The sequence below is a fragment of the Azolla caroliniana genome, unplaced genomic scaffold, assembly GCF_043228905.1.
Source record: "Azolla caroliniana isolate FFs.n. ecotype wild unplaced genomic scaffold, voAzoCaro1.0.p SCAF_34, whole genome shotgun sequence".
Taxonomy (NCBI): domain Eukaryota; kingdom Viridiplantae; phylum Streptophyta; class Polypodiopsida; order Salviniales; family Salviniaceae; genus Azolla; species Azolla caroliniana.
Genome location: NW_028230469.1, coordinates 1427 through 288031, shown reverse-complemented (window position 1 = coordinate 288031; position 286605 = coordinate 1427). Strand labels below are relative to the sequence as shown.

Below are 286605 nucleotides of genomic sequence, written 5' to 3'. Positions count from 1 at the left end.
ATCGGATTTTTGTGTTCAAACATCCGAATCGAAGCTAACAACGATAGCTATGCTACAGAATTAAAAAATCATGATTTTGAAACTCAGGTAGAGAGACATGAAGAAATTAGCAAAATTGAGGAGGGACTTGAGAAGAGCCCGTGAGTAAATTAAAATGGTCATACCTGGCTCCTGTGATATCGGATTTTTGTGTTCAAACATCCGAATCGAAGCTAACAACGCTAGCTATGATACACAATTAAAAGAACAAGATTTTGATACTTAGGTAGAGAGAGATGAAGAAATTAGCAAAATTGAGGAGGCACTTGAGAAGAGTCCGTGAGTAAATTAAAATGGTCATACCTGGCTCCTGTGATATCGGATTTTTGTGTTCAAACATCCGAATCGAAGCTAGCTATGCTACGCTAGCTATGCTACACCATTAAAAAATCAAGATTTTCAAACTCAGGTCGAGAGACATGACGAAATTAGCAAAATTGAGGAGGGACTTGAGAAGAGCCCGTGAGTAAATTAAAATGGTCATACCTGGCTCCTCTGATATCGGATTTTTGTGTTCAACCATGCGAATCGAAGCTAACCACGCTAGCTATGATACACAATTAAAAGAACAAGATTTTGATACTTAGGTAGAGAGAGATGAAGAAATTAGCAAAATTGAGGAGGCACTTGAGAAGAGTCCGTGAGTAATTTAAAATGGTCATACCTGGCTCCTGTGATATCGGATTTTTGTGTTCAAACATCCGAATCGAAGCTAACAACGCTACCTATGATATGGAATCAAAAAATCAAGATTTTGAAACTCAGGTCGAGAGACATAACGAAATTAGCAAAATTGAGGAGGGACTTGAGAAGAGCCCGTGAGTAAATTAAAATGGTCATACCTGGCTCCTGTGATATCGGATTTTTGTGTTCAAACATCCGAATCGAAGCTAACAACGCTAGCTATGCTACAGAATTAAAAAAACATGATTTTGAAACTCAGGTAGAGAGACATGAAGAATATAGCAAAATTGAGGAGGGACTTGTGAAGAGCCCGTGAGTAAATTAAAATGGTCATACCTGGCTCCTGTGATATCGGATTTTTGTGTTCAAACATCCGAATCGAAGCTAACAACGCTAGCTATGATACACAGTTAAAAAAACAAGATTTCGATACTTAGGTAGAGAGAGATGAAGAAATTAGCAAAATTGAGGAGGGACTTCAGGAGAGCCCGTCAGTAAATTAAAATGGTCATACCTGGCTCCTGTGATATCGGATTTTTGTGTTAAAACATGCGAATCGAACCTAACAACGCTAGCTACGCTACACAATTAAAAAATCAAGATTTTGAAACTCAGGTCAAGAGACATGAAGAAATTAGCAAAATTGAGGAGGGACTTGAGAAGAGCCCGTGAGTAAATTAAAATGGTCATACCTGGCTCCTGTGATATCGGCTTTTTGTGTTCAAACATCCGAATCGAAGCTAACAACGCTAGCTATGCTACAGAATTAAAAAATCAAGATTTCGAAACTCAGGTAGAGAGACATGAAGAAATTAGCAAAATTGAGGAGGGACTTGTAAAGAGCCTGTGAGTAAATTAAAATGGTCATACCTGGCTCCTGTGATATCGGATTTTTGTGTTAAAACATGCGAATCGAAGCTAACAACGCTAGGTGTGTTACACAATTAAAAAATCAAGATTTCGAAACTCAGGTAGAGAGACATGAAGAAATTAGCAAAATTGAGGAGGGAGTTGAGAAGAGCCCGTGAGTAAATTAAAATGGTCATACCTGGCTCCTCTGATATCGGATTTTTGTGTTCAACCATGCGAATCGAAGCTAACCACGCTAGCTATGATACACAATTAAAAGAACAAGATTTTGATACTTAGGTAGTGAGAGATGAAGAAATTAGCAAAATTGAGGAGGGACTTGAGATGTGCCCGTGAGTAAATTAAAATGGTCATACCTGGCTCCTGTGATATCGGCTTTTTGTGTTCAAACATCCGAATCAAAGCTAACAACGCTAGCTATGCTACAGAATTAAAAAATCATGATTTTGAAACTCAGGTAGAGAGACAGGAAGAATTTAGCAAAATTGAGGAGGGACTTGTGAAGAGTCCGTGAGTAAATTAAAATGGTCATACCTAGCTCCTGTGATATCGGATTTTTGTGTTGAAACATGCGAATCGAAGCTAACAACGCTAGCTATGCTACACAATTAAAAAATCAAGATTTTGAAACTCAGGTCGAGAGACATGACGAAATTAGCAAAATTGAGGAGGGACTTGAGAAGAGTCCGTGAGTAAATTAAAATGGTCATACCTGGCTCCTGTGATATCGCCTTTTTGTGTTCAAACATCCGAATCAAAGCTAACAACGCTAGCTATGCTACAGAATTAAAAAATCATGATTTTGAAACTCAGGTAGAGAGACATGAAGAATTTAGCAAAATTGAGGAGGGACTTGTGAAGAGTCCGTGAGTAAATTAAAATGGTCATACCTAGCTCCTGTGATATCGGATTTTTGTGTTGAAACATGCGAATCGAAGCTAACAACGCTAGCTATGCTACACAATTAAAAAATCAAGATTTTGAAACTCAGGTCGAGAGACATGACGAAATTAGCAAAATTGAGGAGGGACTTGAGAAGAGTCCGTGAGTAAATTAAAATGGTCATACCTGGCTCCTGTGATATCGGCTTTTTGTCTTCAAACATCCGAATCGAAGCTAACAACGCTAGCTATGCTACAGAATTAAAAAATCATGATTTTGAGACTCAGGTAGAGAGACATGATGAAATTAGCAAAATTGAGGAGGGACTTGAGAAGAGCCCGTGAGTAAATTAAAATGGTCATACCTGGCTCCTGTGATATCGGATTTTTGTGTTCAAACATCCGAATCGAAGCTAACAACGCTAGCTATGCTACACAATTAAAAACTCAAGATTTTGAAGCTCAGGTCGAGAGACATGACGAAATTAGCAAAATTGAGGAGGAACTTGAGAAGAGTCCGTGAGTAAATTAAAATGGTCATACCTGGCTCCTGTAATATCGGATTTTTGTGTTCAAACATCCGAATCGAAGCTAACAACGCTAGCTATGCTACACAATTAAAAAATCAAGATTTTGAAACTCAGGTAGAGAGACATGAAGAAATTAGCAAAATTGAGGAGGGACTTGTGAAGAGCCCGTGAGTAAATTAAAATGGTCATACCTGGCTCCTGTGATATCGGATTTTTGTGTTAAAACATCCGAATCGAAGCAAACAACACTAGGTGTGTTACACAATTAAAAAATCAAGATTTCGAAACTCAGGTAGAGAGACATGAAGAAATTAGCAAAATTTAGGAGGGACTTGAGAAGAGCCCGTGAGTAAATTAAAATGGTCATACCTGGTTCCTGTGATATCGGATTTTTGTGTTCAACCATGCGAATCGAAGCTAACAACGCTAGCTATGATACACAATTAAAAAAACAAGATTTCGATACTTAGGTAGAGAGAGATGAAGAAATTAGCAAAATTGAGGAGGGACTTGAGAAGTGCGCGTGAGTAAATTAAAATGGTCATACCTGGCTCCTGTGATATCGGATTTTTGTGTTGAAACATCCGAATCGAAGCTAACAACGCTAGCTATGATATGGAATCAAAAAATCAAGATTTTGAAACTCAGGTCGAGAGACATGACGAAATTAGCAAAATTGAGGAGGGACTTGAGAAGAGCCCGTGAGTAAATTAAAATGGTCATACCTGGCTCCTGTGATATCGGATTTTATTGTTCAACCATGCAAATCGAAGCTAACAACGCTAGCTATGATACCCAATTAAAAAAACAAGATTTCGATACTTAGGTAGAGAGAGATGAAGAAATTAGCAAAATTGAGGAGGGACTTGAGAAGTGCCCGTGAGTAAATTAAAAGGGTCATACCTGGCTCCTGTGATATCGGATTTTTGTGTTCAAACATCCGAATCGAAGCTAACAACGATAGCTATGCTACAGAATTAAAAAATCATGATTTTGAAACTCAGGTAGAGAGAGATGAAGAAATTAGCAAAATTGAGGAGGGACTTGAGAAGTGCGCGTGAGTAAATTAAAATGGTCATACCTGGCTCCTGTGATATCGGATTTTTGTGTTGAAACATCCGAATCGAAGCTAACAACGCTAGCTATGATATGGAATCAAAAAATCAAGATTTTGAAACTCAGGTCGAGAGACATGACGAAATTAGCAAAATTGAGGAGGGACTTGAGAAGAGCCCGTGAGTAAATTAAAATGGTCATACCTGGCTCCTGTGATATCGGATTTTTGTGTTAAAACATGCGAATCGAAGCTAACAACGCTAGCTATGCTACACCATTAAAAAATCAAGATTTTCAAACTCAGGTCGAGAGACATGACGAAATTAGCAAAATTGAGGAGGGACTTGAGAAGAGCCCGTGAGTAAATTAAAATGGTCATACCTGGCTCCTCTGATATCGGATTTTTGTGTTCAACCATGCGAATCGAAGCTAACCACGCTAGCTATGATACACAATTAAAAGAACAAGATTTTGATACTTAGGTAGAGAGAGATGAAGAAATTAGCAAAATTGAGGAGGCACTTGAGAAGAGTCCGTGAGTAAATTAAAATGGTCATACCTGGCTCCTGTGATATCGGATTTTTGTGTTCAAACATCCGAATCGAAGCTAACAACGCTAGCTATGATATGGAATCAAAAAATCAAGATTTTGAAACTCAGGTCGAGAGACATAACGAAATTAGCAAAATTGAGGAGGGACTTGAGAAGAGCCCGTGAGTAAATTAAAATGGTCATACCTGGCTCCTGTGATATCGGATTTTTGTGTTCAAACATCCGAATCGAAGCTAACAACGCTAGCTATGCTACACAATTAAAAAATCAAGATTTTGAAACTCAGGTCGAGAGACATGACGAAATTAGCAAAATTGAGGAGGGACTTGAGAAGAGTCCGTGAGTAAATTAAAATGGTCATACCTGGCTCCTGTGATATCTGCTTTTTGTGTTCAAACATCCGAATCAAAGCTAACAACGCTAGCTATGCTACAGAATTAAAAAATCATGATTTTGAAACTCAGGTAGAGAGACATGAAGAATTTAGCAAAATTTAGGAGGGACTTGTGAAGAGTCCGTGAGTAAATTAAAATGGTCATACCTAGCTCCTGTGATATCGGATTTTTGTGTTTAAACATGCGAATCGAAGCTAACAACGCTAGCTATGCTACACAATTAAAAACTCAAGATTTTGAAACTCAGGTCGAGAGACATGACGAAATTAGCAAAATTGAGGAGGGACTTGAGAAGAGTCCGTGAGTAAATTAAAATGGTCATACCTGGCTCCTGTGATATCGGCTTTTTGTCTTCAAACATCCGAATCGAAGCTAACAACGCTAGCTATGCTACAGAATTAAAAACTCATGATTTTGAAACTCAGGTAGAGAGACATGACGAAATTAGCAAAATTGAGGAGGGACTTGAGAAGAGCCCGTGAGTAAATTAAAATGGTCATACGTGGCTCCTATGATATCGGATTTTTGTGTTCAAACATCCGAATCGAAGCTAACAACGCTAGCTATGCTACACAATTAAAAACTCAAGATTTTGAAACTCAGGTCGAGAGAGAGGACGAAATTAGCAAAATTGAGGAGGGACTTGAGAAGAGTCCGTGAGTAAATTAAAATGGTCATACCTGGCTCCTGTGATATCGGATTTTTGTGTTCAAACATCCGAATCGAAGCTAACAACGCTAACTATGCTACACAATCAAAAACTCAAGATTTTGAAACTCAGGTAGAGAGACATGACGAAATTAGCAAAATTGAGGAGGGACTTGAGAAGAGTCCGTGAGTAAATTAAAATGGTCATACCTGGCTCCTGTGATATCGGCTTTTTGTGTTCAAACATCCGAATCAAAGCTAACATCGCTAGCTATGCTACAGAATTAAAAAATCATGATTTTGAAACTCAGGTAGAGAGACATGAAGAATTTAGCAAAATTGAGGAGGGACTTGTGAAGAGTCCGTGAGTAAATTAAAATGGTCATACCTAGCTCCTGTGATATCGGATTTTTGTGTTTAAACATGCGAATCGAAGCTAACAACGCTAGCTATGCTACACAATTAAAAACTCAAGATTTTGAAACTCAGGTCGAGAGACATGACGAAATTAGCAAAATTGAGGAGGGACTTGAGAAGAGTCCGTGAGTAAATTAAAATGGTCATACCTGGCTCCTGTGATATCGGCTTTTTGTCTTCAAACATCCGAATCGAAGCTAACAACGCTAGCTATGCTACAGAATTAAAAAATCATGATTTTGAAACTCAGGTAGAGAGACATGACGAAATTAGCAAAATTGAGGAGGGACTTGAGAAGAGCCCGTGAGTAAATTAAAATGGTCATACGTGGCTCCTGTGATATCGGATTTTTGTGTTCAAACATCCGAATCGAAGCTAACAACGCTAGCTATGCTACACAATTAAAAACTCAAGATTTTGAAACTCAGGTCGAGAGACATGACGAAATTAGCAAAATTGAGGAGGGACTTGAGAAGAGTCCGTGAGTAAATTAAAATGGTCATACCTGGCTCCTGTAATATCGGCTTTTTGTGTTCAAACATCCGAATCGAAGCTAACAACGCTAGCTATGCTACACAATCAAAAACTCAAGATTTTGAAACTCAGGTAGAGAGACATGACGAAATTAGCAAAATTGAGGAGGGACTTGAGAAGAGCCCGTGAGTAAATTAAAATGGTCATACCTGGCTCCTGTGATATCGGATTTTTGTGTTCAAACATCCGAATCGAAGCTAACAACGCTAGCTATGCTACACAATTAAAAACTCAAGATTTTGAAACTCAGGTCGAGAGACATGACAAAATTAGCAAAATTGAGGAGGGACTTGAGAAGAGTCCGTGAGTAAATTAAAATGGTCATACCTGGCTCCTGTGATATCGGCTTTTTGTGTTCAAACATCCGAATCGAAGCTAACAACGCTAGCTATGCTACACAATTAAAAAATCATGATTTTGACACTCAGGTCGAGAGACATGACGAAATTAGCAAAATTGAGGAGGGACTTGAGAAGAGCCCGTGAGTAAATTAAAATGGTCATACCTGGCTCCTGTGATATCGGATTTTCGTGTGTTTCCTTGGTTGTGGCCGAGAGGTGAAGTTTGAAGAGACGATCATTCCTCATCAATTTGGTATCAGAGCGAACTGCTGCAGAAAATGGAAGGCGGCGGCAGCGGGCAGCCGGGGATGATGGTGCTGAATGCGCAGAATTACGCCGACTGGAAGATCAAGATGGAGGATCTTCTGATTGTTCGGGACCTGTACGAACCGATTGACAGGTCGGAAATACCGAAGGGAGTACTTGAGTCGGAATGGAGGCTTCTGAACCGGAAAGCCGTTGCAACCATTCGGCAATACGTAGACGTGAGCGTTCTACAACATGTGGCGAACGACACCAACGCATATGAGATGTGGAAGAAGCTGTCGGGCCTCTACGAGAGGAAGAATGCGTTGAACCGGACCTCCCTGATGAGGAAGATAGTGAACCTCAAGTACCGGGACGGCGAGAGTATGGTGGAACACGTAAGCACGTTCATGGGATTCGTGAATCAGCTTGCGGCGATCAAGTTCCCGTTGGAGGATGCAATGCAAGCCATCATTCTGATGTGTACATTGCCGGATAGCTGGGAGAACTTGGTGGTGACTCTCAGCACCTCCTGCACGGAAGATAACTTGTCCCTACAAACGGTAAAGACAAGTATTTTGAACGAAGAAGCGCGTCGGAGAGATAAAGAACCGGCCTCCGACTCGAAGGCGCTGCTTACCGAATCAGAACGGGGAAGACAATGGAACCGGAGTCCGCAAAGACGGGAGAAGTCGGGGACCCGGTCGCAGTCAAGAGGAAGACCCACATGCTTCCACTGTGGGAAGCCGGGGCACTTCCGGAAGAATTGTCGGCATTACCGAAAGGACATCGGAGCCGACGACACCGATTCGAAGAAGTCACCGGAGAGAAACGGTGCATACCGGGGAGCCACGGACCGGAGAGGTCCGGATCGGCGAGGGCAGGACCGGAAAGGAACGACGGCACTCGCGGCAAGTGAAGAGGAAATCATGCTCATCACCGAAGAAGGTGAACTAAACATTGCCGGCGATGAGACGACCTGGGTGGTCGATTCCGGAGCATCGTTCCACCTGACCCCGGAGAGAAGATACTTCTCATCCTACACAGCCGGTGAGCATGGCTGTGTTCGGATGGGAAATGAAGGTACGTGCCGAATTGCCGGCATAGGAGACGTGTGGTTGACAACCCCGACCGGATGCAAAATGCTGCTGAAGGATGTCCGACACGTTCCGGAGGTTCGATTGAACCTGATTTCGGCCGGGAGGCTAGACGATGAAGGCTACACAGGTAGCATCCGGAACGGCGTAATGAAGTTCAGCAAGGGGAGCCTGATAGTGGCTCGGGCCCGGAAAGTCAACACACTGTACCTGATGAATGCCCGGTTATGTCCGGAAGAGCTGAATGTGGCAGCCGACACTGCCGGTGAGCTGTGGCACAAAAGACTGTGCCACATGAGTGAGAAGGGGATGAAGAGGCTTGCAGAAGACAACCTCATTCCAGTGAAGCATGTGCACCTGGAGAAGTGCACCGATTGCCTGGCCGGTAAGCAGAATCGAACCTCCTTCCATTCAAGGCCACCGACGAGACGTAGCGCACCATTGGAGTTGGTGCACACTGATGTGTGTCAGGTAGAAACGAAGTCACATGGCGGAGCCCAGTACTTCGTAACATTCATTGATGATCACAGCCGGAAGCTGTGGTCGGCACCATTGAAGACAAAGGACCAAGTGTTGTGCGTCTTCAAAGAACTCCACGCGAGAGTGGAAAGGGAATCCGGCAAGAAGCTGAAAGCGATACGAGCGGATAACGGAGGGGAATACCGGGGGCAGTTCAAGGAGTACTATCGCTCGAAGGGAATCCGGCTCGAGTTTACTGTGCCGAAGACGCCGGAACTGAACGGGCTGGCCGAGAGGATGAACCGGACCATAATGGAGAGGGTCCGGAGTATGCTGGCGCATGCGAAATTACCCAAGGGGTTTTGGGCTGAGGCAATGTCGACGGCGACATATGTGATAAACCGATCACCCTCAGTACCTTTGGACGGGGACACGCCGCAGAGAGTGTGGACCGGTAGGGAAGTATCTTACCGGCATCTGAAGGTGTTCGGGTGTCTCGCATACGTGCATGTGGCAAAGGACCGGAGAGGAAAGTTAGATCCAAAGACCCGGCCATGCATATTCCTCGGTTACGGCGACGACGAGTTCGGCTACCGAGTATGGGACCCGGTCGACAAGAAGATATTCAGGAGTCGAGATATCATCTTCATGGAGGACAAGACACTCGCCGACTGGGAGTCGGAGAAGAAGATGAAGAGCTCCAAGTCGACCGGTGAGAATCAACTCTACGAGGAGCAGTCCCGACCGGCAAGGGACCGGTTAGCACTCGAGGATCCGGCCGAAGACGGTGAAGAAACAGAACCGGCCGAGGAAGACGAAACTGATACCGGAACCGGCCCCGATCCCGAAATGGATTCGGATGAAGAGGAAACGGAGGAGCCGGTTACCGAAGCTCTGGAACAGAGATATCCTCTAAGGGAGAGAAGGGCCCCCCGGAGATTTCCGGAACCAGAGCACGTGCTGCTAACCGACGAGGGGGAGCCGGAGAGTTTTGAAGAAGCAAAGCTTGACACCCATAGCCGCAGGTGGTTAAGTGCCATGCAGGAGGAGATGGATTCCCTGCATGAGAACCACACATATGAACTTGAGGAGTTGCCGAAAGGAAAGCGGGCACTTCGAAACAAGTGGGTGTTCAAGCTGAAACCGGGAGATGCCGGAAACCCCCCGAGATACAAAGCCAGGATCGTGGTGAAGGGGTTCCAGCAGAAGAAGGGCGTCGACTTCGACGAGATATTTGCCCCGGTAGTGAAGATGACCTCCATCCGGACGGTGCTGAGCATAGCGGCAAGCATGGACCTCGAGGTAGAACAGATGGACGTGAAGACGGCATTCCTTCACGGCGACCTCGAAGAAGAGATCTACATGCAGCAACCGGAAGGATTCGAGAAGAAAGGGAAGGAGCACCTGGTATGCCGGTTGAAGAAGAGCCTTTACGGACTGAAGCAGGCTCCCCGGCAATGGTACCGGAAGTTCGACTCCTTCATGACCGACGAAGGGTACCACAAAACGCAGTCCGATCACTGCGTGTTTGTGAAGAAGTTCGAAGGAGGAGACTTTCTAATACTCCTCCTATACGTGGACGACATGTTGATCGTCGGACGGGACCAGGTCAAGATACGGACGCTGAAGAAAGCGCTTCACCGAACCTTCTCAATGAAGGACCTGGGTCCGGCGAGGCAAATACTAGGGATGCACATCATCCGGGACCGGAAGAAGAAGCAGTTGTGGCTGTCACAGGAGAAGTACGTGACAAAGGTGCTTCACCGGTTCAACGTGTCGGAAGCAAGACCGGTCGGGTCAACCCTCCCGGCAAACTGCAAGTTGTCCAGCAAGCAAAGCCCCAAGACAAAGGCTGAGAAGGAGGACATGATGAAAGTACCATATGCCTCTGCCGTCGGAAGCTTGATGTACGCAATGGTGTGTACCCGACCAGACATTGGATACGCAGTCGGAGTGGTGAGCCGGTATATGAGTAATCCCGGCAAGGAGCACTGGAACGCGGTCAAATGGATACTCCGATACTTAAAGGGCACTTCAAACATGTGCCTCCGATTCGGCTCCGGTAAGCCCGAACTCGATGGATTTACCGATTCGGACATGTCGGCTGATGCGGATACCAGCCGGTCTACATCAGGGTATGTAATGACATATGCAGGGGGAGCTGTTTCGTGGCAGTCGAGGTTGCAGAAGACGGTTGCGTTGTCAACCACGGAGGCGGAGTACATGGCGGCTGTTGAAGCCGGCAAGGAAATAATATGGATGAAGGACTTCATTAGAGAGCTCGGTATCCGGCAAGAGGAATACCGACTCTACTGCGACAGTCAGAGTGCCATCCACCTTGCGAAGAACGCGGCCTATCACTCCCGGACGAAGCACATCCAGCGAAGATATCACTGGATCCGGGAAAGGATAGAAGACCAGGAGTTCGTGCTGACGAAGATCCACACGGAAGAGAACGGGTCAGATATGCTGACCAAAGTGCTCACACCCGACAAGTTGGAAGCGTGCAGGAAGAGGGTCGGACTGGAAAGACATCCCATGCCGAAGTGAAGGGGGAGTTTGTTGGGATTACGGTCCCTCCGGATGGGATGGCCGGATGATGAAGACCCCGGCTACGGAGCCGGATGATGAAGACCCCGGCTACGGAGCCGGATGATGAAGACCCCGGTTACGGAGCCGGATGACGAAGACCCCGGTTACGGAGCCGGATGACGAAGACCCCAGCTACGGAGCCGGATGACGAAGACCCCGGCTACGGAGCCGGATGATGAAGACCCCGGTTACGGAACCGGATGACGAATGTACCCGGAGAGAGATCCGGATGCGGGGACATATTTGTGAATATGTTTGCCAAGGGCCCTTGAGGCTAGATTTGTAAATAGCCCGAAAGTCATATGTGTATAAATATGACTTAGGGCAAACAGTTGTTGCTGATCATTTTTCTTGTTTTTCCACTCAAGAGGAGTGAAGAGAGAGCAGCCGGAGAGAGAGAGAGATAGAGCGTGAGTGAGGAAGAGGTCGACGCCTCTGTGTATTTCCGCCGCCTGTGGCGAGGACAGCGAGCTCAAGGTCGTCGCCTTGCAGCTCGCCATTGTATACTTCTCTGTGCATAGTATTGGTTTGGAGTCTTGTACTCCCGTGGTTTTTCCCGTATAGGGTTTTCCACGATAAATCGTGTGTCCACTCTATCTTTCGCATTTCCTATTTTCTGCAACAACGATTCGTGTGTTTCCTTGGTTGTGGCCGAGAGGTGAAGTTTGAAGAGACGATCATTCCTCATCAAGTAGGACAGATGCGGTATCTGGTCCTGGCTCGGGAAGACCTGACGAACCAGGTGGAAGGCCGAGCCCTTCAGAACAAAACGACCGCGGCCGTATGTCGGTTCCTGATCGAGGACGTGATATGCCGGTACAGGTGCGTCGGGAAGATCGTGGCTGATCGCGGGGAGTTGGACGCCGAAGAGGCCGAGGAGCTGTTCGACCGGCTAGGAGTCAAGCTCTCGCTTACCACTGCGTACAATCCGGAGGCGAATGGGAAGGTGGAGTGCGGACACGGACCGATCGTCAAGGCGTTAGTTCGGGCATGTGGAGGTCAAGTCGGGAACAGGCCGCGGCTGTTGCCTTACACGTTGTGGGCAGACCGAACTACGCACAGTTCGGTAATCGGATTCATGCCGGTAGAGCTCATGTTTGGGCAGAAGTCGATCATGCCGATGGAACGTACGATCCCCTCATGGGCAACCGTGGACTGGAGAGACGAGATGAGCCGGGAGGAACTGTTGGCGGCGCGCATACGACAACTCGAGCGAAGACCGGAGGACGTGGAGGAGGCCGCGGGAAAGCTTCGGGTGGCAAGGACGAGGAACAAAGCCCGGTTCGACCGAACGCACCGGCTCCGACCAAAGAAGATCAAAGAAGGCGACAGGGTGCTAGTCTACGACAGCAGCCTCGACAACCAGCACCGAGCGACACGAAAGTTCGCGAGAAGGTGGTTCGGACCTTACGTGGTACAAAGCGCCAACGACAATGGGACGTACCATCTGGCGGAACTCGACGACACGAGAATGGCGATACCGGTAGCTGGGAAGCGGATCAAAGCATTCAAAAAGCGTCACGACGACGAGCCGGATCCGGTTAACCTGGACCGCGACGACGAACAATCCTAAACCGAGGAAGAACCGACGGGCGAGGAATGAAGGCTGGACCGGTTTTCTCCGTCCCGACTCAATTTGGCGCATGCCGGAGGATGCGCAGTTAGGTGGGGGCGGATGTCGTGAAGAAAACCGTCCACAAGCGGAATCGGTATACCGGAGCGTAGGAACCGGCTCTTCATGCACGTACGCCTTATATTGTACATAAGAGAGAATTAGGTACATAGAAGATCCTAGGTAGGTAGATTCGGTAGGTAGGAAGTTAATGGAAAACGGCCCCTTCCTTGCCTATAAAAGGAGGGAGACGAGGAGGGGGGAAGGGATCGCGGAGAGTCGAGGACGAAGTGTTGTCGGTTTGTGGGCAGGAGGCTTCTCTCTCTCTCTCGCTCGCAAACTCCGTAGCTTCTTGCTGTGCAGGCTTCGGGAGGCTCGCACTGCTCTGAGGAATGCCCGAGTGCTTCCGGCAGCACCTCCAACCTACTCTTTCCTTTATGTGCGTTTACGAACAGGCATCGGCATCTGTTCGCCGGCCTGTTCGGTTGTAACCGACTTCGTGCTTCTTGTTGTTTGTTTGTTAATATATACATTTACATACATTCGTATCTCTCTGTGTCGATGTCCCACGCGCGTCTTTGTGTCGAAGGGCCGTGTCCCTGTGAATCTACGCTCGCACGTAGTGGGTCCCCTCCCTTCTCCTTTCTCTCTTGCTCTTCAGTACAAGACCCCCGAAGTCCCGCCTCATTCCACGCATCCGCGAGGAATACCTCGACAACGCGCTATTGTCTACGACCTCCTCAACTTTGCTATTTTCTTCATGTCAGTCGATCTGAGTTTTAAAATCATGACTTTTCAATTCCATGTCATAGCCAGCATAGTTATCTTCGATTCGCATGTTTGAGCACAAAAATCTGATATCACACGAGACAGGTATGAACATTTTCATTTACTCACGCGCTCTTGTCTACGAGCTTCTACGCTTGGCTATTTTCTTCATGTCATTTGATGCGAGTTTCAAAATCATGATTTTCCAATTCCATACCATAGCCAGCGTAGTTAGTTTCGATTCGCATGTTTGATCACAAAAATCTAATATCACACGAGCCAGGTATGAACATGTTCATTTACTCATGCGCTCTTGTATAGGTCCTTCTCCACTTTTCTTTTTACTTCAAGTCTCTCGATCTGAGTATCAAAATCATCATTTTTCAATTCCATATCATAGCTAGTGTAGTTAGCTTCGATTCACATGTTTGAACACAAAAATCGAACATCACACGAGCCAGCTATGAACATTTATTTACTGACGCTCTCTTGTAGTATGGACATATTTATTTACTGACGCTCTCTTGTCTACGACCTTCTACACTTGGCTATTTTCTTCATGTCACTCGATCTGATTTTCAAAATCATGATTTTTGAATTCCATATCATAGCCAGTGTAGTTAGATTCGATTCGCATGTTTGAACACAAAAATCCGATATCACACGAGCCAGCTATGAACATTTTCATTTACTCACACACTCTTGTCTATGCGCTCCTCAACTTTGCTTTTTTCTTCATGTATCTCGACCTTAGTTTTCAAATCATTATTTTTATATTCCATAATATAGAGTGTGTAGTTAGCTTCGATTCGTATGTTTGAACGCAAAAATACGATATCACACGAGACAGGTATGAACATTTTCATTTACTCAAACGTTCTTCTCTACGCCCTCCTCAGCTTTGGTATTTTCTTTATGTCACTCGACCTGAGTTTCAAAATCATTGTTTTTTAATTGGAAATTATAGAGTGTGTCATTAGCTTCGATTCACATGTTTGAACACAAAAATCCGATACCACACGAGCCAGGTATGAACATTTTCATTTACTCACACGCTCTTCTCCAAGTACTCCTTAACTTTGCTTTTTTCTTCTTTTCTCTCAACCTGAGTTTCAAAATCATGGTTTTTATATTCCATATTATAGAGTGTGTTGTTAGCTTTGATTCGCATGTTTGAACACAAAAATCCGATATCACACGAGCCAAGTATGAACATTTTCATTTACTCAAATGTTCTTGTCTATGTCCTCCTCAACTCTCTTTTTTCTTCATGTCTCTCGACTTGGGTCTCAAAATCATTATTTTTTAATTTCATATTATAGAGTGTGTCATTAGCTTCGATTCACATGTTTGAACACAAAAATCCGATATCATACGAGGCATGTATGAACATTTTCATTTACTCACACGCTCTTCTCTAAGCACTCGTTAACTTTGCTTTTTTCTTCTTGTCTCTCAACCTGAGTGTCAAAGTCATGATTTTTATATTCCATATTATATAGTGTGTTATTATCTTCGATTCGCATGTTTGAACACAAAAATCCGATATGACACAAACCAGGTATAAACATTTTCATTTACTCACACGCTCTTCTCTACGACCTCCTTAACTTTGCTTTTTTCTTCATTTCTCTCAACCTGAGTTTCAAAATCATGAATTTTATATTCCATATTATAGAGTCTGTTGTTAGCTTCGATTCCCATGTAAACAAAAATCCGATATCACATGAGCGAGGTATCAACATTTTCATTCACTCCCACGCTCTTCTCTAAGCACTCCTTAACTTTGCTTTTTTCTTCTTGTCTCTCAACCTGAGTTTCAAAATCATGATTATAGAGTGTGTTGTTAGCTTCGATTCACATGTTTGAACACAAAAATCCGCTATCACACGAGCCAAGTATGAACATTTTCATTTACTCAAACGTTCTTGTCTACGCCCTCCGTAACATTGCTTTTTTGTTCTTGTCTCTCAACCTGAGTTCCAAAATCATGATTTTTATTTTCCATATTATAGAGTGTGTTGTTAGCTTCGATTCGCATGATTGAAACCAAAAATCCGATATCACATGGGCCAGGTATGAACATTCTCATTTACTCAAACGTTCTTGTCTACGCCCTCTTCAACTTTTCTTTTTTCTTCATGTCTCTTGACTTGGATTTCAAAATCATTATTTTTTAATTGCATATTATAGAGTGTGTCATTAGCTTCGATTCCCATGTTTGAACACAAAAATTTGATATCACACGAGCCAGCTATGAACATTTTCATTTACTCACACGCTCTTCTCTATGTACTACTTCACTTTGCTTTTTTGTCCATTTCTCTCAACCTGAGTTTCAAAATCATGATTTTTATATTCCATATTATAGAGTGTGTTATAAGCTTCGATTCGCATGTTTGAACACAAAAATCCGATATCACACGAGCCAGGTATGAACTTTTTCGTTTACTCACACGCTCTTCTCTACGCCCTTCTTAACATTTCTTTTTTCTTCATTTCTCACAACCTGAGTTTCAAAATCAAGATTTTTAATCATATGTTTGAACACAAAAATCTGATATCACACGAGCCAGGTGTTAACATTTTCGTTTACTCAAACGTTCTTGTCTACGTCCTCCTCAACTTTGTTTTTTTCTTCATGTCTCTCGACTTGGGTTTCAAAATCATTATTTTTGGATTCCATATTATAGAGTGTGTCATTAGCTTCGATTCACATGTTTGAGCACAAAATTCCGATCGCACACGAACCAGGTATGAACATTTTCAATTATTCACACGCTCTTCTCTACGCCCTTCTTGACTTTGCTTTTTTCTTCATGTCTCTCAACCTGAGTTTTAGAATCATGATTTTTATATTCCATATTATAGAGTGTGTTATTAGCTTCGATTTTCATGTTTGAACACAAAAATCCGATATCACACGAGCCAGGTATGAACATTTTCATTTACTCACACGCTCTTCTCTATGCCCTTCTTAACTTTTCTTTTTTCTTCATTTCTCACAACCTGAGTTTCAAAATCAAGATTTTTATATTCCATATTATAGAGTGTGTGGTTAGCTTTGATTCGCATGTTTGAACACTAAAATCAGATATCACACGAGCCAGGTATGAACATTTTCATTTACTCAAACGTTCTTGTCTACGCCCTCCTCAACTATGTTTTTTTCTTCATGTCTCTCGACTTGGGTTTCAAAATCATTATTGTTTGATTCCATATTATGGACTCTATCATTAGCTTCGATTCTCACTTTTGAACACAAAAATCCGATATCACACGAGCCAGCTATGAACATTTTCACTTACTCATGCGCTCTTGTCTACGCTCTCCTGAACTTTGCTTTTTTGTTCATGTATCTCGACCTTAGTTTGCAATTCATTATTTTTATATTCCATAATATAGAGTGTGTAGTTAGCTTCGATTCGTATGTTTGAACACAAAAATACGATATCACACGAGCCAGGTATGAACATTTTCATTTACTCAAATGTTCTTGTCTACGCCCTCCTCAGCTTTGGTTTTTTCCTCATGTCTCTCGACCCGAGTTTCAAAATCATGATTTTCCAATTCTTTGTCATAGCTCACGTTATTAGCTTTTATTCGTTAGTTTAAACACAAAAATCCTATATCACACTGGCCAGCTATGAACATTTTCATTTACTCACACAGTCTTCTCTACACCCTCGTCGACTTTGCTTTCTTTTTCCTGTCTCTCGACCTGAGTATCAAAATCATAATTTTCCTATTCCATATTATAGAATGTGTCATTAGCTTTGATTCGTATGTTTGAACAGAAAAATCCGATATGACACGAGCCAGGTATGAACATTTTCGTTTACTCAAACGTTCTTGTCTACGTCCTCCTCAACATCGTTTTTTTCTTCGTGTCTCTCGACTTGGGTTTCGAAATCATTGTTTTTTAATTGGAAATTATAGAGTGTGTCATTAGCTTCGATTCACATGTTTGAGCACAAAAATCCGATCGCACACGAACCAGGTATGAACATTTTCATTTACTCACACGTTCTTCTCTACGCCCTTCTTAACTTTGCTTTTTTCTTCATTTCTCTCAACCTGACTTTCAAAATCATGATTTTTATATTCCATATTATAGAGTGTGTTGTTAGCCTCGATTCGCATATTTGAACACAAAAATCCGATATTACACGAGCCAGGTATGAACATTGTCATTTACTCAAATGTTCTTTTCTACGCCCTCCTCAGCTTTGGTTTTTTTCTCATGTCTCTCGACCCGAGTTTTAAAATCATGATTTTTCAATTCTTTGTCATAGCTAGCATTGTTAGCTTCGATTCGTTAGTTTAAACAAAAAATTCCTATATCACACTGGCCAGCTATGAACATTTTCATTTATTCACACGCTCTTCTCTACACCCTCGTCGACTTTGCTTTCTTTTTCCTGTCTCTCGACCTGAGTATCAAAATCATAATTTTCCTATTCCATATTATAGAATGTGTCATTAGCTTTGATTCATATGTTTGAACAAAAAAATCCGATATGACACGAGCCAGGTATGAACATTTTCGTTTACTCAAACGTTCTTGTCTACGTCCTCCTCAACTTTGTTTTTTTCTTCATGTCTCTCAACTTGGGTTTCAAAATCATTATTTTTGGATTCCATATTATAGAGTGTGTCATTAGCTTCGATTCACATGTTTGAGCATAAAATTCCGATCGCACACGAACCAGGTATGAACATTTTCAATTATTCACACGCTCTTCTCTACGCCCTTCTTGACTTTGCTTTTTTCTTCATGTCTCTCAACCTGAGTTTTAAAATCATGATTTTTATATTCCATATTATAGAGTGTGTTATTAGCTTCGATTCGCATGTTTGAACACAAAAATCTGATATCACACGAGCCAGGTATGAGTTCTTGTCTACGGCCTCCTCAACCTTGTTTTTTTCTTCATGCCTCTAGACTTGGGTTTCAAAATCATTATTTTTTTATTTCATATTATACAGTGTGTCATTAGGTTTGATTCACATGTTTGAACACAAAAAACCGATATCAAACGAGTCAGGTATGAACATTTTCATTTACTCACACGCTCTTCTATAAGCACTCCTTAACTTTGCTTTTTTCTTCTTATCTCTCAACCTTAGTTTCAAAATCATGATTTCTATATTCTAAATTATAGAGTGTGTTGTTATCTTCAATTCGCATGTTTGAACACCAAAATCTAATAGCACATGAGCCAGGTATGAACATTGTCATTTACTCAAACGTTCTTGTCTACGCCCTCCTCAACTTTTCTTTTTTTTTCATGTCACTCGACCTGGGTTTCAATATCATTATTTTTTAATTCCATATTATGGAGTGTGTCATTAGCTTCGATTCGCTTTTCTGAACACAAAAATCTGATATCACACAGGCCAGCTATGAACATTTTCATTTACTCACAGGCCCTTGTTTAGGACCTCCTCAACTATGTTTTTCTGTTCATGTCTCTCGACCTGAGTTTCAAAATCATTAATTATGACACTTGCCGATTATGAACATTTTTCTTTACTCACACCGACTTGTCTACATCCTCCATAACTTTTCTTTTTTCTTTCTTGTCTCTCCACCTGAGTTTCAAAATCATTATTTTCCTATTCCATATTATAGAGTGTGTCATTAGCTTCGATTCACATGTGTGAACACAAAAATCCGATATCACACTAACCAGGTATGAACATTTTCATTTACTCACGCGCTCTTGTCTACGCTCTCCTCAACTTTGCTTTTTTCTTCATGTATGTCGACCTTAGTTTGCAATTCATTTTTTTATATTCCTTAATATAGAGTGTGTAGTTAGCTTCGATTCATATCTTTGAACACAAAAATACAATATCACACGAGCCAGGTATGAACATTTTCACTTACTCAAACGTTCTTGTCTACGCCCTGCTCAGCTTTGGTTTTTTCTTCATGTCTCTCAACCTGAGTTTCAAAATCATGATTTTTCAATTCTTTGTTGTTGAGAGACAAGCTCAACATCGGCCGGATCGGCTGAAGAAGCCGAGGACCAGATCGGTTGGAACCGATCGGTTAGGCCGAGTGCATAAACCGGGAGGCCGTTAGGAAAGATATTCCGTGAGGAATATATTTGGGAGTTAGTGTAGAAGCTCTTGATGAGCATTGAAGTACTGTCAGTAACTCGGTCAGTCCTTCTAGGACTTATATAAAAGTGCTCTCTGAGCACGTCTTATGTACATAGACTGAGTATTATTGTTGAATACAGTTTTTGTGTCTTCTCTCTTACTCTCTCTGTCTCTCCCGCATATACCGTGTAAGCCCAAGCTCTCCATTGAACCTGTGTTTCCTTCCTCTATTCTGTCTTCATACCTGCTTCCGCACGCTACTTTGTACATGGTATCAGAGCGTGAGGGTTGAGAACCTCTCTGCAGCCGCCACAACTTGACGAAGAAGAACAAGAAGAACGATGGATAGAGGCATGGCGAGCTCGCTTCCAACAGAGAAGCTCGACAAAACCAACTATGCGTCTTGGTCCTACAAGATGCACCAGTACCTGCTCGGGCATGGCTACTGGAGTTATGTCGAAGGAGCTAATGACGCGGCACCCGAATCGACACACAGAGACTTCCCGTCGTGGGACCAATCGGCAAGCAGGGTGTTGTACTTCTTCGCGTCGTGTGTGGGCGAACAGCTATTGAGCTATATTCGGGATGCAAAGACGCCGAAGGGTGCGTGGGAAAATCTGAAGAAGATTTTCGCCGCGAGCACCATAGCTAGGAAGCTTCAGCTCCGACAAGAGTTGAGCAACCTACGACAACGCGACTTGTCGGTGGCGGACTATACCTCGAAGATCAAGGATATCTGCGACTCCCTCGCCTCCATAGAGGTAAACATCGAGGAGAGCGAGATGGTCCAGATCTATCTCGGAGGTTTGGCGTCGAAGTTCGGAGCGTTCCGAACGGCTATGTGTACCCGGGAGAATACGCCGTCCTTTTTCGACTTATAGTCGATGCTCCTGGTAGAGGAGAACCACGCGGGTGCGTCAACGAGCACGCACACCGACAGCAGAATGTTGTACACGGAGGGAGATAGGCCTCGTGGACGTGGAGGACGAGGCGAGCCGGCGCGCAATGGAGGCGGCCGACGAGATCAAGGAAGATGGCACCAAAGTGATGCCGACAGCAACTCTGGACCCTCCGGAAACAGGGGGAGCCGAAGTGATGAGAACCGGCAAGGGAAGGCCATTGCGGAGTGCTGGTACTGTGGCAAGAAAGGCCACAGGGAAAGCGAGTGATGGAAGAAGCGCGCCGATTTGGAGAGAACCGGTTCCAGAAACAGCTCCAGACATACCGACAAGGGAAATCGGCAGCGATCACACTGCGCCAAAGACTCCGGGAGAGCTGGAGAAGGGTCTCTCTTCGTGACGAGACACGAAGCAAACTCAATGAAACAGAGCACCCCGAGATCGGACGAGGTGTGGTACGTAGACTCCGGCGCGTCAAACCACATGACGAGCCATAAGGAGTGGTTCTCATACCTTGAAAAACCAATACAACCGGGAGTAGTCGCAACAGGAGACGACACTCCGCATCCGATCGCGAATGTCGGAGAAGTTCCCCTTAGCCATGTCGGGCAGAAAGGGAAACTCAAGAACGTGTTGCACGTTCCGACAATCACAAAGAACTTGGTCTCGGTCGGACAGATCGTCGACCAAGGGATGGAGGTTCGGTTTACACACCTCTGGTGCTTCATTGAGGAAGAAGGCCGTGTGATTGCGCAAGGGCGCAGAGACGGGAGGATGTTCATCCTCGATTCCACTGACGGCGGCACCGAAATGTTCGCAAAGGGACAGAAGACCGAGTCGGACATCGACTTGTGGCACAAGCGGATAGGCCACGTCAACTACCAGCGGCTTCAAGATCTGCAAACGAAACAGGTAGTGTTCGGATTGCCCAAGTTTAGTGGCCGTAAGGCACAAATTTGTGAAGCCTGCCAGCTCGGGAAGCAACACCCACTTCCTTTCCCCAACGAGCGAAACCGTAGTCGGAACAAGCTCGACCTTATACACTCGGATGTGTGGGGGCCGGCACAAAACGTTAGTCTTGGCAGGAGCCGATATTTCGTCTCCTTCATCGACGACCACACACGGCACACGTGGATCTACCTCATTGAGAGGAAGAGCGAAGTCTTCGACTGTTTCCGTGACCTCAAAGGGTTCGTGGAAACGGAAACGGGACGGAAGATCAAGTGCCTACGGTCAGATGGCGGGAAAGAGTACTTTTCCGATCAATTCAACGGTTATCTACAACAAATGGGAATTTGGCGCGAATTCAGTTGTAGATACACGCCAGAGCAGAACGGCGTGGCCGAGAGGAAGAATCGGTCGATTGTGGAAGCGGCACGGGCAATGCTGGAGGAGAAGAGCTTGCCCAAGTTCTACTGGGCCGAGGCAGTAAGGACCGCGATATACATTCAGAACCGGATCGGAGACAAAGTGTCGGCGCACGAGCTATATTTCGGAACGAAGCCGAACTTGCGACACTTGAGGGTGTTCGGTAGCCTTACGTATGTGCATATACCGAAGGAGAAAAGGAGGAATCTGGACGCAAAGGCCGAGAAATGCATGTTGGTCGGTTACTCAGACGAGCAGAAGGGTTATAAATGCTATAACCCTCGCACCAAACAAGCACGTGTCAGTCGCGACGTTGTGTTTGACGAGTCCACGTCCTGGTACCTGCCCCCGACTCGGAACCCCGACTCCAATCCGAGCTCTGACGATGAGGTCAGCGAGGCCGAGATGCCTCCGAATGAGCCCGAAATCGAGACCCGCGAAGAGAGTTCGATTTCACTCCGGTTAAGTGGACCAATCGGACGACTGAGTCGGTACGACCAGTCCGATGAAGAGCCGGCGAGTAGTGGAGACTCGACCGTGCATTCCCCGCGCAGGAAGTTGAGGAGACGGCTTACGCGCAAAGAGAAAGGGAAGAAGAAGGTGTCGGATTCCGGCACGGAAAGGAACGAGTCAGACCGATGCGAGTCCGACTCCGAGGGAACCGGGAACCGGGGACGGGTCCGGCTAATGTGAGATTACGCCGATCTACCCGCCAGAAGAATCCTGTTTTGCGGTTCGGATACAACGAGTACATGGCGCATCATTATGCGTACATGACCCGTGTAGCGGAAGTGCGTGAGCCGGAGAGCTACGCAGAAGCGGCGAAGGACGCGAATTGGCGAGCCGCGATGGAGGAAGAGATGCACGCATTGGCGGAGAATGAGACCTGGGACCTGGTTGACGTACCGAAGGGTGTGAAGCCGATCGGGTGTAGATGGGTGTACAAAGTCAAGTACAACACCGATGGCTCGGTCAACCGGTACAAGGCTCAGCTAGTGGCAAAGGGCTACGCGCAGAAACACGGCATCGACTACGATGAGACGTTTGCGCCGGTCGCAAAAATGACGATCGTCCGTGTTTTGCTCGCAGTAGCCGCGGCCAAGGGGTGGTACTTACATCAAATGGATGTAAAGAATGCGCTCCTACAAGGTGACCTTGAGGAACAAGTGTACATGGTATAGCCCCCTGGATTTCACTCCGGAACAAACTCCTCGGCAGTATGCCGACTGAAGAAGTCCCTTTACGGACTGAAGCAAGCCCCGCGTGCCTGGAACGCGAAGATCACGCAACAACTGCGTCGGATGGGCTTCTTCACGTCAAAATCGGACTCTTCCCTGTTCATCCGGAAAGGTCGACTCGGACCGGTTAGTATTTTACTATATGTTGATGACTTGGTCATCACCGGCGCCGACCTAGGTGAAATCGACCGCGTAAAGCTCCAGCTTGCGGCATCGTTCGACATGAAGGATCTGGGGGACCTTCATTACTTCCTCGGGATCGAAGTGATCTGTACCCTCGAAGGCATATTGATCAGCCAACGTCATTACGTGTTGAGTATGCTCTTCAAATTCGGGATGGCCGACTGTAAGACCGTCTCGACTCCTCTGGACAGAACCGTCAAGCTTCGTCCCGATACGGGAAAGGTATGCGACCCGACGAGGTTCCGACAAATTGTCGGAAGCCTCATATACTTGACCATCACCCGACCCGACCTCAGTTATCCGGTCGGAGTGATCAGTCAGTTCATGCCGCGACCTACCGAGGAGCACCTTCAGTGTTCGCAACGCGTACTGCGGTACGTAAGTGGCACTAAGGACCGAGGACTGCTATATCGGACCGGTGCAGCCGTGCAGTTAGTCGGCTACACCGATGCTGATTGGGCTGGCAACGCCGCCGATCGCCGATCCACGTCTGGATACGCGTTCTCCCTCGGGAGTGCAGCGATCGCGTGGAGCAGTAAGAAGCAACCGACAGTTGCACTATCGAGCACCGAGGCCGAGTACCGAGGGGAGCAGCCGAAGGAGAGGGCCGAAGCCAACCACGCATAGGGGAGATGACGCCATCGAGGGCGAGAAGACCGAAGACGAGTTGGAGACAGCCAACTCGGACGAGAGCGAAAACCGATCGGAGGTAGCCGAATCGGTTCGGATGGTTGATTTAGATACGCTGAATCAACCGAGGCCCAAGTGGAAGAAAAGGCAGCTGGAGAAGCGTCGACACCGCAATAGCAAAAGAGCTGATAATGGCCGCATGAGCATACCAGCCGACCGGAAGGGTCGAAGCACGCGGAGACGAACAGGTCAAGGAGCGCGAGCGAGGCGTGAAGCCAGGAGGAACCAAAGCCGTCAGCCCGAGGATCCCGAAGAGCCTCGAGTTGAGCTTGAGGGGGAGTGTTGAGAGAAAAGCTCAACATCGGCCGGATCGGTTGAAGAAGCCGAGGACCGGATCGGTTGGGACCGATCAGTTAGGCCGAGTGCATAAACCGGGAGGCCGTTAGGAAAGATATTCCGTGCGGAATATATTTGGGAGTTAGTGTAGGAGCTCTTGATGAGCATTGAAGTACTGTCACTACTTCGGTCAGTCCTTCTACGACTTGTATAAAAGTGCTCTCGAAGCACGTCTTATGTACATAGACTGAGTATTATTGTTGAATACAGTTTTTGTGTCTTCTCTCTTACTCTCTCTGTCACTCCCGCATATACCGTGTAAGCCCAAGCTCTCCATTGAACCTGTGTTTCCTTCCTCTGTTCTATCTTCATACCTGCTTCCGCACGCTACTTTTTACATTTGTCATAGCTAGGATTGTTAGCTTCGATTCGTTAGTTTAAACACAAAAATCCGATATCAAACGAGCCAGGAATGAACATTTTCGTTTACTCAAACGTTCTTGTCTACGTCCTCCTAAACATTGCTTTATTCTTCATGTCTCTTGACGTGGGTTTCAAAATCATTAATTTTTGATTCCATATTATAGAGTGTGTCATTAGCTTCGATTCACATGTTTGAGCACAAAAATCCGATCGCACACGAACCAGGTATGAACATTTTCATTTACTCACACACTCTTCTCTACGCCCTTCTTAACTTTGCTTTTTTCTTCATGTCTCTCAACCTAAGTGTCAAAATCATGATTTTTATATTCCATATTATAGAGTGTGTTATTAGCTTCGATTCGCATGTTTGAACACAAAAATCCGATATCACACGAGCCAGGTATGAGTTCTTGTCTACGCCCTCCTCAACTTTGTTTTTTCCTTTATGCCTCTCGACATAGGTTTCAAAATCATTATTTTTTTATTTCATATTATAGATTGTGTCATTGGCTTTGATTCACATGTTTGAACACAAAAATCCGATATCACATGAGCGAGGTATCAACATTTTCATTTACTCACATGTTGTGGTCAACGCCCTCCTAAACTTTGCTTTTTCTTTCTTGTCTCTCAACCTGATGTTGGGATTACGGTCCCTCCGGATGGGATGGCCGGATGATGAAGACCCCGGCTACGGAGCCGGATGACGAAGACCCCGGCTACGGAGCCGGATGACGAAGACCCCGGCTACGGAGCCGGATGACGAAGACCCCGGCCGGATGACGAAGACCCCGGCTACGGAGCCGGATGATGAAGACCCCGGTTACGGAGCCGGATGACGAATGTACCCGGAGAGAGATCCGGATGCGGGGACATATTTGTGAATATGTTTGCCAAGGGCCCTTGAGGCTATATTTGTAAATAGCCCGAAAGTCATATGTGTATAAATATGACTTAGGGCAAACAGTTGTTGCTGATCATTTTTCTTGTTTTTCCACTCAAGAGGAGTGAAGAGAGAGCAGCCGGAGAGAGAGAGAGATAGAGCGTGAGTGAGGAAGAGGTCGACGCCTCTGTGTATTTCCGCCGCCTGTGGCGAGGACAGCGAGCTCAAGGTCGTCGCCTTGCAGCTCGCCATTGTATACTTCTCTGTGCATAGTATTGGTTTGGAGTCTTGTACTCCCGTGGTTTTTCCCGTATAGGGTTTTCCACGATAAATCGTGTGTCCACTCTATCTTTCGCATTTCCTATTTTCTGCAACAACGATTCGTGTGTTTCCTTGGTTGTGGCCGAGAGGTGAAGTTTGAAGAGACGATCATTCCTCATCAATTTGGTATCAGAGCGAACTGCTGCAGAAAATGGAAGGCGGCGGCAGCGGGCAGCCGGGGATGATGGTGCTGAATGCGCAGAATTACGCCGACTGGAAGATCAAGATGGAGGATCTTCTGATTGTTCGGGACCTGTACGAACCGATTGACAGGTCGGAAATACCGAAGGGAGTACTTGAGTCGGAATGGAGGCTTCTGAACCGGAAAGCCGTTGCAACCATTCGGCAATACGTAGACGTGAGCGTTCTACAACATGTGGCGAACGACACCAACGCATATGAGATGTGGAAGAAGCTGTCGGGCCTCTACGAGAGGAAGAATGCGTTGAACCGGACCTCCCTGATGAGGAAGATAGTGAACCTCAAGTACCGGGACGGCGAGAGTATGGTGGAACACGTAAGCACGTTCATGGGATTCGTGAATCAGCTTGCGGCGATCAAGTTCCCGTTGGAGGATGCAATGCAAGCCATCATTCTGATGTGTACATTGCCGGATAGCTGGGAGAACTTGGTGGTGACTCTCAGCACCTCCTGCACGGAAGATAACTTGTCCCTACAAACGGTAAAGACAAGTATTTTGAACGAAGAAGCGCGTCGGAGAGATAAAGAACCGGCCTCCGACTCGAAGGCGCTGCTTACCGAATCAGAACGGGGAAGACAATGGAACCGGAGTCCGCAAAGACGGGAGAAGTCGGGGACCCGGTCGCAGTCAAGAGGAAGACCCACATGCTTCCACTGTGGGAAGCCGGGGCACTTCCGGAAGAATTGTCGGCATTACCGAAAGGACATCGGAGCCGACGACACCGATTCGAAGAAGTCACCGGAGAGAAACGGTGCATACCGGGGAGCCACGGACCGGAGAGGTCCGGATCGGCGAGGGCAGGACCGGAAAGGAACGACGGCACTCGCGGCAAGTGAAGAGGAAATCATGCTCATCACCGAAGAAGGTGAACTAAACATTGCCGGCGATGAGACGACCTGGGTGGTCGATTCCGGAGCATCGTTCCACCTGACCCCGGAGAGAAGATACTTCTCATCCTACACAGCCGGTGAGCATGGCTGTGTTCGGATGGGAAATGAAGGTACGTGCCGAATTGCCGGCATAGGAGACGTGTGGTTGACAACCCCGACCGGATGCAAAATGCTGCTGAAGGATGTCCGACACGTTCCGGAGGTTCGATTGAACCTGATTTCGGCCGGGAGGCTAGACGATGAAGGCTACACAGGTAGCATCCGGAACGGCGTAATGAAGTTCAGCAAGGGGAGCCTGATAGTGGCTCGGGCCCGGAAAGTCAACACACTGTACCTGATGAATGCCCGGTTATGTCCGGAAGAGCTGAATGTGGCAGCCGACACTGCCGGTGAGCTGTGGCACAAAAGACTGTGCCACATGAGTGAGAAGGGGATGAAGAGGCTTGCAGAAGACAACCTCATTCCAGTGAAGCATGTGCACCTGGAGAAGTGCACCGATTGCCTGGCCGGTAAGCAGAATCGAACCTCCTTCCATTCAAGGCCACCGACGAGACGTAGCGCACCATTGGAGTTGGTGCACACTGATGTGTGTCAGGTAGAAACGAAGTCACATGGCGGAGCCCAGTACTTCGTAACATTCATTGATGATCACAGCCGGAAGCTGTGGTCGGCACCATTGAAGACAAAGGACCAAGTGTTGTGCGTCTTCAAAGAACTCCACGCGAGAGTGGAAAGGGAATCCGGCAAGAAGCTGAAAGCGATACGAGCGGATAACGGAGGGGAATACCGGGGGCAGTTCAAGGAGTACTGTCGCTCGAAGGGAATCCGGCTCGAGTTTACTGTGCCGAAGACGCCGGAACTGAACGGGCTGGCCGAGAGGATGAACCGGACCATAATGGAGAGGGTCCGGAGTATGCTGGCGCATGCGAAATTACCCAAGGGGTTTTGGGCTGAGGCAATGTCGACGGCGACATATGTGATAAACCGATCACCCTCAGTACCTTTGGACGGGGACACGCCGCAGAGAGTGTGGACCGGTAGGGAAGTATCTTACCGGCATCTGAAGGTGTTCGGGTGTCTCGCATACGTGCATGTGGCAAAGGACCGGAGAGGAAAGTTAGATCCAAAGACCCGGCCATGCATATTCCTCGGTTACGGCGACGACGAGTTCGGCTACCGAGTATGGGACCCGGTTGACAAGAAGATATTCAGGAGTCGAGATATCATCTTCATGGAGGACAAGACACTCGCCGACTGGGAGTCGGAGAAGAAGATGAAGAGCTCCAAGTCGACCGGTGAGAATCAACTCTACGAGGAGCAGTCCCGACCGGCAAGGGACCGGTTAGCACTCGAGGATCCGGCTGAAGACGGTGAAGAAACAGAACCGGCCGAGGAAGACGAAACTGATACCGGAACCGGCCCCGATCCCGAAATGGATTCGGATGAAGAGGAAACGGAGGAGCCGGTTACCGAAGCTCCGGAACGGAGATATCCTCTAAGGGAGAGAAGGGCCCCCCGGAGATTTCCGGAACAAGAGCACGTGCTGCTAACCGACGAGGGGGAGCCGGAGAGTTTTGAAGAAGCAAAGCTTGAAACCCATAGCCGCAGGTGGTTAAGTGCCATGCAAGAGGAGATGGATTCCCTGCATGAGAACCACACATATGAACTTGAGGAGTTGCCGAAAGGAAAGCGGGCACTTCGAAACAAGTGGGTGTTCAAGCTGAAACCGGGAGATGCCGGAAACCCCCCGAGATACAAAGCCAGGATCGTGGTGAAGGGGTTCCAGCAGAAGAAGGGCGTCGACTTCGACGAGATATTTGCCCCGGTAGTGAAGATGACCTCCATCCGGACGGTGCTGAGCATAGCGGCAAGCATGGACCTCGAGGTAGAACAGATGGCGTGAAGACGGCATTCCTTCACGGCGACCTCGAAGAAGAGATCTACATGCAGCAACCGGAAGGATTCGAGAAGAAAGGGAAGGAGCACCTGGTATGCCGGTTGAAGAAGAGCCTTTACGGACTGAAGCAGGCTCCCCGGCAATGGTACCGGAAGTTCGACTCCTTCATGACCGACGAAGGGTACCACAAAACGCAGTCTGATCACTGCGTGTTTGTGAAGAAGTTCGAAGGAGGAGACTTTCTAATACTCCTCCTATACGTGGACGACATGTTGATCGTCGGACGGGACCAGGTCAAGATACGGACGCTGAAGAAAGCGCTTCACCGAACCTTCTCAATGAAGGACCTGGGTCCGGCGAGGCAAATACTAGGGATGCACATCATCCGGGACCGGAAGAAGAAGCAGTTGTGGCTGTCACAGGAGAAGTACGTGACAAAGGTGCTTCACCGGTTCAACGTGTCGGAAGCAAGACCGGTCGAGTCAACCCTCCCGGCAAACTGCAAGTTGTCCAGCAAGCAAAGCCCCAAGACAAAGACTGAGAAGGAGGACATGATGAAAGTACCATATGCCTCTGCCGTCGGAAGCTTGATGTACGCAATGGTGTGTACCCGACCGGACATTGGATACGCAGTCGGAGTGGTGAGCCGGTATATGAGTAATCCCGGCAAGGAGCACTGGAACGCGGTCAAATGGATACTCCGATACTTAAAGGGCACTTCGAACATGTGCCTCCGATTCGGCTCCGGTAAGCCCGAACTCGATGGATTTACCGATTCGGACATGTCGGCCGATGCGGATACCAGCCGGTCTACATCAGGGTATGTAATGACATATGCAGGGGGAGCTGTTTCGTGGCAGTCGAGGTTGCAGAAGACGATTGCGTTGTCAACCACGGAGGCGGAGTACATGGCGGCTGTTGAAGCCGGCAAGGAAATAATATGGATGAAGGACTTCATTAGAGAGCTCGGTATCCGGCAAGAGGAATACCGACTCTACTGCGACAGTCAGAGTGCCATCCACCTTGCGAAGAACGCGGCCTATCACTCCCGGACGAAGCACATCCAGCGAAGATATCACTGGATCCGGGAAAGGATAGAAGACCAGGAGTTCGTGCTGACGAAGATCCACACGGAAGAGAACGGGTCAGATATGCTGACCAAAGTGCTCACACCCGACAAGCTGGAAGCGTGCAGGAAGAGGGTCGGACTGGAAAGACATCCCATGCCGAAGTGAAGGGGGAGTTTGTTGGGATTACGGTCCCTCCGGATGGGATGGCCGGATGATGAAGACCCCGGCTACGGAGCCGGATGATGAAGACCCCGGCTACGGAGCCGGATGATGAAGACCCCGGTTACGGAGCCGGATGATGAAGACCCCGGTTACGGAGCCGGATGATGAAGACCCCGGCTACGGAGCCGGATGATGAAGACCCCGGCTACGGAGCCGGATGATGAAGACCCCGGCTACGGAGCCGGATGATGAAGACCCCGGTTACGGAGCCGGATGACGAAGACCCCGGCTACGGAGCCGGATGACGAAGACCCCGGCTACGAAGCCGGATGATGAAGACCCCGGTTACGGAGCCGGATGACGAATGTACCCGGAGAGAGATCCGGATGCGGGGACATATTTGTGAATATGTTTGCCAAGGGCCCTTGAGGCTATATTTGTAAATAGCCTGAAAGTCATATGTGTATAAATATGACTTAGGGCAAACAGTTGTTGCTGATCATTTTTCTTGTTTTTCCACTCAAGAGGAGTGAAGAGAGAGCAGCCGGAGAGAGAGAGAGATAGAGCGTGAGTGAGGAAGAGGTCGACGCCTCTGTGTATTTCCGCCGCCTGTGGCGAGGACAGCGAGCTCAAGGTCGTCGCCTTGCAGCTCGCCATTGTATACTTCTCTGTGCATAGTATTGGTTTGGAGTCTTGTACTCCCGTGGTTTTTCCCGTATAGGGTTTTCCACGATAAATCGTGTGTCCACTCTATCTTTCGCATTTCCTATTTTCTGCAACAACGATTCGTGTGTTTCCTTGGTTGTGGCCGAGAGGTGAAGATTGAAGAGACGATCATTCCTCATCACCTGAGTTCCAAAATTATGATTTTTATATTCCATATTATAGAGTGTGTTGTTAGCTTCGATTCACATGTTTGAACACAAAAATCCGAAATCACACAAGCCAGGTATGAACATTTTCATTTACTCAAATGTTCTTGTCTACGCCCTCCTTAACTTTGCTTTTTTCTTCTTGTCTCTCAACCTGAGTTCCAAAATCATGATTTTTATATTCCATATTATAGAGTGTGTTGTTAGCTTCGATTCTCATGATTGAAAACAAAAATCCGATATCACATGAGCCAGGTATGAACATTTTCATTTACTCAAACGTTCTTGTCTACGCCCTCTTCAACTTTGTTTTCTTCTTCATGTCTCTCGACTTGGGTTTCAAAATCATTATTTTTTAATTCCATATCATAGAGTGTGTCATTAGCTTCGATTCACAGGTCTAAACATAAAAATCCGATATCACACGAGCCAGGTATGAACATTTTCATTTACTCACACGCTCTTCTCTAAGCACTCCTTAACTTTTCTTTTTTCTTCTTGTCTCTAAACTTGACTTTCAAAATCATGATTTTTATATTCCATATTATAGAGTGTGTTGTTAGCTTCGATTCGCATGTTTGAACAAAAAAATCCGATATCTCACAGGCCAGCTATGAACATTTTCATTTACTCACACGCTCTTATCTACAACCTCCTCAACTTTGCTTTTTTCTTTATGTCTCTCGACTTGGGTTTCAAAATCATTATTTTTTAATTGCACATAATAGATTGTGTCATTAGCTTTGATTTGCTTGTTTAAACACAAAAATCCGATATCACACTAGCCAGCTATGAACATTTTCATTTACTCACATGCTCTTGTCTACAACCTCCTCAACTTTGCTTTTCTGTTCATGTCTCTCTACCTATGTTTCAAAATCATTATTTTTTAATTCTATATTATAAAGTGTGTTATTAGCTTCGATCCGCATGTTTGAAAACAAAAATCCGATATCACACGGGTAAATTATGAACATTTTTCTTTACTCACACGCTCTTGTTTACAACCTCCTGAACATTTCTTTTTTCTTCTTGTCTCTCGACCTGAGTTTTAAAATCATAGTTTTCCTATTCCATATTATAGAGTGTGTCATTAGCTTCGATTCACATGTTGGAACACAAAAATCCGATATCACACGAATCAGGTATGAACATTTTCATTTACTCACACGCTGTCGCGTTGTTACGCGCGTGCGTGGAGAAAGGCGGGACCACGGGGGTCTTGGACTAGGGAGTGATGGAGTGTAGGAAGTCGCGCTTCACCGTTACCGAGGCATCCCAGAAACTCGCCGGAAGCAACCGAAGGGAGAGAGAGAGAGAGAGAGATTAACACCGACTCACGCACACACACACACCCGCACACACACACAGCCACACACTCGTACACACAGCTCAACTCGACTCGCGCCTTATGTACAGAAAACGCAGGAGAGGGTAAGCACCCGACGCCAACAGCGATGCGAATATACACAGACAAACGTAAACGTATATGTATGTATATATATGAAGAATACATTCCCGGCTTCGAGCCAGACCAAGATAACTTACAACAGTCGTCTGTTGTCAAGCCGCCGTCGGGGAGCTCTCGGGCTCGTCGCGCCGAGCGGGGTCTTGCACACGAGATGAGTTGCAGCAAACCCTAAGCGAACACGAAGGAGAAATAGAAGAAGAAGCTAACTCTAAACCTAACGGTATACCCTCTAATGCAAAATGGGCAACCCTTTTACAAAGGGCGTTCCCTTCCTTTTATAGAACAAGAAAAGGGAGGCATTACAATGCGGGACAAATCCCGACTTACATGGGATCGTCTGTCCCGACTTGACTACTCTTCGGCGCCATAAAGGCGCCCTCGATATTCACAATAAATGTACATGGGTGCGTACACACGCTGCACCCCGCCGATGTAGCCAATGTTTCCTGGTTTTCGCCTCTGGCCGAAATTCTTCACGACATCCGCCCCCACCTAACTGCACATCCAGCAGTATGTGCCAAGTCCGGTTGAAGGGTGAGAGATTTCGGCCGGTGAGAAACCGGTCTTCCGTGATCCGCATCCCGGCTTGCTGCCGGTTTGATCCGTCGGCTTCGAGTCTTCCATCGCGCTCGCCTTCCTGTAGGCTCGTTCGACCCGTCGATGGGTCCTCTGCCGCGATATCCGTAGTACGCGTTCTTCTATTGGCCCTTGTTCGGTCGTATGAACGCCCCGCTTCCCGCCGTATGCCTGATGTCCTCCGCTTGAGGCATGCCCGTAGTGGCCCGCTTGGCCTCCGTTGACCCTTCGTGATGTCCTGGTTGTCGTCCCATGTTGCTTCGCGTGGCCACCGCCCTCTCGCCGCCACCTTCCTTCTCCATGGTCTTACATTGCCGTGTCGGCTCGAACCGCCATGGTCTCCGGAACGGTCTGGAGGATCCCTTTCCGGCCTGATCGTGCATCGCTGCTCCGGTGTCCTCTGCATCCGAGGAACACCCCGTAGTAGCCCGCTTGGCCCTTCCCGTCTTCGTGCTGCTGCAACAGGCCCTGAGTCTTCCGCTTGCCGTCGTCCCCTCGCCCCCACCAGCTTGTCACCCCGGCTTGCCGTGTCAGTCTTCGTTACTTCAACGGAGCTACCGAGATCTACGAAGCGAGTGTGGAGGATCCTCCTCCGGCCTCTCTTGCCACCCTGATTCCGACCCTGTGCAGTCCTCTAGGCACTTGTCACTTCGTTCTCGGCACCTCCCTTGTGCCGTCTTCCGCTTCCTTCGTTCGGCCCCACCGCACCGAACATCGTCCCGTAGTCACGCTTCGATCCGGCCCGCGATGGCCATTTGCGAGACTCTTGTTCTGTTCTAGGTGTGCCTTTCCGGCCTGACACACCTCCCCACGTTTGCCCCTACCGGCTCCTTCCGAACCTCGTGTCGTCGGGTCCCATTCCCTGCCGCCACCGTCCTTCTCCCTCGGTCTCACGTTGCCACGTTGGCCGAACTGCCGGAGTCTCCGGATCGGTGTGAGGGTCCCATAGAACCGGACTCCGTTTCCATGCTTGCCAAAACTCGGGTTTCTTTTGTTTGAGTCCCTCTCGGACTCTCCTCGTGTCTTTCGCGTAGCCGGGTTCCGTTTCCCGCAGCCACCTTCCTTCTCCCTCAGTCTTACGTTGCCACGATGGCAGCACAGCCGGAGTCTCGGGAACCGGTGTGGGGATCCCGTAGGACCGGACTTCCTTACGCCCATTGTCTTCGTCACCTCGCCGCCACCGTCAGTATCTTGGTCTTACGTCGACCGCGTTGCCGACTGCCGAAGTCTCTAGAACCGGTGTGAAGGATCCTCCGTAGACCACCCTTCCGTAGCCCTTGCCTTTGTCACCTTGCCGCCACCGTCAGTATCTTGGTCTTACGTCGACCGCGTTGCCGACTGCCGAAGTCTCTAGAACCGGTGTGAAGGATCCTCCGTAGACTGCCCTTCCGTAGCCCTTGCCTTCGTCACCTTGCCGCCACCATCAGTATCTTGGTCTTACGTCGACCGCGTTGCCGACTACCGAAGTCTCTAGAACCGGTGTGAAGGATCCTCCGTAGGCGTCCATCGCCTTCTTGACCCTGTCTCGGGTCGTCCTTTTCCACATGCCGAGAGGGCGTTTTACTCCGCACCCTCTCCCGTGGTACCGACGTACCGTGTCCTCGGCCTCTTCGTAGGCCTGCTCTCTTCCTCCCTCCCGGAATGGTTATCCGGGAGCCCGCTCCGCCCGGTTCTCGTCCGTAATCTCGACCTTCGCCCGGTCGGTCTTTCTCCCCATGTAAAAGAGGGCGGCTCGTCCCGCACCCCCTCCGATATCGGCACCTTTATGCCGAGTCCGGCCTCAATCGAACGGCCCACGACCGGATCACGCTCCACCCGTATCGGAATGCCGATCCCCACGTGCCGTGTCCGTCCTCGGCCTCCTCGCAGGCCCTTTCCCATCCGTCTTCGCTGGCATCGTGCCAGGACTCCTCGGTACCGCGATCCATCTCCTCGGTCTTACATGGGCATACGGGCCCGAATGCCGAGTTCTCCGGAATCAGGTCTGTGGGCTTTCATCCGCTCCTTCCCCGTATCGTCTCGCCGGTGATTCTTGGCCTTTCGCCGCCGCCTTCCTCCGCTTGGGACTCACGTGGGCACTCGGGCCCGACTGCCATCGTCTCGGGAGCAAGTGTGGGAAGACACAAAGAATCGCCCGTCCGTTTTGCACCCTCGTCTGTAGCCACCGACTCTTCGTGGTCGGCGGTCGTCTTCTTACCGATCGCGCAAGCCCCGTCTGGGCTTGCTTCTCCAATGACCAGGATCTCGGGCTGACACGCCCGAAACCGCTGGTCCCAACGTTCCAGTTCCGCGATTGGTATCTCGGCCTCGTCCTTGGCCGTTCTATTTTCGCAAGTCGAGAGGGCGTTTCGTTCCACACCCTCTCCTGTGGTACCGACGTACCAATCTCCCGCCGTCGCGTGGGGCAAGTCCGTCTCCTCGGTCTCAGCTTCTGGCCTCGATCCTCCCTCTTCCTCGAGCATCGCTTTGAGCGCTGCGTACGCCTCCGCAATCCTGCCCCAACGCCGACCCTTGCTGACTCTCTTTGCCGTTCGGCCTCTTCCCACTATGGTGGCACGCCGTCGCGTACCTTCCTCTTAGCCTTCTCGGCTCGCTCGTTGTCTAGCCTTTGGCATACCCTTCCGACCTTCGACCAGTCCTTCGTAAGCCCATTCGCTCCATCATCGTCTTCGAGCTCAATCCCGATGGCTTCCCGTTCCGCTCGGTCGATCGACCTGACGAACAAAAGGACTTTGTCCGCCCCCACCAAACCTTGTTCCCACTCTGGGAGCCGAGCAAGTCGTCGCTCGAACTTCCGGAACGCTTTCCTCGCACCCCGGTGGGTCTTTGCCGATGCTACCCACTGGTCGAAGTCGTGTCGTCCCCGGCTCTTCCGCCGTCCTCCGTATGCCTTCAGGAGCGCCTCTTCGAAGGCCTCCCACGAACTATGAGCCTCACGGAGCTCCTTTACTTCCGCATGCATCCAGACAGCTACGACCCGGCAGAAGAATTCCAGCCTCAACGCCTCGTCTACGCCACGCTCCTCCATTTCCGCGTTGTAGGCTTCCAAGTAAGATGGGACTTTGTCCCCGTTGAAACGGCCGACTCTTTCGGCCACTCGCTCAACCGCTTGTTGCGCTGCTTCTCGCCTCATCACCACTCGTGCCGACTCCAACACCACTTCGGCCACCATCTCCACAAGGTCGTCATTTTCCGACTCCATCCTCCCTTGCCGCCGTTCACGTCGGGTTCACCAAAGATGTCACGTTGTTACGCGCGTGCGTGGACAAAGGCGGGACCACGGGGGTCTTGGACTAGGGAGTGATGGACTGTAGGAAGTCGTGCTTCACCGTTACCGAGGCATCCCAGAAACACGCCGGAATCAACCGAAGGGAGAGAGACAGAGAGATTAACACCGACTCACGCACACACACACCCGCACACACACACAGCCACACACTCGTACACACAGCTCAACTCGACTCGCAACTTATGTACAGAAAACGCAGGAGAGGGTAAGCACCCGACGCCAACAGCGACGCGAATATACACAGACAAACGTAAACGTATATGTATGTATATATATGAAGAATACATTCCCGGCTTCGAGCCAGACCAAGATAACTTACAACAGTCGTCTGTTCTCAAGCCGCCGTCGGGGAGCTCTCGGGCTCGTCGCGCCGAGCGGGATCTTGCACACGAGATGAGCTGCAGCAAACTCTAAGCGAACACGAAGGAGAAATAGAAGAAGAAGCTAACTCTAAACCTAACGGTATACCCTCTAATGCAAAATGGGCAACCCTTTTACAAAGGGCGTTCCCTTCCGTTTATAGAACAAGAAAAGGGAGGCATTACAATGCGGGACAAATCCCGACTTACATGGGATCGTTTGTCCCGACTTGACTACTCTTCGGCGCCATAAAGGCGCCCTCGATATTCACACTAAATGTACATGGGTGCGTACACACGTTGCACCCCGCCGATGTAGCCAATGTTTCCCGGTTTTCGCCTCTAGCCGAAATTCTTCACGACAACGCTCTTCCCTATCTTAACTTTGCTTTTTTCTTCATTTCTCTCAACCTGAGTCTCAAAATCATGATTTTTATATTCCATATTATATAGTGTGTTATTAGCTTCGATTTGCATGTTTGAACACAAAAATCCGATATCAAACGAGCCAGGTACGAACATTTTCATTTACTCAAATGTTCTTGTCTACGCCCTCCTCAACTTTGTTTTTTTCTTCATGTCTCTCGACTTGGGTTTCAAAATCATTTTTTTTTTATTCCATATTATAGAGTGTGTCATTAGCTTCGATTCACATGTTTGAACACAAAAATCCGATATCACACGAACCAGGTATGAACATTTTCATTTACTCACACGCTCTTCTCTACGCCCTCCTTAACTTTGCTTTTTTCTTCATTTCTCTCAACCTGAGTTTCAAAATCATGATTTTTATATTCCATATGATAGAGTTTGTTATTAGCTTCGATTCGCATGTTTGAACACAAAAATCCGATATCACACGAGCCAGGTATGAGTTCTCGTCTACACCCTCCTCAACTTTGTTTTTTTCTTCATGCCTCTCGACTTGGGTTTCAAAATCTTTATTTTTTAATTCCATATTATAGAGTGTGTCATTAGCTTCGATTCACAGGTTTGAACACAAAAATCCAATATCACACGAGCCAGGTATGAACATTTTCATTTACTCACACGCTCTTCTCTAAGCACTCCTTAACTTTGCTTTTTTCTTCTTGTCTCTCAACCTGAGTTTCAAAATCATGATTTTTATATTCCATATTATAGAGTCTGTTGTTAGCTTCGATTTGCATGTTTGAACACAAAAATCCGATATGACATGAGCCAGGTATGAACATTTTCATTTACTCAAACGTTCTTGTCTACGCCCTCCTCAACTTTTCTTTTTTCTTCATGTCTCTCGACTTGGGTTTCAAAATCATTATTTTTTAATTGCACATAATAGATTGTGTCATTAGCTTCGATTCGCTTGTTTGAACACAAAAATTGGATATCACATAGGCCAGCTATGAACATTTTCATTTGCTCACACGCTCTTGTCTACAACCTCCTCAACTTTGCTTTTCTGTTCATGTCTCTCGATCTGAGTTTAAAATCATTATTTTTTAATTCTATATTATAGAGTGTGTCATTAGCTTCGATTCGCACGTTTGAAAACAAAAACCCGATAACCAACGGGCAAATTATGAACATTTTCATTTACTCAAACGTTCTTGTCTACGCCCTCCTCAACTTTGTTTTTTTCTTCATGTCTCTCGACTTGGGTTTCAAAATCATTATTTTTTAATTTCATATTATAGAGTGTGTCATTAGCTTCGATTCACATGTTTGAACACAAAAGTCCTATATCACACGAGCCAGGTATGAACATTTTCATTTACTCACACGCTCTTCTCTAAGCACTCCTTAACTTTGCTTTTTTCTTCTTGTCTCTCAACCTGAGTTTCAAAATCATTATTTTTATATTCCATTTTATAGAGTGTGTTGCTAGCTTCGATTCGCATGTTTGAACACAAAAATCCGATATAACATGAGCCAGGTATGAACATTTTCATTTACTCAAACGTTCTTGTCTACGCCCTCCTCAACTTTGCTTTTTTCTTCATGTCTCTCCACTTGGGTTTCAAAATCATTATTTTTTAATTGCAAATAATAGAGTGTGTCATTAGCTTCGATTCTCTTGTTTGAACACAAAAATCCGATATCACAGTTGATGACTTTTGCGGCAGCTACTTCCACCACACCTACTCCTACAAAACCTAGAAGCGCCAACAAACGTCCAACCAAAAGACCACGAGCTCCAATAATTTCGACTTCTCCAACCCCCCCAAAAACTACGAGTACCCAGGTAATCTCCAATGAATCACCGCTAATTTCCCAACACATTGAAGATTACAAGTGTAGAATAATAGCAGAGTTTAAAAGCCTCTATCAAAAAGCACAAAAAGCAAAAAGAACATACACTCATATGTCAAACCTAAATTCGCATAATATAGCCCCTCATGGCTTGAGAATCCAACCCCCTAGACTAGTTATCAAACACGAAGATATTAATAAAAGTTTACAGCTAGAGTTTGCTTCCATTACAACACAATATAGTAAAGATCTCACTACCGCATATGTTAAGCATTTAGACAGCCTTGTGCATTATTATACTAAAATTGTAGATGACTTTCCCACAATCATGCGAACAGATATACTCAAGCTTGCTAATCTCCTAAAAGCCCCCGCTTGTTTTGACATAATAGAACCCGATTCAAACCCTAACTCATTTAGCAAACAACTTGAAGATTTCAGAGAAGAATTAGCCACTAATATTTTAAAAGAATGTAATACAATAGCTCTATCATTCACTTATAAGGAAGCCTTTAGAACGGCTGCAATGCAAAGAAGAGATAAAGCACAATTAATAAACGACAACACTCAAAGCACAACCAAGCACCATATTAGAGAGATAGACCTAGATATGGAATCTGAAGATGATATTGAAGATGATAGTGAAAAGGTAGTAGATAGTTTTGAGAAAGCACAATATGACAAATTTCAGTTTACATCTCATCACAATAACCTTAACTTGAGAACAAACCCTAACCCTAACTCGAAAAAAAACCCTAAGCCTAACTCGAGAACAAACCCTAACCCCAACCCTAACTCTAGAATAAACCCTAACCCTAACCCTAACTCGAGAATAAACCCTGGCCCTAACCCTAACCCTAATTTCAAAACAAACCCTAACCCTAACACTAATTTCAAAACAAACCCTAACCCTAACTTGAGAACCGACCCCAACCCTAACCCTTGGCCTCGAACAACAAACCCGAAGCCTCCTCCACCACAAATTAAACGTGGATCATCCAACCACCACAACCATCCTCAATTCATCTGCAACATAAATAATAATGAAGTTAGCATGAACCCTTATCCGAACAACCTCAATCATAGAAACCCAAAAGTATTATTCTATAGACCCAATGGCCTTTCGATAGGCCCGAACACAAACTCAGCCCACCTCCACCATAACACGAGGATAACACCAACATTCCCGAACTCCAACTTCACCACATATGTTTCCCCTTATACAGGTCCATCGCATCATCCACCACAGGATCTCCATCATCGACCATCACAACTTTTTGGTGGTGGAGGCGGCTACGGCTACGGCAACAACGGCGGCGGCAGCGGTGACATCAACCACCATATGCTAGCTTGGCCACACAACTCACACGGAGTACCCCCATCTTTGATCCATACTTTCCACTCATCGGCCGCTCCTGTTGGTTTCTCGTCGGCCCTACACAACCACCAACAACACGATAGATTAAAGCTAAGGACGGGCGGCGGTGTTCTCGACTCGGCGCGTACAGTCGACTATAGAGGCGTCGACCTCCCCCATTCTCACCTTCCCCCCTTGCTCTCCAACCCTCCTCTGTATACTGAGCCCCTCAAAGCCTCTCATCCCTCCTCCTTTGCCCCTCAATTTTCTTTCCCTCCTCCTACAATAGGGCAGTATAACCCATCCCCCTTTCCTTATTCATGGCCACTACACCCACACCCCTTTCACTCTCAAAACCCTCCCACATTTTCTGCAAATTCCTCGTATACCCCTCCATTACTTTCTAATATTCCCCAACCTAACCCCCTTCCCCCTTTTTGTAATGACCCCCATCCATATTTCCCCCCCAACACTTTGTATAATTCTGGTCTTACCCCTCCCCCTATTTCTAACACAGCCCCCTCCCCCCCTAATATCTTTACACACTCCCTCTCCTTTCTTAATAATTCCACACATGCACCCCCCCCTTTTTCTCACATAATTTGAAAAATAACCCCTCCCTATTTACATATAATACCCCTCCCCTTTTTCCTAATTCTAACTCGTTTGCCCCTACCACACACCCATATAATAAATCAAACCCCCATAGCTCTTACAAACCCCCCCCCTCACCCCCAAACTAAAACTCGGTCATATACATGTAGACCAAAAAACAGGTAGCGAGGCATGCTAAACGAATTAGTAAACGTTTTAAGCACGCCTTGCACCCTTGTAAGCGTCTCTTTTACATACTAGATAGGCCCCTCTTAACTTGTGATACCTACATGTGGCTAGGTAGAACAAACTCTCGTTTCCCCTTCTCCCCTTACACTAAATCACACACTAAAAAGTCAAATACTAAAAAACCACGAACCAAATTTTGGACTCCCCTCCTTAGGAAACCTGTAATTAGTAGTAGGATACACAATCACTCTGATTATACCCTCTCCAAACACGAGACACAACTCCTCAACCTAGGTTTGAAACACATCCTCCCAGCTTCCCCACCTCCACCACTTATCCTACTTAAAGAATTTGAAAGACTCACACTCCCTTATCCAAACTCTAGAACATCTTAAACCACCCCCTAATAGCTTTATCTTTACCTTTGATGTTGAATCCTTATATCCTAGCATCCCTCCTAAGCTAGGTCTAGAAGCCTTACGAAAAATCATTACCCCCTATTTTTCAACTTCTAAAACTAACCTTATTTATACACTTAGCGCACTCACATTAGAATATCACTTTCTCTCTTTTGACAACGTAATTTATTAACAAGTAAAGGGTACAACCATGGGTAGTAATTTTTCTGTAGTATATGCTTGCCTTTTCTTAGCTCACTTAGAGAATTCGCAACCACCACACCCAAATCTTTGCTTTTTCACTAGATATATAGATGACGCTTTCGGAATATGGACGGGTACTAAACTCGAGTTAGAAAATTACCTTCAATTCTATAATACCTCTACTAATAATTGTATCAAACTTACCATCACCACTTCCCCCTCTAGATTACCCTTCCTAGACTTATGGATTAACCTAGAAAACTCTAAATTCTTCTTTAATTGCTACCAAAAGCCCCAAAATGCTTACCAATATCTCCCGTTCTCGTCAGAACACCCCCTTCATTTAAAAAGACATTTTATTATTAATGAACTAAAACGATACCTAATTAGAGAAAGCACTCCTTTAGGTTTCCGTCGAATGAAAAAACTATTTTTTACTAGACTAATTACGAGAGGATATCCCCCTTCTTTCATAAAAGAGAATTATAAAAATGTCCCCTTTAGGGTTAGGAAATCACTAATATATAGTAGGAAACCCAAAAGTACTCTTCTACCCGTTATCTTCAAACTTAGATATACACAAGATACCCCTAAGATAGGAATTCATGACATGCTAAAAAACCTCCACGAGGATTTACTCTTAGATCCCAAACTATCTCAGATACCTAGACCTTTTGTGTGTTGGACTAAATCCAACTCCATTCACTCTTTTTTGGTCAAAACTAAATATAAAAGGTCATCCCCAAAATCTCTTACTTAACACTACACATTTACTTACTTATAACCCCCCACTTATGCATAACACACCCCCACTTATTACTTACCATAATCTCCCACTTTTCATAGCCCACCCCCACTTATTACTTAGCATACACATACTTATAACCCTCCACTCTTCTTAGCCCACCACCACTTACTTTGTATCATTCAACTACCTACCATTACCCCCTTCTTCTCTCTCCCATCACTAACTCTTATTTCTCCTCTCTCCCTCTCCCTCTCCCACCTCCCCCACCTTATATAAAGCTACACCCATATTGTAATAGACCTTTGGACTAATGAGCTCATTCTTGAGCGAAACTAGTTTGCTGCATAAGGTCTTTCTTTTCATTCTAATGATATTTTCTTGAGTCTCTCTCTCTCTCTCTCTCTCTCTCTCTCTCTCTCTCCCCTTGGTACTCACAATATATTTTCTTCCTATTAGATTATCTACCCTATTACTACGTCGCTCGCACTCCTTGTAACGACCCAACAGTTGACAATAATTCTTTATTATAGAGTGTGTCATTAGCTTTGATCCGCACATTTGAAAACAAAAATCCGATATCACACGAGCAAATTATGAACATTTTTCTTTACTCACACGCTCTTGTCTACATCCTCCTCAACTTTTCTTTTTTCTCCCTGTCTCTCAACCTGAGTTTCAAACTCATAATTTTCCTATTCCATATTATAGAGTTTGTCATTAGCTTCGATTCACATATTTGAACACACAAATCCGATATCACACGAACCAAGTATGAACATTTTCATTTACTCAAACGTTCTTGTCTACGCCCTCTTCAACTTTGTTTTCTTCTTCATGTCTCTCGACTTGGGTTTCAAAATCATTATTTTTTAATTCCATATCATAGAGTGTGTTATTAGCTTCAATTCTCATGTTTGAACACAAAAATCCGATATAACATGAGCCAGGTATGAACATTTTCATTTACTCAAACGTTCTTGTCTACACCCTCCTCAACTTTGCTTCTTTCTTCATTTCTTTCGACTTGGGTTTCAAAATCATTATTTTTTAATTGAAAATAATAGACTGTGTCATTAGCTTCGATTCGCTTGTTTGACCACAAAAATCTGATATCACACAGGCCAGCTATGAACATTTTGATTTACTCACACGCTCTTGTCTACAACCTCCTCAACTTTGCTTTTCGGTTCATGTCTCTCGACCTAAGTTTTAAAATCATTATTTTTATATTTCATATTATAGAGTGTGTTATTAGCTTCGATTCGCATGTTTGAACACAAAAATCCGATATCACACGAGCCAGGTATGAACATTTTCATTTACTCAAACGTTCTTGTCTACGCCCTCCTCAACTTTGCTTTTTTCTTCATGTCTCTCGACTTGGGTTTCCAAATCATTATTTTTTAATTCCATATTATGGAGTGTGTCATTAGCTTCGATTCGCTTATTTGAACACAAAAGTCTGATATCACACAGGCCAGCTATGAACATTTTCATTTACTCACAGGCTCTTGTCTACGACCTCCTCAACTTTGTTTTTCTGTTCATGTCTCTCCACCTGAGTTTCAAAACCATTAATTTTTAATTCTATATTATAGAGTGTGTCCTTAGCTTTCATCCGCACGTTTGAAAACAAAAATCCAATATCACACAGGCCAATTATGAACATTTTTCTTTACTCACACGCTCTTGTCTACATCCTCCTCAACTTTTCTTTTTTCTTCCTATCTCTCGACCTGAGTTTCAAAATCATTATTTTCCTATTCCATATTATAGAGTGTGTCATTAGCTTCGATTCACATGTTTGAACACAAAAATCCGATATCACACAAACCAGGTATGAACATTTTCATTTACTCACACGCTCTTCTCTACGCACTCCTTAACTTTGCTTTTTTCTTCCTGTCTCTCAACCTGAGTTTCAAAATCATGAATTTTATATTCCATATTATAGAGTCTGTTATTAGCTTCGATTCGCATGTTTGAACACAAAAATCGGATATCACACGAGCCATGTATGAACAGTTTCATTTACTCAAACGTTCTTGTCTACGCCCTCCTCAACTTTGCTTTTTTCTTCATTTCTTTCGACCTGAGTTTCAAAATCATTATTTTTTAATTCCATATTATAGAGTGTCATTAGTTTCGATTCGCAGGTTCGAACACAAAAATTCGATATCAGACGAGCCAGCTATGAACGTGTCATTAGTTTCGATTCACATGTTTGAACACAAAAATCTGATACCACACGACCCAGCTATGAACATTTTCATTTACTCACACGCTCGTCTACACGGTCCTCAACTTTGATGTTTCCTTCATGTCTCTCGACCTAAGTTTCAAAATCATTATTTTTTAATTCCATATTATAGAGTGTGTCATTAGCTTCGATTCGTATGTTTGAACACAAAAATCCGATATCACACGAGCCAGGTATGAACATTTTCATGTAGTCACACGCTCTTGCCTACGCCCTCCTCAACTTTGGGTTTTTCTTCATGTCTCTCGACTTGACTTTCAAAATCATAATTTTTCAAATCCATATTATATCTAGCGTTGTTAGCTTGGATTTGCATGTTTCAATACAAAAATCTGACATCACACGATGTAGCTATGAACATTTTCATTTACTCACGCGCTCTTGTCTACGCCCTCCTCATCTTTGCTTTTTTCTTCATGTCTCTCGACCTGAGTTTCAAAATCATGATTTTTCAATTCTCTGTCATAGCTAGCATTGGTAGCTTCGATTCGCATGTTTGAACACAAAAATCCGATATCACACGAGCTAGGTATGAACATTTTCATTTACTCGCGCGCTCTTGTCTACGCCCTCCTCAACTTTGGCTTTTTCTTCATGTCTCTCGACCTGAGTTTGAAAATCTTGATTTTTCAATTCTTTGTCATAGCTAGCATTGTTAGCTTTGATTCATTTGTTTGAACACAAAAATCTGATATCACACGAGCCAGGTATGAACATTTTCATTTACTTATGCGCTCTTGTCTACACCCACCTCAAAATTGCTTTTTTTCTTCATGTCTCTCGACCTAAGTTTCAAAATCATAATTTTTCAAATCCATATTATAGCTAGCGTTGTTAGCTTGGATTCGCATGTTTCAACACAAAAATCTGATATCACACGATGCAGCTATGAACATTTTAATCTCATATTGTGACTAAAATGTTCATACCCTTCAATTTCCCTCACTCATTGATTTGTAGTTTTCTCTCTTCCTCATCAAATATCGTAAAACATCACATTACATAACCCTTGAATCTCATATTGTGACTGAAATGTACCACTCATTTTCTCTGTCAATGCACTTCCCTTTCCACATGGGTGCTTGGGATCGATAATGTCATTAGATATTTCTTTATGTATGGGCTCCTAGCTTTGACCTAAAGTATTACTAGTGTGTTTGACCATTTATCCATATTTGCCCTTTGTAACCTCGTTTTCATCTTCCAACAAACCCCAATCATTGTTGAACCCTAAGTCTTTGCATTAACAACAGCTAGCTCAAACTATTTGACCTATCACTAGTCTATCTAGCACTCCTTCATCTAGTCATTTCTTTGTCAAGATTCTTGAGATATCATGAAACCTACCTTTGTTGCCTTTTCTCGCTTTGCCCACGCCAATTCAAGACAACTTTAATCAAAGAACAATGGTCAAGAATGATTAGATGGCCAAACCAAGAAAGTGGCATGTATGAATGACAAATTTAATATTAAATCAAGAAACGGAAAACATGTCTGATTATACGAGACATCACATATATGATCCTCAAAAATGGACATGCTTAACCCTTTTTAAATGTCTAAAAAAATAGAATTTAAAGTTGTAAGGGGTACCTAATAATGTATTATAAACATTTTTTAAAGGAAATGTAATCAATTGTAGGACTGCCCATATAAGAGATGTAAAACTTGAAAATTATATTCACAAAATCAATATCCTCCATTAAAGGGCTCTTTGATAGAGCGAAACTAGTTTGGAATTACACACACTAGCAAATTTATCATTTGATTTTTAAATTCTCTGTCTCAATTTGATTTGTATTGATGCATTAATAAATAACTCAATATGTTTGAGTCACTTGTTGGTTCAAAACCTTCCCACTCTCTCTTACCGTCATCAAAGTTTATCGTCTATCATCTTATTGTCGCACATCAAAAACTCAAACCAAACCCTAAACCCTAAATCAACTTATACCTTTTAAATAGTATCAAAGTGAATTTACCTCAATGATTTCTAACCTTTTTATTTTATTGCTTTTTGAGCATAGAAATTCAATGGGAATAGATAATAAAAAAGGAATAAGACGCATGATACTTTTATTCAAGATGTGAATAGTGAGCTTTTCCATAAAGCTTGGTAAGCAAAATTCACAGTGCAGTTAGAGGAAAGGGCAACCTTGCTAGAAGATTGTTGGCCAAGATTTGTTTCCATCTAGTTGAAGATAAAAACATGTACAATTAGGAGGGCATCAATTATTTTGAATGGTCTGAATTCCCTGGATAATTCTGAATTAAAATGATTACAATTAAAAGACGTATAATTGGTACATATGGTGTACATTCAATTGCTGCTAGTATTACTTAAATTCCAGAGACTTATAAATGCACCTCTTGTAGTAAGGTGAGCTGTGAAGAGGATCTTGCCTAGCTATCACTTTGAATACTTTGTGAAAGAGAGTTTGTAAAGCCACATAAATTTAGAAATAATATTGAGACTTTCAATCATGAATGCAACGGCATTCAAGGATAGCTGTTTCTCACGGAAATTTTTACACAGACACCATTACCAAAGTCATAACTATTGTCACAACTCACAACATTGGGTTGAAAGCCATAATATATGTCAGCAAACATATTATGATATATGTTAAAAGTTTACATAGAAGAAGACAGTGTTTGGCCTCTGAATAAACAATGTAAGAGTACCAGGTCCTAAAAACTTATTGAATTGTACATGTACAAGTCGTGGGTGTTATGAGGGGCTTTACAGGGATTGAAGCACCGTAGGGGAGTTGTTGGCCTTCCCATGGATCAACAATAACCTCTGCAACATAACTGCACATCCACATATCATTAAATACAGAAAAGGAAACTGCACAAAAACACTGAATTAAATCCTCTCTATTCAATTCGAGAACTTACAGTTTCACAGGTTGGACTGGCTGAAATTTCTTCAATGTGACAAGCTGCATTTTGTCTAGAACATGAAGTGAATGCCTCTTCACTTTGCCAAAAATTGTGTGCTTTCCATCTAAATGTGGGCTCTGAAACAAAAACAAAAATGAAATGATACTTATAGTCTATAACAAAACAAAGACATTATTGCCGCAATGCCAACTAGTCTTACAGGATTGAATATTATGAAAAACTGAGAAGAGTTGGTATTCCTTCCCGAATTAGCCATAGACACGATTCCTTTCCTGTCATGACTCTGTCTCGCAGAGATTTCATCCCCAAAAATTGGACCATAAATGGAGAATCCACCTTTCCCTGTGCCTGTTGGATCACCACTTTGGCACATAAAACCAGGAACTATTCTCTGCTAGCATGACAACAAAACAAGTCATATTTTGGGTGTATATCGTACAGTGTTCAAAGAAGCGTAATGTTACCAAAAGATCAAACTTCTTCTTCATGAATAAGACAGCAAGAAAATATTGGCAAAATACCACACATTTATAGAAATTTGGTAGAATGTCATACGGTTCTGCCTAATCTTTGACTTTCCAAGAACCCCAATCCACAAATTAGTGTTATACTGAATGAGTGCCTATGATTAGGTTCATGTGCATAACTTTAGAGCTAGTATTTGTTCATGAATACCAAAATAGATGCATGTGCATCTGGATAGAGGCATTCTCATAATTGCAAATGCACAATATGTGGGAATTTATAAGCATCAACAGATCATGTGTTACAAAACGTATATGCATAAAAGCTTCAAAGTCTGTTTTTTGCATGCATGAGTACAAATATTTATGCATATGCACATATGCACATATACACATAAAGGCATAATCCTTATAAATGATAATTCGCAATACATGTGAACAATATGCATGAAATAATATTACATTATGAGAAGACACCAGAGTATGTATAGAATGTTTAGAGCAAAGTTCTATTGTCAGATATGTTGCATTTATAAATATTTAAACCTAAAATTTGGAAAAATGTACAGGTTGTAGGCATTGACAACTGCATTGTAATCATATCCTTGCAGATATCTGAGAATTTCTGAATGTATAACATCTCGATAAACAGAATATTTGATGAGAAGGAAGAAACATCAGTAAACACTTACATGGAAGGTTATGCCATCATAATAGCCAGATTTACAAAGCTCGATAAAGTTTCTGCAAGTTCTACAAAAAAATAGAGAGGAAAATTTGTCAGGATGAAGAGATTGTCATTAGAAATGCGCCATCATTGTGTGGATGCACATCTAGTTTATGTCGGGATCCTCTACTTCGTTAAATGGAATGTCATTGTCTCTGTAGCCACTGAAATCTGAAGATTCCCAGGATCGTTGTGATCTTCAGATTTCAAGTTTTCATACAAAATGAATGCTTGTGTGGATGCACAGCTAGTTTATGTTGAGATCCTCTAATTCTTTGCATGTAATGTCGTTGTCTCTGTAGACACTGAAATCTGAAGAATACCAGAATCATTGTGATCTTTGGATTTCAAGTTTTCATACAAAATGAATGCTTTAACGCTATGTGCGGGACTTTGTCCCTTCATGTTTCAAGTTGGACTCCATTAATAAGACCATTTTCATGCATGGATTTAGAAAGCTCTGACATTTTGAAGGACAAACCTGAGAGGGAGGGGGAGAGAAGTAGATGTAGTACCTGGGAGCGTCTTCTGTGAAAAGCTCGATGTCAAGAAGACCTTGAGAGCAAGTGAGGCTAACAGACATGAAGCCTAAGCGGTATCGGAAACTTCTGGTAGAGAAAATGAAAAAACAGGTGGCGATGGGCGACGATCTTCGCTCCCTCTGTTTCCTCTGTCTCCTGTGTCGCTTCACATCTTCGACAGGTTTTAGTTTCTGGGTATGAGATTATCATTAAGATCCTTCCATTGACACGAAAGAGACTTTGGAAGGTTTGGAGTAGCAGCAGAAGCAGTTAAAAGTCCCGGTTGGTTTCCATGACCAAAATAGGATGGGAACAGATTTCAAACACAAACACCGAATAACAAAACAAGAGAGGAAGGGGGTGGGATGGCCGTGGACACATGATGTAAATTCAGCAAATTTTGTGAGTGTGCATGCTACGAGCTACACTTCACATGTGTTGCACGGATGTTTTAATATGACTGATTTAATTCCTTGACTATATATGCTCATCATACTATCCAAAGTTTTTGGAGGAAGGGGGCGTGGGTGATGGATGGTGAGGAATGCATTGGGCTTTCCGAATTGCTTTGAGTACATAATGTTAAGAGTTTCAATCTTGATCTGAAAACATGTAACTTTAGGTGGTACATTACATGCATTAAAAGGGATGTATGAACAAGGAGCCCATTGAAGTCCCCAAAAACCAGGGAATGAATATGGTTTCAATCAAATAATTATGCCATGGATGTCAATTTAATTTGTCACGCACCATTGACTTCTTCGGAGACTTGTTGAACATGAGACGTATTCTATGAAAGTCTTCCATGGCAATGATGGAATTCTTACCCATAAAGGGCAATTTACAAATGCTTGAAAGGTGTGTTTACTTCCTACCCAACTACCCACTAAATGTACCCTATCATTTTACATTTTTGACCTATTACCAAATAACATACATTCCATTTGACCACTAACACTCCTTTAGTTATATAGCATCATGACTAAGCTTTAGAGATATCATTGTTGGGTAGAGGGATTTTACAATTAAAAGTTTGGAAATATACCATCAATTAACCATAAAAAGTTTCCTTCATTGTTACATTGAAGTACACAGTACAGAATTAACTTTCAGCCACATGAATAAATGTACATGTACAAAAGAGACAAAGACACCTAAAAATGAGATTACTCATTCAAACAACCTTGCACTTTAGGAATGGCTTCTCACAACGGCTAGTTTGTAAATGCAATATCACTCTAACTGTATAAGTTTGGATTTGGTGTGTGTTCAAGCTTTTTTATACAAAGGAGTTTTGCTTTAACCACATGAATAATCCCTATTTGCACGCGGGCTTGGAGATCCCCAAAGAGGGAAAACCTTCATTTAATCGATATACCCTGTTTTCAGCACCTGTAAACCTTCCTTTTGTAAGATAACTAATAGATAACATATGAAAGATTTTGCCATTCCTGTTTAGGGGGAAAAGCTCAAGTTGAAACTCAATTCCACATCAATAAGAAATATTTTCTGTCAACTAGAGACAAATTGATAGAGACTTCTTCCATCCCTTTGAAGTATTGTAATGCAAATATGATAAGCACATTGGTAGATTATTTACCAATCACCTAATCTAGGACGATAATGGTAGCGATAATTGTTGGTGGTTAGATGATTCTAGTAAGAGGGGAAGACTAGGAGGGCCTTCTCAATTGTTGTTAGTGCAAAAGAAGAATCCCACCAACACATCACAAGGAACTACAAAAATCCTGCACACGGAATGAGAAGGGAGCTAGTTATCAGATAGAATGGGGATGGGAGGTACTTATCAACCCCTCATCAAACGAATGACAATCAATACTAACGCATCAACCAGTAGAGATGATTTAACAACTTAGATGCGTAAAACCTACAAAATTTGACCATAATCATAGCATGCCAAATGCTTGCTTACACCAAAGAAACATATCAAATGCTGCCGCACGCTTTAAAACTGAACATTCATAACCTGACATCAAAATAATGAGTGGAATCTCACTGACAGTAATGTACATCCCTATCTTTATGGGACTTGATTGTTTCTCCTAAGAGTCTAAAACAAAGAGAAGAATTATGCCGAGCATTGACTAACAGGATGGCACCTTGCCTTAGCCCATAAACATAAATACAGTGCCTACCATTCTGACATAATACCTAGTATTGATAATTCATTTGATAGGAACCAGTAATGGACAATTATTTAGTTGCCAGGGCTCAGTCTCTAGAAGCAAATAAGCACAGCAACTAACAATAGCTGATCAAATAAGATTTGTACACATGCATGAGGAAGCTGCAAACCAAACAAAACCATTTGAGATATATAGCTCTGTTGGAACCATCTTCTGGATCTTAATTTCCTCCTGGAATATACTAACTCAAACTTCTGTTCTTTAATTGTAAGAATGCGGCTAACAATACATAGAAACAATACTATATTTTTCAAGATGATGTCATAGTTAATGTGACACTAATACAAGATTAGCGATAGTTGTCCCCTTTCACGTCTTAGCTATTGGATATGCTAAGAGCATAAAATGGCAGTGGCACCCACCAAAATCTAATGTGCCCCATCGATCACCCATGAATCATCATGTGTGCACGATAAAAAAGCAATTAGCGCCTTGTAATTGCATTGCATCCATCAACAATCAAACTTGACAATGGAATAGAAAAAAGGATCCTACATGCAAAGAGTGCAATTCCTTCGAATGACAGTGAATACGGCATGACCTCGTCTTTGCAAGCCCATGTAACACCACAAGAAGCCTTACAAAATTGAACCAGCCTCGACTACTTTACTTGCTGGTGCTCGTTGCCGTCGTTCCACATGTGATGATGGAAACCAACCACACCTGGCTTTGCATTCTCCTTCAGACCACCCAGTTGGGGAAACCTATTCAAATCACCCTCAGACATTAATCAATCAATCAATCAATCAATCAATCAATCTCTCTCCTCTCCCTCCCCCTCCCTCTATACACAGTTGGAGATAGTTGGGCTGGTATATTGATTGTACATGTTCAGCAGGAAATAAATAGCCTTCGCCTCTCTTGCTCTCTCTCTCTCTACACAATTGGACACAGTTGGTCTGGCATATTGATTATGGATATACACGTTTGGAAGCTGCAGGGAGAAAGGATATCAGCAGGAAATAAATAGGTGAAGGGGCTGGTATATTGATTATGGATGTACATGTTCAGCAGGAAATAAATAGCCTTCGCCTCTCTTGCTCTCTCTCTCTCTCTACACAATTGGACACAGTTGGGCTGGCATATTGATTATGGATATACACGTTTGGAAGCTGCAGGGAGAAAGGATATCAGCAGGAAATAAATAGGTGAAGGGGCTGGTATATTGATTATGGATGTACATGTTCAGCAGGAAATAAATAGCCTTCGCCTCTCTTGCTCTCTCTCTCTCTCTACACAATTGGACACAGTTGGGCTGGCATATTGATTATGGATATACACGTTTGGAAGCTGCAGGGAGAAAGGATATCAGCAGGAAATAAATAGCCTTCACCCTTTACTTTATTGACCTAATGCAATTACTCAACAAAATCAAGCTAGGGACCACAACCATCCAATGCAAGCATCTAGTTACATAGAAGGATATTCAAATCGAGAACATTTATATTCAACAGATAACTGTCACCACAATAAAGGTAATTGCTCTGAAGTACAGTGGAGTAAGGAGATATAAAATTGATGGCAAGTATATGGTTTGCCACTATAAAATAGATGGCACGTATACCAAATCATAGACACGCGTGTAGAGTTGTACAATTGCATGGCATCTCTTAACTTCAAGATTTAGAGATCTGAACGCAAGCATCAGCCCATGACTCATTCTAGAGTTACAATATACTAGAGCCTTTTGAACTTTAATAAAAAAATTATTGCATACATTGGCATCAATACCTAGCAGTGCCAAGCTTAATCTTTGCCACAAAAAACTGCCTAATGCATTTCCTTCACGCATGAAGTTTGATCCTCAGTAACTACAAAATTAAGAAGAGAATGAATGTCACACCTGGCGAACGACAACATAGTCACCAGCCACTAGAGACAGCTCTCCAGGTGCCTCACCTTCAAAAGAGTGAATGACCTGCATTTCAATGCACACATCATCAAGCTGTTGGACAAATTTTGTATCACTCTCTGAGGTCAAATAAGCATAATACATGTTATGGACTACTTTTATTAAAACCAGAAAGAAATTCTCATACTTTCTTTCTGATTTCTGCAAACGCAAACATGGACCCCACAATATCACTTTATAGAAACAGTATTCAAGCATGTTGTACCTCTGCCAAGAAATACATTGCTTTCTGTGTTGCAGTTGCTGCAGAAGTATGATCAAAGCCATTTGATTTGATTTCATCATAGGAAGGAGGTGGCACATATGAATCAGGTAATGCAGAAATGGATGGAGTTACTTCACTACGTTGACGCTCTGCAACCATCTGAACATTTTGGGATTGCATATTGTTAGTAAAATAGAAATGACAGAACCATCAACATAATAACTTTCCTCAACATGCATTATTTAAGAAGGATCATAGCTTACATAATAATTAAATAATAATAAGCACTCAGATCTTTTAAGTCATAAGGGCACAGATGTGAAAACCTGTGTTCAAGACTACCTGCACATGTAATTGATCAAGAATTTCCGAAGTACGCTGATGATATAATCGTTCAGCTTCAACCTACACAAAAGCATTGTGGTATCGTGGTAAACTTGCATTATCGACACGAGAATAAAATGTAAATATTGCCACATATGATGTGTTCTATATCAGAGACGGAGTGCACAAGAAGTGCTCTTCGTGATTCTAGCCCAAACTATCCAGATTCAACAATTCAGGTCAATATGTTCTAGGAATGTAGATATATTCAGAATGTAAAATGTGGGGTTACAAACATATGGACACAAAGAACCACAGAAATAAGGTATATGGGTTTAGGGTTTAGGGTTTAGGGTTTAGGGTTTAGGGTTTAATGAGATAGAAAATGTTTCTATGCACACGAATACGTTTTCGTGCCTATATAGATAAACGTACATACAAACCCAAAATATATAGGTGCACTATATACCTTCTTAAGTGAAAGCAAACAAACACAAAAGTTTGAATTCTAAATTTCAAGGGTTTAAGTGGCCGGTCACAAGATGCAAGAACAATGGCCCCGGATAAAATTCTTTGCAATTCTAAATTGATATTTCGTACAAATTTTTGAATTCTAAATCCCACCATAGCAATTAGCCGTTGAAGAGTAAGGCGTTGCTGCTGAGCCTCAACTGCAACCATGGCTGCTGCTGCCTCCTTTCCCACTGTCATCATAGCTGATGTAAGTTCTGCTAACTTCGACTCTGCTGCTTGCAATTTGTAGGTATTCTCAATACTTCCACCTGCTTCTTTTGACTTCCTCCGGGACACCTCCATTGCCTATTTCCACCGATATCATTTACCATTAGTCTCATGCTGTGTAAGAGAACTAGTTTTCTGTTGGATGATACAGAACCTGATTTTCTGCATCCTGACGTAGGCGATCATACCGTTGACAAAGGTGGCGTGCATCCTCCAATGGAGCCCCCATTACCATGGCACGCAGAGGCTCTGCAACCTGGAAGAAGAAGATTAGAGTTCATGAATAAAATAAATAACTATTTTGAAGCATCATTGAAAGATATTGCAAGCAAACAGTGCTAAATCACTGCAAAATTGAAAGTCAATTCATGGGAGAAAGCCAAACAGCAATCATTATCCCATATCTCAATAGCACTCACTAGAAATTGAATGGACAATAGAAACAGGGAGGAGTGATGTGAATAGCAGGTCAAAAGACTATAAAGCTATTTCTGAAACCATTCTATATAAAAATTTATCTGCTCAGAGAATAACAATGTAAATGTAAGCCTCAGATCTCAGATTCAGCACCAGGACTCCCTCCACAGTCTGTATAAGGCAAAAAATTTAGATTAACAAAGAACTAATAACTTAAGTAACCTGAGTTCCAAGGGACCGGTGCAGTATCTCGCGCTCCTTCTCCATCTGAAGCACTGCATTTCCAAAGACATTGGAAGCCCGTGCAAGAGCCCCAGTAAGATTTGGTCCTTCTAGCCCATACTTGCAACAATCTTCAGCTAATTTTGTACCTGCCATTCCAAGTAGTCAAACATCCAAGCTTGTAGAAGCAGAAAGTGCCTTTATGTACCTCTTCTACTTCACGCAAAAAGAAGATGAAATATGCATTTGCTCATTTGTCTAGTACTTCTTTGAAAGCATAATGACACGTGTTAATACTCAGGTGATCAGAACTAAAGTTTCATAATTTCAACTGTCAAGTAGGTCAATCAAAGTTTTTGCATGATGTTCTCAGGCACGCATGCAAAAGCAGCATCTCCTTTACTGGTAGTATATAGATAAACAGAAGAAAGAACCAGATATCGATAAATATTAAGAACGTACAAGCTTCAAGCTGTTTCGAGCCAGCAGATATGAAGCCTTCAGTTCCTCTAACTATGTCTTTTTGAAAGTGCTGCACATATAAATAATATTAAGAGAAATGGTAACCAGATTTTTTTAACTTGGATAGAAAATCAATAATCTCGTAGATCCCAGGGTGCCTTTGCTGTATTCAGTACAATTCTAAAACAACAAGACCTTGCCAGATCGGGTAGAAATGTACAGCCTTTCCAGCTGCTGGTGTCTTTGGCTTTCAGTCTCCCCCGGAATGACATCTGCTCCTTGTGAACCCCCATAACCCGCAAATTGCTTCAGCACAGCCTGAAATGTCAAACACCAGATAGTGTTACTGCATTCTTGATGCAACTACCCTCAAACCACATTATTTTCTTTTCTTTACTTTTCTTTTCCTTCCTTTTTTTGAAAGAAAACCGCATGCACAACCACGTAAAATGGAAACGGAATAGCAGAATTAGAGCAGCTCTTGCAAGTTCTATTTAATTCATGGGTCAAGATCAGTGTTACGCGTGATGGTTACATTACACAGCATGTATGAAGGTGATAGCCCTCTCAAGAAATGGAATCTACCATGATCTACTTGGCTTTTCACATACTTATATCAAATCAGAAAGAATCCCATCACAAGTGGTCCTTAAAGCCTAGATGTCCTGGATCTATGATAACAAGACAGGAGATCAAGGGCATTCTTTTTTATTTCTTCTATTGTTGAGATCAGCTCTCTGTTTCTCTCTGTGAGTGATGAATATACCTGTTGCTGCTTGGCCACCTGCTCCCTCAGCTTACTCGCTTGTTTGCGGATGGCGTCCATGCTGATGAGGTAAAGACTTTGACTGATGATTCAGAGACGAAGTGGGAAATCAAAGCTGCATCTCCTCGCGATTGATATATAGATCTGCAAGGCTGCCAGTGCAGGGATCTGTTAAAGAAGAAGGTATGAAGGAAAGAAGAGAGAAAAAAAGGCTATGGAGGTATCGAGATCAGAAGAGTACCCCGCATGAAAGCAGGACAGCGAGGAAGAGCAGATTCTGTGAGAGGGAGGGACGGAGAGCCTAAATATAAAACCCAAACGGGCGGAGGCGATGGCGATGGCGAAGAGTAATATGAGACGGATTTAACTGAGAGAAATGGTTCGTTCGTTCGTTCGTTGGTTCTATGTCTCCCTCCCTCCCTTGGTAAGGATTAAGGATGTCAAGGCGGACATATTCTGGATGGCATCCTTCTATCATATTTCATGAACCTTACTTATATCACCTTACCAAATACAATTCAATATGTTTCATTGTCAAACTTTGCAAGCATGGCATGTATTATTTATTGGTTGGCTTCATCATATCTCGCAACAGAACTTATATGGACAATAAGAAGATGGAATCTGTCATACACCAGCAAACCCTAAGGACAATCAAGAAATCTCTAAATCTTCCATAGTTTTGAGAACTTTTATCGGCACCTCAATCTAGATATCCTAGCTGATGACTTATGATGATTATGCACTGCAAAGAACAACTTGTTGACTTTATCTCCCGATTCTGCCCATGTGGATGATGTATTGTGATAGTTAAAATCAACAGAAATCTTTTGTAAGTCCAATATTTGATTCCCTACTTGAACCACTCGAGCACTTATATAACTCGAATGTGGTCTTCTCTCTTGCAAATGTTGCAGGGATTTCAATCCCCTACGCAGCCTACCTACTTATATAAGATGTCCTGATGGCTCTTATACCACGGATCCTAGCCAGATGCGACAAATAGCCTCTGATTATTATGAAGCTTTGTTAAAAGCTAGACCATTTTCTGAGGTTGATATGGTTAAGAGGGACATTATATGGTCTAGGGTTCAGAATAGGGTTTCTGGAAATCTTTTACGTTGTCTTTTACAACCATTAAGTACTCAATAGGTTTTTAAAGCAATAAAAGCCCTTGCAAAGGATGTTTGTCCTGGTGTGGATGGCCTGGGAGTTCAATGGTATATCCAGTATTGGGATTTGATAGGTGATGGGCTGACTAAGGCCTATCAACAAATTTTAGATTCTGGAAATATGCCCCAAGAATGGAAGGAGGGTTTAATCTATATGATTCCTAAAACAAGTGGACAGTTAGAAGAGCTTAGCCAGTGGAGACCAATTACCTTGTTGAATGTTATTTATAAGATATTAGCAAAAACGATAGCTAGACGGTTACAACCTTATCTTTCGGAGTTGATTCATGATACCGAGACAGGTTTTTTGCAAGAGCGAAGTATTTTTGATAATATTATTCTCTTTTGGGAAATGGTGACCATCGCTGAAGTGCAGAAGCAAGATCTGGCGGTGTTATTTCTTGATTTTGAAAAAGCTTACGACAGAGTGGACTGGGATTTTATGGAGGGAACACTCGTTAGGATGGGTTTTCCAAGTAATTGGATACGAGGAGTTTCAGCATTATATCGTAATGCAAGTAGTTCTCTATTATTTGCAAGGGACATTGGTAGGCGTTTTTTTATTTCAAGATCTGTATGCCAGGGATGTCCACTTGCTCCTTTCCAGTTTTTGTTAGTATCCGAAGCATTATCTATACATTTAAATTCTCCATATGTAAATATTAAAGGTTTAGCACTACCAGTAGCAAACGCAAATGTGGATTGTGAATTCGCTGATGATACAGCTTTATATGTTCAGGCCTCACATGGTAATTTGTTTCATATGCAAAAGGCCGTGGATGATTTCTCAGATGCATCAGGTGCATTGATAAATTGGGATAAGTCATCAGGTTTTTGGGTCGCTTCGGGAGATCCGCCAGTTAATGTACCCTCTTTAGGATTCACATGGATACCTCAAGGTCAGTCCATTAGGTATTTGGGTTGTCGAGTGGGTGTGGGATTAAAGTCAGAAGATATGATTGCACCCTTATTGTTAAGATTAAGAAATAAATTAGTATATTGGAATAAAGAAAAATTATCTTTAGCAGGACGTGTAGTTGTAGCTAATGCGGTGTTGTTGTCCTCGATTTGGTATATAGCATCTACATGGCTGTTTTCTAGGTCAATAATGTTGAAAGTTCAACGTTTAGTACGGAATTTTATTTGGGGGAACAATAGGTTAGTCAATCCTGTAGCAAATGTAGCTTGGTCTATTCTGATACAACCTAAACAAAAAGGTGGTTTAGGTTTGATTGATCCATTTATGCAAAGCAAAGCTTTACTTACTAAACATGTTGTTAGGAGTTTATTGCCATGAGAGGAGTTATGGAAAAAGCTATGGATGCAACATCTATATAAGGTCAAGCCTTCGGTAGGTGGTCAATGGAAGGATAGTCTTAGATGGTTCTTTAATGCAGATTTCCAGCTACCTAAGTCTAATGATGGATCATTGCGTTTCTTCAATGGAATTTTTCGGGCATGGGAAACTCTTCGGCAAGCGCTTGTTTTCTTGCCACCGAAAAGCTATCATCAATTTATGCGTCAACAATTGATATGGAATCCTTTATTTACCGATGAAGTTGCATGTGTTTTGGGTTTACGCCCTAGGTTATCATGGGCTGCAATGGATAGTGGACCAGCTCGTACGGTTGCGGATTGGATAAGGTTTATGCAGTCCTCTACGCTGGAGCAAAGTAATAGGTTATCTAACTTAAGAGGGGCTAAGATCATGTTATCACAATTGTCCAGGGTGTATCAGGTCACAGTGCCTACATTTCAATTCGATCATTTTCAGAGTTGGTACGGTATGTTCTTGACACTTAATATACTTATAGGAGCTCGGTTATATGATCAAAATGGTAGCATTTATTTTTATGAAGTGTTGGACAATGGTAGGTTGATACTAGTGGATGAGGAGTCTCAAATCATGTTGGCTGTGAAGCAATTGCCAGTGCGAGTAATTGCTAGATTAGATAAAAATATATGTATCGATCCTAGTCCACTAATAGTTAATTTTTCATCTCATATTTCGGTGTTAGACTCTAAACGTATTGATGACCTGCAGTGGGATCCAACGGATTATGGTTGGAAATTATCCATATCTGACTCTTCGACTAAACTCCTTCCTTTTTTCAAATATTCAGTAGCGTTTGGCAGGAATTTTATGTTGAGGCAGACCGAGCCGATACCTGCTGGAAAAAAGTATTGGGAGGAAGGTAATGTTTCATCTACTCATATGGTTATGTTTTGGAAACAGCTTTGGTCTATTAAATGCATGAATAAGATATTGCATTTTCGGTGGTTGATGATTCATTATGCAGGTCATTTATTGAGGGGATCAGTGAGTAATTGGTCATGTATTATGTGTGGGTTTGCGGATGAGACATTGCATCATGCATTTTGGGAATGTGTTTCCGCAAAAAGTTTTTGGTGTTGAATTCTTAGGCTTCTAGGTCGTAAGTATAGGTCTGCTATTTTTACGTGGGGTGCAGTCTTTTGGGGAATGTTGGATCAACAAAGGGCTTTTTATCATTATAATCATTCTTCATTGTCTTTATATGTAAGAAGTTTTCAGGTATATTCTACTTCGAGATCCTTGCAGGGAGTCAAGTTCTTCTCGCGGAGTTATGTTTGGTAGATTGTCTCCTCGTTGTCTCTATGGGTTCTTTGGAAAGCGAGGTGCTCCAAGTTATACAATGATGAAGACATTCACGTTGTGGATCAAGTAAAGTCTTTTTGGAATTTATTAGTACATTCGGTTAAAGGTGAGTATGACAGGTATAAAGGCTATGGAAACACAACCATTCGAAAAAGAAAGAGATTACGACGAGTTTGGTCAGCTATTCCTATAATGTTAGATGCAGGCACGGAGGTTAGGTGGAATTATGTGCCACCTCCTTGGTTGTTCCCGCCACCAGTACCATTCTTATGGCGAACAACATGAGATAACAGGGAGGAGACGGTGGCGGCATGTAGGAAGCTTATTTTAATGTTGCGGGATGATGGTAGTGGGATTTGAAGCAACTTTGTCATGGTGTGAGGGTTGAAGCAGATCAGGAGGGGAGAGGAATCATTGTTCACTTATTTTGTTGTTAATTGCACAGGATATTGGTGGTACTCGGCGAGATGGTGGATGTGGATTGATTGAAGCAATTTGTTTATTTTTAGGAGTGATGGTGGTGGGGGGGACAGAAGCAAATCATGAGGGGATGAGGAACCATTATTCACTTGTTTTTGTTGTTATTTGTATAGGTCAAAGGTGGTATTCAGCGAGATGGTGGATGTGGTTTGATTGAAGCAATTTCTTTGTTTTTAGGAGTGACGATGGTGCGGGGGAACGAAGCAAATCATGAGGGGATGAGGAACAATTTCTCATTTTTGTTGATTCATTGCACAGGACATTGGTGGTATTCGGCGAGATGGTGGATGTGGACTAAAGGAAGCAATGTGTCTGTTTTAGGAGTGATGATGGTGGGGGGGATCGAAGCAGCTCATGAGGGGATGAGGAATTTTTTTACTTATTTTGTTGTTAATTCCACAGGACATTGGTGACATTCGGCGAGATGGTGGAGGTGGATTGAATGAAGCAATTTGGTTGTTTTTAGGAGTGATGATGGTGAGGGGGCCAAAGCACATCATGAAGGGAGAGTGAATAAGTTGTGGGGATCGAAGCAAATGGGGTGAGAGGTGGAGATTAGTATAGTACATTTCATTTTCATGGTCTGTTTTTCTCCCCAACAGTTTTTACAAATGCTGGAATCAGTTCAGATCTGTTTGCAACTGTTTCTGTTGGGATGGTGAATCTTCTTACAACTCCACACCTGACACATATGATTGGAAAGACGGAGGACATGGAATATCATGTGAAATATAAGTTTTCTATGGAGTTCTGTTCTAAGAGCCCAAAATTTTGTTTTCTGCAGCAGATCACTGGAATCAATGTTGTGTTTTATGGCTGTTTTTTTTCCCAACAGTTTTTACAAATGCTAGAATCACTTCAGATATACTGGTGGAGATGAAACAATATTATGTACTATTTGTATACTGCCTCCGGGCTTTTTATTAATACCAATGGAGCATATGTTTTATGGTAAAAAAAAACTTTTATCGGCACCTTGTCAACAACTACTGTATAATCACCACTCCACTCACGCATTTAACGTGCAAGAACCGCTCTGTAGTTGTTCTTTGGACCACCAAAATGCGATATGACTTTGATAAACTAAACACACCCTTCATCAGCATTCTAATATTAGTACCTCTAGAAACTCACACGACCTAGATTGTTGGAATTGATGCCACCAACATTGTCCTCAGATCTATATTTCTCACAACTTGATTCCATGTGCATCATTCACCATGTCACCTTCTACCAAAGGAACTTCACAATAATTGTCGACTAACATGTCTACGACAATGAGCGTGTGGTCATTACCATTACATTTGAATAGTGGTTTCCTTAAGTCCTTTGTGTCATACACAAGGTATGGGTGTTAGCAAAACATGTAACATTCAATACTTCATCATTACCCATGTTCTCAATGGTTGACCAATGTTGGGAAATCAAGGGCATGTAAATTTCAATATGACATACAATATAACTAGAGGAATCTCGGGTAATGACAACTAGTCTCTAACTAATGGGACAAAGAGGAGAGAAAGTGTGAGAGAGAAACACAAGAGAGAGAGAGAGAGTATGATAAAAGGAAAAACTATTATAGAAAAGGAGTACAAAGATAGGAACAACTTAGAGGCTTAAGACTAACGTTTAACCGAATTGGTTTGAATAGTACAATATGATTTTATTTATAGGACCTTAAAGAGTAGAAAGTTCCAAAATATTCAGGAATTTTATTCATTAGTCCAAAAAGTTCTAGAACTTACGAGAAATAACAAATAAATAAAATATCATAGGTATTACGATATTTATCCTAATAGTAAAGCCTTAACCAATGTATTGTGTAAGGTCACGGGTTTAAATCTTGTTTGGGGCCATATCATGAAATTATCCCCCGCTTTGAACAACGAGTATTACAAGTCGTTTTTAGTTGAGAACTTGGTTTGTCTGGATATTGTTAATGAAATTCCTCGACAAGGGCTCGAGCATTTGCAACATTCTCTTTCGATTTCCAATTGTGGTTACTCAGACAATACCATAACCAATCCGCCAAATGATATAGCTTGTTGCAAACAAGATTGGAATCACAAATAGTAGCAACTTCATACAATTGAAAAATGAGAAGGCACATTTGTTTATATAATATACATTGGTATGTCACAACAGGATGGAGAAAATACAAAGATCGCTCATATTTACATGAGGAGAAAGTTCCTCTTTATAAAGGCCAAGATCTGGCTGTTGGGCTAACCGTTATAACTTTTAATCATTCAACACTCCCCCTCGAGATGGGTGAAAAATATCCACTAAGCCCATCTTGTCGCACAATCTAGTAAGACTTACTGGCCCAGGTCCCTTTGTAAGACAATCTGCTACTTGATGTTCAGTAGAAACATGACTCAATTTTAATATTCCATTATCAAGCTTCTCCTTGACAAAGAATCTATCGATTTCGATGTGCTTGGTCCTATCATGTTGTACCGGATTGTTGGCAATGTTGATTGCCGACTTATTGTCACACCACAACATCATCTGATTTTTTTGATTCACCTTTAGTTCTACTAGGAGAGTTCTTAGCCATAACATATTTGCAACTCCTACAACAATACCTCTATACTCTAATTCGACTGTTGACCTTGCTACTACTAATTGTTTCTTACTCTTCCAGGAGACCGGATTGCCCCCAACAAACATGCAGTATCCTGATGTGGATTTCCTATCATCAACACAACTGGCCCAATCAAAATCACAATAGCCCTCAATGTTAAAATGACTATGTTTTCTAAAGATCAACCCCTTCACCGGGGCACCTTTGAGATATCACAGAATATGGTACTCTACATCCATATGATCTTTCCTCGTATCATGCATGTCGCGACTTACCACACTTACTACAAATGAAATATTTGGACAGGTGTGAGTCCAATAAATCAGCCAACCTATCAATCTTTGATACCTTTCATGATCAAATTTCTCTCCTGCAAGTTCAGTTAGCTTAATCTTTTGGTCGATTGGAGAAGCTATGGGCCTACAACCCAACATTCCAGTTTCTATGAGAAGATCTAATACATATTTTCGTTGAGATAGAACAACTCCTTCTGCTCCACGAGCTACCTCAATTCCAAGAAAGTATCGTACCAATCCTAGATCCTTCACGCCAAACTCTTTACCCAATTTCCCCTTTAGTTGCGCAGTAAACTGACAAAGTCTAATGATGCAGTGAACGCTCTATGTGTAACTGATATGTTAGAATAAGAGATAAACTGAGCAATATCATGAGGAAAACCATAACGATTAGGAGGGACTCCTGCATTACTACGAGAGGTCCTCCTAATCTCTATAGGAGAAGGAGAGGAAATCATATCACCTGTGATTTCTGGGTTTGGGAGTTCTGTAGGTATTTCAGAAATTGAGGCAAGTCGGGACATGGAACTTGATGGCACAAGTGGCACTGAATACGTGTTCATATTTCCTTCTTTTTGCCCCCTCTTCCTTGTATACACCTTTAGCTCCCCCTCAACTTGAGTCCCAACACATATAGGTTCCACGTCTTCTTTTCCTTCTTCTTCCTTATCTCCTATGCTCACTTGTTTCTCAACTGATGTAGGGATCAACAAAGAATTGATCCTATTTTTAGCAACCTCTCACCATTATCTCCTTCCCCCATATTTTTAGTCTCAATTAAGTCATCAAAGGGTGAAGTTACCTCTTGTTTATAATATGGCTTTGACTCTCTGAAATGAACATCCATGCTCACAAATAATCTTTTCTCTACTGAACTCCAACAAACATAGCCTTTTTGTGTGGCAGAGTATCCCACAAATACACGTTTCACAGCTCTTGGATCAAGTTTTCCTATAGATGGTCTACTGTCCTTTACAAAACACACACATCCAAACACCTTCAAAGGAAGGATTCCAGAGTTATTGCCTTGCAAAAACTCACATGGAAACTTCCACTCCAATACTCTAGAGGCCATTCTATTGATCAATGCAGCAATCGTCAAAATTGTTTGTCCCCACAATTGTTTTGGGACATTCATAGAAATCATCATGCTTCTTGTTACCTCTAGAAGATGTTTATTCTTCCTCTCCGCTACTCCATTTTGTTCTGGTGTATATGGGCATGTAGTTTGATGTTGTATTCCTTGATCTGAGAGATATGCCCTAAATGTGATGTTAACATACTCTGTTCCATTATCAGACCTCAACACTCTTACTACTACACCATATTGAGTTTGAACTACTCTATGAAAATCTTTTAAAACAAGCAAACACTTCATTCTTTTTCCTCATCAAATATAACCAAGTCACACGAGAGAAGCAGTCAATGAAAGAGACAAAATATCGATATCCATTAATAGAACTTATGGAACATGGTCCCCAAACATCGGAGTGTATTACATCAAATGCACGGGAACTCATGTGACCTGAACTAGCATATGAGCCTTTAATAAGCTTACCAAATTCACATGCATCACAAACAAGATTTGTTTTATCAACCTTTTCAAAAAGGTGTGGATACACACTCAAAACGCCATCAGAGGTATGTTCCATACGTTGGTGGTAAAGTATCAACAACTCCTCATAACTCATTTTAGATCCCCTTATATATGTTCCCTCTACGATATGCCAATGCTGAATCCAACCCTTCACGATCCAAATACCATAGTCCACTATGTCATGTGCTAGTCCCAAGTCTCCGACCTATCCCTTTCTCCTGGAATATCATCTTAGGAATATCAAAAGAAACAACACATTTTAGTTGGTGTATGATAAAACGTATGGATAATAGGTTTACTGGGAAAGAAGGAGCATGCAACACATTAGACAATGTCATAGTGTCAGTACATTTTACTGTACCTGTACCCACTACAGGTTGTGTTGTACCGTCAGCAATTTGAATGCTTTTTGGCATTGCTAAGTTAGTATACGAGGAGAATTCACTAGCATTACCCATCACATGCCTAGATGCACCGAAATCAATTGTCCATTTTGGTATAGAGGCAAGAGTATTTGTGTTTCTAGTACTTGTGGCCGAATAAGCATAGATGGCAATGTTACCTCATGACATGAACGAAGTATCATCTGTGGCTTTTTGCTTCCTCCTAAGTATATCTAAGAGAGCTTGATCCTCTTTGGTGAACACCACCTTAGTTCCTTCCTCTTCTTTTGCTACCATTAGGTTTGCTTGGTGACCTCCTCTTCCACCTCTTTGGCCCCCTCGACCACGATCCTCTAGTCTCTCCATGTCCTCCATATCCCCTCGACCACGATCTTGAGCATTTACTCGTAGGATTTCAATTATTTCGCTACAACATTACGCAAAAATGATGAAAGGAAAGAATGTTCTTAGTTGCAATATTAGTGAAACCTTCCAATGTCGCTGAAGTAAAATTAGAAATTCAATTTCCGAAAAAGTATCAAGATTATGAAAGCTAATATGCTTCTAGAGCATCCAACATGTGATTGTCCCGTTGATTTACAATCAGGAAATAAGTCACCATGGGGACCAATCTACAATTTGTCACCAATCGAGCTTGAGGTTTTTCGATCTTACATTGAGGAAAACTTGACAAGTGGTTTCATTCAACAGTCAAAATCTCCATGTGGTGGACCCATTTTCTTTGCAAAGAAAAAAGACAATTCACTTTGTTTAGTCGTGGATTACCGGGTCTTGAATAAAGTTACTATCAAGATTAGGTATGCACCGATTTATGAGGTACATATAACCTTGTATGGATTCTATCAGAAGATGAGTGGAAGACAACTTTCCACACTCGATATGCACAATATTTGTATACAATTATGCTATTCGGTCTCACAAATGCAGTAACAGTTTTTTATCACATAGCTAATGACAAATGGGCCTAACCTTTGATAATCCAATTTGGCATGTGGTCTGATAGTCTTTATATGACGTCGTAATAACCATACTGGATCTCCAAATTCAAAAGTAGATGGAAAGTCGATGCCAATCTACATTATCTTTTTGTGTCCTTTGAGCTTCACGTAGATGATTGGAAACTTCTACTTGAATTGTTGTAGTGAATCTAAATGATTCCGAGCACTAAGATTCATTGGTAAATTGGGAGCTTCGAATAAACACAATTGAGGATGGTAACCTTCATGCATAAAATGGTGTAATCCTTCTAGAGGAATAAAAAATATATAGAATTATTATATTCAAATTCAGCAAAATGTAATATATCAACTCAATCATCTTGTCGATAATTGATGAAACATCGTAGATATTGCTCCAATGTTCGATTTGTACACTGTCGTGATGTGGTGTGGACAATATTTCATTTTGTGAGAAATTAGAGCAATGGGCTTGAATTGAAGCATTGATAGTTGTGAAACATTTAAGGATGCAATGAGCGGAAGCAAAACCCAACATATCAACAGACTATTGCTTTAAAATTAACATATTTGGATTTCAAGTTCCGCACCTACCCTTAGATTCTCAAAAGTTGTAATCAAATCCTTGTCGAGAGGAAACGGAAAAAACAATACCTCAAAGCTCTGAGTCAAGCTCAAAGCCTAGTGCGAACAGTTGACGACCAATCCGCACTAGATGGTTGCCATAACCAGTAAAGAAAACTATCCTAGGGGGGGGGGGGGGGGGGGAAGAAAAGAACAATTCTTCGAAGGTCGGCCATACTTATCCAAGTGGAGCGGATACCAACCTTAAGAATGATACAACGAAATGGTTTCCTCCATCAAGGTAGCATATATGTATGTATGTATATGTATGTACATACATAAATAATGTAACACACAAATAAATCATCTTCGTCAGATACAACACTATCTACCTATCCCCTTTAAAAAGCACCCCTTTCTTTCTGTGCACGGTTTAACCCTAATTCCATTTCCGCATCAGAGAGCTCGCCATTTCCTGCATTGAGGCCGGTAATCGATCCCTCGGGCACACAATAAGGAGCGAATATCGCTTCAGGTTCTTTATCTTTCTGTTTTCTTCTTCTCTGTTTCGCCAGTCAATCTCTATCTCTGCGCTTTCTTCTATTGTTTTTTCTTACGCCATTTCTCGTTCTTCCTTCCTTCCATTGTTTTTTTCCCCTGATCGCGTCTTTCTTCCATTCCGAGGAAACACAGGAAATCTTCTGCGCAATGAACTTCCGAAGGTTTGGAGTTTGGCTTGGGTGAGCAGTATAGCGATCTCCTCTCCTCCGATTGATTGGTCGGTAGGTGATCAGTACGAGAGAAGGCCGAAGAATGTGCATACTTTGTGTACTTTCAAGGTGGTCACGGCGATTTGTGACCATGTTGCCATGGCTAGTCATCCCTTTCATCATCACTTGGGCTTTCTCGCAGTTACTACCTCCGGGATACCGATTAGAGGTAACTTCAACCCGATTGGCTTGCCTAGGGGTACTCCTAAGCAGCCTTGCTTGGTATGAACTGCTCATGCCATGGTTGTCTTCTTGGAGAGCACGGAGAAATGCTCTGTTGAGAGAGAGAAAGCTCATTGAGGCCCAAGAAGCAGCGAAATGGAGGAAAGAAGCGACCCGCCGATGCAGAAACTGTTTCACGGCCTATAAGGTTCAGACACCTGGTGGTGGGAAATTCACGTGCACTGTCTGTGGGCATGTTTCTAAACGACCAGTCTTAGAGGTTCCGCATTTGGCAGGTCAAGGACTGCCTCAATCTGCGATTTATTCTACCGCACAGGTCATACATGGTCCAGGAACAATCTTGATCAGAGGCCCATTGAAACGGGAAATGAGCTGTTGGTCCAAAGCTTCTGAGAGAAGAGGATGTGTTTGGTTTGGTGAAAACACTCACCTATCTGAACATTGCAGAGCGTGGAAATGTGTTCTGGCAGTATTTTCACTGATAGGTTCTATATTCTCCTGCATAGCATTTGTATGGGATCATGTTCGGGGGTCAAGAAGGCACAACTGTGATGGCTCTCAGCATTCCCAAAAACTGAAGGATGTGATGGGCAGTATTCACACCGATAAGGGTGAAAAAGCTCGCAGAAAGGCTGATGAAAAGAGGCAAGCAAGGTTGGAGAAAGAGCTTCTAGAAGCAGAAGAGAGAAAGCAGCGGGAAGATGTGACAAGGCTGGTCGAGGAAAGGAGAAGGCAGAGAGAGGAAAAATTACAAACTGAGAAAGAAAGTGAAAAGGAAGCTGCAGCTGAAAAGGAGAGGGAAATGAGGAGGGTTAGAGAGACCGAAAGACGAAGGAAAGAAAAGTTGAAGGAAAGAATTGTTGGGAAAACTGAACCAATAACTGCAGATCAAGGAACCTGCCCTGTTTCTGGGGTAGGTGCACAGGACTGTGAAGAATCAATTCCTTCAAAAACCAATTTTACAAGTATGTCGATAAAACTTTCAGAATCGTTGAAGAGTGCGAAGGTTTCAAAGACCCTCAGGCATCAAGGACTGAAACCCAAGTCTGCAAGTGATTATTTGGCAAGGTTTGATTTCACGAAGGCTGCTAAGCATGGGTCTAATCCATCCTTAAAAGCTGGTGGTTCATTTGTTGGGAAAAATGGTATCTCCATAACAGAGAAGCCTGTAGGGCGGATACATTCTGATGTCTATGGAGTAAGTGCATCCACTTCTCCTGAAAAGTCACGGTTCAGCTCCAAGATTGGTCAGGAGTCTGTCTGGAAAAATTCACCATGGTCAAAGTCCAATGCTTGGACAAAACCAACTGAAGTTGTTAAGGATGACAATGTGACAATGTCGTCACAAATGATGGTTGGTAATGATGAAAGGCTGAATCAAACCACAAAGTCAGGATCAAATATTTTCAATAACAAAGCAGTGGGCATAAATCAATCACCACCCCCTGTAAGTGAACTTTATAGCAATGTTATGACCTTTGTATGGAAAGGATTAGCAACAAAGTTTTGTGCTTCTTTTAACACAGTAAACTATTGAAAGTTAAAGTGAAGGGGATGATGGGGGTAGCTTTAAATCTAGGTGTAGATGTTGACCTAGCTGTTGATATTATCTCCACTTGTTACAAAGTAATATTTATCATTGTCCATTTCTCTTCTTTCTATATTTCGTTCATTCTTGAATGAACTAGTAGACTGCTGATGCTAGGTAGACTTCTAGATTTTGAAATAATAATTCCCCTTGGATTCCAAAATGATGAGGTTCACATGGAATCATTCTTACTTATTATGGTTATGAGTTGCTCGACTGAGCATAATCCTAGAGCATTCAAATAAAAGGCTACCCTAGACTATTAGTAAATTTGCCAAACCATGGCCAACAAGCTCAATCCACCTGCAATCCACAAGTAAGACACAACCCAGAGATCTTGAATCTCTACCATATGATCAAGTAACATAGAAATTAAGGGGTACATCAAGCACATTCTTTAAGGAGGTAGAGTTTCCCTAGGCAAAGAATATGCTTTTGCAGATAGGTGCAACATATGTAGTATAATGTGTGAAGTGTGAGCTTTTGTATTTTTCCCATATATCATGATACTTTGGTCTTGCGATAGGCCTCATTCACAAAGAATCTATTGATGTATCATGAAGCAATTGGCTGCATCCCATCTTCCCAACCTTGTACCAAAATAGAATACAAAGTTTCGTTTTTATGTGTCTTTTGGATCTTTTTGGTTACTTCCAATGTGATTCTAGGAGGTCGGCATACGGGACTTTTTTGAACCTTAACCAAATACGTAACAACCCTTCTCAAGAAACAGGAGGGCATGTCACGTTTGTAACTTGACTTATATAAACACTCTAAGAAAATGCTTTTGGACATTTTCAAACTCTTTCCAAGTGGACTTAGGGATGCCAATGCCCCATACTTTCATCCCATAGGAAAGCTCAATGTTAGCAAAGTGTTGAAAAGGGATCTCTTGAGGACCTAATTTTTCAACAGCTACATGTATTCTCAATTGCATAATATGCTCTCTTTCTTGCCTCTTAAGTGGTGGGTAGCATATTCATTCCATCTATGTTTGAGGGAACTCCAAGGACAAGATATTAAAAGCTTTCCACAATTTCAAGTGGCGTATTATTGTACATAAAGCATGGTTTATCCTTATTTTGGCCTAATCTTTGTTTTAAAGCTATCGTCATGTAGCTTAGTATGCCTAATATTCCGTTAAGCTTTTGGGCATCTTGTAAACTATTTGCAAAAAGACTCACATCATTTGCATATAACAAAAGCATGATGACTACATCATTGATGACAATTCCTTCAATGCCTACTTTCTTTATGAACTTAGGCAACTTGTTCGAATTCTAGTGTTGCACCATGTTGTAACTTTGTCATTTCTACCAAATCCTCAAGCATCTTAAAGTACATGGGTGCTTGTGTAAGGTCTATGCTCACATATGGTTGTTTGATGTCTTCAATGAACTCGCACTCAAATATTTTCATATGTTTGTGTGTGTGTGTGAGAGAGAGAGAGAGAGAGAGAGAGAGAGAGAGAGAGAGAGAGAGAGAGAGAGAGAGAGAGATTTTGCAGGCAAGGGGTTCTGCCATTCAGCCACCAATAGCACCCCCACCAACAGAGCATGCAGCATCTCTTCATCAACTATTTTCAACTCCAACAATTTTTCCGCCCTTGGATTATCCGAATCAGCTAGAACAGATTCCACAGTCTGAGATCAAGTCTTCGTTTCTGCCTGACTGTACCTATTTTGAATCTGCTCGACATGCCACGTTCCAAACGTGTCCTATCTCAGGATTGTGTATAACGTCTTCTCCTCCACCTTTCTATGCTCAAAATTCATCAGGTTCTCCCCTGCAGCCAAGGTCAATTTCACAGGATGGACACTCATTATACAATAGTATGTCGATGGGATCTACATGTCTCTCAGAAGCTGTTGAAAATGGTGCAGTGAAATGCAATCCTGTCTCCCCTATTTCATTATCTGTTTGTGATACTGCATCAGATATGCCAATCATATCTCCAACATCTGATGCTGTGAAGATGGGTAGTCTAGACTTTATTAATGAGAAGGATGAAAATTTCATTTGGGATTTTTCGACAGTTGCAGTGGACGGATTGAATAGTATGTCAAATGAGCAACAGCCTTGGAATATGGCATTCCATGATACAAAGCTTCATGAGTCGATTGAACATGAAGACCATTTTGAGCGATTGCAATTATCACATATAAGCACAGTTCAATCTCTGTTCGATTCTGAAATAATATCACCAGAGTCTCTTTCACTTTCTCCGCAGAAGAAAGAGAATCCTTCTGAAGGCTACTTTTATCACGTGTTAAAATCTGCAGTTCAAATATGGGATGATGCAGATAATCTTCACAAAGTGCCTCCAGAATTTGTTGATTGTATTACGCAGGAAATAATGCAAGATCCTGTAATTACAGCTGATGGCCATTCATATGAACGATCAGCGATTGAAAAATGGCTGAAGTAAGTGTCTATGAGATTGTTCTTTAGCTACTGTTTTTTTAACAATATTTTCTGAACCTTATCTAGAATTTTCTTGCTTTGTATGGTGGTTTGTGTTAATGCAATTTTTGGTGAGATGCGGTGTGTATTTAATAACTGCTTCTGGATAGGCAGATGCTTCTATCGTAGTTGGAATGTAGCAATGTTTTTGCCTCAGTCAAGCCTATTGCATAACAGTCCTTTTTACATATAAGTACTTAGAGTGAATTTTCGATACGATAAAAAATAATGTTCATACAGCTTCGAATAGGTAAGTAATGTCTGCGTTCTGCATGGAACTTAAAAGAAAGGGATTGCTGTGTAAAATATTCCATGTGAACTCCATGATTGCTTATGAGGATTACCATTTGAATGCATAGGGTAGTAGAAAGAAAGAAAGGTATATTAACGATTTGAAGAGACCAAAATGTACTATAAGATCAAACAAGAATAATAGTTTATAGTTTGCAGACAGTCAAATGTTTATGGTCTTCTATACTGCATGTATACCCATGTTTTAGCGCAGTAGAAACCTCTTTAGTTATTTAAATTTATGAAATTTTGTAGTCTACGGAACATTGCTTTTAATTCCATGAAGGAATGGTTCACGGTTTCATAGTACAAAGATTTTAATATGTTAAAAACCGAAGAAAATTTGCTTTGAAGTACGTTGGAGACTCCAAAATTCCATTATTTGTTTCTTTAACTTTCCAAAACTACTTGCAATTATGTAATAGACAAGAATAATCACAATTCTAATATGTTTGGCTTTTTAAGGGTTTCATGTTGCACTTTTACGAAACTATTTGCAATTTCTCTTTGATTCTCAGGAGTCATGATACGAGTCCCAAGACTGGAGAGGTGCTACCTCCACCTCCTGGAGGTGCAGGTGTGGACAAGACTTTACGCCCAAACCACATTCTCCGTGGTCAAATTATTGAATATAAAGAAAAACTTGCGAAGATGTAGGTTTTTAATGCTTACTTTTTTATGATATTAAGCTTAATTTTTGACTATTTTGGTTGTGTTTTTTTCTTTGTACTACAATCACATAAAGAAGGTGTAATATTTTAGGGTCATTGAAATTATTATCTTTTTTTCTATATTATCATATTTGAAGCAAATATGAAAGTGTGTGAAGTTTTTAGTAACCACAATGTGACATGTGCAAAGTAAAATTTAGACTCATGTGTCTAAATTGAAATATGCAAACATATAGGCATTGTCATCTTTATAGAGTTATTTCGTTGTTTGAATTATTATATATTTTATCAATTATTTTCGCTTTTTCTGAGGAAAGAACTTACCGAAAATCCAATGAACAGAAAAAGTCTTTCATTGAATCTCAGCAAAATAGTGATTCCCCCTCATGAATATATGAAAGTTGCAATCTAAGGCAGGGTGCAAGCAGTCTCCCTCGTGGGGGATGGATGAACACCAGTCTTTGCCATAGTGAAAATACAGCTTCCCATGAAAGATAGCCTGTGTTCAAGTCGGCATATGAAAAGAAAGGCAAGCCCACACCATATTTCCTGAGGATGGGACATGGGATTGTAGGAAGATTCATAACTATTCGTGGTCTGGGGCTCTCATAAACACTACAGAGCCGGACTTATAGAACTGGATAGCATTTCTGTTTTGATGCCTTGGTAGGCTAGCTTAGCTCTGCATGTGTAATGCTTTATGTCTGAGACATCAAGGCTCACCATTGCTTACGAGGAACACAGTCAACTAGCACATGCCATTGACAAATTGTCAAGCAGTCTCCACCTGAAGTTAATGGGATGTTGTATGGGCAGGCCAATCACATCTCACACTGTAGGATAAATGCCTCCCTATAACTTGGTTGAACTTTAACGCTATGGATCATCAATGCCCATAATTAGTCTCTATATAAAGGCTTTTTGTTTCTATAATTATATTGGACCAAGCTTAGCAGTTGGCCACCATGAAACCAGAACAGAAGATGGAACTCCCTAAGCCCTAAACTCTAAACCCAACTTAATCTCGCTCAGCATTTAATCTAGGAGGATTAAAACCTCACATAGCACCAAAGACCGAGCCCTTGGATTTTAATTATGCAGTGCGAAAAGTGTTATTACCTTACATTAGGCTGTAACTTCACCCCCAAGGACTACCCTACCTTTACGCTCTCTTGCATGATTGTCATCATTAACCATGCGATAGGCCTCTCTTCTCATCTCACATTCCCTGTATTCTCCAATCTCTGCACATGCTTTTTGTGTTGTTTGTCTTTTTCTTCCTCTCTCTAAAGCTGGCATTAACATTTTCCACCATTAAAATTAAAGCACACACAAATCGTCTTCCCAATGTAAAACAAAAAGTCAGATCATTCCAAACATCGTTCCATCTCAGATTTGGGCCACCATGAAAATTTCAGCAACTGAAAATTTCAGCCACTAGAAATTCCAAAGTGTGTTTTGAACATACTAGAAACTTCAAATTACACAAATTGCTAGCGACGAAAAGTTTCACAAGCTATCCATGTTGATTTCATAGACCAAAAATCTCCAAAATCAAAGATCAAAAACTCTTTTACGCCGTGTACTGGTCGGCATACCTTTCATATTGATTGTCTTGAGGTCCTCGGGCAGGGTGCTGGTGACTTGCTATTTCATACTATGAATGGACTTGAGATTGTTTATGCCGAAAATTATTAATGCTTATACATTCATCTTATGGTGATGAATGGTTGGCTCATCAGCTATTTCAATGCACCAGTCTCAAACTCCAGTTCCTTAATTATGGTTGGCTCTGAGTAGTGTCCTCTTGATGGGTTTCAGCTGCTTGGATGGCATGTAAAGACTGTTGTGCCATAAGATTCTGGTATCTCTTTTGGTCTGGATGGGCAGTTTTCTGGATAGCGGCAAAGGTGCTTACTGCTATGAGGTGTTTGCATTCTCAACTTTGTCAAGTGTGTTTGGTAGTCAAGTGTCAGAGGATCATCCATCTTAAAAGGTGCTGTATAGCATTCTCAACTATGTCTGAGGTTAAGCAGGACCTACTATTCTTCAGATCGTCGGCCAGAGGAGTTTGCTGCACAAAGCCCTTAAGGCGGAGGACTTCTCAACCTTTTCAACCGTTTCTCAAATGAAGTAGAGGCTGAGTCTTTGATGGTTATAAAATTGGTTGGTGGTGACATAATACAAGCGTTCTACATGAGAATGCCATTGCTGTGGAATTAATGATTGGGGTTAGGTTTTGGGATTGTCTTATATGTTGCCAGACACTAGTCTTTGGTCATGAAGAGATGGTATAAATCCCAATATTGTGCTTCGTCCTAAGTGCACCTTTTTTGGCATGTAAGAGTTTGTATTTGCTTGCGAACTATTGTTTGTGTAACCTCTGCAAGGCTTTCATTTGTACAAAGTTATTGGGAAAGCTTTTGACAGTCCTCATCACATCAACAATTATGGGAATATTTTCTATGAATGTTGAGGTCATGTGCCTCATTATAAGTTTTTGCCAGGTCATGGGCAAAGTGGAAATTGTGCTTAAGGGCAAGGTTGGTAACAAGAGCGAAGGTGCCTGTGATGGTATTTTGCTGGCAAGGATTATGGAAAGGAGCTATTTGGGTGGGGTAGGACAGTTAAGATTTTGATTGTTTGGGAGTTTTCTCTTGTCCCAAGAATATAATCAACTGAGCTCCTACTGTTTCCTAATGGAAACATGTAAGACCATTAGAATCTGACCATGAGTTCATGCCGAGGTGGCATTGAGACGATTGCTCTAACGGGGTTTTGCATATCCTCTTTTGTTTGGTCATTAATCAGCTGAACTCCTACATGTTCGCGTTCGCCTGAGTTCTTCAATCATACTTTGTAGAAGTTTGATTATTTGTCATTGTGCTTGTTTCAAAGCTATCCCCTCCCATCAAAACTTTTTTTCTTTGATTTTCATTTTTGTCTTCATTGTTTATTTTAGCCCAACCTTTCTTTAGTTTAGCTTTTGATGTTTTATAGTTTGTTGACTTCAACTTTTTTGGTGGGGGAGTTTTACCATTACCTCATTTCTAATGGCTTTTCCCCACCCATTTTTTACCTCATCTCTATACGATTCACAGGAATGAGGTCTATTGTGTGATATTATAACCCCTATTAGTCAGGATCCCACATGTCTAGCAAGAATTATCCCTGAGCATGATTGGTCCTCATTCTACATTACCTTGGTCAGTGGGTCAAAGCCGTGGTTAAAGAGGCAGCATTATCTCCCTTTTATTTCGTAAATAATAGTACATTGGCAAACATAGCATTCTTAAAATTTTACTTCCAGCTGGTGCAATTGGCAGATTCTTTCTTCCAGAGTTGTGGATGCATATCTGCCTACCGCAATCGCTAACTCATATGAAAAGGACCATAACTACCCTAACAGTGCAGTGCGCATGGAATAGATGCATATGCACATAAGAAGGCTTCGTCATGAATCCATCTCCAATGTGTGCCAAAACTATGCCTTATAGTGGGCCAGGTTCTGACCAAGAGATGTCGTGGTACTGATCTATGCTCTTTTATTATCCAATTTATCCAAAACTGTATTCTTTTCCACTTTGGTCATTTTCAGATTGGAATAATCTGCACTATATTGGAATGGGGGAATTTTTTTATCGTCCACGAGTAGGCCAATTGTGACATTACAGACCAGTTAAACATATGACCATGGACGTGACTCCTCTAAGATGCGGGTTAACTACTCTGTAGTAAAAACTCTCTATGTGAAATTAATGCATGCACATTCTTCTCATTCTTGTGGAAGATTTGATTATTACACTTCAATTATCATGCCCATTTAACAAGCCATTATACTTCTGACGAATTACCTTATATGCTCAGCATGGAAGAAATGAATTATATTCATCCTCCACTATGTTTTCATTGCATATGCTCGTACTTGAGTGATGATGCCATGAAGTCCTGCAACTTGAGTGTTGAAGCTCTCCGAGGGCCAAGCCTCATGGGGTGGGTGGTTAGATGCGGTGGGATACGTTTTGGTGTTCTTATCGCATATTGGGGCTGATATTGTTGATTAACACTTGCAGTGTTATATTCCAAAATTTGCACTTCAGCATCTTGCCACGTCACCCTTAGCACCTCTAGTAATCTATCCTCGATTTCCATACAGTTCATAGCATCACGTGAGAGCTCCTATAGATATTTTATTCACCATTGTTTAAACCATGTCATAGTGTCAGGCACCTAGCCAGGTGAGGGTTTTCTGCTTATTATTTTCTTGTACCTTGCAATCTATGTTCCAAACCTGGGTTGGTGAGGGACATGATACAAGATTTCTGCATAAGAGTGCCTAGGGGATAAATCAGGATTGCGAGCCAAAATGTGCCAAGGAGACGAATCGTGATATCAATGAATTCATGCTATCCATTTTGAAACAAAAGGTCTATGTTTCCTAAAGCCCATGATAATTTCACTCATCTTTTTGATATCTCTCCTCAGCACTCACACCTGCACCACTCATGTGAAAGAATGTTACAAATGCAGGTTAAATCAATAATATTATGAAAACCTTGCTAACTTATTTGAGGGATGTTAATTAATTATTGTTATTGGTGAAGCCAAGGTCCTTTAACCTATTTCCAACAATGCCAACCATTCTAAATTCGACACAGAAGAATACATTTAATATGCAACTTACAAACTTCCAATTCAACACTTGTACATATCCACTTGTTTTACCATCCATTTTGAGATTTGGTGAGGGTCGTTTGCCTCATGGTCAAGTGCGTAGGTGAGATTTTGAGATTTTGTAAGCCAATTCACCATGAATAGTGCAACGAGATAAACATCAGGTGATCTTTGTCCTCTCTTTCTCTTTTGTGTCTGTGGATGAGGGACAGAGGCAACTGATGGCAAACCTATAGTTGTAGATGATCGTCCAAGCTCCAATAAATGAGTCCAGCTGCTTTTCTGTTCTGCTGCATTCCCATGACGAAAAATTCCTATTATTCTATCTATATCCCACTCTCTTCCCTCTACGGAATTGAAACCATTAATCATCTAAAACCATTTCCTTGAAACCATAAACCATTGACCGTGCTGCCTGCCATTCTGCCTGTGTAATCACTGCCCTTCCCTATCTGATTACTATTTCCTGATGTGTTGCTGCCAGGAATCCTGAGCTTTGAGATGCATTTTTGGCCCAGCAGATATATTTCAGGATAAAAGTGAAGTATTTGGGGCAAAACAATTACCGTCATAAGTCAAATGTATCTGGTATAAGATGCATGTCAGGGCGGTGGATCCACATCTTAAACATCTTATTTTAAGATGACTTCATCTATGCAACAAGTTCATCTTTGTATCCTTGTGCGGATTTGAAATGGTGAGTAATGATCTCCACGATCTGGTGCTGGTATGGCCCATGCTCCTTCGATCCTGATACTCACGGTCTCCATTGTCCGCTTTCATCTCCTTGGCATTTTGGAGGTAAGGAGACTTTGAAGAATCAGTGATGTGTGATTTCATTGCATCCTGCATGCTAATGTAAGGGCTGATGTGAGATGTATACTTCTCTCTGATGTGGTTGAAAGCTAGGCACACCTTCACAAGAAGTGTTCCTTGCTTTCAATCTCTCCTTCACATAATATGCAAAGTCTTTTAGCACTAGGTATGTTCATCCTACCTTGATCTCTACTTCATTGGAAGAAATTCTGAGATGGCATATTGATATGCGAGCACTGTGGATATGTACCTGTCCAAGTACCTTGATCTCTATATGAATCTAGTAAAGTTCATGTAATTAATGATCTTTTTAGTATGCCATATCAGTGAAAGTGGCTCCATTGATGCGAGCCAAGATTTTTGGGTATAATAGAGCTGTCATAGATCTTGCCTCAATACCCTGTTCTTGCCTCAATACCTTGTTTCTTTCATCAGTTTGGAGAGGTGTACAATGTGGAAAGGGTGGCAAGTTGTCAATGTCAAGGCCATTGTTGTTGAACCGTGATCATTTTGTTTGCTGGTCTGATTTCGCCATTTGCTTTGATGTTTCGATCGCCACTTTAGCCTGGATGATCTCGTGTGTGGTGAATGCTTGGCTGCTTATCACCTGTGACCGCATCATGACGATTGGACACTTTATTTGTGTAACATTCACATGGTGAGGCCTGGAGCCCATATTGATGCACCGTACATAAGGAAAGGGTGACCATGATATGGGGCTCATAGAAGTGTGCCTGTTGACACATCACATCGTTCTAGCATGGCTAGAGCTGCATATCCTCCAATGAGAAGACATCGTGTAAATGTGACTCTCTCCATGTATATATACTGGATCAAATATGGCGAGCAATGAGACTAGATCCATTCTCTCAGATAAAACAGTAAAACCCTGAACTCAAATAGCTTGTCTCTTGGTACTTGGATCCCTCAACGTGACTAGCTTGTCTAGTTCACCGCCATTAAATTCTACAGCTATGCGTACGCTCAATTTTATATTTAGATTCCGCTCGTTGGGATCCAACATCACAATCCAGAGAAACCAACAAGTTCAGCTATCTCACTCATACCAGTACCAGTACCTCAAATTTTCAACAATATTTGAGTGAGATATCTGTGAGTACCCATCAGTAAACTTAATTAGGTTTAGCCAGGCTCCAACAGAGACACAATTAGCCCATACGTGAGATGCTGTGTCAACTGTTTCAAGACTATGAGTTCATTATCCCAATACGTTAATGGTTTTACAATGATTTGTGAATGTTTCGATTTGAACCCATGACCTTGTATCAATAGGCTCGTTAAGAGAGAAAAGAAAGAGCTTTCCCTTTCATATTAACAGGCATCCAAAGGCAGAGTCTTGGAGCAATACTAGCAAGGAAGACAGTTTCGTAGCTAACCCTGGCTCATTGAGAGTTTTGTCATTCTAGGCTATGTTGATGGAGATGATAAATCGCTTCTAATGGTGGCCACTATTTTCCAGCAAATTATGATCCCATCAGTGTCTATTTCATGTAGTTGGAATTACAGGCACTAAAAATGTGGTGTCAAGTTCTGTAATATCCACCTTCTCCCCCTCCCCCCCCAGGTGGGTCACTTCATGACTTCATATTTTTCTTTTCTTTGACTTGTCTTATTCATGTAAAATACGTTAATAATGGGATGAAATACAAATGGAAAATATATCAAGTATAGTGGTGTTGCAGAAAACTGTTAATAATGTTGTGTTCTCAGGAATACTGGAGTTTATGCGCATTTCTATCTTAACATGCTTTAAGCAATAACAAAGATCCATATGTATGCAAGACCACACGTGCAAACAACCTCTGTAGATGGGAGTTTTAAGTGGTGTTGCAAATTCTAATGTGGTTCAATTTTATTAGTTTCTCAGAGGATTATGTATGCCAGATGAAGTTGAAGCCTTGCATGTATTCATTCAAGTGTGATAGCACTGATTTTTATAACCACCTGATGCTTGCATGATACCTCGAAGGCTCATGGTTATATCTATCATTGATAGAGAGCAAACAAAAGAATGATCCACCGCGACTGAAATTACTACACAGTATGCTCCACCGCAACTAAAATTACTACACGGTTTGCATACGTTGTAAGTTTTCATGTGTGGCACTGCATAATTATGTCATTGTGTTCCCATGTTCTGTGTTTTGTGTTGGTTAAAATTTCAACCATTGTATCCCTGGCAGACTATGCCTTTCTCATAGGTGGTTCTACGTTGTACAAAACTACATACTCGTGCATACAATTATTCCAATGTGTTATCATGATTCACAACACCAGACTTGAAAAACTCATTTGTATTTTTAGAGGTATTGCCAAACACATTTCCTTAAGCATAAAGAAAACTTATGCAACATAGTCCTCCATTTCATTAAAGTGGCAATAGAGAAAGAAGAGAATTTGGTAGCCTTGTTTCACCCTTGTTTCACACTATGCCTTTCTCATAGGTGGTTCTACGTTGTACAAAACTACATACTTGTGCATACAATTATTCCAATGTGTTATCATGATTCACAACACCAGACTTGAAAAACTCATTTGTATTTTTAGAGGTATTGCCAAACACATTTCCTTGAGCATAAAGAAAACTTATGCAACATAGTCCTCCATTTCATTAAAGTGGCAATAGAGAAAGAAGAGAATTTGGTAGCCTTGTTTCACCCTTGTTTCACACTATGCCTTTCTCATAGGTGGTTCTACGTTGTACAAAACTACATACTCGTGCATACAATTATTCCAATGTGTTATCATGATTCACAACACCAGACTTGAAAAACTCATTTGTATTTTTAGAGGTATTGCCAAACACATTTCCTTAAGCATAAAGAAAACTTATGCAACATAGTCCTCCATTTCATTAAAGTGGCAATAGAGAAAGAAGAGAATTTGGTAGCCTTGTTTCACCCTTGTTTCTAATATTATTCAAGTATTGTCATATGAGCTCTTATTAAGCTAGAGAGTATAGTGTAGTAATCTCCCACAATACATGATAATGTCATGCAAAAGCTATTATACATGTTATTGAACCTAGGCTTTGTGAAAATCTTCAAAGAAACAAAGTCCATGATAGCCAGAAGTGTGAAGGTATTATCTAGCACAAAAAAACTAGTTCTTCTTGATTATCTTTCATGCTTGTGCGGATTCGAAGTTTCCTTTGAATGGTATCCCTTCAGTAAAGAGGACAAGAACAAAATAAAGATTATAACTATCTATGACTTTGAAATGTCACAACCTTTGAAGCTCATTATTTTTAGTTTCTTTCTACCCATGCTACTCTGAGTTTCTTCCATGAAAACTTGAAACTCAATCTCCTACCCTAGGCTTGCATCTTTCTCCACACACATGTTGGAATATTTACTCGACATTGAAGTAAAGCTTGACACTCTCCGATCTACTTTAGAGACATGGCCAAAGCATTCTCTTGCATATGTTCTATGTGTGGTTGGAAAAAAATCGGAAGAATGGGTGTTTCTACCGATTGGTGTAACCCCACCATATAGGTTGCATGGGTTAAGGAATGAAAGACATTAACAAGAGAAAAGAGACATTCCTTGAGAATGTTTGCAATGGAAGAGTGCAACTTTGCAAGGTGAAGGCATGTCATGTAGTTGATTCTTGAAACAATTCCTAATGATAGAACCTTCTTAAAGCATGCGGGACAAAAGACACTATGAGGAAGAACCTAAACCCGATGAAAGGGAGGAAATGTAGGCACAAATGAAGAAGATCCCTCAGAACTTTATGCATGAAGATCAATCACCCAAGACAAATCAGACTCACTCTACTAGCCTTCTTTATTATATATGTATGTATACAGGTGTGTGTGCGTCGGAGATTGTCTTAGTCCGAAGGCAAACAGGGTCACGCTTGAACAAAACAGAAAAGCAAGGGAAGAAAAGAAAGCAGAGAGAGGGGAACGTAAAGATGATCCAGAGAGGAAGATGACTAGGAATACAAGAAGAATGGCAGCCACTTCTACCTCCACCACCACCACCACCACCACCACTAATGATAACGGAAAAGGAAGGTGTATGTTTGCTGAGACGAGGCTCCTGTGCATGCACGCGAAGGAGGGGCGATTGTGGATGGCATGGGACGTGTTCAGATGCATGCCAGAATGGGACGTAGTGGCATGGAATGCACTGATTGCTGGATATGCTTCAAGCCATGATTATGCAACTACTCAATATGCATTGGTCATGTTCTCCCACATGCAAAAGAATGGCTTTGTTCCCGATGAAGGTACATTTGTGAGTGTTCTCAAAGCATGTGGCCATCTTGGGAACTTAAAACATGCTTATGATGTGCATTCACACATGATCGGGACAGGCGTCAATCAGGATGTCAGGGTATGTAACACGCTCATCCATGTGTATGCCATGTGCGGCAGCATGTGCGATGCTTGTGGAGTCTTCTTGTGTATGGCTCCATTTCACTCTGTTGTTTCATGGACAATCATCATCTCTGGCTATGCAAAGCTCGGCAAGGGTGAAGAAGCACTTTTCTTCTTCCACGACATGAAGGAAAGCACGCGTGTGCAGCCAGATGAAGTGACCTTTTTAACTGCTCTTCAAGCTTGTGCTATGGTTCGGGACCTTGGGGAAGGCAAACGAGTGCATGCTGATATCATGGGACGGAGTAAGATCAAGAAAACTATGTCAATCTGCAATGCTTTGATTGACATGTATGCAAAGTGCGGAAGCATGGGGCATGCCCTAGAAGTTTTCAATGAGATGAGTCAAAAGGATGTGATTAGTTGGACAGCCATAATTGTTGGGTATGTGAAACACAAGAGCTTTACAGAAGCACTCGATGTTTATGACAGGATGTGCCGAGAGGGTGTCATGCCAAATGAGGTCACCTTTCTAAGCGTTCTGAATGCATGTGCAGGCTTTCCAGACTTGGAAAGGGGTGAAATGATTCATGCATTAATTCTGAAAGCTGGTATTCAGTCAAATCTACAAATGGAGAGCGCATTAGTAGACTTGTATGCTAAGTGTGGATGTATGGGGAGTGCACGGGATGTCTTTGATAAATCAAGAGTGAGAGATTCTGTGTCTTCAAATGCAATGCTATGGGGACACATTCACAATGGGTCGATGGATGAAGCATACAAAGTTTTTTGTCGAATGGCCGAGGAAGGCCTAGAGTCAGATATTGGTACTTTCCTCAATGCTCTTTGTGTTTGCATGAACTTAGCTTCCCTAGACAAAGGCAAAGAATTTCATGTACTCATTGCCAGCAGGGGGTTCCTTTCAGATCTTTGTGTTGGAACTGCATTGATTGACATGTATTGTAAATGTGGTGACTTGTCGAATGCACGAAAGGTATTCAATACCTGTCACCATAGGGATATGGTTCTTTGGGCCGCACTTGTAAGTGGGTATGCTCAACATGGAATGTACAAAGAAGCCCGTCAAACCATTGATAAAATGCAATCTGAGGGCTTGCAAATGAATGATGTATGTTTTCTTGAGCTCATCTCTGCATGTAGCCATGAAGGATATGTCGATGAAGGATATTCTTTGTTTTCTTCCATGTCTAGGCTCTATGAGATAAGGCCGCGATTAGAACACTACACTTGCATGGTTGATATGCTTGGTAGAGCTGGTCGCTTGGAGGAAGGATCATGTATGGTGGATGAAATGGCCTATAGACCGATGGCTGAGACATGGTTGGTTTTACTTGGGTCTTGCAGAATAAATGGCAACCTGAAGCTAGCGGAACACGTGTCAGAATGCATTTGGAAGTTGGATCCAAAGAACACTTCAGCCTTCCTACTTCTAGCAAATGCATATAATACTTTTGCTGAAGCCGAGATGAGGGGCATGGGTTGATTAAGGAGCGCATTGTCTTTTAAGAGCCTCTTGGTCTGCACATCATTATCATATCTAATGTATTTCAGGGTACATCACAAATTGGTTACTCTTGGATGAACTAGTCATGTGTGACACTAACATTGCTGGTGTATGCAATGCTATTGTTGTATATATGCCGGATGAACCTTGAATGTTTATCAGTTCAGAAGTGGCGAAGTAGTGGAGGTCACTTTTGAGAGATGAATGAATCTTCCAATTAAGGTGTTGTGAATGGAATATTGTCTATAAGTGGATTCTCTACATTGATTCAAGACTTGAAAGTGCCAGCATAGAATTGGACACATGAATGATTCTAGTGAAAGCTCACTTCAATGAAGTAGAAATCGCATTAAGGCTATTGCCCAACGGAAGTGTCTCGTAACACTGATCTGGTTGTTGCTGCAGATTATATGTGATGAAGTGGCCTGATTCAGATCTACAGGGTTGAGATATAAGTATTTCAAATAGACATGTTGTCGATTTCATGTTCCAGTGTAGTACGAGATCTGGTCAATGATTTCAATGAAAATTAGATATGCCTGTAATGAAAAACTAACGTGGATTAAAAGCAAAGAAAAATGGAATGCATCTGCAAGATTACTTACAGAGACTACCTAAGCAGATTTATTTATATTACCTGTCATCGAGCGACCTCTCAATGATAGTGAAAACTATGTTTCAATCACCCATTTGGGTGGGACCAGTGAAGCTTTGTCATACAGCATGTGCCCATAACTAACAGATTGAGGGAGATTGGATTCTATTAATTAGACCGTGCTTGAAGGCTCCATCATGACCAATGATCCCAACCAGAAGCAGCAGTAGACAAAATATTGAACATCCATTTGAAAGAGGCCTGAAATTCCAAGATAATGATCGTGAAAGAAATTATCTCTTCAAGAAGCAGGTTTAATTGAAATACTTTGTAATATTTTCCATGCACATGAACTCAGAACTTAACGGAAACACTTTCAATAATAATAGTGACGGCACATTGGCATTTAAGGATGATCAAGATAAAAAAATATTGTATGCAAACTTACCTTACAAAATCGAAAGATAAGAGTGTGAAACCTTGTTACAAGGTGGAGCTTCGCCTTGTACTATAGAGGTGGGGTAAGCATAATCATAAGAAAACACTGTGTAGAAATGTTCATGCACAAAAAAACCAAAACCGAAAACACTTGAAAACCAAAACTGAATTGTGAAACTACAGTTTTAATGGTTTAAATGTTTGGAAGTTTCTAAAACTGTTTGGTTTGGGCTTGGATTTTTTGTAATGGTTTCGGTTTAAACAGTTTTGTGATTCGGTTTATGTTTCAATTTTTCTAAACGGTTGAGTTTGACACTTTCGGACTGAACTATTGTTGATTGCTAATCAAACTCTACACATTATATAGGATTAGCTCAAAAAACTCATTTCTACACCATTCTTTTGCATCACATATTTAAGTTATAGACTAGATTAGCCGATTCAATGAATAATAAGAATTCCAATCTTAACGCAAAATACATTTGTCAAAAAAGATAAGCGAGTGCTTTAGTAAAACATAAAGAAGATGGAAAATAAATTCTCCACTAGTATACAGGAAAAAGAAAAAAAGGTATCATGTCATTTTTCTTGTGAGACTAAACCTCAATGCGAGGTGAAAGCAAAGAATGTAATGTTGAGATATTCCGAAGATGTAGACAATTGAATGGAGATTGTTTGAAGAAGCTAAATCCTTGAATTTGGCCTTGACCAAAGATCAGACAATTGTGAGCTATCTAACGGTTCAGGTGCTCAAGTTCTTTTGTTGCGGAGGAAATCAACATTGCTTAAGCTAGTCATGCAAAATCTACATAACCAGCCCAAAGATTTTCCAAAACCTTTGCAAGGAAATTTGGGTTTAAATTGTTGTGCATATTTTATCTATGAATGTTTTGTTTAGTAGGTAGCTCCATAATAAGTGTAATGTTGTTTTTTATTCTCCACCACATTGCGCACAACACAATAAAGCGATCTTTCTCTTTTGAAGATTCAACCCAATTGGAAGCAAACCCACTAAGCATATATTCATTTAATTAGTGGCACTTAGTAGTTAACATGTGATGGTAATATACCTTGTCACTTTGCGATTACAAGGGTCACATTTCCAAACACCATTTTATTGCCGAGATGCAAGAGAGGATGTCAATCACTTTGAAGCATTCCAACAAAGTGAACTAGCTCGGGCAAATTTTCTCCCTTCTTTGCCAACACCCGTATCTAGCCTCGTTGAATAGTGCGCGAGAATCCAGAAACCTTGATGTGGAGGATCGTCTATGTCATCTCCCAGAAATTCATGTGCTCAACATTTGCAAATTGTCATCGTCTTGACTCATCACCAGAAAGACCCAAATTTCGAGTTGGAGATATGACTTTTATGATGTAATGTAAAGACCACTAGGTCTTGCAACAAGTTGGATTATCAATGTCTCGGTCCATATGTAATCACTAACTAGATCAATGACGTTTTTCGTCTTGATATCCCTCCCCATATGCTTCTTCATCCAATGTTTGATGTATCACTCTGGGAACCTTATGCTTCGAACTCTATTCCATGTTGTGTTGTTCCTTGTCCACTTTTTATTGAGCTTGATGAAGGTCCAAAACATGAGGTGGAGACCATTTGGGACTCCAAGTTGTGCATAACAAATTGTATTATTTTGTTGATTGGTAGGGTTATATGCTTGTGGGGCAAACATGGAAACTTGTTGAGAATCCCACTAATGCCACAAAACTTGTAGCTTAATTTCATCGTCGATATCTAAATAAGCCAAGTCCTAGTTCGTGCATTGCGACTCGTGGAACTCGTCGACAAAGAAAGGGGATAAATTTATGAACATTTACCAAAACTCTAAACTCATGGTCATATATATTCATTGAAACATGTTCGCGTTCAGAAGTGGAAGGATCACGATCAATTGGAAGGATAAGGAATATTCCGTTTGATTTCAGGGCTTTTTTAACCATCTCACAAAGCATGTGATACCTGTATCACATGTCCTCAAAGACTCAATGGAAAAGCTTAAAATCTCCCCATGTCATAAAATTGAAAATTCACAAAATTAGGCAAATGTCACAAATTTACGTCATATTTTTTACCGTAAAATTAACAACTCATGTTGTTTATAAGTTATAACAATCAATATTCACAAGGAGCAATTGATTTAAAACAATTAACTTTTATATCATTCGAGTTCTTACAAGCTTATATTATTAACCATTCATGCCAAAAATACAATCAAGAGTTATTCCTCTCATAACAATCACTACTATAGAGCCTAGTATACAATGGTGACTCATCCTCCTCCTCATCAGATGTACTAATCAAAGCATTGTCTTCATCTAAAAGCAAATGTTGTATCTCCAAATCATGTGTAGAAGATCTGGTACGCCTTCGATCTAAAAAGCCTTGTAGACTTGGCAATTTCAAATTTATTATGTCTATTATTTACTTCCTTAAACATCCAACTTTTGTCAATGTAAAGTCGTACACAATGATATCCACCTCTTGCATGTCAAGGGTCTATGTGTAATGAATATTTCTCTTCCGCTTTCTATTTCCTCTTGACATTGGGCATTCTATCATCTCCAATGTATACTTGCCTGTAAATGCATTATTGCTTTTAGTGTTGTACCAATGCACCTTTGTAGACTTCATCTGATTTTGGTTTTCATGCATCACCACGTCCAATACTTTACCAATCTAAACTTGGTGCCCCATGTCATTGTCATTTGTAGGTATGGCAATTAATATTCCAACCTTTATTTCTTGTGTGTTTCCTTGCCAATGAGCTTTAGCTACTTTTGTCATCCTTGGTCCCACATAAATGTCTCGCTATTGTTGATGGAGCAAGTTGTCAAGATCCGCATTAGGTGCACGAGGTGGCGTTTGAGAATTAGGCATGTGTTGTATGGACCACGTAAATAGTATTTGCAAGGGCCAAATACCATTGAAGGAATTATCAATAATTTCTTGTTGATCACTAAAGAACATGTCCCACCTTGAGGTAGATTGTGGTACAACATACTTCTTTGCAATATCAATGTGCTTCCTTTTGTCCTGTAAGACTTGCATCCCAAAGTTCCTTTGTCCATCTACCAAGTCACTGTGCATTTCCTTTTTAGTCTCAATCGGCATTTGTTTTGCACCATAAACAATAGTTACAGATGGCATATGAAGCAGCAACTGGCAACCACCTTCTGGCTCCCACTATGGGGAAGATGAATATTGCTTTGCATGCAACAATGTACAACCACTTATATCATTTTTCTTTATCAAGAATACATTATTGAAGCTAATATTGTTTAGTTGGGCTAACACTTTCACATTCTTATCCCCGCCATCTGCTATGTATCTCTTAAAGTCGTATATCTCCTTTAAGTGAATCACATTCGGATATGGCGTATATGCATCACAAATGACATCAAATAACTTCGGTAATGTGAGAGCATCATATCGAGACAATTATCTACAGAATGTACTGAAAATTTGATCAATATGGTCATGTGTGTGACCAAGCAGAACGAAGTTAACGTTAACTTTCTTAAAAACTCCTTGTTTCACCAACATGCTCAAATATCCGAAGACAGTTGAATTCTTGTTCTCCCTAGTAGTGTTGTCCAATTGAATGCAGAGAACAGGGGGCAATGGGTGTCCCCAATTCATCAAAACCCTTTGAATCACAATAATTGTTAGGTTGGGGTTGTTGTGGACATTTGGGTAAGTAATGAAGATGTGAGGTTTAATTGTCCCATTATAACCCAAACAACCCACCAAGTGCATTTGAATTGGAGATTCGTCGTTGACATCTTTCGGAAGCCTCCTAAGGTGAGGCAAAACACGTCTTCTTCTGGTCCATACCATCAATCATGAGACACATATATTTCTCTGGTTTCTTCAACGACTTCTCTTTGTGATGCATCACTTTTTTCCGCTCTAGGGCTTGCGCTTCTCAATGGTCCTACAATAACTTTTTATTGATGTCCTTCTCCTTTGTTGTTTTGGCACCTTTAGCCATGCTCTTCAGGTTTGCACAAATAGACCCCATGTGTACTTTCCGAAGTATAACAACATTAGTGAATTGTGTTGATCACAATCTGGTGAATTGATTGTAAGTGACATATTTATCACTTGATGTTAACATATCCGATCTGTAGGCATCATATACTTCTCTTCGTGTGTAATTATATGAAAGATGCAACCAATGGGCCCAACCTTGGAAATTTGGTGGGCCGTTGTCGTGAAGATCCGTCACTACGCGCGGATCGTGAGGCGGAACCGCCGGGGTTCTGGACCGGAAGGATTCAAAGTCGGTACAAGCTTTGGCGCAAGTTTTGGCGAGAAAGTACTTAAGATAGATTGGGAAAGAGAGAAGTTGAGATTAAACGATTGAGAGAGATTGATTGAACTTTTATCTTTGGATTAAAGAAACAAGTTACACGATCAATTTGATAACGAATTTCTTCTTCTTAATTTCATAACAAAAAAAAACGTGTTTTTTCTCCTCCCCCTTCCTTCTTTTATAGATGCTCTCATGCATATGATGCATGTGAGGGTACAAGACATGCATAAATTGCATGTTTGCCATTTGGCGCTTATGTATTACATGTGGTGCATGATAACCATGTCACTCATTTTAGCTCTCATGTATGAGAATTTACATATAAAAGTACAATGATAGAAATATAAATTCAACTAAATGGCATGGTTTAATGGTAAGCCAATTGACTCCTAACTCGGAGGTGCAAGGTTTGAATCCTTACTTGCCCTCCTTGTATATGTATATATATTTATATATTTATTTATATAGTCGTCGGTTCGTCGGATGCCGTCGCCGGTTGCCGTCGGATACCGGTGCCACCAACGGATGTCGTCACCTCACCGGCGTCGGATGTCGTCGGTTACTGGTGCCTTGCCGGATGCCGTCGGATGCCACCGGCTCCATCGTCGGTCCGGTTTTGGTTGGCCAAAACCCTTTACGAGTAGCTAGCCCACCCCCACTCTTAGTTCAAGTTACCTTGAACTCACTATGCTCCACACATAGACACAAAGATAATAGCTTTTGCTCTGCCTTATATATGGTGACAGCCGTATTTGTCATGCCTATGTGGGATATCTCACAATTTTCTCTTTTCCTTTCACAAACTTTATACCCTTATTTCTTGACATTTAGTTGTTCGTTTCTCGTGTAATAAAGTGCATTCGAAACCTCCATCATTTTGTACTTAGATACTAAATTTATTTAAAATGTTATCTTCACAATTATTGTATTATGTGATTCATACTCGATTTTGTACGTTTTATGGGATTTTCACACTATTGCCGAAAATCTTCATGACACCGCGAAAACACTGCAGTTGTTATCTTGGGGGTTTTGGTGGCCCCAACCCCTGAAATTTGTCAAAGAATTTATCAAGACGTGTGACGTTTGTGCCTGCTCCAACACGGCTCACCATCGTCCATATGGCCTTCTCCACCCGCTTCCACTTCCTAGTCGACCATGGGCGTCTCTCTCGATGGCCTTTATAACCGACCTCTCTCAGGTCGGTGGCCATGACATGGCGTTAGTGATCGTCGATCGGTTTTCGAAGATGGCTCACTTTGTCCCATGCTCAAAAACCACTTCGGGGGAGGAGAGGACGGATCTTTTTCGGAAAAATGTTGTTCGTCTACACGGCTTACCTGAGGATGTCACCTTTGATCGAGGTCCTCAATTTATCTCCCACTTTTGGCGACGACTTTTGCAAACATTTGGGACTTATGTGAACTTGACAACAGCCAAACCGAAAGAGTCAACCAAATCCTTGAACAATACCTCTGGTGTACAATAAGCTACCAATAAGAGGATTGGGTGGACTTCCTTGCCATGGCTGAATTTGCCTACAATAATAGTATCCATGCATCCACTAAGGTTTCCCCATTCTTTGCAAACTATGGGTTCCACCCTCGTTTCAGCACTTCCATTCCTGCAATTTTCGTCAATCTGTCAGCAGAGATATGTGCCCGCAGTTTACAAGATGTCCATTGTGACCTCTCCCTTGAGTTATGTGTTGCTGGAAAACAATATCAGGATCACGCTAACCGTCATCGCTTGGCCGCACCACCCTTTGCACTCAGTGGCATGGTTTGGTTGCTACGCTGCCACATCTCCACCACTTGTCCCTACACAAAGCTAGACTACAAAAAGCTAAGCCCCTTCCGTATCATAGAGTGAATCAACCCAGTTGCATTCCGGTTAGCGCTACCCCCAACATTTAGGATTCACAATGTTTTCCATGTCTCTCTCCTTGAACTATACCATCCTTATACCATCCTTATGGAATTCCGTAACGACAACCTCCTCCACTGCCACCCGTGGAATTATCGACAGGGGAGGAGTACGAGGTTGACAAGATCCTCGACTCCCGCTTGTGGTGACGACGACTTCAATATTTGGCCTTATGGAAAGGTTACCCCATTTCGGATGCCACGTGGAAACCCGTTACACATTTACAAAATGCTCACGTGACAATTCGAGCTTTTCATCAATTGTACCCATAGAACCCGGTCACGGATCTTCGGAGGCGGCCTAAGGGGGAGGATAATGCCATAGACATATGCCACACCACGGTGGAAGGTATGAATTGAACCAAGACCTCCTGGTCTCCATTGGGCAACCCTACCAACTAAGCTACATCCTTGTATTAAAATCCAACTTCATGTATGGTAGATTGAACATTGGAAGTTCCTAGCTTGCATGCATTCTCTATTCCTAGCTTGCTTACATGCATTCTCTTTTCCTAGCTTGCATACATGCATTCTTTATTGCTAGCTTGCATACATGCATTCTCTATTCCTAGCTAGCATACATATCTCTACCTTCTTGCATAAATACTCAGGTGCACCTTGATTCTAATTAAGGTCAGTTATAGAATCATAAGTCGAGCTCTTGTTCTTTCTCTCTCTCCTAGTTCTTAGTCTCATCTAGATTCTACTCTATTATACTCGTCCGTGACAAACCTAACCATTGAGGAAGCAACAGATGACATGAAGTTGTCTCTATGGAGAACGATGCAAGGAATTAAGGATGAGCAACTACTTGTGTCTATTTTGTCACAGGTCGTGGCCAAAGAGCTTAGCCTAGAAGCAATGGTCACTGAGCATTTGCAAACAGTGAAGTTGACCAATTGATACTACTGGATGATCCATGTACAATAGTAGTGGATGAGTTGTGATTGCATACAACAATGCAGTTACAGGACAACCTTGCCATAATGATTTGGCTAAGCTCCATGATTCACCCTCGATACTGCATGAAGATGTGCTAGACTCATAAAGCCAATAGATTACTTGAGACATTTCGGATCAAATCCTAGGTTGACCATTGTGGTTGCCACAAAATCCCATTGGATGGTGTCAAAGGCCTTTTCAATGTCAATTTGCATGAGCAATACATCTTGTTTCGTGTATTTGGCATCCTCTATTCCAATATAGGCATTAGCAATATTATCTATAATCTGCCCTCGAGGAATGAATCCATACTGGTTTACGTGGACGCCTCCCAACAAAGTGTCCTTAATACGATTATCAATTATCTTTGCAATAAGTTTATAGATCATTGGCATGAGAGTGATTGGTCGCCAATACAAAAAAGATTCACACAGTTTCTTTTTGGGTATTAATTTGACCAAACCTTCTTACCATGGGACGGGCATATCCCATTGTTGCCAAGCATTATTTGCCATGGATAGGATTAAATCCTTAAGGACATCCCAAAATTCTGCAATGAACTCTAATATAATACCATGCCAACCAGACGCTTTGCCTTTCCTGAGGCCCTTCCAAGACTCCAAAAGCTCCTCCATTGTGAATGTTGCATCCAAAGCAATAGCTTTATCAACACAAATAGTGGGTTGAACTAGTGACAAGAATGTATCTTTGTCCTATTTAACTACATCTATAACAACTACATTGTTCTCAAAGATGTGCGAGAAGTGAGTTACACATTCCTTGGCTATGTCAAGTCAGTTTGTAGTCCACAAACCATCACCAATTTTGATGAATTTAATGGATAATTCCTTTTGGCGTATAAGATGCAACCTTTTGAAGAAGGATTTAGAAGAGCATCCTTTGTCTTTCAATGGAAACTGTCTTGACCTAACTTGCCATTTTTCTAATTTATTTTTGTCACGTAGCATCAATGTGTGTTTGGCCATACACAATGCATCCTCTTCATGTAAAGTCAAAGATCTTCTATGTGCTAACCCTGTTAGGGCTTGACAAGTAAATTTGGCTTGTTGAGTGCAATCTCTCTGTCTTCAAACATACCACTTCCCATACTCTTGTATTATTGTTTGTAATCTATGTATAAAATGTACCCACTCTATATCAACATCTATGTTGACTTCTACTTAAAGAGGATGTATTATGTCATAGACCATCCTCTTGAAGAGATCATGCTTGAGGTAGTTGTTGATAATGAGCATAAATCTCTTCCTTTGGAGATGCACTTCATAGGAATGATTCCCAAAATGAAGGTCTAGACAGACAACCACATCATCTGACAACTACAAAGCATGGTCTATATGCATTGTATATGTGAAATTTTCATACTAACTAGCATGCAACAAATACCATCTATCAAGCCTTGCATAGTATGAGGAGTTGGTGGTGTGATGAAAGGTAAACCCATGAACATGTGGGTGTGCCATTTTCCATAAATCAACCCAATCCAATGAGCTTTGCATATTACACCACTGACCTTGTTCCTCTCTCAACATATGTGAGTGCCCACTAGTGTTATCACCTGCATTTGGAGAGTTGTTGAAATCTCCACATATAAATGCATGTTGTGGCCATGGATAAGCACAAATGTCTTGCCAAAGTAAAGCTCTATCCCTTGTGGCATTCGGGGCATATATTCCAACAAAATCATATGTCTCGCCATTTATCATTCATTGCACAACCATCCACCTCCCACGTTGATCATTATAGGCAACCGTAGGATTTAGCTCATGTTTTATGACGATAAGCACTCCAAATGTTGTACCTTGATCTTTATAGAATATGTCAAAACCTCCAAATGAACCAACTTGACCATTGAATTCAACTTGTTTATGTTCTTGAACACAAATTACATCGGCTTGAGAAGAGGTAATATAGTTCCAAAATAGTTTCCCCCCTGTTCTAACACTCAGTATATATATGGTCCTCTATGCTCGGCGCTTTACAACTGTTTCTCCTTAATACTCGGCTCCCTTTGTTCGACTATTAGTGCTCGACTCCCTTTGCTCGTTTGACACAGTGTCCCACTTGTCCCACCGGTTAACACCTACCACTCAAGGACTAAGCACATATAGAGGAGATACCATTGGCTTAAGTGTCGAATACAAGTGTATAATGGACGTATTCACACTATCCCTTTGTATAGCTTAAGTTTGGGCCATTTGTGTAATTAGCATAAATGGTAGTTGCCCTAAGTCGGTCACTATATAAAGTGACATTGTAACCTCTTTTGAAAGGTTGGTTGTATTATTGTTTCTATTGAATAGAAAGACTCTTTTGTGTGTGTGTCTCTCTCTCTCTCTCTCTCTGTGCACGATCTTGGAAACTGTCATACGCAGGTTTCAACCAGAATCGAATGCTTCTAGATCTTCCGCATTGACGGCCTTGTCTCTACAACATTTGGTATCAGAGCACAGCGTTCCTCAACCCGCTGTCGGCCGTCGTCCCAGCCTGCACAGCGTTCGGTTTCTTGCGTCATTCGAAGAAGGGAGAAGAAGAAGAAAAACGAGGCTTGCATCTCATCGCGTTAGATCATCTTCGCTTGGAGTAAGCCAGCCGGTTGTACTCTGTTCCTTGTGATCGTAACCGCTCGAGGTGAAATCCCCTTGTGCAACATTGACACGATCGTGCTCCACTCGGTTAAACGGCATCCGAAGAGGTCATCAAACGCTGCTCACCGCTCATTGTAACCACTCGGTGCAGATCGGTCTCAAGACAACAACCCCAATTCGTGCTTCATCTGGCTGATTGACATTCGGGAGGATCAGTTGGATCCGTCTCTCTCGTCGCTGCAGTCACCCGAAGCAGAATCGGTCCAGACAATCGGTTTCAATAATCGGTATTTGGCATATATATTCGGAAGCGAACCGGGCTCACTCCGACTCGGCAACATTCGGGAAGACCAGTCAGTTCTGTCCCTCAAGTTACCGGAGTCAATTCGAGCAAGTTCAACAATACATATATCCGAAGCCGAACCGACTCGGGTTCAAATCCGACTAGAACGATATCGGGTGAGCCAACCGGCTGCACTCCAACAAGGTTCGTAGTCAACTCCGAACCGAGCTTCGTCAACCGAAACCAAATTTGATGGCATCAACATCCGGCTCGTCAGAAATGAGTCTACGAAAGTTCGATGGATCGAACTTCAACTTCTGGAAGGAGCAGATGCAGGACTATCTCATAGTCAAGGGGCAAATCGATCCCATCGAAAATGAAGAACCTCCAGAAGGATACAAACCAATTGAGTGGCAGAAGCTGGACAGAATCGTCCGCGCCACGATTCGGATGCACCTATCGGAATCGGTATACTTTACGGTGCAATCGTGTACGACAACATTCGAACTGTGGAAAACACTGTCGGACACCTACGAAAAGAAGGTCGCTGCAACAAAGATGTTTCTGATCCGGCGCCTCTACAACTTGCGGATGAAAGAATCAGATTCGGTTCAAGCACATCTCAATGAGTACGAAAGCATAAGCTCCCAAATCTCATCTCAGGGGACGGCAATCGAGGATGAACTCAGAGCGATGATACTCATGAGCAGCCTTCCCTCATCATGGGAAACTTTCGTCACAACCGTGTGCAATGCGTCAACCACGGCTGTTAAATACTCCGAAGTCACGAGCGCAATCCTGACAGAAGCAGCTCGGAGAAAGTCTTTCGCCAAAGACTCAACAGACGACGCTTATGTAGTACAAGGTTCGACAGACCGATCGAACATACGAGGAAGAGATTCCTCACGGCAGCCGAACAATCAGCGAAGACGGAGCCAGTCACGGGATAATCGAATCTGCAACTATTGCAAGAAACCCGGACACATCAAAGCCGACTGCCGCGCACTCAAGAACAAGAACGACAAGTCTCAGAAATCAGACAAGAAGAGTGGCCGGCATGAGGAGATCAATTACGTCAGCTTCTCAGCTGATGTGCTACCAAACGACCCGAATATACTATCAATCGAAAATCCAGTCGGATCAGAAGTTCTGCTCACGACTGAAGAATCGAGCACATGGCTCTTAGATTCGGGCGCGTCATTTCACGTGACTCCTCATCGATCCCAATTTCGGCAATATATGATCCGTCACTCCGACTCAGTTCGAGTCGGCAACTCGCAACACTGCGACATCATTGGAATCGGCACAGTAGAGCTCAATCTTGCAGGTGGCTCTACACTTGTACTTCACAATGTCCGACATGTACCCGAGCTCTCAAGGCCATTGATCTCAGTCGGACAACTAGATGAAGACGGCATTCGTGCCGGTTTTTCTTCGGGAGGGTGGACACTCCACAGGGGGAACCTCCTGCTTGCTAGAGGACCCAAGATACACTCACTGTATCCGTTACATGTTACGCTCAGAGAGGGTAACCTGTTTTTGGTGGATATTCCTGTGTCATCACTATGGCACAGAAGATTAGGACACCTCAGCAAGGCCGGCATTACGCATCTATCTAGAGCCGGATACATCCCTAAACTCTCCTTCTCGGACCATCAATTCTGCGAACATTGCCAGTATGGCAAACAAGCAGCCGCATCACACCCGACATCAGCACCAAGAGAAACGAGACCTCTCGATTTAGTCCACTCGGACGTCTGTGGCCCAATGCCGCATCAGTCTCTCGGCGGTGCCTCTTACTTCGTCAGTTTTATTGACGATTCGACTCGAAAGGTGTGGGCTTATCCAATTCGCACCAAAGATCGTGTCTTCTCGATCTTCTCCGATTGGCTCGCTATGGTAGAAAATCAAACTGACCGAAAACTGAAATGCTTTCGGACCTACAATGGGGGAGAGTTCAAATCAGAAGAATTCGTCAAATTCTGCCGACAACGCGGCATCCGACGTGAATTTACGGCACCATACAGTCCGGAGCAAAACGGGATTGCAGAACGCATGAATCGGACAATCCAAGACCGGATAGTTTCCATGCTCCAACACTCCGGACTGTCGGATGGCTTCTGGGCAGAGGCTCTACTCACGGCAGTACACATAATCAATATGTCGCCAAGCAGACCTCTAGGACTTCAAATTCCTCAGGAACTATGGATCGGCAGTAAGCCGAATTACGACAAGCTGAGGATCTTCGGATGCGAGGCGTACGCCCTCATTCCGAAAGATGATCGCCGAAAACTTGCACCTCGGTCCAGGAAATGCATTTTCCTTGGATATGGATCAGACGGCGAAATGGGATACCGACTCTGGGACCCCGAACGCAGACAAATCGTTCGAAGTTCGGACGTTGTGTTCAACGAGTCGGCTATGAATCCATCAGTCAAAACACCGATCGAAGTCCGAAGGGTAACATTTTCCGATGTGCCGACCCTTCAAGAAGGCCCCGCTCTTAACACACGGTCAGCTTCACGGGTAGCTGAACCTTGCACTACCGACTCGAACAACTCCGACTCGGCACAGCAGAATAATTCGCTTTCGGACCATCCGACCTCGATACCCGATGCGACCAGTCCAATCATACCTCGACGATCCGAGAGACTGTCGCAACCTCCGGAGAGGTATTCTCCGGGAATTTTCTTCACCGACGCCGGCGAACCGACGTCTTACGAAGAAGCATCGACATCTGTCGATTCAGCCACCTGGCATCTGGCGATGGAGTCGGAAATGCACTCCATTCGGGCAAACAAGACTTGGGACCTGGTCGAATTACCTAAGAATCGACGTGCTCTTCCTTGCAAGTGGGTTTATCGACTAAAAGAGACGTCTGATTCGACCACCCCAAAGTACAAGGCCAGATTAGTTGCGAAGGGCTTCCGACAAGAATATGGCGTCGACTTCGACGAGATTTTTTCACCAGTGGTGAAAATGACAACCCTTCATTTTCTACTCGGCGTAGTGGCAGCCGACAACTTGGAGCTGATTCAGCTAGATGTCAAAACAACCTTCCTCCATGGTGATCTTGAAGAGGAAATTTATATGGAGCAGCCAAAAGGCTTCGTGGCAACTGGCCAAGAACATCTAGTCTGCCGGCTCAGGAAGAGTCTATACGGCCTCAAACAGGCACCGCGACAATGGTACAAGAAGTTCGATGACTTCATCCAATCGATCGGCTTCTCAAAAAGCGATGAGGACCATTGTCTCTTTACCACCACAGCTCAAGATGGATCACCCATCTTCCTCATCATTTACGTGGACGACATGCTAATTTCTGGACGCCACGCGGGCGAACTTGCCGATCTCATTCGGCAACTGCGGTTGAAGTTTGCCATGAAGGACCTCGGTCCGGCACGACACATACTTGGCATGAAGATTATTCGGCACCGCGATAAAAGACATCTTTTTTTGTCTCAGACCGACTATATCGGACGTGTCTTGGAACGCTTCAACATGCAATCAGCCAAATCTGCTTCAACCCCGCTCCCCATGAATCTTCGGCTCTCTCAGCGAGACTGCCCGACATCCGGCCCGGAGGGGGATGATATGAAGTCGGTACCGTATGCACCGGCAGTCGGCTCCCTTATGTACCTGATGGTCGCGACACGGCCTGATATCTCTCATGCCGTAGGAGTCGTTAGCAGATTTATGCACAATCCTGGCCGATCGCATTGGAACGCAGTCAAGCATGTGTTCAGATATCTGGCTGGCACAAAAGACCACGACATTCTTTTCGGTCCGAACCGAACCTCAGGCGTAGTCGGTTACACCGACTCGGATTTCGCCGGCTGTATAGACAGTCGGAAATCAACAACTGGATACTGCTTCAAATTCGGCAATGGAGCAATTTCGTGGAAGTCGAAACTTCAGGAGTGCACAGCGACCTCAACGACCGAAGCAAAATATGTAGCTGCGTCCGACGCTGCAAAAGAAGCTTTGTGGCTCGGCCGGCTGGCGCACACGTTTCCGCAAGTCGACCATGACTCGGCCCCAGTTGTCTATAGCGACAGTCAAGGTGCTGTTGCCCTGTCGAAAAATCCGGTTCACCACAACGCCTCCAAACATATCGACGTTCGATATCACTTCGTTCGGGACTGCGTCATTTCAGGGAAAATCGGTCTAGAGAAAATATCCACAACCGACAATGTCGCAGATGGAATGACCAAGTGTCTTTCGGCAGACCGCTTTCGGTCTCTTCGGCATCAGATGGGCGTAACGACAAACCAGTCCGGTTAGAGCCGGACACAGCGCAGGATGGTTTCCGACAACCGACATCAGTTCCTTAATGATCGGCTTCAACTCTTCCGACCCGACTAGTCCGGTCTTCTGCCTTCGGACCCTGCCGACTCGAACAAAACTGATATGTCCGAGAACATAGGTTTATACCTGTAATCTTAGATAACCCATGTATACGCCCATTACGGGGGAGTGTCGAATACAAGTGTATAATGGACGTATTCACACTATCCCTTTGTATAGCTTAAGTTTGGGCCATTTGTGTAATTAGCATAAATGGTAGTTGCCCTAAGTCGGTCACTATATAAAGTGACATTGTAACCTCTTTTGAAAGGTTGGTTGTATTATTGTTTCTATTGAATAGAAAGACTCTTTTGTGTGTGTGTCTCTCTCTCTCTCTCTCTGTGCACGATCTTGGAAACTGTCATACGCAGGTTTCAACCAGAATCGAATGCTTCTAGATCTTCCGCATTGACGGCCTTGTCTCTACAACATTAAGGAGAGGGTAGAAGAAAAAGATTTTGCTCTGGTAAAGATCCACACGGAGGAAAACGGATCGGATATGCTAACGAATGTGTTGTTGGTAGAGAAGTTGAACACGTGTTGGCAAAGGGTCAGACTAACAAAGTACCCCATACTAGAGTGAAAGGGGGGTTTATTAGGAAATAGGTCCCTCTGGATGGGAAGAGAGTACGAGCTGGATTGGAGTTTGAAGAATGAGAACCTGGTGTAAAACGAGAACTGGATCAGATGGGTTTGAAGGAGAGACCTGGACAAGAGACCAGATCCGGAGCAGGACTGGCTGGAAGACATTTGGTCGGATATGGAGAGGTATCTGAAAGTGATCATATTTGTAAATATGTTTTGGTGCGCCTACAACTCGTTATATTTGTAAATAGTCCATAGTATGTATTAGTATAAATACATCTAGGGCAAATCATTATGAGAGAGTTGTAGTAGGATTAGTGAGTGTAACTAGTGTGTAGGAGAGAGAGAAAGAGAGTTGTAACTCTTGTAGCCGTCTGTGGATGAAGACGAACTCAAGGTTGTTGCCTTGGAGTTTCTTGTTGTATATTCCTCCCACTATAGTAATTACTCGGAGTTTGTGGACTCCCATAGTTTTTCCCTTTTAGGGTTTTCCACATGAAAAGATCTTGTGTCTCTATACTTTCTTTTCTTGTGTCTGATTGTCTTGATCTCTGCGTCTCTCATTTGCACGTGTTGACCGGTTGTGGCCGGCTTCATATTCCGCAATATTCATAATAGAATACCATATGCAACAAACCAATGTCGGAAATCGAAATTTTGGTGGCAAAGTGGTGTCAAAAATCAACGAAAAAGTAGCTAACCAAGCAAAGGGGAATTTAGAGCAATTATGCATGAAAAAGGATGGGAAATGAAGAGAAAGAGATGCCATTGAGAGAGAGAGAGAGAGAGAGAGAGAGAGAGAGAGAGAGAGAGAGAGAGACATTAGTAAGGTTGCCTAATGGCCAGGAGGTGGTGGATTGAACCCCTAAATTCTAGGGTGGTATCTAGTGAATTGAGAGATATGTATGAAGTAACATAAGAGAGGTGAGAAAATTGGTTTTGAACCCAAGACGTAGTAATTGTAGTGTAACAACTTACCACTTGGGTAAGCTAATTACGATAAAAAAGAAAAAAAGAGAGACTATATTTATAAAAAGTAGATACATAGATTGATAAGAGAGGGCTCTTCTCTTCATATTTGCACCAAAAGGAATTTCCCATGAGAGTTTTAAATAAATATGGGAATATTTATAACTATAGGAAAATTTGGGCCTTCATTCTGACATTTTTATGGAATAAATGCATGTCAAGATTGGTAAATTGTTATTGAATCAATGGTAAGAACGAACATGAAAAAGCAACACTTTGTTATGCCCTTAGTGTGTGCAATACGACAAACAATGTACATGAAATGTGGGGTACTTATCTAGCCATTAGGTTGAATGCATTGGCTTATAATTTATTCGCAATCAACAACCTTGTGGTGGGCAAATCATTTCTAAATGAGATATATGGTCTTTCGTTCAAATGGAATAATAAAAACTCAACATTAAAGATGCAATTGGAAAAAGGGCAATGTAATTTTTATCTCTTCATAAGGTATTGTCATCCACATTTGCTTATACTTGTTGAAACTATCTAAAATGGAGCACCAAAATCTTTAAGACCAAGATGACAATATTATAACTTTTTGTCATGCGAGCGAGTAGGGCATCTTCTTGAGTGTGAGTCAATAATTGTTGTTGTTGTTTTTACAACTCTCATATGCAATACCGACTTAATCCAACTAGGTTCACGACCAAAGGTCATTGTCAACTAAGGCATTATGTATGCAAGTTCAAGGGTACTTGTCGGTCATCAAAGAGCAGCTCATTCTATGGACATCTCGCAAGTTGCAACGAGTGGGATATGAGGTTTCGTGAATCATGACTATACATACATACATATTAAGATTAACATCCATTCCATCTCTGGCTCGCTCTCCTTTTTAAGACTTGAACTCTTTTTAAGACTTGTCCTTCTAACAACAAAAATGTGCTAAAACCCTCCCTCCCCTCCCCTGCTATTTCAAAGAAACAACTTCTTCTCGTTGGATTGGAGGCTGGAGCCCTAAAACCCTACACCCTCCCAATTCATTCCATCTCTCTGTCTTACCTCCCCCGCTAAGAGAAAGGCAATGCCACTCTACTACTATCTTTTGCCGAGGAGGGATGTAGGATCTTGTCTGTAGCAGCACAAGAAGCCGGACGATGCTCTAGCTCCTGCAGTTCCTCGCCATAGCAGAAACGGAGACAGGCTGACAGCGTTCACAACCAACTCTTCATTTTAGTGCATCCATGTAAACCTTTTTCTTTTCTTTTTCTTTAGTGTACTCGAAAAAATGGAATATAGTCTTCTTCATTAGATTTGCCTAATGTACGCTGCCTCAATAAAATGTTATGGTGAATGCATAAGCCCCAGGTTTCATGATTCACAACTGCTCCACTTAAACAGGAGTATTTTTTCTATTAGCGCGTACACCCGATGGCTGCCACTGAAAGAAGGTGATCCTCTGCTCCACCCAAAGAGAATAACATAGTATAGAAGTAGCAGCACTAGCTCATTATAGACCTAGGAAGATAAGGATGGAAAAAGCTCACGCGACCTAAACTTACCATTTGAAATATGCTTTCTTTTCTTTTGCAGAGTGGGTTCAGTTAGGAGGGGTATGACACTGCTCGGCAGAATTCCAACTGCCCCCAAACCCATCAATTTGCCCAGTCAAAGGTGAAATTTGATAGATCCTTTGTTTTTTCATAAGAACGAATTTGGGTTTGTTTTACACTTAATATGGAATTTGCTGTAGGTTGGAGAATCAAGGACTGGTACCAGAAGTGAATATTGTGCCAAAGTATGTTATTTATCTGAGTCTTCTCCCTCAAAATCTTCTTAATATTCGTTTTCGTAGTAATTATAACTTTTATTGATAATGGTAAGATATTTTGTTTACATTTTCAAACACGTATTCTTTCTCAAACCTTTGTAATATCTGTAACTTTTTAGATTTTATTGTCGAGATACATTGTTTACATTTTCAGCGATGTTTGACATCGCAGGGGCACATTTAGTTGGGGCAGTACAAGTCGATTGGCTTGTGTTAGTGGAAACATTGGTAAAAATGGGATGGGTGCAAAGGCAGAAGGTATTGTGGCTTCAAAGAAGGAAGGAGAGAGATGTGTGGTTGAGAAGTCCACCTGCCACTCGTCGACTGAGAGCTATATCTCACCCCCTTCTTCTGCTGGTATTAATGGATCTGATGTTGCCAGCAACATATCTTTCAATTCCGTAAGTTCTGAATCTTGGGATGATGGTATAAAGGTGTATCCTAGATCCACTTCAGACAGTGAATCAGGATGCTTAATTAAGAATGTGAAGCACCTGATTCAGTCAACCTCGGGTGCAGAAAATACTGGAGATGGTTTGGACAGCACAAAAAAGGTATGGATTTGTACAGCTATGCCTAACCCATTGGAGTGTGGCTATGTTAAAGATGTTTTCTGTTAAGTGCAGCCCATTTTCCAGTCCAAAATTGTTCTCATGTATAGTCCTTCTCTGAGGAGTGCAGTTGGAAGACTCCTCAAAATCTCAGGCATATTCTTCTAGTCCTGTCAATACATTGGTGCAAAGAAATGAACAAGTTTCAGATCCACCACTAGATTCAAGTGAGTCTTTCTGCTCTTACATAATCTAAATCATTTTGATGTTTCACTTATTTATTGGATGATTTATTCCTACAGGCAATGATGGAGGGAAAAGAGGAGACGCCAAACCACACCCAGGCTGTAGTGCCTCCGCTGATGATGACAGTAATCGCTCTCCATTATTAGGGCCTGGTGTTCCTCTTTCAGGCACTCAAGGGATGCCTTGTGGACCTGGGGCTCCTTTTCCCCAGCTTGACGGATCTTACAGTATGACAGGCATGCCAATTTACAGTGGTGCGAAAGATAAGGAGATAGTCTTCATCCACATGTATGAACATCCTGGTTTTTATGGAGGCTACTTTCCTTACTCAGGATTCCCGGAGAATTATGGCAGGCCCGTTATGTACGGGCAGTTCCCTTTGCAATTTGGACAAATTGAGCATTTTTTTGTCCCTGGACATGGGATACTGGATGGAGGGTCACAAGTATCTGTTCCCTTCTTTGTTGAACAACCTGCGTTTGCACCATATGCACATGACACTCGTGAGGATCATTGGGCATATCGGAATTTCAGGGATAAAGACTTCCACTGTGGTGAGGTTGAAATGCCCCCAATGATTTCGTCTGCCTTCGGAACAAGGCCTCCTTTATCTAATTATGGCATGCAAAAGAAGGCAGGGAGAAGGAAGACTACAGATCAAAGTGGTAAAGGATTTTCTGCAAAGTCATCCACTTTTATGCCATTGCCAGAGAAGAGAGTTACATTTTTGACAAAAGCGTCTCGTCATGAAGTAATCATTAACAATTTCCATGAAGAAAGTCAAGATAGTGTGACTGAATCAGCAGTAGTGTCACTTAATTCAAATGATGACCATGCACAGAGAAGATCACGAGCGGTCCCGGGTAAGATTGCTGAAGGTGAAACCATAATAAATGATGCTGCAGATATCCATAAGCTACCAACCTCTAACAACATTGATCTACCTCAACCAGATGATATGCATACCCCAGTTGGAGAAGTAAGCTCCAAGAACGTAGTATCCTTAAAAAAGAAGCCATGTTCTGCAGCATTAGAAACTGTAGAATCTCATCTGCCAGTGTTACCTTCCATTATGTCAGCATTGGATTCTTCAGCGGAGGACAAAGACTCATGTAGGATCCCATCTAAACTAGAAAGTTTTAATGCTAGTGCTAGAAATTCATCTATTTCTTCTACTGATTGGCTGTATCCTGCCTCATCCGCCAGCTCAAAATCGGATGCCCAGTCTGAGGACCCAAAAGACAAAACTGTCAGGGAAATGAACTGTTTTCATGATAGAGTTGGCTTTGTATCCTACAATGATGCAGTTGAGAATGCTAAGATCCAGGAATCTTCACATTATGCCATGAATGATTTTGGACAAAAGAAGAATGATGCTTTGGACAAATGCTTAAAGCAATGGAAACCAAGGGGGACTGGTGTCTCGGATGGAAATGGCAGTATTAGGCGACGGTGCAAACAATTTACTGTGAAGTCTCAAATGGGCCATACAATATTTGTGCCAAAAGTAAAAAAGGCTATAAAAAATAGGATTAAGAACAATAATAGTGATGATCTTTCTAATATACAGAACTCTAGTACTGAAGTTCTAATACCTCAATCAACTAGTTGTTGGAATAATGGTGTTTCATCAGGCAAGTCTTTAAAGGAAGCTTATGGCTCTACGTCAGCAACAACATGTACACTCGCTAAAAAAACAGTTGATGATATTACCTTATTTGAAGACAGTAAAACATATAATGACACTTGTGGATCTACTCCAGGAACATTAGGTACACTGCCTGAAAGAGCAGTGAAATCTATGAGCTTTGCTAAGGAAAAAAATTCATCTAAGCCTAGTCGATTGCACATTACAAAGTTGAAGGAAGCTTGTGGTTCTACATCACGTATGTCAGGTGAAAGAGCATTGAAAAACACTGCTCTGTCTGAGGATAGTCAATTGTCAGTGCCTGGTCATTTACACAGTAAAAAAGCTAAGGAAGAGTGTGGTACTACACCAGGAACAGCAGGTGCACTATCTGTAAGGTCAGTGGAAAACACTGCCTTAGCTAAGAATGCTCAATCAGCTATGCCTAGTGGTTTCCACAGCACAAAGTCTTCAGGTTTGTTGGTTCCTGATAACCAAGCTAGGAATATGAAGTGGAAAAAGGTCCATAAAACTGGAACAAATGATTTCCATAAAACTGCATCAGAACAATTGATAAAAAGTGAGGGGCAAAGCAAAAATACAAGAAAAGATTCTGGAAAAGAAGGAAAATGTACTTTTAAGGATCTCAAAGGGTCAGAGCTACTGTCTAGTCTGGAGACCGATAATGGGAAACAAAGCTCCGAACGGTATTCTATACGAATTACACAGAGCAAGAAAATCTTCCTACCAAAAGTGCAGAAGCTTTTGAACCATAACCATGTTGACATACATGGGACAGACATTCCCTCGATGGCAGAATCCTCCACTGAAATCATTTTGCCACAAACAGATATTTTAGAAATTAACGTGGATATTGAAAATCCAGAAGAGATTTATGAAGAAATGTTCTTGAGCGAGGCAGAGAGTAAGATTACTGGTGCTGAAAGTGAGGAGAAAGACGTCAAATTGCTGGCTTATAAAACAGATAGTTCTTTGTGTACAGGTAATGCAAAGGCAGTCCTGAAAACTGCTGCCAGCATCTGTCAGGACAAAATAGCCAAACCTGGTAAAAGCCAAGAGCACTCTGAAAATCAAATGGAAAATAAGATTCATGAATTTGCTGCTTTTGTAGCTGGTTTCAATGATATCATTGTGAGACCTAGTAAAAGTCAAGAAGACTTAAAGAACCAGAAGAAAGGCGGATGTGAGCAAAGAATAGTGCAGAAAAAACCTAGTTCTGCTGTACTTGAATCCAGTAAAAGTTGGAAACATTTAAAGAATCCTGTCAAAGTGCGTGAACAAGAACAAAAAGGCACGTGTAACAGATTTTCTGGAGAGGGGATATTAAAAGTGCCCAATACCATGCCTAGGAAATGGAAAGTCAAGCAACAGAATGAAACTAATCTGGGTTGTAAAGTATTCATGCCAAAGACTTTAAAGCAGAATAATGCACCCAAAAACTCCAGGGGCTGTGTCATGGTGTACTCTCCAGCAAAATCCAACATTGAGGCTGGATCAGTAGGTAAAACAGAACTACCTGTGTCAGATAGTTCACACCCTGTTATCTCTCTGAATGTAACTGGTTTAAAGGATGAAAAAAATGCAGTTTCATTATCCACTTCCACCAAGAAACACTTGGAGAGTCATAAGATGAAAGATTCTGCACATGAATTGAAGAGTGGATTCCACAAACATCAAACAGAATGGAGACCAAAAATGCATTTGTCATGCATGTCAAACAAAACAGCAACATGAGCTGCTCAAGCCAGCACTTGGCAGGAGGGATTTAAATTAAAAATGCATCAGTGGCCAACAAGATCCAAACATTTTTGAAGGCATAGACGAAAATAATATTAGTAATGCGGCATAGGCATTCCTTAATAGAGTATCTAGCTTCATGCAGTAGTTGAGGTCCGGCAGGAACATTAAGGTATCTATCTATATACTTAGGCTAGCTATTCTGTTTATTTAGTCTTTTTGTGATATTGGGCCCTAGATGCAGTGATGCATGATGTAAAGCAGCAATAGAACTGGGTAAAGCTTATTATGACCCATGTGAGCTGGAATCTAGAAATTGTATATTCTTAAATAATAGGGTACTTGAGCTTTCCTCACAATTTAGGGTATTAATATAGATGATTGTTTAGAGTAAACTGGAACATTCAAGTTCAAGTTACTTGGTGTTGAGGGTTTGATATTTAGATGATAGTTCATATTTGTAGCAATTTAGCAATTTTAACTAAGTTCATGGTTTTCCTTGTTCTTTAATGTCTATATAGTGAAATGTTTTTCCCCTTCTGGTGTATCTTGAAACCAGCATTATCAAAGACGTTAAACATGACCTCTTCATATCATTACAGCTATAGTTATCTTTGATGATTTAGGACAAATTTCCCATTAGGGATAGAAGAACTGATGGTGGTTGATAATTTAGTATAGTTGATGTTGGAGTATCAGGTGGATTGGCCTACATTTATTGGGCTTGCATCACGCTGTTCAATCACTCATTTTGTAAATTGGTGATTATAAATATTAGTATTTGCTGATCAGATAGTTCTGACTTCCTGCATAGTCACGATTGGCTGGTTCAGTATCGGTATGCTTGTTGGTCATTTTAGAATGGCATGAAGCCTGGCTTGTTGGTCATAAGAATTTGTTAAACTGGCTTTTGTCCTCTTGTTGGTAATTATAACTAATTCTGTGCTGAAACGTCCTATACACTATTTGAGGGAATTAAAATTCCTGGCCCTTGACAAAGGTATGACAAAAGATATTTGAGTTTCTTGTCTCATGATGGTCTAGCTAGGAAAACAGAGGTGGAAATGGTGTCCTAAAAACTGGCCTTTTTGGAGCAAGAGAGTGGGGAACAAATCTCAACAGAAAATTTGGTTAAGGGTGTTTCTTTGTCTTGGATGTCTCAAATGTATTTCTTATAACATTCACAGGGGAGAGTTATTGAGAGCCTTTTTATAACATTCATTATAATTGGCCTTGAATTAAGATCCAAGTGTTATTTGTTGCAACTTTGTTTATTTGCGATTGTATTTCAAGAAATAAGAATATCTATTGTATTATATTTTGTTAGCATGCCTTACTTACCTCGCTGATGTTTCATTGGTTTGCAAATACGACCCTAATGAAGGCATCACATAGTGAAGCTTCTTCACATATAATTTCTTATTCATTATTACCAGGTAGGTTACTCTAGACGTTGCAACAAAACATGTCTATAATACATCTACAAGCTCATCTACACTGACAGAGAAAGATAAAAAAACCAGTCATCTTTCATTCTCTCTCTCTCTCTCTCTCTCAACTCACACACATCCTTCATTCTGTAGCAGTTAGCAGTTTCCCATACACGAAACACTCCAATCAAGGTAAAGTAGGATCTATGCCACAAAATAGATGGTATGATGAGGATTGTAGGTGCTTACATCGACAACTTACAATATCGCAACTCAGTGGTAGTATTACCTCAATACAAGCTCGTAAAGAAATGCGCAAGATGACACGTCGTAAGAGACGAGCATGGGAGGCATCCCAATATTGGGAACTCTACCACATGCTTATGAGTAGCGATTGTGCCACTGCATGGAAGAGATTACGGGAACCAAGACCATAAACACCCATCGAAGATCTCGAAACTTGGCACACTTATACAGAGAGACTTTACCACATCCCAAACCAACCACCCATTCCAATGCCTTCTACACCCCGACCTACTGTGGGGACACTCTTCACGACCTCTAGGGTCACGAAGGTCATAAAGAAATTACAACCATAGGAAGTCCATGGACCACACAGGATTGCGAGCAGAACACATCATATACGCGAGAGAGTGCCTAGCTCCCTTGCTAACTCTAATCTTCAATCGTGCCCTCGTAGAGGGTTTTCCACCACAATGGACCATGAACACAGTGGCCCCCATACATAAAGGGGGGGACCTCATGGACCCAAATACTTATAGGACCATTATGATAGGTCATACCCTTGCTAAATTATATGGTGCAGTAATGGAGGCAGAGCTTAACGAGTATATGGAGACCTTAAATCTTCGTGCACCTGGATAGGCTGGCTTTAGACGAGCCTTCTCCACTATTGACCATATCTTCACACTTAGAGCTTAATTGACCAGACTAAGGCTCGCAAGAAGAAACTATATTGTTGTTTTGTGGACTTCTGCAAAGCCTTTGACACGGTCCCTAGAGAGCGGTTGTTTGATAGGCTTAAGAGCTTGAGGATACTAGATGACATGGTTTGGGCCATCTACGCACTATATGAACAAGTGTCCGGGTGTGTTCGATGCCCAGGCGGCATATACGATAGTTTCACTAGCACTATTGGTGTAAAACAAGGTTGCCCCTTATCTCTGACTCTTTTTGGGATCTACATTGATGAGATCACAGATTTTATTGCTCGTAAGGGAGGCAATGGAGTAGTCCTTGGGGATACGCAGGTGCGTATCTTGCTCTATGCAAACGACATAGTTTTGCTCTCTGAATCCGAACACGACCTACAAAGGCACCTTAATGCCTTAGATGACTTTTGCACACAACAAGGATTGGTAGTGAATCTAGGGAAAACTAAAGTCCTTATCTTCCACACGTCGACCCAAGTTAGAGCTAAGTGTCACCTAACTATCTCCCATAGCCCAGTTGAGGTGGTTGGATCATATGTCTATCTCGGAGTCACTTTTAGTGCCCGCTTAGGTAAATTTTCGATGACACAAGCAGCGAAGGATAGACCAAGAGGACATGCATCCCTCTCACTCCTCGAGAGACAATGCCACCAAGCATACTTCCAAGAGCCACGAACTAAAGGGTGGCTCTTTGACTCATTAGTGACTCCCTCTCTCATGTATGCATCAACGGTTTGGGCCCAAGGACTACCATCTTTCATGTGGATGCAATTAGAGAGACCATTGGTGATGATGTTATCACGCCAACTCCGAAGCAAATCGTCGGTCCCACATGACATTATTAGGGCTGAGTTCACTCTACCCCCTATGTTAGTAGAAGCACTTTTTCAACCGGTAGTCTTTATACACAGGATACATAACCAACCACTTGATAGAATATCCCACCAAGCCTTTAAGGCTTCTCGAGCACTGTATGAGTCCGGCTATACTAGCTCATGGTATGGCATGATGGTGAGTTGGCTTCTTGCCAACGGTCTAGACATTACTAACTTCCCCCCCCTTAAGTACGACCACACGACTGATAACACTTTAATCTCTCATGAGGACCGTAATAAAGTAATACGCCAAGAAATATGGCAAATTTATACTCGGTATAAATGGATCACCCCACTAGAGCCACTCCCATCTAAAATGTCGTACTATAAGGAACACTTTATGCACTTCTCTGAGTTAGGTTTTATCACGCGCCCAAAATATCTAGATGTATTCTTACCACATGCACTAAGGGTTGCCATTGGTCAACTTAGAATATCATCTCACCAACTTGAGATTGAGAATGGACGTACTAATGGAGTCCCTAGGGAGGAAAGGATATGTAGGTTATGCCACATAGAGATAGAGGATGAGTACCATTTTACATGCAAATGCCCCACCTATGCCGAGATAAGGGCAAAATACCAAGACATACTTGGTTCCTCTCCCACCCTCCCTAAACTATTAGATACACTAGATATAAAGAAATTAGGTAGATACATCTTAGAATTGAAACAACACAGAGAGAATAAATTACAAAACGTTGATAATAATGTTACTAATGTTTACCAACATATAACAAATGAAGTTTTTCAGGAACAGGGGGAGACAATGAATGTCGACACACTTGCACCACTCGGACTTTTCCTTGATGAAGCAGAAAATCAAAGAAGAACCAAACGCCCTCGGATGTCGGGTTTCAAAGCAACTCGACGAGATGTAGAAGCAATAAAGAAAATAAGGGAGCGTGAACTACACTGCCTAGAAGCCATGGCTAGGGCACTCTATGCATCGGGACCATGGGTCACACCCACACCAAAAACTTTTGACCTCCCACTTCTTTTTGAGAGACTTGGGTGGAAATGAGATTAGGCTTAGTTCAAAGTTTTGTACACTACTAGAACTTTCTTATCTTAAGCTATTTTCTTTTATTTTAGTTTTGATGATTGGATAAACACTCATTTTTGTTGTAACCTATTTGTCTCATGGGCCAAATTTGGCCTTAGAAGACGTTAATATCTCTTTCTTTCTTTCTTTCTCTCTGTGAATTTGCCAACGCTAGCATGCCTCAGCAACAATTGCATTTCTTTTCGTCTCATACTAAACCCTAAACCCTAAAAACTTCAATTTCAAATTCAGCATGATCATTCAAACCCAATGTCTATAGCGACATCCCCGCAGTTTGCATATATTCAACCATCTCTGGATCCATTTCGCTACCGGCGTATGTGTTGATGTACAACATCCACAGGCCCCCAAGATGTGGGGCTCCTTCATAAGACGAATTTAAGATTTGTAGGCCAGAAGACTTTCTCTATGCAAGCGATCTCCCCTTTCAAAAGTGTGGGTTAGGATAGCTCATGGGACGCAAGAAGTGGAGGGGCTCACGGTATTCACCAGAAAAAGGTGAAGGAATTGTAGGATGTGGTCTGGACCCGCGGCATGAGAGAGGAAAAGGACGGCTCCCGATTCGGTTTGATAGCCTGACTTGCCATTTCCTTCAAGTTGGTGTGTGGGACGAAAAATGCGGTGAAGTACGCACTCGTACTGAACTGCAAGTGGCTTTTCAGAGTGCTTAGAAGAGTTAATTAAAAGCCATTACCACTTTATGAAGAAACAATCTGCACAACTATGATGATGATGATGATGATGATGTAAAATAGAAGTAGCGGTGGTGGGGCGTCCTCATACAATTTGGAGTGTTCTGTAGAGTATTATTATTCGCACTCAAGAATCAATCTCTGCCTTTATTCAGTGAGATTGGGTTGCGTTACATGACGATGATGATCCTATTAATTAATTGCCTAACTATTCTTCTAAGAAGAAGTCATTCTCGTTTGTTTGTGAGAATGCAAGAATACAATATTTATGTATGCTGTTATCCCTTTGTTCTCCACTGTTTCACTGCATAAATGCATTTGTCCTGATTTCTCATGGGATAGCATTTTCCCCTTGTGCTAGTTTGAACGAGTGGTCTAAGGTGTTGTATTTAGGCTCCAATCCGACAGGGCATGGGTTCAAATCCCATAGCTGTCAATCATCCCTAACCTCAATACTCTCCTTAATTGTAAGGAGTGTGATTGCATATGCCTTATGCAATCGTGAAGGAGATGCATAAACAACCAACCAAACATTTTTGGCTAAAAACAAGGGAAGGGGTGCATAATACCCCTAAGCTCCCATTTTGTAGGGATCCCCAAAAAAACTAGAGAATTGGAGAGTTTGAGAGAAAATCTTATGAGGTGTAAGTGTTGTAAACACTTTGTATATTTTATCCCTTTAGTAAAACGAGCTTTAGCAAGTGTGGGGGGAGGCTGAACTCTATTATCAAATGTTGTGTGTTCTATTTCCATTGTTGTTATTTCGTGCTCTGGGTACCCTGGTTTTTAACGAAATTTCTCTTAATTTCCACAAATATTCCCTCTCTTCTTCGTTTTTTGCTGCACTTTACAGCATTAACAGAAATGCAAATTATTATCAAATAACTTGTAACATAGAAAGAAAGAAAGATCTATTAACGTCTTCTAAGATCAAAATTGGCCTGGCCCATGAGACAATTGGTTTACAACAAAAAGGAGGTATTTACCCATTCATAGAATAAGAGCCCAATATGTATGTAAATAAATATGTTATGTATATCATATATGTATGAAGGAATGAGTGAATACGAATACGAATACGAATACGTTCAGTAAAAAAGCGGAACAAAGTCTTTGTGCGAAGAAGAACATCCATACATTATCCTCTTCTTCTTATTCCTTCTTCTCTGTGCGTGCGAGCGATGGCTGCATCCACAGCCTTCACCTTCGTTTCTATGGCCAAGGCCCTACCGGTAAGGAATACATCTCTCTCTCTCTCTCTCTCTCTCTCTCTCTCTCTCTCTCACACACACACACACACACACACACACATTTCCCCTTCTGTTCTGACCTTCTTCTTCTTCTTCTTCTTCTTCTTCGTGGTCGTATGTCAATAGCCCCACTCTAACAATAACAACAACAACGACAGAAACCTCCAGTGTACTAGCAGATGTAGCTCTTTCTTTAACGGGATCCGAATTCCATGCCGTTTCCCCCCCAACTCTGTAGCTCTCTATGCGAAATCAAGCAGAGGCAAGCCATTGGAGACGTTGATGATGGCAAAGCGACAGATAGAGCTCGAGGAGCTAAGGAAGATGAGTGATGACGAGATCAAAGAGAGTGTGGTGGAACTCAAAGGAGAGCTCGTTGTCCTGCGCATGAAGCAAGCTGCCAGACAAGAGATCAAGAGCAGTGAGTTCCAAAGAATGAGGAAACGGGTAAGAATATTGCTAATACTAATCCTACACTTCTATTTCTGTTCATCTGGTATATTTCCGAGCTCTATGGTGAAAGGAAGCTTCACCATGTTTGTGGGGAAATATTGTTTAGAAGAAGCTTCCTTTTCCTCCATTCTATGAATGTATGTATGCATGAAAATGTTTGAGCTTTACTTTGCTGGATAAAGAGAGGGTATGACTGATCACCGACAATCCTGTAAAATGTGCTCCTCATATTAGGGAGATTTCCCTTTCATGCATGAAATAGTAGCAATTATGGGATGTAATCACAAATTCGGTAGAAATTTATAAATATTTCTAATGGGGAAGTTAAAAATTGACGGACATCTTAGTGACTGCAGACATCATTTTTCCTGAATGACGAACTTTTCCAAGGCTTTATGTTTTAATATCAATGATCATCCTAAGATATGCCAGCGACAATCCCCTTTCATGATAAAATTGTTTGGTAAATCCTTGTTCCTGCCCATCCTTTGTATACATTACATTCCATGTATATGACGAATTTCAGACTAGATTGTGGATCTCCTTTAGAAACACGTGTGTGTCCTCACACATTAGCATCTTTGCAGCTGAATTAAGGTGGAAAATAGGTATCCACAAGGCCTGTCACATGCTTTCCTCCTTCCCCCCCCAAGGCAAAGGGAATTCAAGAGACTTAAAACTTACTTTGTATGTTTTAAAGGAATTTGGTATTCATATTAAAGCCATTGCGAATTTAAAGCATAAGGGAGCCTTGTTCGAGAAAGGAAGTTTTTCTGTTTTTGCCAGTCTTGTCTATTTTACATGTTTAATCAAATTTTATGTGCAACGTTGATATAAAATACTTGTACAATAGGAAACAGGGGAGATGAAAAAGGAGAAGTTACATCAATAATTAAGAACTTAATAAAAATTTAAAATCTAACTTGAATACTAGATAGTAATAAACGGTGTGTTGGTGAAGAGGAATCATTGATGTCTGTGTTGTACAATATGTTTTTGGTGCTCGGGATGCATTAGAAATGAATGCCTTCGTGCCTAGACCATTGAAATTTCTGCTCTCTTCTTGTGTTTAGTTTTTTAGTTTTTTAATGCATATTTTAATTTATACATATTTTTTATGACAGATAGCACGCATGCTGACAATATACAGGGAAAGAGAGCTGGAGAAGGGTATTAATAAACGACAATCACGCAAGCTGGACAGGGCGTGGAAACAAAGCATAGTTGTTAAGCCTCCACCATCACTTGTAGCTTTGATGGAGAAGAAGGAAGAAAGTTGATGAAAGTCTAATATGATCCCATAATTGGAATATAGCAGATGTAATGCATGGATCACATGGGTCGAAATTTGCTTCCCTGAGTGAAATGGTATATTCAGTCACATTGTGTTGTTTATTTTACTTCCCTCTAGAAATGGAGCTAAGAGATGTAGTGGTTTGCTTTTTGCGATGACATCTTTTTTGCATGGATAGAAATCCATTTAATAGTTGTAATGAGACAATAATTTCTGTAATGATTTTTCTGCCCGTCCTAGCTTTACTGTCTGGAAAGAACGTTGTTTCTCCCCAGTTCTGAATTGCTGATGTTTTAACCAGGAGTTTTATTAGGAAAACTCGAGGTGGTCACCAGGTCCTACTTATTATTTCTCTAGTCCGTATTGAATTTATGTTAGTTAATGGGGGATAATTAAACATCCTTCCCAAACAAGTGGTAGCTTGTTTGACATGGGATACTTGTGGGAGTTTATTGATGACGCATGGACAGCAATGTAGGAATGAGATTTATGGGAAATTATGTGTAATAGGAGATACTTTGGGCTGGGTTGGAGTAAAAGGGATTGAGGATTATACACGAGCACTAGTGACAAAAGAAAATCAAGATGAGATTGTATGGAAGGTGCTATTCTGAACTTACACGGGACATGCATGCATCAAGCATAAAAGATGGGAATAAGAATAATCAAGGCAATTGTGGTGCATGGTAACTCTATAGATGAGGTTGGTGAAATGTTTGATGATTTATCAATCTTGTAAATTTTATATTACTAAACCAAGCACAACTTGATTGTTCTATGCAAGAAAAATACTAAGTCTACTATCCATCATTCTACAGTAACATTCAGGAGATTCTCTCTGGTGCGTTTAAATAATAATGGTTACCAAGTACATGCAATACTCAAAAATCAACTCTCCTTTTCCATCTACTACATGGAAGCATTTCTAGGGAGATGCTTTGTTGGAATCCTGGCAAACTCCATATTATACCAAAATTGCCTCCAACAAAAATGTTGGTGTGGAATACCAAGCATAGTAGACAACAAAAGACATCATCACTTCACCTCTTGGTGCACCTTTCATCTTTCTTGGTACCAAGTGCAGTAGACAACAAAGGACATCATCACTTCACCTCATGGTGCACCTTCACATCTTTCTACAACCCTATAGACCATATAACCTAAAAAGTTTTTGTTATTCTTTGTACATTAGCCAAGATTACACAAATATATTTAGATAGAGGTGAGCACTCAGCACAAGCAGACAATGATGTGCGCACATACTGAAAATTCCATATGAGCATATCATGACCCAATAGTATGTCGGGAAGATATTTATACATTCAAAATCAAACTCCAAGCTCTAGCTATTCCAATTCTGCATTCTATGTATGTGGTATACAAAACTGTTTCAGAAAAGCTAATACTAACTGCATAGAAAGGAATCCTCTAGTCTTTCATAGGAAAAAATCACCTTCTCTGATAGCTTCATGATGTATTTCAATTGCTTTTACAAAACGAATTGATAAGAGAACTCTAGTATCCTGGAAATACAACACCTATACCATTCATGAGCAAGAATAATGCTCCCATCACCAACTGCTAAATTTAAATCAATCAGCCCTAAACTATGGCAAAAAGCCCTTTCGCTTATATACTGCCTCTTCCAAAAGTTCTTGCAAGCGTACAAACCTAGAAACAATCTCCCTTTCATTGTAAGAAAGAAAACGGATTTATTTAACAAGCCACTGTGCCCAGGTGCATACACAATCATCTCACGAACAAAGAAATTGCTCAAGAGGGAAACTAACAGGATACAGCTCACTTCAGCAAGTCTTTGAAAAGATCAGGGTTAGGGCTTGTTGGATTGACTCCCACTTGACGTGATTGAGCATCTTTTTGTATTGACGTTTCAACCGAATGTCCTTTCTTTGATGCACTATTGACACCAGATGCTGCCCTCCCCAAGCTAGAATCCATCCTTTCACCAGGCATGATACCAGCCATCAAATCTACTATAATGTTGTTCTTACCCATGCCAGCTGAATGCTCCAATGTGTTGGCTTCATACAATGAGAATATGTCCACACCTGAAGAGGGCTTTGCATTTACAGGAACAGGATTGGAAGAAGCAACAGAATCTGTGAAATCGAGAAGGCTTTCCAGATCCTCCAAAGGATCTCTAGAGCTTGGGGCAGCTGGGACCTCCTCATTCAAGTCAAGCAAATCAGGAGGCGGTGGCAATGAAACTTGATTTTCCTTCTCAACTGGTACACCAAAATCAACCTTAGTATGGCTTGGTTGAGTAGTTTTGGCTACCGGCACAGGCTTGTGGTTCTTTGCCATGGTTTTAGCTGTTTTGGAAACACCACCAAAAAGGGAAGCAGCAAGTTTCTTCTTTTCAGGGGAAATTTCTGGTTCCTTGCTTCTGTTTGCATGTTTTGACTCCTGAGTAACAGGTGGAACTGCATTCCTATCACCATCAGCTATTGATCCATTAGTAGTTTTCTTTATGTCAACAGACGATGCAGAAGAGCTGGCATATGTTGGTCGCCCCCATTTCTTCTGTACTCCTTCTAAACGTAAGCGAGCAACGTCTGAGTTTAGGGTATCCATATCAGGAGTAGGTTGATAACCAGGATAAGATCCTTTCGCCACTGTATAGTCTTCACTTTCGTGAGAAGAAAGAGAAGGCAAAGATGGCATGGGTAATTGGGGCTTCTCATATGGATCAAACCGTAAAGAGTGATTAGCAGCACTAGACTCATCATGTTGGCTTGCCCAGGTGATTGGGCCACGTGTATCAATCCTTTCAGTAGGAGATATGTATGGTTTTGCTCCCTTGGACAGCATAGATTGAACATAATTATTGAGAAAAGGAAGGTTCTTGTTTACCTGTAAGTATTTCAGGAGTTTTATTAAAAATTAAACTAAAATTACCAGTACAACAAATAGAAAATATATACTTCCATCTATACGGTGGGACATATAATCCCCACAAACAACTACATATTAATCTGTAATTAAAAGTAGACAAACAAAAATATAAATATGTCCATCTACCTACCTAATACAGTGAACATTCCCCGCACAAATATGCACACATGTTTAATCAGATGGTTACCTCAATATCTTCACAACTTGCATCAGTAGGCAAAACAGCACTCAGCGTGTTAGCATCAAAACCTAGAAGTACTTGTATTTCATAGGCCCTCTGTTGAAGGTCTGTTGAATGTGATGCAGAGAGCTCATTTATAAAAGCCTGACACTGTGAAACCCAGAGTTGATCATTATTACATTCCCAGATGATTAAGGAAAATATCAGTAGCAGAACCCTACAAACTTGAAATAAAGTCAAATATGCCATAGAGACAGTACCTCAGGCATAAGTTTGATTTTCCTGCCTGAAGCAATTTCAAAGGAACAAACTTTAGTGATAGCAGTGATAGCATAGCCCTGTAAAAAACCAAGCAACTGTCAGAATCTAATCGACAGATTGACCAGCAGAAGATCAACCATATACACTCATTTGCAGATACCTTGACTAGATCATCCCCTGGATGCGCTTCTGCGACATCATATAGCCTCCCTATAATATAGGCTGCGGAATGAGTTCCATCTGCAGTTCCATACTCTCCAAGCACCCAGCATATGACCTGCAATTGAATCAAGACTAACTAATAACATATGAGAAGTGGCTTGAATGCAGAATAATTGAAAATTTGATCATCATTGTGTAATTTGAATTATTTGCCTGTAAGAGGATTGAAGGCAACTTTGGCTCCCCAAGAATTTGAAGATAAGACTCCACCTATAGAAATCAAATTAATAAGCATTGGTTAGTAAATGGACACACCAACGCACTAATTCTACACTAATTATATAGGTAATAGCAAGTTTTGTGGACAGTATGTATATTATCAGTCTACCAGCCTTCTGTGCAGCTGAAGTCTGGGAGATGTGATTGATCTAAGATAGTTTTGATGTTTTAAGGAAACTTGATATGCCTTGAAACCTGAACACATCGCAATTTTGTGAAGGGCGCATGTTTCCTTTGAGTGTTGCTGGAGGCACTTATCCAACATAAAACTTACACACAGGAACATGAGAGATTGTTCACGTCTCCATGCAGAGCAGTTGAGAACTCTAGACAGAGATGGTACACAACTATTTACTGTTTAAGGAAACTCAATACACCTCGAAACCTGAACACATTGCAATTTTGTAAAGGGAGCACGTTTCCTTTGAGTGTTGATGGAGGCACTTATCCAACATAAAATTTACACAGACGAGCATGAGAGATTGTTCAAGTCTCCATGCAGAGCAGTTGAGAACTCTAGACAGAGATGGTACACAACTATTTACTGTTTAAGGAAACTCAATACACCTCGAAACCTGAACACATTGCAATTTTGTAAAGGGAACATGTTTCCTTTGAGCGTTGATGGAGGCACTTATCCAACATAAAATTTACACAGACGAGCAGGAGAGATTGTTCACGCCTCCATGCAGAGCAGTTGAAGACTCTAGACAGAGATGGTGCACAACTGTTGAGAATGTTTAAAAGTTATAACGGCTAGCCCAATGGCTAGTTGTTTCCAACAGCTAGTTAGCCCAACGGCCATATCTTGGCCTTTATAAAGAGGAACTTTCTCCTCATGTAAAAATAAGCAATCTCTGTATTTTCTCCCTCTAGTTGTGACATACCAATGTATATTACTGAACAGATGTGCCTTCTCATTTTTCTTTATGGTATCAGAGCATAGATCCGCCCCTCTGCAAAACCCTAGATCCACCCTTCTGCTGGTATGACAGCAATTGGAACAGCACTGTCCTAGCATCCAAGAGAGGAAAGGGGGATTTTTTTTTCATTTGGGATGACATTGCTATGTGATTGAGAGGTGACTTGAGAAAAGAAGTCAGAAGAGGAGAGCAGAGATAGACCAAGTTGAGAAGATGGATGAGGTGTTCCCAAAATTGAACGAGGATGAGGTGAAAACATTGGTGAAATACATGAAGCAGGCTGAGATTGTAGCATCTGGACGTGTGACAGGAACACAACCACCACCCCGACTTGAACTCCTCCCAGTTGAGTTCAAACTCGATGGACCAGCCACATACTTGAGCTGGTCGCGTCGGATTATAGGTGCCTTGGCAGGGAGAAGCCTTGACGGCTACCTAACAAGAGAAGAGAAAGAACCTCTTGTCACAACGAGCAATGAATGGAAAGCATTGAGAGCTACCCACATGTCTTTGTACACGTGGCTTCTCAACTCCATGATTCCATCAATCGCCACAACAGTTGATGGAATTTTAAGTGTGAAGGAGATATGGGAGAAATTGCAAAAGACGTATGCTGGGAGGGGAAACAACATGAGAGTATTTCAAATCGAGCAAGCGATAGATGCTGTTTGGCAGGGAGATAGGATGATTCAGGAATATGCCATAGAGCTGGAGAGTCTATGGGCAGAATACGATCATTTCTCGCCTATGACAGTGTGCAATGATCCTCAATGTAAGAGCAAGGAAATTTCTGCTCTAAGAAGAACCATGCAATTTTTGAAACATCTCAACCCAAATGGATAATTGATTCAGCCACAAGTACTAGCAAGTACTAGCAAGTACTAGCAACACAAATACTCTTGCCTCTACACCAGAATGGATAATTGATTCTAGTGCATCTAGGCATGTAACAGGTAATACTAGTGAATACTCCTCGTATACTGACTTATCAATGCCACAAAGCATTCAAATTGCTGACGGTACAACACAACCTGTAGTGGGTATAGGTAGAGTAAAATGTACCAACTCTGTGACATTGTCTAATGTGTTGCATGCTCCTTTCCCAGTAAACTTATTATCCATAAGTTCTATCATACACCAACTAAACTGTGTTGTTTCTTTGGATATTCCCAAGGTGATATTCCAAGAGAAAGGGACAGGTCGGAAACTTGGGACTGGCAAATGGCATAATGGTCTATGGTATCTGGATTGTGAAGGGCTGGATTCAGCATTAGCATCTATGGTAGAGGGAACAGATGTAAGGGGATCTAAAATGAGTTATGAGGAGTTGTTGATACTTTACCACCAACGTATGGGACATACCTCTTATGGCGTTTTGAGTCGGGTGTATCCAAACCTTTTTAAAAAGGCTGATAAAACAAAACTTGTTTGTGATGCATGTGAATTTGGTAAGCTTACTAAAAGTTCATATGCTAGTTCAGGTCATAGGAGTTCCCATGCATTTGATGTAATACACTCCGATGTTTGGGGACCATGTTCCACAAGTTCTATTAATGGATATCGATATTTTGTCTCTTTCATTGATTGCTTCTCTTGTGTGACCTGGTTATATTTGATGAGGAAAAAGAATGAAGTATTTGCTTGTTTTAAAGATTTTCATAGAGCAGTTCAAACTCAACATGGTGCAGTGGTAAAAGTGTTGAGGTCTGATAATGGAACAAAGTATGCTAACATGACATTTAGGGCATACCTCTCAGATCAAGGAATAAAACATCAAACTACATGCCCATATACACCAGAACAAAATGATGATTTCTATGAATGTCCCAAAGCAGTTGTGGGGACAGGCAGTTTTGACGGCTGCCACATTGATCAATAGAATGCCCTCTAGGGTATTGGAATGGAAGTCTCCATGTGAGTTGTTGCAAGGGATTAACTCTAGGAACCCTTCCTTTGAAGGTGTTTGGAAGTGTGTGTTTTGTAAAGGACAGTAGACCATCTGTAGGAAAACTTGATCCTAAAGCTGTAAAATGTGTATTTGTGGGATACTCTGCCACACAAAAAGGCTATGTTTGCTGGAGTCCAGTAGAGAAGAGATTATTTGCGAGCATGGATGTGCATTTCAGAGAGTCAGAGCCATATTATAAAATATGAGGGAAGGAGATAATGGTGAGAGGTTGCTAAAAATAGGATCAATTCCTTTATTGATCCCTACATCAGCTGAGAAACAAGTGAGCGTAGGCGGTACGGAAGAAGAAGGAAACGAAGACGAGGAGCCTATATGTGTTGGGACTCAAGCTGAGGGGGAGCTAAAGGTGAATACAAGGAAGAGGAGGCAGAAAGAAGGAAATATGAACACATCTTCAGTGCCACATGTGCCATCAAGTTCCATGTCCCAACCTGCCTCGACTTCTGAAATACCTAGAGAACTCCCAAACCCAGAAATCACAGGTGATATGATTTCCTCTCCTTCTCCTATAGAGATTAGGAGGACCTCTCGCAGTAATGCAGGAGTCCCTCCTGATCGTTATGGTTTTCCTCATGATATTGCTCAGTTTATCTCTTATTCTAACATATCAGCTACACATAGAGCATTCATTGCATCATTAGACTCTGTCACTTTACCCAAGTGTTGGCAGGTTGCTAAAGAAGATCCAAAATGGAAAGCAACCATGCAAGAAGAACTCGGAGCTCTTGAGAAGAACAAAACTTGGGAGATTGTGTCACTACCACCAGGAAAGAAGGCGGTTGGGCGCAAATGGGTGTTTACAATAAAACAGACCCCAGAGGGAAAAATAGATCGATACAAGGCACGATTGGTGGCTAAAGGATATAGTCAGACATATGGCATTGACTATGATGAGACTTTTGCACCTGTAGCGAAGATGAGCACTGTTAGAACGCTTATTTCCTTAGCTGTGAATAAGGATTGGAAATTACATCAATTAGATGTAAAAAATGCATTCCTTCATGGAGAGTTGGAGGAAGTGTACATGGATGTCCCCCCAGGTTTTGGTACAATTCAAACAATAGGTAAGGTTTGCAGACTAAGGAAGTCGCTTTATGGACTGAAGCAATCTCCTTGAGCCTAGTTCGACAAGTTAAGAAGGGCTATGGTGGGTATGGGATACCAACAGACAAATGCAGACCATACAGTGTTTTTTCGACAACACAAGGAGCATACTACATTACTTGCTATGTATGTGGATGATATAATTATCACGGGTAACGATGAAGGGGAAATTGCCCAACTGAAGGTGCAATTGGGTAAAGAGTTTGAGGTGAAGGATCTAGGATTGCTACGATACTTTCTTGGAATTGAGGTAGCTCGTGGAGCAGAAGGAGTTGTTCTATGTCAGCGAAAATATGTATTAGATCTTCTCACAGAAATTGGAATGTTGGGTTGTAGGCCCGTAGCTTCTGCAATCGACCAAAAGATCAAGCTAACTGAACTTGCAGGAGAGAAAGTTGATCGTGAAAGGTATCAAAGATTGGTAGATCGGCTAATTTATTTGACTCACACCCGTCTAGATATTTCATTTGCAGTAAGTGTGGTAAGTCGCTACATGCATGATCTGAGGAAAGATCATATGGATGCAGTGTACCATATTCTGAGATATCTCAAAGGTGCCCCGGGGAAGGGATTAATCTTTAGAAAACATGGTCCTTTTAACATTGAGGGCTATTGTGATTCTGATTGGGCTAGTTGTGTTGATGATAGGAAATCCACATCAGGATATTGCATGTTTGTTGGAGGCAATCTGGTCTCTTGGAAGAGTAAGAAACAGTCAGTAGTAGCAAGGTCAACAGCCGAAGCAGAGTATAGAGCTATTGCTATAGGAGTTGCAGAGATGTTATGGCTGAGAACTCTCCTAGTATAACTAAAGGTGAATCAAGAAAATCAGATGATGTTGTGGTGTGACAATAAGTCAGCAATCAGCATTGCCAACAATCCGGTATAGCACGATAGGACCAAGCACATCAAAATCGACAGATTCTTTATCAAGGAAAAGCTTGATAATGGAATATTAAAATTGAGTCATGTTTCTACTGAACATCAAGTAGCAGATTGTCTTACAAAGGGACTTGGGCCAATAAGTCTTACTAGATTGTGTGACAAGATGGGCTTAGTGGATATTTTTCACCCATCTTGAGGGGGAGTGTTGAGAATGTTTAAAAGTTATAACGGTTAGCCCAACGGCTAGTTGTTTCCAACAGCTAGTTAGCCCAACGGCCATATCTTGGCATAAAGAGGAACTTTCTCCTCATGTAAAAATAAGCGATCTCTGTATTTTCTCCCTCTAGTTGTGACATACCAATGTATATTACTGAACAGATGTTCCTTCTCATTTTTCTTTAACAACTATTTACAGAAAAAGTTTTTAAGGAAACTCGATACAACTTGGAACCCAATTTTGTAAAGGGAACATGTTTCCTTTGAGCATTGATGGAGGCACTTATCCAACATAAAACTTACACATAGGAGCATGAGAGATTGTTCACGCCTCCATGCAGAGCAATTGAGGACTCTAGACAGAGATGGTACACAACCATTTACAGAAAAAGTATTGAATATACAGTGCCCGCAATCGTTTCAATATCTACCCTTACTATTCGTCCCTCTCAAGTTTCACATAGTTAGAGGACCCAGCTCATGATTCATGGGGCAAATATGGTTGTGATATCAGATGGTCATGCAGCATTAGTTCTTCAAAGATAGCAGCTTATTATCATTCTGCTTTTTCTGTCAAATCTATCATATAATAATTCGGCATGTCAGATGGTTGCCTGAGTACCTATAACTAGGGCCCTTCATTTGCTCAAGTTCGGCCTTTGAGTATCTCAGCTTGATTTGAATCCATCCACTTACAGGAAATGAGACAAAACTCTCATTACTTGATATGCAGGTCACTTCCATCTTTCTATACGGCATGCAGATGTAGTCACACATTTCAAGCTCTAATAGTGTAAAGCTTTTTTTATCATTTTGAAGTTCCAAGCACAATGTGTAGGTAGACAACTACATGTCACACATGGAAAATGGGTACACTCAGTATTGAAATATTGCATGGGCCCTATAACCTAGTTTTAAGAGAATATAAGCTGACAATTGAGCATATATAGCATGGAGATTTGAAAGTGACACATACTGCAGAAGATCGAAGTTGGCTATCGGCATCTTCATCCTCTTCACCTGCGCCTTCTGCAATTAATCTCATCAAGTCATGTGCTACCTTGATTGGAACAAGATCACCGGCATGCTCAAATACTTGGTTCATTGTCTGTCAGGAAGATTAGATCATTTTTCATTAGTCTTGTGGTTCGGGAAGATTACCAGGAAAGCTATCAACGAGAAAGGTTTGTATTATTTGTATGCACCTGAATAAACCATTGATTATTAGGTGCAAAACGCTCAGCTAATTCTATGCAGCGAGAAGCTATTTCTGTTTTGTTATGAGCATCTGTTAAGCTCTTCATGTAGCTGACCATACGATCAACAATGACCTCAACATTTGACGATTTCGTCATCTTGTATAGAAGCTCCAAAGTTTGCCTTTTTAATGTATCGTCTGGATCCTGCCAATAATAGCACAAAACAATTCAAGTTTGATTGATAAGTATGCAAGGTCCACACAAAATTCAGACTCTTTTGAACCGTGTTAAAAAGAAAGGGCTAACTAACTTTGTCATTATATCCTACCTCTAGGCAGTCAATAACCGCCAGTTGGTGCTCCTCTGCAAAATCTGGATTAATCTTTATTATCCGACTAAGCGCATCAATGCCCACATACTTCAAATTGTGACTTTCATTCTGGAATTGGGCAAAAAGAAACACAAAAAAAATTCACATTAATCATAAAAAAGCACAAAAATCACTCGTTGTGATTCGTATACCTTCAAAAATCTAGATGTATGCTCAGCCGCAGTCTCTAAAAGCTTGATATTGGGATGGATGGAAGTAATCGTACAGATACACTCATAGATCAATGCATTTCCAATGTTTCCGTTTGGTTCAGATTTTCTTAATACATCACTAAGAACACTAAACATATTCTCACTCGTTTTCTTGTCCCCAGCTCCAAGTAAAGCCAGAATTTTCAGCAATTTTATCTGCAATAAAAATAATAGAAGTTGAGGATAACCACAATTTCAAAGTTGTAGGTAGTAGCGTTAGACCCTTTTGTAAAACATACCTGTATAAATGGAGCTGGAGCACCGTGGTAATTGTAGGGTTTTGGCAGCCTATGTTCAACCACCTGCTTCAAGATGCTGACAAAGCTAGATGTCAAATTCTTATATGCATCAATTTCCCCAGAGATGAGATCGAACAGTGCACACAAAGATGCGGTCATTACGCTCGGATCATTATCGCACAGAATCTGTCATAAATAACCATAAGAAAGCATGAGCGGCACTGAGATCAATGATAAGTCAATAACCAATCACTCCCTGGCTAATGATGCATACATCCATGTGATCAATAATAGATGCAACCATACCTTTCTGAACTTTGGCACCAAATGTGCCACTACTGATGGAGACCTTTGGTGAAACCTATGCAAAGCCATGACAGCTTTCTTGCGAACAAGCTCCTTCTGGTGCCCTAGCAGATCCACTACCTGAGGAAGAACTGCAGGAATAGTTTCTTCATTAATGAGCCTACAAACTGCAGTAAGTGCAGCACAACAAACTAGGAAATTATCTGACCGCAGATCCTTCTGGATCGTATTGACAATGAGTATAATCAAATCATGATCCTCGTTCAGAAACAAAGTAACTGCAAGATATCCAGTCTTTTTCAGCAATAAGTTGTCATCATGGGTCATCTTTACTGCTTGTATGTACCCAAAGGAGGCATCATGTCCAAGCATTTCTACATATACAAGGCGTATTATATATTCTTTCATCCTCCTCCGAGGGACATCAGGTTCGGCTATTTTCTTCTTCAAAACCTCAATTTCTTCAGTGACTATTCTCTCTTCCTCAGCCTTTGATTTGGCCTCTCCTATTGCTTTAACAAGATCAAGAAACTCTTTTGATGAGCCTTGAGAGCCCATTGCCAGCTCTCTACCGATGTTCTTCAATTGCTCCATTTTCTGATAATTTTTGAAATGTATCAAATGCACAATGAAACCTCTGCCAAAATAAAAACTTACAATTTCGTATTGAACTGAACGCAAATAATGGTAAAACAGGAGGTGTTCATTTGTGAAAGGCGGATTCTGTAAATGTAAACGCTTATCACATTCACATAAATCTTCCGCTCATTTGAGCTGAGATCTGTGAGGAATAACAAGTTTTCTGCCCTCTGATCTAATAATGAGGAGACAAGGATAATTTCTGGTCGTGGATTTCAAAGAGAAAATCAGAATCTCAAAAAAACTAAAAAACACAAACGGATCTTTTCTGATCTTTCTGATGAAGAAATTCAAGAACTTGATCAATCTCAGAACCCAAATTAGCAAACACAGAGATAGCTTTTTGTGAGAAGACAAAGCGATCGAATGATATCAATATGATGCGGATCAGATTCGAACTACACCCGGAGAAGCTTTCCAGATTTTCCTTCAGTTCCGTTCTGCAGCCAACAGATTTAGACGAAGACGAAGGAGAAGAAAGAGAACTTCGAAGGAGAGGCCTGTGTGAACTTTTGTTCAATCCTTTGTTACGACTCCTATTACTACTACATATGTACATACTAGTAACCTGAGAGAGAGAGAGAGAGAGAGAGAGAGAGAGAGAGTATGTATCTCGTGTGATGCTTAATGCTTAATACATCCTTTGTTAGTGATGTTGTCCGATCTTGCAACTACTAGTGATATTGTGCGTTTGCAGCTTCCTTTGGTGGACAATCGGTGGCACAAGCTTTGGCTGATGATTCTTTTATGTTTCTCTGAGCCTCAAAAAAATATATTGAAATGAGTACACAAGTTTGGACCAATTTGCCTTGGCTTCAGGATTGCATATAAATTGGAGGACGGATTGCCTTATTTCTTGTACGAAGAGTGATTCAGAATGTTTGGGATGGCGAGAGTTAATGGTTACACAATGATCGATTTATCGACATTCAAGGTATCCATTGGGTGTTGATGTTGCAATTGATTTACTTGATTGGTAGTAAATCGAAGGATAGATTTATGTATAGGAGGTCTCAATTATGGTCATTTCATGTCAACTCAAAGTGGTGCAATGTATCATGATACGAATGTTATTCTATTTTTTACCACTACTCCCTTGGACTAAGAAGACTTTACAAACATTGTTCCAACCTCTTCAGTACATGTTGTGGCAAAAGGGAGAAAACATGGGAGTTTCATGGGATCATTTGACTACTCCCAAACAATTAGGTGGTGTGGCAATATTGGATTTGGAAATGCATTTCATGGTTTATAGATTTGCATGATTACGAATATCTGTCAACAAGATAAATCATGGATATCTATTTGAGCAAGAAGGATTGGTGCATGGGAAAACAAAGATTCAAGCATCGTGGTGATTGTTGCTCAATGATCTATTCTTCTAAAGACTCAACATTTTGTTTGTGGGTGTTGAGAGACAAGCTCAACATCGGCCGGATCGGCTGAAGAAGCCGAGGACCGGATCGGTTGGGACTGATCGGTTAGGCCGAATGCGTAAACCGATACGCAGACCGGTGCGTAGGTAGGGCCGGATCGGTGCGTAAACCGGGAGGCCGTTAGGAAAGATATTCCGTAAGGAATATATTTGGGAATTAGTGTAGGAGCTCTTAATGAGAATTGAAGTACTGTCAGTCCTTCTGTCAGTCCTTCTAGGACTTGTATAAAAGTGTTCATTGAACACACATATGTATAGAGTAGTGAATAGAGATTGAGTACTTCTTTGTTGAATATAGTTCTTGTTTTTTCTTTCTCACTATCTCTGTCTCTCCCGCGTATACTGCGTAAGCTCAAGCTCTCCATTAAACCTGAGCGTTCTTCCTTCTATTCGGTCTTCATACTTGCTTCCGCACGCTACTTTTTACATGGTATCAGAGCGCGAGGGTTGAGAACCTCTCTGCAGCCGACACAGCTTGACGAAGAAGAACAAGAAGAGCGATGGATAGAGGCATGGCGAGCTCGCTTCCAACAGAGAAGCTCGACAGAACCAACTACGCGTCTTGGTCCTACAAGATGCACCAGTACCTGCTCGGGCACGGCTACTGGAGTTATGTCGAAGGAGCTAATGACGCGGCACCCGAATCGACACACAGAGACTTCCTGTCGTGGGAGCAATCGGCGAGCAGGGTATTATACTGCTTCGCGTCGTGTGTGGGCGAATAGCTATTGAGCTATGTTCGGGATGCAAAGACGCCGAAGGGTGCGTGGGAAAATCTTAAGAAGATTTTCGCCGCGAGCACCACAGCCAGGAAGCTTCAGCTCCAACAGGAGTTGAGCAACCTACGACAACGGGACTTGTCGGTGGCGGACTATTCCTCAAAGATCAAGGATATCTGCGACTCCCTCGCCTCCATAGAGGTGAACATCGAGGAGAGCGAGATGGTCCAGATTTGTCTCGGAGGTTTGGCGTCGAAGTTCAGAGCATTCCGAACGGTTGTGTGTACCCGGGAGAGTACGTCGTCCTTTTTCGACTTACAGTCAATGCTCCTGGTAGAGGAGAACCACGCGGGTGCGTCTACAAGCACGCACACAGACAATAGAATGTTGTACACGAAGGGAGATAGGCCCCGTGGACGTGGAGGACGAGGCGAGTCGGCGCGCAATGGCGGCGGCCGACGAGATCAAGGAAGAAGGCACCGAAGTGATGCCGACAGCAACTCTGGACCCTCCGGAAACAGGGGGAGTCGAAGCGATGAGAACCGGCAAGGGAAGGCCATCGCGGAGTGCTAGTACTGTGGCAAGAAAGGCCACAGGGAAAGTGAGTGCTGGAAGAAGCGCGCCGATTCGGAGAGAACCGGTTCCGGAAACGGCTCCGGACATACCGACAAGGGAAATCGGCAGCGATCGCATTACGCCAAAGACTCCCGGAGAGCTGGAGAAGGGTCTGCCTTCGTGACGAGACACAAAGCAAACTCAATGAAACAGAACACCCCGAGATCGGACGAGGTGTGGTACGAAGACTCCGGCGCGTCAAACCACATGACGAGCCATAAGGAGTGGTTCTCGTACCTTGAAAAACTGATACAACCTAGAGTAGTCGCAACTAGAGACGACACTCTGCATCCGATCGCGAATGTCGGAGAAGTTCCCCTTAGCCATGTCGGGCAGAAAGGGAAACTCATGAACGTGTTGCACGTCCCGAAAATCACGAAGAACTTGGTCTCGGTCGGACAGATCGTCGACCAAGGGATGGAGGTTCGGTTTACACACCTCGGGTGCTTCATCGAGGAAGAAGGCCGTGTGATTGCGCAAGGGCGCAAAGATGGGAGGATGTTCATCCTCGATTCCACTGACGGCGGCACCGCAATGTTCGCGAAGGGACAAAAATCCAAGTCGGACATCGACTTGTGGCACAAGCAGATAGGCCACGTCAACTACCAACGGCTTCAAGATCTGCAATCGAAACAGGTAGTGTTCGGATTGCCAAAATTTAGTGGCCGAAAGGCACAAATTTATGAAGCCTGCCATCTCGGGAAGCAACACCGACTTCCTTTCCCAAACGAGTGAAACTGGAGCCGGAACAAGCTCGACCTTATACACTCCGATGTATGGGGGCCGGCACAAAACGTTAGTCTTGGCGGGAGCCGATATTTCGTCTCCTTCATCGACGACCACACGCGGCACACGTGGATCTACCTCATTGAGAGGAGGAGCGAAGTCTTCGATTGTTTCCGGGACCTCAAAGGGTTCGTGGAAACGGAAACGGGACGAAAGATCAAGTGCCTGCGATCGGATGGCGGGAAAGAGTACTTTTCCGGTCAATTCAACAGTTATCTACAACAAATGGGAATTCGGCGTGAATTCAGTTGTAGATACACGCCGGAGCAGAACGGCGTGGCCGAGAGGAAAAATCGGTCAGTTGTGGAAGCGGCACAGGCAAGGCTGGAGGAGAAGAGCTTGCCCAAGTTCTACTGGGCCGAGGTGGTAAGGACCGTGGTATACATCCAGAACCGGATCGGAGACAAAGTGTCGGCGCACGAGCTATATTTTGGAACGAAGCCGAACTTGCGACACTTGAGGGTGTTCGGTAGCATTGCGTATGTGCATGTACCAAAGGAGAAAAGGAGGAAGCTGGACGCAAAGGCCGAGAAATGCATCTTGGTCGGTTACTCGGACGAGCAGAAGGGTTATAAGTGTTATAACCCTTGCACCAAACAAGCGCGTGTTAATCGCGACGTTGTGTTTGACGAGTCCGCGTCTTGGTACCAACCCTCGACTCCGAAACCCGACTCCAATCCGAGCTTTGACGATGAGGTCAGTGAGGCCGAGATGCCTCCAGATGAGCCTGAAATCGAGACTCGCGAAGAGAGTCCGATTTCACTCCGTTTAAGTGGACCGATTGGACGACTGAGTCGGTACGACCAGTCCGATGAAGTGTCGGCGAGTAGTGGAGACTCGGCCGTGCATTCCCCGCGCAGGAAGCTGAGGAGACGGCTTACGCGCAAAGAGAAAGGGAAGAAGAAGGTGTCAGATTCCGGCACGGATAAGAACGAGTCAGACCGATGCGAGTCCGACTCCGAGGGAACCGGTGACGGGTCTTTAAAGGTGAAGTCTGCGTCGATCGAGAAGGCTTCGACATCGGCTAATGTGAGATTACGCGGATCTACCCGCCAGAAGAATCCTGTTTTGCGGTTCGGATACAACGAGGACATGGCGCATCATTATGCGTACATGACCCGTGTAGCGGAAGTGCGTGAGCCGGAGAGCTACGCAGAAGCGGCTAAAGACGCGACTTGGCGTGCCGCGATGGAGGAAGAGATGCACGCATTGGCGGAGAACGAGACCTGGGACCTGGTTGACGCACCGAAGGGTGTGAAGCCGATCGGGTGTAGGTGGGTGTACAAGGTCAAGTACAACACCGATGGCTCGGTCAACCGGTACAAGGCTCGACTAGTGGCAAAGGGCTACACGCAGAAACACGGCATTGACTACTACGTGACGTTTGCGCCGGTCGCAAAAATGACGACCGACCGTGTTTTGCTCACAGTAGCTGCGATGAAGGGGTGGCACTTACATCAGATGGATGTAAAGAATGCGTTCCTGCAAGGTGCCCTTGAGGAACAGGTGTACATGGTACAGCCCCCCGGATTTCACTCTGGAACGAACTCCTCGGCAGTATGCTGACTGAAGAAGTCCCTTTACGGACTGAAGCAAGCCCCACATGCCTGGAACATGAAGATCACGCAACACTTGCGTCGAATGGGCTTCGTCGCGTCAAAATCGGACTCTTCCCTGTTCATCCGGAAAGGTCGACTCGGACCGGTTAGTATTCTACTATATGTTGATGACTTGGTCATCACCGGCGCCGACCTAGGTGAAATCGACCGCGTGAATCTCCAGCTTGCGACATCGTTCGACATGAAGGATCTGGGGGACCTTCATTACTTTCTCGGGATCGAAGTGATCTGCAGCCCCGAAGGCATACTAATCAGCCAACGTCATTACGCGCTGAATATGCTCTTCAAATTCAGGATGGCCGACTGTAAGTCCATCTCGACTCCTCTGGACAGAACCGTCAAGCTTCGTCCCGATACGGGAATGGTATGCGACCCGACGAGGTTCCGACAAATTGTTGGAAGCCTCATATACTTGACCATCACCCGACCCGACCTCAGTTATCCGGTCGGAGTGATCAGTCAGTTCATGGCACGACCTACCGAGGAGCACCTTCAGTGTGCGCAACGCATACTTCGGTATGTCAACGGCACTAAGGACCGGGGACTGCTATATCGGACTGGTGCAGCCGCGCAGTTAGTCGGCTACACCGATGTTGATTGGGCTGGCAACGCCGCCGATCGCCGATCCACATCCGGATACGCGTTCTCCCTCGAGAGTGCCGCGATCACGTGGAGCAGTAAGAAGCAGCCGACAGTTGCACTGTCGAGCACCGAAACTGAGTACCGAGGAGCGGCTATCGCGACATGCGAAGCCATATGGTTGAAGCGGCTACTTAGGGACCTGCAAGAGGAGGTGTCAGATCCGACGACGATCTACTGCGACAACCTCAGCAGCATCCAACTCGCGAAAAACCCCGTTTTCCACGCACGAACCAAGCACATTGAGGTGCACTACCATTTCGTCCGTGAGCGTGTCCTTTCCGGTGAAGTCGAACTTCAGTACGTGTCGACGGATCGGCAGACTGCCGACATCTTCACAAAGCCTCTTGGTCTGGACAAGTTGCGGCAATTCTCAAGTGCGCTCGGATTGCGTCACCTCGACGTGCCAAACTTGAGGGGGAGAACAGTCTCGATCGACCAAGCAAGGCAACAGGAAAGGAGTGGAGACGGCGAAGCCGAGGGCGGACCCACGGAAAAGTCCGGAAGCGGACAGAAGGGGAGCAGCCGAAGGAGAGAGCCGAAGCCAACCACGCATGAGGAAGATGACGTCATCGAGGGCGAGAAGACCGAAGACAAGTTGGAGACAGCCAACTCGGACGAGAGCGAAAACCGATCGGAGGTAGCCAAGTCGGTTCGGATGTTTGATTCAGATACGTTGAATCAACCGAGGCCCAAACAGAAGAAAAGGCAGCAGGAGAAGCGTCAACACCGCAACAGCAAAAGAGCTGATAAGGGCCACATGAGCAGACAAGCCGACCGGAAGGGTCGAAGCACGCGGAGTCGAACAGGTCGAGGAGCGCGAACGAGGCGTGAAGCCAGGAGGAACCAGAGTTGTGAGCCCGAAGAGCCTCAAGTTGAGCTTGAGGGGGAGTGTTGAGAGACAAGCTCAACATCGGCCGAATCGGCTGAAGAAGCTGAGGACCGGATCAGTTGGGACTGATCGGTTAGGCCGAATGCGTAAACCGATACGCAGACCGGTGCGTAGGTAGGGCCGGATCGGTGCGTAAACCGGGAGGCCGTTAGGAAAGATATTCCGTAAGGAATATATTTGGGAGTTAGTGTAGGAGCTCTTAATGAGCATTGAAGTACTGTCAGTCCTTCTGTCAGTCCTTCTAGGACTTGTATAAAAGTGTTCATTGAACACACATATGTATAAAGTAGTGAATAGAGATTGAGTACTTCTTTGTTGAATATAGTTCTTGTTTTTTCTCTCTCACTATCTCTGTCTCTCCCGTGTATACTGCGTAAGCTCAAGCTCTCCATTAAACCTGAGCGTTCTTCCTTCTGTTCGGTCTTCATACTTGCTTCCGCACGCTACTTTTTACAGTGGGCAACAATTGGCAAGGTCGTAGAAATTTGCATTATCATTATTTGAGTTGGCACCATCAATTAATCGAGAACTTTGTCATTCTTTACAAAATGAATTGCTTGTTTCTTCTTGAGTGTTGCATTGGCATGGAAAGGAGAAGCGAAAACCTCAACTCAAACATTTATCTCAATTGGGGGTTGTGGATTTGAGAGATGTAATTGATAATGAATCTCAAAGGTTATTGGAATTTGAAGAATCCAAACAATGGTTATATATTCCCACAAATTATGGATTTATTTGGGTGAAATTACAAGAGATATCATTGTTGCATGGATGTTTGCCAATGAAAACAAATGTTGCACCTTGGGTAGACTTGCAGTTAAATGATGGTACACGCTTGTTACATGTCACTATGCAATGGCATCATTATCTTGGCTATCACCTAAAGTAGGAAAGGTGTTGAATATATGCACTAAGTCAAATGTGCGGCGGTGGCAAATATTGCAAGGTGGTTTGCATTCCCATTTGTCATTTCGTGCAAAGGTATTCATATGGAGACTCATGATTAGTGGGCTCTTGTTACGAGCATATAACTGTAACCGTAGTTGTGGGTTAAATTTTAAGGATGGGGGGTGAGGATTGAGTTATCTCAATCCTACGATGGGAGATAGTTGTGGAGGGTTTCATCACTTGACTTGTTTTTATTAAAAAAGCAACCAAGTGTGAAACACACACAAGGGCCTAGGGTTGCATATATAAGAAGGCTATCTACCTTCACGAAGAGAATCTCTTCTTCTTCTTTTTGAGATAGAGATTCTGACAACGTGGCAAAGCTCTAGCTTCATACACATGTGCCTCCTTCAAACCCAATGTATGATACGTGTTTGTACATGGTGGTATGGGACACTAGTAGGGGACGTGGATCCACTTCTCACCCTTTCTTCCTTATTTTCCTTATTATTATTATTATTTTAATAAAAGATATGCCCTGATATTATAAAATCATTATAAATACAAAAGTTGAGTTTGATAAATGAGCCCAGAGTGATCACATGCACTCAGCACACACAATAAAGTTATCCGGTCAAGAGATAAGCCCTCACTTTCCATGTGTTTGAGACACTTCAGGGCTTCATGTCCTTGTCCTTGTTGAGCATGTCCAACAATAAGGGCTAACCAAGGAATCACATCTCCAATATGAAGCTCTTCCAGTACTTTTCTTACTTTCTCAAGCATACCACATCTCAAAGATGAAGCTTTCTCAAGCATACCCAAAAATTATTGTAGACCATCCTATCAAAAATGCCAGGAAACATAGTGGATCCTCCACTGAGCACAACATTTCCATAAAGGTATTTCCGGATATCCACATCACACTTCATGGTAGAATTGTAGCCTATTTTCCATGGATATTTGCATTTCATGGTTTATAGTTTTGCATGATTACAAATATGTGTCAACAAGATAAATCATGGATATCTATTTGAGCGCGAAGGATTGGTGCATGGGAAAACAAAGATTCAAGCATCGTGGTGGTTGTTGCTCAATGATCTATTCTTCTAAAGACTCAACATTTTGTATGTGGGCAACAATTGGCAAGGTCATGGAAATTTGCATTATCATTATTTGAGTTGTAGCCTATTTCCATGGAAATTTCCACAGAGAGATGGTTGAACTAATACTTATGGCCATCGGAATCGCTCTACACCTATAGTTTTCACTTGTCCATCTAGAAGCCATTCCATGATATAACATTTCAGATTGGCAACTATCCGAGCAGTTTTTGTGCTTTCAAAAGAGCACCACACTTAGCATACATGTTCATCAAAGCGGTTGCTAAATACAGGATTTTTCCAAGCAACCCTTTTCTCACAATATATGCATGTATTCTAGAACCTTCACAAAGATACTTCCTCTGAGCACAAGTTTTGAGAAATGCCACAACATTGAAATCTTCTTTTGACATTCTCTTCATTTCTCTTTTAAGTGTTGGTACCATAATGTTCTCTTCCCCTGTTTTCTCTTAAATTTCCCATATTTAGGATGACCATCAATGTCTTTCCCTACCACATATGTCTCCTCATAGTCGATTTGATGTGTATATACAAATAAAAGAACTACACATATTTGTACACCATATATCCAGGATTTTTATCGTTTACTCCTCGCAAACTGCAACTCAGCATGCAATGTAACCTATACCAACTAAGTATGTACCAACAGTGTGTCCATAAACAAAGTTAGTAAACATTGTTTCCCAAAATGACGGGGACAACATACATCCAAACTATGTGATCTCCATCTTCCCTAAAAATGAGCATAGAGTCCCATAACCCTTTAAAATGCATTTGCTTCCTGAAAATGACATCAACATTGCCTATGAAACTTTCATATTGACCACGTAATGTATGAACAAGTAACAACCAGAATTCAGCAATCATAACAGAACCATCCTTAGTGGCATTGTCAAATATTGATGTGCATCGTGCCTTCCAAATTACCCACATCATAATAGATGAAATTGTCTTCCAAATAATATCATCCCTAAATTGCAAACAATCACCTATAAAAGGTTGAACCATTTGTATATGAGAAGGAACTATGTGAAAGGCTTCCATTATATCCTCCTTTTCATATAACAAGAGTTGTCCCTCTAGAATGCCCACCTAACCGCACCCCAATTGATCACACAATTAGCATGTATCAATATCAATAACCTTAATACTCTCTGCCATACTTGCATAATTTTAGGACAATACCACAATACATGCTTAATTGATTCCATCATACATCCACAACCAAAACCACATGCCTTACTATCTAATTGCCGCAACCAAGCCCGAACCGGTAGTGCATAATGGATCCTTATTTTCCTTTTTAATAATTCTTAACATTAATTAAGTTTCTAACACTTTGTATCAAAGTGAGGTTAACGTTTTTTTGTATTAATTTGTTTTTTTTTATAATTTCCTTAATCCTTAAGCAATTAACGAAGTAAGTATTGTTGATGTAGGAACAAGCAACTCAAGAACCTCAGTGTTCTTCGTTTCTCTTTTTTTATATATAATGATGTAAAATATATTGTTTCTCTTCTACAAGTGAGGGGTGATTAGTTAATCAAAATGCCTTGATCCTGGAGCAATTAATGGAGTATATATTGTCGATCCAAGAATAAGCAACTCAATAACTTCAGTGTTCTCTTCTTTTTTTATAATTATGTAGAATAGTCTCTTCTACAAGTGAGGGGTGATTAGTTACTCAAAATGCCTTTATCCTGGAGCAATTAATGGAGTATATTTTGTCAATCCAAGAACAAGAAACTCAATAACTTTGGTGTTCTCCGTTTCTCTTTTTTTTTTATAATGATGTAGAATAGCCTCTTCTACAAGTGAGGGGTGATCAATAGTCAAAATGTGTAATTATATGTGACAGTTCAATCTCATGTTTTATACACGATTATGGTGTTGTTTAGCTGACAATTATAACACGAGTTTTATTTAGAAATAATTGAATAAATTGATTCACATTTTTTTATATGCATATATATTATTCTTAAGTTTTATGATTTTTTTCATTTTTAATTTTAATTTTTTTAAATGGTTTTTAATAAAAATGCAAACAAGTGTGAAAGACTTCAAAATTATCGTCCATTGTAGGATCAAGCTAACTCAATCCTCATCAAAGAATTTTCTTTTAGTACAACATAGTGTTCAAGGAAAGTCCTCAATCAAGGAGCTCCTTCCTCATGGACATTTCAAACACCACTTCTGCAATCATTGGGCGGTCCTATCAAATGATCGGTGTGTATCTCGTCACAATCCAAATCTATCAAATAATCGATTGTAAAAGGGTAATGGATACAGAGAGTTTGAATAATTAAGAGTAAGGCATGGATCATTCAAGTATTGTTTCTAGAATGACTTGAATGAATTGTAAAAGGGTAATGGATACAAATAGTTTCATTCACAGTAAGGTGCGTTGTAGATGTAGTTACCATAACCATAACCATTCTAGAGAGAAAGAACTTAACACTTGGAGGTAGAATAAGTTATTTTAAATCTGATTTCAAATCATTCCCTAAGAATTATAATCCTTCTCACTTTTCTTTCTTTTTTCCAAAAGAATTTGCTACCCATTAGTTAGGAAGAAATACAAGAGGTATCATATGTACAAGAGCCATGCCTCATATAGAGCTTTGTGGCTTCGATTAACTCAAAAAACATGAAGCCTAAAGTGATATTGCTACAATTCAGGAATGGTGGGGGGATGTCACATGGGGGAGTCCTTGGTGGGAAGAGCCATTTTGGCGGGAGATTGCACCATTGTATATTGTCGCCCAACAATTGTTGCGTCGGCGTTCCACTCCATTTCAAAATGAAGATTGCTAGTGCCATGGACACCAAGTCCATGTTGCCTTGAATATCTCGATATGACCCACAAAGGAAGGCGATAAGGTGATCCCAAAGTTCCATGATTACCTTTGCTTGAGGGATGGGCTTCCATATTTGGCATGTTGTTAGACCTGCAAGTGTGGTCCACAATGATTTCAACTCTGGTTGCTTTATTTGTGACCAGGATGGAGAATCAGTCGTCCTACTAGTTCCCTGCTCCAATTGCATAAAGGGGCCCGATTTGTTGAATTGGGAAACCACAATTCTTGGTCCGTCGTGAGCCATTGGGGCACCATCCATGAGACCTCTCCATAACCTCCACTGTAAGCTAGTATCCGTAAACTTCGCCTCCATATTTCATACGCAATACCACAAAGCAGTGTTGAGATGATTATGTCGCTTCACCACACAAGCGGCAAGTTGGGTCGAGTCCACGTTTTGTTCACACTTTTCCTTCACATGTTGAAACCAAATAAATGAATAAAATCTCTACCCCCACCTTTTACTTACACTTTAGGAAATGAAAAGAAATTAATTGGTTCCAATGCACTAGAAATACACCTTTCCATTTATATACAAACACTTAATATGCTTACCCATATATGTTCACATACATGCACATAACCAAATGTCTATACATTTACATGAAAACGTACACACCCGGAAAACACATTCATACATATTTTACCTTAGTCCTCTTTTATATCCTTCACCTAGACCATTATATTTAGCTTTAACACTTAGAACCCTACCATGTGTCAGAAACAATATGTTATTTCCCAAACTGCCGTCTAGATTACCAATAAAATACTTACACTACACCAAGCATATTTTACCTATCTACCTACACATATTTACCTACCTACATTCAAGCTTGCTTGTATTCGTTCACACACTCATGAATATACAAACATATACATAAGTGTAATTAAATTTTTTCACATCAAACTTGAATCCACGAATATTCCGAAATCAACGCCGCGGCCAATCCCATTTTCTCTTATTCAAGTCCCCAATGGTTCTATTCCCGTTTCACATGCAACGATGTATTTCATGACAACATGTCAAGGTAGCGAGTTGAACCATCACACTATGTAAAAATGGTGTGGTGGGGCAAACACATACATTTAATAAAACCCACCTCACTTGTAATACCATTGGCATAAGAGTGTGATCACCCTTGCTATATGCAAGGTGTATTAAAAACCATCTCAATTGTCATACCACTAACCTAAGATTTGGATGAATCTTTATAACAGGGAATGGTATGAAGTCTATACAAAAGGGCAGTGGAACAAATACTCTAAATATGTGTGTGGGAAGATGAGAAATAGAGAAACATACAAGGAATACATATTTGGGGATATATGACCAATGGTATCACTTAGATGAATATTCCGAATGAAGGGTTTTAAGATTGTGCGATGGCCCATTCAATTTAGTCGTTGGGAACCTTCCACATTGGGGGGCTCAACTTTGTGGGACTAGTGTGCAACCTAAAAGCCAAGCAAGGTACAAATAGGTATTGGTGGCTATATCGATAATTGGACCAAATGGCCAACTGTTGTAGCGTTAAAGGGGAATTGACTTCGTTATGTGTTAAAATATTTATAGAAGAACATCACAATTAGGTTGAATATTCAATAATGGAACAAGCAAATGATCACACATTCATCTTGAAAAAATGAAGAAGAAGTAACATTTTTCATATGTGGCATTGTAGCGATAAGATCAAACGAAGAAAATAAGAAGATAGGTGAAGTGTGTGCGTGGGAGTAGTCCATGTCCATTTTCGAATGAATGTTGCCACATATGCAATCAATGAAAAAGCTCCCCCGGCAAAAGAGAGGTGGTGGCCATCATCATTTGTTGGTTCTTTTCAAGGCTCCTCCTGCCTAGGTGCTTCTAGTATCAAAAACTTAGTGCAAGCGAGTGTATGCCTCTGTCTCTGTCTATGTATGTGTTTGTGTTTGTTCCACAATATGTATCTACATACATATTGTTTTTGGAAGTAGTTTTGATTTGGAAATACGAAGATTTCAGGAGTTCGAGACTCGGCCACGGCCATTGTACATTATGTATTGAAACGAACGCTCTTCACGAGACACGGGAAAAGGGGCTATGTAATTTATTCGTTAAGTAGGATGGATGGATGTGGCTGGAATGGGGGGGGGGGACCTATGATCTATCCGGCAGCACATTCGCGCCCCCTCGATCCACAACCTACCCCCCCCAAATCAAATCAAATCCCTTCTGCAGATATCATGTGACCATCGATCGCCTTCGATTCCTGTCCCTGCCATCGCTGCTGCCCTCATATATATCGGAGTAATCGCATCGTCTCTGCGCTGTTAATTCATGAAGCAGGAGACGTCCACCATGATGATGAGGCCCGTGACCTACAAGTTCGACCAGCCTCTACCGAAATACATGCTCGCTGTAATCTCTTCCTCCTTCTGGTTTATGCTACATGATGACTTTTCTTTGGATTTATAACTATGTGTAGGTTGTCTTTCTGTTTTGTTTCTGCTACACAATTGCTGTCTCGTCTCTGATAAAATTAGGCTTTGATCAAGCTTTTTTTTCTTTTTTTTTTCTCTGTTAAACCTTTGGTTTTCGTTTCTGTTAAAGTATTCCTTTGCTTTCTTCTCAATTTATGTTAAACTTTGGCGGCTCTTTCTGTTCTATTTCTGTTCAAACTATAGAATACGTTTGCGTCAATATGTAACATCTCTTTCTCATTCGTTTCTGTTATAAAGTACGGCCCTTTCAGTCACCGACTCACGTAAAAAAATTGAAATGTTACAGTAGCTCACGTAATTCACACAGGATAAACCTGATCAACTACGTTTTCTCTTTCCTTACTGCGTGCAAAAGTTCATCTCCCTTGTTCTAATCTAACACATCCTTTTCAACAGAAAATGAGGGAAAATGTAATGTTAACCGGAATATCATATTATTCCTCATTTGCCGAGGAAATTACTGCTTCTGCAGGTCTTTTGATAAGAGATATTTCCGTTTACTACCTTACCGTATTATTTTCAAAGGAAACTACCGACATCTGGAGTTTTCTTTTTCTTTTTCTGTGAAATTTAATTTTAAAGAAAATGAGAGAAGCTGCAAGTTTTGCAGGAGATATGAAAACTGTAAGATCACAGGAATGTCACGTAGTAGGGGGTTCTCTTTCTTTCTAGCATCTCTTCCAGACATCATTATCCTCTCAGAATCAGGATTTCTTTGTACTGTCTAATCAGTTATGCATGTTTGCTTGATCACATTCAGGAGGCTAAAGCTGAGAACAAAGCTCGTTCTCCAATGAAGAATGTCAAAGAGGATTCAGATACTGTGGTGATAAATGTGAGCGAAATACACCGTATCAAGGTAATTCTATGGGATTGATTATTTTGTCCAGGTTGACGACATGCTAACATTAGCCACAGTATTTCATGATTGGATTGGTTATTGGCAGAGCTCTTCCCAAATTTTGACAGAAGCAGATATAGCTAGGAAACGGAAAGAGCAGTATGATGAAAGGATGAGGAATTCTGCTATTGCAAATCAACGCAAGGCCATGATGTTGAAGGTCTGTTGTATACATACATATATACATGTATGCCTGCATACATACATGTCTCTTTCTTTTTTGGAAAGTTGGATATAGATTGGTATGAGGAAGCCCATCGTCCTCACAGCGCTTTCAATTATTGGAAATAGTTGCTTTATGATGTAGATTTTTGATATTTTTTCCATTCAATTTTCCCAGGATTTTATCCAAAATTTTCAATCATGCTTCATGTTACAACCGGTGTTTGAGACCCCCCCAAACATGACTCTGGGTCCCAAACACCAAAGTTGACCCCAAAATTCCGCGTTAACCCCAAGTAGCTTATTGTGACCAGGTCACATGTCATCACTCAAGTAACTTGCTTTCTTTCTTGAATCATGGTTGGTGACTCCAAAACCAAGATTTGGTGCCAATCAAATCTGGTGACCAGATCCCCTTCAGTGATTTGAGAACCATGCTCGGGTCACTGATTCACGGTTTGCAAATTGATTCAGATTTAGCGACCCAGAAAACCTATTTGCATCCCAAATCGTGTTCCATGACTCAAGAACCCTGCGTGGTTGGCAAAATCACTTTTTGCACCTGGATCAGGTTGCATGACTCAAAAACCTTGCTTGCCACCTTAAATCACATTTCATGACCCACACGCACACACACACACACACACACACATGCATGCATGCATGCATGCATGTATGTAATTAGTCTCATTTTCTGTTATGTAGATTAAAATGTTCAAGGATTTAGTATTTCTTTAGAGGAATGGGACCATCTTGGTCATTATCTTCTAATTCTTAATCAAACACAAATCAGAGCAGGCTTATTTTTTTTCTCTGAATGATGCTATATAAGTGCATAAAAGATGTTCTCAAGTACATGAGTAGAATCTGCTTTTGTAGATGGAAGCTGATAGGAAAAAAAAAGTTGGTGCTCTCACAGAAAGCGAAAGATTGAAAAAAGAAAAAGATGCCTTGTGAGGATCAAAACTTCACTCTTGAAAATACTTAAATAGAGATTGAATAACAATTTATGATCATCATTCTAGTCATATCCAACTATATAATCAGAAGATTGGTTGAGTTGCTAGTCTCAGATGTACATGCACATACAAAAACTTGGCAACAGTCCTTCTGACAAATTTCGACAACATAACCTCTCCATTTTAATGGATCCTAGTTCGTATAGTGCATGTGTGTTGAGGTACATGGAAAGAATTACTGTTGAATCCTGCAGATGATATATGGTATATCGTATATGTCTAATATTTTCTGAAGTAGATTAGAGCATAATGTAAATGTTACTGGAAATTGCTGGTTTTTATGACCTTTGATTCCCTTATGCTAGCTTTCTGATTTGTTAATGAGCTTGTATGCGATTTTATTACTCTTTAAGGTTGAACCTTCAATGGCCATATCATGTCTGCATATATTCTGCGATTAAACTTTAGTTTTGTGCAAAGACTGTCAATGTTGGAGCAACATTATTCTTCTTAAAATGCACGTTTTTTATTATGATTCTGCATGTGAATAATAGGATTCTTTCAAAAGCCAACAAAGTCTGGGAAGAACAAATCGATGATGTGAAGAAAATGAACTCCATGATGCTCTATGCAAGGACAGCAACAGTTAGAGATGGCCAAAAACATGAAAAGGTATGTGATGGAGAAACCCTTGTGGGCTCATTAAATTGCATTGCCCTTCAAGAACTGTTACATGATCAATTTCATTGACTGTAGGAAGAAAAAATTGCAGAGGAGAAGAACTATAATGATAAAATGTTTGCCATTATGATGGTAAACGCCAAAAAAGACGATGAAAGGCAGCAGAAGCATGAAGAAGAAAGATTCAAGAGCAGAATGGAAGGGGCTATGGTGTTAAGGCAACAGATAGCAGTTAGTATATCATTATACATTCAATTTGACCCCCTGAAAACACTATCCTAATAGTGTTTTATTATTCTGTGCTTTTAGGAAGCTGGAGCTCAACGACAGATTGCAGATGAGATGAAGGAACTTGAGGGAAAGCGGATGCTGAAAGAACTAGAGAAGCAGAGGCAAGAAGACCTCAAAGCTGCACAGAAGAAATATGAAGATGGGCAAAAGCTACTGTCCGAAATAAAAAAGTACAATGAAGACCAAATTCAGTACAAGAAGCATCTTGTTGAGCTGGACAAAGAAGAGACAGAGAAAATCAACCTTTATGTATATATGAAAGACCTCAAGGAGCAGGAATACCACGAGGAACAAGAAAAGCAGAGGAAGTTCAGAGAGATGGAGACAGCAAGGTTGCGTGCAATGCAAGAGAAAGCTCAGGACAAGCAAGCTCAGATGGATGAGCTACGAGCTCAACGAGTCCAAGAGGCACTTGAGAGAGAATGGAGAGTGAAAGAGAAGGCAGAGGCAGAGAAACTAAAGAAAATGCAGGATGAGATACTCCAAGCTCGCGAGGAACAGAAGATGCTGAAGATGAAACGACAAGCTGATCAAGCTAAACATGAACAGTCAGAGTTCTACAGAGTGATGAGAGAGCAACAAGAGTCCATCAAGCATATCAAGGAAGAGGAAGAGAAAGTGCGGGTTCGGAATCTGCAGAACAAGGACGAGATTTTGCGGCAGATACAGAAGCATAAGGAAGATAAAGCACGAGAAAGAAGAGAAGAGCTAGAGTTTGGGGAGAAGATTAGGTTGAGGAGCAAAGCTGAGCTAGAAATCCTTGATGCTATAAAACAGAGGAAGCTGAAAGAGCTTGAAAAAGAGGGCGTACCTGCCAAATATCAAGCTGAGCTTGCAAGGAAGAAACTGAGTTTGTGACATCATTATCTGACATCCACTGAACTGCATTGTATCCGTCTTTGAAACCTATACACATGTCGTGTATCAGCCCTTGGGTAAACAAATCTTTTAAATGTATCAAACCTTACTTACTTTATGTCTTGTCGAACTTGATGGCACCAATGTTCCTTCTTGGAAAATATGAAAAAAGTTTACTTGCAGCCAGTCCCCGAAGACAATAATGATCTTCATGGAATGCCCCTAATGTCCTTGATGCTAAGGTGATCCAATCCTGCTAAAGTATCACCCCTATTGTACAATCATGGGAAACCAAGTCTCGGAGGATATCAAACATTTACTTACGGGTTTCATTGCTCCCAATGCCATTGTGAATCTTTGACATTTAAGAAGATTGAATCCCTAAATGTATGTTGGTCTTGGAGGATATCAAACATTTACTTACGGGGTTCATTGCTCCCAATGCCATTGTGAATCTTTGACATTTAAGAAGATTGAATCCCTAAATGTATGTTGAAGCCTGAAGGTATAACCTGCCTCTACTTTAATTTAGGTGGTGTGCAGTTTTGATAGATACAAGCAGCACTACTCATTTGATGGATGGTTAAAGAGGATTATATTATTGCGAAGGTTTTTCGTTTTGATTATTTTTGAGCAGTCTTGTTGGGACAATAAGCCACACCAAACATGTGTTTGATGGATGTTGAAGGAGGAATATTTTGCATAGTTTTTCTGTTTTGATTATTGCAGAGTAGTGTCATCGGGACACAACTAGATCCTCTACGTATATGCGTTGATTGCCATGTGTATACAGAGAGACATAATCATTTATAACTACAAAACTTGCATATAATCAAGTGACTTATTTTTTTCATCATGTGCATGATGAAACCAAAGTTGTGAACTTGTTGAGTTAGGATTTTTTTTAGCGTATGAATGTGTAGTCACTCTCTTCCTTAGACTTGGACCTGTGCCTTGATGTTGGAAACCACACACTAGAAACACTATTTTAAGCATAGATTGAAATGTTCGCATTTGTATTTTTCACGAATCAATTCAAGCGCAAATACATACAGAAATATTCGCTGCATTTGTATGTTTGACTATTTAAAGCTAATTTTTTCTTCTTTTTTTGCATTTATCTTGGTTTTTTATTTAAAAAATGCATCAAAACGATTGGTTTATTTTTCGTGAATATTGCAAATATTCTCTAAAGCAAATATGTCAAATTTCAATTTATGATTTTAAGGGTTTTGTGATGCAAACAAAATAGAGCTTTTATGTGCTTAAAGAACTTTTTACAATACCTTTGTGGTGTCCCTAAATAAGGCCAACCCGAAATCAGCCCCAAAGTGAGTCATGAGGGAACCATTGTTGGAGTTTGAGACCGTCAATGCGGAAACAATGAACAACATCTATGTTAAGATGATCACCAAGTTAACAAGTTAAAGCAAGATCGAGGAGACAAAGTGAGAGAAAGAGAGAGATAGGGATGCACACAATGTAACAATCTTATTCCAAAAGTTACAATCCAAGAATGGCACTATCAACATCCATGGCACCCCAAAATGAGACAACACAAAGCCATGGAGTACCAATCAAGGTTGGCACAAGCATTGGCACGAGCATGAGAAGGAACAAGCAAGGTTGGGATCAAGCCATGTAGTCCCAATTGTCCCAAGCGGGGTTTGGGTTGGGACAGTCCCATGCAGCCACCAATCCCAACCCAAGAAGGGACCTAGTCCTAGTCCTAGATCCACCATGGGATGGGACAACCCTATCCCAACAGGCAATCCCACTTGGGATTGCTCCACGGCTAGTCTAACCCCAATGGTCACCTCTTGGCATAACGAATAGGGTAACTCAACAACCACCCTTAGACTATATATGGAGGAGCTTCTCCCCATTTTGGTTCATTCCTCGATTTCCTAATTTACTTACTCTCTCCTTAATCTTAGTTAGCTCCAAGGAGCTTGTAATAAAACCTTCTTATAGTTATGATTAAGTGTTAATCATAATTAATCATAATTTTGGCTTGATATATCTTCTCTCCACCGTGTTTTGGGTTCGTTTCAAGACCCCCATGTTTTAGGTTTATCACAACCTTTCTTAGATGTGACAATGCCTTTGTGATGACTATATGGATGCATATATTTGTGATGTATATATCATACCTTTGACATAGCAGCACATATTTAACCAATTTCAAAGTCATCTTTGATATACATAGATGAAGAAATGAAGTGCCCTAAGTTGTTTGGCCAAAAAGGTACCTTGGGGTGAAGGAACTCTTAGGTGTGTCCAAGGAGGCACATGCAATCACCATCTCGACTTCCTACTATGCATTGTGAACCCATACTGCAAGAATAGGTTAATAATAGGGAAAAGTACCAAGATACCCCTAGAAATTCGCCTATTTACCAGAATGTCCCTGGAAGTTCCAAATTTACCAAACTACACCTATGTCCAAAAAAATACACTTTATAAAGTAAGTACAAAGGACCCAAAGAATCTCTTAAGTAAAGAAATGTGTGTTTTAAGGATATTTTGGTAAATAGGGCTTGTAGATTTGAGTGTATAATTACTTTATAAAGTGTATTTTTTTGGACATAGGGGTAGTTTGGTGAATTTGGAACTTCCAGGGGCATTCTTGTAAATAGACGAACTTCCAGGGGTACCTTGGTACTTTTCCCTTGAACAAATGATATTGCTTTCATGCGTAACAAAGATTTTCGAATACATATTTCCGTCCAAATCTAGAGCTAAGCTTTAGCGGAGAAAGAGAAAGAAGAGCACATGCATGCATTCGCAGGAACACCTCCATTCATATCCATAAGTGACGTGACAGCAACGACGTCGACGTCAGAATATGGCGGCGAAGATGATTCCTACTGCCGCTACTGCTGCTACTGGGGTGGATATGGATAGCCTTACCCTAGTGGTGCAGGCGCAGCATCAGAAGCAGGAAAGTAATATATGGAGTAAGAAGAAGGGAGGAGGAGGAGGAGGAGGAGGGCCTGCATCATCCGTCATGTCTCAGCAGCAGCAGCAGCAGCAGCTGGACGCATGTCGTGCGGAGCGTGCTCTCTGGCTGCTCAAGCTGCCCCCAAGGGTCTCCCACGCATGGCTCAGCGCCACCACGCAGCAACAGATGAATAATCATAATCATAATCATAATCATAATCATAATATCCTGGTCCCAGATCATATGGCAATGGCAGCAGGAGGAGGTGAATCATCATCGTCGTCATCTAGCAGCAGTAGCAGCAGCAGCAGCAGCAGCCATCTTGGCAAACTTGTCCTTACTCTCGATCCCACGAAGCCCGACGGGGAGAATCGACACTTCAGGTTATTACCTATTATCGGACCACCTACCCCCTCCCATTTCTCTTCTGCCATCACAACTCTTGAGATTTTAGATGATATCTATCCGCGCATGTTGTTTGTTTGTTGTTATCTGCTAGTTTACTAAGCATTGATTTCGTGCCGAGAAAAGATATATATTTCGTGCTCTGTGTTCGGTCAGCTGTAGACATGATCACATTAACGGATCAAAGAGAAAGAAAGCTTTGATCCCCCCCCCCCCCCTGCAGATTATATAATGTTAACACTGGATATTTCTTTCGATATTCTTTAGCTTGGAGTTGATGGAAAAAGAAACCAATGGGATCATGGCACGCAGGCTTTACCTCCTTGATTCTACCAAAGATCTTGTACCTATGTATGCTTTTTCTGAGACCTCCCAAGGTAGTTTTGTTTTGATTAAATCTTATGCGTGGTCCACAAAGTGAAATAAAATTTGGAAGCTAACTAAAGTCTGCATGTAAAGATTTGTGAGCTATTAATGATCACATCCTTGTGCACCATTTTATCAGAGGCTATTTCTGAATATTGTTGACTCTTTTATCTATTAGGGAGGCTAGCTGTTGAAGGGAAGGTGGAGCACAAATTTGATATGAAACCCAACACTTTTGCAAGTGATGAGTACCGAAAACTCTGCAGAGAGAGAACTGACAAGTCAAAAATGAAGACAAGAACTGTACAGGTAAGTCTCATTTAAAATGATGATTTTTTTAGAATGACATCCCTGGCTTGCGACTGCCCCAGTGATGGAAATCACGTTTCCCTTTTGCAGGTGCTTGAAAATGATCATGGAGGCTATATAAGGCCTCATCCTGTGGCTATTGGTCCAACATATGTGGCCAAGGTACACTTCCTATGTAAATCTAGAGAAATTTACTAGACTATTAAAATAAAATGCTAACATAGCTCGTATAAATTATAAAGTTAAATCAATGATTCGGAGCTGGAGATGAGAGCCTTCAAATAATTGGAGAATAAATTTCAAAACTAGGAATGAGAAACCTTTCGAAGAGATATCTCGTTTCCATCTGAAATAGTACGGGCCTAGTGCGAGCTCTCTTCACATGATTTTGAATAGGTATGCTATGGGCGCTCCCAAATTCATCAAACACAAGTTTCTGAATGGAATAGTACCTTGGTCACCATTGTTGCTGCTCCCATCTCAGTCCAAATCATATCATTGGGTTTTGCAATCACCGAGGCTAAGTGGCTCTTCCATTGTCTCCAGGTTTATGCCCTAAGAAGGCTTTTTACCCTGGTTTCCACCCAAGAGAGGAGTTGGTGTTACAAATGTATCGAATAGCCACATCTTTTGTCCACAGGTATTGTCGTCCAAGGGCACTAAGGCATGCAGCCTGGTTTAAGGAGAATTGAGGTCCTATGGATGTTACTCGTAGGTACGTTTAGGATCGTTTTGTATGCTTTCCTTTCTGCTTACAATTAGAATTCTGGTCCTAATCCTGTGTTACTCATCCCCCTCATTTTAAAATATCAATGACATATATTTTCCTTCAATAGAGTAAAAATCAACATAACATCATAAGCATATAGTATAGTATGAGTATAGTGTCCTCTAGGTATGCTCCTCAGTCAATTATTTTCTTTATGAAATAGATACTTCATCTTTAGGGATCCTTACTCAAAGTCATCCTCAAGATGATTATAAAGAATTTTGCAAGTCACCATAAGAAATCAAGTCAAACCATAAGAAATAAATGCGAGATTGGTAGAAAAAAGAAGCTGGCTATATGGACTACTATGCTATGATGATTATAAATATCTGAACCAACCAGAATTAACCTTGCTAAGATCTTTGGATATGGGAGCACTGCCCAACCTGGATGCGGCTGATTCTTACCATACAGAAGGATATGACCTGTGGTAAAAAATTTGAAGATATTATGCTCCATTTCCTTATGTAATCAAGTTTTAAAGATTTCTGGTAATTCAGATAACCCATTACAACTCTGATATAAGATTCAGAGCAACTCCTCTGTATAACTTCGTCCACTCCACCCAAGAACCACATATGAAAGGGTCAGTTGACCCCCATTTGCGATAGTCTATCTTTGTTTATGTGAATCTTTGAAAGAGATGGATCAGCATTTCCACCCTAAAGACACAAATTGGAATTTCCTGTTTAAAAGAGTATTTCACAGAAATTATGATACTCACTAGGAGAGTGTGGTACAAGGTTTCTCATTTTGCATTCCAAAGGCAATATGATTGGGGACCATCGTTGGGTCCAAATACATATCCTATAGCAGCAGCAGGCTGAAAGGCCAAAAATTGCCTTGTAGTTTCTCTGTCAGGAAGTGACTCACTTGAGCTTGTGTTTTTTTCCACTGTTCAAACAGAAGAAGGCTGCAGCGGCAAAAGCTTCCGACATGAAGAGGACAAGGATCGAGCGCAGTGTCCTTGAAGATTTGCTTTTCAAGCACTTTGAGGAACAATCATATTGGACACTCAAGAAATTGGTGGCTAAGACGGAACAACCGGAGGTATGATGTGGTGGCACTGATGTAACTCCCATGGTGTTAGACTAATGTCTGCGTCTACCTTTTAACTAATTCCATGTCATGGTTTTCATAACTGGCAGGCATTCTTGAAGGAAGTCATGGTTGACCTCTGTAATTACAATAAGAGAGGACCTAATCAAGGCAAGTATGAGCTGAAACCTGAATATAGAAGAAAACCTGCAGAAGAGAACTCCACAGAATGAGTCAGCTATACAGACCATCTCAGGATTACAATACATACTACTAAAAGTTGTATGCTTTGCTCATAGCATTTCATCATAATATGATGCTTTATTGCTTTCGCTCACATGGAGAGATGCATCTTTCTGTTTTTCACGTCAGTGAAATGTCAATTAAAATTCGTCTTGTATGTATGCATGCTTCAATTACAAAATGGTGCAAGTGGATAAAAATATCAAAATTAACTGCTGAATGAAATGCCATCAACATGTTTAGTGGTCAGCTGAATGAATATCCTATTATTGTATATTGTCTCTCAAAATCATATCGCTAAGATGCACAAGTTAGAAAATCAATGAATATTATGTACAAGGTAGATTCTGAAAGCCCAAAATTTTAAAATCCCGATCAGTGTGTATGTAGTAAATGTATGTGGACAATGGAGATGTTGCTTTGTAAACTCTCTTAAGCATAGGAATGAAATCGGAGACATGAAGCCTTCAACGCTTTTTTATATGTTTAAGCTAAAGGCTTTTCGTGTGGAAAATGGAAATAAAAAACATTTTACAATATTCATAGGGAATTGGTTTGCTAGAAATTTACATTATGAAAAGACAAAATGAAGATGTGGTTGATAATAATTCGGTTCTTAAGTGATCATGTAAATAGTAAGAATGATTGTGGTATCTATTGGAAGCCTTATCGATGTTGTTTCACCTCTTTTTGTTGTGCTATTTGTGGGAATGTGGATAAACCTTTATTGAAAATCATTAATGTAGGTTATCATTTTTCATGGTCAAGTGCATCGTGTGGTTTTTATTATCAAGATTAACTATCAAAATTTGTCCTACTACCGTAAATATTAAGTGCAGAAATATTTCTATTCTCATAGAGCTTTATCATCTTCCGCTACTTTTGTAATGCAAGGCATGTGATCTATATTGTCTCCAAATTATGGGGATTGTTGGATGGTGTGTTCAAATTATGCATACACTCCCAGGTGCACCATGCCAAGCCTCAATCCATTTGTTATATTGTTTGCCATTGAGGTGAATTTGTATTATTTCAAACCAAAACAATGTGAGCAAAGACATTACAAGAGTAATGTGAAGGAAAATATGATGGCGCATATGTAAAGTATGTATTCTAATATTGTGAGAACGATAGGCTTTATGTTCAATATATATAACATTTGCCATAATTTTGGTTTGAGATTATGAACATTAAAACATTCCTATTACAAGTAGGGTCTTACAAATTACTTCCACAAACTGAAGAGTTGAAACCAATATCATTCTGTTAAGGCACACTTAGTGCAAATAAGCATAATGTTCTTGATAAACTTAGCACATGATGATTCATTGAATTGTGCGTACTCATGGCCTTAGTTTTTCTTTTATGTTTGTTCGATTTCATGTACACATACAATATATCCACTTGCAAGCTTTTGTGGGGTATCATTAGAGAACATGGGACACTCATTTCGAGAACGCTAGACGGCAGATCGTGAAAGGACACGATTTCCTTGCGAGAAAGATGTCTATGGGAGGGACACAAACTTTCCTTTGCACGAGCCCTGAATGTCTCTACTTGTAGTTTTCTTATTTAGAGTTCACTCCGTTTTATGGTTCAGTACAAGGAATATTTGTGATCTTCTTCTTGTCTTCCGTCCGTCTAAAGTGAGAATGAGATAAGGTCTTGTTGTATGTAGTGTAGTGTGTTTTCTTTTTGTTCTGAAATGAGCCTTCCAAATTTGTTTCTTTTGTTTTCTTCTGTTTTGTTTTGTTAACGCTGCTGCCCCTGCTCTTCTATAGGAGTAACTACATACATACTACTGTTATGGCGTTTCTTAATCTCTCGTTAGAATTCTTCGGACAATGAGTAGTGACATACACATGAAATAGGCTTTCGTGGTTTCAATTTGACATCAGTGTCGATTCTTATTTTGCCATGGAGACGGAGGGACGGGTACGTAGAAGGAATCGATGGAGCACTCGAACCCCCCAACCCTCATCCGATGTTGGAGGAAGGGGACAACATGTAACGAACCAATGGACTTGAGCCATCTATGCAGATGATCAGAGGCCCTTTGTGGTCCGCATGAATTCACCACGGATCATGGTACTCCCATCTCCTTCACCTCTGGATAAGTCTGTGAATGAGGACCTGCAGTTTCAGGATCAAGTTACACTCTTGAATTTGATAAAATCGTGCCAGAAAGAAAAGAATCTGCAGAAAGCACGAAGGCTACATGCCAATATTCTCGAGAAAAACTTGATCACAAAATATGTCTATGTTTCCACTGCCCTGATTACAACATATGCCAAATGTGGTGCAATGGTGGAAGCACGAGAAGTATTTGAGCAACTTCCAATGTGTGATGTTGTGTCTTGGAGTGCCCTCATTGCTGGATATGCCCAAAACGGGCTGGGTGCTGAAGCATTGAAATGTTTCCAAGACATGCAGAATGCCCGAGTTCGTCCGAATGCGGTAACCTACATTTGTGTCCTGAAAGCTTGTGGTGTTGTGGGATGTCTAGAGATTGGGAAAAGTATAGATGCTGAGGTTAGAAAGCAAGGTTTAGTGGAGAAAGATGTTGTGCTAGGAACTGCATTGGTGGACATGTATTCAAAATGTGGTGCATTGGACAAAGCAAAAGAAGTATTTGGCCAGATCCCTAAGCCAAATGTTGTGACTTGGAGTGCCCTCATTGCTGGATATGCTCAAAATGGACTTGGGGATGAAGCATTAAAATGTTTCACAGAAATGAAAGTTGCAGGAATCTGTCCGAATGAGATAACTTATATTTGTGTTCTGAAGGCTTGCACCCTTGTGGGGTCTATAGAGATTGGGGAAAGTATAGATGCTGAGGTCAGAAAAAAAGGGTTATTGCAGAAAGATGTTGTTCTCGGCAATACATTGGTGGACATGTACTGTAAGTGTGGTGCATTAGAGAAAGCACGAGAAGTTTTTGAGCATCTTCCAATACGGGATGTTGTGACTTGGAATGCCCTGATTACTGGATATGCCCAGAATGGGTTGGGGGATGAAGTGTTGAAATGTTTCATCCAGATGCAAAATGCAGGAGTTCGTCCGGATGCAGTAACCTACATATGTATTCTCAAAGCTTGTAGCATTGTGGGTTCTCTCAAGGTTGGAGAAGATATAGAGGCCGAGGTAAAAAAGCAGGGTTTATTGCTGAAAGACATCGTGCTTGGCACTGCGTTACTGGACATGTATTCAAAATGTGGTGCAATGGAGAAAGCACGAGAAGTATTTGGGCAACTCCCAAAGCGCAATGTTGTTTGCTGGAATGCTATGATTTCTGGATTTGTCCATAACGGACTCGGCCATGAAGCCTTGAAATGCTTTCGAAAAATGAAACGAGCAAGAGTCTGTCCAGATGTCATAACTTATATTTGCATTTTGAAAGCGTGTGCCATTGTAGGGTCCCTAGAGATTGGGGAAGATATCCATACTGAGGTTAGAAAGCTAGGTTTATTGGAGAAAGATGTTGTGCTCGGAACTGCATTGATAAACATGTATTCCATGTGTGGTGCATTGCAGAAAGCACTAGAAGTGTTTCAGCAGCTTCCAGTGTGGGATGTTGTTAGTTGGAATGCCATTATCACTGCATATGCCCAAAGTGGACTTGGTGATGAAGCCCTAAAATGCTTTAGACAAATGCAAAATGATGACATTTGTCCAGATGTAGTAACATATATTTGCATTTTGAAAGCTTGTGGTATTTTGGGGTCTTTAGAAATTGGTAAAGATATTGATGCAGATGTGAGAAAGAAGGGGCTATTCGAAAAGGACATTGTGCTTAGAAATGCACTTGTGGACATGTATTCCAAGTGTGGTGCAATGGATAAAGCACAAGAAGTGTTTGAGAAGCTTCCAGAGTGGAGTGTTGTATCCTGGAGTTCTCTGATTGCTGGATATAGCCAATTAGGACAAGCTAATGTGGTTTTGAACTTGTATAGCAGAATGATAACCGAAGGTATTGTGCCAAATTCTGTTACCTTTGTTGTTATGCTGAATGCATGTAATCATGCAGGCCTACTGAAGGAGGGAGAAATACTATTTGATGAAATGTGTTCTGTCTATTGTCTTGCTCCAACAATAGAACACCACACATGTATGATTGACCTCTTTGGTCGTGCAGGACACTTTGACAAGGTAAAAACTTTGCTTTACAAGGCGTCCCATTCTGGCCACCTCCCAGTATTCCGCAGTATATTGGGTTCTTGTAGAAAATGGAGGAATGTGACCCTTGGCGAATGGGCGTTTGAGCAATCAGTTCAGTTGGATGGAAAGTGTGGTGCTGCATATGTTTGTATGCGAAATATATATATGTACATGCAAGAATTTGGATATTAATATATGCAGATAAATTTGCATTATTCTGGGGATGACCCTCCCTACTACAGTGAAGCATGTGTAGTGAGGAGCTCAGTTGTCATCAATCATGGGATTACACAGATGATCTCAAGGAAAAATAAACATTTTCAAACACAATACACCTCCTCGCAGAGCAAATAATATGAGTTTTTTCCACCTCTGGGATGGTGAAACATTTAAGAGCCCAATCACTGCTCTTGCTGCATAACTTACATATTCAATGTTGAAGAAGGCACACATTATAGTTGGTGAAAAGAATGAACATACCTCTGAGGTTTGCATGTTGCTCATGTATTTCCTTTACGTATATACGTATTGTTATGAGAAAGCGTATTGGCATCTAATCTAATCCATGATCCATAAGCCAGTGTGTGATTGCTGCATTGCGTAATAAAGTTTTTGAAGAGAATTAGTTGCTGTGCAAATGACCTTTGATCTAAGATGGATCACACATACTTTGGACAGTTTAGTAGGTGGCAATATTCAGCTGGAGTTACAGGTTGAAATTTTGTAATGCAGAAGTGAGGGGCTTCATTCTATAAATAAGGCCTGAGGTGAAGCACGGATGATGTGGAAAAAAACTTACTCAGCCAGCAATAAACATGTGAAAACTGCTAAACCAGTCCTTGAAGGTGAAGAGTTCAGAGAGAGAAATAAGGGAGATTAACATGTTTTCCTTGTTGTATCCATTCTTAGTTTTGTAACATACTTGGGGACGCTTGCTCATTGAAGCTGCTATATCAGCTCTGTTACCTATGATAGCATTGAGATTCTTTATGACAACTCTGATGATTAAGGCAAGTAGTAGCGTCCACAAGGTGGGTTGCTGAATCTTGTAGAGGACTTTTTTGTCAGGGGCCTTGTCATTTAACAAGCGGCCTTATTTTTTGTTCCTACTGGTGTTTGTGTGGAGAAATGACATCCCTGACAAAGCCGTGCGTATAGTTAGGGGGAAATCCTTCAGGACAATATACAGACCCCCCTGCTGCTGTTCATTTAGCATATGAACTCAAAAAAGCAGAGCTCTCTGAATAGCAGTTGATTTCTCTAAATCAGTATATATTGTCTTACTATGGCGACACAATTCCACTGCTTGATTTGTTAACCGATACACCAATGATGTGCAATAGGCCAAGAGTTATATATGGAGAGGTTCACAAAACGCTGACTAGCGATGCAAGGTTCTCATTGGAAGGACCCTCTAATCAGGTCTTGGGAATACATCCGCCACCAGAACGCGCAACAATTTTAAAATGATGAGAAATAACGAATGAATGGGGTGCAGAAGATGCGTGCTGGCAGCAAATAACATTGTTGGCATGAGAACGTTTTCCCAAGCAAAATATTTGAACCTTTACTACGTACTGGTTGGCTCTAATGATAATGAATCATATAATCTAATTCATGTTATGCTTGAAAAAATTGAGAAACATACTCTCCTTGAGAGGCAACTTTTACGCATAGTTGGGCATTGAGCTCAAGTATAATGAGACGAAATATCCATTCGAAACTACACAACGATCAAATGAGGTCTAGAACTTGATTATATCCAAGGACCAAGCCTTTGTTAAGGTAGAAAAGGCCTATAATGTCCAAAGTTGCCATATAGGAGAGCAAAAGACAACAACTTAGATAATCAAAGCTTAAAGAATGGAAAACATTTATAGCCCTTAATATTTTCATGGTGTATATTTGCCTACACATGCAATGATCTAGAGATGTACATTCCCATCCCACACTTTGCCACCCAAATCCATGGATAGGCGAGTGCATGTCTTTGATATGCCTCTACAATGCCCTTGTTTATGTCATTGCCAAGTTTCTAGTTTTGATGAAGTGTTTGGTCATTGGATAATATCGAACTATTATTGGGGGTTACATCCTTCGTCTCCTCTCTCTAGTATCGATGTGAGAATTACATTTCTTGATGTATTTTTATTGAACGGACTTACATGTCACATAACGATAATATTATTATTTGGTGTAGAAATACATAAACATTGCATGGAAGTTGAAAATGGCTTTATATGACGAGCAAGGAAGGCCACAAGCTTGGAATGGAATTCGACACAATCTTTGAAAGCTATTAATCTATGTTTCATTGTTCATGAAAGAGGTTGGCAAATAAATGGTCTTGTTTTTGTACTACAAGGATGCTATAATTTTAAATGGGTTCTAGAACCATGCCAATGATGTTGTGAAAGGTAAGATACTAATGGACTTTTAAATGAGATGATAGGTTGTATAACAATTTCACCACAATTTTTTTGTAAAGTTCACATAATTTGTCATGAGATAGAAAACATCAAGGGATTGTTTTAGATCGTTGCATAGAAAAGTAATTCGTAGTTGATATAGGATCAAAAGCTATGATTATCCAAAAGTTTGTTGATTGCGAAGAGTCTTCATTGTCCACAACCTAGTTTTGACTCCATGCAGAAACAATGGGAAAGCCAAAGAGTGAGAAGCACGTTCACTATTGATGAGTATGTATAGATGTAACCGATAGATATTGAGTTAATTTTCCCTATCGTCCTTGTGCATGCCAAGTACAAATGGCCAAATCTACTTGGATTTGTAAAACAAAGGAAAGGGTAATATGACATGTACCCATTTAGTATTCTCGAAAATATCAAAATATACTCTTCTTAAAAGGGCACAATCCCAAAAAGCTATGGTTAGTTTCTCCTCGAATTCAGCTCTTTATAATAAGCATTGTGATGAATACGTTACATGTTCTCATTAGATTGCACGCCTAGTAAGATAATAAACAAGAAGATTAAGATAATAAAATAAAAGAATGTTAATTAAGCATCTTAACCGTTGGAACGAGAAAATTGGATTTAGATCCTCGCTAAAAGCGGGTCTCGAGGCCAAAATCAGCCAATGAGACAAAATCATGATTACAATTTACAAGTATGGGTGGATGGATGTCATCCATACCAAAAACTTAAGTACCCTAAAGTTTTAAGTATTAAGTACTTCATAATTTAAGTACCCTAAAATTTACATTATGGCCACTATTTTGTTACCAATGATATATTGTTGAAAATAAGAGGGATATTGTTGATTACTCTAAACATAATTGGAGATATGTTTTGGTAGCCCCTTCATGAAACAAGACACCCATATTGTAAAACAATGATTCCCATTTAGACATTACAACAAGGGAAATGGATGTCCTGTAAGAGGCAACACCAACTTCTTCTAATGCCTTCAACACTCGTAGTTTCAACCAAACCAAATAACTTTTGCATAATATGCCGCACATCATTGCAACATATATCCATCAACCTTTTTGGTTTTGGCTAATAGGGGTAGATCGAATTAAAGAATCCTTAGGTTCGAGCTGACTTCAAGGTTTTTTGTATACAGGATTAGTAGCAACAAGACCCATCCTCGAAAAATCTCCAAAGCGGTATCTTACGCTCACGAAGGGTAAAACGAGTGTTGATTACCATCGTTGTCTCAAATCCTCAAGAATCCCATAATATATTGATGTACAAGGGTATTGTTCAAGAAAATTTGTTGAATGTGATGGCATAGGCATGTGATGCGTAAATGGCAATGACGACGTGTGTGTCTCGAGAGGATGAATGAGAGGGAAGCCAATAGGGGCAGGAGGCATACATACATACATACATACATACATACATACATACATACATACATACATACGAAGTGTGTGTAGAAATTCACAGCAACGCCAACAACAACACACTAAGAGTAGTCAAGTCAACTATGTATGTTAAATGCAAAGAAGAAGAGAACCCAACTTGAAAGAAAACAACAAAAACCAATGACCAAATGAGTGATGATGGTATACGTGTACATACATACATACATACATTGATACATATGATGATTGGGGGGGGGGGGGGTAGACGGGTCAAAGTGTACTCTCAATCAATCAGTGAGGAGCGGGTCGGCACACGTGGATAATCTCACACGTGCAGAGGTTGTGGAGAGAGAGAGAGAGGGTGATCAGTCAACGGGAACATTTGACGCTTCGACTTAAACAGACGGACGGACGGAGCACATACACAGAGAGAGAGAGAGAAGAGAGAGAGAGAGAGAAATGGACGAAGCTCCGATGGATCGACGACGGATAGAAGGGTCAGAGACGGAGGCCATAGCTGTCTGTCGGTCTGTCTGACCGACCGACCGACCGACTCTCACACGTCTCTGCATGCTCGTTCCTGTCTCTCTTCTGCAACAACAGATCAAAGAAAAAGAAAGAAGACACAAAAACACGAACGCCATAGCCCCCCCCCCCCCCCCCCCCCGACTGAACAGAGTTCTCTCTTTCTCTCCCTCTCTGTCTGTTTGGGTCTGACGTGTGTTGTTTGGAGTTTTTACCACTGTCTTCTAGCAGCCTCCCTTATATCTTATCTTCTGCAATTCCACGGCCACCATATCCATACATACATACATATATACATACATACATACATACATAGAAGCATAATGGGGAATTGCTGCGCAAGCCCTCCTGCTGGTCCACGAGGCCCGAAACAACAGCGACCCAATCCATACGAGATAAGCGCGCTTCACACGGCAGGCACCCTGCAGCTGTCGGTGCTGGGCCACCTGTGGCAGACATTATCCATCCAAGTGCAGGACAACATCCTTGAGAAATACGTGCTGGGGAAAGAATTGGGGCGCGGTGAATTCGGAATCACTTACCTCTGCACGGATCGCGCGTCCAAGGAGGTCTTCGCTTGCAAATCCATCTCCAAGCGCAAGCTTAGGACAGCTGTGGACATTGAAGATGTCCGGCGGGAGGCTATTATCATGCACCAATTGCCTCCTCACCCGAATATCATCTCTCTCAAGGGCTTGTACGAGGATGACAACGCAGTCCACCTTGTCATGGAGTTTTGCGAGGGAGGAGAGCTCTTCGATCGTATCGTCGCTCGTGGCCATTACAACGAACGGGCCGCCGCCTCCATCACTCGCACCATTGTGGAAGTTGTACAAGTAAACACCACCATCATCATTATCATCATCTTCTTCTTCTTCTTCTTTGCCATTCCCTATTATTGCATACAGTTCTGGCCCCTTCTTTCTGAGAAGCTTCACATCTCTTCTTGCAGGCTTGCCACAAGAATGGTGTCATGCATCGAGACTTGAAGCCCGAGAACTTCTTGTTTGCGAACAAACGAGAGAATTCGCCCCTCAAAGCCATTGACTTTGGCCTCTCGGTTTTCTTTAAGCCAGGTAGGTATCCACATGTGACATGTGATGTTGTAGCCTATTTTATTTCAGGGGTATCCCTGGGAAGAGTGACATGACTCCTCCAATGATGGTGGTGTTGTCCGTGACTGTGGTTTGTTTTGTTGGCACCAGGAGAGAAGTTTTCTGAGATTGTGGGAAGCCCATACTATATGGCTCCAGAGATTCTGAAGCGGAATTATGGCCCAGAAGTAGACATATGGAGTGCAGGTGTCATCCTCTTCATTTTGCTATCCGGATTGCCACCATTCTGGGCAGGTGATTTGAAGAAACATGCGAGTCCCCCATCTCTCTCATAGTTTAGTTTTAATCGTGCCATGTAAAGGCAAGAGTACTGTAGATTGAAGATCAGTCTGACGGGAGACATGCATGAAGATTTGACCCAACATGTCTATTATAGCAGTCTAGTCTAACTTGAAGTTTGGTATAGTACTAGAAACAATATAATGCTGCTTGATCTTTACATGAGTGAAAAGGGAAGTGAACCTGCAATTCTCATCATCATCATCATTAGAATCATGGAATTTTGTTGTTTCGTTTTGATCAGAGACGGAGCAAGGGGTGGCACAAGCCATCCTTCGAAGCGTTCTAAACTTCAGTGCAGAGCCGTGGCCAAAAATCTCTGACAAGGCAAAGTCATTGGTCCGCCAGATGCTTGAACCTGACCCCCGCAAGAGGCTCTCTCCTCAACAAGTTCTAGGTCTTCATACATATCATATCATATCATATCATATCATATCATACATATATCCACAGCCTTTACAACCTTGTTTGTTGGAAGCTGCACTCTTGTAGCTTGAGTTATAATAAAAATTTATATTGCTGATTTTACATATATGTTGGCTGGATCTTGCTGCTAGATCATCCATGGCTGCAGAACATGAAACAAGCCCCTGAGACTTCACTCGGTGAGACGGTTCGGTCAAGACTAAGGCAATTCTCGGCCATGAACAAGCTAAGAAAGAAAGCATTAAGGGTAATGCCAGTAGTTTTAGCCCCTTGCAGGCCTCTTCTTCTTCTTTTTATTCGTGTAAGAGGCGTCTTTTCAATGTGTCCGACAGAATTGGATGTGACATGACACAGGTTATTGCCGAGTTCTTGTCTGGCGACGAAGTTGAGACGATCAAGACCATGTTCATGACGATGGACACCCAAAATAGAGGATACCTGAGTTTCGATGAATTCATGATGGGCTTGCGCAAGTTTGGTTCTCAACTAACGGAGACCGAAATCCAGCACCTCATGGAAGATGTAAGAAGTGTGCTCCTCTTGAAATTTCGTGCATATTCAAGGTCATAAAGCCTAATGACCATATGATTGAAACGAAATGGCATACACTTGGTTAGCTCATGAAAGAGAAAAAGAGGGGGGGGGGGGGGGGGGAATTTGACATTCAAGGATTGATCAAGGGTATTCATGAAATGAGTGAGAGTTTTCATTGTTTCCCGAAATGGCATACACTTGGTTAGCTCATGAAAGAGAAAAAGAGGGGGGAAATTTGACATTCAGAGATTGATCAAGGGTATTCATGAAATGAGAAAAAGTTGTGAGCATCTGGGGAAACAAAGAAAAATGTATCGGGCACTGTGGATTTATTACCGTAAATAAACTAAATGGATGTCCCTAATAGGGTTAGTATATGAAAATGGGTGTCTTCATGGACATACATGTTTTCTAACCATGTTAACATTGGCAGGTAGGTGCACAAAAGAATGGGTACCTAGATTATGGAAAGTTTGTTGCATTGACCATTCAACTGCAAAGGCTCGATACAGATGAATATTTGCGCAAGGCATTTGATCACTTTGACGTTGATGGAAATGGATTTATCGACATAAATGAGTTGAAACAATCGTTGAAGGATGACTTGGGTCCTGATGATCGTCACCTTGTTGGTGATATCATGCAAGAAGTAGATGTTGATAAAGTGAGTTGTGTCTTTTGATTCAATTTCTATTAATTCCACTTCTCGTAAAGAATTTGATTCATTCATTTTGTCTGTCTTATCCTTATTTTGATCTAAATGGGTTTTTCAATTTTATATAGGATGGTCAAATAAGTTATGAAGAATTCGCAAGCATGATGCAAGCTGGCACAGACTGGAGAAAGTTCTCTCGACGCTACTCAAGAGAGAGGTTCAACAACTTGAGCATCAAATTAAAGAATGATGGCACTCTTTAGATGCATGAGAATGGACAAATGAGGTCAAGGGTCATCACTTCTTATTGAAGTGATTTAAAGACATCTCTTCCTTGGTCACACCTTTGGAGAACTTAATTTGGGGACATCACCTTGTGGTGATCCTAAGGCACCAAAAAGCTTATTGCAAATTCAATCATATTTAACATAAAATATATTGGAATTCCTCGTTTAGGGGCTTATCCCTCGGCATGTTGTAATTTGTAGCTTGAAGAATTGAAGGCCCAAAGGATACACACACATACACACAAATGTGTAGTTGTCTATATTGTTGTAGAATGTGTTGCACATAGCCCAACCAAAGAATTTGAGCATGGATTTTCAATTTCAGAATTAGTGTGAAGGATACGAAGGATTGTTGTCATACCTTCTCTTCCATATTTCAATTTGTGCACATTGACATGGGATGAACTAAGATTACATTAGAATGAAGGTAAAAACTATGAGAATCAATCTTTAAACGATGACATGTGGTATTTTGAGATGGGGAGGCGATATATGTCATTTGAAAGTTGTAGCGGGACAACATATGTAAATTGGATGTAAAATAACCACCTTTGGGTGGAGGTAATTTTTATTGTAACATTGGAAAAACTCTTTTTTATCGATAAAACGAAAGTTAATGATTGCATTCCCAATGGAGAGTGTTCCGTGGCATTAAAAGACAAATTCTTGTTATGAGAAAATTGATTTCTTAATACTCTTAAATGTATTTCTCTTTCAAGGCTAGAGATGGCGGTTCGAGAAAGTGTTTGGATGTGTTTTGTTATGACATGTCCATATGCATCAATCAATTTTCTTCCATTGTGTTTACCATTCCCCTCATGTATGTGTCAACCATATGATTTATGTGTGCTATGCAGACCCAATAAGGTGTTTATATTCACATAATATGTGCTTGTTAAGACTAGTCAAAATGAACCGTCTAATCAACTACATCCAAATAAGTCAAGTTATATTCTAGCCATTTCCCTCCCAAGTAAAGATTTTCCATGCAGAAGAATAATCACAACAAAGAAACCATCCATACAATGTAGATGATGCTTAACTATATAGTACATACCATAGAGTATGTGTATCGTATAACGAGAAAATTACCTGGTCGAAAAAGTGTGTAGGTAATTATTTTTCCGGCTTTCATAGGAAGTATAAAGGGTTGTAAAAGTCTAAGGCTTGAAAGTTATTACCGTTCAATCAATCAAAGCAAAGTAAAGATCGATTGTATATGATAACCAAATCGAAGAGGAGACAAGTTACAAATAAATATTCGGTGTATATGATCGATCTATAGAATGGCATTACATAGAAAGTATAATCTAGAGCGGAAAGAATGATGAGAGGACAAAGAATATGAATATTGTGATTGATGGGAATTCTAAATGTCATGCTAACCTTGATAAAAGAGAACAAATGCAACACATATATATTGATGTGCAAGACAATCCCAAGATATATCCCCACATGTAACAAAATAAATGTTCAATGAAGAGGCATCGTGTGTCGCAAGCCCTTGTTAACCATGTATATATATATATATATATATATATATATATATATATAATACATATAGGAAATTGGTAAATTCACAGTTTTTTCTGTATTTTCATAGTTTTTTGGGGGGGATGGAATCTGGCTATTATTTGTAGTGCAAATAATCATATTTTTGAACTCAATTTTTTTTTGTGAAAATACGGAAAAAACTGTGAATTTACCAATTTCCTATATATATATATATATATATACAGTTGAGAAATTTTATATGTTGGGGAAAGGGAACAATTTATGAATGTGTTAGAGATTTCGCCTTAAATAGAAAAACTTTTAAGAACAAATCTCTAGAAAACAATACCCACAAACGTGTGGTTCGAGTCCATGAATGCTATACAATGTACATGGGTTGAGGCACTAGCGTACCCTTTAACTTACATATGTGTAGTATGGTATGGTAATGTACATATATGTATTCATTGGGTTGGTTTGTTAGATGCAAATCATCATGATACACTCTTTTTTATCGTAATTAGCTTACCCTATTGGTAAGTTATTACACTACAAGTCATTATGTCTTGGGTTTGAAACCCAACGTTACTCACCTCGCTATTATATACTCCATACAAATCTCTTAATTCAGTAGATGCCATTGTGGAACGTAGGGGTTGAACCCATGACCACCTGGTCTCCATTGGGCAACACTTACCAACTGAGCTATCTCTCTCTCTCTCTCTCTCTCTTTTCTAAGTCTTGGATTGTTTGCTTTCCCTTGCATTGAAGAGAGAGAGAGAGAGAGATAGAGAGTTGATATGACCCTGTCACAGGCGTATTCATGAAGATGGGCAGCCGCGGCGAAATTAGGAAAAGGAGGAAAGATCAGGAGAAGGACCAGCACTGTGGGTGGCTCATCGATCTCTCCCTCACTGCATTCTCTGCTGGCGCTCTCCTCTTGTTGGGCCATTGGTTTAGCCGCAGAGAAGGTAAGCATTCCTGTTTCATTCATCCACCTCTATTCTTGTTCTTGTTCTTGTTCTTGTTTGGTGTCTTCGTCAATTTCTTGCGTGGCCTGCCCATTTCTTTTCCAATTAAGGTTCATGAAAGCTGTCCTAGATTTCGCTCAATTCATTTTCGAAACATGGAAACTTACCAGATATAAAATTCCCAACATCAAACACAATACTGTTCAAAATTAAATTGTGAGACATTTTTCGGTTTGTACTCCACAAACTTCAAGTCTGGAATCAAGTCCATTGGTCCCTGTCAATATTGGGCGAACAATCACTTGTTTGGGCTGTTAAACCAGGCAAAAAATAATGCTAATGTACTACAAATCTATTCTTCATAATCAGCGTGGACTGGAAGCTTATTGTTTGGCCTATTGAGACTCGTCAAATTTATTTCAGCTGAAAAGCATGGAAAATTTTGCCACCTACGATTGAATCTAGGAAGGACCAATCAATAGCAAATGGAGGTTTTTCTGTGAAATCACTTGGGCATCTGAACTCTTGTGGATTGCTACAGTTTGTATTTTACTTTTTAGCTGGTTCCTCTTTGTACCCAACTTCGGCTGCCTAGACAATGGAAGGTTGAGGTGAGGCCATATGTATGATGTCTTTAGGTGCCACAATCTAAATGAGTATGTATCCGTTGAGCAATAAGGATTCTCTCTGTGGAACTTCTTAGAGGGAAGTATATGTCTCTGTAGAGCATGGAACCTTCAGAGAATACTGTATGTATGATCTTTTCTCATACCAAAACTTAAGTTCATCATTTTGATGAACGTTGAATTTGAGGTAAACAAGTTTACAGGTTGGGGTCAATGGTGGCAGAGAAACATAATTGTGCAGAATTTAAATGGTGAATACTTTCAAACGCCTAGATAGCATATTGTTTTTTCATGTTGTCCATAAGATGCAGAGGATTTTAGTCATGTGTTAGCCAATCTTACAATTGCCAGGTGGGATATTGCACTTCACGAGATGTTTTACCGCTTTTTGGTTATATAGCACAAAGTACGTAACATACTCGAATGCATTTGCAAACATTTTTTTCATACGTTTGCAAATGATTGTGTATGTTATGAAAACATACTTATGTTTTTTTTTATTTACTTTTTTTACCTTAACTTTCTTACCTTAAAAAAAAGTTTTACTGTCTAATAAATAATGAATACAAAAGTATGGTATTTACCATACTTCGAGGGTGTTTACCATACTCGAATGATCGAAACATACTTGAACGCGAATGTACGTATGGTTCATACTATGATATAGCATAAAAGTAGAGGTGGCTCACAAGTGAATAGATCAGTATTGGATCCTTCAGGTTATGTGTATGTTCATGAGCGTATGTTGTATGGGATAGGAGCATCCGTCATGCTACCCAATGGGTCATTTGTTGGCCTTACTGACCTCTTAAAGTTATTTTTACTACTCATAACATGGACATTGGACTTAGTTTTCATTTCCTCACACATCTAATGGACATCAAGTGCACGAGACACTCTTTTTCTCACCTCTTGATTATAAGTTGGCCAACTGCATAGCATGCAGGAGTTTGAACTTTCAGGACTGTTTTGGACAAATCTTTCCAGAATACTTAAAAACAAAGGCCTTGGAGTCTTCTCACCAAATATGAAAGCTTTTGGTAGGCATTTGTTTTATAATCATTACTATTCATTCTTTGTCTTCATTCTACAACGCTTTTCTAGCTTGTGACTGTGCTGCTTTACAGTTGTTCAGATTGCACCCTTCACATTCACATTTATCTGGATTTTCCTGAAGACCATTTGTCCATTAAACCTTATAATTTAATTTTCTCTGTAATTCAATTTATATTGTGTTGCATAGTATTATAGTCATCCTTTACATTTCGGTGTGTATTTTATAAACCAGGTGAGCATGAAATGCTATCATGCTGTATAGGATGTCATTTTTGGAACAAGTTCTTCCTCATAAAATCAATATCTTTGAAGTTAATTAGTTTGGATCTTGCTTTCTATATAGGTAGGCGCATAGGTGGTGATAGGAAAAAATATCTTTCTGGTGATGGTGACAGACAGGATAACAAGAATACGAGTATGGAGAAAAATAATATAACACCAAGTCAACATCCGCCCATGCCTTTGGTTGAGCAGCGTTTGCAGCGTTTGAAAGCTGCAGAAGAAAGGTTGAAACCAACAACTCGTGAATCGTCAGCTGTAAGGCTTACTCCTCTTGGAGTTATCATGGAACTTAAACAGAAGGTATAGTTTTACTTAATGCCTCTCTTTCACTCCGTGAATTGTCTATTTCTTGGACTCTTTCCTTTCATTGTGCCCAGATTTTCCAAGCTATTTTCTTGGCTGATTTCAAGAATAAGTAGTTAAAATTGGAAAGGAGCTCAAATTTTCAGGTTGACAGGCTTGAAGATGAGATACATTTTCTGATACAGAGGATTTCAGGTGGTGCTATGAGCACAGTGGATGAAAAGGTGATATCATTTCTTTATTTATGCATTGTATCTCTTAGCACATGTTGAAACACTCACAGTGGATACATTGCAATTCCTCAAAAGAACAAATTTCGACCAAGTTTTTTGCATTCAGCATAAAAATTTACATGGAAAGGTATTCATTACTGGGTTAAACTTGGCGACTTCAAGGTCGTTTCTTATTTTGATCTAAGATGGACTGTTTGACCCTCATAGGGAGATATTTTATTCAATATTCATTATTAATCTGTTGCATCTGAGAAGTTCAGGAGCTGGTTATGTGTAGTCTAATATGAGTGTCATGTCACTTTTGCACATGTGACTTAGGATATTGCACTTCCATTTTGTACTAGGTTTCTCACAATGAGCTCATTATGATTAAGGCTTTACATCTTTTAGTTTTGTTTGTGCGTAAAATAACCTTAATCACATTGTGCTGTGAGTTAGAGGTATTTTACTATACAAAAATGAACATAGATATACTACATATGGTTTCTTGCACATGCTCACGAAGCATGAAGATTCATGAACTCCTTTAAATGTTGTTATATACCCCGGCCACCCGATAAAAAGAAAAATAATCTTATTCTGGTCATCAATTGCAGGAACAAGTACGGCTTCTTGAGCTCCTTGCTTTGTTACAGCTTGAAGTGGATGGTGTAAAGGTTGTGTTACAAGTGTTCTTTGCATGGTTTATTTTAGAAGGTTATATTTGAGCATTTGCTGGATTGTTTGCTGTTTTGGATACAGGCTGATGAAAGTGTCCGGCCACATAGGAGGATTCAGACAAACCGAATACAATCTCTTATTGCCGTAAGTCCTCTATTATATCACTTGTTTGAATGATTTTTCAGAAAATACAGAATGTGCACCACATTAATAATTATTGTTTAGATTCGAGATTGCATAGTAATATCAGTCTTTTGTCTGGATTCTTTTTCTTTTTTCTGCAGACATTAGACAAACTCAAAAGAGCCAATGTAGACACTGAGTGACAACAATTACATTATTTTACTTCATCAAAATATCATCTGTTGTTTGTATATCAACAGTTGCAAATGACGCGCACATGTAGTCAAGTTATTGAAAGCACCAGCAGCCATATTTTTCACTGCCAAACGATATCTGGAGCTTGAGATGTTTCAGAGCTTTTTCATGTCAATCTTAAGTCTATGGTGATCTTTAACTTCCAAGGTGTAATTTTCCTTTACCTATATGAACACCGCATAATTTAATCTTGAAATTGAGCTTTTTATTTTAGTGTGAAGGCACCCTTGGTTTGAGGAGGTCAAACAAGAGGGATGACCACATGACCAATCCATTTATGAAATGGTTTTGTGGGAGGTTAAACAAGAGGGATGATCATAGGACAAATCCATTCATGAAAGTTTAATGTAAGAAAAGCTTGTGATTGACATTACAGTTAAAAGGTACCTTTGTAAAGTTCTGCTTGCATATGCAAATTTGGCAATATCACTAGTTACCTTTAGCTTGATTTTATCCTTGCTCTAAGATAATAATTATGTCCTAACAGACTGCCAGACATACCCAACGTTCCTTCATTTTTGGTTCAACCCTCTCTATGCATTTTGAAGCATTCTCGCCAACATAACCATGACAAATATCCCACTAAAACAAATGCAAACCATACAAATTATATATAGATTGAGGCAAAGTGGTGGACAGATTCTTAAAGAACTCATTGGTTCCTTACTAGGAGCACAAAAAAGTGTGTGCAATTTAGGACCCTCCACCAATTCATAGCTTGATTTGGATATTGTATCATGCATACCTATACCATGTTTTATGATGCCGGAACAATTGCTAAAATAAGTTCTAGGCAATTTATTTTTGTAATGGAATACAAATATATGGTTAAAGGTTAGTCAAAAACACAAGACTTATCGTGTATTTACCTTTGTTAAATTCAATCAAATCTCATTACCATTTTAACAAAAGAAACTTGCCACAACTATAAGCTTGGATAAACTTCTTTTAATTGTTGAATTAGGGGGGCCCTCTGACGGTGTTGACATATGTATATAGTTAGTATCCTTGTAACGATGGGCAAGATGGAAAGGATACTATTGACACACAAACTAGTGTTAGCTCTAAAACCTATACACATACATACTATGATCAAGTTCCTCCTGGGAACGGCCTTGTAAACAATTATTCCACGGTGTCATGTAGGCCCATGGATAAAGGCTTCATTTGTAGCACCATGTGAAATCATGTGGCGTTCTCTTTTACGCATTTAGTGTGTTAGCAGGAGTCGTCGAATTTTAGCCGATGACCCAAAGTTTTTCACATTCTCGGAGCGTCTCTGCACACTTTTGCCCTAATTCGCTCCTGACGATTGAATCCAGGTGATTGCCCTAATCTCTGGGTGTTTGTTTGTTTGTGTGCGTGTGTAATATGTAATAGAGACTACCGTTTGCAACAGCGAAATAGCAGTACAGCGTCGCGCTCTCACATCAGAGTTGTTTACCTCTGCTTTTTGGATTAAAAACGATGTTACAAAAAAGAAATGAAATTCCGATTATCTGCGTCTTTGTGTTGATTTTATTGGGGCGGAGTCCCTTTAGTAACAACATTCGCTCTCTTCTTTCCTTCTCTTCGTACACAATCAGAAGTTCTATTTAACATGGCCTATTGCAACTTGTTCTCGAAATATATCTATTCAGCAAGGTCTTTCTTTCAAAATATCCTCTACTGAACTTGAATTTAATTAGAAGTAGGTGTTTTAACCAAATGTTCATGTTTCCGTTGTTCAAAGTTTGTTTCTATATTCCAGATGGGAACTCATTACAATGGCACATCTACTTAAAACTACTCTATATAAGCATCCGTAACGTGAGCTTTCACTCAAAACTGGATATAAGAGATGCCATAGGATCTTAGCCATGGTCTGCATGAAGTGTTTAATCAACTTATGCTCTGCGAGATTTGAAACTAGTTAGCATTTCATGCATTTCTGATTCAAAAAAGGTACTTGCAAGCTTACGTTAATCCCATTTTTTACTTAAGTTTATTCAGGATTTGTATTCTACATTATTAGTGCTTTCCTGGTAAAGGACAATGTCGTATGAAAATGTGGTTGGAGGCAAGCTTAAGCTCAAAGGGACAGCACTGGATGTTCAGTCAGGAAACAAGAAAAGGAAAAAGAAGAAAGATAAGCTTCACCTAAAACAGTTATTGGCCACTATAACTCAAGAGACACCTTCCAATGTAGCTGATAATGGTGCAGAATCTGCACTAGGTGAAGAACAAAGGAAGCATGAGGATATGGGTGATGATGAAAGGTTGCAACGTGATGAAGCAGAGGATCATCGTACGGCAGCTGAGAAAAGGTATCAGGAACAAAAATTAAAGCTGGATTTGCAACGCCTTAAGAAAGTCGCTAAGAAGTCTCATAGAGAGAGGGTTGGAGAGTTCAATCAGTATCTTGCAAACCTAAGTGAGCATTATGATATCCCCAAGGTCGGACCTGGTTAACATTCCCAATGCTAATTGTCTCCTTCACAGTGGTAGTTGAGATTTGGCTTGGTACAATGTATGTTTCCGCATGATATGTGAACCAACATCTTTTAGCCCCATTGGATTTGTTATGAGATGCCCACCTAAAATTATGATAAATTTTGTTATTTGGTTTGGTATATGAACTGACTCCTTTGTCTTCCTGTGAAATTTGTTATGAAACCCAAATTATGTTATAATAGAATCCGTTACAGCACTCACTGGTAAAACATTTAAATTTTGATTTATTTAATGATTATTTGAAAATAGGATAGTTGACACTTGTGTGAAAAGGAGAAGCAATGTAACTATCATTGAGCAATGAAAATGGTCCATGGTGGCCGTCTCTAATGCTCCATCTTCCAAATGTATAGAACAGGTGGTATGCTCAAACTGTATACAGTCTCCACTTGGAGGAATGTACCTAATGCACTAGAAAGGTAAAAATAAAACCAGTAAATCCTGGACGAATGCACCTAATATACCAGAAAGATAGAAATATAAGAATGGCCCCGACAGACCGCCAATCACATCCCTACCATAAAATAAGGCAAAAGTATAAAAAAAACAGTGACTAGTAAACCTTTCCAATGTTAATACATCTCTAAAAAACGTACTTACATTGCTGTTTCCTGTTATTCCACCTACTGAGTCCCTTAACTATCATTCTCATGACAGTAATATTTGTTATTTCCTGTAATTCCTTTAATAGTAAATACATGTGCATATGACTGAATAGTCAGTCCGGCCATTGAGTTCCTTCAATTGCCATTCCTGAAGACCTCAAGATTAGACAGATGTTCACTTCTTCTCGAACAGAACGCTGAGATATGTATGATTATACAGATGTTCAATTCTTCTCAAACAGGAAGCTGAGATACGTACGATTATACAGATGTTCAATTCTTCTAGATCACTTAGCTGAGATACATAATTTACACCTAGAACTTAAAACTGCATTCACATTAATAGCACCATCTGTGTAACACAGCATTGGCATACATCCCTCCATTCAACATTAGCCAGATTTTCTTGACTTAAATAATCAATGTTGTAACATATTTTAGAATGTTCCAAGTTCCCAAAACCTAAGCAGCTCATTCAAAAGTCAACAAAATAAGAATTCATCATCATTACAACAAATTCAGGTTTCCCTAAGTTCACTCAAGAGAATATAAGTCTGTTCTATAGTTACCTTCCTCACACTAGTCGGCTGTCCATAATGGAGGACTACAAGCCAAGCATAATTTATGAAAGCACTAATTTCTATAACTAACCACGCCAAAAATTAACATTCTTTTCAACATTTCTGAAGTTCTGTTTCTACTAGCTTTTATTTATTTAGTACACTTCCCCTAGAGCAGATATCTTCACAAGCCCATGGCATGAAGCATTATTGCATTCTGAGCATGCATGCGATTCTCAGCTTGTGGAAATATAATAGAGTTCGGAGCCTCCACAACTTTATCTGTAACTTCAACTCCTCGTTCAGCTGGAAGGCAGTGCATGAAGTATGCTTGAGGACCTGCAAGCTGCATCAATCTCTCATCCACCTGCAAGCCATGATATAGTTTATGATGTTGATTGGGTTGTGGTAAACCACTTACTCATACTAACCATTCCTTCATTAAAGACAGTTCCAAGGATTGCAGTGAACCATTTCCTCATCCTAGTCTATCTATATGCGATCCCATATTTATTAGAATTCATTCAGAAATGCTAAAGAATCTTAATTTTTCATATGCTCCTAGGGAAAGGTATAATATTACCTGGAAGCCCTGAAATTTCTGCTTTCGAATCATAGCCTCCTCCTTTTGGCCCATGCTTGCCCACACGTCTGTGTATACAAAATCTGCGCCAATCACTGCTGCTTTCGGGTCATGCATTATTTCAATTTTGCTAACACCAGTACTTCTAGCATTTTCGACTGTGGTTTTATCAGGCTCAAAGCCAGGGGGACATGCACAAACAAAATGGAATGGAATCACAGAAGCCAGACGCAACCATGAATGCACAATATTATTTCCATCGCCAACGTATACCACCTGGAAACAGGGGGTTCAAATGTGAGAGGAGAGAGGGAGAGATGCACAGATAGAGTGAGAGAGAGTGAGAGAGAGAATTGAGACAAACACGGTTGAGGATATCTTCAATATATATTTTTCCTTCTCTTCCATGCCCCATGAGTGAGGATTTATATAGTACAAGATCTTTACAAAAAGCCGAATGGATGTAGGTACACCTACTTACCCCACCTAACACTCACACATTCACATTTCATATTACACCTTAAACACCACCTTCCACATTACACCAAACCCTCCCGTACACCTATACAGGTAACACCTGGCATGCCCGTGGGATAGTGCATTGGTTGTTGTACCCACAAGCCCCTGCCAAAAACTCGTTAACCGGAAACTCCATCGGTCTTCTCTTCTCTCACGGTCGGAAATCCCTCGACCGGATTACTGCTCTACGATTGATAACTTCGATCGGAGCTGGCTTGACACGAACCTTCTCATTCGGTCAGCATATCACACGATTGGATAACACACCAATCGGTTCGTCCACTATGGTAAAGTCTTTTAGGTTTCAAAATGATTGTGGGTGTATGTGTATACATATATATATTTCTACATTGGTGTGAGTGGTGATGATTTTTTGTACCATTGCTATTTCAAAATTCTATGTTGTACCCCTTCCTTTTTGAAATTTCATTGATTGCCTTTTATGAAATTTAGGCATATACTCTCCAGTTTTAGAAATTCTAATGGTGGGGGCCCTTGAGCTTTTGAAAATGTGTCCTGTACCCCTCTCTTTTTAGGTTTCTTTTTAGTTCTTTTCTTCTTCTAGCTTTCTTTTTCCTCGATTTTCCCCTTTTCTTCGTCACTTTTCCTCTTTTCTTGTCTCTTCTAATGGTCTGTCTTCTTCTTCCTCGCTTTCGCTCTTTTCTTATTTCTTCTTCTTCTTTTTTCTTTTGTTTCCTTTTCTCTATGTCATCCTCATCATGATCTTCTTCTTCATTTCTTCTTTGTTTCTTCCTCATTTTCCTTTCCCCTTCACCTTCTACTTCGTCTGTTTCTTCTTTCTCTTCTACTTCTTCTCATTTCTTCTTTTTCTGTGATGGTTCTTCTCTGTTTGTCGTCTTCCTCCTCGTTCCTCTTTTCCTTCTTTGCGTTTGTCTTCTCTTGGCCTCCTCTCTCCTATTCGGTGGCTGTCTCCACCCGCCAGCTCTGTCCGAAGGCTGTGTCTCTCTCGGCTTGCCGGCTCTGTCCGCTAGCTGTCGCAGTCTATAGGTCGTCTTTGTCTGTCGGTCGTGTCTGTCCAACGGTAGCCGAATCGTCGCTTGGCCGTTTCTGGACCGTCTCATGGCAATCATTCGGCTGTGTCTCAGCCACAAGCAATGGGCGCGGTTCGGTTTTAAGGCAAAGAAACCGAAAGGAACCAAAACCAAACCAAACCGTTTATGAACTCTCAATATTTAAACCAAACCATTTAAAACCAAACCGTTTAGGGAAAAGTTAAAACCAAGCCGAACCATTTAATAAAAAATTTAAACCTAACTACTTAAATCAAACAAATTAAATATCTAAATAAACAAAAATACATTAAATTAAATAAGCATTTAAGTTAAATTTAATAAATCAATAAAAGAAATTTTCATTGAACCATTAAATTAAATAAACATTTAAGTTAAATTAATTAAATCAATAAAAAACCATTAAATCAATAAACTATTAAGGTAAAAAAAAGATAACCATAAACCTTTAAACCAAACCTATAAACCTGAGTTTTAGAACCGAACCGTTTATAAAAAATCCAAACCAAACCAAACCATTAAAACTTTTGGAACCAATAAACCTTTAAACTATGGCTTAACGGTTCGGTTTGGTTTGAGCCGAAACCGTGCCCATTGCTATCGGCCACGACTCGGCCCATGGTTTGACTCTCGGCTTATCAACCATGGTTGGGCCGAATCTTGGCTTATCGGCCGTGGCTGGGCCGACCCTCGGCTTCTCAGCCGTGGTTGGGCCATGCTCGGCTGTTTGTGTCTCTCGGTCGCCGCACGGCCAGCACATATGTTAATATACCTATTGCGATTCATGATATGTTACTATTTTGGCCCACGGACACTGGCACGCCTGTGGGACAATGCCTTGGCACGTCGAACCCAATAAATCAAAATTTCCCATTCGTAAAAAACTTTGTTTAAATTAATTTAGTATATATTACAGTTAATCCTTAGTCAAAATGTGGAGGATTCCCTCCATCTGGTTTGGTTCGGCCATTACATCTTTTGGAATGGTTGCGGGGTCGGGTCATGGTGTGCTGGTGTTTTCGGCCGAAGTGTCTGTTGCAAGCTCCTTTTTGTCATTGCTCGGGAATATCGGTGAGGTTGGGGTGTGGCTGTCCGGCTTCATCGGTCGTTCGTCGACTGCGGCAGGTTGTTTCGGGGCATTATCGTTCAAGGCTTGCTCTATTTCGATCATCAGCAGCATTTGATCGTCGTTGAATTCCTCAAGGATGGTGCCGATAGCTTTGGTGTGGGCATCGGCTAAGGCATGAAAATCCTCAGTGAGGTTTTCTCGGATCATCTGTATGCTGTTGTCGTCCATCTTGTAGAAGTGTTTTCCTTCTTTCCTTCGGTTTTCGGCGTCCGCCCATAGGACTTGCAATTCGGCTGCTTGAGCCGACCATTGCTTCCAACCTGCAGCTAGTATTTCATCGACCTTTCTGTTTAATATCTGTGGTTGCTTCATGACTAACGCATTGATGTGTTACTCTCGTTTGTCATACATTGTTTGAAGAGCCAACGTCTCATGCTTGGTTTTTTCTATGTCGAGCCGTAATTTTGCCGTAAGAAGTTCGCAAGATGTATTGATTAATTGACCCTTGCCGCCGCTTCCTCCGATACTCTGTCGATTTGTCGGCTGAACTGTGTTCGAGCCTCCTCTAATTCTTTTATGTGCTTTTTTTACGTCTGTTCGCGTTCGTGGACAATATCCATTTTGTGTTTGTGGAGCTCATCAAATAACCGGATGCGCTTGTTTTCAACGTCTTTGTATTTTTGCAAAAATTTGCTCGATTGTACCTGCATTTCCACGAGTTCTGTTCAATGAGTTGATTTGTGCGGCCGCAATGTCCTGTATGGACGTAATAGAGTCGGCCGCTTTTTTTCTGCCTCCTAGACCTTAGCCGTCTATTCTTGTAGTGTCTTCGTAAGTTCGGCTTCCTTGTGCACGGCTTGCTCCTTGCTTTTGACGGCCTCCGCTTGTGCGTGCTCGTAGCGTTCTTTCGCTTTTTCTGCAATGGCTTTGTGCACGGCAATCTCTTCTTTGTACTAGCGAATGGTTCCACCAATATCTTCGTCGGTTTGCACGGTCGTTGTCGCCAGAGCGACAGGGCAAGGCACCATGGTCTGAACGGCTGTGTCGGTCCGTTCGCGCGCACCGGGCTGGTCCGTCCATGTCGCCATGTTGGTCTGTTCGGGCCGATGTGGTAAGTTCGTCTGCGTTGATTGGTCATTGGAGGTAGAAGGGGGAGGCGGTAGAGGGAGCGGGGGTGGGTGATCCCGTGTTCGAAGCTGCTGCTCTAATTTGGCCCGTTGTGCTTCAGAGGCCTGCCATAGATCTGTGTCAGCCTTTGCTTGCTTGCTTGTCTCTTTGTTACGGGTAGCCATGTCTTTGGCAGCACGCGTCGCTCTGTCCAATTCCTGGTAACCTTCGACCAATGTCGTGTTGAGATCTGGAAGCTCAATGGGTGTTCGGTGTTTCTTTGTGGCCCGTTTGCGTCCAGCCTTCCGTAGTTTCGGCTCATCATTTGAAGCCGGCTCCTTGTCTAAGGCCCTTTCTATAACCTGCTGCTCGGAGTGTTCCTGGGCCATGCGGGACGCAGCAGCTACTTGGAGACGAGCCAAAAAGTCGATGATCTCGTATGCCGTGCCATGTTGCAAAATTGCTCCGAGCTCGAATGCTTCTGCTGGCAGATCACGGAAGGTTAGTACTTCATCCTCCGAGAATCGTGATTGCTGGCCTTGCTCAATAGGTCTGTTGGGATCCATCGTGGTGGTTGTCACGATCGCGGCAGCTTCCTTCGGGATGGTAACCAATTGTTTGTTGACATCCGTCGTTCCATCCTTACTCTACTTGGATGCTTGTTTTTCGCGCTCCTGTTGTCGTTCGGTCTCCATTAACCATGGGACCTCAAGAACAGACTTTGGCTGTTCGGCCTGTTTGGCTGGTTTCGAGGGTGGTGTCAGGCAAGGTAAGGGTATTGCCCGTGCCGTCTTATCACAAACGCGTATAGTGATGTTGTCCCCGTCTTCGGTGTTTTGCTCTTCTTGGGTTGTGGAGAGGGCCTGGTTATCGTCATCTTACCACTCTTCATGCGACAACTGCAACGTTCGTTGTCGTTTAGCCCTAGGGGGTGGAGCAGGGAGCACCAATGTCTATCGTGGTGGTTGTGCTTGGGGATGGTACAGCACGGCAGTGTATTGTGCTAGTACGGGTAAAAATCGTTTCCCTGATTGAAAAGAAGTGATGACCGCTCAAACACCTTCACCGGTGATGATCCCCCAATCAATTGCTCCGCCGCGGTAGGCCGTAATAATCAATCCTGCTTTTTTCTTCGGCATGCCATAGGGGTTTGCGTGAATGCAGGCGTACTCGAGGAGGAAATGGGCTAGGTTCCCAAAGAACTCATTGGGACCTCCATGCGTGCGATGAGCTTTTCCCGAGAGTGAATACTCTCCAAAATGTTGTTCCAAGATGTGTTCACCTCCCCTCTCCAGATGAAGCGTTGCTTGGATCATGTTGTTGGAGATGGTGTCAGGGTGGATCCTTCTGGACATGGCCTGAGCTTCTGGGTGGGGAGGTGCATCGAAGACGTTGAGATATCCTGAGAGGCCGTGTCCGGACATCCAGGTGCGGAGTTCTTTAGAGACTTTGAGCGGCATGGTGAGGGCTAGAGAGTCAGGTAGATAGGGAGAAGGTTGTGGAGATGGAGAACGAGAGAAAGCTTGGTTAGAGAGAGTAGGCGAGTGAGAGAGTTCTGCGCAAAAGGAGCGAAAGCTTGAGAGCTCTTGCAAGTGTGGTGGTTTTGGCTGTTGGTGATGTTTTTGTGTGCATGCCTCGGTTCTTGAGACACGCCCTTGTGCCCTAGATTCAGAATCTTGCCTGCCATGCTGAGAGTTAAGGGCCACGCGTCGTGTGAACAGTTTGTACTTGCTTTTCTTGAACATTGTACCTCGGCTTTAAATAGTGTGCGGGTCTCTCTTTTTTTTCTTTTTCCTTTTTTTTTTTACAATAATATTGTACACGTGGCCGGTAGGTAGGGTTGTTACCGTAATCGAGGCGTGATGCCCTCGTAATCTTCTGTTCCACCTAACATCGTTTGGTCGAAATCATGCCGTTGGTTGGTAAAGGGGTTAGGTGGTGTCGTTCCACGGTACGGTTCCAAGTGAAACCCATTGACCCAATGCAGCAGCGCTTCGCCGGCCAATGTGCCGAGTTGAAAGGTGTCTTTGTACGTGTCGATGATCCAGAAAAGGCCATGTCCACCGGAATCGAAGCTTGCCGGACATAGCCCCGAGTTTTGTTTGGAAACCCAGGACCGGTTGCCCGATTTCAAAAGTTTTGTCCGGTATCCAACAATGTCTGTCAACGAAGGCTTTCCTTCGTCTCTAGCCGTGCTCCAATTGAGCCAGACTGGTAATTCGCTGTTCTCCGAGTTCGAGCAATTGGACCAGACGTTGGTGTTCAAATTCTGGTTCCGGTAATCGTTCGGCTATATGTACTCGTAAGCTAGCCAAAAAGGCATTGAGCCGATACTGGTTTTAAAGGTCGTGCGATAAGCCTTGTCCCAATCCGTACGATTCTCATTGACGATTTTCTTAAGAATGTTCTAAAGGGTTTTATTTGTGGATTCAACAAGACCATTACCTTGGGGGTAGTACGGGGTGCTTTTCTTATGTACAACGGCGTAGTGGGAGGTTAATTCGCGTATGATTCGATTGATGAAGTGTCCTCCTTAATCACTTACTAGCTTGATTGGACAACCGAAACTGCACCATAAATTTTCGTAAATGAATTTTGCGGTTGATGCTGCCGTGTTATCTTGAAGTGCTTTTGCTTCAACCCATCTGGTACAGTAATCGGTGCTACTAGTATATATTTGTTTCCAATGCGTGTGGTGGGGGGTTTAAAAGGGCCTACGAAATCCAAGGCCCATTTTTGGAATGGTTCCAAGGGAAGGATCGGCTGGTGAGGCATGCGGTCGCGCTCATTTGGTTGTCCCATCCGTTGACAGAAAGAAAGAAAGAAATAAAGATATATTAACGTCTTCTAAGGCCAAATTTAGCCCATGAGACAATTGGTTTACAACAAAATGAGTATTTAACCAGTCATCATAACTAAAATAAAATAAAGTAAACATAGAACTTAAGCTAAAAGAGTTCTAGTAGTGTATAATACGTGGTATACTCGATAAAGGAAATGACTTTACACTAATCCTAATTTTATTTCCACCCAAGCCTCTCAAAAAGAAGTGGGGGGTCAAAGGGTTTTGATGTGGGTGTGACCCGTGGTTCCAATGTAGAGAGTGCCCTAGCCATGGGTTTTAGGCGTGATAAAACCTAACTCAGAGAAGTGCATGAAGTGTTCCTTATAGTACAACATTTTAGATGGGAGTGGCTCTCATGGAGTGATCCATTTATACCAAGTGTAAATTTTCCATATGTCTTGGCATATTACTTTATTGCGGTCCTCATGAGAGATTAAAGTGTTATCAATCGTGTGGTTGTACCTAAGGGGAGGTAGGTTATTAATGTCTAGACCATTCACAAGAAGCCAACTCACCATCATGCTATACCATGAGCTAGTATAGCCGGACTCATACAATGATTGAGAGGCCTTAAAGGCTTGATGAGATATTCTATCATGTGGTTGGCTATGTATCCTATGAAGAAAGACTACAAGTTGGAAAAGTGTCTCTACTAACATTGGGGGTAACGTGAACTCAGCCCTAATAATGTCATGTGGTATTGTCGATTTGCTTCGGAGTTGGCGTGATAACATCATCACCAATGGTCTCTCTAATTGCGTCCACATGAAAGATGGTAATCGTGGAGCCCAAACCATTGATGCATACATGAGGGAGGGGGTCACTAATGAGTCAAAGAGCCACCCCTTTAGTCCGTGGCTCTTGAAAGTATGCTTGGTGGCATTCTCTCTAGGAGTGAGAGGGATGCATGTCCTCTCGTAAGTCTATCCTTCGTTGCTTGTGTCATCGAAAATTTACCTGAGCGAGCACTGAAAGTGACTCCGAGATAGATGTATGATCCAACCACCTCAACTAGGCTATGGGAGATAGTTAGGTGACACTTAGCTCTAACTTGGGCTGATGTGTGGAAGATAAGGACTTTAGTTTTCCCTAGATTCACTACCAATCCTTGTTGTGCACAAAAATCATGAGCATCCTTTTCCATGGTCGGCCACCAGAGCCCACTCTGCCAGATTTTTCGGGTTGTGGCATCGCCTGCATAATGCCCGCCCGCAATTCCGTGGTGAGCTTCCCGAAGTACCGCGTCTTTCTCGAATTGTCAAACTGCGCGCCTCCAGATGCCATCGAAGCTTTGTGATAAAGCGTTGTCGGGAAGTTTCGCCCGCATGTGTTACTTGGGCGGGATCTCAAGGGTCTTGGACTAGGGAGTACTCAAGGTATAAATATTTATTTATTTATTTATTAATCTTATAAATATAAAACACTCTTCAAACCCACTCTACGAACCCGTGGTGCACCTTTAGCACCTTAGATTATTACCCTTCCCCTTACATTTTGTTATCTTTTTCTCATTATACAAATTTACAAGTGCATGTGCAATGTTGCACATCCCCATTTTATTTGTCCTACTCGTGTTTCTCACCGTAGCCGAAAATCTTCACGACAGCGTATTCGTGAATAGACAGAAATTACGGCTTCGGACTGCTAACCGTTTCCGAGCGTCAAGTGTGAGGTGGTCCGGGGGAAGTCCCGTACTTAGGAATTGTGTCATTTCGGTGATCGAAGCGTCGTTAGGATCAGACTCGATGGGTGCTATGTCAATAGAGAATAGGGCGGCGTCTGGTAAGTCACCGTATTCTTGGTCCGACAGTTCTCCCATTTCCAAGAGGCTAAGATAGTCGGCAATCGCATGTTGAACTCCTGGTCGGTGTTGAATCTCGAAATCGAACTCCTGAAGGAGCAACATCCATCGTGCTAACCGACCAGTCAGTGCTTGCTTATTTACAAGGTAAAGTAGTGTTGAATGATCTACGTGGAATGTGAATTTTCGGCCGTGCAGATAATGCCGAAATTTCGTAATGCTATATATCATGCTGAGTGCTTCTCGTTCCGTGGAGTAATTCCTTTCTGCTGTCGAGAGTCGGCGGCTGGCGTAGTAGACTGGGCATTAAAGCACTACCAATCGTGATATCGGATGTGTCCACGAATACGTGAAAGGGCTCTGTCCAATCTGGGGGTTGGACTACTGGGGCTTAGGACAACATGACTTTCAGTGATTGGTATGTCGTGTCCTCTCGTTTTGTCCATCAAAAGGGCACCGTATGGACTGTTGCGTGTAAAGGGGTCGCGGAATCGGCAAGGTATCGGAGCATACGACTATGCCACCGTATTTGGCCCAGAAATGGGCTGAGTGCTTTGGCCGTGATGGGGGCCGGGGCATTCAAGATGGCTTGCACTTTATCTAGGTCCATAGCGATACCCTCTTTACTAACAATGTGACCTAGTAAAGCTCCACTTGTCACTTGGAAAGCACATTTGGCCGGATTGAGGCTGAGCCGTGCGTGCCGACATCTCTTGAGGCATAATCATTAAGTTTCCGATAATCCACACAAACCCGGATTTGTCCATTCTTTTTCGGGACGACCACAATAGGACTTAGCCATGTGGCCCTTTTTACCGGTCGGATGAATCCTACGCATAGTAATTTATCTATTTCGTCTTTTACTTTCGCCGCATACGGTATCGTCGTTTTTGAATTGGTCGTGCGTTCGTTTGAAGGTGTATCTGGTGTTGGTAGTACTGAGGATCTAGGCCTTTCATGTCGCTATAGGACCACGCAAACACGTCCTAATACTCCGTAAGCAATCCTATTAAGGCCGATCTGTCGCTTGTTGCCAAGTCTTTGGCAATTTTTACAGTGTGTGGCTCGGAAGGTGAGCCGAGGTTGACCTCTTCTAAGGTGGAGGCTTTTACACGTTGCGATATTGCTAATTCGCGGTCAAGTGCGTCTCAAGCTTGTTGAAGTTCTTTTATTGATGCCGGGTTAGGTTCATGGGAAACTTCGTGATCGATGGCGTTGGCTACGTAGGGTTCGGACGTCAATTTCAAAAAGCGGGACTATCATAGGGTGCTCATCCAGGAACGAGTTCATCTCGTCATCCGCAAGACCATCTAACATATGGACTCCTTCGGCGTACAATGGGATGTTGTTAGGAGGAGTCGGGGTCTGTGCTTCCGTAAGAATGCGGACTTTAGTTTTCCCGCGCTGAAATGAGATTATGTTACGCTGCCAGTGCTGCTTGATGTTGGCGGTACACAGCCATGGACGTTCAAGCAGGAAGGGGTAAGCGCCAGGGGCCTCTAAGCGTAAGATTACGGCTGACACGGTAAAAGCGTGTCCTCCCAAGGTAAATTCCATGTTTCGGATGAGGCCTATCGGGTGTATCAACCGTGTATCTACCATTCGTAACCAGAATGGACACAGCTCCCATTGAGTGATGTTGATCTTGTTGCATGTTGCTTTGCTAATGACATTGACACCTAACCCACCATCAATAATGCATTCAGGAACTTCGTGACCGCGTAAGATGAGTTGTACGGCTGGATTTTGTGAATCCATCAAAGGAGATCCTGGTGTCGGGGCCGTGAGGTTTACGGATAGATGCAACGGATCCCGATTTGTGAGGGAATGGACCGTCTCCTTGAAGTGAGGTAATAGGTGGAGCAATTTATGCAGCGGCATCCGTTCATTGGATTTCGCTATGTCGGCTTTCATACGGTCTATGTTGGCGCTATTGGCTGCATCTACCCAGTCCTTAGCATGTTGCCGAATAGAGTCCTAGATGTCCCACTGCGATTATTGCGTGGTCTTACTACGTGTGGTCACCTGTTGCACGTCGACCATGATCATGTTTACTGCCGGTGCTTTGCCCGTATTGTTGGTAGGGCACTCGTTGGCGTAGTGGCCTGGTTGATTGCACTTAAAGCAGGTGATGGGTGTCGAGGTACTGGGGTCGTCGTGCTCGAAGTGGGTTTGTGGTGAATATCCCTATGGAGGGTTGACCCAAGCCTCCATTGGGGGTTGCGCCAATTATTGTCGCATTGATTATCGCGGCGGCGATTGTCAAAGTGTCGACAGTTGCTGAAATTACGGAAACCATGATTATTTCAGAATCCACGATAATTCTGTTGGGCATCGTGGCGGTAATCCTTGCAGCAGTGGTGGTGATCCTGATGACAGTGCCAGTGCTCGTTCGTGTGGTGTGGTTGATTGGGGTAGCAACAGGGCTCGGAACGATATTGGTTTTCTTGATTGTAACACGCCGTGTCAAAGGTACCCCCCGTGTTGTAATGTGGCCGGTTTTCTTCCCACGGCCGTGTCGCCTTTGTGTTCGGTGGGGGTGGTTGCGCCTGATTGGGAAGAGGCTCAATTTGGTGAACTGGGGCCGTGTTCCTTCAGTTCAGCATGTTATATTCGCACTGCTCTACCGTATGGACCCATGAATGGCAAATGGGGCAGTGTGGTCGTGAAGGACAGTCAAGGGCAAAGTGCCCAGATCTGGCGCATAGCGTGCATTGTAGCGCTTGCTGGAACTGTGTTTCCTCAATCGTTGGTAAGGTAGTTTGAAGCGTGCCCATTGCGAATGAATTGCTATGATGTGCCCTATCGAGCGCAAGAACGCGGGCAACTACTTGCTCGATGGTTTGTTGTGAAAAATCCGTGAGAGCCAACGTCGTGCCTAAAGGCTCACGGAGGCCGGCTAGGAACGCATCCTTTAGATGGTTTGCGGAGACATCATGTGCCAGTTGGCGGTAGAGATCTTGAAATCGGAGAACAAACTGGGATACGGTTTCGTTGGGTGCCTGTGTGATTGATTGTGTAAAATTGCCGAAGCAATTCCCGTTTGGGAATCTCCCGGTGGAATAATTCCAAAAACTGTGTGGACGTCCTGGAATGTGGTAAACTCCCCAGGATCGTACCGGGAATACCAGCATGCAGCGGAGCCGTTGAGGGAGAGAGTGAATTTGGCAATTTTGGAGGCGTTGATCTCCGCATCAGTCAGCCGTTGTGTCAAATGGTTGGCTTGCCATTTGTTGAGAAAGGAGCGGAGGTGGGCTTCGGCATCCAGGCCATCCGTGTAGCGTACATAGGGGTGATACGGCATTGTATCAAGATCTGGGTCGTCCAGAAGGGCCGGGAAAGGGTTGCTCTCCGGTGGAGGTCAGACTTCCGGAGGACTTGGAGGGGTAGCAATATCAAGACCGATATGTGACTATGAGCTTGGGATTACTGGTGGCGAAGATTGGGTTTCCGGATGGACTGATGGCAAGGCTCGTGATTCCGGGGACGAATGTTGTGTGAGCACAGAGTCGGCCGTGTCCTCGGCAGGCTCTGTGCGGCAAGACAATGGCCGAGAGTGAGTACTTTTGTTGGGCGCGGTTCTAGCGACTGGGATTACCACCACGTGAGTTCATTGTGCTACACATCGTGAACCGGGCATGCCAAATTGTGTTGCCCTCCTCTCCGGAGGCAACACCTTCGATTCCTAACCGGAATCGGACCAAAGGATTGTGGTACATGGTGGTCAGATCGCTTTTACGAAACGGGATGCCACCCTACAAATTACGTAAGAGGATACCCCTCTATGCATACACGATAGGGAGAGATAGGTTACTTAACAATTATTGAAAGCAAACAATGACACAATCATAGACCCAACACTGTTTAGATTACGAAATGAGTAGTGATTATAGTTACACGGCTGTCTGCCGGAATGTATCAGATACACTGTAGTAGGATTAATTATGTAGTAACCTCAGACTTCTCTCCTATATGTCTCTCTTCTTCCTTCGATCTGCTGCTCCTTATATAGATGTTCCTTGGAGCGCTCCTTCTTCTTCCACGTTTTCGGCTGTGTTTATTTTGGTTGCTTCTGATTGCTTTCGGTTGTTTACCTACTGCTACTTAATACCTATTGAGATTCACATATGTTACTATTTTGGCCCACGGACAGCACTCTGTACTGTGTTTACCTTGATCAGGGTAAAAAAAGTCTCGGGCGCAAGTCGAATCATGCTATAGCTATCAAAAGCAATATGCTGCAATATATATAACGTGGAAACCATGAGAATCTAAACATAGATTTTTCTATGCTCTAATAATCTGGAACCTTTGCTAGGAGTAAGCCAACCTAGATAAAGCTAACACTCACTCAAAAAGAGACATAAGGGCAGTTGAGAAAATACAACCCTAACAAGGAAATTTTATGACTGCAACCTAGGATCTAATACACAAACGAGCTGTTAGGTAGCAGAAGTAGAAAATGAAAGAGGCATAATAATATACTAAAAAGCAGAATTGAACCTCAACTCAAACCAGATTAGGGACTCCTGCTTGTATGGAAGGTGGAGGGCTGGGCTGCAAGATGAAAGATACCATAGTTAGGCTGTGAGGATAAGGGCCAAAAACTCCATGCCTATGCCCTAACCCTCTACAGCATCATCACCTGCAGATTCAAGCATCTTCTCTCCCCTGGGGCAATATAGTTCTAGCAAATCCCACTACAATGGAGGTAATCATTCTCCTTATGCAACAAAGATTTTCTAGATTCCAAAACAGAATTCTGCATATGTTTAAATAAACGCCCAGAACTCACCTTTACACCTTCGATCTTGCCTCTATACTCTAAAATAGTGAGAGCATCAGCCATGATCTGGCAGGGATGATTGTAATCAGTAAGTCCATTTATAACAGGAACACTCGAATGTTTTGCTAAATCAAGAATATCCTGCAGGCACGATAGAAAATTGACAAATCAAACAATAGAAAATAATGGATGGATTAATGCATGAAGAGACATATACCTGGTGAGCAAATACACGGCCCATGATAAGATCATTATAGCCGGCTAGGACCCTCGCAATGTCCCGAGTCTCCTCTCTTTTACCCATTTGAATATCATCTGGGCCTAGATAAATAGCATGGCCTCCTAGCAGGTAAAACCCAGTCTCAAATGAGACCCGAGTCCGCATGGAAGGTTTAGTGAAGATCATGGCCATGGATTTTCCAACAAAAGGCTTAAAAGATCTATCACCAGACTTCAGCAAGGACTTAATCTCTACTGCTCTGTTGAGAATATGGATAATAGTCTGCTTGTCGAAATCATCAACTTGCAGAAAATGCACTGCGGTCTTCTTTTCTGAGTGTACCAAAACAGAATTGAATGGGCAGTTCAATTTAGCAGAGCTAAATATATCATCATTTAAAATGAACATGGCATGCATTTACCTGACCCGCAATGTAACACATATTTCCCTAAATCTCCATTATCCCTTTACAAGACCAAACTATCATTCCGTCTTATGCTTTCAGAAAAAGGGAGAGAAAAAAGGTAAGGTACAAAACCAGAGCCAACAGACAATATCCAAAAATTACAGAATATACTCATCTAGCAGGAAAGTGCAGTCAAGTTTTGTGAAAGAAAAACTTGAGAAAGAAGGTAGCGCAGAAAATCCCCAGTGACAGAAATTCAAGAATCAAATACAATAACATAAAATACAGTCATCTAGCAGGAATCCAAACACAAAACATGAATCTACTCATCTAGCATGAAAACAGTGGAGAAATAATGCTCTCAGATATGTAGACCTAAGATACAGAGCTCATAAAGAAGAGAACCCATAAATACACTCATCTAGCAAATCCAACACCATGACAAATGTTCTAAATTCTGCCCAACATTTAATACCCTAGGTATGTACATGTTCATAAAGAAAACACAAAAATACTCAACAAGTAGAAAAACGGTAGAAAACTGAAAACCTAACATCATGAAGCATATCATTAATGCTTTAAAATCTCCTAGTATCCTGAAGTATGTGCATGCTTACAAGGTGTTAGAAATCATGTTCAAAGCTGACTTTGTAAAGAAAGATTAAAGAATTCAAATACAAAAACAAAAAGATAATCATTTTGCACACGAAACAATAAGGAATGAAACATGAAGCATCAGAATGCATCAGAATGCATCAGAATGCATCAGAATCTCACATCTCTAATACCTAAGGTGTCTGTATATTAAATAAGAGAAAAAAATCTATAATTCATGTCTTACATTCAGAGGAAAAGGTACCCTCACTGACTAAAGTTTAGGATGAGACTTTGTGTTGACTAGAGAGAAAACGTTTATTAAGGTGACAAAATCAAGCACAAAATACCTTGGTCCCACTCTCAATTCTTAAACAACAATAGAATGAAAAGACATAGTTTCCCCATTACAAATTGTTTCAACATAGGTTTCTATTATTTGTTGCATGGAAAGGAATTGCGAACACTTGTTCCTGAGGAGGGCGAAGACAGATGTTCATAAAAGGCTCCAGCTAAATCAGAGAAACGCAATATATGTACAGAAAAACAGGGCTACACAGAAATGGACGGAATTCACACCTACAAGTTGTTGGCAGGAGACGCTGGTTTGAGAGACAATTCTGTTTCTTCTTGCTCTGAGGCGCGATGAAGGCCGTGCAGCAGAGTCAGAAAATGAAGTACTTGCGAGAAGCCCATCTTTGCTTCCGAGAAGCCCAGCCTGCACATGCAGCAACAGCATCCTTCCCCTTCTCTATCTCTCCTTCCTCTGCTCTCTCTCTCTCTCTCTCTCTCTCTCTCTCTCTCTCTGTGGTACCCACCCCACCCTCTTCTCACACGCATATTATATTATCTTATTTTATTTTATTTCATATTATTAGTCTCGTCTACCTATCTTATTATCTATATTTTCATATATGTACATATATGTATCCCTATGTTGTAGTATGGGAGACGGACGTTATGTAATGCCATTCAAAAACCTGAGGAAATGATCCCCACCCGCTCTAACATCCAAGAATTCCACATGAGAATACCTTTAAGCTTCTTTATATAGGCTTTCACCCCATGTCTATTATCAAACATGAAAGCATTGCGCATATTCTAATTGTGTTGTAGATCCCAATAACGTAAAAAATTGAAACAATATCTCCATCAGATCATCATTCGAACCATTTTGAACATATTTTGAGAAAAAATCCATCGTTGAGGTCTCAAACAACAACGCTATAGGACATTTAATGAACCAATGTGTACTATCCTCCAATGGAACGGTCCAAAAGAAACAAGCGTCGGACCCTAGTCCTCGTCTCTTTAAGGCTAAACCTAATGGGAGCCCGCTACCCACCAATCATGACTCTCCATATGAATGCCTTTGCACGAAATGGTAGATGGGAATGCCAACTACGTTGTAATATTTTCCACGACCTTGCATCTGACTTACATACATTCTACAACTTTGATGTTTTAGGAGATAGCCAAGATAATGATGCCATCGCATGATGATACAATATATTTGTAGTGACCTGTAATAAGTGTGTACCATCTTGTAACCGCCAATCCACCCAAGGTGCAAAATTTGTTTTCAATGGCAAAGATCCTTGCAACAATGGTATATCTTGTAATTTCTCCCAAATAAATCCATAATTTGGGGGAATACATAACCATCGCTTGGCATCTTCAAAATCCGACAACCATTGAGATTCATTATCAACCACATCTTCCAAATGTACAATCCCCAATCGAAATAAACGATTGAATTGAGATCTTAACTTCTCTTTCCCATGCCAAAACAACACTCAAGAATAAACAAGCAATTCATTTTGTAATGAATTACAATAATCTCGATCACTTGACGGTCCCCATTCAAAAAGAGATAATGCATCTTGCCATGATCTTACCAAATGTTGTCCACATACAGAATGTTGAATCTTTAGAGGAATACTTCCATTGCATAATGACCGCCAAGATGCTTGAATCTTTGTTTTCCCGTGCACCAACCCTTCATGCTCAATAAAATATTGCATCATAGATATCCATGGTTGATCTTTTTGACATATATCACGTAATAATGCAAATCTACAAGCCATCAAATGCCTTTCCAAATCCCAAAATATTGTTGCACCACCTAACCTTTTAGGAGTAGCCAAATGCTCCCATGAAATCCATGCAACTCCTATCATTTCTCCCTTCCGCCACAACATGAACCGAATAGGTTGTAAAATGTTTTGTAATGCCTTCTTAGTCCAAGATAGTAAAGGCAAAAAATATAATAACATGGGTATCAAGATACATTGCACCACTTTGAGTCGTACATGAAAGGGCCATAATTGAGACTTCCAATACATAAATTTTTCCTTCAATTTACTACCAATCCAATCAATCAATTGAACATTTGTAACATCAACACCCAATGGAACCCAAATGTCAATAAATTGATCCTCGTGTAATCACTGACCCTCACCATCCCAAACATTCCAAATCACTCTCCCTATAAGAAATAAGGCAAGACTTCCTCCAATTTATATACAACCTTGAAGCCAAATCAAATTGATCCCAAACTTGCATGCTTCTTTCAAGATTTTCTTTAGAGGCTTGTAAAAACATAAAAGAATCATCTGCCAATGCTTGTGCCACCAATTGTCCACCAGAAGGAAGATGCAAACCCACAATATCACCATTAGCCGCAAGATTTGACAACATTACTAACAAAGGATGTGTAACAATAGCAAATAACAATGGGTTTAGTGGACATCCTTGCCGTGTGGATCTAGTAAGAAACACTTTCGAAGTAACTCCGCCATTAAGCATCACACGCAAGGTCGCATTTTGCCCTAGCAAAAAGATAAGTTGACACATACGAGGACCAAACCCCATATTATACATCACACTTGAGAGGAAAGACCAATTAACATGATCATATGTTTTTTCCAAATCTAATTGCACCATAACCATTTCTTGATGTGTATGTCGAGCATAATTGGTAGCCATTTGAACATTCAAAACATTATGCAATATATTTCTACCTATAATAAAACCATATTGAGATGGATGAATACGTTGAGGTAAGAACTTCTGAAGTCTGTTGGATAATATTTTTGCAAACACTTTGTGTATAACCCTCCCATCAATGAAATAGACCTCCATTGATGAAATGACTCCGGAAATGGTACCTTTGGTATCAATTTGATTAAGCCCACCTTCCAGCTCTCAGCCATTAAACCAGAATCCCAACATTGTTGAAACATTTGTGTGAATGGACTCTTAAGCATGTCAGCATACATATTAAATACTTCGTTTGTAACACCATCCCAACCAGGGCTTTGACCATTTGGAAGATGTAACAATACCTTTTCCACCTCAACTTCTTCAAAATCGGCATCCAATTCTTGACAAATATTTGTATTCACGACATTCCCAATTACATTATAAAATTCTTGTCTTAACAAAATCAAAGCAAAGCCCAATCGGAAAGCAAAGCCTTAACAAAATCACAACGATTGCCAATATTATAATCATCTCCAATAACATTTTTCCCACCAAGACTAACAACATATGATGTTTTCTCATGTTCTATAGAATCGATACACTTTTGCCTCTTGTAATTTTCACAACCATCATTACTACCACATCCATCAACAATCATCAACTCACTTCCTATTGTTGTGTTAGCCATCCTAATAGAGATTGAGAGAACTAACTTGAGACGATTTTGATTTTGCTTGTAGCTTCTTGTAACGATAACAAAACTTAGCGTGAAAATAATCCTTAGAAAGCTTTTTGAACGAGCTTCGCAACGAGCCAAAAATCATAAAAATCGAAGTTTTGAGTACAAAGTTACATCAGAAACATGTTTCAACCCTATTCTTGGAACCTCATCGCTTTTTTTTCTTCTACTCTCTCTCTCTCTCCCAACGTCCATATTATTGTCCCTTGGATACCCCATTTTATCATTATGTGTGGGGTTGCCTACCTAGTCCTTACACATTTGATATTGCCTCTCAAAGCTACTCTTGGTTTACCTGATCGATCAATGTGACAGGAACTACACACTCCCGATGAACAACGCTCGGCCACAACCAAGCTTAGAATCAAACACAAAAAAACGGGAATGAATGCACGACACAATGGAGAGAAGAGTACACAGGATGTTTACGTGGAAAACCCAAACACGGGAAAAACCACGGCAGTCCACTGACTGCTAACTATCACTATGTGACAATATACAATAGATGAACACAGAGGCAACGACCTCTTGTTCACTGTCTTCGCCACAGGCGGCGGTTACAACATAGATACGAACTCTTCGTCTCTTTCTCTCTCTCTTTCTCTCTCTATGTACACTATTGCGCTCTAATCTTGCTCCAACAAGAATGACAACAACATCATCTTTCTAAGTTTGCCCTAAGTCATATTTATACTAATATGACTTATCGGCTATTTACAAATATAGCCCCGATGGACTCTCAGAAAACATATTTACAAATATGTCCCTTCATCCGGTGAGCACTTCTCACCGGGCCTGCATCATCCGGCGCTTGCCGGGCATTCATCATCCAGTTCTCACCGGGTCTTCCATTTCCGGGTACTCCTCATCCGGTTCTCACCGGGTCTTCCGTAGTTGGGTACTCGTCCTCTGGTTCCGGCCTCGGCCGAGTTTGCTCATCAATATTGTTCTACTCACTTCCCATCCGAAGGGACCGGTTTCCTAACACAATGTGAGGTCTCATCCAAATGTCCCAAAGTGACTACTAGTTCGCACCATTTCTCTTCCATTGAAGCTATGAGAAGTTTCTCTTGTGGCACCAAATGTGGGTAAATGTTTCCTCGTGTTATGAGAATATGGGGCATGTTTGATCCGAGGATAATCATGGGAAATGGTATAATCGCAACAAAATGAGTCAATGAATAATCTACATGCATAGTAATGAGTGGTGATGCAATGGCATCTCTTATTGCAAGCAAATGGGGATATTTTGTCAATATACAATAGAACAACCAACCTCAACAACTTATTACATTTCCAATTGCTCACTACAACTTTCACTCGGTGACAACAACCTTCTTTACATAAGACGTTTTATATGGCAATCTATGAAGATGTTAAATGGAGTATGAGATGTGCTAAATGACAAGTGTCATTATATCATCTTCTATGCACAATGCATGCATACCATGTAGGGTTGAGAAGTGGGTCTAATATGTCTAATTGAACCATAGTTGTAAAATTTGGCCAATCAAACATGAACAGCACACTAATAAATGTGAAGTATTACACAATGCACACCATTCAGGGCATGTTTTGATATGTGAAATGAGTTTTGTGTTGTTTAATGTTTATTGCCGAACAAATAAGTATTAAATAACATTTTCGAATCTTCACACAACACACTACATTGGTTTCTTCATGGCTCTCCTCAATACGCAAAAAACACCGTTGTTGAGATTGAACAAAGGCTTATAATTAACCATGAGAATATAAGTTTTCTTTTATGATAATTATTAAGAGTTGCACGTCTATGAGAGAGATTTACGAGTTGAACATTCCTTGAAACCTCATTCGAACTGCTGCCAACTATGGAGCAAACGTTTTTAAGTTCAACATAATCAGAGCAACCAACAGAAATCTCATTCAAACTGCCAACTATGGAGCAAACGTTTTTATGTTCAACATAATCAGAGCAACCAACAGAATTATTTGTTACCAATTAATATATCATAATTATCACCAAAACTCAAACAAGAGCATAATCGTCTTCATTGTGGCCAATCTGCATTCTCATATCAGCCTTGGATTTACTCAATGGTGCAGCTTGTTTATCACATCCTTTAATGATCAACGACTTTACTGTACCATATGAACTGAAAGAATTCTGAATTTGCAGTAGATACACTAAGGAGAATCAAATCAACCTACAAAACATCGAAGTCCATCAGCAGCTCAGCAACTCTAACCTCACCCTTATGAGTTTGGGGTTAGATCAAGTCACTTAAGAAAAGTCTGCTGGTTAAGTGATATTAATACACCCAATATTTCCTGATATTAATTTGGGTAATCATAAACTGGAAAACAGATAGAGAAAATAATGCAACACAGTGCGCACTTCAACACCACAGCCTAAGTTGAAATGCCCACTGAACAAGAATGAGCAATGATACAGTGGAGCATCCTTGAGGGTCATAAGTTCCTTATCATATTGGGTATGGTAAAGAACTGAGTGAGGCAAACCTCAATATTGACACCAAGAGCACCCTTGACAGCAAATATGATAACCATATCATATTAGGTAGGCTCTACATTAACTATCTAGGTTTATATCAACCTGTGTATCTGACTCAGACAAATGTCATAATTGACTGGAAAGAAGAGATATAAATTGAGCACTGTATCATACAAGCTGGTGTGGCCTCCTCGGTGTAGATCATGGTGTACCAGAATGACAGATAACAACATGGCTTGGGTATACGTATGTATATATATGATTGACGGATGGATGCATCAAACCTTCTTGTCCACCTTGAAGTTCATTCCATACCACTTCTTTTTGGCAGATTTATCCCTGGTAGGGGATTCCTCAGAGGTCACTGTAGTTTTTTCTTCAGTTGCAGCACCTGATCCCCCCAAGTTGCTGCTACTGTTGGTGTGCCTTCTCATCTGTGATCCCGATGAAAATGACGACTGAATGCTTTCTCTAGACTTCAGGAGCTCGTCTACCTAAGAAAATTCAGCATCCACTTTCATGATCAGCCAGCCTTCACAATTTCTGAACGCAATTCAAATTATACTAGTAACACGTGATACACATGTCTGCATGAAGATTTGGGAACGATAACTCACGGTACACAGGTCTTTGCAGTTCAGTTTACCAAACGCAAATCAGGTGTTTCTGTTTCTGGAGGGAATTGAAGTAGATCAACTTTGAAAACATTGATACTTCTATAAGATATGAATATAAGCAGAAGTCTAACAATTCAAAAGAGGACTTCAAAACCCAGCCAGCTACTTAGTATGATTTATGTTCTTACAAGAATATCTTAGGATGCATCCTTTGAGTGTGTTAATTTGGAAAATCATGAAAGAAGAAACACAAAGCTCCAAATGGAACCTAGAATACATCATAATCCTCTTGTATGCTATATATAACATACTTTCCACAAATGTCATATTATTTTCACCAGCATTCTAGAAGGCTTTTTATCTACGATATTTTGGTGGAGGATAAGTATTCCAAACAATGATAGGAGAATTTCTATAATCAAATATTGCGATAATTTATGATCATGGAGCATCTATTCTGGACATAGATAAGCAGGTGTAAAACCAGATGGAACATTCAACAAAAGCTTACATGCAGCTCAAGTGAAATTGGCTAGCATGAATGTCTAGGAAGCTTTTCTCATTGGGATAAAAGGAGAATATCAGTTTTTGAGACTATTTTCAAGACTGATTCATTTTATTTTTACTTATCTGCCATGGCATTTCTGGCATGACAGAATTGGAGTGGTCATACAAATTATTAAGAGGAACATGGCCACTATTTGAATTGATCATCAGTAGGAAACTAGTTTCTCACTGTGTTTTCCGAAAAACAAATGAGACTTGAGAAGGATAAAATTCTTAAAACAAATTTATCATTGCCTTATTTTGCATACTCTTCCACTTCCTAATGTAGTCAATCATCCAATTAGGCATGAGAATTACTTCTTTTTGCTCTTTGTTTGGTATTCATTGTACTTATTTAGCATATCTGTAGATTCTTTGAACAGCTATCACTGCTACAAACTGGGAAGTCGTACAAGTTTCCAGTATTCAAATGGCAAACTGAACTTCATGTGTTCATTCTCAAGATTTTTTAAATGAAGCTTCTCAGAATGAAGGGGGCCTGTAGCCTATACAAAGGACCCAAATGACTGGCACACATACACAGCCTGTTGGTCTGGTAGTTACATTTTTTCTTCAACAAAGGGATGGATTACTGAAGTTTGCTGAATAATAAAGATGTAGAATATCCACAAACAATACATGTACATATTAAGTTTTTATGATAAATTGGAAGCAGAAAACACACCGAAATTTTCTCATCTTTAAATTTTTTGCTGACAGCTGTAAACCGTGCTAAGACCTGCAGACATGGACCATCTTTCAGATAAACTATAGGGCTACAATGGAGCCATGTGCAGATACTCAAGAAACCAACATAAAATTGGACCACACCTAACCTCTTTATATTCCACCTCAAATTCCCTTAACTCCTTTTGTTTGTTCAATAGCTGTGCTTCAATAGCTCTAAGCTTCTCTGCAGAGTCTTTAAAAGATTCAGCTGACACAGCCTCAATTGTATAGGTTGCACTTTTGAAGAAGTTATCACCTGATAATAAGGATCATACTGAGGCCCAACACTTCTTGTATATTTGCCAAAACATAATATGATCTATTTCCCTTTACCATAAACAGCAAATACATGTGTTCCTGCTTTCAAGCCTAATACTTCACACGGCTGCAGACCTTCAAGCTTTTTGAAAAAAGAAGAGTCTGGATCTTTGGCCATTGCTAACTAAAAAAGACAATAAAATAATGAGCATGCAGGTAAATTTCCACCCCAGAAACACGAACCTGACTTCTTTAAACAATAATCATTCAAAAACTAACCGCATTCATTGTCAAGTCTAGCCTATAAACTTGGAAATGTAAGAAATACATTCCAGCTGATGTAACTTTTCCTGTCTTCGCACTGTCCTCCTAGTGAAATATAAAGATGAGAAGCATAATATGAGTTCTTTAGACAATGCTCAAATACTTCAATTACAAAGTTTATGCATGGTGCCAAACTAACCACATAGCTGGGTAATCAATGAGCAACCAGAAATGCCCACAAGTTCCTATTTGGCAACAAGAATATAAAGAAATTTGCACAAGCTTTCACAAGAGATCTTCAAGTTCTGGAAGATTTGAGATAAAAATGATCTAGTCTCTAAATTCTTCTCAGGAGGAATCGAAGAAAAGACAATATTTCAACACTTCCATAAAACAACATAGTATAGAAGAATAACTTAGCAACACCACCAAAATGTGATAAGACAAAGTGGACAACACCAAGACGAGAAAGAGGCAGCAGGAACAGGAAAGAAGAATAAAAGGGATTGATCCAAGCAAAGAGAATTAAGGTCATGAACAATGAGCACGATACAAAGGCATTGAAAGGGTGGTTACAGCTATTGGCCACCTACATACAACTGCTTATTAGAACTATTGGCAGCTTATATACTGCATATAAAGAACAGCCAATTTGAGCTACCACAGTATAGCGATTGTAAGATATTCCAAGTCTACAAGAAACTCGTTCTATCAGCATGTTATGCATCGAGCTTCCTAAAACAATTTAGTGCCAGCATACATAACTCTTGAGAATTTTCCAGTAGATCTCAGATCTACCACAATTGGAGGGTTCATTGATTTAAGAAAACAAAATGTTGTATTTTATGTCTTTATTGAAATGCTCTAAATGTGCTCACCTCTAGTCATAGATTAAATGATATTTTATACATTTTATATCCAGCCGTCATATGCAGTGTATCCCCAGATTTTACAGAGTGAACTAGAAGACATTGTGAAAGGTGGTGGATGATACGCAGCAGTGTGATTGTGTGGAGATGGGATTATCAATATATAGGAAACGGTGTATTAAGCACCAAACTGTTTTATTAATATCTTCCTGACGCTAGAGTCCAGTTATGGGACAAAAGTGAGACATTTGCTGTCATATTCCAGCTGGGGCCAAGGGCAGACAAAAAGGAGAAAGAAAGATATAGCAACGTCTCTAAAAGACCACAAAAGCCTATGGGACCAAACGAGAGATTAGATCTTAAAATGATCTCTGATCCTTGAGCACAACAAACCAAAATAAATGTAATTAGATTAATAAAACTGCCTAAAATTATTGGTTTATCAAAAAATCCTAAAAGGTAGCACAATATTATTAAATTCATTGGGATGTGAGATCTTTGCTGTTGCTACATCACCTCTGTACAAATTTATTCATAGTATCCTTCAATTTCTAATTTAAAACTTATTGGTTTATCAAAAAATCCTGAAAATGTAGTACAACATTATTAAATTCATGGGGATGTGGGATTTTTTATGTTGCTACATCACCTCTGTACAAATCTATTCATACTATCCTTCAATTTCTAATTTTTTCATTCTGAATTATGCAGTAGCCCCAGAAGGTAGACATCCCGGGTTATTGGCTTTTTGGGCACTTTTGGGGTGATCTGATGAAAGTTTTTGTTGTTGTAGATGACATCTCTAATAGTGTTGTGCAATTGGTGGGTAATAAAAATAGAGACGTCTATTGAGAGTAGGTGAGTAAGTTTTAACTTATTGTCATGTCTTGAGAGACTGAGCAAAATTTATTTACTGCATGAGTCATTAAGTTACAAACAAGTCGCCCTGACTATTAACAGATTGAGGTCGGTATAGTTATGTCATTTTTAATTATAGAGAATATGGCTTTGTGATCTGCATGAACATCAAAATTCCATTTGAAAATTTCAATTATCTACCAAATAGTTTACCTGATAAATATAAACATTCCTATTGAGAGTGTGTGGGCAAGATTTAACTTATTGTCAAATCTTCAGACTAATCAAATTTTACTTAATGCATGTTATGTTCTTAGAAACCAAGTCACCTGACTATTTTTAAATAATGAAGGATCTCTATTTACTGATCATTTTAATGACAGAAATTATAAGTTGGTAACAGATAGGAGCATGAAAAGTAGTCATTGGGAATTTCAATAGTCTGCATGATGGTATGTTTATAGTCTCGTAGTAGTATGTTTTATTATCTTTGCAAAAAATGAAGTTTGCTGGATCTGTTTCTAATCATGTATAATCATACCTACAAAATGTATATGGCAATAAAATACTAACATTGAGCAGAGACCCTTCCAAAACACTTAAAAAAGTAATACTTATTCATTCATGGTATCTAACCTGCAAAGCCAAACCTAAGCCACAATTCTCTTCTTGTTCGAAGTACAGAAGCTGCCACAAAAAAGGAAACTCAGTGTTTATTTGTCATGTTTCAATTATTTGAAGTTCAGATTGACAGATTTACCTTAAATTTGCTTTGTGCTTGAGAGGTTACCCGAACCACAATTCCCACATTGGCTTGTTCCTCCGAGATTGTTACCCCATAAAAATGAGCAGCTTGCTTTTCAACCTGCTGACAGTAATAAGTGGTTTCGCAAATTTAAAAAAAAGACTGATTCACTAATTACAAATAGGGCATTTTAAAAAGACTTGCCCTATCATTGACAGGTCTTCCTAATGGAAGTGGTTTGATTGTTACTGTTCCATTGATTGCTTCTTCCAGCATGTAAGGGGAAATTGAAGTCTTTATAGGAACACCAAGCTTGCTGAAAATAAATTCACTATGCTTAGAATTTCAGAAAACTAACTGTTGCAATATGCATGTGTATTGCATGCATATACATGAATGAATTCAATTAACATAGGTTAATTGCATTAAGCTTTTCAAAAGGTTACTCATGTAGCAAACCTGAATAAAGCTGCAAGCATGGTACTTACTGTACCAAGATTTGAAAGGTCAAGCTCCATCTCAAGACCATCAGCATCTACAGACTGATAGAGGAATAGAAAATACCCATAAGATCTATTTTAAGATTCAGTCACTATTTGACCACGTGTATGTGAATATAAGATATAGATACTCATACACATATCCCTATACGTGCGTACAAAAACATGTCTGTATAGATGATTTCAGGAATTATGTTAATACCTCAAACCCAGACATGTCATATCGACTTCGTTTCTCAGGATCAGATAAAATCCCATAGGAGTATGCAATCTCCTTGAACATCTCAACTGCCTCTGGATTATCGACATTTTTGTCTGGGTGAAACCTATCAAGAAGAAACACTTAGAAAAATCAAGAAACATGGGTGCAGAAGCTACTCTTGTTTGTTAAGGGTAATTTTTTATGGGAAGGATGGATGGAAAGAAGCTACAGAAAGCATATTTTATTAAATTTTTTACTAACAGAAAAATATGAACATAACATCTCACTGATATTTTAGAGCAAAACTCAATATCACAATGAGAATCAAAATCATCAACAGCACAATTAACATTGAGCTTTACATGCTACTTGATGTATGGTTATCCAAAAACAAGGTGTTTTGCAAGGATGAGAACAGTCCTATAACATAAGGCATGTCCAAACTACTAAATAGATAGATTTTGTAACCTTTCCTCAAAGGTCTAATATGACCCATGGAACAAAATTACTATCCTTGGAGGTCAAATATGACCTATGAGAACAGTCCTATAAGATAAGGCATGTCCAAACTACTAGATAGATAGATTTTGTAACCTTCACTCAAAGGTCTAATATGACCCATGGAACAAAATTTCTATCTTGGAGGTCAAATATGACCTATGAGCCACAAGACTCTCAATGCCCAAGATATTTATTATTAAGCATTGCAATTGAGAAAGGTGGGTAGGCATAGGTCTGGTAAAAATGTAGGGAATACAAATTTTAACTGATTTAAGGTCTCAAAGGTATTTTGCAGGATGAGAACAGTCCTATAACATACGGCATGTCTAAACTACTAAATAGATAGATAGATTTTGTAACCTTCCCTCAAAGGTCTAATATGACCTGTGGACCAAAATTACTATCCTTGGAGGTCAAATGACCTATGAACCACAAGACTCTCAATGCCTAGGATATTTATTACTAAGCATTGCAAATGAGAAAGGTGGATAAGCATAGGTCTGGTAAAGCTTGATCATCCACCCCATCATGGACCTAAGTTTGAGTACTATTGCTGCCACATCTCACATCCGGTCACCCATGCAAAAGCTAGTAAGGTTTGCCATCACACTGATTTTACACACTCACATACATTGAAAATAGAAATTGGGGATTTACTGATTGTGACCTGAAAAAGAGAATATGTCCCTCAATGTACCAGACATAGAAAAGCATATTGCATGATTTTCAATCATTCCAACAAGGTTGAACTCAGTTACAAGAACTCATAATGAGGACAGAACCATTGCCAATTGCCGACACCACTAAGAATGCTCTTTGCTCATACCTCAACGGATATAAGAGTATGCTTCCTATTTCTTTGGTACATGAACTAATGGCTATTCCAATTAACCTAATTTCTAATACAGGAACCCTGAGAACACATATTTTTCCTTTCCTCTAGAGAAATCCTTGTTCACCATAGAAATTTGAGGGCAATGGCCTGATGGAAGAACTGCTCTCACTAGCATTCTCATGTGGCTAGCCTTGGACCAGTTATTCTGAATAAATGTGTTCTGAGCTTCCCATATAGCAAGCGACAACTCACTTTCAACTATACTGAAACTGATCTTGGTACACAAGTCTAGACAAAGCATTGACCACTACATTATGTCCTCCCCCCCTCATGATACTCAATCTCTATATGAAACTCTTGCATGACTTGCCCCCATCTTGAAGTCCAGTTGAGTACAGAAGTACTTCAAAGTGGCATGATCAATCAGTCCTTGAATTCACTCCGTACAAGTAGTGACAGCTGTCTTGAGTGCATGAATGATTACAAATTTGCATGTAGCTTTACCTCATGCATGGGCCCCTTCCTCAGTGCAGGGAACTTATTGATCTCAAAAGCTATTGGTCTATCTTGTTGAATAAGGATGTTGATCCGGATAGTAAATTTAGGAAACAAGCTTCGTTTTTCATTTCAGGTTTTGATTTAACGTTTCTATTTGTTCTACCATTATAAAATTGTCATCTCTCTCCCTCTAGATACACAGCCATATAAGCCTCCCAAAATTGTCTTTCTTATATCTACTAAAAAGGAGACCTTACTTGAGAGCCAATTTCCTATAAGCCGACTTGATTTGCTGCTCAGTCGCATTCTTAGGCACATCCAAAACTTCATATGGATCCCTTCTTGAAGGCGGCGCTGTAACCATGCTTTTGTGGTCGGACATTCTTTCCTTGTTTTCAAATCAAACAAGAAAAGGTAGCAAAAAAAACAAAAATGGAAAGCTCGTCACCAGCAGAGATCCTTCGTTTTCTGAAAAGGTTTAGGAACAAGTTAGGTTAAAGAAATGTTCTGTGAGCTATCTCTGCATAACTCACAAATTAGGGTTCAAAAATAGAGAGGGATTATCTGTAAAAAATGAAAATGCAAAAAAGAAAGACGCGAAAGGAAAGCTTCTTATACCGAACAAAGATCCTTGGTTTTCTGCAACTTTTAACAAAAAACAGTAAAAAGGTCTGGTTTTAGCCACGACGACCTGCGCGATTACAGTGCAGAATTAGGGTTTCCGGGGGTGATCGATTAAATGTGTGAAGAGAGAAAATTTGGCGAAATTTCTTTCAATTCATGGCTCCGAAGTGGAGTACAAAAAAAGGAGAGGGGCTGAAAGACAGAGACTTCTCCTCTCCTCTTTCAATTTCAATCCATTCATTCAATTCCGTGTTAATGTTGTTGTGATTCATTCAATAACACGTTATTGATGTTGTGAGCTCATGTCATGGCTCCCCAAACAACTGTCAGCCACCACAACTGAATTCTGCATAAACTAATGCTATATAGCCTACAAGTATAGCCCATGCCCGGAGGCCACCCTAACCCTATCCTATCGCCCATTCCCAATTCTTCTTTTCTGACTCCTGAGATCACAATCCTTGGGCGACCAAATCCCAGGGCACAGTAGAAGAACGAGCCTTCGTATCAAATCCCATTTTCAGTGTCCGAAGTATGTAGGTTTGATTGCTTGTCTCGTATCTGATCGATCGGAAAAGGATACATCAATATTATTCAGTCTCCCAAATTGCTCGCAAAAAAACGAACAAAGATCTTCAAAAGTGCCCATTATATTGTATTACATGTGATAAGTCCCTTATATATGTCAAGGAATTGTAAGGATGGAATATTATTGATTATATGCTTAAATCTTCGACTCCTCCTTAATATAGCAACCGTGTTGTAGTTCTCTTGCCAATTTTATCTTGAATTTTCTGACTTCACTAATTCATGGTCTCACAATTCAAACTCGTTACTATTAGCTAACCCTAATTTATTCATGGAGGGACAACAACTAATAGTGATAATAGCTATAATAGCCATATACATTATGTCCACTTTTCTTATCAACAATGTGGAATATCTTGAGATTTTCAAAACTTACAAGTCACTTGATGTAACACTTGTTTTTTAAAATTTCTAAAAGAGCAAAGGTTTATTCCATAAAGAAATGCTCTTGATAGCATATTCTTTAACAAATGGTATATGTAGGACCACATATATTTAAGTGCAAATTATGACCTCAAACTAAAAGAAAGATTGAGAGAGTTTTAAGTGAGTCTATCAAATTCAAATTGGTTGCTTCTGGACAAGCTTAAAGACTTACATATTGTTGTTCTTACTAACCTTACCTACCTAACCTACTATGAAGATCTATGATGTCATGCGACATATACTCTATTGTTGGCAGGATTAAGGGCAATGTCCATCCACTCCTAAGGCTACTAGCAAATACTAGTAAATGGGCAAGCAAACTCTAAACTTAACAATTAATCACTCACTTGAGAGGTTAAGACATTACCTAACATGCCTAATCACTAACATAAATGCTAAAGCATTTTACATGATAATAATGGAATGCAAGAAAGAAAAAGTGTATTTTACAGCTTTTACGATGCCCTTGGCCTTTTCACACCGTGTCACAAGTCTCTCGATTCCTTCATTTGCACCTAACATCTAGGTACAAAAAATGGTCGAAATAGCTTGGCACTTGGACTTATGACGTTAAGGTTGCAAAGCATCAACGAACAATCATTTGTGAGCTCAAGTTTATGTATAAAGGCAAAGCCTTCATATAATGCCTTTGTTATTTACTTGTTAAAAACATTACTTACTCAGAATTTGTATTGTTGATGCTTGCTGTCCTCCAAAATACAACATAGAGAAGGATTTCATTTACTTGTGAAAAGTATACTCTTCTATTTCTATCTCAATGCTTTCATCATTGATTTTCAGCTAATAACATTGTACTTTATGTTATCCTTTTTCAAACGTTTTCCAAAAAATATAAGCTAAATGGATGAAGGGCAAAAATGCTTGAATTGCAATTGGGCATTGACAAAACACAGTACTATTGTTTCAATGATTCATTGTAGATTTGTATGCATCTATGCATGATAGAAAAAATATTATCTACATCTCCATTGAATACACTTGAATTGAACGAGCTCTTACACCTATTTGTATGAACCACTACACTCTTGATGTAAAGGAACCTTTATTGATGACTATAAAATACTTGAGTTCGTAGTGTTTATGAGGGCATTACCCACAGATTACGTTGTCTATAAGTTCCCACATTTGGTTTTCCACCACCTATGTAAAGTCACAAGAGTATACACTCAATGAGCCCATGGGACTTGACAAAATATGAACAAAGATCAATCCTAATTATGTTATTTGATCAAATCTTTCTATGTTGATCACATATTACAAATACCTACAAAATAGTGATTGTAGCTATTTGGTAAGTTGTAAACGTTACAAGCATTGCGTTTGGTGTGAGTGATGATAGGATATAGTAGGAATTTGGTAATTATAGTTCAAATCACTTACCAAAGGCACAATAAACACTCTCGTCATATTTTTCTTTAGCATTGAAGGTAAAGTGAAATTATCATAGCCATGTAAATTAATTTTCAAATAATAGTGTGTTATCATACTAAGAGAAGTTATTATTTACATCATGTTTGCCTTTGTTAGGTCTTTGATATTTAATTTATTGGATTCTAATCTATATAATATAAGGACAATTAACCAGGTCTTGAAAACAAAAAGTTGACAACCAGAAAATTACCTGATGATAATACCCATTAATTTACCTAATGTTTCAAAATGAAATTTGGAAACCTTCGGACTTCAAACCTAAGAACTATTTTGCTTTGACCATGGCTAGCAAGGTTAAATGTATCAACCATTATTTCCCGTAAGACCATATTCTCTTGATTTGCATGACCCCGTGCTCCAAATGCATGATCTTTAGCCAATGAATTGGAGCATTTTCAACTGATTTGTTTCATTTCAACTGAGAGTGTCAGGTGGATTTTAAGTCAATGAAATTGCATTCTAGACCCTATGAGCTTCCTTTCATATTCATGTATGTGGTCATAAAAGTAAATAATCACCAATTATTGTAACCCACCACCAAGTGCGTCAATCATAGCCTTGAGGGCCTTGACTTCTGCATCCTTCTTCTGTACCTCTTCTTGTTTAGCTCGAAGTTCTTCCATATGGAGCTTGAAAACCTCTATAATGCAAAGGATAAAAAAACATCATTTACTTCCTTCTAAAAGGGGAATCATTCACGTGCACAATCACCCACTCGACACGAGTGATGTGAGTGTGATAACTTAAAAATCAAGCAAACTGACAGAACATTACGAGTTGTGTTCTCCAGCTCCTGAAGCACTTCTTGGGTTCGTGACTCTGCTGCACGTTGAGCAGATTCTGCCACTCTCTTATCTGCTCTTGCCAGTCCGGCTGATGCTATTGCAGCATCAAGCTCTTTTTCTAACGCACGAATTCGCCGTTCCTGAGCCTATTTAAATTTATCAAAGAGAAAACTCCCTACATCAGAAAAATCGAACACATTCAAACTACTCTTTGATATGGCATCTGAGGTCATGAGCTCTAAAAAGCAAATCTAATATGGAGGATCCAGCTTACAGTAGCAAGGGATGGATAAAGCATCTCATCTCTGCATAGAATGCATTTCATATGCCTTACCAGAGCACAGAATACAAAGCAAGTATTAGTGTTCGCTGCATGCTTCTAAATAATCAAACTAAATGTTATTGTATTTAGCAAGATACAACAATAAAGCACTAATCCTAAAGTGACTTTATAATAAAGAATCCAGCTAAATTGTGAAACTCAATCATAAGAACAGTATTATTGCCGTGATCTTATGATGCACATATTTCCTGGATAGATGACAGAGATGCACTATGAAGTGGCTATCAGTAAAATTGCATGGATAAAAGCATCCCATCACAGCCAAAATTGAGTTTTATATGCCTTACTACAGCATAAATATGATAAAAAAGATTAAATATTTTACTGTTGAAGGAAGTGCAAATTCAAATAAATCCCCATACCATCAAACCTACCCGGAATTTGTGTTTATCCTTAAAGAATGTGTATCCTATATTTTCCAATACTTTATGGTTTGGAGAAGACTCAGTGTACACTGATCCTGTTGATTGGTGGAAAAGCAGCTTCACTCAATATTCCAAATATCCGTTTTCAGGAGTATCATGATTTGCCGTCTAAATGGTTTTGTACGAAGTATCTATTGGTCCTATTATCATTACTACATAATTTGTGTGGCTTTTTGTAATTTCAGTGAGATTGTCATAGTGAGAAAGAAACAACAAAAGAAGTAGACAAGAGAATATGGTATGACTGGGATGCCACTGTGAATAATATGCCAACTGAGACAAAACAATCTCTAAGCAACAAACTTCTTACCGGAGAAGAAAAGAAAAATGGCCATACCCATCAGATCTCCCTGATAAATTTGCAGCCTGGCACAAAAAACAGCCAATACATTGATAGATCTTGAGGAAAGAAAACCAAATCCTTTCCTTCACTATTTCCCATATGTTATTGGCACTCAAGGATATGATGATGTACAACACCCCAGGCTCCCAATGACCTCATTAGGAACATAACGGGTCAGGATTCAATATATGTATGTTCTGCACATCAAATACTCCTTTAGCCTCCCATGCAATTGAAAGAGAAGATACAGCCAAGTGGTTGATACAGGATGATCTGGCGAGGATTTGTGATTGTAATAGCTAAGGTATCAAAACCACTCAAGGAAGTTGACCACATCCGCAGGTGGAAGTGAGAAATCTACACTAAAGGATGACATGTGAGACATTAAGCTGTTATTGTCCTGGAAGAGATGTGGCTCGATGTGCATAAAAGTATGTCAATTCGCCATAGAACAAGTCTAGATAAGCTTAGTAGGAGCATATCTGAGGTCAAATGTCTTGTAACCTTCTCATATCATCTATTCTTCCAGCATTGTGTCACTTTGTTTTCAGCTCATTAGGAACTCATCTGGGGTTGAATGCCTTGTAGTATTTTCAATATAATCTACTCTTCCAGCATTGTGTCACCTTGTTTTCTTTCATTCTAAGATCATCCGCTTTCCATTATCCATCTTTGATCATGAGCATGGTTGATTCATGCTAATGTCAACTATGCACATCAACATCATCAGAAGCTTGAATGATGCTCTGTGATAAGTACAAGGCGAATACAAATCAATACAATCACATTATGGCATTAAATCCATGAGAATCTAATATGGAACTTGCCAGGTGTCAAAGTGCTTCCATTGAAGTTTGACATCCTTACTACAGACTGCAAAGACAGAAAATTACTTTTGATGAGCTCAGTCCATTGCATGCATAAGAGACACAATTCAAGAACAGAGGAGATCAGATTGAACCTTTCCAGTCAAAACCAGAAAGGGATACATAAAAAAGTTTGACGGCAATGGCTATAAGTTACAAATGCTGCAAGGCATGCCACATGGGATGGGATGGTTGGTTGAAGAATCAAGGTCAATCTGACTCTTCTTCCAAAAAGGAATTGACTCATGCAGTGGAATCGAGGGAAGAGATGTTAACCGTCCAAATTAAAGGTCGCCCAAATGGTACAAGAACAAGAAAACTACAGTGAATGCTTGTGACGCCCAAAGTATCTAGAAATAATCTCTGTTTCAAGGTCCACGGATCTTCCCAGAGCATAATTTCATGCTTACGAAGGGCAAAGATACAAAGATCTAATTCAATAATATATGATACAGAAAAACCCATTTTTTTCAAAGTTCCTTGAACATCTCCATGTTAAGATTTCTATGTTTTGCACTAACGATGCATAGCTGACTGTGACATATTGATGTATCTCTTTTCCTGAGAATTAACACTGTAACTAGGACACAACAAACTGGTTCTTTACCAAGATAACCCTTGCTCATAGCCATAAGAATGCTACCTATTTTGTGTCACAGCAGGCACAGATGACTAGGACACAGATAAATATGATACAAGAAAACATTTACATAAATCCAATCCATATTTGTGTCATGGATCGCACAGATGGCTGAGACACAGGACAGGGATAAATAGGATCGAACAAAACCATTTAATTTTTACTTTAAAGCCAAGTTTTGCATCAAGGAATGCACAACTGAAGATTAGCCCCCCTGCATGAGAGCCAGCTAGCTACCAAGATACAGTAGCCAACTTTTCTCAAAGTTCTCCTCGAACATTGGTACATGAAGGTTTCACTTCAGGTCAACGTTTCGCATCAGGGAAGGCAGGCGCATAGATAAATAGGATACAACAAACCTGATTGTCTCAAAATCCTTGGGCATATAGCCACACGTTTGGCATGAACAACACGATGGAATGGATAAACAAAAAAAAAAAAGAGAGAGAGAGAAAGGAAAAGGATAAGAGTAGCAGGGAAATAGTGGTCATATTTCGTGGTAGAAGTCTGAAGAACAATATGTAAGTAATAGGTAGCTAACCATGATGTGGCGAGCTTGATTGGCGCTGGAGGAGGCGTGAGCGAAGGCTTCTTCGTCCTTGTAGACGGTCTGCTTGAGGAGGAGGCGTTGAAGCATGTCGAATGCGCTCTGGATCTCGCAGACGTTGGAGACAGCGGCGCTCCACCGATCCGCGGCGCCGCCACCGCCGCCTGAGGCAGCCGCCGCCGCCTCGCTTCCTCCTCCTCCTCCTCCTCCTGCATCCGATGCAGGTTTCGATCCCGCGACATCGTCCATTCCACGCAACAACTAACTATACTGTCTGTACAAGACAAGAGCAAAGTTCATGCCCCTCCTCCTCATCATGATATTCCATGATCCATCCTCGTATCAGTATGCAGGCAGGCAGTCAGGCAGGCCTGCCGGCCGGCGGACAGGCTTATGGAGTGAGTTGGGGTGGGGGTGTAAGATGTCCAAAGTTCAAAACCTAAAAACATTAAGATGGAATGAACCTTCCTTTGCCTTGCCTTTTGCCATGCCTTCATCTTTTAGGCAAAACTTAAACAAGCCTGGGGTTGGTCGTTGAACAACCATCTCTTCCTTGACCCACACGATTCGACCACATCCAAGCAAATGCGCATCACTACTTCCCTCCCTCTTTACACGAATGATGTTACTGAAACATAGATACATGATACACCCATTTGATTGGAGGTCAACAAACAAATACATCCCATCCTCATAGACATGGATGGCCCTACTTAAATGTTCATAATCACTCACAAATCAAGAGCACGATGACAACATCAAAGAAATAACCAAGTCTTCTCATTCCTCGACCTTTACAAGCATTCTTCCACTAAAAAGCTCGTGAAGATGATGATGGTGTTATGTTTTTTTCTACACTCTGGATATTTACGTATATGTTTTAAGGCTCTTTTTCATTTCAATGTTAGACACACTACACTCTCTTGGCCTTGTGGCCTAATAGCTTAACATCCGCGCAACCTAATGTATACAGAGTCATGGGTGCGCACTAGGAGGTGGAGTGGAGGTTTACTGATGAATTCATTGAGATGGATGCCATGAAGAAGTTTGAAGGATGTAGTTGAATTGGGGTTCCACGGTCTGGGGCAAAATAAAAACTCCTTATGTCAATTTAGAAGAGTATAGGAAATTGGATAATTGGTTGGTGGATGGCTAATAGGCATGTGCGGGATGGTGGATGTCATCAAATTCTAGACAATGTGGTATAAACAATGTGTTTACCATGTTCTCAATATCTCATGAGCATGAAGATGGAAATATTTGTACCCAACTCTGGATATCAACTAGTTGCCATCATTTGGGTCAAACATTAAGATCAAAAGTCAAACTTCACGTGGTTTTGTCACAATTGTGAAAATTACGTTCTTAAAACATTGGATTAATCAAGAGGACATGCAATAATTATAAATACAAAATTATGTTTGAATGGCTAAATCAAGTGAGTTTATTTCAGCATTGAAATTGTTTGGCGGTCATGAGAAGCACCATATATTCCCCCGTAGTTTTTTCGTATGGGGATTGAGAGTAGCAATGGATAGTTAAATAACAACATAAGATTGATTTCTTGAGCTTTAGTAAAGTCGATTTCTGTAACTAGGATAAAGTAGGTGGATTTTGCACACAACTAGGAAGGAGAAGATGTCACGAGTGAGACATAGACCATTCTTTCATCTTATTGTTATAAATTTGTGGATATACGAACATGTCTACACATGATTTTTGTGATATCACATAACAACCTTGTAAGCAGGAGAGGGGTGTCTTTGAAATTGAATATTCATAGAAATGACATCGCATTTGTGTTAGGGATATGACATTATTGTTGTTCATTGTGGTCACTCTCAGTGAAATCATTCAAACATGTATTAATGGTTGAAATAATCAACAAACTTATTATAAAAGTTTGCGATATTGAATTAGTTATGTTTTTGTGTTGTTATAAGATCCTTCATGGTTACGGGGAGCAAAAGTTGTCAGCGTAAGAGGAGATGTTCAAATGGGTTATTTCGTGATAGGACCTCGCTAAGTAGATCTTTGGTTAGTCAATAGTCTTTGCATTGAAGTGTTATGAAGGGAGCAGGGTGAAGTGTACGATGTGTGTGTGTATTATTAGGCCTCATAGATGTGAAAGGTTATGTAGGTAATGCCAGAAGGTGTACAATAACACCTCAACCATGAATAGGATACCCACAATTGTTGTGATGTATGGGAGTTATTGTAGAGGCATTGAGTGTTTTGTTGAAGATGACAAAGACTATGAGTTGTTTAGTAGTCATTTCCCTTAATACAAAACCAAATTGACATTCCAATGTATGATAGACCCCTCGGTAACATGGGTGAACAAAGAGCAAAGAGTAAAGTTGAATGGCATTGGACCATATGTCAAATTGATTATTGAATCAAGGCGATTATTCCCCTTAGCACAAAAGCAAAAAACCCAAAGGAAATGCAGAATGAAAAGAAGGAATACTAACCAAATTGGTCAAAACTAAATACAAACTATCTTGAGTTCTTGAAGCCATAAAAACAAGGGTTGAACTAAGCAACATGCCTTTGCCCCAACCCCAATACCTTAAGGTGGTCTTGCAACATTTGAATGGAATGGCAACAACACGTACCATATACTTATATTCATCATGTTCAACTTGATTAAGCAAGAAGATGCCACTCGAATAACATTTGAAGAGTTTGATCATGTCTATGCATGGAGAAAATTGAGGACACGAAGGATGTAAATACTGTTACCCGTTCCTTTGGGTGAACACCTTCGATAGATCTGCGGCTATCGGTATTCAAGGGCGTGGTACGTGAAGGCTCGTAACAAAGGCGTCGAGAGAGAGACAGGGCTCAGAGAGAAAACACTAGCGAGGTCTTGATAGGCGTGGGCGGCGTTGAACTCATAGGTATGGATCAAAGCACAGACTCATGGAGCAAATTGGGCACAAATCAGATATATTACTGTGACAAAAAAGATTACAGAACACGGCCTATGGCCGGTGACCTTACAAGTTTATCTAGTTAAGAGGGACTAAGCTAGTGCTTCCGCCTATATTTTTCTTCTCCCCTTCTCCGAGGTACTGGTCCTCGTTTAAATAACTTTTCCCCTAATACACAACCGAGCCGTCGGTGGCCCGTGATACTCGGACTCGGCGTTTGCTAATTCCCTCATTTTACATTTCTGTCCTCTGGACAACAAATACATTAGTGACGATGTATATTGTTGGTCATCTAGTGGTTGTAAACACAATTAGAAGGCTATAATGTATGATGCGAGGTGTAAAATAGGAATGATAGATATTCTCAAAGTAAACATAGCAGTCAATTAGGATGATAGCAATTGCTAGTTAATTAAACCAACGAATATGTAATCAAAGCAAAATAGTTGGATAACAGTTTGAGGAAACAAATGTAAAAGCTGCCCAAAGGGCATATCATAGTATGTATGAAAACTAAGAATGTCAACTACGTTTAGCATCCATAAATTTGTTTTTCCTTTGTGCACATCACATGTTATCCTTGTTTAATCAACATGTTAATCATGCTAGTTTAGCGGTATAAGCAAATCCTTTCCCCCTACTAGTAACAATAGATTATATGATTGTTGTGTTGGTCCTTGTCTCATGGTTAGGTATTGGTCGAGTACATGTCACGCTAAGAGAGGTAACGAGTAACAGGTGCGAACGAAAGCCTTCACGGTAGATTGCTACTTACGACGGATATCCTCACTTCTCTCCTAGTTGTTTGCATACGAGGGTCTTGGAGATTGGAGGGTTCTTGATAGCTGAAACATGGAGCCTCTTTCCATAAGAGGGGGTGCTAGGTAGCTTGTCTTGTTTTCTACACCATATTTGACATCGATATAATTATTTATCCATAGCCTCTTTATTTCTCTCGTGTTGGGTTCTTCGGCATCAACTTTCCTTAGAATCAAATAGTAGTGGAGTCACATGCCTCCCATACACATACATGCATGCATCATATTGATCAGAGTCCCATGCACAGATACCACCGATATACGACATCCCGATGCATGCATTGTACTCCGCATACCCATGCCCCGCTTCGGAGAGAGCCACTCACTGCTCATTCGATGAGCACCCACAACAACATTCACCACCACCATTTTGGATACACACTAAAGAGAACCAATTGAGCATATGTTATGAGCTAAAAGAAAGCTTCTCTCTCTCTCTCTCTCTCTCTCTCTCCCCCCCAACCCCCTTCCCCTTTCTTTTCTTTTTCCATCGACCCTCTTTCGACTGTATACAATTCCGTGAAGCACGCTACGCTGCAACCATGGCGATCTTCTGCCTTTCCCCTATTTAGCCCCCGATTTCTCCTCTGCATCATACCATACCGACCCATCATTCAATCGCTTTGCGCATAGGGAAAAATCAGATATCTATCATCAGATTAGGTATGTCCACCCTTTTCTTCTCTCTTTTTTTTCTGTGTGTGTTTTGCCCTGAATTTGATTCTTTTTGAACGATCGTACGAATGTTTGAGTTTTTTTCTTTGTATTCTACGAGATTACCTATTTCTACCTTTATTCAAAAGACACACATACCATCATATAAATATTCATTTTGGAAATAAATTCTGTATCGTCTCTCCCATCGGTACGCTATTTGCACACGTTAGAGTATGTGATTAGCCAGGCATTTGCTGTTGAACCCCTCTGATGACGAATTCTCAAGGATCAAGAAGTCCAAATTTTGTGGACACAAGTACATGGCAGAAGCGGTATTTCACTTGCTGTCAATGATCAATTCAATAATGAAGAATTTTGTGGATATCACGAGCACATGGCAGTAGCAGCGATATAATTTTGATTACTATCACTAATTCACAATGAAGAACAGTGACAATTTGACTGAAGTGGAATCTGTAACTAGATTGCATTTGGAATATTCCAAAGGTTACTGCTGTTTTTTGGGAACAGAATGCAACTGTGTTTTTAAACTCTGTAACACGTGGATACAACTGACCCCTTAATTTATCAGAATCTGAATATGGGTATGACTGTTCATCTCGGAATTTTCTTATCTACTAAATCAAATGTAGGAATGTAGGGAAGTCATTGAGCTATCATTTCAGTACAATGTGGAGTCAGTGACAATATATTCTATGGAGCGGTGCACAACTCTTGCACATGTAAATTTTTAATAGCACATTGGGTACGTGTGTAGCCAGACATCATGGTTCTCTCTGTAATGTACAAAGATCACAAAAGTGGATTACTCCGCTGCGTAATAATAGTGGCGATTAACTAACTTATGCTCATGTTACTCGATGATTTAGATGAATCCGCTTACTTTCTTGCATACAAGTGGATAGGACATCAACAAATTGACCTTGACTATGGGTGTATGTGTTGCTTATAGACATTAATGTAATGAAAGTAAGGAAGTCTCCACTATTTCCTAGTTATCTAGGGCAACTTGATTTGATGGAATGTAGCAGGGGCTACGAGAAAGTTTCTAGAGTCTATGCTAATTAAACATTACCCAATCAATATTAAGCATGGTTCTATGAAACCTTTGTTTATAATAGAACATTTCCTACTTGAATTTTGATTTCTATTGAAATTTTCAATTTTCGACCCTATGTAGTTTAGTTCCCCATTTCTGCATCTCTTGTATGAAGAAAAATATACCTTCATGCATCTATCTCTCTATGTTGAAACTTATGTTTTGACTAGGGAGGTAAGGTTTCATGAGTAGCCCCTATTAGCAGGAATTGTTCTACACACTTTATTTGATCCTCCTTTTATTTTGGCATCCTCCAATTTCTCGTGGACAGGTTGAATTATTGAGTCTTTTTGTGGGTCAAATTGGCCCCTTAACAACTGCACTTTCATATTCCTATTGTGCATGTTATTTTATCGACTATTTAGGATTCCAAGTTCTATGTACTTAAAGACATAGTTTAAATGTTTTATACAGGAAAATATTAATGCTCATACTGTTTTCATGCCATAATGAATGAAAACTGATAAGAAAGGGTGATGTCAGAATAGTTGGGATACCTCTCTGTGACAATACAACATGCAAATCTATTCCCAGGTGTCTGGGCAACATTGTCAGACACCGCCACTGATGATGGGCAATCTGTCTCATCCTATGAAAGGATTGGCTCCCCGACTGATGCCTTGGCACAAAGCTGATGATGTAAACCTTCGACGGGAGATTCTCTCCCTAATGTAAGTTCAATTTTTTCGTCTCTTCCCTAAATAGTACTTCTCCTACTGGTATCCTTCATGCTGCAGTTTCTATTCTTTACGGTTAGTTCTAAATCTAATGAATTTCTCTGTTCATGTTTGTGACTTGTCCATAGTATGAGAGTACTGCAGAGACATGGACTAGAGAAAATGTTTGATATTGCTAAAGATATGGAGATGACATTGTACTCAGATGCCACCTCAAAGGTATACCACTTCTCTCAATAATTAAACATAAATACGCATGCGTTTTCTTTTCATCGTCAATGACACATCTGATATAAGATGTTATTCCTGAGTACTGTGCAGGAAGAATATGGAGATTTGAGTACATTAGAACACAGGATTCGTTCTTTCATTTCCTGGTTGACAAAAAATCTGAATTCTGCTCAATCAGCTCAATTGGCATACACGTCCTCTAAGCCCAGCTACTTCCATGGAAGCATCAGAGATACCTTGGCCCCAGGTTCAAACACGGTCAATGCTTCAACACCCTTTTCACAGGTCCAGAGTGGTGTTCCGGCAATGAACTTTGGTACTCAGTTGGCATTGCCTGTGACACAAACTCCTTTGGGTGCCTATGGGTCAGGATCTAGTAGAGGGCAATGTAAATTGATTCCAGGCTTTCAAAATGGTGGAAGTTGGATGATTCCAACACCTGGGTTGAATAACTCAAATTCTGTAGAGATGGCTGTTAATGATCCACTGTCAGATGTATCAAGCGATCCATTTTGTACCATAGGGCCTGATCTTCATCAACTTACAGGGAAAGTCATAACGACAAGTGATTTCCCCAGAAAAAATTACCAGCTAGGAAACATGGCAGCATTGAGTGGTATTCACAATGTTGGGCAGGAACAAGGTTTTGTGAAAGATTCCTTTGTTTTCAGCTCACCAATACGTATGCAAACCCATCCTACGGATCTTCAACAACAGCCATGTGGTAAGAGGTTTATATGCTGACAATGCCTGTATGAAAATCCTGCTGCTGTCAAACTCATCTTCATGTGTTCTCAAGGAGATGTTTTTCTGCTTGCAGGGCCTACCCCTTCTGATGGTTATGCAACATCTACAAATATCCTGGTAGAAAATAACCCCCACAATCCTACCCTTTCAACAGGGGTCACAACATGTTCGTCGAGCGCTGTATCTATAGCACAAGAAAATTCAAAGCTTGATATGCACTCTCAACACCAAGATCTAAAGGCCCCCAAAACGTTTGTCTCAGAATGTTCATATGGTGGTGGTGTTTCAGCTGAAAATCTCATCTTTCCCGTGCAATCTGGAGTTAATTGGAACCAACCCAGTCCTGTTGAAAGCATACCTCATACAGTTTCTTTCGGGCCCTCACAAGAACAGCATGAGCTAAGAAAAGATCTTCTTCAAAAGTCATCACAAGGTTTTGAAGGAAATTCTAACATAGAATTTATGGAAGGGTGTACTGAAAAAAAGGTCGATCTATGTTGTAAGGAGCGGGATTTGTGTTCATGTCATGATCATGCACTAGAAGTTGTTGAACATGTAGAACACAATGAAAACATTCGCCAAGCTAGCAGTGCAGACACAGGACAATCTGAAGTAGTTAGCAATGATGAAGCACCTAGCCAAATCAAGGGGGTAGCCAACTTGTTCCCGTCACAACAAGTGAAAAAGCACCAGTGGTTACTCATCTTCTTGAGACATGTGAGTAGGTGCACAGACTCAAGTCATTGTAACGTAGTTAATTGTGCAGTGGGACGCGAGGTATGGAAGCACCTTATAACTTGCCATAATTATCCATGTTCTTATCCAAGGTGCATGATGCTAAAGTCGCTACTTGGTCATCATCAAAAGTGTAGGGTGTCCAAATGCAAAGTATGTGGTCCTGTAAGAATTTACTTTTCACATCAAGCAGCAGCAGTGCGAAGTAAAATGCAGAAGAGTAAACAAGCTATGAACGCTGTAATAGAATTTGCCTCCCATGAAGTGGATTCACCACCTTCATTGAAGAAGATGAAAGTAGAAGCGGTGAACCCAAATACAGCTCTAGCAACTGAACAGCCAAAGTTAACCAATGCAAAGGATAACCAAGATGGGTCCAAGTGCCAAATTACACCTTCACCTCCAAAATTGGCAGAGGATGAATGTAAGTTGTTAACTGCTGTTGGTGAAACCTTAGAAAAGGAGGTTGGGTTGCCCTCTCAAAAAGTTGAGTCTCCTATTGAATCTTCTGTAAGTGAAGGATCACAAGTAAACAAGATTTGTACCCTGAAGGACATGAGATCTGAGTCCAATCCAATAAGCAAAGATGCTACTGTTCTGGTGGCAGGTTCACTTTCCATGCGGCTTTCTGTGAAGAATAACAAGCAGACTTCGGTTATCTCTACTCTTGTACCCTTGAACGGCCCTTCTGATTCAACCAAGCCCCTGAAGGCCAAAATATCTGGAATTTCATATATTGAACATTTCTATCCAGAACAAATCAGACAGCATATTGCAAGTCTGCGCAAATGGACTGGCAAAGTATTCTTGTTAATAAGCATGCTTTGTTGACTAAATGTGTTTTTTTTCATTGGTGAGACAGGATACTTATATTCTATTCTGAATGTCTAGCAGAGCAGATTTAAAGTAGAGAAAAATCAAGCCTTGCAACATCAGATGTCAACATCAGCGTGCTCAGCTTGTGCTGTTGAAGACTTATATTTTGATCCGATTCCAAATTTCTGCACACAGTGTGGGTGCCGCATAAAGAGGAATGCTACATATTACAATACAGGCGCTGGGGAGAACAGCCTAAGCTTTTGTGGACCTTGCTACAATGCCATTCGAAACGACACAGTGGAGACTTATGGTTCCAAGTTTCAAAAGTCCATGCTCATCAAGAAGAAGAATGATGAACAGCGAGCAGAAGGGGTGAGCCCATTGAGATGACTGTCTACTGTTATAATTCCTTTTGATATCATGAACAAATATTTTATTCATATTCTAAGATGTAATAGAAGCATGGTTTGTTAATCATATGCCGAACTTTACTTTTGTGTTTGGGGATTGGCGAATGTTTATTGATGTCTTTCTGCTAATTTGATATCTGCACATATAACTTGTGATTATGCATGCTTAGACTGTCCATGCACCTTAAGTTAGAATGCATTCAGTTTGGGCCTTGGTGTATCTAATTGAACCAGGGTATTTCTAATTTAATTAATCTTTTAAATGGATTCTGTTAATCATGAGAGCTTGCTGTACCAGTGGGTTGAATGTGACAAATGCAAGAAGTGGCAACATCAAGTATGTGTACTATTCAATGCTCGTATGAACAAAGAAAGGTCAGAATATGTTTGTCCAGAATGCTGTATAAGGGAAATGGAGACGGCCGAAAGGATGCCCAGACCTGCAAATTCTATACCTGGTGCTAAAGACTTGCCTGGAACAATCTTGAGTGACTATATTCAACAAAGGTTGGCTTTAAAACTGAAACAGGAGAGAGTTGAACGAGCAAAAGCATTTGGCAAAAATATTGAAGAGGTACTCGAGACTCATTCTTGAATAATTGAGTTTTTTGTTATATGCGTTCTCTGTGCTTTCTTTAGCTGGTTCAAATTTATATTGCACCTTCTTCTTGTGGGTTCTTGTTTTGTCTACTCAGTTGGAGTTGAAGAAGGTGGTTTTGTATGTATTTATTTTCAAGCTTAATGTATTTGCTACAAATCCCTTTTTCTGCTAAATGGAATGTTGTGTCATGGAGCTAAAATCAATGATGCAATATGCATGGTTATAGGTTCCTGCAGCTGAAGGTCTTGTAGTCAGGGTCCTATCATCTATAGACAAGAAATTGGAGGTGAAGCCAAAGTTTCTGGAGTTATTTCAGGAGGGAAACTACCCAAAAGATTTCTCATATAAATCCAAGGTTTAATGCTGATGGTTTTATATTAATGTATTTTTCTCTGAGTTTTTTTGTTAGATTCTCACATTAGCTGGTGCATATGGCAGATGCTAATGCTTTTCCAAGAGATAGAAGGCGTGGAAGTCTGCTTATTTGGCATGTATGTTCAGGAGTTTGGAGCAGAGAGTCCCCAGCCAAATCATCGGTGGGTGTATCTATCATATTTGGACTCTGTGAAGTATTTCAGGCCTGATGTGAAAACTGTTAGAGGAGAAGCTCTTCGGACATATGTTTATCATGAGATACTGGTAAAATGTATTTCAAATTCTTTCTGGGGTTACACATGTTTTCTTTCATTATTGTGTATGTGCATAACCTAATATTAATTGGTGTTGGAACTAATTACAATCATGAGTTGTAAGTTACATTTGGCAAATTTATATCGTGGTTTACAGATTGCATATCTTGATTACTGTAAAAAGAGAGGATTTAGTAGCTGCTATATTTGGGCATGCCCACCCTTGAAAGGGGATGATTATATACTATATTGCCATCCAGAGATACAAAAAACACCAAAGACAGATAAGCTTCGAGAATGGTAAGTTTTTCTTTCTTAAGAAAATGTATTATATGCATGCTAGTTTCGTTTCTGATTAACTCATTTACAGGTATTTGAGCATGATATCAAAAGCAAAGACGGAAAAGATAGTGGTCTCTAACAAGAATTTGTATGACTATTTTTTTACTGTAACTGGTGATTGTAAAGCCAAGGTAACTGCTACACGTCTGCCTTACTTTGATGGAGATTATTGGCCTGGTGCGGCTGAAGACCTACTGCATCAACTTCAACAAGATGATGGAAGCCATCAGTCTCAGAGAAAGGGCAAGACAAAGAAGTTAACACCAAAAAGGACAACAAAAACTTCAGCACATGCAGAACTTGGAGGAAATATCTCGATGGATATGCAACTTATGCATAAGGTCCTTTGCTCATGTCTCCATATTGGATAATGCACTAAACTTTCTTTTCAGTCATATTTGGTCTAACACATTTTTTATAACAGCTTGGGCAATCCATTGTAGCAATGAAAGAAGATTTTATGATTGTTCATCTTCATCATGCGTGCTCCCGTTGCAGAAACTTCATTTACTCAGGTCTACGATGGGTTTGCCAACAATGTGCTGGCAACTTTCAGCTGTGTAGCAGGTGAATAGCATTATCCTGCAGTTTGTGTGAGCAAATATTGTTCAAAAGATATAATATGAGCTTGACTGTGTAGTTGCCATGAAGAACATCAGTGGCTAGAAGATGAGGATAAACATCCCGCAGGAAAGAAAGAATGGCATTGTTTATCAATGGTATCACCAAATTTCTGAAAAATCTCTCGTTCTTTTTACTTAGAATTTGATAAAAATATTGATAATATAAATATTCTTTGTTACACAGCTAAGTTTGTCCAAAAGAGATGTTATTTTAGTGCGCTATTTTAAGTATGCCCCAGGATTGATATGATAGAGCTAAGAATTGTCTGACATAGATGTCAAATCTTAGTTATGAAATTAGATAGCTTTCTATTATTACTTCTATTGGTATTCATATAAATTTGATGTAACTTATTTTAAATGAAAATGACAAAAATGTTTTATTTGTGATTTGAAAGGGCACTGATGTGGGTATATCTGCAGGAGGAAGTGGATGATATACCTGTTGATTCTATGGACGAAGATGAGATAATGGAAAGTGAGTTTTTTGACAATAGGCAAGCTTTTCTTAGCCTTTGTCAAGGGAATCAATACCAGTTTGATACTCTGCGTCGAGCTAAACACTCTTCAATGATGGTTCTATATCACATCCATAACCCTAATGCACCTGCATTCATTACGTCATGCACCATATGTCATAGTGAACTTGAGGAAGGGCAGGGTTACAAGTGCAAAATTTGTACCGATTTCGACATCTGTCATTCTTGTCATCATTCAAGCCAAGAAGTTCGAAAACATCCACATAAGTTTGTTGCGCGTTCAAGTGCAACAGATCCAAGTGCATATGATAGAAAACAGCGTGTGCTACAGGTGCTCTTTTGGGCCCTATATTGTTCATTTGTAAAATTGGATTAATGCAAACAAAGAGATTAGCAGAAAATATCTATGCATGTTATTTTGATTATATAACCAGATATTTTAAATTTTTACCAGATATTTTAAATTTTTTTGCAAAATTGTAGGTAAGGATGATGCTAGAAGTTCTTGTGCATGCATCGAAATGCAATGAGGCATCATGTCAATATGCAAAATGTCGGAATATTAAGGATTTGTTCCGGCATGGTCATTCGTGCACAAAGAGGGTTGCTGGTGGTTGTGCCTTCTGCAAGCGGATGTGGTTCCTTCTAACTGCACATGCTCGAGGATGCAAAGAAACAGACTGCAATGTGCCTCGATGCATGTAAGCACCCAAACAAAATAGTTTTGGACATCTACACTTTTTATTTGTGAGAATTCTCGCTGACTGTTAAGTGCTGTATTTCTTTCAGGGACATAAGGAAGCACCTTAAGCGAACTCAGCTGCAACAAGAATCCCGACGAAGAGCAGCTGTGAATGAAATGATAAGACAACGTGCAGCAGAAGCTGCAGGTGTTCAGTAGATCTGGGGTAAACAGCTGCAGTCCTTATCCCATCTATTCCCCCACTAACTGGTGCCACACTTCAAAAACTGTATATATATGCCACTTGGTGGGAGCTTTTTCTGTTGCACATATCATTGGACAAGCCTGAAATGTTGAGCCACTGCCCTGGAAGCCTGTATTATATATTTTTGTGCGTCCACAGACATTAACATATCTATCTAACGTGATGTCATCTGGAAGCTCAGTTAGATGGTGTTGTACATGGTTTAATTTAGTGTTTCCACTGTCTTGTGATTGGCAAGGTTTTTCTGGGTGGGTAGTTGTGTGATACCGCAAGTTTTTGTTGTAAACTTATATATGATTATTTGCCCTTGCCTGGGGTTGCAATTTTTCACATACCTTTAATAACAGCAGATATGGAAATCATGTTCTCCGCTCCTTATAGTGACATACAATTTACTGTCTAATCAATACTCAATGCAATGAGAGGTATGAAGAAAATTTTGACTCTCTAATAAACTCTTATTATAACATGAAAACGCCCATTCAACCAAGTTCTTTAATGAAAAGCCAACAAGCAATGATAAATACATGGATGTGAACGCTTTGACTCATTTGGGTTGATCGATGGATGAAATCATTTGATTATGATCTCAGTTGCATGAATGGCTACAAAGAGTCAATTTTATGGCAACATTGATTTGTGTGGTCAACTACAGTCAAAGACAACGGATGGTTGTGCAAATAGATAAGGAACGATTGCACAGAGAGAAGGGGAGGATTTCAATATTATTTTCTGACAAATGATCATATAGTCACCTCTCATAACACCAGGAGAGAGGGAAAGGCTATTACAAAGGCATCAGCTCCACCAGCGCATGTCATTGTGTTAGCCTGATGACCGAGTAGATAGACATGCATCTCATCATTTTAGCCTGATGAGTGATTCTAGTGAGATAGACATTCATATTATGCTTATGCACCCACTTGATATATTTGTATACCTACTGGAAATTTCCCAAAGTACATCCATACATTGGAAGGCAATACTACATACCAATTACAAAGTAAGCCACATGCTTAAACTTTATCATCCAAGCAGAATCCTCAGCCCATTGATCATAAACAATCAGTTCTCAATGGGCTTCAATTACATATGTACAGGGCTTGCTATCAATAACGAGACGGATTAAAGTACAAGATGGTTCCTTGTAGTGTTACACATTTTGGCCTAAGAATCTTTTCTGTAACTGAGCAGCTAAGAGCACCAATCGAACAATCTCCACTCCGAAAAAGGAAACAATATCAAGATCATCACCCATCTGTCCATCGAAAAACTCTCTATCACCAAATTCACTTCGTCCTAATAAAGGAGAGCCAATGCTATTCCATCCAAGATCATCAACAGGTAAGGAGCTATGCAAAGCAACTTTTAGATGCAATGCTTCAGAAATGACACCATCTACAGCTTCTACTGCAAGTTGAATTGAACTCTCAGTTTGCGCAACTGATTCAGCTGCAATCTGAAATGTATAATAGAAAATCCATTGGAAAATTTTCAGACCTATCTTTGCAAGAGAAGTCATACACCAATCATCATTAAAAAATTTACAGAACAAAAATTTATATGATAATTGTCATCAACTATAGAATAAAATCATAATTAGAATCTTTTTGTAGAAGTGTTTCTTGTGTATACCCTTGCTATTGTTAAACGAAGGCGATTTGCTGATTGGCACAGGTGACGGATGCCCCTTAAACTATCTCGCAGAGAAGCATTCTCAGCACGCAATCTTGCAAACAATAATATGTTGTTATGAAGACCAAAAAGTATCAGTAAAAGAACCTGGCTCCCCATTATCACTCACCTGTGAATGCCCCCAACATCAGTCTCTTTATTTCTGCTGAAAGAAAGGATGCTACTAAGACTCTTTGTCCGGTTAACCAAATCAGGACTGCTCCTTGTCCATAAATTCTTTAGGTAAACTTGAGACTGAGGTTCCCTTGGGCTCTCGGAAGTAAAAGATATCAAGTTGTCATCATCCTCAAAAAAGACCCCATGATCTGAAACTGGACTCCACTGCCCACTGGAGAGCCTCCGGATATTGTCTGGTCGTAGTTTGGAAGTCCTATTCCAAAATATCATTAGAAGATGGGATTGTTAAATGAAAATATTTCTGATAGGGAAACAGAGAGTGTTTGTCTTACTCCTGTAGCTTCAAGAATTCTCTTTGTAACCAGGCCAGTTCCAAAAGGGCCTGCACTTTTTCACTTGTGACCTATACCATGAAATAAAGGTAATTAGATCGGATGATGTCATATTCCATGACCCGGAAAACGTTGCAATTTGCACTTACCTGCATGAGCTCATTCTTATAAGAGGAGATTTCAGTTTGAAGAGCCAGTATGTTATCTGCCACCAAAAGATTTTGTTCCTCTTGCTGAGAAAGCAGCAATAGAGCAGCAACCTGTATTGTATGGTAATGGTATAAAGAACGTTTGCCAAACATGTTAGGTCGGCTTAGAAGACAAGATAAATTTTGCTTTTTATCATCATTAGAAACTAATTTTCCTGCAGATATCAAAAGAAATTAAGTGACACTCACATTGGAAATCATACAATGAACTAAATAATGGTAACAACATAAATTTTCACAAGATAAAAAGATGGGTAGAAAATTATGACCTTTCCATGTAATGCCTGGGTCAACGCTTCTTCATTTTCATTTGTTAACTTAACATCATCACTGTATTCCTTTTCCTACAAAATCCATCAAACCGATTATTTAGTTATTAGTATCTGCACAAAGGTATCATGCATATCCTACATTGTTTCTGAACTACTATGATGCATGAAGCTTCACCCATGCTTGGGTCCCCGTTTATTGAATTCACTGTCTTTTTCCTGTCGAATATAACATTTTCATATAAAATCCCATTTCTTTTTCCGAAGAAAAAAGAATACCAATTCAGCGTAAAAGAAAATATGGCAGATCAGTTCAAAATAACTACAACATATATATCAGTATATCACAATAGATTTATATATGAAAATGGGTAACAGAATAATTCAATTTTTTTTCACTAGACATGTTCCATGAGGGATATTCTCACTAGTTTGAGTAATTGCATAACCAAAGTTTCAGAAAATACCTGAAGTACATACATCAATAATCTTCATTCTAAGAAACTGTTTCATTATAGCAGGCACAAAATTAAACTTATATTCTTGTTTCTTCAAATGCATACACAGCAATTAGAAAACACATTTTAAAGAAAGATAAAAATCCATATAGTTTTGTGCAATAAAAAATATGACAGATTGTCTATAGAAAAATTAAAAGCCAAAAAGACATGCCCTCAAACCCTAAACCCTATCTCATAAAAAATACACAGATGATATATAAAAAAATTTAGAAGCTAAAATTGAGATTTCCCCTCAGTATGTCTGCTATTGGACATTCTAGATCAAATGGGTTAAATGAGCATGGCCTACGACTCCTGTGACAGGTAATGATGTTTTTTCTCTTTTAAAGATAAAGAAAAATCTAAACTGGTGAAATGCAGTGGTTGACAAATTGCTGAAATTTGAAAACCTATATTAAAAAATATCAAGGAGAAAAGTACAGGTTCAATGTGGGAAAACCAGTGCCTGTCATATTAGCCCTGTTGAGACTTCAACATAATGTGATTCAGCCTTCAAGTAGATAGCTTTAGCCCAGTCTTTATTGTTCACATAAATTTTCAATACCAAATGAGGACAAAATATTCTTTTACCAGTTAAAATGTGGGAAAATTCTCAGCATACGTTGCATATTCACACCAACCTTGGTAGTTACAGCTCCATTGGCGGATGCAGCTTTACCATCAATTATATCACATTCATTCTCCATATTTTGTGTTTTTTCCTTGTTCACAAGTTCCTTCAATACTTCCTGTAAAGTGATAAAGGAGCTCTTGTTTTCCATCAAAAGTTGAACAACACCATGTCTTAGGCTTGCTTTGGCTATATTCAGTTGCTTCAGCTCTGATTGAATGGTCTCAACATAATGAGCCTGCAAGAAAATAAATGTGAATTGAGTATAGAACATTGCCACAAATAACAGCTCATCAACTTATCTACTTATACACATTATATACCAGCCGCTTCTTGGAATTAGAGAGTGCATCCTCGACCTTCCTCCGAGTACAGTTTTCCTTCAAAAAAATTGCAAATGAATTCATCATCTCCATCTAGAGAACTAGCCTTTTATAGATAATCGATTGTACTCTATTTTTACAACTACCTCTTCAATCTGTGCCTGAAGTTTTGCTAATGAAGCAGTACACACTTCCAATTCTTCTTGTGCAAGAACCTGAAATGTGGCCATTCATTTCTTTAGTATGGCTCTAGCCCTCTAAGCACAATCTCAAGATTGTAGTTGTACCAAATTGGCTCTGTCTTGTGATGCTTGGTCATATAGGGTTTTATTAGTCTCTCCATAGCTCCACAATCCTTCCAATTCATTCAGCAAGATAGCAGCTTTCTTTTGAGTTTTGTCAGTATCACAGGACCCAACAGCCTGCTTTCTTATACTCCAAAATCTCTCAATCACCTGTAAGTTGTGGCTAAATCCTCAGGTCATGAAGCCTAGTTGTGTGCCAAACAGGTCACAATGTGGCTCTTAAATTCATACATCATGCCAGAATTTGTACCTCTTTATATGTATTGTTTTCTGTGACGGAACATTCTAAATCCTTTTCGTACCTTTCTCTCAAAGTTTTTTCAAAGTTGTATTCTAAAATCAGCTTATCTAACCTACAAAATTACAGAAAATGAGGGAGATATTATTAAACTGCTCAAGCAAAACAATTTAGATAATTTTGAGTAAACCAATGACAGTAAAACGACTGTCTACCTATCTTGCAAATCGGACATGTTTTCAATCATGTACCCTTCTTTTTTTTGAATTTTTTCAGCCTACATCATATGTTGGGCAAAGGTTCAGAATCAATATCACGAAGACAAAGTACGGCATCCAAAAGCTTTTAAGGCAAAAGCATGTACAATTTTTCCAGGTCACCTCTAATGTCAAATGCTTTTTATCTGAAATAATAGTAACTTCACTACTTTGGATTATTTTCAAATCATTTTTTAAACCAGAACTCTGCCACAAATGTATTTCTGCTTTTAAAATACTTCTATAAACATGTAGTATTCATTTTATTTGGAGGCCAAACCAGAACCAATCATACCTTTTCAACTTCTACCTTTAATAGCTCTGCGAGTTTCTTCTGCAAGCCACACTCATCAAGCATTAAATCTAGAAAATTATCTGTTTATTTGAAATTAAACATCACCTGTTTACCTTGATTGCATAGAGCTCTAGGAGTTCGATTTGCAAATTAATGTTTTCCTTCTCACAATTTCGAATTTTCTGTTGAATTATCTCCGAGTCATCTCCAAGACCACTAGACCTGATGAAAAATCAGATTTGGTTCTTTAATAGCTTAACTCAAAGCCTTTCCCAGTCCACAGCTTAGAATATTTATGGACAGGCATGAAAAGATAGTAAATCCAATTATGCAACATTTGTTCTCTGCATAGAATTGCTGTTATAAAGCAATGCATTAAGTTGCAGGGAGGGAGAGCTGTAAATTCTCCTCCCAGTCAATGTTTAGTTTGCTAATGCCCCTCCTTAGGTCCAAGTATATAGGATTGGCAACCCCTTCAACCTTAAGCAAAAAGGGCATGTGCATGGTGCACACATGTTTGTGGCTTCACTCGTGGCAGAGCCTTGACAGATCCACTACATCACCTGGTCATGTGTGGCCACCTTTGGTAAAAAAGTATGCAAATTCTTGAACATGTGTAGACGATCAAAAGCATGTATATGGGATATGAAACATTCAAAAACTCCATTTTCCATCAAGTTGATGTGAAGAGAGATCATAATTCTTTACTTATATTTAGGAATCAGCAACGGTTAGGTGTAGCTGAATGAAATGGTGAAATGGCGGCTTAATGGGTAAACAGGTTCAGATTGATTCAGGTTTGTAAATTTGTAAACAGTTTTGTTTGAGCCTTTATTGGCTTAACAGCTTAATGACTTGGGAGGACATTTTTGAAATATTAATTAAATTAACATTATAAATTATGTAATATGTACTATGTATTATTAAGTTCGAACTTTGAGGCCAAACAATTCATTTACAGTTTAGTTTTCTTTTAAGTGTACATTCCCCAATAACTTGGTTTTAGCTGAAACCAAACTGTGAAACCGTAGATCAACAGCTTAACAGTAGATCTCTTGAGACGTTTGGTTTGAGCTTGAAAATTCCTCAAATAGTTTGGTTTGAACTGTTTTGGTTTAAAGGTTTTGCGGTTTGGTTTAAGTTTTAAAATTAGAACAATTTGGTTTGAAATGGTTTGGGTTTGAGACTCACAAAATAAACAAAACCATTGCTGATTACTATATACATTGCAAACCATGAATGCGTAAATAGTATGTAAAATAGCATGCACAGTGAGGATACCTTTGGCTCTGCGTCCTTACTGCAAGTTTTGCAAGCTCTTCAACTATAGGAAGTTGTTTGTCTGTTTCTGCAACACAAAAGCATACTATACAATGTCATACCATCTTGTATTAAACAAATCACACATGTTTATTATTTTAAAAATAGAAGACCATTGTAATCAGTTGTCTAAAGACACCAGAAAAGACAAATTCTCAACATTCAAAAATTCTGTCTTTTGAGCATCTTGATTCCAACAGGATCCAAGTGGACATTTATAGGACAACTAGCTTCCAAAACCTAAAATAGCTTCAGAGTTCCAAAACATTTTTGGGCACAGAAAGCTCTATGCACTAGAGTAATTTCCATCAGTGTATAAAAACGGAAAGATCAGCTGTAAATTTCTATAGTTCAAGAAGTTCTAACGAGGTATGACTTTACCTTCTGCTTAAGTAAATATAACATGTTTTTACCCTGTATGAACATAAAAACAGGGGAAGCTGCAAAAGCATCCTCACAAAAGCTCCCAACAGTTACAAAAGAGTGAAAATAATTCTGTTAGAGGAAAGTACCTAATCAAATTTCCAAAATCATTGTTTTCTTTTGGGTAGTTATCAGTGTTGTGGTCAGAGTGTATAAAGCAGTGATAAATGTTTTGGTTAAACTGGCCATTCAGACACCTTTGCAATATGTGAAAGATAATTTCATAACTTTTAAAGTAGTTTTATATCCATAGAAAAAAGAAACAAAACTTGTAGGATTGAGATAAGTCCCTTTCAACTTTAAGTAGCTCTATGACAAATGATGGAAATTACAATAACTTCACAACACAAATGTCATTAATTTAAATTTCTAGGGATATTCCCATGGGCATTTACCATGGGCCATGGATACAATAAAAAGGTAAGGTGACAGAAGTAATTTTAGTTTTGACTGTTTGGCATTTGATTTAGGATGATAAACTAAAGATTTACGCCATACAACTATGTCATGCTAGGAAGAATTCTAGCATATAAGTTATGGATTAAATTAAGAATATGAATGCTATTTTGATTTTAAGATGTTTACAGCACCCAATATTAGTTAATTTTGAAGATACAACAGAACAATATAGATGCCACTTTGTAGCTCTCCATATTTTGAGTTAAAGATGTTTACATACTCGATATTAGTTAATTGTGTAGATAAAACTGAAGAATATAGACATAGCTCTGCACCTCTCAACTACCATTTGGTCCATACAAGCTACCAGGTCATTGACGCAAATCTTTGATGGTATACTATGTAACATGAAAATGACTGAAAAAGAAATGGTAATAATTGTGGAGTCTTTTCCATAAAGGTGCAATAGCCTGATTCCCTCTTCATGCTAGCACAAATGCTAAAGAAACTTCATCCCCATTTTTATTTGTTTGATCGATTAAACAAATCATGGTAAGAAATATTACCTGGAGGACATGGAAGCTTGGGCTTCAACTGACAAGCTTGACTTCTATCTCTGAAGAATGTATTTCTGTCCCAAGAGAAAATTTGCTGTAAAAATTACAGCAAGAGTGTGGATGATAAAAATCGCAAGCTTGGCAGCAGCAATGTCCCACTAACTGGGACATATCACATGAGATATTTCACTATAAGCTAAAAAACTTATTACTCACCGAAAACAAGTACAAAAGTAGAGTAATCAGCCCACAAATAAGGGGCAAAAGGAGAAAGAAAGCACCGTGTTCATTCAGCACTACTTGGTGCAATAACATATCATTCTCAACAGGTTGTTGTTCTGGTACTGCCATACCTGCCTTACATATCAAGCAGTGTCATTCATAATGTACAGCAAACCACTTGGAACAAACACACTCTTCACCCGAACCTACTTTGACACTTACATTGATAAACCGTTCGCAACCCTATCGCATTGAAATCTACATAGGTGAGTTCTTCTGACCAAAGCAACAGACAAGCTTGTGATTCATAAAGAAAGATGAATTCAGTACACAACACTGAATGGACATATTCAAAAGTTCAGAGCATTCCAACCGTACTTAATGGGAAAAATAAGATTGAAGAGCTATAATATTGGCGGAAGGACAGCAACAAAGCTGTAGTACTTGAATCCATGTGAACATAAGACGATACCAATTTCCCACCCTGCCATCCAGTACATATCCATTCTAGGCCATGCCTGGCATACACACTGATCCTGGTCCTGTTCTTTAGGCTTAGGTTCAGATGCCTACACTTTGAACCCTTTACCCCCACTATACATTCGTTTACTACACAAATGGACACACTGCAGGCCATTGCCGTGGAAGGCTCGAAAGCCAAGATGTTGGCATAAAAATGAAGAATCTAACCCAAAACAGGGGTTTAGCCACAAGGATAATGAGCCCTGAGTGGATATCAAGAGCCACTGAATACTCAGGTGGCCAAACTGCAGGCTATTGTCTTCGAAGACTTGAAAGACAAAAGGTTGGCAGAAAAACGAAGGACTACAACCATAAACGAGTTTATCCATTAAGATAATTACCCCTGCATGGATATCAACAGCCATGCCAATATGCAGGCAAACTACTGCAGACCATTGCCCTTGAAGACTTGATAGGCGAGAGGTTAGCATAGAAATAACGGATCTACTACTGAAAATGGGTTTAGCCATTAAGATAATGAACACTGTGTGGATCTCACTGAACATCTCCAATAATCATTGGCAGTATCACCATCCTCTCACTCACCTCATACTATTCCTCATATATTGACACCCAATCAAGTTACTTGTTACCAGACATTGTATCAGATCCTATTGTGATGTAATTTTTTTTTCTCCTCCTTAGACTTTAGATCGAATCTCTCTGCGATACGATTTCATTGGTGTCATAGGTATTCATGTTAGGCCCGGTTTACTTTTCCCTTCCCCTGTTCTTATTAGATGGTGAATTATGTTTCACTTGGTTGGAATTTCTTTGGTCTCATAAGTATTTGCAGTAGGCGTAGTGTTGTTTCCTTTTACCCTAGTTATGAGGCACAGTATAGATTGTATTCGAATGTAATTCGTTGGTCTCTTGGGTCATTTCATTGTCAGGCATCAATTGTAGCAGTGAGTTTGAAAGGTAGCTTTTTTGAAGTTTGGTCTCGCGTGCAATTTCCCTATCCTCTTTTCTATTTCTCTTCTTTTCGTTTGTTTCCTTCTTATTAGAGATTGGGAGCCACGATTGATCTCTCGGTGAAATTCTCTCACTTACTCACTCACTCACTCACTCTATCTATCTATCTCAAGCAGGAGATGTCAGAAGCCTCTCTTTACTGAAAATGGATAAGAAAACCAAAGAGTCCTGGACAAGTCTGATAGGAAACGTTTTGATCTAATTGGAAGTTAAGAGTGAGCATACCTGACTGATGATCACGACCAGATCTGAGCCCACAGGAGATACAGGCGCTTCAATTTCCTCATGCTCGCGAGGCTCACGGTGATTATCTTTTCGGCACACCGGGACGGATTAAAGAATTGCAACAAAGGAAGGAGAAGGAGAAGGAGAAAGAGAAAGAGAATTGTTGTGGGAACACGAGATCACCATTGTATCATTTAATGTAAAATGCTCTGCATTCATATACCCCACCAGTACCATATATATTACAATTTACAGACACACAGATATGGCTGGTGGGTCAGAGGACCGTATTTCAAATACAAATGAAAATGTAATGGGTCCAGATGCATCCTCTTCACTCGCTCGAACAATACATACATTGGATTCGGACACGGTAAGCCACCTCCACCTGTGACATTCATTGACACTTTGGTGCCAAGAAGGTATGGTATGGTCAAGATACGAGAGTTGGTTCCCCCCCCCTGAGTCGAAACATGCATCATTACGCCATTTGTGCTTTCACACTCTCGAATGTTGTTGGATTTTGAGTTTACCGTCCGTTTGATGAAGAAGCAACAACCATGTAAGGAAAAGGGGATGATGAAGCTTTTCTAGAATTGATTTGACAACGTTTTGGAAGTACACCTCTCACACAATGTTCATTCATGTATGTACACTAAGGTCCTCTTAGTCCAAAAGATATGGTTGTATTCTCCAATGGGCATCATCTGTCTGAACCCATGGCATGCCCTTGCCATTTCCAACCCAAAGAAGGAAAAACTTTGATTCTCATATTATGTGTCAAGGGTCTTAAAGGGAGGAGAGGTGGTCGAGAATGGACACATGTGTTCAATCAAACAAATGTAAGTTGTTGGATTCAACTTCCACGGACCACAAGCACCCAAGCTACGTATGTACCATACGTACGTACATGGCTTTGTGTTTGTGTGTGTGCGCCCTTGACATGATATCTGGGTGTGTCGATTGGTCGGTCCCAGTAACTTTGGTCCAAGTGTTGAGTAAATGATCAAATTGCTATCATTATGTATATTACTTCCTACAGATAGATATGTAGATATTGGATGGAAGATTGTTCCAATACAACTTAGCTAAAGGAAGCTTCCATGGAAGCTCTGGTCAGCTCTTTCTATGCCCCTGCGGCTGTCCAAGCCCTTCCATGGCCTTCTCCGACTCTTTCTCAACGAACTAGTTCGATCCCTCGTCGAACCACTTTACCTTTCGATCAATCCTCACTCGCTTCGTCGGCAGAACAAACCCTCACATCCAGAACTGATATCCTGGACAGAGAAAGCATCTCATTGCTCCTCCAGAAAAACGTTCCTCCCCTTGAAGGTAAATTCATCCATGCCTGTGTTGTCAGATCCGGTCTTGATTCAGACACATTCGTGGCTAATCTTCTTATCAGCATGTATGGCAGATATGGCCTTGTTAAAGAAGCATGCTATGTGTTTGATCATATGCCTCACCGTACAATGGTGTCATGGAGTGCTATGATCTCTGTTTGTAATAAACACAGCCAGAGCAATACAGCTCTTTCCCTTTACAAAGAAATGATTCAATGGGGATTCCAGCCTAACAATGTTGTCTTCGTGAGTGTTTTAACTGCTTGTGGTAACCTTGCTTCATTAGATGATGCCAGATTACTTCATTCAGACCTCGTGGAGTATGGCATTTATGTAGAAGAGGTTCTTGGGACCTCGCTTCTCAATATGTATGGTAAGTGTGGGGATCTTGAGGCAGCTAGAAGAATGTTTAATAGTATGCCTGTCCATGACACTATCTCTTGGAATGCATTGATTTCTGCGTATGATACAGAAGAATGCAGTAGAGAGGCAGGGGAGTTGTTTGAAATGATGCAAGAAAGAAATATCATGCTAGACAAGAGTACATTCATTAATGGTCTCACGGCATATGCAAATGTATGCCAAATAATTGACGGAAGACATGTCCATCGATTGATTGTTGAGCATGGATTGGATTTTGATACTGAAGTGATGAATACACTTATCCATATGTATGCTATGTGTGGTGCCTTACATGATGCCCAGTCGGTATTTGATACTATGGAGAAGTTTCGTGATGTAGTCTCCTGGAATTCCATTATCTCTGCATATGCGCAACAAGGGCAATTTGTAGAGGTCTTTGTTATATTCCAGGAGATGCAAGATGCTAACGTGAAGCCAACACGCATCACCTTTCTCAACCTTTTGAGTGCATGTATTTCTTCGGAAGCTTTGTCGGTGGGGAAGAACATTCACAAATGTATATATATGTCCGAAGGTAGGGATGGAAATGATATGCTAGTTGCAACAGCTCTTATAAATATGTATGGTAATTGTGGTTCATCTGAGGATGCACGTGAAATTTTCAATAAGATTGCGATACCTGATATAGTGTGTTGGAATGCAATGATTGCATGCTATGTGAGGCAACATCAAGGAGAGAGAGCTCTTGAGATGTTCGATAAAATGCAAAATGAACATTTACATCCAGATGAGGCCACATTTACAAGCATTCTGAGTGCTTGTGCTGACATGGAAGTTTTGCCAAAAGGCATGCTAATTCATAGATACGCAGCAAATTATGGGTTTGATTCAAATATTGGCATCCTGCATGCACTTATTCACATGTATGGGAATTGTGGAAAGCTGGATGAGGCACAGGCATTATTCGATCATATAAAAGCAAAGGAGTTCCTTTCCTGGAACGTTATGATCACTGTCTATGCCCAACAAGGACATGGAAAGAAGGCTATTGGATTATACGAGAAAATGCTGCAAGACAATGTGAAGCCCAATGAAGTGACGTTTGTGAGCCTTTTCTCTGCTTGCAGTCATGCAGGGCTAATAAATGAAGGGTATCACTACTTTGTTTCCATGAGTGAAGTCCACAATTTGACACCGTTGCTGGAGCATTATGTATGTTTGATAGACTTACTAGGCCGTGCAGGAAGGTTAGATGAAGCCGAGGATCTTATTTATGACATGCCTTATAAAGCAACTCCTGCAGTGTGGTGTGCTATGCTGGGTGCTTGTAGACTTCATGGGGATATTAACCGTGCCAAATTTGCAGCCCACATGTTAAGCGAGCTCAACCATCAAGATGAGACATCAAATGTGGTACTTTAAAGCATATGTGATATGCATCCTTGCTGCTTTGGTGGGTGCTTGTAGATTTCATGCGGGATATGGCACACTTTAAACATGTTACCTGATTTTCAAGTAAACTCGACCCACATGATGAGGCATCTTATTTGCTACTTCAAAGCAATAAGATAGATATCTGTTGTTGCAGGTAAGATGACCACATACGCATGGCTTATGAGAGGATTCTGTGGATAAGTGGACAGTGGACAGTTGACCTACGTCGAGCTATGTCTAGCCCTGTATTGCCTCTCGCACAACCTTCATAAAATCATATTTGTAATCCCACCAACAGGTCATTGAAGTTATTGGGCATATCATAAAATTATATTTGTGATCCCACCAACAAGCCATTGAAGTTATTGGGCATATCATAAAATCATATTTGTGATCCCATCAACAAGCCATTGAAGTTATTGGGCATATCATAAAATCATATTTGTGATCCCATCAACAAGCCATTGAAGTTATTGAGCATGTCATAAAATCATATCTGTGATCCCATCAATAAACCATTGAAGCTATGGGCATATTAAACGTGAATAAAATGGGTGTCCTGAATAAAAAACACTGTCTGCATATCACTTACAAAAATGCAACTCTAAGACATTGTACATTATCATTGCAAATAATTGTTACAAAATATATATTGTATGATCACTTGCATTATATAGAAAGCCTCTGTGAACATTTCCACCATCAGGCTAATATACATGACATCCCTAAATTAATCATTTGTTGTTTGTAATACCTAAATTATTTGTTGTTTGTAATCTAGTATAAGTAAAATCTTCCAAGCCAATATTTCAATTTGTTGTTTGTAATCATATGGTATAGAGAAACCTTTCAAGACTTCTTGTCAACATTTCAATTGTTAACTCCATCATGACATGTAGTATGGTTATACTACCAAAACAAATATAACACAATCACAAGGTCATGTATGTAAAATGTTGAGCAAATAATTGACTTCGGCCATCTGATAGGTTTAGACAAACTGTCATACCAACTTCATATCAAATCCTCAATTTCCACTTGATAGGATACATGGTACTAAATATTGTGATTAGGCAATATTAATGTGACAAAACATGTATTATAGAAGATCAAGAGATGCAAAAACTAGTAAAGTTTCTCTTGTGATTTAAACTACTTTTTGGAGGCTCTATCTCTATCGATTCTTCTTCCAAGACTCAACTTCTTCAGCACAGGAATCCTGGAAGCATCCTTTCCAACAATCAAAATATCGCTGACATAGCCCGACAACATAATAAAATCATCATGAGAAAACCCCTGTAAGTATATGCATATGGGTCTTCACTACAACTTTTGTAGGCATGCTGTCCCATAAATGAATCAAGCTTCTCCTACTATCGACTTAGGCAGTAAAGACATTTCTTCAGCTTGCATACACACTCCCCCTTGCCTTTCTCTATAGGCCCTGCAGGTTGTTCCATGTATATTTCTTTCTCTAAATTCTCATGAAGGGAGGCTATTTTCACATCCAGTTGCTCATTCTCGAAGTAAAAACATGTTGCCAAGTCAAGAACACTCAATACATGTCATCTTCATAAATGGAGAGAAAATCTCATGGAAATCAGTACCCTTTCTTTGACTAAATCGTTTCACTACTAGCGTGGCCTTGTATTTTGGATGTAGAGTGCTCATATTGCTTCATTGAATGAATAAGGCCACTTGTTCTTCAGAACCCTTCTGCCTTGAGGCAACTTCACCAACTCAAATGTTTGAATCTCAAGTAAATAATCCATCTCTTCTTACATGGCCTCCATCCACTTCTTTTTGTGCTCATCTTCCATTGATTATGTCAAGCTTTTCGGTTCAGAATCATTTGATAATAGCACCAAGTACTCATCTCAAGAGTATCGTGCGAATGGTCTGCCTTCACATTGCTGGTGGAACTTCTAGTACAGGTGGTTGTTGGCCTGCCATATAGATATTGTTCTTCATGTTTGGGAGCATCCTTGTCACCTGCATCCGAACGAATCATTATATAAATTTCAATTTGAATATTATATTTAACCTATTCGATTGTTGGAACTGTGGTAATTGGATTTGAATTTATAGATCCAACATATTGTTGAGGAATTTTTGCATGTGCCTTACTTGATATCCTGAATCATTTGATCTTCGATAATGACATCATGGCTTCTAACAACTTTCTTCGCTACTCATACAACTTGTAGCTTCAAATTTATCCATAGCCAGGAAAAATACACTGTTGTGTCTTTGCCTCAAGTTTGGATCTCTCATCTTGAGAAATCTGAGCAAAGGCTTTGCCTCCAAACACTTGTAAGTGATCGTAAGAGACAACTTCACTATACCAAACTTGATTTGGAACATCTCCTTCAAAATGATAACATGGTGAGAGAGATTAACAACATACATTGACCTCACCTTAAATAAGATCATGGTAGTTTTGCATGTGACAGCAAACATCTAGCACACTTTATTAATGTTCTATTCATCCTCTTCGCAATGCCATTCAATTGCAGTATGTCTTTTGGAGGGGTGATTTGATGTCTTAATACCTTTCTGCCTGCAATATGCATCAAACAGACCACAATACTTGCCTTCATTGACAGTGGGAATGCATTTGACTTTCCTTTCAGTCTATCTTATTCAATTGAAGCTTCAAATTCTTTGACTTATCCAGTACTTGATCTTTTGAGGTAAAGATATAGCGAACTTTCCAAGAGAAATCATCAATAGCAGTGAAAACATATCTAGCACCATCAAGTGGCCCCACCTTCACCAGTCCACACACATTACAGTGTATCAACTCTAATATCTCTGTCCTCTTTGAAGATGATTGATTCTTGAAGGCAAATCAATGTCATTTTCCTGCTAGAGAATCTGCACATTTCTTTCAAATGCAGACTCTCCATTTTTTACAAGAGGTTCTTGACCAGCGGCATTCCCCTTTTCATGTGGCCAAGTTTCTTGTGCTACCAGACACTTTGGTTTTTATTCTCTAAACATTGACAGAAAAACTAGAGATTTTTGAATGTAATATATATGAGATACTGTTTTACCCCTTTCTATTATTATGCTAACTTGGTGAGCCTGTATTGTTCACCACCAAATTTGCTCAAACATCCTTCATCATCAGGCTGCCGAACTGAGATTACTTTGAGCCTCGAACGTGCAACATGTCTCGCATATTTAAGGATCAATTCAATGCCATTTGTGGTCTCTGAATGAACAACTTGCTTCATTATTGCCCATCTTCACAGCTCCAAAATCACTTGCAGTGTAGGAATTGAAGAAATCTTTGTGACATGCAGCATGAGCAGTGGCATCACTATCTCACACCCAAATTGCCTCCTCATCAGGCTGATGGCATTTAATCATCAACAAAAAGAAATTTTCCAATTGTAGAGGCAGTGCTTCCTTCATCACATCACTGTCATGCTTTTGTGATGATTTCTTCTTTAAATTTCAACAAAAAAATCTTCACATACCCTTTCGGTGACAATGATAACAACATTTACATACTTGGAGCAAGTTTTGGTGACAATGACAACAACATTTACATACTTGGCTCTTGACTTGCTCCTTCACTTTCCAGTTTATTTTCATTCATCAACTTGGTCTTCAAATAATTACAAGTAATAAAATCAGCAGGAACTAAGTTGCATTGAGTTACCTTCACTGTCTCTCAAGGCACAAGAGCTCTGACCTCATCCTAAACTGTGATGGCCTTGACCTTGTCGTAAATTGTGATGCCAAAGGAACTAAGGAGAAATAACTCTGCCATCATCTAGCAAAGGAGCCAAACACCAGTAGAGCTGACCTCGTGTGCAAATTGTAATGCCCATTGATGATAACCAGTCAATGATTCCTTGGACCTCAATCACATGATACCTTAAATGCACCAATTGCTTCATTAGGTACAACTTGTTTGTGCTTTCCTTCCTGAATGAAGCCAAAAGCTTGGTGATGTAATACTTTCCACTCATCATCAAACTTGTCTTTAGACCTCTCTATTTGGCGGGGGCCCGCACAAGCAGTGGAGCATGTGGTTTAATTCGATGCAACACGAAGCTTTTAGCTTTTATTTGTTTGAAATGTGGCCAAGAATGGCTGTGAAACAAGTCATACATAATCAAACACCATGGGCTACAAACAGAAAGAGAGAAGAAAAGCTATATTCGCATAATTATCTAGAATGCCTTGAATTTTAAGGACAAAAAGGAACCCGACATACCAATCACTTAATTTGATGTAGTTAAATACTATCTGGTAGTGTCTAAAATAACTTTTCTACCAACATCTCATTCAATGCATCCAAAAGAGGTGGACAACGATATTGAGATGGACCAAAATCATAAAGTGCCAGTGATAAAAATGATGAATATTTTGACCCATCTAATCATTCAAGTACTCCAGTTTTACTCCACATGGCACCAAGGAAAGTGAATATATTTCATGACAATGGAACAGTATCATGGTCTTGACAAGATAAAACGCTACAAAAAAAGGCATTCATACCTATGGAGGGTGCTAACACATACATAGCCAAATATGTGTGAGCTTTTTACATGACTCATCTTTACAAATAAGAATTATGTATACAAATTCAACTATCATCTGTAGGAGACATTGGAAAAATAACTTGTTTTCCTTTATTATACATATCTGTGTACAAAACAGCTATCCTTCAAACAGAAGTGTGAGCTGGGCCTGGACGAGTTGTGACTGGTACAAATTTAGTTGCATGAATTGCTGAATCAAAAACATGTGCGAGATTATCCCATTGTTTTAACAAGATTCCGCCATTTATCCTTCAGATCAATATCAGTTCGACTTGGATGAAACTTTCCTCGCCCAAAATCTAGTATACGAGTCCACTGAAATCCCCATGTACCATCATGTGAAAACTTTTTCACACCCTCCTGTTAGGGGAGGAAAACATAATATTTAAATGGTAAAAACATATAAATGAACGAAATAAAATATAAAACAAGTTGATCTTCAAAGCATCTTTTTCTTCCAAACAATGAATGAAAGAAACAAAATATAAAACAGGTAGACCTTTAAAGCATCTTCCTCTTCTTTTGACCATGGGAGCCGCTTCCGCCGCAAACCAGGGATGAGTCGGTTTTCTCTAATCATAGCACATTGGGAGTTTTAATCAAATTGGCAGACGAACAGAAGGATATGAACACATCATAAAAGAGAAGGAATATACACCACCTCATCTTAAGCTTCTGCTTCCGATTCACATTTTTTTTTTTTATGTCAACATTATCTTCTTCTATATCACCAGCATGCCCGTCACCATCTGCAGCTAGAATTGGTACACCAGCTTGAATTGCGTGCCCTTCTGATTCACTCACCATTTTTGAAGATGTACCACCAGCATCATTTGTGGCTCCATCACAAGTTACATTGTCCCTTACGAGACCTCTAACTTTTTTTCTTGGCGGAGTATTGATTATGTCATGGCATTCTTTGCTTGGAGACCCAACCTCTTCTTGTATGTCATTATAGGTATGCACTGCAGTTTCAGAAGCATTTGCTTCCATTTCCTTGTGCACATCAGCCTTTAAACTATTAATCTGTCTAGCATCTTTCTTCCTGCCCAACGTTTTCTTTATGTTTTCTGTGTCAGTTTTCACTCCACAATCATCTGAAATCCTGTGAGAAGCAGTTTTTTCAGTGACCCGCTTAGTGTTTAGCTCTGCCATGAATTGAGCTACTTTTTCTTTTGCTGCCAATTCCTCCTCTTTTGCCTTTGCTACTGCTTCAGCTGCTTTCTTTTGCAAGCACAAAGGGCAAAACCACTCTCCGTGTACAATGCTGGAGTCAGATCCCAAGCATCTTTTATGCACCGCGATTGGACAGCCATTACAGCAAACCAAATTTCCTCCCTTCTGGCATTTATGACAGTACTCTTCTTGGCCATCACTCCCAGATTTCGGAATCTGGGCACTTGCTAAACCATCTCTACTCTCTGTTGTATTTACACAAGCCCGTAAGTTCTTCACATCTTTTAAGGGACTGGAGGATGTGATAGCTTTACCATACTGATTCCTTTGCCTCAACTGCACTTTTGGACTTTGCACAAGCCTAGAAGATTGACCTGCTGATTTTGTTTTACCTTTCAAATCAGAACCACAAGCCCCATGCTGGTGTTTCTTTTCATAGCCATTACTGTAAGATTTTTGTGCAGTATCCCTTTCCATATTCCTCAAACTGCTCTTTTCCAGCTCTATTGCAACAAGTTTATCGTGCCTGGTCTCAACAGCATCCTGTAATTTACAACATTTGTTATACATGGAAAAACACTAAAAGCATGAAAAATGTGTTAATTAACCACTCCATCCATATAAAACCTCTGATTCAGCATTTGAATTCCGGCCCACTATGTCAATTTGGTCATCATGTCCGATAGAATTGTGTGCCATGCCTGCAGAATGAAAAGCCTCTTGACTTTTTTCCTTCTCTCGGACTGGCAATCCAACATTCAAAGGGAGTTTTCCAACACGCACATCCTGCCAAAGCTGCAAAGAAGAAAGTTGCACTGTTGGATGTCATCGCCACAGCATTTACGGTAACAAATGTTTGCTGTTTGCTTTTAATAAAACCATTCATTAGCAAAACACATTTTAAATAGTTTGTAGTTGCATCTTGAGAGAAAGAAAATTCAGACCTTGTTGAAAAAGGTTTCCTCGAAGCGATTTTTTTCTGAAGTGATGCATTTGAGTATGTCATGTCGCAATGCACTGACAGGATATTTTTCCAGCATTTCCATGCATTTTTTCTCATCATCCGACTGTGATTCACCAGCCAAAAAGATTAACCCTTATGAAGGGCGGAGAGGGGTGGGGTGGGCTTGTGAATAGCTAGTTTCCAAACATTTAATCGATGCTTCCTTAAAATGTTCATTCCAGATTATATCATACTTAGCAATGACACTGGATCCTGAAAAACAAGTTCCTGCACAAGAAAAACTGTGTATTCAAAAGGTAAACACATACCCTCAATAGGCTTAAGAGTTGCTTCCTCTTCTCGCAATATTGGACATCCTTTGTATCATTAGGGAAAAAATAATCAAGAAACTGGTTGAATGTGCACCAGTTCCTTGGATTTGTTCGAATACATATTAGCACTGCCTGCAAACCAAACTTTCAAATAAAATAATGCAAAACCCTATGCCAGAATTGTTAAATATCAACTCTATGGGTCACCTCACCTCTACTTTCACTCGCAGCAGCAAATCAGAATAGTCTAAGCTCGTAGGAAAAGTCGAAATGGAAGCTCTTTGAGCATGTTCCAAAAGGGTCACTATGAGAGGGATGACCGAAGCATCGACCTTCTCTGCAGACATGGCTTCTTCTAGGTATCTCAACGCCACCCTCCTCTGCAAGCTGACAGAAAGAGCAATATCTGGCACAGAAGAAAGCATTTCTGAAAAGAAAAGGCCAATTCAATGATAAGGAAACATGTCAACATATACACAGAACCATCTGAAGCATTTATCTAACGAAAATTCTCTTATCTAGGTAAATGACAGCATTTCTGCAAAGAAAAAGATTGGGGACAAGCCAATGGCAACATTTATGCAAAAGCGGAGGGCTTGAAGTCATGTCAAAGGCAGCATCTCTTCAAAGAAAACGTTCCAAATAATGCCAGAGGCAACATTCCTTCAAAGAGAACGCTGTAAATAAGACAGTGGAAGCATTTTCCCCCATAAAAAACTCGAAAGCGAGCCAAATCTCTAACCAATGCCGAGGCTGCAAATTTTTTATACAAATGTAACAATGCTCATGCCCACACCATAGTAGATGTAACCCCAAACCATTATTAGGGAAAAGATGTTATGCAGAAACAGAATTCGTGTAGAAAAGGGAAAGACATTGAATACCTCGCAAAATTGGCGTTCCAACTTCCTTCTGGCTGACCAGGTGCTCGAAAATCCACGTCCATGGAGTCGAAGAAGAAGATACAGCATCCATTGGTGCTCTCTCTCTCTCTCTCTGTGTCTCTGTCTCTGTTGCGGTTCTTTCTTGGAGAAGCCTTTGGTGAAGAAAAGGTTTTGGAACTCGAAGCAGGAGCGTTCTCGGGTATCTTTCCCGCTACGAGTTCAAACAGGATTATGATGATGATGTATGCATGCAAATTTGTGACGGACGGAAAAACTCGTGAATCAGAGATGGAGAAGCTCCTCCATCGCGACGCAGCAGGTAGACAAAACGAGAAGGACAAGGACAAGGAGAAGCAGGGGAGATGAGAGTTCATTTTGTTTTGGTATTAATTCGTTTTCACACTTGAGAAGAAACGCTCTTCCATTCTGACTCGTGTGTGTGTGTGTGTGTGTGTGTGTGTGTGTGTGTGTGTGTGTGTGTGAGAGAGAGAGAGTGAGAGAGATAGAGAAAGAAAGATATTGTGAAATGCACTTAAAGAGATCAAAACCAACCTAGTTAGCTTCTTACTTATTGTTCAATTTATAGAAGATACAAAGGTACCCATTTGGGTTGGCTTTGCTACATGCACGCTAAAAAGGGTGTGCTAAAAGGGTCGCACAAAGGAACACATGCACACCACAATATATTAACGTCTTCTAAGGCCAAATTTTGGTCCATGAGACAATCGGTGTACAACAAAATAGAGCATTTACTTAAACTAAAAGAGTTCTAGTATTGTACAAAACATGCTATGGTGTAACATATTCAATAAAGGAAATGACTTTGTATTTGGCCTAGTTTCATTTCCATCCAAGCCTCTCGAAAAGAAGTGGGAGGTCAAAGGGTTTCGGTGTGGGTGTGACCCATGGTCCTGGTGTAGAAGGTAGAAGGTACCCCAACCATGGCTTCCAGGTGGTGTAGCTCACGTTCCCTTATTTTCTTAATTGCGTCTATACTGTTAGGAAACAGGTCCCTCCGGATGGGAAGGGAGAAGAACAGTGCCGACGAACAAACTCGGCCGAGGCCAACAGGCCGAGGCCGAAACGGTATGAACCGGATGGGGAGTACCCGATTGCGGAGAGCCGGATGGTGTAGACCCGGTATGAACCGGATGAGGAGTACCCGACTGCGGAGAGCCGGATGGTGTAGACCCGGTATGAACCGGATGGGGAGTACCCGACTGCGGAGAGCCGGATGGTGTAGGCCCGGTATGAACCGAAGGAAGAGACATATTCGTAAATATGTCTCTGAGAGCCCATCGAGGCTACGTTTGTAAATAGCCGGAAAGTCATATTAGTATAAATATGACTTAGGGCAAACTTTTAGGTGTGTCGTTTTTGTTGTTGTCATTCTTCCTTGTTGGTGCAAGAAGAAGAGAGAGCGCGTAACTATACAGAGAGAGAGAGAGAGAGAGAGACGAGGTCGTTGCCTCTGTTATAACCGCCGCCTGTGGCGAAGATCTGAGAGCACGAGGTCGTTGCCTCAATGAACTCACTGTTGTATATTCCTACAGAGTGACAGTTTGCAGCCTGTGGGCTGCCGTGGTTTTTTCCCCTATTTTGGGGTTTTCCACGTAAACCTCCTGTGTACCATTTCTCCCCTTTGTGTCGCGTTTTTTTTTTATTACCTGTTTTTCTGTGTATGAAAAGAATCTCGGTTGTGGCCGAGCGTCGGACATAAGGAACGTCGAGTTCTCAACATATACCACGTTGAGTTCCCGATATCCAATGGCGTTTAGTTCTTCTTTGGTTTTCTGCTTCATCAAGGAAGAGACTGAGTGGTGTAGGTGTGTCCACATTCGTTGTCTCCCATTATCCCTGAAAAACTTCATTCGTTATATATTGGTGAATATTAGAAACTTTATTGTCAACATTTTGTAGTTTATTCTCTCTATGTTGTTTTAGCTCTAAGATATATCTGCCTAATTTCTTTATATCTAAAGTATCTAATAGTCCGAGTATGTCTCGATATTTCTCCATCGTCGTTGTCGCCGTCTGCTGCCACTACCGTTGTCACGCGTTTGCCGACACGTCGCGCTGACCGTCGTCGTTGTTGAGCGACCATCACTATTGTTAGTTGTGGCCATGCATACGTGGGTTCCTCAGTAGAGTGTGTTCCTACGGTGTGGGCTCTTGTACTTGGCGCGCAAGGTCTCTCTTTGGTGGGTTGATTGCGAGCTCATGAAGTGAATGAGACATCCACCGATGCTCGCTAAGTTTTCCGTTCTTTTTCGTCCTTTTCTTTTATCTTTTGAATTACAACATGGCTTCTAAACGAACTAAAGATCATAAGGAAATACACGACGAAACTATAAATAACGAAGAATTCTTAGATGTCTTTAATGGTTTAGTTAAAATAGAGAATGAAATGAAAAAATGGACAAAAGAGGCCGAATCTCAAAAGCAAAAAGATGGGGAAGAAAAAGACATGCTTATGGCTGAAATAACGAAACTCAAAATAGAAAACATCAACTTTCAGAAATTACTTAATGACATCGAGACATCTAGGGAAAATGATGAAATATCCTCCCTAGAGGATATTAAGGACGACATTAAAAAGGTTAAGGAAAAGGTAAGAAGCGGCTTGGGATTAACGAAGACCAGTTGGGTCAATGTAGTAAAACATAACATTAAAAAGGAACTAAAAGATGAAAATATTATAAACACTACCCTTGAGGAAGAGAAAATGTGTCAAGCTTGGCGCCTAATTGTACGTGTCACTGGGCTCAAGGAAGGGGCATCTCCGCTAAAGATGCACAAACACTTGGGAAAATGTTAGGGTACATCGAGCATTGAAGTACTTGTCAGTACTTTTATGAGTCATTTTAAGGACTTGTATAAAAAGTGCTCTAAAGCAAATTTTGTATGTACAAAGTCCATAGAGTATTTTGAAATAGACTTTTATTGTTCTACTCTCTTTGTCTCTCCCGTGTACTCTGTGTGTGTCTCAAGCTTACATTAAACCTTTGTTCTGTTTTTTGTTGCCATCCGGCCGAGGCGGTTGTGTCTACAAACTTCCACACACTATTTTTACACCTTATGATAAAGGTGGTAGTTGTTCGAGCACTGATAAGTTTTTCCGAAGCACTTAAAGATCCATGATGGGCCGAAGCAATGAATGAGGAGGCGCGGGCTCTCAGTAAGAACAAGACATGCAATCTCATTCCTCACTCACCTCACAAGAAGGTAATCAGATGCAGATGGATATTCAAGGTGAAGTATAATGCCAACGACTCTGTGAATCACTATAAAGCCTGACCATAGCAAAAGGCTACGCACAAACGCACGGTGTAGACTATGAAGAGACCTTTGCCCTAGTGGCAAAGATTACGACTGTTTAAACCATGGTTGCACTTGCAACGGCAAAACGGTAGTACTTCCACCAAATCCAAACATAAAGAATGTCTTTCTGCAAGGTGAATTAGAAGAAGAGGTGTACATGATCCAACCACCCGACGTCAAATCAAGCATTAATTCGACAATAGTGTATTGACTAAAGAAGCCACTATACAACCTTAAACAAATGCCACAGGCTTGACATTCCAAGGTCACTCAATATCTTCATCGAATTGGCTTCAGAGTGTCAAAATCCAACAACTCTCTCTATGTCAGAAGTGATTTTGGAAGTTCAATTTTTATCATCCTCTACGTGCCAAGTCCTTCCTCTCCGACAAATTTGAAATGATGGACATGAAAGTGCTTCATTACTTCCTAGGTATTGCAGTAATTTGAACTCCATGCGGCATCATGATCTCCCAACAACACTATATCCTCAATCTGCTCTTCAAGTTTGGGATGACAAAGTGTAAGCCCGTCGCCACCCCTCTCTGCTGAAGCCTCGAACTAGATCTCGACTCAAACACAATTGAATGTGAGCCAACACGCTATCGGAAACTTGTCAGAAGTCTTATCTACCTCATGATAACTTGACCTGACCTCAACTATCTAGTCGGCCTCCTTAGTCAATTCATGCAAACTCCACGTGATATTCATTTGGATTGTGCTAAGCGAGTGTTACGATACGTGAGTGGAACGATGAACTATGAGGCCACGCCAATTCGACTCAGAGGATATACAAATGCCGACTGGGCCGACTACAAAGCTGATCGACGATCAACTTCAAGCTTTGTATTTTCAATTGACAACGGAGCCATATCATGGAGCAGTAAGAAGCAATCAACCATTGCATTGTCAAGCATAGAAGCCGAATACAGGGGTGCAGTTGTAGCTCCATGTGAAACGATATGGCTCAAGAGGATACTTATTAAGGATCTGGACGTCTCCATCAATGATCCAATATTGCTCTACTACAACAATCTCAATAGTATCCATTGTTGTAAGCAAAGTCGTCAGTGCGGAAGATCAAGAAGCATTCGATCCCTGTTTATTCCCTGCGTATGACAGAATGTAGGTCGTTGCACAGAGAGAGAGAGAGAGAGAGAGAGAGAGAGAGAGAGAGACAAAAGACTCTTTATTTCACAAAGCAACAATACAACAACCAACCTCACAAAGAGGTTACAAGGTCACTATATATAGTGACTGACTTAGGGCAACTACCCTTTATGCTAATTACATAAATGGCCAAAACGAGATAGTGTGAATACGTCCATTATACACATGTATTCGACACTCCCCCGTAATGGGCGTATACATGGGTTATCTAAGATTACAGGTATATACTTAGGTTCTCGGACATATCAGCTTTGTTCGAGTCGGCAGGATCCGAAGACAGAAGACCGAACTGGTCGGGTCGGAACAGTTGAAGCCGATCATTAAGGAGCTGATGTCGGTTGTCGGGAACCATCCTGCTCTGTGTCCGGCTCTAACCGGACTGGTTTGTCGTTACGCCCATCTGATGCCGAAGAGACCGAAAACGGTCTGCCGAGAGACATTTGGTCATTCCATCTGCGACATTGTCGGTTGTGGATATTTTCTCTAGACCGATTTTCCCTGAAATGACGCAGTCCCGAACGAAGTGATATCGAACGTCGATGTGTTTGGAGGCGTTGTGGTGAACCGGATTTTTCGACAAGGCAACAGCACCTTGACTGTCGCTGTAGACAACTGGAGCCGAGTCATGGTCGACTTGTCGAAACGTGTGCGCCAACCGACCGAGCCACAAAGCTTCTTTTGCTGCGTCGGACGCAGCTACATATTCTGCTTCGGTCGTTGAGGTCGCTGTGCACTCCTGAAGTTTCGACTTCCACGAAATTGCTCCATTGCCGAATTTGAAGCAGTATCCGGTTGTTGATTTCCGACTGTCTATACAGCCGGCGAAATCCGAGTTGGTGTAACCGACTACGCCTGAGGTTCGGTTCGGACCGAAAAGAATGCCATGGTCTTTTGTGCCAGCCAGATATCTGAACACATGCTTGACTGCATTCCAATGCGATCGGCCAGGATTGTGCATAAATCTGCTAACGACTCCTACGGCATGAGAAATATCAGGCCGTGTCGCGACCATCAGGTACATAAGGGAGCCGACTGCCGGTGCATACGGTACCGACTTCATATCTTCCCCCTCCGGGCCGTATGTCGGGCAGTCTCGCTGAGAGAGCCGAAGATTCATTGGGAGCGGGGTTGAAGCAGATTTGGCTGATTGCATGTTGAAGCGTTCCAAGACACGTCCGATATAGTCGGTCTGAGACAAAAAGAGATGTCGTTTATCGCGATGCCGACTAATTTTCATGCCAAGGATGTGTCGTGCCGGACCGAGGTCCTTCATGGCAAACTTCAACCGCAGTTGCCGAACGAGATCGGCAAGTTCGCCCGCGTGGCGTCCAGAAATTAGCATGTCGTCCACGTAGATGATGAGGAAGATGGGTGATCCATCTTGAGCTGTGTTGGTGAAGAGACAATGGTCCTCATCGCTTTTGGAGAAGCCGATCGATTGGATGAAGTCGTCGAACTTCTTGTACCATTGTCGCGGTGCCTGTTTGAGGCCGTATAGACTCTTCCTGAGTCGGCAGACTAGATGTTCTTGGCCAGTTGCCACGAAGCCTTTTGGCTGCTCCATATAAATTTCCTCCTCGAGATCACCATGGAGGAAGGCTGTTTTGACATCTAGCTGAATCAGCTCCAAGTTGTCGGCTGCCACGACGCCGAGCAGAAAACGAAGGGTTGTCATTTTCACCACTGGTGAAAAAATCTCGTCGAAGTCGACGCCATATTCTTGTCGGAAGCCCTTCGCAACTAATCTGGCCTTGTACTTTGGGGTGGTCGAATCAGACGTCTCTTTTAGTCGATAAACCCACTTGCAAGGGAGAGCACGTCGGTTCCTAGGTAATTCGACCAGATCCCAAGTCTGGTTTGCCCGAATGGAGTGCATTTCCGACTCCATCGCCAGATGCCAGGTGGCGGAATCGACAGATGTCGATGCTTCTTCGTAAGACGTCGGTTCGCCGGCGTCGGTGAAGAAAATTCCAGGAGAATACCTCTCCGGAGGTTGCGACAGTCTCTCGGATCGTCGAGGTATGAGTGGACTGGTCGCATCGGGTATCGAGGTCGGATGGTCCGAAAGCGAATTGTTCTGCTGTGCCGAGTCGGAGTCGTCCGAGTCGGTAGTGTAAGGTTCAGCTACCCGTGAAGCTGACCGTGTGTTGAGAGCGGGGCCTTCTTGAAGGGTCGGCACATCGGAAAATGTTACCCTTCGGACTTCGATCGGTTTTTCGACTGGTGGATTCATAGCCGACTCGTTGAACACAACGTCCGAACTTCGAACGATTTGCCTGCGTTCGGGGTCCCAGAGTCGGTATCCCATTTCGCCGTCGGATCCATATCCAAGGAAAATGCATTTCCTGGACCGAGGTGCAAGTTTTCGGCGATCATCTTTCGGAATAAGGGCGTACGCCTCGCATCCGAAGATCCTCAGCTTGTCGTAATTCGGCTTACTGCCGATCCATAGTTCCTGAGGAATTTGAAGTCCTAGAGGTCTACTTGGCGACATATTGATTATGTGTACTGCCGTGAGTAGAGCCTCTGCCCAGAAGCCATCCGACAGTCCGGAGTGTTGGAGCATGGAAACTATCCTTTCTTGGATTGTCCGATTCATTCGTTCGGCAATCCCGTTTTGCTCCGAGCTGTGTGGTGCCGTAAATTCACGTCGGATGCCGCGTTGTCGGCAGAATTTGACGAATTCTTCGGATTTGAACTCTCCCCCATTGTCTGTCCGAAGGCATTTCAGCTTTCGGTCGGTTTGATTTTCTACCATAGCGAGCCAATCGGTGAAGATCGAGAAGACCCGATCTTTGGTACGAATTGGATAAGCCCACACCTTGCGAGTCGAATCGTCAATAAAAGTGACGAAGTAAGAGGCACCGCCTAGAGACTGATGCGGCATTGGGCCACAGACGTCCGAATGGACTAAATCAAGAGGTCTCGTTTCTCTTGGTGCTGATGTCGGGTGTGACGCGGCTGCTTGTTTGCCATACTGGCAATGCTCGCAGAATTGATGGTCCGAGAAGGAGAGTTTGGGGATGTATCCGGCTCTAGATAGGTGCGTGATGCCGGCCTTGCTGAGGTGTCCTAATCTTCGGTGCCATAGTGATGACACAGGAATATCCACCAAAAACAGGTTACCCTCTCTGAGCGTAACATGTAACGGATACAATGAGTGTATCTTGGGTCCTCTAGCAAGCAGGAGGTTCCCCCTGTGGAGTGTCCACCCTCCCGAAGAAAAACCGGCACGAATGCCGTCTTCATCTAGTTGTCCGACTGAGATCAATGGCCTTGAGAGCTCGGGTACATGTCGGACATTGTGGAGTACAAGTGTTGAGCCACCTGCAAGGTTGAGCTCTACTGTGCCGATTCCGATGATGTCACAGTGTTGCGAGTTACCGACTCGAACTGAGTCGGAGTGGCGGATCGTATATTGCCGAAATTGGGATCGATGAGGAGTCACGTGAAACGACGCGCCCGAATCTAAGAGCCATGTGCTCGACTCTTCAGTCGTGAGTAGAACTTCTGATTCGACTGGATTTTCGATTGATAGTATATTTGGGTCGTCTGGTAGCACATCAGCTGAGAAGCTGACGTAGTTGACCTCCTCATGCCGGCCACTCTTCTTGTTGTTCTTGTTCTTGAGTGCGCGGCAGTCGGCTTTGATGTGTCCGGGTTTCTTGCAATAGTTGCAGGTTCGGTTATCCCGTGACTGGCTCCGTCTTCGTTGATTGTTCGGCGGTCGTGAGGAATCTCTTCCTCGTATGTTCGATCGGTCTGTCGAACCTTGTACTACGTAGGCGTCGTCCGTTGAGTCTTTGGCAAAAGACTTTCTCCGAGCTGCTTCGGTCAGAATTGCGCTCGTGACTTCGGAGTATTTGACAGCCGTGGTTGACGCGTTGCACACAGTTGTGACGAAAGTTTCCCATGATGAGGGAAGGCTGCTCATGAGTATCATTGCTCTAAGCTCATCCTCGATTGCCATCCCCTGTGACGAGATTTGGGAGCTTATGCTTTCGTACTCATTGAGGTGTGCTTGAACCGAATCGGATTCTTTCATCCGCAAGTTGTAGAGGCGCCGGATCAGAAACATCTTCGTTGCGGCGACCTTCTTTTCGTAGGTGTCCGACAGCGTTTTCCACAGTTCGAATGCTGTCGTACACGATTGCACCGTAAAGTATACCGATTCCGATAGGTGCATCCGAATCGTGGCGCAGACGATTCTGTCCAGCTTCTGCCACTCAATTGGTTTGTATCCTTCTGGAGGTTCTTCATTTTCGATGGGATCGATTTGCCCCTTGACTATGAGATAGTCCTGCATTTGTTCCTTCCAGAAGTTGAAGTTCGATCCATCGAACTTGCGTAGACTCATTTCTGACGAGCCGGATGTTGATGCCATCAAATTTGGTTTCGGTTGACGAAGCTCGGTTTGGAGTTGACTACGAACCTTGTTGGAGTGCAGCCGGTTGGCTCACCCGATATCGTTCTAGTCGGATTTGAACCCGAGTCGGTTCGGCTTCGGAACTTGCTCGAATTGACTCCGGTAGCTTGAGGGACAGAACCGACTGGTCTTCCCGAATGTTGCCGAGTCGGAGTGAGCCCGGTTCGGTTCGGATATATATGCCGAATACCGATTATTAAAACCGATTATCTGGACCGATTTTGCTTCGGTTGATTGCAGCAACGAGAGAGACGGATCCAACTGATCCTCCTGAATGTCGATCAGCCAGATGAAGCACGAATTTGGGGTTGTTGTCTTGAGACCGATCTGCACCGAGTGGTTACAACGAGCGGCGAGTAGCGTTCAATGACCTTTTCGGATGCCGTTTAACCAAGTGGAGCACGATCGTGTCAATGTTGCACAAGGGGATTTCACCTCGAGCGGTTACGATCACAAGGAACGGAGTACGACCTGCTGGCTTACTCCAAGCAAGATAATCTAACGCGATGAGATGCAAACCTGGTTTTTCTTCTTCTTCTCTCTTCTTCGAATGACGCAGGAAACCGAATGCTGAGACGACGGCCGACAGCGGATTGAAGAACCGACTACTGTGCAGGCTCTGATACCAGATGTTGTAAGCAAAGTCGTCAGTGCGGAAGATCAAGAAGCATTCGATCCCTGTTTATTCCCTGCGTATGACAGAATGTAGGTCGTTGCACAGAGAGAGAGAGAGAGAGAGAGAGAGAGAGAGAGAGACACACACACACAAAAGACTCTTTATTTCACAAAGCAACAATACAACAACCAACCTCACAAAGAGGTTACAAGGTCACTATATATAGTGACTGACTTAGGGCAACTACCCTTTATGCTAATTACATAAATGGCCAAAACGAGATAGTGTGAATACGTCCATTATACACATGTATTCGACATCCATCTTGCTCGAAACCCCGTCTTCCATGCTCGGACAAAGCATATTGAGGTGCACTACCACTTTATTTGAGAATGTGTCCTCGCAGGGAATGTCGAACTTTAGCACATCAACACCAATCTTCAGACAACCGACATCTTACGAAGGCTTTGGGAACCGACAAGCGTCGGCAATTTTCGACCGAGCTTGGTTTTTCGAACTACGACTTGCCAAGCTTGAGGGGGAGTGATAGTCGACCTGACAGTTGACTCAGTCATGACATGGTTGAGCTTGAAGGGGGGTGTTGAGAATCAAACTCAACCTAGTCTACTTGTGAATACACCTTTTGAGAATGTGTGTATACTCAAAGGTCAAAGGTCACCACTACCTTCTAAACATTAATAGGTGTCATAGAATCATATTTTGTGACACATAACTAATGAGTTTCCACATTCCCCATGACAAATGAATTTCTATAGTTGCTAAAGGGAGTGAGTGTCAGTGAGAGAACGTAGAGAGAGGGTGACTTTATATAAAGCACCTCCCTCCTTCCTTTGTACTTGGTTGTTATTAGTTTATTTTTCTTATTCCTTGTTAATATACATTTGAGTCTTTTACCTTCTATCAATATTCTATCTATCTTGTGTCTCTTCACATTGTAATGGCTAAGGTTTGAGGTGTATATTGAGGAGGTCATCGTTTAATCTTGCAAAACTTATGGATTTTTATGTGTTCATGATACTATTCCCTCTGATGATGAGTTCCATGAGTCCATCCATGGAAAAAAGTGTAGCCAGTAATGCGTGCAAAGACGCATTATATCACTTTCTTGCCTCGAGGCCGACATGGAAACAACATGCAACAATACAACTCTCAACACAATAGTCCAAGGGAAATAAGTTGCCATAATTGTTTCTTAGCCCAAGAGAAGAATCTACTCATCGAATTCGAGTATCAAAGGCTTCATGATACTACACTACACCTTTGTAGTGATGACAACAATTGTTTCCAGGCCAGAATCTTCACAAAAGTGGCTTACAAAATGTTAATGGATGGAGGCCATGCACAGGGAGATGCAAGCTCCCTATGAAAAGGGAATCCAAGACCTCATCATTTTTTCACCATATCAATATTGATCACTAGTCTATAAATATAGTCACAAGATGACAACAATTGACATCAACAAATCACATTGTTTTTTCAATGACATCTATCTAACATTCACCTAACCCATCGAGCTTGAGGGGAGTTCTAATAAGAGAAAAAAAAATCCAACCTTGTCATACAAATGATCATATGCCAACGTTGAGCTTGAAGGGACGTTTAGAGATATCGAGGTCAAACTGCACACAAACTCATTGGGGCATGTGTGTGTTAAAGCCAAATGTTGTAATAAATGCATTGTAGATACCTTGTATTGAATTAAATGGACACTAAAGATATTCTACTGACGCAAACATCATGAAATATTGGTTTAGACTTATGTGAGAAGTACACAAATGATGTTTAACCTATATAACCCATGCCCCTCTTTTGTATCTAGTCACTACTGTTGATTATCCTTGATTTCTAGTTGAGCTATATATACAAATACACACATATAGATTTATCCTCGATTTTGTTTGAAACATTGTCTTTGTTAAGCTTGTGTACTCTCACTCACTCTCGCTCTCTCATACACACAATTTTCATATTTCTATTGTGTAATACATGTGATCCTCCATGGAACAACCTTAAATTCTTTACATCTTGTGGCCACTAGTTTAAAAGAAGCGTAAGGGCTTTGAATGAGCAAAAGCTCATGGGGGGCTGTAAGATGTTGTTGATCCTCCATGGAACAACCTTAAGTTCTTTACAAATCGTGGCAAGTAGTTTAAAAGAAGTGTAAGGGCTTTGAGCGAGCAAAAGCTCATGGTGTGATGTAAGATGTGGCTAAATATATTTTGACATTCTTGCTTTGTATTGGGTTCAACATTTCAAGGCACAGAAAGCTAGAAATGGGTTTCAAGGTTGCTCACAATGATGTAAAGGATGTATTTGATATTGGTGACTCTTATAATTATGGACACCACTATTCCACCGCTATGTGACACCCTCCCCACATGTACAAGGCTTGCTTATGTTGGCGTGTTTACTACTTTTCCTACATGCATGATACATTATGCACTTTGCTATAGGTGATATCTTAGGGTGTATTTGTGGCTAATAACATAACAATCAAAATTGATCATAATAGGTTTGGCACCACCCATATGTTGATGTTTTTGTGAAAAAATTAAAGTCATCGATACTCCACACGAAATTGGCTACATAGTTGTATAGGCTTATGAAATTTGTGTTTTAAATGTTAAGATAGTTTTTGTATCTACATCATTTTAATTTCCTTCTGAGAATGTCAAGTTATGTATTATCAAGCTAGTTTAATAGTTGAGGTAATATTCTTAATATTTGAGTTGATGGTTCAACTTACAATGAGATTGTGTTACCTTATCAACATATTTGGATTGCATTTGTGTAAATTGAAAATCAAAAGAGGCAAAAAGGTAAAGCTAGGAAAATGATTTTGTGGAAGAAAAAATGAAAAACTAGAGGAAATAACAAAAGTAAATTGGCTAACACCTATATGTACGAATAAAGTGTTCATCATCATCCAACGAGGAAGAGTTAAAGAGAATAAGTATTGGAGTTTTAGAAGATTATATCTATCATGAGGATGTTTGAAGAACTTGCTTGTAATCAATTCTTTCATAATCAGCTATTGCTTTATAACATATTATAACTTAAGTTATTATTTCTTTGTGATTGAGCGCACACATCCACCGTATGTTTTAAATCTTATTAGAGCTAGGAGTCTACGTTGGAAGAACTAGGAAAGCTTCATCTCACAACATGCTTGCTTCCAACCTTGAATGTAGTGTATAGTGTCTAAAGAATTATCATAGAATCAATGTAGAATTAATTTGATTGCAAACATAATCAAAACCACAACACACATGTGGATGGATAAGATCAAGGGGCCGTTACAAAGTGTGAATTGGCAACAATATCCACAATCCATCAAACTTGTTGAATGACTAAAATTTTGTTTCCAAAAGTGAGAGCATTGGCAATGCACCTCTAGTTAAAAGCTACTAGTTTTTTTACTCTGATTAATAAAGAATGTAGAAATGGAAGTCATTTGCATGCATTGATAATGAAGACCTCAAATTTATAGATTATAGATTACAAACCCATAAACTCTATGAAATTTAACAATAACTATGAAAACTTGTTTATGGATATATTTGAACAACAAAATTCATATATATAATTGTGGTTAGGTTGGCGCATGTGTATTACAACATGATGGTGATAATGACTAGTTTGTGGACAAATTCTCATCCAAAAGATATCCATCCAAATGTTTGGATGAAAGTACATATACATAAGTGGTTCCAAATTGTTTAGACACATGACATTCTATATACTCCTCAATTATGTCATTGTATATATGTATTTGTTAGCATTGTTTGTTATGAATTTCCAGAAAACATATCCTTCCATTAGTTTTAAAAAGCATATCAGGTACAAAATACAAAATAGATGGAAAGGAAGTGACTATCCTTCTTCCCCGACACGTCTTGTGTAAGACATGATTTCAGCATGTATGAGCATGCCTTCATGTAAAGCCCTGTGATCGGCACCCATCTTGAGGGATCTCAGCCCATCGAACAATTTATATGCATCTGATACACTTCCACATGTTGCATACATATCAACTAGAGTGCTTCTAATGACCATATCCAAGTTGATACCTAGCTAAGTAATGGCAATATGGAGTTCTCTTCCTTCTTTTAAATCAAATGTGTTCGAACATAAAAAACACATCTTGAATACAAGATTTCAAGGATAATGACTCCATCCATCTCATAAGAAGAAATGGATTTCTGTTTTCAACCTATCTTGAAATCAGTGTGGTCCAAGAGACTATATTCTGTAATGGAAGTCTTTTGAAGCCACTTCATTTAGTTGTATCTCCATTCTTTCTCATCTCTTTAAATAGTTTAATTGCCTTATCAGCATAGCATAATATCATGAAAGAACAAGCTACCACATTTAACCTTCCACAATATACAGAACCATCATTAGTTTTTGAGTTGAGGATGCATATTCCAAACCCTATTTTCAGATATGACTGTGCACTTCTTATCTATTTTCTACTGCTTGAAAACTTCCACATGTTTTTTGTCATGAACATCGACATTTTCAAGACACAAACAATGCAATGACATTCAGAGATATACCTTCCGAATGCATACGTAAGTGCCATATAAAAGCATCCTCAACCCACCTATTTTCAACCTATCTTGAAATCAATGCGGACTTGAGTGTCTCCGCAAGAAAGCCACATTTCATATCCATGTTCAACAAGACAGTTCAAACAATCACATTACTTCCAAGTAATCCTTACTTGGTTATCACCACATCCATTCATTAGCCTTTGCTAATAACACGTGCATGTCCACCTTGGCCATTCTCTACATATCCTCTAATGAGTGAGGTCCAAAGCACCACATTTGAAAGCCATGTGTAAAAATATTATCATTTTCAGATTTAATGAGCTCATCCATTTTGACGAAACAGAAAAACTTGTTGTTGTCTGCCGGAATAGTAACCGACGGACAAGAGCGTAGGAATAAGAGATAATATAAGATCATAACGCATGTAACGGTTCACGCAGGAAGCGTGAACGGCTAAATAGACCCTGCGTATATAAAGGGTAGAAAACCTCGGATAGAGGTAGCGTGTAATTTTGGGAATGTAAAGAAACGTCTCATAATAGAATTCTATCTTCTCTGATTCTCTGTGTATAGCTATGGCTAATCCACTGTGTGTGTCTTGAAGACCTGAGTGTGTAAGAACGTAAGTGTAACCCTTGCTAAGGATTCGGTTGTAGCTGTCTCCCTTATACACTAATAGGTTACAGGGAACATTCCCCTACACATTACGCTTAGATGCCTATTCGTTGTTCCACACCCACTTGGAGGTCTAGGTCGAAGGACTGATCGCGGATTGTGTTCCTAATCGGCAACACTTTTGGCACGCTTGGTGATCTGTGTCTTCTCACATATGAGCAACGACGAATGGATGTTTAGCCGTAGACGCCCTAAAGAACCAACACGACAAGACCGACCAATAACAAGGTCCGTCACATGCTAGGCAGAAGAACGTGCATGGCAAAAGCCTCGCCTCAGCAACCTCAGTACTACCTGCCGTGAGTACAAAGGTGATTCTTCGCTCTCCAAATACCTCGACGAGACGCGGGGACTACACTCACCACAACCACCCTGTGGTCTTTCCCGACCCGTCGTAGCCCCCACCATGGCCTTTGCCTACCCCCGCTTTAACGGCGAAACCGACGCCGCAACTCATATTCGCATGTTCCTGAATGTCTGGAATGCGAAACACATGGCGCAGAGCCTTTCGGAGGCGGTAGCACACCAGTTGGAAATGACGGAGTTCGGGTTAACATTGGATGAGCGAACGGCGTTTTGGCATTCGCAGATGGATTTACCAGCAATAACAACCTTCGATCAGCTGCAGTCCGCTTTCTTGCGGTTCTTCCATCGGAGGGTTCCACAACACGAAATCCTCGGGCAGTTTTACACGATTAAGCAACTGCCGACCGAGACGATAGCAGACTTCAACTTACGTTTCCAAAATTTACGACGGAAACTGGAACGAAGCCCTACGGAGGACGAGGCTCGGGAAACATTTCTGGCAGCTTTACGCCGACCCATCCGGGCAACGCTCAACAACAATAGCGTGAAAGGGGAGACGACAGATATGGTAATTGAACGAGCGTTACAGCTCGAGTTGGATGACGAGGAGGAAAGGTTTTCTATGTCCTCCTTACGACAAGCGTTACCTCAGGACGAGGAACGCCAGTTTCGTTAAGCAATCCAGTGCACGATTTGCTTGAACTCGGGGCATTTTGCAGTGGAGTGCAATATGCAATCCATTGCTCAATCTGCCACTCGAAGGCTCACACAATCGACCAATGCGAATACAATATGTTGAACAGAGCCACTCCTGTAGTCCGCAGCATGGACACGCAATGTCCACCACACCAGACTGAACAAAGGAGGCAAGAAGACCGACCACGGTATAGGGATCGCAACCCACGGGATGACCGGCACCACCGGAATCGCCGAAATCACAACGATTCCGAGGAGGACAAACCAGAGGATGAGGATTATCGTGGACATCCGAGTTATGCCAAAGGGGGTCGGCGCTACGAGAACCACCGGCCGACAAACAAACGGGGCGGCTTCAATGGTTATCGTGGTAAGCCACGGCAATATCGAGATCACCGGCGTTACGACGAAAGCTCGGGAGATGAGCGGCACCAGGAACAACGACGGGACCAATAACAGCCACCGCGTACGTTCCGACAAACGAGGCCGGACCGCGAGGAGCAAGTAGCACCAGGGGAGCGGCACACGCCACTAGGAGCCGAGAAGGGTGAATCAAGCATCCATTGTTTTATTTGTCAGCAATCTAGACATTATGCCATGCAATGCCCAACACGCAAGGGAAAGGGGCCCGCTGTCAATACGATTACGGCAGAAGTGCAGCAAGTCACGACACGCTAGCAAACAAAAACGGCTGATTGGGCTGCGCAAGACGAGCTACGCCGACAAGCCCAAGCGTGGGTGGAAAAAGCAAACGCGACAAATACGGAACGCATGCGGAAGGAGTCCGTGAACACAATGGAACGAGTAGAGGACAAAAGACCGGTCCCAGACCCCATTTGGCAGGCGTTAGCGGCCTGTGAGATAACGTTAACCATGGAGGAATTGTTGCAACTAGTCCCACACTTCCGCCAGACCATGGAAGAATGGGTGACAGGCATACCCGGGGTGAATATCGCTACAAACCTTACAGATGTTAGCGATGGACCGCCAGTAGTGGATCAACACAACCCAACTATTACATTAATATTACACAGACAAGAAATTCCTAGATGCGTAATCGACGACGGCTCAGGCGTCAATATACTTAGCGCGAAAACTTGCGAGCAGTTAGGCATTTCAGAATGGGAGGCTTGCCCATTTTGGCTCCAAATGGCAGATACCCGCTCAGTATGACCATTGGGGTTAATTTGCAAAATAGGCATTATTGTGGGCGGACACCGATTCGACATCTCGGCGGTCGTCCTCGCCTTGGACGCCCCAAGGGCATACCCAATTCTTCTGGGCAGACCATGGCTTCGGGCAGCAAATATCAAGCACAACTGGCAACACAAGTGTATCAGTTTCCGACGTGGACACACCAAGGTTCGCGTACCTACAGAAGGAAGCACGCCACAACCCACGGGTATAACACCATTATACGCAGAAGATATAAATATGTTGGCTAGGGTGGAGGATGCAAAATTAGAGGCATACCTCGACGAGCACCCTCAGATTATTCCGCAGTTTGAAATAGACGACATCGCAACCGCGGCAGAATATGCCACGGCCACTGTTCTCCACGACAAGCCTTAGGAACCAAACCCAGAGTCCATATTGGAACTCAGCAGAGCACGAGCGGCATTCGAAAGGGAAATGGAGATTTCACGACGAGTCACCGCTTCCGCCCTTGAAGAAGTAAATGTGGGTACGGAATCAGAGCCTCGTTTCCTCTCCATCGCAAAGGAATTAAGGCCGGACCAAAGAAACACGATGATCGCACTACTCACGGAATATAAGGATGTGTTCGCTTGGGCTCACGTGGACATGAAGGGGTTAGATCCCAAGTTCTATCAGCATAAGATCAATTTAGCAACCGACGTGAAACCCGTCCAGCAGCGCCGCTACCACATGAACCCCAACTACGCGACCCGCGTGAAAGAAGAAATTGACAAGCTCCTGAAGGTGGGGTTCATACGACCAATTAAACAAGCAACATGGTTAAGCTCGATAGTGGTCATTCCAAAGAAAAACGGCAAAATACGGGTATGCGTAGATTACCGAAAATTAAACGCCGTCACCATTACAGACGCATTTCCCTTACCCTTCACCGATAGCGTACTGGACGTCGTCGTAGGCCATGAGATGTACAGTTTTTTAGATGGCTTCAGTGGCTATAACCAGGTACGCGTGCATCCCGAGGACCAAGAAAAGACAGCATTTGTCACGGACTGGGGAGTATATGTGGCAGTCGTCATGATGTTCGGGCTAAAGATGGTGCTGGCAACATTTCAACGGACAATTACGGAGATCTTTGGGGAATACATTCCGGCGTTCATGCAAGTATTTTTAGATGACTTTGCGGTATATGGGAGAACAATAGACGATTTTTCGCACTTACAACTATGCCTGGAACGTTGCTGCACCGCACGCTTAAGCCTGAATCCCGTGAAATGTGCTTTCGGCGTGACCAATGGGACTCTCCTGGGCCATATAGTCAGCAAGGAGGGAATAACGGTTGACCCGAACAAAATCTCCGCGATTACGCAAGCCAAAACTCTGACAAACGCCAAATCGCTCAGCCAGTTTTTAGGACAAATACGGTGGCATAGTCAGATGATACGATATTTGGCGGACTTCGCCACGCCGTTACACGCTGCCGTACATCAGACTCCTTTCCAATGGATTGCAACGAAGGATAAGGCCTATGAGGCACTTAAGATAATGCTCACACAGGCTCCTGTCGTACAACCACCAGTTTGGGCGAAGCCATTCCACGTGTTCGTCGACGCCTCAGACATAGCAATAGGAAGTGCACTAATGCAGCTCACCGAACCAAGCTGGTACCGGCCAGTATACTACGCTAGTTGCAAATTATCAACAACAGCGCGTAACTACTCCACAACGGAGCGGGAGGCGCTAGGGATGATCTATAACATCAATAAATTCCAGCACTATTTATTAGGAAGGAAATTCACGTTCCACGTGGATCATTCGGCGCTACTGTATTTGGTGGAGAAACAAGCCCTTACAGGGAAATTGGCGCGATGGATGCTGTTGCTCCAGGAATTCGATTTCGTAATCCAACACCGACCAGGGACGCAACACGCAATGGCGGATTTTTTGGGCAAACTCGAGAATGGATAAACAATACAGAAAGATGACAACGATTTTCTGGACGCCGATATCCTACGGGTAGCGACACTAGCAGAAAGAACAGATTCGACCTTTCCGGATCGGTGGCTTATGGAAATGACGTACTTTTTTTATTACGGGACTGCCTCCACCACAATTACACACGAATGAGAAGAAACGACTAGCCGTCTGAAGCCGTCACTTCTGCCTCGTCGAAGGCGTTTTATATCACAAAGGAAGTGACGGCATTTGGTGACGTGGGGTACGTCAGGATGAGAAGGAAGCAGTTTTATGGGAGGCACACTGCGGCACGGCAGGCGGCCATTACGCGGGCAATGTTACAGCCCAGAAAGTATGACAGGCGGGCTTATGGTGGCCAACAACGTAGAAGGACGTATCCACGTATTGTAAAAAGTGTGATTTGTGTCAACGGATGGGACAACCCGCGAAGGGCGCAAGGATGCCACACCAGCTCGTATTACCGCTAGACCCCTTCCAAAAGTGGGGATTGGATTTTGTGGGGCCCTTCACACCGGTGGCAACTTGTACGAGCAATAAATACATATTGGTAGCCACGGATTATTGCACCAAATGGGTAGAAGCAAAGGCACTACGTGAAAATACGGCGACCGTCACAGCCAGATTCCTTTACGAGCACATCCGGTGCCAGTTCGGTTGTCTGATTGAGTTTATCAGTGACCAGGGGAGCCACTTTCTCAATACGGTTGTTCGAGAACTAACACATCATTACGCCGTAGTCCATAAGAAGAGTACGCCATATTATCCGCAGGCGAACTGATTAGCAGAATCCACCAACAAGAAGTTGCAGACCATTTTGAAGAAAATCGTTAATGAAAATAGAACGGACTGGGATACCAAACTACAGAGTGCGTTATGAGCGTACAAAACTAGCTACAAAACAAGCATACAGTCAACACCGTTTCGACTAGCAGTTGGGCTGGAGGCTGTGATGCCGGTCGAATTTCAGGTACCTAGTTTGCGAATTCAGGTACGAAACCGACTATCAGAAGCCAAGTCGGAGGAGGTACGACTCCACCAACTCCTCGAACTAGGGGAAAAACGTGTCCACAGCATGGCTGTGTTGGAGCAGGAACAACGACGGTGTAAAGCGTTTGTGGATCGACATCGGAACGCAAGGGAAAAGGAGTTCGTTCTGGGTCGAGCGGTGCTGGTTTTCCAAACTCGCATGGGCCATATGCCGGGGGAAGTTACGATTCCGCTGGACTGGCCCATACTGGATAATTGGAGCGGAACAAGGCACGTTCGAACTAGGTATGCTAGACGGGAAGTAGTCCGGCAAAAGGTGAATGGGTTTCGGCTCAAACCTTACCTAGGCCCTACGCCACCTAACCCATTTACCGCCGAATAGGACAGAGCCGAAGAACCCGCAGCGTAAATGGACGGCCCCATTTGTACCATAATGTAAAAATAGGTTGTAGATAACCATTACGAAAAAGAAAGAAAGAAGGAGAAGATAGCGACTATTAAAACGACTAAATGCATGCACAAACTCCTAGTTCAAGAACACACGGCACCACGATGGCTCACCACCCAATGAACCCTAAGCCACAAAAAGAAGGAAACAGAAGATTTTCTGCACAAAACATAAACTCATCTTCTAGCTATTAGCGCTTCCATCGCTCCTCCCCCTCACCTTCTCCTCCATCCTATCACAGAGCTTCAGCCCACCGTAACCACCAGTCTCCTTCCCACGAATCTCCTATGGCGATGATGATCTTCATCTCTACTGCCTTACACCAATTGCTCGTGGAGAAACGCTTGGATGGGTACATCCGGGTCGCAGAAGCCCAGTCGACCCACGCTCCTGCCCCGATCCGCGAAACGCAGGTTAGCGGAGTTAGCGGCCCTAGAGTGGGAAGAGGAACCCCAACCTGCCTAGCCAGACCCGACGACAACAACTACCGACCAGCCGGACACACGGATAACACAGGAGGAACAACCGGCACATTTCGGGGAAGCAACCCCAGACCGAAACGGCATAGATTGGACAGGAAAGATGGGCGGGGGTTGGTCAAAGACGTCCCCACGGCGACAGAGACACCAACCGAAGGCGATGGCTCCGTAGCTACGGAACCCAATACCACCTTCGAAATCATCCGGGAGCCATGACCGATCATTACGACCCAGTCCCAACGAGGGAAAGTCGTATTAACGCCGGAAAGCGAGGTTTTGGCATATCTGGATATCCCGAATACGGCCCATGAGTTCAGCGCCCTCTTACAGTTCGACACTTCTTTTGAGCTCATGGAGTTCCTGGCAACACAACAGGTAAAAGTCGCCCAATGAATGGCCGAAGAGCATGCAGAATGCCAGATGATCGAGCGCGCCCTAACACACATGACGGAGAGCGACGATGAGGACCGGCTAGCCAGGGTCGGCAGACAGAGGAACGTTGGGGTACGCCAAGTGGGGATGGAGATAGCCCCATTAAACACGGCCCTAGTCGAAGTCCATCAGGAACTGGCAAAGGTTAGCACGGGCGCCAAGGAGATGGCCATAAAAAATAACAATGTCTGGAAGAAGGTGAAACTGACCCAAGTCGAACTACAAAAAGCCAACAAACGCATCGCGGAGTTGGAAGCTCACGCGACTACGGCGCAACACGCAACTCCGCCACCAAACCACGCCATCGACGCTTTAAAAGAAGAAATAGAGGCTTAGACCGCCATCGCCTCAAAAGCGAAAAGGGCCGTGCAACTAGCGGAATCAGAAATTGACCGCCTTCGAGCGGAACTACGCCAATCCTCAGACAGAGAAAAGGAGATACGGGCTAACGGCCGGAAGGCAGTAAAAACCCTTGAAGAGAAACTCGCTACGAAGGTAGCTCAGCACATCCAGACAAAGGACGAAAACGCCCAATTACGGGAGGACGCGAAGAAATCGGAGGCGGCAATCGCTGGACTCCGGGCCTTATTAGAGAAAAAGAAGGTATGGTTCGACGAGCAGTTGGTGGTCGAACAAGAAAGAAGGCATCAGCTCGAAATCCGCCCAAACAATGAAATGGGGAAATTAGAAGAACAACATGCAAAGGAATCCCAACTGTGGGCGGGCCTGAAGGCCACGTATGAAGAAGCGGCGACGGTTAAACAACAAGAAATTGCAAACCTCCAGAAGTCGATGGAGGATGCACGCAACCGTTGTCAGGCCATCACAAATAACGTGTGTATCCTTCTCCAAACAAATCGGGAGAGGTTCACAGCGCAATTGAAAACGGCGTTGGACAAAGGATGGATGGCGTGGGCAACCCAAGCAGCGGAATTGCACGCGTATCGTGCGGACTGGGAGAACCGGCGAAAAGACGGCTGAGGTTTCTATGAACTAAATGAGGAGACCATTGTGGCCGTATGAGAGGACCTAGCGCAAGACTATCGTGCGCTAGCGGACCAACACTTCGAAGAACTCGCGCAACTCTTAGATGATTTTGGTGAAAGCCAGGAGGAGCTATTTCACCAGATCACACAAGCCGGCAACACGCACACAAACGAGGAATCCAGTGCGACGCCAATTCCGGGCACGGCCGAAGAAGAGGAACCTCAGGTCCGATCACCAGAAATGACAACGATGGAGAACAACGCGGACCGACGAGTGGAGTCCCCCAAAGTACCAGACAACGAAACCATTGCACAAGAGGAGGTTCATCTGCACGAGCCCACGCTATCATCGGACCACACGGAGAACGGTGCGGGCCAGGCGGAATCACCGCCCCACTCCCCGAAACGTACAAAAACGGCTGACACCATGGAGGACGTAACAATGGAGGCAGAGCCGCAACCGACTGCAAGCACGACAACGGCAGAGCCCAACCCACTAGCTCAAGAAGAGCCCACCGTACCCAGACCGCCCACGCACGGTGACTGCGACTCCGGGAGAAACCAACCTGACCAAACAGAGGAGCCACACCACGATGCACCTACGGGCCCTACGTCACCTCTGGACGCGGGCACCCAACATAGCCAAACATTCGGGCCATTTTGGAAGAGGATTAACGGGATGGGTCCGACGTGCCAGGGCACTGTCCCACATGCGTGCCAGGTGTTGTCCGCCGGAATAGTAACCAACGGACAAGAGCGTAGGAATAAGAGATAATATAAGATCATAACGCAGGAAGCGTGAACGGCTAAATAGACCCTACGTATATAAAGGGCAGAAAACCTCTAATAGAGGTAGCGTCTAATTTTGGGAATGTAAAGAAACGTCTCATAATAGAATTCTATCTTCTCTGATTCTCTATGTATAGTTACGACTAATCCACTGTGTGTGTCTTGAAGACCTGAGCGTGTAAGAACGTAAGTGTAACCCTTGCTAAGGATTCGGTTGTAGCCGTCTCCCTTATACGCTGATAGGTTACAGGGAACATTCCCCTATGCATTACGCTTAGACGCCTATTCGTTGTTCCACACCCACTTGGAGGTCTAGGTCGAAGGACTGTATCTTACTAGGACCAAATGGTCGAAACAAGGAGTGCGTAGGGATAGGCACACGACGATTAGAGGGTGCTTAAGCTAAACAAGAGAAAGTAGGCAACATACACTAATGAGAGAGAGAGAGAGAGAGAGAGAGATGTTTTTAATTCAAAGAGGGTGGTGGTCTTAGGCAAACTAGTTTCGCTCAATAGTGGAGCTCTTCAGTGCAAAGACCATTACAACAAGAGAATGTGATTTATAAAGGGGTGGGAAGGAAGAGGGAGTGAGAGAAAAGGACTGGGGAGGATTTGATTTGTGTAGTAGATGAGAGAGAATAGAATGTGGTGATGAGAGAGAGAGAGAGAGAGAGAGAGAGAGAGAGAGAGAGAGAAATGTGTGTAGGAAAGTGATAGGGAATGAGAGAGGGGGAATTAGTATAATGATGATGGTGTGGGGGGAGTTCTTAATGTGATGAAAAAGGGGGATTTAAGATAATATTAAGTGGGGGATGTGGGTGAATTATTTGAAAACTTAGTGTTAAGTGGGGGATTTGGGCCGATTGTTTAAAACTTTAGTCTTAAGTGGGGGATTTGGGTGGATTGTTTGAAAATTTAGTCTTACGTGGGGGATTTTGGTGGATTGTTTGAAAACTTAGTTTTAAGTGGGGGATTTTGGTGGATTTTTTGAAGGATTTTTTGAAAACTTAGTCTTAACTAGGAGGGCATGTAAGGACTTAGATTTTGTCCAACATACGAAAGGCCGTGAGATGCTTGTAAGCTCGGGATCTAACATTAAGTCATTATAGAGATTTTTTAGAAAACTATGAATGCCTAGTTTTGGGGTATGTTTGGTGTATCTAAGTTTAAAGATTGTGGGGTTAAGGGAAGTAATAGTTTTGGGTTGATATAGGAGTGTTTTTCTAAGACTAAAAGGTATTTTCTTATAGCTTTTTAGTATAAAGGACGGAGGGTAACCACGGTTAACTAGTTTATTGAAAAAGAGTTTTTTCATTTGGTAGAAACCTAATGGGGTGCTTTCTCTAATGAGATATCTCTTCACTTCATTAGTGATAAAGTGTTGTTTCGTATGGGAAGGATGATCTGATGAAAAAGGCAAGTATTGGTATGAATTGAGAGGTTTTTGAAAACAATTGAATAAGAAAGATGAATTTTCGAGGTTGATCCATATGTCTAAAAAAGGTAGCCGAAAGGGGGAAGTTTGAATGGTAAGCTTGATGGAGTTATTTGTGTGTAAAGGGTAAAAGTCGAGATATTCTAAAAGTTGAGATTTGGTGCCTGTCCAGACCCCAAATGCATCATCAATATAGCGGGTGAAGTAGAAGAGATGGGGGGGTGATGGTTGTAAGTTTTCGAGATATACTAAAAAGAGGCATGCATATACGACTAAAAAGTTGCTACCCATGGCCGTACCTTTTATTTGTTGGTAAACTACATCATCGAAAGTGAGTGATATTCTAAAATAAGGGCACTAAGGGTATAGATGAGATTTGTTTTCGAAGGGGAAAAGTGGGGGGTGATTAGACTTTTCAAGCAACCCTTTTCTCACAATATATGCATGTATTCTATAACCTTCACAAAGATCCTTCCTCTGAGCACAAGCTTGAGAAATGCCACAACATTGACGATACCTTATCGATGGGTGTTTTTTCCGAATTACTGCTTGATAAAACTGACATTGAAACATTATCATTCTAACAACATCTCTAAGAAGTGTTTCACTTCAATGCCAGAAACTAGTAACGTTTGTAGCTAAATGATCCTCTCATTCATAATCCATCTTGCAACTTGTGCAACTGTTTCCAATGCCATTCCTCATAGCCGATTTGATGTGTATATACAAGAACTACACATATTTGTGCACTATATCTCCAAGAATTTTATCGTCTACTCCTCCCAAACTGCAATTGAGCATGCAATGTAACCTATAGCACCCAAAATATGTAACAACAGAATGTCCATAAACAAAGTTAGTAGACATTGTTTCCCAAAATGACGGGAACAATATACATCCAAATTATGTGATCTCCATCTTCCCTAAAAATGAGCATAGAGGTCCATATCCTTTTAAAATGCATTTGCTTCCTGAAAATGGCATCAATATTGCCACTGAAACTTTCATGTTGACCACATAATGTATGAACAAGTAAGAACCAACATTCAGCAATTATAACAGAAGCATCCTGAGTGACATTGTCAAATACTGATGTGCATCGCGCCTTCCAAATTACCCACATCAGAATAGATGAAATTGTATTCCAGATAATATCATCCCTAAATTGCAAACTGTCACTTATAAAAGGTTGAACCATTTGTATATGAGGAGGAACTATGTGAAAGGCTTCCACTATATCCTCCCTTTCATATAATAAGAGTTGTCCCTCTAGAATGCCCCACCTAACTGCACCACAAGTGACCACACAATTAACATGTATCAATATCAACAACCTTAATACTCTATGCCATATTTGCACAATTTTAGGACAAGACCACAATACATGCTTAATTGATTCTATCATACATCCACAACCAAAACCACATGACCTACTATCTAATTGCCGTGACCAAGCCTGAACCGGTAGTGCATAATGGATCAATAACCAACGAAAAAGGACAATCTTCCTAGGAATTTGCATACTCCATAACCACTTCCAATATTTAGATGCATCCATTAAAGAGGCCCCATTCGCCAACCACACTTTCATAGCAGATGGCGGATGAAATTTCCTACTTAAGAGCAACTTTCGTCCCAACTTCACAGAATATTGAAAAAATTGAAAAAAATCAGTATGAGACGAAGGATTTGTATGTTTCGAAAGATAATTTGATGGATCCCAATGCAAGTCCAACAATGATTTTTTTTTTTAAACCCATAGTTGGCAAAACAACATACTATTAGAAGGAGAAAGATCTAAAATCCATCTTTTACCCGATTTACTAATCACTCTCCCGGATGTTGCAATGTTGTTTGCCAAATTGATGATCCCATATTAGTCTGCCATAATCTTCCTTCCTCAAACACATCAAAATAGTAACAGTCTCCTTGAGATGTTATTCCTTTTACTCCTATAATAACGCCAACCGAAGTAAAATATCCAAACCAAACATGCTCAAAAGAAGGTGACCAATTATAGAGAAAATTCCCTAAAGATAATTGAATTTCATCAAACATAAGTGTAAAACCCCCTACACATGGCAGCATCTAGCTGTGAATTATTAAGATGAAAAACATAATTTCCCCAAGAGCCTACCGTGGCAGCTATACCATTATCCAACGTAGCCCACGGTAATCGCAGTCTACTGTCAAGCAATACACCCCTTTTATCAGAAAAAATAAAATTCCAAATCAAAGGTTGCCGCAACAGTTCTTCATTCGAAGAGGGGCATCTACGAATAAAAAAAAACTTAACAGCATCCCATGCTTTACAAATGCCAACCATAAAACCATTGTAAAGAATCAAGAGATGGATTTTGTGCAACGGAATAAATATGAGTTGTGTGTGTGTATGAGAGAGAGAGAGAGAGAGAGTGAGAGAGACAAGGAGTAAGACACAGAGAATACGCAAGTTAAAGTATATTAACAAAGGAGAAAGACTCGACAACATACAAGGTGGGAGGAGGGTGCTTTATATAGTCACCCTCTCTCTTCATTAACTATAAGACTCATGGAGCATGGGGAATGTGAAAGCTCATAAGTTATGTGTCATAGAATATGATTCTATGACTCATACTAAATGCTAGAATACAAAGTGGTGACATAATGGTGACTCTTAACCGTTGGAGTGTCTATTCACTCTCAAGGTGAGTTCACACACTAGACCAAGTTGAGCTTGATTCTCAACACGGCCCCTCAAGCTCAGTCGGTTTCAAACGGTATCCGAAATCCGCTTCGACTCGCGTTCTTGAGTCCGCGTCGACTCACATTTATGCGGAGTTGTGGAATCCGTGCTCCAGCTTGCGTTGTGCGTAGCTACGAAGTCTGTGCTTCGGCTTGCGTCTTTCTTCGCGACTTTGCGTGGTAGATCGGCTCTTCGTGGCGTCAGGGATCGTCAATCCGAGATCGGTCATGAATTGCCATAGCTTGTCGGCTCCTAAGGCTTTAGTGAAGATGTCGGTCGTTTGAAGATTGGTGCTAATGTGTTGTAGGTTGACATCGCCAGCTAGAACGCGCTCTCGGATGAAGTGATAATGCACTTTGATGTGCTTTGTCCGCACGTGGAACACTGGGTTCTGAACCAGATAGATATTTGTTGAGCGGCAAGCTCAACCGGAGCCAGATCGGCTGAATAAGCCGGAGCCGGTAAGCGAGACGGATCGGGCGAAACGGATCGGTATGACGGTGAGCGGCAAGCAGTGGAGGCCAGGTGCAATCCGTAACCGGCAGTCCAATCGGAAGCCTAGAATAGGATAGACTACTAGGTATCTATAGTCTCGTAGTAAGTGTCAGATGCTCGTGTGAGCATTGAAGTACATGGTACTTCTGTCAGTCCCAAGAGAACTTGTATAAATAGTGGTACTTAGCACAGTGTGTAAATACAGAGTCTTGATATAATTTTGAAATTGTGTTCTGCTCTCTCTCTCTCTCTCTCTCTCTCTCTCTCTCTCTCTCTGTTGTTCTCTGTTTTACGCTTCCGCAAACACTTACGTTGACATGGTATCAGAGTGCGAGGGTTGAGAACCTCTGTTGCAGACATTTAACTCTTGAGAAGAAAACCCTAACAGGTCGAAAACAGACACAGTAGTAGACATGGATAGAGGCATGGCTACGTCGCTCCCGGTGGAGAAGCTCGACGGGAGCAACTACGCATCCTAGTCTTACAAGATGCACCAGTACCTGCTTGGACACAAGTACTGGAGTTATGTCGAAGGAGCGAATGATGCGGCGCCAGACTCGGCACACAAGGACTTCCTGGTATGGGAACAGGCGGCAAGCAGGGTGATGTACTGCTTCGCGTCCAGTGTCGACGATCAGCTGCTCAGCCACATTCGGGACGCCAAGACACCGAAGGATGCTTGGGGGAACCTGAAAAAGGTTTTCGCCGCAAGCACAACTGCCCGGAAGCTGCAACTCAGATAGGAGTTGAGCAATGTTCGACAGAAGAACATGTCCGTGGTAGACTACACGGGCCGGATAAAGGAGATCTGCGACTCGCTCGCCTCTATCAATGTTACCGTAGAGGAAGATGAGATGGTGCAGGTATGTCTCGGAGGCCTGGCGTCCAAGTTCGGAGCATTCCGGACTGCGGTGTGTACAAGGGAGAATACCCCCTCATTCTTCGACTTATAGTCGATGCTCCTTGTAGAGGAGAACCACGCCGGTGCATCTACCAGTGCATCCCCGGACAGCCGAATGTTGTACATGGGAACAGATCGGCTCCGTGGGCGTGGTGGAAGAGGTGGGTCGGCACGCAATGGAGGCGGCCGACAAGAGCAGGAACGGAAGCACTATGAGCGTGCCGACAACAGTTCCGGGACTTCCACAAGCAGGGGGAGTCAAGGCGGTGCCGGAGGCCGGCAAGACAAATCCGCTACGGAATGTTGGTACTGTGGCAAAAAAGGCCACAGGGAAAGCGAGTGCTGGAGAAAGCGTGCCGATTCGGACAAATCCGGATTCGGCAAGACCGGTAAGGATGGCCGGCAAAACTCGGACTACGCAAACGGATCGGGAGGATCCGGAACCGAAAAGGCTGGTAAGGGGCCAGCCTTGGTGATGAATCACAAGGCAAACTCAATGAAGAAACCACTTCCAAAACGGAGGAAGTGTGGTATGTTGATTCCGGCGCATCGAACCACATGACGAGCCACAAAGAGTGGTTCTCCTTTCTGGAGAAACCGGATCAACCAGGAGTAGTCGAAACCGGAGACGACACTCCTCACCCAATTGTGCACGTCGGAGAAGTCCCTCTAAGCCACGTCGGACAGAAAGAGAAGCTGATGAACGTATTACACGTTCCGATAATCACGAAGAACCTGATGTCCGTCGGTCAAATTGTCGACCAGGGGATGCAGGTGCGGTTTACGCACCTCGGGTGCTTCATTGAGGATGAGGGCGAAGTCATTGCGCAAGGGCGCAGAGATGGGAGGATGTTTATCCTCGACACCAATGACTTTGGCACCGCTCTGTTCGCGAAACGACAGAAGGTCGAGTCGGACATCGACCTGTGGCACAAGCGGATAGGCCACGTCAACTATCGGAGGCTTCAAGATCTGCAAGCGAAACAAGTCGTTTTCGGTTTGCCAAAGTTCAGCGGCCGGAGAGCCGAAATATGTGAAGCCTGCCAACTTGGGAAGCAACACCGGCTTCCATTCCCCACCGAACGGAACCGGAGCCGTAACAAGCTCGATCTCATCCATTCGGATGTGTGGGGACCGGCACAAAGTGTAAGCCTTGGCAGGAACCGATACTTCATCTCCTTCATCGACGACTATACTCGACATACTTGGATCTACCTCATTGAGCGGAAGAGCAAAGTGTTCGACTGTTTCCGGAGCCTCTAGAAGATGGTGGAACGGGAATCGGAGAGGAAGATCAAATGCCTTCGGTCGGATGGCGGAAAGGAATATTTTTCCGACCAATTCACTAGTTATCTGCAGCAGAAGGGAATTCGGCGAGAGTTCAGCTGCAGATACACACTGGAGCAAAACGGTGTGGCCGAAAGGAAGAACCGGACACTCGTCGAAGCGGCAAGGGCAATGCTGCAGGAAAAGAGCATGCCCCGGTTCTACTGGGCGGAGGCGGTCCGGACGGCCGTCTACATACAAAACCGCATTGGTGACAAGGTGTCAGCTCATGAGCTGTATTTCGGGCACAAGCCTAACTTGAGACACCTTCGGATATTCGGCAGCATAGCGTATGTGCATCTGCCGGATGAGAAGTGGAGAAAGCTGGATGCAAAATCGGAAAAATGCATCCTAGTCGGCTATGCTCAAGAGCAAAAGGGGTATAAGTGCTATAACCCCCGGACGAAGGAAGTCCGAGTTAGCCGGGATGTCGAGTTCGATGAATCGGCATCCTGGTATTCCGTACCCACTCCGACGTCCGATCCCGACCCAATGTCGGAAGATCAAGCCAATGAGGCTGAATCAGCCCTGGCAGAGGATGATGATGTCGGGACTCAAGATGAGAGTCCGGAATCGTTACGGTTGAGTGGACCGAATGAGCGACTAAGTCGGTTGGACCAGTCGGATGAAGAGACGGCAAGTAGTGGAGACTCTGCCGTGCTCTCCCCGCGCAAGGCACCGAGGAAACGGTTCACGCGCAAAGAGAAGGGGAAGAGGAAGATGTCGAATTCGAAACCGGCAACGATGAGTCGGATCGGTGCGTATCCGACTCCGGAAAGGAGAAAGGCAGATCTTCGGCAACGAAGACCGAATTGGCCAAGAAGGGCCTCAAATCAGGTGACGGTGTGTTGCGCCGATCAACCCGTCAGAAGGATCCCGTCGTGCGGTACGGGTACAATGAATACATGGTGCATCATTATGCGTACATGACTAAGGTGACAGAAGTGCGCGAGCCGGAGAGCTACGCAGAAGCGGCAAAGGACGCAAATTGGCGTGCCGCTATGGACGAAGAAATGCAGGCACTCGATGCCAATGAAACTTGGGACCTAGTTGATCCTCCCCATCACTGTAAACCGATCGGATGCAAGTGGGTGTACAAGGTCAAGTACAACGTCGACAGTTCTGTTAACCGGTACAAAGCCCGGTTAGTGGCGAAGGGATACGCGCAGACCCACGGAATCGACTACGACGAGACCTTCGCTCCTGTGGCGAAGATGACGACGGTTCGTGTGGTACTGGCGGTTGCTGCGGCAAGGGGGTGGCATCTTCACCAGATGGATGTGAAGAACGCCTTCCTTCAAGGAGAGCTCGAAGAAGAAGTCTTTATGACTCAGCCCCCCGGATTTCAATCGGAGATGAACAAATCGGCGGTCTGCCGACTGAAGCAGTCGCTTTACGGCTTGAAGCAAGCCCCCCGAGCTTGGAACGCGAAAATCACGCACCGGTTGCGTAAACTGGGGTTTGCTGTCTCTAAGCCAGACTCTTCGTTGTTCATCCGGCAAGGCTCTGACGGTCCGGTATGTATACTCTTGTATGTGGATGATTTAGTCATCACCGGACCGGGTCTTCCCGAAATCAACCGCGTCAAGTCCCAGTTGTCGGACGCATTTGAAATGAAGGACCTGGGGGAACTTCATTATTTTCTTGGGATCGAAGTGATCCGGACCCCCGACGGCATATTGCTCTCACAACGACATTACGTGTTGAATATGTTGTATAAGTTCGGCATGACGGATTGCCGACCTGTCTCCACACCCCTGGACCGGAACCAGAAGCTCCGTCCCAACTCCGGACCAGCCTGCATTGAGAAACGGTTCCGACAGGTTGTCGGAAGCCTGATCTACTTAACCATCACCCGACCCGACATCAGCTATCCGGTCGGCATGGTAAGTCAGTTCATGCAGAAGCCGACCGTGGAGCACCTTCAGTGCGCGCAACGCATATTACGGTATGTCAGTGGCACTAAGGACCGGGGACTGCTATATCGGCGAGGTATACCCGAAGAGCTTGTCGGTTACACCGATGCTGACTGGGCCGGCGATGCGTCTGATCGCCGCTCCACTTCCGGATACATGTTCTCCATAGGTAGCGCGGCCGTTGCGTGGAGCAGCAAGAAGCAGCCCACAGTGGCTTTGTCAAGCACTGAGGCTGAGTATCGGGCCGCTACCGTTACCATTTGTGAAGCCATCTGGCTTTGGCGACTGCTGCGAGACTTGCGGATCAAGGTGCCGACCCCAATCCCGATTTTCTGCGATAACATGAGCAGCCTGCAGCTCGCCAGGAACCCTGTGTTCCATGCTCGCACAAAGCACATCGAGGTGCACTACCACTTCGTGCGTGAGCGGGTCCCGAGCGGTGAAGTTGACCTACGGTATGTTCATACGGATCGGCAAGTTGCCGACATCTTCACCAAGCCGCTCGGATCGGACAAGTTGCAGCACTTTACCGACATGCTTGGTATTCAGCATCTCGACGTGCCGCACTTGAGGGGGAGAAGCAAGGGCAAAGTCTCTACCGAAACTGGCAAAGGCAAAAAAACTGTTGAACCTGTCGGTAAGAGGAGAGCCGGAAGAAGAGGAGACAAGAAGATGAAGGAAGCCGAGTCGACGAAGGAAGTCGACACATCCGAACAGGTCGGAGCAAGCGGCTGTGAAGAAGAGTTGTGCACTCAGGAAGAGAAGTGCATGTTGTGCGGAGGTCATCACGACGGTACTGACCATGATGCGGAGTTGAATGAAGAATTCGATTTCGGTTCACCGGCTAAAGAAGCCGAGGGAAGCATGGAGAAGGCCAAGACTCGGAAGTGGTCCGATGTGGTGAGAGGCCTGAAGCCGGAAGTCGAATCGGAGTGTACCGATTCGGACAAGAGCTAGAATGAGTCGGAGACAGCTGACTTGGATCAACAGATGGATCCGGATGAGTCGGATCGACTGAAGGCCAAGGGGACACGGACACAGCGGAAGTCGATGCCATTGTGGGAGAACCGACGGATCAGCAAGCGCCGGAGTCACAACAACGTGAGTGCTGAGATGGGCCTATTGAGCAGACATGCCGACCGAGAGGGTCGAGGCGCGCAGAACCAAAGGAGTCGCGGCAAACGGGACCGGACCGGACGAGGAGCGCGAGCAAGGCGGAGTGACGCCAGGAGAAGTCGGTTGGAAGAACCGACTGCCACAGAGGTCGACACTACGACACTAGAGGCGGAGAGTTTGAGGGGGAGTGTTGAGCGGCAAGCTCAACCGGAGCCGGATCGGCTGAATAAGCCGGAGCCGGTAAGCGAGACGGATCGGGCGAAACGGATCGGTATGACGGTGAGCAACCGAACCGGCAAGCAGTGGAGGCCGGGTGCAATCCGTAACCGGCAATCCAATCGGAAGCCTAGAATAGGATAGACTACTAGGTATCTATAGTCTCGTAGTAAGTGTCAAATGCTCGTGTGAGCATTGAAGTACATGGTACTTTTGTCAGTCCCAAGAGGACTTGTATAAATAGTGCTACTTAGCACAGTGTGTAAATACAGAGTCTTGATATAATTTTGAAATTGTGTTCTGCTCTCTCTCTCTCTCTCTCTCTCTCTCTCTCTCTCTCTCTCTCTCTCTCTCTCTCTCTCTCTCTCTCTCTCTCTCTCTCTCTCTCTCTCTCTCTCTCTCTCTCTCTCTGTTGTTCTCTGTTTTACGCTTCCGCAAACACTTACATTGACAATATTGCTTATGTTGTCGCAGTAAACGAAGTCGGATCCTTGATGGGTATGCCCAGATCTTTGAGTATCCTTGAGTATCCTTCATCCTCTATCTCTTGTTCGGCGGATTCCGGGTCAAGCGGAGTCGGAGTCGAAGTTGTCTCTAGTGCGTACCAAGATGCGGACTTGTCAAAAACGACGTCTCGACTTACTCGAGATTTTCGAGTTGAGGGGTTGTAGCACTTGTACCACTTTTGCTCCAGTGAGTATACTAGGAGGATACATTTCTCCGACTTCGGGTCAAGCTTTTGACACTTCTCGTCGGGGATGTGCACGTACGCTATCGCACCGAATATCCGGGTGTACGATAAGTCCGGCTTCTTTCCGAAGTATTTTTCGTGCGGAGTGACCTCGTGCACTCCGAATGTTGTGCACCGGTTCATTAGGTAGACGGTCGTATTTGCAGCTTCGGCCCAATATGACTTGGGCATATGCTTCTCGTTCATCATGGCCCGCGCTACTTCAAGGATGTGCCGATTTTTGCGCTCGGCTACTCCGTTTGTTGCGGAGTGTGTCGGCAAGTGAATTCTCGCCGAATTCCTTCCTTTCGGAGATACGCCGTGAAATCGTCAGAGAAGTACTCCTTGCCGCCATCCGATTGAAGACATCATACATGTCGGCCCATGGCTTTCTCGACTTCATTCTTGAATTTTTGGAAGTGTCTGAACACTTTGCTCTTTTGCCGCATTGGATAGAGCCACGTGTGCTTGGAGAAGTCGTCGATGAAGAGCACGTAATATCGGCATCCGCCTAATGTAGCCGTCTGCGCCGGTTCCCATACGTTAGAATGGACTACGTCGAGTAGACCTTTGCTCACGTTCCACTCTTTCGGGAATGGGTGTCAGTGTTGCTTGCCGAATTGGCATGCTTCGCATACACCTTCAATCTCCTTCTCTTTGAATGTCGGGAGTCCGATGACGCTCCTTTCGATTTCATTGCTTTGAGTTTATTGAGATTGATGTGGCCAATTTGCTTATGCCATGGCTCTATGTCGGAGTCAACTTTCGTGCTTTTTGCGAACATGGCGGATTTCATCTCGTGTGAATCAAGAATGAACATCTGACCCTCTCTTCTTCCGCGCGCGATGATTCGGCCATCTTTTTCGATGAAACACCCTTCTTGGTCGAATCGTACTTGCATCCCTTGCTCAACCATTTGGCCAACTGAGACCAAATTCTTCATGATGGTGGGAACATGCAAGACCTTTTTAATGTATGTTTGCTTACCTCTTTTGCCGAACAGAACATTGCCGATGTGCCGAATCGGGTGCGTAGTGTCATCTCCAGTTTTGACATAACTGGGTCGCTCTGGCTCTCAAAGTTCGAGAAACCATTCTTTATGAGATGTCATATGGTTTGAGGCTTCGAAGTCAACAAACCATACATCCTCCGGATTGAGGGCACTAGTTGAGGTAGAGGATGACATAGAGTTTGCTCTATGTTTCATCATGAACATTCCGCCACGGTCGGAGTTGTGTGCATACATTCCGCCACGATCTTCGTAGTTGGAGTTGTGCTTGTACATTCCGCTATACTCTTCGTAGTCGGAATTGTGTGCGTAATTCGTGAGTTGTCGGCTTGTGGAAGCCGATTCGCGCATCTTCTTTCGGCACTCTTCTTCGTGGTGGCCGAGCTTTCCGGAATATCCGCATTCGGTTGCGTTTTGACGGCTCGGGCTAGAGTGGAAGCTCCCCCTTCTTGCGAAGGTTCCTTGTTGGCTTCCGTTTTGCGGCCGAAATTGGAAGTTGTTGTCGTAGGTCAGACCTCGTCTGCCTTATCCTTGGCTGAATCGGCCTCTCGCTCATCCACATCCTCTTCCTCCGTTTGAGTGCGTGTAGAGCATGTGGCCTTCCGACTCATTGTTCCTTGTACGCATGTGGTTTTCTTCGACCAATAGCATTGATTGGAGCTCGAAGAAGAAGGGAGATTTCTCCCTTGCTAGAACGGCAGTTCGCATCGCGCCGAACCGTGGTGTGAGGCCGTCGAGGCATATTTGCACCATCTCATCATCATCGATATTTACGCTTATTGAGCCAAGCGAGTCGCAAAGCTCCTTGATCTTCAAGGTGTATGTCGTGATGGACATGTCCCAACAGCCTTGTCCGACAAGGTATTGGTACATCTTGTACTCCCAAGATGCGAAGTTGTTTCGATCCAACTTCTCGGTAGGGAGAGTGCTCACCATTTGAGTATTCATTATGTCGATTCTTCTTCTTCTTCTTCTTCTTCTTCTTCTTCTTCTTCTTCTTCTTCTTCTTCTTCTTCTTCTCTCTTCGAATGCGAGCTATGTAGCGAAGCTACGATAGCGATGAGTCGGTTCTTGTTCATCGGCGTAGGACACAGCGCACGCGGATGGGCTAGATCGAGCTACCAAGTTGCTCTGATACCATGTAAAGAATCAAGAGATGGATTTTGTGCAACGGAATAAATATGAGTTGTGTGTGTGTATGAGAGAGAGAGTGTGTGTGTGTGTGAGAGAGACAAGGAGTAAGACACAGAGAATACGCAAGTTAAAGTATATTAACAAAGGAGAAAGACTCGACAACATACAAGGTGGGAGGAGGGTGCTTTATATAGTCACCCTCTCTCTTCATTAACTACAAGACTCATGGAGCATGGGGAATGTGAAAGCTCATAAATTATGTGTTATAGAATATGATTCTATGACTCATACTAAATGCTAGAATACAAAGTGGTGACATAATGGTGACTTTTGACTGTTGGAGTGTCTATTCACCCCCAAGGTGAGTTCACACACTAGACCAAGTTGAGCTTGATTCTCAACAACCATCTATCGGACCATGTATTGGTCTCGTCTTAAAATTTGACAAGCATGCCCATCTTAGAGATGGTTTCCAAAACCCCCCGTAGACGATTTAATATCAAGCAATCGGTTTAAACGCAACTCTGACCATATACCTTGAGCAGGCAACATAGCCATAACAACAAATTTTGCCAAAAGAGCCTTACATTGGTTGTCTGGGTCCACCAACCCTAAACCACCATCAAAAAATTGCATCGTAAGTGTCGACCAAGCTACCTTCACACAAGCATCATTATTACTTCGTCCGATCCAAATAAAGTTTCGAACCAATCGTTGAATTTGTAACAAACAAGATCTAGAGAACAAACATGTAGATGCAATATACCACATCGATGAAAGGAGAACCCGATTAGCTATCATTACTCTGCCTGCTAAAGACAACTCTGTAGTGTCCCAAATCAGCAATTTTTTCCTAAGTGATAACATTAGAGGAGCTAACAATCGCTCATTATGCATATTTATACCAACCTGACATCCTAAATAATGAACTTCTTGAATCCAACGAAAAAACTCAAATGGTCTCCATGATGGCAATGGCCGCATTGAAACCCAAAAACCCACTGATTTACACCAATTAACTTTTGCACCAAAGGCAACACAAAATGTTTCCAATGCAGCTTGTGCTTTATACAAATTACCTTCTTCAACGCGCATGTATAATGTTGTATGATCTGCAAACTCCACATCTAAAATCATCTTGTTAGAGATCGGTGCGACCAGCCCTTGGATCCCAGCACCTGCTGAATTTAAAAATGTTGAAAATACCTCTGTAACAATAAGAAATAAGAAAGGGGCTAACGGACACCCTTGGCGAACATATCGTGACATTTGAAACCTTCGTCCTCTACCTCCTGCTACTAAGATAAAACTATAAGCTAATCTATACAAAGTTGGCACTGCAATAATCCAAGCTTCTGGAAACCCTAATCTTCTCATCGCCTCTTCTAAAAAGTCCCAATTCACTCTATCATAAACCTTTTCAAAATTTAACAAGAATTACTAAGTCCTTTTCTTGTTCATAATCTTGTTTGTTATGATTTTCACTCCCTATGTCGCAGACTAAAAAGTCAAATGATCTCAATTTTGTGAAGCCTCGTTTTCAAGAACAAATTATTAGTGTGGATGGATGATCTCAAACTAAAGTACTTTACGTAAGTTCGTTTTTTATTTAAATTTGTTAGTATTATTTAAATGACAATGTTCTCACTTTCACTATTGTTGTGGAGATGACAATAAAGCTAATCTTTAGGTGGAACTATTAGTATGCATGTTCTCAAAGTAAAATTATGAGGTTTTTTCATAATGATAAAGACATTAAACCCATTGCTTGAGCTTGAACGCAAACCTTACTATTTCAAAACATTGCATTGTCATCTTTATACCATCTAAAGTATAGCATAAGCTAGATATTTTTTTGGGAACCCTAAAAGTCTCTCATATGATTTACAAGCCAACATATTATATAGTTCAATGCAAAAGCACCAACTTTATGGTGCCTTTGTATCATAAAATATATCTTAGATGCTCCCCAAAAACTACTCCTTTAGACGTTGTCATATAATTATTGGCATTCCACATGTTTAAATTATCAATATCATGGTGTAACCGTTAGTGCTTTGTAGCATTAAGAACATGTATTGAACTCTTGAAGATGATGTTGCATGTGCATTGACTTACAACTCTATGACATGTTGTATGCCAAATTTGTAGATAAAGTGTATCAATTTAATTAATTCAGAATTTGTTCGCGGAGATAACTACGTGAAGGTTTACTAACACAACTACCTAGAAAAAAAATTAGAAATTTTTGCTTTCAATAACCCAATGGTAGAAAATGGGAATTTTTCTTTTTATAAAAAGAAAAATTGTTTCACCTACAATAAGTCATTATTAAGAAAAAAGAGTTGAAAAACTTGAAGTCATTATTACGTATTGCCATTACACATTTACATGTCATTAACAAATTTAAAATTTAACCATATAATCATCATCATTATATGTTTTGAGTGGTACACATTTTTGTGGATTATATGGAATCTGAAAGAGCCTGGATGTGATTTTATGACTCACTTGTAAAATCTTATGTGTAGAAGTTTGTGGAGGGTAAAGGAATTCATCGCAATTACATAAGTGCATGACATATATAAATTTGCAACAACTAGCCCAATCTAGGCAACCGCAATGAGTTGTACGATGTACCCAAAATAACACCTTAACAATTGTTTGTGGAAAGAACACTCAACACCATAAACAAAGTTACTTTTCATATCCAATGTTTCAATATTGGACCATATGTCTTCAAACTCTTTTACGTTGATTCTCCTTGTGTGCAAATCAAGTTGTTTTTCAACAAGTTGTCTAGTCAATAATATAACACCAATAGAACTTAACCTTGGTTTAAAAAATATGAATAATTACATGTATAGCCCTTAGGGCAATGCTTAATACTAACGTGGTATCTTTTTAATTTTAAAAAAAATACATTTGACCACATTCAAATAAACAACCAAGCATAAGATGTTCATAATGAGCAATAGAAAGCCAATATCATATTCAATATTGCAAATACAATAAACATAAAGTATGACACAAATCTTTTATTATGTCCTTCTAACACAAACCACAACATGCCACCCATCCATGTCCATGTTTATGAATCAAAACATGATGTACATTTGGAACTTATCTATTATTCCATCACATCCATTCAGGTCAAACTTGTGTTGGCTAATGAATCTCACAAAAATAACATATAGAATATCCATTAACATCCTCAAACTTAGGCACATAAAAGAAACACAAATAATCTACATTTCGAATATATTAACACGCTGCTCGAGTAAAAATTGAATGTGCATGATAAATATATTTGTTAACATATGTTCCAAGGCAGAAATCTGAAGTGGGTCTTGATAGATATGTTCATTAATGATCTCCCACTTGATATAACATAATCAACAACACGCAAGAAATGCTAATAAAGAATGTCACATGCATCTAGTCGTGGTCTCCCTTTGTATTCCATCAAGGCAAAATAATCACAAGAGAAAGGGATACATGTATGCATTGATAAACTTAGTTCGTTGATAGGCCATTTCTCCATCAATGCATAACCTATTTCTACCGGGCCGCCCATAAGCCAATAGTTTAATCAACCAAATTATACATAGATGCGTCCCATTTAACGCTAGGAATAAGGAGAGAATTTAATGTTTTAAAGCCTAATATACCAAAGGGACAAAAGTGTGACATACTAATACAAGTGACGGATTGGGGGGGGGGGGGGGGGGGGGAGAGAATGTTTGGAGGCATCATCAATGACAATAAAAAGGGGCAAATTGGCTCCGATTCTCTAATAAGGACAAGCACTCCCTGAGAATTGTTGGTTTTTTTCTAGTCAACAAGCATTTATTCCTTGGATTTTGCTCGTGGTCACAGAGACGCCAATTTTAGGGAAGCTTAAGGGTTTTAAATAGAAGAAGATTTAACGTTCAATTTAAATTGGTTTTTTTGGCGCACTTCATTGGTAGCTGACGCAGAGAGCGAGTGAGAGATTTGGCCACTCTTATATATTAATCAGAACTTAAAAAGAGCACACAGAAGAAACAACAAGTGGAATGCAGAAGATCGATACATGATGAAGGGTGAAACAGAGGAAGATGAGAATGGGGAGAGGCGGCAATGTCGTGGTGGTGCGAGCATATTATTGTATTGTGGGAGAGGGGAAGTGGAGTGGCAGAGGGTGGCGTATTCGGTGAAGGTGGCGTTGGCGCTCGTGTTGATGTCTTTGAGTGTTTTGCTTCGGGAGGTTTCCGAAAGGATCGGTAACAATGCCCTATGGGCAATTCTCACCATTGTTGTCGTCTTCGAGTTCACCATTGGTAGCTTGAATACCTAATTCCTTTTCTATGCTTCTAATCACTATGTATATAACTTCCTTTTCTATGCTTCCAATCACTATGTATATAAACATACATGTAAATTCAATATTAGAGAAGGGGGGAAAGAGGGGGGGGGCATATAGGATTGCATGGTTTCAAATTCCACCCATTTCTCTAGATGAATGCAATATTGTACCCATTTCACCGTATGAATGTTGGAAGTACATATTGGGGAGGGATCAAATCCCATCAAATTCACTAGATGAATGATGGATCACTTCTGTAGGTTCACATATTCCCACTAATTCCACCAAAGTAAGAATGTAGAGGCGATTGAATGCACCGAGTTAGCTTCAAGTATTTCACTAAGAGTAAGGGCTATACAATGCATAAGTGAGGTTCTTATGTTTCACTAGATGAATTTTCAAGGGTTCAAATCTATCCATAATTTCAATAGATCAATTGTAAAGGTTCAAATTTATCCACTATTTCGCTCAATCAATTCTAGGAGTTCATGAGTATCTTGTATTTCACTAGGTCAATTGTAGGGGTTAAAATATTTGAGGTATGGTACATAAATATATGTGTTTTAACTCATTACCTTCTCTAAACATACCAACTAGTTAGACAATTCCCAATCGAACATCGAACCCACGACCTTTGGACAACCTTCCAGTTGTGTGGAAGTTTCCTCTGCCCCACAAGGAGATGAGACAATCTTGTTTGTCCATGTTTTTGGCTTTCTACGAACATTAAAATATAGTCAAGATGTTGCTTTATTATTGTAATTAACATTTAGATGTACTTATTTTTCTTCTAGACAATTCCCATGTTTTGTTGCTAGCATTGTTTTCATGACCATTTATATGTATTTACTCTAAACTATGATTCTTAGAGATTGTTTATAGAGTGATGGGGCTCGTCAAACATGTATGTGTTTGAATGTAACCTGGAGAGAATGCCACGATATTTTACCAACAAATCTTAGTATGTTCATACTTACTTGAGGCCACCTTGATTTCTCAATTGATAATGTATTGTGTAGGTGCGACCTTAAGCAAAGGGTTGAACAGAGGGCTAGGTACCATCATGGCAGCTTCACTTGGATTGATGATTGACTATTTTGCTAACTTTGTAGGACCCAAAATAGAGCCTTATGTTGTGGGGTGTTCAATATTCTTCGTGGGTATGTGCACACATTATGTGTTCCAAATCAATTAATGAAATTCTTACCATAATCTCAAGCTAATTTCATCTACACATTTCGTTATTTGTGTCAAATTTGTGGATTTCTTGATTGCAAAATAATGCGTGAAACTTGTGAATTAGTTTCTGTAAAGAAAACCATTTTGTCATTCTAGGCCTTACCATTCTAGAACTTTAGCAAAGTAAGAATACTTGTTGAAGCCATTTTAGAGGGAGAGTCCACGCATAAACATCACAAAACATATTTTTGCAGGTATGCTTGCCACATATACACACACAAATCCAACAATCAAAGCTAAGTATGACTATGGTGTAGTGATGTTCTTGTTAACTTTTTGCCTAGTTGTAATAACTGGATACCGAGTATCCAACAATATTGATCTTGTCTTGGAGAGAATAGTGACCATCACAATAGGAGTCATGATATGTCTCGTTGTGAGCATATTTGTTTTTCCCATTTGGGCTGGAGACGACTTACATAAATTGATTATTCAAAACTTCGAAAGCATGGCCGACTCACTTGAAGGTCATTGTTTTTTTACCAAAATTTATAATAAAGTAGAACTTTCCATCCTTGAAATTTTGTTAAAAGTGTAATATTGGCTTTTTGCAGAGTGTGTAAAAGAGTACTTCCAAGGTGTGCATCAATTATCTCGCATTTCATCAAAAATCAGCAAGGGCCAACCCTATGACGATAAAATTTATAAAGGATATAGGGGCGTTCTTATTTCAAAGCAAACACAAGAATCTCTTGTGAGTTGTTTATTATGGTCACTAAGGTATTGTTTTTATTCGTATAACTCCCGTAATATCATAACATTCTTGACATTATGCAAAGTGCTTCTGGTTCTAATTTCTTATCATCTAGTTATACACAATTATAGATCCACATTGAGTATGATTTGGGATTCTTGGTCACATTGTTTAAACATGTAGAAATGCTCGTTTTCATAAGCCATATTCATTCATGTTACTTAATGCATGTAAAGTACCATATAAGTTTGAAAAAATACGTTTAAGTTTTCTCTTGCATTGCGTAATTGTGAAATACTAATTATGATGATGATTAGGCAATGTCTGCGAGTTGGGAACCAAGACGTGGACGATTTGGTTGTAATTATCCTTGGAAAAAATTGGTAGATGTGGGAGCAGTATTGCGCCATTGTGCTTACACTCTATCGGCATTGCACAGTTGTGTTCTTTCTGAAATTCAGGTTTGTAAGAACATAATCAACTTATTATTTGTTGTGTCACTTCAAACCACATTAAAGACGAGCAAATGATCAGTTTAGCTCCTTTATTGAGGTTAATGATGCGACCTAACCATATATTGAAACCCTTTGCGCTAACCAATGGTTTCGAGGTTTAAAATTCTTCCCTCTAGATTCAATCTGAATTAAAAAAATAAACGTTTTGCAATTTTATTTTCTATGTTGAGCTAACATGATATTATCACAGTTTATCACCAATTCCACATCATGAAAGTATGCATATCACATTCTTTTGAAGTTAAAGGATTTACGTTTTATTGGTTCTAAAGTTTATAAAGTCGATGATTCATGAAACAACGGTTCATAGTGATTGATTGATTTGACTAGTAGGCACCCGCATCGCTAAAAAAGGTGTTTGCAAGGTGCGGCATGCGGTTAGGCGAAGAGGTAGCGAGGGTTCTGCGACAAATAGCCTATGATCTCCACCATGGATACAAAACTCAACCCAAACATAGCCTCCTTCGCCCCGTCTGCTACATGGTCCATGACCTCAAGAACATCTTTATCAAAAACATGTCTCTGCATGACCTCGTATATGTTATCCCCGATGTCATTTGCAATCAACATAATCTTCAATCTAACTATGGTATTGATGTCAATCCCACTATTACACAATATACTAACGAACTCCACGAAAGCATTGCATTTGCAGAGACCCTCTCTGTGGCAGGTGTCATGACTTTGCTCATTGAGGTCGTGGCGAGGCTTGACCGTCTCCTTGATGCAGTCATAGAGTTCCAAGAGCAAGCTGGATTCTATGAGTTCTCACTGAATGACAATGGCATCGACGAGTTGGACAATGCAAGCAGTGTATCGATTAAGATTTGTGTACATCCTCATCGTGTACATGTTTCTGATAATGTGGACATTGCTGAACATCGTCATACACCATCTTCTTCCACTGGAGAGTGATGAACTTGACATTGATTTTATCCACCTCAGTTGGTTGTGCAAAGATAGATGCAATACAATAGGTAGACAAATTCCAATATCCCCCTTAAAGCTCCAACCAACAAGAAGACAAGAAACTATTTTATGTAGTCATGTGAACCAAACTTCTATATAGATCCTTGAGAAATCCATGACCATTGTGGCATGGGGATGCTCAAGAAATTCAATACTCATTTTGATAGGTTGAGCAAGGTGCATAGGGATGGATATATCTATCAATATGGTTGAAAATGGATTGGTTTTAGATTGTTCCCGAATGTTTTGTTGTATCTACATTAAATGTTGTTCACTCCTTTACCATAGATTAGGTTTGAATCTCCTATCATATCGTGCTTTACAATATAAACTTGTTTATAATAGTACATGTCTCCTTATCCTCAAGAAACAACTCACATT

The 286605-nt window shown here is 41.6% G+C and overlaps 21 protein-coding genes and 2 long non-coding RNA genes across 42 annotated transcripts; 14 read left to right on the top strand and 9 right to left on the bottom strand.

Moving 5' to 3' along the window:
• Nucleotides 1-39741: 39741 nt before the first annotated feature.
• On the bottom strand, nt 39742-40768 carry LOC147849555 (uncharacterized). Of its 2 annotated transcripts, XR_015531770.1 has the most exons (3): nt 40680-40768; nt 40290-40571; nt 39742-40162 (listed from the first exon to the last, which is right to left on the bottom strand). It is a non-coding gene; the product is annotated as an uncharacterized LOC147849555 (long non-coding RNA). The 2 variants fall into 2 exon arrangements; XR_015531769.1 differs by having other exon boundaries at nt 40290-40768.
• A 6571-nt stretch (nt 40769-47339) lies between these two features.
• Nucleotides 47340-49737, bottom strand: LOC147849554 (peptidyl-prolyl cis-trans isomerase ppi1-like). 2 transcript variants are annotated; one of them, XM_087337389.1, is made up of 5 exons: nt 49500-49737; nt 48950-49010; nt 47993-48187; nt 47788-47909; nt 47340-47700 (listed from the first exon to the last, which is right to left on the bottom strand). In XM_087337389.1, the coding sequence occupies exons 1-5, from the start codon at nt 49565-49567 to the stop codon at nt 47586-47588; spliced, it is 561 nt and encodes a 186-aa protein (XP_087193515.1). In that variant the 5' UTR covers nt 49568-49737; the 3' UTR covers nt 47340-47585. The 2 variants fall into 2 exon arrangements, with proteins under 2 accessions (XP_087193515.1, XP_087193516.1); XM_087337390.1 differs by having other exon boundaries at nt 47993-48184.
• Nucleotides 49738-51809: 2072 nt separating this feature from the next.
• LOC147849553 (SH3 domain-containing protein 2-like) lies at nt 51810-57104 on the bottom strand. Its single transcript, XM_087337406.1, has 11 exons — nt 57003-57104; nt 56762-56913; nt 56191-56313; nt 55996-56065; nt 55534-55682; nt 55049-55150; nt 54778-54972; nt 54172-54234; nt 53830-53988; nt 53556-53630; nt 51810-52416 (listed from the first exon to the last, which is right to left on the bottom strand). The coding sequence occupies exons 2-11, from the start codon at nt 56819-56821 to the stop codon at nt 52291-52293; spliced, it is 1122 nt and encodes a 373-aa protein (XP_087193532.1). The 5' UTR covers nt 56822-56913; nt 57003-57104; the 3' UTR covers nt 51810-52290.
• A 10715-nt stretch (nt 57105-67819) lies between these two features.
• Nucleotides 67820-80600, top strand: LOC147849551 (uncharacterized). The gene is made up of 5 exons (XM_087337427.1): nt 67820-67990; nt 68149-69855; nt 71504-72420; nt 73269-73403; nt 80251-80600. Exons 2-5 carry the CDS (start codon nt 68269-68271, stop codon nt 80336-80338), a joined length of 2727 nt encoding a protein of 908 aa, XP_087193553.1. The 5' UTR covers nt 67820-67990; nt 68149-68268; the 3' UTR covers nt 80339-80600.
• On the top strand, nt 76551-77202 carry LOC147849552 (uncharacterized). The gene is made up of 2 exons (XR_015531771.1): nt 76551-76926; nt 77020-77202. It is a non-coding gene; the product is annotated as an uncharacterized LOC147849552 (long non-coding RNA).
• Nucleotides 80601-82891: 2291 nt separating the features above from the next.
• LOC147849550 (putative pentatricopeptide repeat-containing protein At3g47840) lies at nt 82892-84766 on the top strand. The gene has a single exon (XM_087337388.1). The coding sequence runs from the start codon at nt 82892-82894 to the stop codon at nt 84764-84766; it is 1875 nt and encodes a 624-aa protein (XP_087193514.1).
• An 18280-nt stretch (nt 84767-103046) lies between these two features.
• On the top strand, nt 103047-108335 carry LOC147849549 (uncharacterized). Its single transcript, XM_087337410.1, has 7 exons — nt 103047-103063; nt 103180-103268; nt 103411-103491; nt 103571-103615; nt 103821-104202; nt 104330-104426; nt 104502-108335. The coding sequence occupies exons 2-7, from the start codon at nt 103249-103251 to the stop codon at nt 107825-107827; spliced, it is 3951 nt and encodes a 1316-aa protein (XP_087193536.1). The 5' UTR covers nt 103047-103063; nt 103180-103248; the 3' UTR covers nt 107828-108335.
• Nucleotides 108336-113931: 5596 nt separating this feature from the next.
• LOC147849548 (large ribosomal subunit protein uL29c-like) lies at nt 113932-116088 on the top strand. Its single transcript, XM_087337426.1, has 3 exons — nt 113932-114078; nt 114223-114543; nt 115674-116088. The coding sequence occupies exons 1-3, from the start codon at nt 114028-114030 to the stop codon at nt 115827-115829; spliced, it is 528 nt and encodes a 175-aa protein (XP_087193552.1). The 5' UTR covers nt 113932-114027; the 3' UTR covers nt 115830-116088.
• Nucleotides 116089-117455: 1367 nt separating this feature from the next.
• Nucleotides 117456-128226, bottom strand: LOC147849547 (AP-4 complex subunit epsilon-like). Its single transcript, XM_087337393.1, has 11 exons — nt 127066-128226; nt 126760-126945; nt 126461-126676; nt 126267-126377; nt 125945-126142; nt 125716-125847; nt 119577-119633; nt 119362-119478; nt 119201-119278; nt 118947-119090; nt 117456-118717 (listed from the first exon to the last, which is right to left on the bottom strand). The coding sequence occupies exons 1-11, from the start codon at nt 127657-127659 to the stop codon at nt 117644-117646; spliced, it is 2907 nt and encodes a 968-aa protein (XP_087193519.1). The 5' UTR covers nt 127660-128226; the 3' UTR covers nt 117456-117643.
• A 13292-nt stretch (nt 128227-141518) lies between these two features.
• LOC147849546 (cilia- and flagella-associated protein 45-like) lies at nt 141519-146238 on the top strand. Its single transcript, XM_087337411.1, has 7 exons — nt 141519-141677; nt 142521-142619; nt 142708-142821; nt 143703-143776; nt 144337-144454; nt 144539-144694; nt 144773-146238. Exons 1-7 carry the CDS (start codon nt 141597-141599, stop codon nt 145610-145612), a joined length of 1482 nt encoding a protein of 493 aa, XP_087193537.1. The 5' UTR covers nt 141519-141596; the 3' UTR covers nt 145613-146238.
• Nucleotides 146239-148460: 2222 nt separating this feature from the next.
• On the top strand, nt 148461-151778 carry LOC147849545 (uncharacterized). Its single transcript, XM_087337387.1, has 6 exons — nt 148461-148939; nt 149229-149338; nt 149506-149636; nt 149727-149798; nt 151312-151455; nt 151554-151778. The coding sequence occupies exons 1-6, from the start codon at nt 148461-148463 to the stop codon at nt 151674-151676; spliced, it is 1059 nt and encodes a 352-aa protein (XP_087193513.1). The 3' UTR covers nt 151677-151778.
• A 1993-nt stretch (nt 151779-153771) lies between these two features.
• Nucleotides 153772-156036, top strand: LOC147849544 (pentatricopeptide repeat-containing protein At3g09040, mitochondrial-like). The gene has a single exon (XM_087337386.1). It carries the CDS (start codon nt 153772-153774, stop codon nt 156034-156036), a length of 2265 nt encoding a protein of 754 aa, XP_087193512.1.
• Nucleotides 156037-160394: 4358 nt separating this feature from the next.
• On the top strand, nt 160395-164114 carry LOC147849543 (calcium-dependent protein kinase 13-like). Of its 2 annotated transcripts, XM_087337395.1 has the most exons (9): nt 160395-161037; nt 161154-161277; nt 161407-161550; nt 161840-161992; nt 162153-162268; nt 162376-162543; nt 162989-163219; nt 163339-163496; nt 163699-164114. In XM_087337395.1, the coding sequence occupies exons 1-8, from the start codon at nt 160525-160527 to the stop codon at nt 163471-163473; spliced, it is 1584 nt and encodes a 527-aa protein (XP_087193521.1). In that variant the 5' UTR covers nt 160395-160524; the 3' UTR covers nt 163474-163496; nt 163699-164114. The 2 variants fall into 2 exon arrangements, with proteins under 2 accessions (XP_087193521.1, XP_087193520.1); XM_087337394.1 differs by having other exon boundaries at nt 160396-161037; nt 163339-164114.
• A 1652-nt stretch (nt 164115-165766) lies between these two features.
• Nucleotides 165767-169953, top strand: LOC147849542 (uncharacterized). Its single transcript, XM_087337414.1, has 6 exons — nt 165767-165962; nt 167988-168226; nt 168376-168453; nt 169059-169118; nt 169204-169266; nt 169407-169953. Exons 1-6 carry the CDS (start codon nt 165815-165817, stop codon nt 169446-169448), a joined length of 630 nt encoding a protein of 209 aa, XP_087193540.1. The 5' UTR covers nt 165767-165814; the 3' UTR covers nt 169449-169953.
• A 723-nt stretch (nt 169954-170676) lies between these two features.
• On the top strand, nt 170677-172214 carry LOC147849541 (uncharacterized). 3 transcript variants are annotated; one of them, XM_087337423.1, is made up of 2 exons: nt 170677-170822; nt 171493-172214. In XM_087337423.1, the coding sequence occupies exon 2, from the start codon at nt 171535-171537 to the stop codon at nt 171949-171951; it is 417 nt and encodes a 138-aa protein (XP_087193549.1). In that variant the 5' UTR covers nt 170677-170822; nt 171493-171534; the 3' UTR covers nt 171952-172214. The 3 variants fall into 3 exon arrangements, with proteins under 3 accessions (XP_087193549.1, XP_087193550.1, XP_087193551.1); XM_087337424.1 differs by having other exon boundaries at nt 170687-170822; nt 171484-172214; XM_087337425.1 differs by having other exon boundaries at nt 170700-170822; nt 171515-172214.
• Nucleotides 172215-173052: 838 nt separating this feature from the next.
• OTC (ornithine carbamoyltransferase) lies at nt 173053-188921 on the bottom strand. Of its 3 annotated transcripts, none has more exons than XM_087337407.1 (5): nt 188699-188921; nt 187117-187451; nt 186909-187040; nt 173742-174017; nt 173053-173525 (listed from the first exon to the last, which is right to left on the bottom strand). In XM_087337407.1, exons 1-5 carry the CDS (start codon nt 188856-188858, stop codon nt 173343-173345), a joined length of 1086 nt encoding a protein of 361 aa, XP_087193533.1. In that variant the 5' UTR covers nt 188859-188921; the 3' UTR covers nt 173053-173342. The 3 variants fall into 3 exon arrangements, with proteins under 3 accessions (XP_087193533.1, XP_087193534.1, XP_087193535.1); XM_087337408.1 differs by having other exon boundaries at nt 187117-187443; nt 188703-188921; XM_087337409.1 differs by lacking the exon at nt 188699-188921 and adding an exon at nt 187541-187679.
• Nucleotides 188922-193976: 5055 nt separating this feature from the next.
• On the bottom strand, nt 193977-202691 carry LOC147849539 (chaperone protein dnaJ 15-like). 2 transcript variants are annotated; one of them, XM_087337420.1, is made up of 12 exons: nt 202378-202691; nt 202017-202227; nt 199926-200049; nt 199683-199765; nt 199428-199539; nt 199239-199343; nt 199115-199165; nt 196767-196856; nt 196563-196671; nt 196337-196485; nt 196186-196239; nt 193977-194831 (listed from the first exon to the last, which is right to left on the bottom strand). In XM_087337420.1, exons 2-12 carry the CDS (start codon nt 202139-202141, stop codon nt 194616-194618), a joined length of 1218 nt encoding a protein of 405 aa, XP_087193546.1. In that variant the 5' UTR covers nt 202142-202227; nt 202378-202691; the 3' UTR covers nt 193977-194615. The 2 variants fall into 2 exon arrangements, with proteins under 2 accessions (XP_087193546.1, XP_087193547.1); XM_087337421.1 differs by having other exon boundaries at nt 202451-202691.
• Nucleotides 202692-205020: 2329 nt separating this feature from the next.
• Nucleotides 205021-209062, bottom strand: LOC147849538 (tropomyosin). The gene is made up of 3 exons (XM_087337422.1): nt 208793-209062; nt 205624-205780; nt 205021-205489 (listed from the first exon to the last, which is right to left on the bottom strand). Exons 1-3 carry the CDS (start codon nt 209045-209047, stop codon nt 205371-205373), a joined length of 531 nt encoding a protein of 176 aa, XP_087193548.1. The 5' UTR covers nt 209048-209062; the 3' UTR covers nt 205021-205370.
• Nucleotides 209063-213006: 3944 nt separating this feature from the next.
• Nucleotides 213007-221937, top strand: LOC147849537 (histone acetyltransferase HAC1-like). 2 transcript variants are annotated; one of them, XM_087337418.1, is made up of 17 exons: nt 213007-213215; nt 213863-213952; nt 214744-215000; nt 215135-215225; nt 215328-215961; nt 216058-217520; nt 217614-217910; nt 218247-218522; nt 218776-218904; nt 218988-219188; nt 219336-219478; nt 219549-219861; nt 219945-220087; nt 220161-220239; nt 220567-220953; nt 221106-221323; nt 221412-221937. In XM_087337418.1, the coding sequence occupies exons 3-17, from the start codon at nt 214846-214848 to the stop codon at nt 221521-221523; spliced, it is 4641 nt and encodes a 1546-aa protein (XP_087193544.1). In that variant the 5' UTR covers nt 213007-213215; nt 213863-213952; nt 214744-214845; the 3' UTR covers nt 221524-221937. The 2 variants fall into 2 exon arrangements, with proteins under 2 accessions (XP_087193544.1, XP_087193545.1); XM_087337419.1 differs by lacking the exon at nt 213863-213952.
• A 537-nt stretch (nt 221938-222474) lies between these two features.
• Nucleotides 222475-231614, bottom strand: LOC147849536 (uncharacterized). 9 transcript variants are annotated; one of them, XM_087337396.1, is made up of 19 exons: nt 231384-231614; nt 229884-229937; nt 229656-229796; nt 229449-229533; nt 228022-228088; nt 226854-226962; nt 226741-226779; nt 226404-226465; nt 226201-226303; nt 225933-226100; nt 225792-225860; nt 225646-225702; nt 225333-225560; nt 224192-224266; nt 223863-223973; nt 223714-223784; nt 223374-223634; nt 223205-223298; nt 222475-223028 (listed from the first exon to the last, which is right to left on the bottom strand). In XM_087337396.1, the coding sequence occupies exons 3-19, from the start codon at nt 229788-229790 to the stop codon at nt 222723-222725; spliced, it is 2040 nt and encodes a 679-aa protein (XP_087193522.1). In that variant the 5' UTR covers nt 229791-229796; nt 229884-229937; nt 231384-231614; the 3' UTR covers nt 222475-222722. The 9 variants fall into 9 exon arrangements, with proteins under 9 accessions (XP_087193522.1, XP_087193526.1, XP_087193523.1 ...); XM_087337400.1 differs by having other exon boundaries at nt 228022-228082; XM_087337397.1 differs by having other exon boundaries at nt 229656-229792.
• Nucleotides 231615-232445: 831 nt separating this feature from the next.
• On the top strand, nt 232446-234888 carry LOC147849535 (putative pentatricopeptide repeat-containing protein At3g47840). 2 transcript variants are annotated; one of them, XM_087337413.1, is made up of 2 exons: nt 232574-232715; nt 232801-234888. In XM_087337413.1, exon 2 carries the CDS (start codon nt 232841-232843, stop codon nt 234509-234511), a length of 1671 nt encoding a protein of 556 aa, XP_087193539.1. In that variant the 5' UTR covers nt 232574-232715; nt 232801-232840; the 3' UTR covers nt 234512-234888. The 2 variants fall into 2 exon arrangements, with proteins under 2 accessions (XP_087193538.1, XP_087193539.1); XM_087337412.1 differs by having other exon boundaries at nt 232446-234888.
• Nucleotides 234889-239155: 4267 nt separating this feature from the next.
• Nucleotides 239156-242724, bottom strand: LOC147849534 (uncharacterized). Of its 2 annotated transcripts, none has more exons than XM_087337417.1 (8): nt 242418-242724; nt 241746-241939; nt 241531-241665; nt 241203-241325; nt 240886-241053; nt 239744-240801; nt 239582-239654; nt 239156-239442 (listed from the first exon to the last, which is right to left on the bottom strand). In XM_087337417.1, exons 1-8 carry the CDS (start codon nt 242506-242508, stop codon nt 239296-239298), a joined length of 1989 nt encoding a protein of 662 aa, XP_087193543.1. In that variant the 5' UTR covers nt 242509-242724; the 3' UTR covers nt 239156-239295. The 2 variants fall into 2 exon arrangements, with proteins under 2 accessions (XP_087193543.1, XP_087193542.1); XM_087337416.1 differs by having other exon boundaries at nt 241746-241960; nt 242418-242723.
• Nucleotides 242725-282617: 39893 nt separating this feature from the next.
• LOC147849533 (aluminum-activated malate transporter 14-like) lies at nt 282618-286565 on the top strand. The gene is made up of 6 exons (XM_087337392.1): nt 282618-282781; nt 283827-283967; nt 284241-284513; nt 284601-284740; nt 285058-285201; nt 285589-286565. Exons 1-6 carry the CDS (start codon nt 282682-282684, stop codon nt 286168-286170), a joined length of 1380 nt encoding a protein of 459 aa, XP_087193518.1. The 5' UTR covers nt 282618-282681; the 3' UTR covers nt 286171-286565.
• Nucleotides 286566-286605: the final 40 nt, after the last annotated feature.

Bases quoted from the DNA above. Each gene is read 5' to 3' on its own strand.
- LOC147849554 (XM_087337389.1), bottom strand. From the start codon at position 49,567: ATGTCTGTTAGCCTCACTTGCTCTCAAGGTCTTCTTGACATCGAGCTT. The intron at 48,188-48,949 runs GTAAGTGTTTAC...TTGTCATGCTAG, and splicing joins ATGATGGCATAACCTTCCAT to CAGAGAATAGTTCCTGGTTT. The intron at 47,910-47,992 runs GTAAGACTAGTT...TTTTTGTTTCAG, and splicing joins TTTTCATAATATTCAATCCT to AGCCCACATTTAGATGGAAA.
- LOC147849553 (XM_087337406.1), bottom strand. From the start codon at position 56,821: ATGGACGCCATCCGCAAACAAGCGAGTAAGCTGAGGGAGCAGGTGGCC. The intron at 56,066-56,190 runs GTCTTGTTGTTT...TTATATGTGCAG, and splicing joins TTTCTACCCGATCTGGCAAG to CACTTTCAAAAAGACATAGT. The intron at 53,631-53,829 runs GTACAACATGCT...ATTGAAATGCAG, and splicing joins CAATGTATTTCTTGGCAGAG to GTCATTCACTCTTTTGAAGG.
- LOC147849551 (XM_087337427.1), top strand. From the start codon at position 68,269: ATGTGCATACTTTGTGTACTTTCAAGGTGGTCACGGCGATTTGTGACC. The intron at 69,856-71,503 runs GTAAGTGAACTT...GAGATTTTGCAG, and splicing joins TAAATCAATCACCACCCCCT to GCAAGGGGTTCTGCCATTCA. The intron at 73,404-80,250 runs GTAGGTTTTTAA...TCATATTAACAG, and splicing joins AAAGAAAAACTTGCGAAGAT to GCATCCAAAGGCAGAGTCTT.
- LOC147849550 (XM_087337388.1), top strand. From the start codon at position 82,892: ATGGCAGCCACTTCTACCTCCACCACCACCACCACCACCACCACTAAT.
- LOC147849549 (XM_087337410.1), top strand. From the start codon at position 103,249: ATGGCTGCCACTGAAAGAAG. The intron at 103,269-103,410 runs GTGATCCTCTGC...TTTCTTTTGCAG, and splicing joins ATGGCTGCCACTGAAAGAAG to AGTGGGTTCAGTTAGGAGGG. The intron at 103,616-103,820 runs GTATGTTATTTA...TTGACATCGCAG, and splicing joins GAAGTGAATATTGTGCCAAA to GGGCACATTTAGTTGGGGCA.
- LOC147849548 (XM_087337426.1), top strand. From the start codon at position 114,028: ATGGCTGCATCCACAGCCTTCACCTTCGTTTCTATGGCCAAGGCCCTA. The intron at 114,079-114,222 runs GTAAGGAATACA...GTATGTCAATAG, and splicing joins CTATGGCCAAGGCCCTACCG to CCCCACTCTAACAATAACAA. The intron at 114,544-115,673 runs GTAAGAATATTG...TTTTTATGACAG, and splicing joins TCCAAAGAATGAGGAAACGG to ATAGCACGCATGCTGACAAT.
- LOC147849547 (XM_087337393.1), bottom strand. From the start codon at position 127,659: ATGGAGCAATTGAAGAACATCGGTAGAGAGCTGGCAATGGGCTCTCAA. The intron at 126,143-126,266 runs GTAGGATATAAT...TATTATTGGCAG, and splicing joins CGGTTATTGACTGCCTAGAG to GATCCAGACGATACATTAAA. The intron at 125,848-125,944 runs GTGCATACAAAT...TCTTCCTGACAG, and splicing joins ATAATCAATGGTTTATTCAG to ACAATGAACCAAGTATTTGA.
- LOC147849546 (XM_087337411.1), top strand. From the start codon at position 141,597: ATGAAGCAGGAGACGTCCACCATGATGATGAGGCCCGTGACCTACAAG. The intron at 142,822-143,702 runs GTCTGTTGTATA...CTGCTTTTGTAG, and splicing joins GCAAGGCCATGATGTTGAAG to ATGGAAGCTGATAGGAAAAA. The intron at 144,695-144,772 runs GTTAGTATATCA...CTGTGCTTTTAG, and splicing joins TGTTAAGGCAACAGATAGCA to GAAGCTGGAGCTCAACGACA.
- LOC147849545 (XM_087337387.1), top strand. From the start codon at position 148,461: ATGGCGGCGAAGATGATTCCTACTGCCGCTACTGCTGCTACTGGGGTG. The intron at 149,799-151,311 runs GTACACTTCCTA...CTGTTCAAACAG, and splicing joins GTCCAACATATGTGGCCAAG to AAGAAGGCTGCAGCGGCAAA. The intron at 151,456-151,553 runs GTATGATGTGGT...CATAACTGGCAG, and splicing joins CTAAGACGGAACAACCGGAG to GCATTCTTGAAGGAAGTCAT.
- LOC147849544 (XM_087337386.1), top strand. From the start codon at position 153,772: ATGGTACTCCCATCTCCTTCACCTCTGGATAAGTCTGTGAATGAGGAC.
- LOC147849543 (XM_087337395.1), top strand. From the start codon at position 160,525: ATGGGGAATTGCTGCGCAAGCCCTCCTGCTGGTCCACGAGGCCCGAAA. The intron at 161,038-161,153 runs GTAAACACCACC...CTCTTCTTGCAG, and splicing joins CCATTGTGGAAGTTGTACAA to GCTTGCCACAAGAATGGTGT. The intron at 161,278-161,406 runs GTAGGTATCCAC...TGTTGGCACCAG, and splicing joins CTCGGTTTTCTTTAAGCCAG to GAGAGAAGTTTTCTGAGATT.
- LOC147849542 (XM_087337414.1), top strand. From the start codon at position 165,815: ATGAAGATGGGCAGCCGCGGCGAAATTAGGAAAAGGAGGAAAGATCAG. The intron at 168,227-168,375 runs GTATAGTTTTAC...TCAAATTTTCAG, and splicing joins TCATGGAACTTAAACAGAAG to GTTGACAGGCTTGAAGATGA. The intron at 169,119-169,203 runs GTTGTGTTACAA...TTTTGGATACAG, and splicing joins TTGAAGTGGATGGTGTAAAG to GCTGATGAAAGTGTCCGGCC.
- LOC147849541 (XM_087337423.1), top strand. From the start codon at position 171,535: ATGTCGTATGAAAATGTGGTTGGAGGCAAGCTTAAGCTCAAAGGGACA.
- OTC (XM_087337407.1), bottom strand. From the start codon at position 188,858: ATGCTGTTGCTGCATGTGCAGGCTGGGCTTCTCGGAAGCAAAGATGGG. The intron at 187,452-188,698 runs GTGTGAATTCCG...TGGTACACTCAG, and splicing joins CTCCTGCCAACAACTTGTAG to AAAAGAAGACCGCAGTGCAT. The intron at 187,041-187,116 runs GTATATGTCTCT...TCGTGCCTGCAG, and splicing joins GCCGTGTATTTGCTCACCAG to GATATTCTTGATTTAGCAAA.
- LOC147849539 (XM_087337420.1), bottom strand. From the start codon at position 202,141: ATGTCCGACCACAAAAGCATGGTTACAGCGCCGCCTTCAAGAAGGGAT. The intron at 200,050-202,016 runs GTAAGGTCTCCT...TCTTCTTGATAG, and splicing joins TATAGGAAATTGGCTCTCAA to GTTTCACCCAGACAAAAATG. The intron at 194,832-196,185 runs GTGTGTTTTCTG...GAATTTTCTTAG, and splicing joins TTAAAGATGAGAAAATTTCG to GTAGACGAGCTCCTGAAGTC.
- LOC147849538 (XM_087337422.1), bottom strand. From the start codon at position 209,047: ATGGACGATGTCGCGGGATCGAAACCTGCATCGGATGCAGGAGGAGGA. The intron at 205,781-208,792 runs GTTAGCTACCTA...AAATTTAAATAG, and splicing joins ATCAAGCTCGCCACATCATG to GCTCAGGAACGGCGAATTCG. The intron at 205,490-205,623 runs GTAATGTTCTGT...TTTGCATTATAG, and splicing joins GGAGCTGGAGAACACAACTC to AGGTTTTCAAGCTCCATATG.
- LOC147849537 (XM_087337419.1), top strand. From the start codon at position 214,846: ATGCAAATCTATTCCCAGGTGTCTGGGCAACATTGTCAGACACCGCCA. The intron at 215,001-215,134 runs GTAAGTTCAATT...ACTTGTCCATAG, and splicing joins CGGGAGATTCTCTCCCTAAT to TATGAGAGTACTGCAGAGAC. The intron at 215,226-215,327 runs GTATACCACTTC...AGTACTGTGCAG, and splicing joins ACTCAGATGCCACCTCAAAG to GAAGAATATGGAGATTTGAG.
- LOC147849536 (XM_087337396.1), bottom strand. From the start codon at position 229,790: ATGGCAGTACCAGAACAACAACCTGTTGAGAATGATATGTTATTGCAC. The intron at 224,267-225,332 runs GTTGGTGTGAAT...TGGATTTTGTAG, and splicing joins ATGGAGCTGTAACTACCAAG to GAAAAGGAATACAGTGATGA. The intron at 223,029-223,204 runs GTATACACAAGA...TATACATTTCAG, and splicing joins TTCGTTTAACAATAGCAAGG to ATTGCAGCTGAATCAGTTGC.
- LOC147849535 (XM_087337412.1), top strand. From the start codon at position 232,487: ATGGAAGCTCTGGTCAGCTCTTTCTATGCCCCTGCGGCTGTCCAAGCC.
- LOC147849534 (XM_087337416.1), bottom strand. From the start codon at position 242,508: ATGGATGCTGTATCTTCTTCTTCGACTCCATGGACGTGGATTTTCGAG. The intron at 241,326-241,530 runs GTATGTGTTTAC...GGTGAATCACAG, and splicing joins AACTCTTAAGCCTATTGAGG to TCGGATGATGAGAAAAAATG. The intron at 239,443-239,581 runs GTCTACCTGTTT...CTCCCCTAACAG, and splicing joins AAGAGGAAGATGCTTTAAAG to GAGGGTGTGAAAAAGTTTTC.
- LOC147849533 (XM_087337392.1), top strand. From the start codon at position 282,682: ATGTCTTTGAGTGTTTTGCTTCGGGAGGTTTCCGAAAGGATCGGTAAC. The intron at 283,968-284,240 runs GTATGTGCACAC...ATATTTTTGCAG, and splicing joins GTGTTCAATATTCTTCGTGG to GTATGCTTGCCACATATACA. The intron at 284,741-285,057 runs GTGAGTTGTTTA...GATGATGATTAG, and splicing joins AGCAAACACAAGAATCTCTT to GCAATGTCTGCGAGTTGGGA.